Source organism: Geotrypetes seraphini, chromosome 3 (assembly GCF_902459505.1).
Source record: "Geotrypetes seraphini chromosome 3, aGeoSer1.1, whole genome shotgun sequence".
Classification (NCBI taxonomy): Eukaryota; Metazoa; Chordata; class Amphibia; order Gymnophiona; family Dermophiidae; genus Geotrypetes; species Geotrypetes seraphini.
Window position 1 is genome coordinate 393,224,181 of NC_047086.1, and position 288,358 is coordinate 393,512,538.

At 46.5% G+C, this 288,358-nt stretch overlaps 2 protein-coding genes across 5 annotated transcripts; one reads left to right on the forward strand and one right to left on the reverse strand.

Moving 5' to 3' along the window:
* Positions 1-4,224: 4,224 nt before the first annotated feature.
* Positions 4,225-115,498, reverse strand: SLC4A1AP (solute carrier family 4 member 1 adaptor protein). Its single transcript, XM_033936859.1, has 14 exons — positions 114,878-115,498; positions 112,273-112,462; positions 103,440-103,562; positions 101,445-101,505; positions 94,514-94,653; positions 74,770-74,930; positions 72,935-73,004; positions 67,257-67,446; positions 64,735-64,837; positions 54,407-54,593; positions 34,697-34,783; positions 23,038-23,111; positions 14,890-14,959; positions 4,225-4,555 (listed from the first exon to the last, which is right to left on the reverse strand). Exons 1-14 carry the CDS (start codon positions 115,457-115,459, stop codon positions 4,506-4,508), a joined length of 2,088 nt encoding a protein of 695 aa, XP_033792750.1. The 5' UTR covers positions 115,460-115,498; the 3' UTR covers positions 4,225-4,505.
* On the forward strand, positions 114,811-149,415 carry SUPT7L (SPT7 like, STAGA complex subunit gamma). 4 transcript variants are annotated; one of them, XM_033936861.1, is made up of 5 exons: positions 114,811-115,006; positions 118,742-119,385; positions 135,311-135,635; positions 137,857-138,094; positions 148,978-149,415. In XM_033936861.1, the coding sequence occupies exons 2-5, from the start codon at positions 118,973-118,975 to the stop codon at positions 149,232-149,234; spliced, it is 1,233 nt and encodes a 410-aa protein (XP_033792752.1). In that variant the 5' UTR covers positions 114,811-115,006; positions 118,742-118,972; the 3' UTR covers positions 149,235-149,415. The 4 variants fall into 4 exon arrangements, with proteins under 4 accessions (XP_033792752.1, XP_033792755.1, XP_033792754.1 ...); XM_033936864.1 differs by lacking the exon at positions 114,811-115,006 and adding an exon at positions 115,589-115,695; XM_033936863.1 differs by lacking the exon at positions 114,811-115,006 and adding an exon at positions 115,646-115,777.
* The last annotated feature ends 138,943 nt before the right edge of the window (positions 149,416-288,358 follow it).

Sequence of the window (288,358 nt, forward strand, 5' to 3'; positions counted from 1 at the left end):
AGTAGTGATAAAGAATGAGAATGTTGTAATATGCTTGGCTTATCCACCACCAGGAGTGACCGGGATGCATGGTTTCCTTTTTTTATGCTTTTTAATGGGGTTCAATATTGATCTTAATAAGATTTGTATTTTAGGAGATTTTAATAGTCATATAGAACCAAATGAAATTGAGAGAACAGGTTCAGAACATGTGTTCGTGACACTGTCAGCACTGATGTTGCAGCAGATTGTAAAAGAAAGCACGCATCAAGCAGGTCATGTTTTAGATTTAATCTTTATGTCTCAGGAATGTATATGTCAGTTTGATGGCATATTAGAGGTAGAGCAGGTAAATTGGTCTGATCATAGTTTGATATCTTTTGTATTTAGGCCTACTTACAAGATTAAGAAACAAGCAGAGACACGTAAAATAAGCCCTCAATTTGACATTAAAGAATTAGAAAGGGAATGATTGCTACATATAAAATTAAATGAGACGGATACTGTAGATCTCCATGGGCATGATTTATATTTCCCTTTTAACTCTATAACTTTTTCTGGTGCCACCACATTTAAAGCATTAACCAGGCTATCATTCCATTGTGTTACCATATTGTCTACAGCAGGGCTGCCCAATTCTGGTCCTCAAAATCAGGTTTTCAGGATATCCACAATGAATATGCATGAGAGAGATTTGCCTGCACTGCCTTCTTGGTATGCAAATCTCTCATATGCATGTTCATTGTGGATATCCTGAAAACCCGGTCTGCCTGTAGATTTTGAGGACCAGAATTGGGCAGCCCTGCTGTAGACGATATGGTAACACAATGGAATGATAGCCTGGTTAATGCTTTAAATGTGGTGGCACCAGAAAAAGTTATAGAGTTAAAAGGAAAATATAAATCATGCCCATGGAGATCAGAGGCAATTTTTCAGGTCAGAAGAGCAGAACGTTTATGGCATAAGATAAAAGATGTTGAGGATCATGAAAGCTTTAAACTACACCTAGTGGAATATTTAGGTTTATGTGAAAATGAAAGAAATTGTTATTATAAAGAATGAGTTGAAGGTGCTTTAAATGGACCGCAATAATTATTTGCTACAGTTAAATATTTGATCGATGGATGTGATGGTGATGCACGATTCTTAGCTGACAAAATGGAGGGAGACCAACTCCACTCATTGGATAATTTGGTTATGGAGACGGATAATCAGAGGGGAGTATGGAAGGTATTTGATGATATAGATGAGAGAGAGATTTGTAATGCCATTCGTAGCTGTACACCCACACGTGCTATTCAAGATCCATGTTCGTCATCTATCATGAGACAGATGGCAGAGAAGGTGTCCCCTGAAATTACTGGAATAGTTAATCATTGGAAGAGGGAATCTTCCCAAAAGATCTTCTATAAAACCAGCCTAAAACAGAAAGGTCTGGATATGAGTGTTTTGAGACCAATTTTGATATTGCCTTTTGTAGGTAAAATTTTGGAGAAAATTGTTTTGCCTCAGTAAGATGATTTTGTGCAGGAAACTGGGTGCTAGGATCATAATCAATTTGGTTTTCGGAAGGCTCATAGTGTAGAGCTATTATTGACATCATTATTAGAACCCTTACGTTTAGGATTGGATTAACATGTAACTTTTTGTTTAATATCTTTAGATATATCAGCAGCTTTTGACTCAGTAGACCTTCAGAAATTGCTGTTAAGATTGAAAGATCTCGGGGTGGGTGGTACAGTCCTCAAATGGCTTAATTTGTATTTGATAGATTGCTCTTTTCAAGTAAGAAATGGGAATAAGATCTTGAGTAAATTTAAGGCAAGGAGTGGAGTCCCTCAGGGATCAGCACTTTCAGCGTTATTCAATATTTATACGGCCACAATTGGTCAGTTATTCCAATCTTTAGGGGTTGAATACTGCATATATGCGGATAAGATCATCTTCTTCCCAGTGTGTGTATGGGGGGATGGGTCAGAGAAAGTGATGAATAATTATATGAGTGATATTATTGGCTGGATGGAAAGGCAAGGCTTGAGATTTAACATAGGTAACGTTTGTGGGGAAATGTGACCGGGTCAATTGGCCAAAAACATTAAAAGTGGTAGACGAGGTATTGCTGGTGAGGGAGTCAATGAAAGTTCTGAGAGTAAAACTGGACCCATGACTTACAATGAGTTGTCAAGTGGTAAAGACAGTGCAAGTATGCTTTGCACAGATACATTTATTGTATCATTTAAGACCAATGCTGTCACCAATGCAGTTGACTTTTGTGCTGTTGCACAAGCAATGATTTTGTCACAGCTTGGCTACTGCAATGTCCTGTAAGTGGGAATAACTAAAACCAGGTGCAAGGCATTGCAAGTGATTCCGAACGCCGCAGCCAGATTGATAACCGGAACACCAAGTTATGAGCATATTATCCCATATCTCTGACAACCAGTTGTATTAGAATCCAATATAAAGCAATTATGCTATGTCATCAATTTCCCCGCTTCTGTCAAAACTTCACTGGCTTCCGGTGATTTCTAGGATTCACTTTAAATGTACCTGCTTAATTTTCAAGATCCTATATGGCATTCTTCCTCCCCTAATCCCACTATCCTGGAATTCTTCTAGACATAACACTACCAGACCCGCCCACATACTCAAACTATCTTTCCCCTCGTTAAAAGGTGTCCTGTATGCAGGTAAATTAGGGAAATCCCTTTTCTTCAAATTCACTGAGCTTTGGAACAACCTCCCTGCCCCGCTGCGGAACCTAGGCTCATTCCAATTATTCCCAAAGCATCTGAAAACCTGGCTTTTCTCCAAAACGTAAAGCTATCTCTTTAAAATGTAAAGCTAGCTATCCTCTTCATAACCTCTAATTTCTTATTATGTCCTTCCCTCATTTATTTAATTTACCTGTAAACCGTGCCGAGCTCTATCTTTATGGAGATGATGCGGTATACAAATTTAAGGTTTAGTTTAGTTTCTTCACAACCAAGGATCCTGTAGGCCAGGGATCCTCAAATCCAGTTCTTGAGATCCACAACCCAGCCTGGTTTTCTGGCATTTCCACAATGTACGAGATCTATTTACAGGCAATGGAAACAGTGAATGCAAATAGATCTTATCTATATTCATTGAGAAATCTTGAAAACTAGGCTGACTCTCAAGGACTGGAATTGAGGATCCCTGCTCTAGGCTTAGCCCTAGCTCTCTCAAATCCCATCAACGTTTGATCTCTGCAATTTCTACTGGAAGGCTGTTCCATACATCTACCACCCATTCCATTCTGGTCTCAAGTACAAATATTTAGAACCTTAAGTCTCATTTCATATGTTTTCTGGTGTTAATCCTGCAGATTTCATAGTTTTTTTCTAGAGCATATCAAACCTGTAAATATTCTTTGAAGGTATGAGCCCTCTCCCACAAATAGAGGAAGTTGTAGGTGTCTCACCATCATTTATCCACAGTCATTATCACCTTTTATTCCGCTAGTTATATCTCTCTCAATACATCCTAGTATCCCTCTAGCTCTGGCCTTATCAAATAGTTTCACTACCTTTAAAAAGAGATTACCGTATATACTCGAATATAGGATGAGATTTTTAGGCCAAAAAAGGTCCAAAAATGGGGGTCTTGTACTATATTCAGGTCATCACCAAGTGCCCACCTGACCTCTCCCGGACTTGTTGCAGGTCTCTGCAGGCCTGCCATATGACCTGGTAGACCGGGCAGGCAGAGAAGCTACTGGTTAGATTAGTCCAAACTGAAAGGATAGGAAAATGCTAACTTACTGCTGTGGCTGGGCCATACGGCCTTTATATGATTCATTCAGAGTACTGTAGAAATGTGTGCTCATTTATTGCACAGGCCCAACTTTCAGACAGTTTGGTTGCCGATTCAGTAACCAAAGTCAAATTAATTTTTGCAGAGGATGGGATTGATTGTTAAAGAAAAATCAAGCTAAGGCCCGAGTGTGACTTTATTAGAGAGGGGAAAGCAGTACTGAGTGAATAATCAATGCAAGACATCTGGAGGTCGTCAGGGGAAAAGAATGTCTTGCCAATGTGTGTATGACAGATGCCAGTGACATGCCAGTAGCACCATCTCTTGGTCACTCTCATCCTAGCACTATCTGTTTTGGCAAAAACACTAAGGGCCAATAAAAACAGATTCAAAAAATGTCTCTCTGCAATGACTTCATAAAATTGCTTTATGCAACACCCAAAGAAATAAATTAATTTATAGCACTTACTCAGTTAATTTTTTTTTTTTTTAATTTCTAAAACCATATTCCATGTGTACATTTACAGAGCTTGCATTTTACATACAGAAAAACAAAACCAAACAAAACTGATGTTTTTATACAACACTTGTACAGTCAGCCACAGAGTTTGGAGGGGGGAGATGTCAGCAATCTGGGTGAAAAATCCCATTTCCAAACTATTGATTTTCCCAGGGTGTCTAACATGCTGCTACTTATTTTGTGAGCAGGGAAACTGGGATCAAAAAGGGCCCAAAGCTTCAGGTGGAGCTTAGTATCCATACTTTTCATTCAGATGTGTTCTGCCGTCCCCACTTTGTCCTAGGAAAGGGAAAGAGAAATAGAAATAGATTTTCACTCTCTTAAATCATATTTGCACCATTATAAGCTAACCTCAACTCAAAGTGACACTTTTGCACCACAGAATATATTACAACTTTGCAAAATAAAACAAAGCGTAGACAGAATTGGAAGATTAAGTTTATACCTTTGATAATCTTCTTTCTGTTAGTCCCTAGACCAGGAGTCCACTGCCCCTAAATGGAACGAGCTCCGAAATGAGCCTACAATCTAACAGGCTGGCATCCGTCATAAGAATCATCCACTCAGAAAACTAAAGAAGCCAGCCCTGGCTAAGAGCTACCCCCTGAAGCCACCAACTCAAATAGCTGCTAGCTGGCTCCAACCAGGGGGCAGCATCTGAAGGGGGAAACTCAACGGAGATCACCAAGACAGGAGGGACTCCTGTCAAGGGAGCATGGGTGCTCCTGCTCAAGACCCCTGCAGACAAAACCAGGCTGAGAGAGCTGAACAGTTCAAGAGAATTCTGATCTGTTGACAAAGGTTCTGTCCTCTGTCCCTGAGAAGAAACACATGAACCTGTTTGGAGACGAAGAGAAGCCCTAGAAACTCTAAAAGACTGGGAGGACACTAAGCGTCTCTTCCTGAACTCGCCAATGCCTGCACCCTCATACCCAACAAGATGGGACCCAGATCACCTGCTGTCCCAAAAAGGGTGGACTTGGACCACCTGCAGGTGGAAAGCCACCTCAACTACAAGCACTTTGACAAAAGTGCGGGAGCCTGCTTTTTGTCGTGAGGCCCAAGGGGCAGAGCTGCGAACTGGAAATGCTGTTGCAGAACATGGAAACACAGAAACCTGTGATGCTTTGGGCAGATGGGAAATATGGAGGAAAACCTCTGTGAGATCCAAGGACACTAGAAACTACCCTGGAGAAAGCTAGCACCGTGAACTCCATTGTCCGTTCAGAAAAAGGGAATTTGCAAGAAGTGGGTGACTGACTGTAGATCCAGAATATGTCTCCAATCCTCTGAGCCTTTCTGGTACGAGGAAGTATCAAGAATATCCACCTAAGCTCCCATTCGTGGTCTGGAACAAGTTCCAGCATCCCAAAGACTAAGAGATGTTGCAGAATATCACAGACCCTGGACTCTGTTGTGGTCAACTTGCCACAGTCCAGAAATCAAGCCAGAGGTGGGAAAAAGAAGGACTAACAAGTGTCTGATGAAAGTCAAGTCCACTCCTGAAAAACTGTAGAAGACAGCCTGCAAGAAATGAAGCCACACCTGATTCTTGGCGACATTTGCACTTTCTTCGGGGGGGGGGGGGGGGGGGGGAATTGTAAAGTGGAACCACTGCACAGGAATCTGAGGATGCCTGGAATTGGAACCGTGGCAATGTAATGTTTCTAGGAGGAAAAACCTGTGTATTCCTGACGACCCCTACAGGAGTGACAAAGAGGACAATGATCCACTCCCAACGTCCAGCAAAATGGATCATAGGGAGCAACGTAAGGTAGAGAGGTCAGCCAGACCTGTACCAACAAGAATCTGGCCCTTAAAAAAGCAGCCGCTGAAGGTGATCCTCAAGGCAGCATCCTTATTCAAGGAGTTTGCGCTCAAACATTGCACCAGCAGAGAACGTACTAAGAACTCAAATGAGATCATAAAAGGTGGCTGGCACCGCAGCCACACTAACCAGCACCAGCGGAAAACAGGCATGCACCTCCACAGAGGACACATTGCTCAGGCCAGAATAACAGACATGCGTCATAAAGGAAGTGGCCACTGCCACTCAGTTACCTGAGGATGCTAGAAAAAAAGTTTGTAACATAACATCCACCCTGCAATCCTGAGAGTCCTGAAACCTCAATCTCCCATCACTAGAGAGGGATGCGCGCTGGAAACCTGTGCCATGGTGGAATCTACTTCAGGTTGTTCAGACCTGCCCAAAAAAAAAAAAATCAGGATTCAGGTGATAAAGCATAGACATAGCTTTGGCAGATCGGAAAGAGCTTTCTGGGGATCACAATGTTCTGAAATCAGACTAAGGAGCTGTGAACTGAATGGACAAAAGGCACAGAACGGTCCAGGACCGAAGCCAGATAATTGGAAGGTAGAAAATCCAAATGGAGCCCTTTCAGAACATCAGCTGCAAATGTAAAGATGAATCGGTACCTCCAAATCCGGATACTCAGGGCGGCCGAGGTGACTAGTCTCAGGAAAGGCATCAGACGGATCCAAATTAAATACAGTGGTAGGAGACACAAGAATCATAAAAACTGCTTGGCAACTGCAATCAAGGTCAGGCACGGCCAGACCAGATAGCTCCCGAACAGGAAGCGACGCCAAAGCCTGAAAAAGTCCCGATGCACCCGCCGACTGTGTCAAACGAGCAGGGTTGAGGATACGCCGTTCAGAGGAGCTGACCAAAATCTGGTGAAAACGGCCCACTCCGCAACCATGGCAGGGCTCTGTTGAGGTACATGCATTGTACCTCAACAGAAAATTCTTCGACCCAGCACAATTCAGGCTAATTGTCCAATCCCTAGTCTTAGGACTGGATTATTGCAACTCCCTCTATCTACCTTGTCCTGCCAACATGATAAAACAACTTCAGACTATACAAAACACTGCCCTCAGACTGATCTACTCCCTGAGAAAATATGATCATATTACAACTGCCTTCCTAGACTCTCACTGGCTACCTTTGCAAGCACAAATTCAATTCAAATTCTACTGTCTATTATTCAAAGCATTAAATGGCTCCGCCCCCTCCCCCCCTATCTAAACAACCGCCTAAACCAGATCCTCACCTCAAGACAAAGAAGAACTCCGAACCCTTTTGCCTTCCCTCCACTCAAGGGCACTCAGCGCAAAAAGATGTTTGATAACCTTCTGGCGACGCAAGCAGCAAAACTTAACCACTCCATCTCCAACCTGTTGACGGCAACGGGCGACTTCAAAACTTTTCGAAAAGAAATCAAAACCCTACTTTCAAAAAATTTATCCAGATATCTTAACCCAACCCTTCCCCCTCCTCCTAGACAAATTCTCCCCCAAAACCTCCACTTAAATAATCTCTTCCTCCCCAAAACACCAACCAAGTATTTAGATCCCTGAAATGTAACGTAATCTTATTTGTACTCTAACTGTAATCTATTTGTTATATCACACAGTAACGTACAGTCAATTTAATATCCAATTTGCAAGTTCTTCCGGAATTAATCCAGCTACCTCTCCTCCCTTGTAACAAAAAAAAAAAAAACAACAAAACCCCCCCCCCCCCCCCAAAACTGTTGTAACTTCACTGGAAATGTCCAGTTAGCTCTTTTGTAATCCGCCTTGAACTGCAAGGTATAGGCAGAATAGAAGTCCCTAATGTAATGTAATGCATACTGCGCCAGACTACAGAACGGCCTCTGGGCGAAATTTTATTTGGAAGGCACGGACTCAGACCCACGCGGTCGGCGGGAAAGGCAGCCTGCATCTTGAAACTCGGGTGGGTTTCTGTTCAGATGCTCACAGCCTATGCTAGAAGCCTGTGACTGAGTCACCAGCCATCAGACTTTCACGAGAAAGAACCCTGGACACTTAAAGAGGGTGGCACCACAGCAGGCTGACTCCACAGACCCACCACAGTTTCTCTGTGAAGCTGCAGTCCGGCTCTGCAGGACTGCGTCTTTTCTCCAACAGCAGACCACGGGGGAAGGGTCGCAAGGTACTGAAGCTACTGAGAAACTAAGTTTAAGCGTAAAATAAAAAACAGAAGCAGAGCACTAGCAAAAGACTTCTGCTTGGGCTGCTTGCCAAAATTGAAACTAAGGTTGTTTACTGATTCTCCTATTAGGGAGAGTGCAGCATGAGTTCAGAAAAGATGTAGATTTCTGCAACACCCAGACTGCGGGTTGGGATTGAACGTCTAGCATATGGAATCTGGAAGGGACGTAACAGAAGGAGAAATTAGGTTCTTACCTGCTAATTTACTTTCTTTTAGCTTCTCCAGACCAGTAGAGGTTAACTTTACGAATGGGTATATATCTAATCATGACCAGCAGGTGGAGACTGAAAACAAAACTTTGGGACAGTATATACTATCCTCCCTTCTCTATTTCCCTCAGTCTGCCGAATAGCCAAGCAGAACCAAGAACTGGAAAACAGGAAGAAAACAATACTCCGAACAGGAGTAACAAATAACATACCCAAATGCTGTTGGAAAATGCAGAGGAGAAATACCCGAAGGAAAATGTCCCCACAGCTCGCCAGCTAAGCCAGCCGAGCCACAGCCGCTGTTCTTTAATTCTCCCCCGGCCCTAGAAAAATACTAGAACCCGCAGCAAAAAACAAAAACTGCCCGCGAAAACAGCCCCAACAACAACAACAACAACAGACAGGGTGGGGACCTCTACTGGTCTGGAGAAGCTAAAAGAAAGTAAATTAGCAGGTAAGAACCTAATTTCTCCTTCTTTAGCACTCTCCAGACCAGTAGAGGTTAACTTTACGAATGGGACGTACCAAAGCAGTCCCTCTCACGGGCGGGACCCCCGAAGGGCCGATACCAGAACACGCTCACCGAACACCGCGTCCCGACGCGCCTGAACATCTACCCGATAATGTCTAACAAAAGAATACAAGGAGGACCAAACCGCAGCCTTACAAATATCCACCGGAGGCACGAGCGACGACTCAGCCCAAGAAGCCGCCTGACCCCGAGTGGAATGAGCCTTGAGAAACTCCGGAACAGGCTGCTGTTTCAGAAGATAAGCGGAAGCAATCGTCTCCTTGATCCAGCGCGCAATAGTAGCCTTAGAAGCGCCAGCTCCCCGACGAGGACCAGCCAGGAGGACAAAGAGATGATCGGACTTCCGGAATTCCTGGGTCCGCTGCACATCAGAGCGAAGGACCCGACCGACATCCAACTTGCGCAGCTGCCGTTGCTCAGAAGAGCCCTCCCGACCACCCAAGACCGGGAGAACCACCGATTGATTGACATGAAAAGGAGAAACAACCTTCGGCAGAAAGGAAGGAACAGGCCGCAAGACGACCCGCTCCCTAGACAACTCCAAGAAGGGAGCCCTACAAGAGAAAGCCTGCAGCTCAGAAATACTCCTAGCAGAAGTAATGGCCACCAAAAAGACCGCCTTCAAAGTAAGGTCCTTCAAAGAACAGTCGTCCAAGGGCTCGAAAGGCGGGCGCACCAAAACAGAGAGAACCAGATTAAGATCCCAAGAGGGAACCGAGGGCCGTAGGGGAGGCCTAAGCAACTTGGCCGCCCGCAGAAACCGAAACACATCAGGAAGAGCCGATAAACGCTGACCTGACACCAACCCTTGAAAGGTCGACAGGGCCGCAAGATGAACCCGGAGAGAAGACCAAGCCAGGCCTCTATCCAGGCCATCCTGCAAGAACTCTAGAATGTTAGGCAGAGAAGCGCGAAAAGAGGTCACTCCCCGCGCCCGACACCATTCCTCAAAGAGACGCCAAACCCGCACATAAGCCCGAGAGGTAGAAAGCCTCCGGGACCCCAACAGTGTAGCGATCACCTTGTCTGAATATCCCTTCTTGCTAAGGCGACCCCTTTCAAGAGCCACGCCGTAAGACAGAAGAGAGACGGGTCGAACAAGGGAATGGGACCCTGCATCAGAAGGTCGTCCGAGAGAGGCAGAGGAAGAGGAACCGTCACCAGGTGTCTCACCAGATCCGCATACCACGGACGTCGAGGCCAATCCGGAGCCACCAGCACCACCAAACCCGGATGGTGAACAATGCGAAGAAGCACTCTGCCCACCAGCGGCTAAGGAGGGAACACATACAACAGCCCCTCCGTTGGCCACGGCTGGACCAGAGCATCCAGACCCTCGGCCAGCCCTTCCCTGCGACGACTGAAGAAGCGGGGCACTTTGGCGTTGCCACTCGTGGCCATCAGGTCCATCAGGGGCTGCCCCCAATCTTGCACTATCAACCGAAACGCTCCGGCGCCGAGAAACCACTCTCCTGGATCCAGGAAGTGACGACTGAGGAAGTCTGCCTGAACATTTTCTACCCCGGCTATATGAGAAGCCGAGAGGTCCAGAAGATGGGACTCCGCCCAAACCATGAGCCGAGCCGCCTCCTGCGCCACAGGAGTGCTCTTGGTGCCCCCCTGACGATTGACATAAGCCACCGCCGTGGCATTGTCCGACAGGACTCTGACCGACTTGCCCAGCAAAAGGGAGTGGAAAGCTAACAGCGCCAGCCTGACCGCTCTGGTCTCCAACTCGTTGATCGACCAGGAGGCCTCCTCCGCGGACCAGGTGCCCCGAGCTGAGTGGCCCATAAACTGAGCCCCCCAACCGAGGAGACTCGCATCCGAAAGGAGCACCGTCCACTGCGGGAGATCCAGACCCACCCCCTGAACCAGGTGAGGGGTCCGGAGCCACCAGCGCAGACTGCAGCGCGCCAAGCCTCGCAGGGGAACCGGAACATCCAAAACTTGCCTCCGGGGAGACCACCTTCGGAGCAGAGCATACTGAAGAGGACGCATGTGGGCCCGCGCCCACCTCACCACGTCCAGGGACGCCGCCATTGACCCCAGGACTTGGAGGAAATCTCGCGCCCAAGGACCCCGGGACGCCAAAAGCAGGCGAATCTGAGATTGCAATTTGCTCACCCGGGCCTCTGGAAGGAAGACCTTCCCCAAGGAGATGTCGAACATAACCCCAAGGCACTCCAGACGCTGAGCCGGGACCAACCGACTCTTGGAAAGGTTGACCACCCAGCCCAGCGACCGGAGAAACTCCACCACCCGAGCCGTAACCCGGGAGCTCTCCTGCAACGACTTTGCCCGAATCAACCAGTCGTCCAGGTAGGGGAGAACCAGGATGCCCACCGACCGCAAGGCTGCCGCGACGACCACCATTACCGTGGTGAACGTCCGAGGAGCCGTGGCCAGACCAAAGGGAAGCGCACAGAACTGAAAGTGCCGCCCCAAGATCGCAAAGCGAAGGAAGTGCTGATGAGAGGCCCGAATTGGAACCTGCAAGTAGGCCTCCGTCAGATCGAGAGACATCCAGGATGGGCCGAAAGGTCCCCTCCTTTATGGCCACCACAAAGTAAATGGAGTACCTGCTGGTGCCCCACTCCGTAGGGGACACCGGCACCACTGCCTCGAGATCTAGCAAACGCTGAAGGGTCTGACGAAAAGCCTGCGTCTTCCATGGAGTCTGACATGGAGAAGCGAGGAAAAGGTCCGGCAGAGAGCGGGTAAACTCCAGAGCGTAACCGTCCCGCACCACCTCAAGGACCCACTGATCGGACGCGATCTCGGCCCATTTGGGGAAAAATTTGCGCAGCCGGGCCCCCACCGGAACCAAAGGGGGCGCCGGCAAGGAGTCATTGCGCAGGACGGGAAGCGGGGGAACCGGCGGAGGGATTCCCTGCCCCCCGACGGGCCCCCCGAAAGGGCTGCATGCGCTGGAAGAACCGACCCCGGGAAAAACCCTGAGCCGGGAAAGAAGCAGCCCCACGCCCCGGGCGAAACTTGCGAAATTCCCGCAAACGCCCCCGGGCAGCCCCACACCTAGACGCAGGGCGGGCACGGTCCTCAGGCAGACGGGGCACCTTCGAGTCCGTCAGAGTCTGAATCAACTCATCTAATTCCTCTCCAAACAAAAAGACCCCCTAAAGGGAACTTTAGTAAACTTAGCTTTGGACGCAGAATCCGCCGCCCAAGCGCGCAGCCACAAAATACGCCGCGCGGCCATGCCATAGACTTAGCCGAAATCCGCACCAAGTCATAAAGAGCATCTGAGAGGAACGAGGCAGCCATCGCAATCTTCGCTACCTCCTGATCCACTAGAGACCAGTCATCAGACTCCCGATCCAGGACACGCTCAGCCCACCGAAACACGGCGCGAGCGACTAGCTCCCCACAAACAGCCGCCTGGACCCCAAAGGCAGAGACATCAAAATCATACTTAAGAAGAGTCTCTAACGCACGCGCCTCCGAGACCCTAAGAGCAGAACCGTCCATAACAGGCACGGTATGCCGCTTAGGAAGTGCCGAGACCACCGCGTTCCCCATTGGCGAAAATAAGGTAGCCCTACCTCCCTCCGGGACGGGATACCCAAGAGCCAAGGCGCACACCAAACGAAAACTGCGCCCATAGGCCACTGCGCCAACACAAAATCCCGCAAATCCTGACGCACAGGAAAAGAGCGGGAACCAGGACAGACCCCCTGAAGCAGAGGGGCCCCCATACGCGGGGTCTCCGGCGGCGCCACTGCAAAAATGCAGCACCAAGGAGACCTACTACCCAGGTCTAAAAGCTCATCCCTCTGAATAAAAAAAGCGCACCACGGACGCATCTGCTCTGGAAGACGGGAAACCCGCCGCCCCGCTGCCAACAGGCGTCCCCTCTAGAGGATCCTGGAAGCCCGCCAAAGCAGCCAGGTCCTCAACCAGGCCAACACGCTCCTCCGCCCACCAATTCGCAATCCAAGCCCCCCCGCGGGCGCTTGGATGAGGGAGGAGGAAGAGGGGACGCCAAACGAAAAGAGGGAGGCAAAGCCATAGGGGGCGCGGAGGGAAACCCCCCCCGAAACCCCCCAGGCGCACGTGGGACCCCCAAAAGTCCGCACAAAGAAAGAAAATAAATTGGGGGCAAAAAACCCCTGGGGGTCCCCAGGGACTCCCTGCCCCAGCAGGGGTCCATGCTGAAACCTGCCCCTGTGTTCGCCATACAGGGGGAAGGTCACCTGAGGTTGCAGACAAAATGGAGGGGCCAGACAAAGAAAATGGCGAAGTTCCCGCCAAAAATGCTCCCTCCATGGCCTGTAGCGGCTGAGAAGACTGAACAGTCCCAGCCGCTAAGACAGGCAAGTCGGCATCAGCTGTCAAAAAATCAGCTGAGAGGGAATCCTTCGGGGAATCCCTCCGTGGGCGGTTGTGGAAGACCGGGCTTCCCCACTGCTCCAAGCCGACTCGCGAGGCACCATCGGCGGGGAGCTCTGGGCGCCTGCAGCCGCTGCCGACGGAGCTCCACCACCTCACCGACCCAAACCGCCGAGTTCAGGCCGGCCGCGAGTGCCTCGCGGCTGGACTAAAATTGTGGCCTACTCCCCCGGAGAAGGGCACAATTGCTCCAGACGCGACCTAGCTATAAAAAAGTGCTGGTTACATGAAAAAATACAGTAAAATACAGTTTTCTTAAAGGGAAACAACCCTTCAGACCAGCACTACCTCAGGATTTTTTTTTTTTTTTTTTTTTACAGAACAGACTCCACAGGCTCTCGAAGCAATATGCCTTGCTTGACTTAGGGGGCAAGGCTTACTGCTGAGGCTCCTCTAAAAAAATGTGGGGAGGTGGAGGAAGTGGGGGGAGGGACCCCGCTCGTGACCCGCCGGGTTTGACACCCCCGAGGTCGGACGGACCCCCAAACAGGGCCCGACCAAGCTCCGTCCGGCCAAAAACAGGGACAATAAACCCCTAAACAAATTCCAACAGCCCTACCAAGAGAGATGGGTACAGATCACTCAACACCTGCTGGAGACTGAAAGAAGACTGAGGGAAATAGAGAAGGGAGGATAGTATATACTGTCCCAAAGTTTTGTTTTCAGTCTCCACCTGCTGGTCATGATTAGATATATACCCATTCGTAAAGTTAACCTCTACTGGTCTGGAGAGTGCTAAAGAATACCAATTAACCAACTTTGAATCAACGAGGAAACTCAATAAAATGAAAAAAAAAAAATAAAAATCACATAAGCTGGTTGCTGTTTTTCCATTTAAACATATTCACCATTCTAATCTCTCAGCCGAAAAGGGGATCTGGAGCCTATGAAGCAATTCTGCAGCAAAAAAGGGCTATCCATGCAGCGGTAATCCTCTTCCCTCTGTGTTCATATCCCAGTTCCCTGAACACAACAGCACACAGCATTACCAAGCTAACGTTCAGAACAATTTATTAACAGAATTTTTGCTGCATAACCGTGTGACTTGCAGGGCTGTAGAGTCAGTAGATAAATCCTTCGACTCCAACTCCTCAGTTTCTGGGTCCCACAACTCCGATTCCAGTACCCAAAACTGTCTCCGACTCCACAGCCCTGGTGACTTGTTCCCAGACACGATGCTGGAAACAAAAAAGCACTATATGCACCGATGTTAAAATAAACGAGAGCCTTTTTACCCCCTCTTGCAACATGTTATCTGATACATATTAACGCCTCTCACTAACATATTGTCAAGGTAATGCTCATTTTTAGAGTAACAGCATTGCTCAGATTTGTTCTGCAAACTTCCTCCCACCCAGAGGATCCGCAAAGCCTACGCTGCTAAGCATCTAACACCAATGCTATAACTTCTCCCCCACAGTACCTGCAGGTGGCACCCACACACAGTAATCGGGGTCATCTTCTGGGTATTTGTTAGAGACGCACTGTGGAGGCTGAACAGAGAAAGGAGACAGCAGAAGTCAGCGTTTATTAACCTATTAAATGTGTGTTTTTTTTATACTGGTTCATGTTATTCCTGTCACTAGGTTTCAGTTTGCCATTTCCAAGTTTACCTCGCTGATCTGTACTACTAGTATTTATCATTTCTACAGCACTGCCAAATGTATGCCAAATGTATGTACATTAAAACACTCAAGAGACAGTCCTTGCTCAATAGAGCTTACAATCTAATCAGACAAACAGGCCCAAGTATTGGGTTAGGGAGTTTCTCAGGCATGGGTGCTTTACAAGTCAGTGAGAGTTTGTATTGGGTCATTTTACTATTGCCATTTTTATGTCAAGCTGTACCTGCTGTACCAAATAGTATAGTATTATATGAGAGTCCTACATGATTTTCTAGTAATTCATTAATTTGGGGCCAAATTAGTTTCCAAAATGCATTTATACAGGGACAAAAAAAAATTAAGTGATCTAATGTCCCGACTTCTACTCTGCAATGCCAGCATCTATTAGATCTAGTACTATCTATTTTTTGTAAACGCGTAGGGGTCCATAAAGTTCTATGTAACAAAAACAACCAAGTTTGACTCATAGATGCTGACTTTGTAGATCTTAATCTCCAGGACCAAAATCGTGGCCATTGAGATTCAGAAATTGTCTGACCAATCTCAATACTCCAAATATCCCTAAGTCCAGTTTTCTTTTTTTTGTTTAAAAATCCATTTAACAATTTATACCATTTTGCGGCTTGATGACCCAAAAAATCCGCCTGGAAACATAGAACCTGCAGACTATATTGAGTATTAAGAGCTTTCCATTCAGGGAACCCTGCCTGAATAGCTTGCTTCAATTGCAACCATTTAAAATATTGTGTTTTATTTAATCCAAATTTATGTTGCAATTGTGAAAAACTAAGCATTGCTCCTTCTGAAATAATTCAATGTTCGTATACCTGCAATTATCCATTGTTTCCAGACGATTTTGTATCCGCCAATCTTGATCCTGGAGTTTACCCAAATTGATTGATTTCAGCAAACAATAACAAACTATTATTAATATTGACAGGGGTCGCCATGCAACAAATAACTCAACATTGGAAGGACTACACCAAATTAAATTTTACATTTTGGTGGAATTCAGTCTGTCATATATACAAAATGGAAAAAACAATAGCATTACAACAGGGAAATATTCATAATTTTAAGAAAATTTGGGAACCATTGACTCGATATTCCAATGATCAGGTTTCATAGCACATTAGTAATGGATATAATTAGATTGGGGAAGGGTGGGAATGCATATTATAGAGATTTAAGAACTGAAGAAAAGGGAGGGTTATATTTTATGTGATAAGATGAATTACTTGTAATCACAATTTTTCATGTATTAATTGAAGTTTATGTAAAATTAAATTATTGTAAGAATGAAAAATGTATAAATAAAATATTAAAAAAATAAAAAGCTGTACCTGCTGCCCACTGCCTTGGGTGAACCTCTTCATAAAGATGGTTAATAAATATCAGTAAGTGGAAACCGCCTACTACATTTTCTAACTATTAACTTTATAATCTCTCTGGGAATGCCCAAACCAATTCTTTTGTAAACCGCCTAGAAATGAAAGGTATTGGCGAGACGGAAGACACCAGTGTAATGTAAATAAACCAACCAACCTCCCATCTCTGGTGCAGCATCATGAGGATCACTGAGTAACCTCCAAGAGAGTGGGCAGTGCTCCCCGGCTCTTTAGTGTGTGATTTTATCATAGAGCCAGATACCTCCGCAGCAACACAAGACTCTCTTGTTACCTGGTTTCACTGCAGCCTCCAGTACTTTGCATAACAGATGGTTAATGCCTCCTTTCACACATATGATGCTGTGGACCCTTGTCCTTGAAAGTTCATGCTTCGATATATTGGTTAGTCTACAGCAGTGTCTCGCAAACTTTATCGAGCCGCGGCACACTAAACGTAGCGGCTGTGGCTTGAGGCTTCTGGACGTGGGCGGATGTCAATGCGATGACATCACGCACATGCATGATGTCATCACATCGGCATCTGCGCATGTGTGAAGGCCCTCCAGATGGGCTCTGAGATGCCAGTGGGGGTGCTAGAAGGGAAGACGCATGGAGAGAAGGCGAGGTGCTCTTGCCATGAGGCACATCCTATAGGCAGTCAGCCGGCCCCTCTCCTCCTCCCAAGCGTCTCACGGCACACCTGAAATCTCAAGAGGCACACAGTTTGCGATACACGGGTCTATAGGGTAAGGGTCACACATTTGATATACTGCCTTTCTGCAGCACAACCAAAGTGGTCTACATATTATATAATTACTAATCCTTTAGCCCGTTACATTAACGGGTGCTAGAATATGTCTGTTTATCTTTCTTTCTTTCTGTCTCTCCCGCTATCTCTATCTCTCTCTCTCTCTCCTTGGCCCCCTTTCTCTGTTTGTCTTTCTGTCCCTCTCCCTGCCCCTGGGTCTTTCTTCCTTTCTGTCTGTCTCCCTCCCTCCTGCTGTCTGTCTTTCATTCTTTCCCTCCATTTCCCTGTGCAGCAGCATTTCCACCCAACTTCCCTGTGAAGCAGCAACAGCATTTCCCCCCCCCCCACTTCCCTGTGAGCAGCAGCAGCGGTATTTGCCTTCCCCTCCAGGTCCCTGTGCAGCAGTAGCAGAATTTCCCCCACCCCCTTCCCTTCTCTTACCACGATCTGGCCTGCTCCGTTTGGCCCCCTCTCCTGCGTTCAGGCCTGCACAGTTCGGCTCCTCCCCCTTCCCTTCCCGCGGTCTAGCCTGCTGCATGGCCCCCCCTTCCCTTATAGCATTCCCCGCAATCAGACAGGCCCAGCTTCTTCCTTGCGGCTCACTGAGTGAGAGCCGTCTAGCAAGGGAGGGATACCTCTGGACCACCAGGCTGTTAAAAAAAAGGAACCAACGATGGTGGCAGTGCTGGGGAGGGAGAGTTTAAAAAGGTGCAGTGGCAGCGGTGCTGGGGGGGTTTGAAAAGCCGCACGCTCCTGATCTGAGTGAGAGCCGTCAACTTCGGTCATTTAAATTTGCCGCTGTGGCTCCTATCTCGATCCCTGCCTTCGTAAACTTCGGCCATGGAGTATGCCGCCTGCATTGACTCGGCCATGGAGTATGGGGTCTGCGACAGAGGGAACTTTGTAAGCGCGCATGTGCATTCTTGCCAGCCACAGACCTACAGATCAGGGAACACGCTGGTAAGAGTGTGCATGTGTGCTTAGGGTTTTATTATTATAAATATACAGGCACCTGCTCTGTCTCTTGTGGGCTCACAATCTAAGGCCCCTTTTTATGAAGCTGTGTTAGGCTTTATTATCACCGGCTGAGGTGGTATTAGCTTTGATGTTTATAGGAATTCCATGAGCGTTGGAGCTAATACCGTCAAGGCTGATGATAAAAAAGCCTAATGCGGCTTCATAAAAGGGGGAGGGGGTTAAGTTATTTTTGTACCTGGGGAAATAACCCTGGGTCTCAAGAAGCTGCAGTGGGAATTGAGCCTAGTTTCCCTGGTTCTCAATCAACCTCACTAACCATGCTATACCGCCCAAACAGAACAAAGCAGAGCTAAACGGTTTACAGACTAGAACATAAGCAGTGCCTCTGCTGGGTCAGACCAGAGGTCCATCATGCCTAGCAGTCCGCTCACGCAGCGGCCTATCAGGTCCAGACCTGTACGTAACGCTCTATCTATACCCTTCTATCCCCTTTTCCTTCATAAAGTTGTCCAATCCTTTCTTGAACTCCAATACCGTACCCTGTCCTATCACACCTTCTGGAAGCACATCCCAGGTGTCCACCACCCCTTGGGTGAAGAAGATCTTCCTAGCATTGGTTCTGAATCTGTCCCCTCTTAATTTTTCCGAATGCCCTTTCATTCTTGTAGTTTTCGAAAGTTTGAAGAATCTGTCCCTCTCCACTTTCTCTATGCCCTTCATGATCTTATAAGTCTCAATCATATCCCCTCTAAGTCTCCGCTTCTCCAGGGAAAAGAGCCTCAGTTTCTCCAGTCTTTCAGCATATGAAAGGTTTTCCATACCTTTTATCAAACGTGTCGCTCTCTTCTGAACCTTCTCGAGTATCGCCATATCCTTATTTAGGTACAGTGACCAATATTTGACGCAGTACTCCAGATGCGGGCGCAACATCGCCCGATAAAACGGCAGGATAACTTCTTTCGTTCTGGTTGTAATACCCTTCTTGATTATACCTAGCAATCTATTCGCTTTCTTAGCAACCTCTGCACACTGTGCCAATGGCTTCATTGTCTTGTCCACTAATACCCCCAAGTCCCTTTCTTGGGTGCTCTCACTCAATAACAGCCCTCCCATCTTGTAGTTATACCTCGGGTTTCTGTTTCCCACGTGCAAGACCTTACATTTCTCTACAATGAACGTCATCTGCCATCTCGTTGCCCACTCCCCTAGTTTGTTCAGGTCCCTTTGTAAATCTTCGCATTTCTCTTTAGTCCTAGCCCCATTAAATAGTTTGGTGTCGTCTGCGAATTTTATTATTTTGCACTTCGTCCCTGTTTCTAGATCATTTATGAATACATTGAATAGCAGCGGTCCAAGCACCGACTCCTGCTGAACACCACTCGTGACCCTCCTCCAGTCCGAGTAGTGGCCCTTCACTCCTACCCTCTGCTTCCAGCTTAATATGATAGGAAAGCTGAACAGTCACACCAACCAATCAACCGTACAAAAGTAAAAGAGAAAACAGCAAAGTTACACATCAACTCCACTCCATTAGCATGTTCAAGCTTTCCAACATGTTTTACAAAAAACTCATAGATGGTAAAGGGGAGGGAACTCCTCTTGTATGAAGAAAGGCTAAAAAGGTTAGGGCTCTTCAGCTTGGAAAAGAGACGGCTGAGGGGAGATATGATTGAAGTCTACAAAATCCTGAGTGGAGTAGAACAGGTACAAATGGATCGATTTTTCACTGTCAAAAATTACAAAGACTAAGGGACACATTGAAGTTACAGGGAAATACTTTTTAAACCAACAGAAGGAAATTTCTTTTCACTCAGAGAATAGTTAAGCTCTAGAATGCGTTGCCAGAGGTTATGGTAAGAGCGGATAGTGTAGCTGGTTTTAAGAAAGGTTTGGACAAGTTCCTGGAGGAAATGTCCATAGTCTGTTATTAAGAAAGAAATGAGGGAAGCCACTGCTTGCCTTGGATAGGTAGCATGGAATGTTGCTACTCCTTGGGTTTTGGCCAGGTACTAGGGACCTGGATTGTTCACCGTGAGAATGGGCTACTGGGCTTGATGGACCATTGGTCTGACCCAGTAAGACTATTCTTATGTTCATATGAAGCTTTCTGTAAAATACACAGAAAATTCCTGAAAAAATGTATTTAGCAACATGTAAAGTAGCAATATTCAGAAAAAAATGGCATTTTGGGGGGCTCTCTATATGTAAACAGTAGCATTTATTTTGGCTTTGTACAAATGTAAGTTCTACCACATGCACATCTGAGTAGCAGATTGGGGAGCCTCCTGAGGATCGAAGCTCCAAAACTCAAATTTTCTGCTTTTCTAGGTGGTTTAGAACAATGAAGAGGTAAGCACAATGCCCCTCAATTACGTCTCCAAACCCCTGGACCCAGCATGCAGTAATGGTTTCAGCACGGGTATTAAATCGTGTGAAAACCATTATTACATACTGCATATAATAGGTGACATTATGTTGTATCTTTGCTATGGTCCTTTGAATAAAGAAATATAAATATGTTACAGCACCAAAACAGAAAATAAATGCCAGGCCCTGCTCTGTAGCTTATAGGCTTTTATCTTCTCTGCACAGAGATAAATAGGGGAGGGTCATTGGGGTGGGCAGACTAGATGGGCCGTAGCCCTTATCTGCCGTCTTTTTCTACATTTCTATGCTAGTCATTTACACCAGTAAATCCCCTCTGATGTATCATAAGTACATAAGAATAGCCTTCCTGGGTCAGACCAATGGTCCATCAAGCCCAGTTGCCCGTTCTCACGGTGGCCAATCCAGGTCACTAATACCTGGCCAAAACCCAAGGAGTAGCAACATTCCATGCTACTGATCCAGAGTAAGCAGTGGCTTCCCCCGTGTCTTTCTTAATAACAGACTATGGACTTTTCCTCCAGGAACTTGTCCAAACCTTTCTTAAAACCAGCTACGCTATCTGCTCTTACCACATCCTCTGGCAACGGCCCTCAGTCTCGGTTCTATGAAGTCTTGGTTTCCATTTGAATCGTATTTCTTTTACTTTACCTCTATGACTTTGCTGCCACGCTGTCGAAGGCAGTTTCTGGGTGGGTCTGATGCATGTACTCTCTATCCTGCCCCCTACCCACAAAAATTCAAAACTTAGGTGGCTGGGATTCCCAAACCCTATCTGCTGAAGACATTCTCAGTCTGCCATCAAAGCACTGAGGCAATCAGCAGCAGTGCTCCCAGCCACCGACACTGGCACCCTTGAATGCTCGGTTCTCACACATGAACTGAGCGTGTGGAAAATCCGAGCCTGGAGGTTTGGTGGGCTGAGAACGTCTTTAGCTGGTGAGGTTCGGGAATCTTTGCTAGTTAAATTAATGCACTGCCGCTGCTGAGTGGGCCTGAGCTAAAAGCGGACGGGGCCAGGCTGTCCTAGGGCTATGCCGAGGATGGGCTAGAGAAAAGGGAAATACACAAAGAAAGTTTCCCAGATAGCTGCATCCAGTGCACTATGTTAACAATGAAATATAGGTATGGCTGAAGGCAGAAGAAACTACATGCAAAACTGAAGCAGGATAATGTAGCCAACCAACTATGGATGGAAGCAAGAAAATGAATAGAACTGTGGGTTCCAAGCAGCCATTTCGGGAATCAAAGTTTGAGATAATGTTTGCACTTGACAGAAAGTATACATGTGTATTTGAATTCCTCAGGACATTCACTTACAAAAGCAGATCAAGAAAGGTGAGAGGGAGAGGACTTTTGGTCTCCCTTCAAAGCACTTTGGTATGGTTAACAGTCTTTTGCCAGCCTCAACCCTGTGGATGCTATTGGTGATTTCCAAACATTTGCTTTAGTTTATTGACAAATTTCTTGAGACTGCCTGACTGCATAGCACTCTATATTGATGGTGCCTTAGAAATAATAAATAGTGGAAACATGTAATACACAATTAGAAAACCTGCAAACCTTCCAATGCCATGCAGTCAAGGTGCTCAGGACCTCAGGCAACAGCATCCCTCCTGCCATTTCAGTGAAAGGGAGAGGGGATGTGGGGATCTCAGAGGGATGTCAAGGGTATGTGGGTGTCGGGAGGGGGGTATAAGGACATCAGAGGAGTGTTGGGGGTGTGTGTGGATGTTATAGGGATGTTGGGGGGTATGTGGGGTGTCGGAAGGGGTGTGCGTGAATGTCAGAGGGTTTTCGGGGGTGTGCGGGATGTCGAGAGGGGGTGTGGGGATGTCAGAGGGGTGTCAGGGGAGCTTGGAGAAAAGTCAGGGCCTACACAATTGGTAGCGGTAGGACGACTGGGTATGGCAATTGGATAAAACACTAAAAGTGGGCGTGGTTAGGAGGCAGGTCATGGGCGTGTTCTCGAGTTGGGCGCCTCTTTGTGAAATCAGGTGCCGTTAAGACTCCGATATCGGTGCCTAACTTTAGACATAGAAAATCCTGGCGTAAACTGGAGACGCCTAAATGTTAGGATGCTGAGCACTGCCTCTGCCTGAGCATGATTCCATAATGGTTGCCTAAGTTTTATAGAATCGGTGCTGATATTGGCACCTAACTTTAGGCGGACTTTATAGAATCGGGGCTTAAGTGTGTTTCTGCTGGTTCTGAAGTACTTGGTCAGCTTCATTTCAAATGTTTTGCATTCCAGTCTAGTTCTGAAATTTACTTAAAACACCCAGATTGTGATATTGTATCAATTTAGAAATTAATTATCACAGAAATCCAATTATGCCTTTCTTACGTTCTTGGGTACTAGAAGAACTTTGAGATATGAGAATGAAAAAGTAGTTTGAAAAGTTCTTGCACTAAAATAAAACTGAACAAAGACCCAGATTATTTACCTTGGCTGGCCCATAAAACACCTTTTTATTTGCTGCTACCGTCCCTTTACACTTCTTGGGCTCACTTTTGGGGTCTAGAAAAAAAAAATAAGTCTGTTATTAAAAATCATACATCTTCTTTTTCATACTTATAACTGTAGTTCTGTCAGGCTGGGGGATGAAGGAACAATCCATGGGGTCAGGACACAGGCCACTGTTGCTGTGAACTTACAAAAATTGGAGACCTTGGAAATGTGATGCTAACCATAGGGCACTCTCACTGATCTAAAATACAAATGTAGAATACCAAGTAAAACAAAAAACCTCCCAGCCTTTGAATTTGTGCAGTAGTGCTCCTGAGGTTTGGGAAGTTGCTTGGGGGGGGGGGGGGCGGGGGGGGGGGGCAGGGTTTCAGGTCACTAAATCTGCAGCAAAACCTGCTTTTATGGTTGTCTTTGGCCACTGGATTTCTTGCTACTCCATTTATCACTAAAGATTCACTTAGTTTAATTTATTCTCTCCAACACTAGATTTATCTCCTCTGTCTTGCTGTGTAAACCTTATAGCACTGCAGAAATAATTAGTATTAATAGCAGTTTGGCTTGAGTGCATACTCGGAAGACGCCAGTGGTGTTTAATCACACATACAGTATACCCTCAAAACTAACATCTTTTTTTTTTTTTTTTTTAATTCTTTATTCATTTTTAAATCAAACAAGTACACAGAAATATATCATAAATTGATTCCAATATAGCACTATAAAATCTAACACATAAAATCTAATAGACCATAATGATAAAACCCTACCCACCCACCCTTCATCAATTATTCTATATAAAATATATTATACTATTATTATAAACATAGTTATAAAAATTTCCTCCCTAAATCCTGCCTCCCCCCTGAGTGTGCATATAATAAATCTAAAAAAGGAATAAAAATGATGCCTATTCATTACAATAATTTTCCAATGGCCCCCAAATCTTTGCGAAGTTATTATAATTCCCTTTTTGCAACGCTATTGCTCTTTCCATCTTAAAAATATGACGTAACGAATTCCACCAGAATGTGTAATTAAGATTATTGTAATTTTTGGTAAAATTAATAAAAGTTTATTGTTGTATGATATTTGACTCTTTTTCCTCATAATCATTCCAAATAAAACAGTATCATAGGAAAGCGCAACATGGTTTTCCAATAGAGAATTTACTTGAGTCCAAATTGAATTCCAAAATAACTTAATACAGGGACAATAATAAAGTAGATGATCCAATGTCCCTGGTTCCAGATTATAGTGCCATCTATTAGATTTAGAGCTATCTAACTTTTGTAAACGAAAAGGGGTCCAAAACGCTCTATGCAACAAAAAAAACCAAGTTTGCCTCATAGATGCTGACATTGTACATCCATTCTCCAAGACCAAATTCATGGCCACTGAGATGCAGAAATCTGATGCTTAATCTCAATGCTCCAAATGTCTCTAAGACCACATTTTGGTTTTTTATTCAAGTATCCAGATATCAATTTATACCACAATGAGGCTTGATGTCCTAGGAAGTCTGCTTGGAAGCATAGGAACTCCAGGTTATATTGATTATTAAGATACTTCCATACTAACATCTCTTAAAATACACATGATGTCTGCTACATGTAAAGTTGCATCCCCCTTTACTGCTATATACAGGTTCCCTTGACTCTCCATACATTTGGTTGGACACATACACGGACACATCCTAGCAGATGGGTGCACTCTTAGATATGGTTTGTCCCATACGTAACACCTCCATTCCAGCTTGGTGAGTTCAGTATTTGAAGGGAGTGGCTCATTTTGGTCAAAGAAGGTCAAGACTTTTCTACAATCACTACAGTTTACTGTAATGGGGCTTAGTGATCAAGTTTCAAGTTTAATAAATTCTTTGATTTGATCGCAAAATCATATTTCGATGCAATTTACAGCAAATAACAAATCGAATAAAAATAATAAAATCCACATACATCACATAAAACACTACTAGACATTAATACATTAGGGAAGAGGGGAGTATAAAATACAATATTAAAAAAATAAAACAGTAAATAAAATCAGGTATAGGTTTAATATACACAGGATGGGAAACAAGTACCCACATATTTCAAAGAACAGATTCCACCTATTTCAGTGATCCACTCCCTCTTAAATGGCAGGACTAACTAAACTAAACTAAATCTTGGGTTTATATACCGCATCATCTCCACAAGTGGAGCTCGACACGGTTTACATGGTTTGGGATAGAACGGAACTCCAATGGAAATATATAAGTAAGTAAGAAGAGAAGTTAGGGCTAAGAGTACCAGGGAGGGGAAAAGGTTACATTTTGGAGAAGAGCCAGGTCTTCAGATGCTTACGGAATAGTAGAAGGGAGCTCAAGTTACGGAGAGGGGAAGAGAGACTATTCCAGAGCTGAGTGATTCTGAAGGGGAGGGAGGACCCAAGTTTACCAACGAGGGAGATGCCTTTTAAGGAGGGGTAGGACAATTTTAGTTTTTGCGAGGATCTAGTGGAAATTGGATTTGAGGAATTCCAGGATAGAGGAATAAGAGGAGGAAGAATGCCGTGAAGTATCTTGAAGGTTAGGCAGGCACATTTAAAGTGGACCCTGGAGATAACAGGAAGCCAGTGGAGCTTGGACAGGAGTGGTGAGACATGGTCAAATTTACTTTTAGAGAAGATAAGCTTAGCCGCGGTGTTCTGGATTAGTTGGAGTCTATGGAGGCTTTTCTTAGTTAAGCTTAGGTAAATGGAATTGCAGTAATCCAGTCTGGAGAGGATGATGGATTGTACGAGGACGGCAAAGTGTTTTTGGTGGAAGCAGGACCTCACTTTCCTCAGCATGTGAAGGCTGCAAAAGCATTTTTTTATCAGGGAGTTGAGGTGGTCGTTGAAGGATAGTGAGGAGTCAATGGTAATGCCCAGAACTTTGCTAGAGAACTCCAACTGTAGAGAGGAGCCTGTGGACAATGGGATGGAGGTGGGTAGTTGGCCTAGTTTAGGGCCGAGCCAAAGTAGTTTCGTTTTGGACTCATTCAGTTTCATTTGTACAGTGAGGGCCCAGGATTGAAGGTTGGTTATGCATGAGGAGATGTTTGCTGCGAGATTGGTGAGGTTCGCGTCGGTCTCGAGGAGGACCAGGATATCGTCGGCGTAAGTGTAAAGTATTTCTAGGGAGGATAGGTGGAGGAGATTCAGGGAAGACATATAAATGTTGAAGAGGATAGGAGATAGGGGGGAACCTTGTGGGACTCCACATGTTGGTTTCCATGGGGAGAATGAGGTGCCATTCTTGGTAACGGTGTAAGAGCGAGAACGTAAGAAGTTCGAGAACCAGTCAAGGACTGTGGAGCTAATGCCTATCTCGGAGAGTTAGAAGATTAGGATGTCATGATGGACAACGTCAAAGGCTGCAGAGAGGTCGAATTGAAGGAGAACGGCAAATTTTTTATGAGAGTGAAGTTGTTGAGTCTTCGAGATTAGGGAGGCCAGGAGGGATTCAGTACTGAAGTTGGGTCTGAAGCCGTATTGATAGGGTAGGAGAATAGAGAATCTTTCCAGGTAGGATGAGAGTTGGGAGGAGACGATGGACTCTAGCAGTTTGGTCAGGAGAGGAATATTTGATATTGGGCGATAACTGGATGGAATGGAGGGATCTAGGTCAGCTTTTTTCAGTAGGGGGGTCAATGCAATGTGTCCCATTTCTGGGGAGAAGAGGCCTGATAATAGGGCAGAATTTATGAGTTTGGTGAGAGATGAGATGGCCTGTGCGGGTATTTTCTCAAATAGATAGGATGGGAATGGGTCCAAGGTGCAGTTGCAGGATTTCAGTTTCAGGCAGAGCTTAAGGACCTGCGATTCAGATACTTGCTCAAAGGCAGTCCAGGATCTGTTGACTGGGATAGGGATGGAGACATTTAGGGTTGGATTGGGGGTGGCGGACACCAGAGAGTTGTAGGAGACTGCGGGTGGGAAGGAGCTTCTTAAGGAGGTGACCTTTCCATTGAAGAAGTTTGCTAGTACATCGGCTGATGGGGAGGAGGGAAGTGTGGAAGGGTTGGTATTAGGAGTTAAGGAGTGCCAGATGTTGAACAGCATACTATTCTGGTTGTTTGATCTGGAGATCTTGTCACCATAGAAGTTTTTCCTTGCTTTTTTGAGTATATTGTTGTAGAACTTAATGTTGACTCTCCAGGTTTGTTTGTCAGTGGGGGATTTAGATTTTTTCCAGATGCGTTCCAGAGATCGACATTTTTGTTTTAGTACCCTGTGGTATGGGAGGTACCAGGGGGCCTTACGGGAGTATGAGATGGTTTTTGTGGAAAGCGGGGCGAGAGAGTGGTAGGTGGATTCTGAGAGAGTGATCCAGTTGTGCCAGTTGGTTGCTGAATCTGCTGGCTTAGGATTGGATGGGAGATTGTCGAGAAATTTGGACCAGAATTGATCACTTGAAATTTTTTTGCGGAAAGTGATGGACTTAGAGGTATGGGGTGAGGTTCCAAGGTGTGACATGAAAATGGGGAGACAGAAGGCTCCTAAGAAGTGGTCGGACCAGGGAATGTGGTCCCAACGGGTGTCATCGGTTGAAGTTTTGTAAGCCGTGAGATCGAGGAAGCTGATGAGGTCTAGTGTGTGGCCTTTTTCATGGGTTGGAGAGGAGGCAGGGGGGAGAAGCCAAGAGAGGTAAGGAAGTTATTGAATTCGGATACATCTTTGCTGGTGGTGTCGTCAAGGTGGAGATTGATATCTCCGATGATCAGTAGTCTTTGGAACTTGAGGAACGCGTTAGATATGGTCTCGAAGACAAGTTCGAAGGAATTGCTCCAGGGGGTGAGCGGGCGATATAGTAATAAGATACCCAGTGGGCGTAGATGGAGCTCATCATTGACTGAGGCTAACATGTATTCTAGTGAGGGGTGGCTGCCCTTTTTGAGAAGCTGTACATCAAAGAAAGATTTGTAGAGGAGTGCCAGGCCGCCTCCTTTTCGGTTTAATCTAGGAGAAAAGAGGCCTTGGTAGCCCTGGGGGCAAAGCTCGTTTTGTGTAAATAGATCGTCTTTAGCGATCCAGGACTCCGTGATGCAGAAGAATCCATGATCAGAATCTGCGAGAAGGTCTTTCAAAATTTGGGTCTTGTTGCATACGGATCTGGCGTTGCAGTAAAGTGTCAGGACTGGGGTAAGAGAGTCAAGGGCGTGGTTGGGAAGGTTGGCGGGGGGCACCGGCTTTAGAGAGGCGAGGTTGGCTTTGCGGGGTTTTTGTTTATAGGAGTGACTTCTGGTGCGCATCAGGGTGGGAATTTTGAGGCCGGGGCAGATATTAGTGACATTTGGGGAGTCTAGTAGATTGGGGGAGGGAGGTTTCAGGCAGAGGGTGGTCTTAAGAGAAGAGCAGAGAAGGAGAAAAAGGAGCCAGAAGGGAGGCTTCATGGTGAAACTTGGGGAGCCTTTTAAGCTGGGAGGCAGGACTTGTTTGGATCGTGTGTGAACAACTTGCTAAGCAGGGGAGAGGCTTAGCGACAGTTGGGGAGAGTCTGGGTACTAGTTTAATGACTAGGATGTTGATTGAACTGAAGGACAGCACGGAATCAAGTAGAGGCAAAAAAACAGGAGCAGGGTGTGAAAAGGGTGTCAGGGTTTTTTTTTTTTTTTTAAACGTTTATCGGAAATGGAACTAAGCGATTAGAGCAGTGATTCCCAACCCTGTCCTGGAGGAACACCAGGCCAATCGGGTTTTCAGGCTAGCCCTAATGAATATGCATGAGAGAGATTTGCATATGATGGAAGTGATAGGCATGCAAATTTGCTTCATGCATATTCATTAGGGCTAGCCTGAAAACCCAATTGGCCTGGTGTTCCTCTAGGACAGGGTTGGGAACCACTGGATTAGAGGACAACGCAGGAGCAAGGAGAACCATAAAATTTTCCTTGCAGAGTCATATGAAGGGGGGACTTAACCGGAGGGGTTTAGCAAGGGAAGGCTGCACTGTCAGGAAGCCAGGGCAGGGACTTAGATGAGCTAGTGGGGAGCAGGGAGACAGAGAGTGAGTTCAGGCACTTACCTAGGAAAGAGTACAGTTTGGCATCTAACAGTTTCCAGTGATATACAATGAAATACAATGAAGTACAATGAGATACAAATTTGGCTGCTGAACAATATAGTATCTAGCAGAGTAACAAAGGGTGCGCTTAGGCAAGATCCTAGGAAAGAGTATAGTACAGTATAGCGTCTAGCTATTACCGTGAAGGAAATGGGCAGGATCCTGATAATGGATGCGATTTAGGAACTGATAATTTATGTCTAACAAATTTCAGATTGGGAGGGGGCAAGAGGAACTTAGAACAATGAAGGGGGGAGGAGGAACAAGATGGAGGATAGCTTCCTCTTTCCTCTGTTTTGTATAATCACTGGGGGAGGAGAGTCTTTCGGCGGACCTCAGGGCTGAAGAGAGGATCAAACGCTGTAGCGGGTAGGACCAGCCGGATTGATCCTGCACAGGCAGGAAGGCTTTCGACGGTCACACGATGGGTTGAAGAGGCACCTCACAAAGGCGCTCACAAAGGCGCACACGCCTTTGTCGTGCGCCTTCGTTGGCACGCCGAACGGCTGCACGCCGTTCGGAGCCTTCTTTCATGGACCCGAGTCTCCCGCTGTTGTAAGGGAGGGGCGGAGCAGTGCTCCCACGCACCTCACCTCGCTGGAAGCCTGGAAGCTTGCTGAAAAGGGCAGCAAAAAGGCTGCACGCCGTTCGGAGCCTTCTTTTATGGACCCGAGTCTCCCGCTGTTGTAAGGGAGGGCGGAGCAGTGCTCCCACGTACCTCACCTCGCTGGAAGCCTGGAAGCTTGCTGAAAAGGACAGCAAAAAGGCTGCACGCCGTTCGGAGCCTTCTTTTATGGACCCGAATCTCCCGCTGTTGTAAGGGAGGGGCGGAGCAGTGCTCCCACGCACCTCACCTCGCTGGAAGCTTGCTGAAAAGGGCAGCAAAAAGGCTGCACGCCGTTTGGAGCCTTCTTTTATGGACCCGAGTCTCCCGCTGTTGTAAGGGAGGGGCGGAGCAGTGCTCCCACGCACCTCACCTCGCTGGAAGCCTAGAAGCTTGCTGAAAAGGGCAGCAAAAAGGCTGCACGCCGTTCGGAGCCTTCTTTTATGGACCCGAGTCTCCCCGCTGTTCTAAGGGAGGGGCGGAGCAGTGCTCCCACGCACCTCACCTCGCTGGAAGCCTGGAAGCTTGCTGAAAAGGGCAGCAAAAAGGCTGCACGCCGTTCGGAGCCTTCTTTTATGGACCCGAGTCTCCCGCTGTTGTAAGGGAGGGGCGGAGCAGTGCTCCCACGCACCTCACCTCGCTGGAAGCTTGCTGAAAAGGGCAGCAAAAAGGATGCACGCCGTTCGGAGCCTTCTTTTATGGACCCGAGTCTCCCGCTGTTGTAAGGGAGGGGCGGAGCAGTGCTCACACGCACCTCACCTCGCTGGAAGCCTGGAAGCTTGCTGAAAAGGGCAGCAAAAAGGCTGCATGCCGTTCGGAGCCTTCTTTTATGGACCCGAGTCTCCCGCTGTTGTAAGGGAGTGGCGGAGCAGTGCTCCCACGCACCTCACCTTGCTGGAAGCCTGGAAGCTTGCTGAAAAGGGCAGCAAAAAGGCTGCACGCCGTTCGGAGCCTTCTTTTATGGACCCGAGTCTCCCGCTGATGTAAGGGAGGGGCGGAGCAGTGCTCCCACGCACCTCACCTCGCTGGAAGCTTGCTGAAAAGGGCAGCAAAAAGGCTGCACGCCGTTCGGAGCCTTCTTTTATGAACCCGAGTCTCCCGCTGTTGTAAGGGAGGGGCGGAGCAGTGCTCCCACGCACCTCACCTCGCTGGAAGCTTGCTGAAAAGGGCAGCAAAAAGGCTGCACGCCGTTCGGAGTCTTCTTTTATGGACCCGAGTCTCCCGCTGTTGTAAGGGAGGGCGGAGCAGTGCTCCCACGTACCTCACCTCGCTGGAAGCCTGGAAGCTTGCTGAAAAGGGCAGCAAAAAGGCTGCACGCCGTTCAGAGCCTTCTTTTATGGACCCGAATCTCCCGCTGTTGTAAGGGAGGGGCGGAGCAGTGCTCCCACGCACCTCACCTCGCTGGAAGATTGCTGAAAAGGGCAGCAAAAAGGCTGCACGCCGTTTGGAGCCTTCTTTTATGGACCCGAGTCTCCCGCTGTTGTAAGGGAGGGGCGGAGCAGTGCTCCCACGCACCTCACCTCGCTGGAAGCCTGGAAGCTTGCTGAAAAGGGCAGCAAAAAGGCTGCACGCCGTTCGGAGCCTTCTTTTATGGACCCGAGTCTCCCAGCTGTTCTAAGGGAGGGGCGGAGCAGTGCTCCCACGCACCTCACCTCGCTGGAAGCCTGGAAGCTTACTGAAAAGGGCAGCAAAAAGGATGCACGCCGTTCGGAGCCTTCTTTTATGGACCCGAGTCTCCCGCTGTTGTAAGGGAGGGGCGGAGCAGTGCTCACACGCACCTCACCTCGCTGGAAGCCTGGAAGCTTGCTGAAAAGGGCAGCAAAAAGGCTGCATGCCGTTCGGAGCCTTCTTTTATGGACCCGAGTCTCCCGCTGTTGTAAGGGAGGGGCGGAGCAGTGCTCCCACGCACCTCACCTTGCTGGAAGCCTGGAAGCTTGCTGAAAAGGGCAGCAAAAAGGCTGCACGCCGTTCGGAGCCTTCTTTTATGGACCCGAGTCTCCCGCTGATGTAAGGGAGGGGCGGAGCAGTGCTCCCACGCACCTCACCTCGCTGGAAGCTTGCTGAAAAGGGCAGCAAAAAGGCTGCACGCCGTTCGGAGCCTTCTTTTATGAACCCGAGTCTCCCGCTGTTGTAAGGGAGGGGCGGAGCAGTGCTCCCACGCACCTCACCTCGCTGGAAGCTTGCTGAAAAGGGCAGCAAAAAGGCTGCACGCCGTTCGGAGTCTTCTTTTATGGACCCGAGTCTCCCGCTGTTGTAAGGGAGGGGCGGAGCAGTGCTCCCACGCACCTCACCTCGCTGGAAGCCTGGAAGCTTGCTGAAAAGGGCAGCAAAAAGGCTGAACTCCTTTCGGAGCCTTCTTTTATGGACCCGAGTCTCCCGCTGTTGTAAGGGAGGGGCGGAGCAGTGCTCCCACGCACCTCACCTCGCTGGAAGCCTGGAAGCTTGCTGAAAAGGGCAGCAAAAAGGCTGCACGCCGTTCGGAGCCTTCTTTTATGGACCCGAGTCTCCCGCTGTTGTAAGGGAGGGGCGGAGCAGTGCTCCCACGCACCTCAACTCGCTGGAAGCTTGCTGAAAAGGGCAGCAAAAAGGCTGCACGCCGTTCGGAGCCTTCTTTTATGGACCCGAGTCTCCCGCTGTTGTAAAGGAGGGGCGGAGCAGTGCTCCCACGCACCTCACCTCGCTGGAAGCCTGGAAGCTTGCTGAAAAGGGCAGCAAAAAGGCTGCACGCCGTTCGGAGCCTTCTTTTATGGACCCGAGTCTTCCGCTGTTGTAAGGGAGGGGCGGAGCAGTGCTCCCACGCACCTCACCTCCCTGGAAGCCTGCTGAAAAGGGCAGCAAAAAGGCTGCACGCCGTTCGGAGCCTTCTTTTATGGACCCGAGTCTCCCGCTGTTGTAAGGGAGGGGCGGAGCAGTGCTCCCACGCACCTCACCTCGCTGGAAGCTTGCTGAAAAGGGCAGCAAAAAGGCTGCACGCCGTTCGGAGCCTTCTTTTATGGACCCGAGTCTCCCGCTGTTGTAAAGGAGGGGCGGAGCAGTGCTCCCACGCACCTCACCTCGTTGGAAGCCTGGAAGCTTGCTGAAAAGGGCAGCAAAAAGGCTGCACGCCGTTCGGAGCCTTCTTTTATGGACCCGAGTCTCCCGCTGTTGTAAGGGAGGGGCGGAGCAGTGCTCCCACGCACCTCACCTCGCTGGAAGCCTGGAAGCTTGCTGAAAAGGGCAGCAAAATGGCTGCACGCCGTTCTGAGCCTTCTTTTATGGACTCGAGTCTCCCGCTGTTGTAAGGGAGGGGCGGAGCAATGCTCCCACGCATCTCACCTCGCAGGAAGCTTGCTGAAAAGGACGTTCTATAATGCCCCTAAAAGTTGAAACCCTGAGTCTCACCCCCCCCTCAATCTAACTAGAGTATAATACCATTGATACAGTTGTTTAAACCATTGATACAGTTGATCCCCTCCCCCAGCAATCTGACACGCATAAGGTAATGGTCACTTTCTTAGGTACAAATAGAAGCAGCAGATTTCCATTCAGGCTGTGATTAAGAGTTTAGGAATACTAATGGACTCTTTGCCTTTTAGGAATCATATTGCCATGGTTATTATGAAGACAGCATTTTTTAAAATACGGCTGGTTTTGAGACTTCGAGATCTACTCTCTGTGACAAATTTTAGATGGGTTATGCAGTGTTTTGTGCTGCTGCACCTGGACTACTGCAATGCTCTTTTGGGTGGGTTCCCTCAGAAGGCAATTAAGGTCTTGCAGATAGCCCAGAATGCAGAGGCACCTGTGATTAGGGATATTTCCTGTAGGGAACATGTGTCCCCATTACTTATTGATTTGCATCAGCTACCGATTGTGGTTTTATTGTCTAAAGTTTTACATCAGGATCTACCTTTGGCGGTGGCTAATTTAGCAGCACCTTAAGTTCTCTCGCGTTCTTTATGACCTCAATTTAAGCATTTGTTGGAAGTGTCTTCGCTTTGGTGTATCCATAAGATGCCAGTTCGTGCACACGTCTTTTCGGTAGCAGGCCCTCAATTGTGTAATTCTCTTCTTGACACATTCGCTATAAAGAGTCATTTTTAAGATTTAGGAAATTCTTGAAGGCATATTATTTTGAAGAAGAATTTTTTTTTAAAAGGAAAAAGATTTGATGATTTTTGAAGTTTGTTATGAGATGTGTTCTTATTTTTGTATATTGTATTAGATTTATGTTTGATTATATTTTTATGTACTCCACATAGATTTTGGGTTGTGTGGGATATACACTTCTCCCTCGGTATTCACGGGTGATAGGGGCAGAGCCGGACCGCGAATAGGGAAAAATCGCAAATATCTTCTCGTCCGACTCTGACCCACCCCCACCTCCCTCCTGCCCTTCCCTCGACACCCTGGCCTTACCTGGTGGTCTAGTGGGCTTTCGGGGCAGGAGCGATCTTCCTACGCTCCTGCCCCGTGTAGATCGCCAATAGGAAATGACTGCCGTGAGTTCCCGTAGTCTCTCGAGACTACGACGGGAGCTCACGGCAGCCATTTCCTATTGGCGTTCTACACGAGGCAGGAGCGTAGGAAGATCGCTCCTGCCCCAAAAGCTCGCTAGACCACCAGGTAAGGCCAGGATGCTGGGGGGAAGGCTGGAGAGAGGCGGGAAGGTGCTATACCATTGGGGGGGTTTCCCCCTCCCCCCCAAAATTGCAAATATGTGAAATCGCGAGTGTTGAAACCGCGAATGGGGGAGGGGGAAGTAATAAATATTTTAAGTAAAAATAAAACACCAGTGAATCATTAGTCTGATCAAGCTGTATGGACCTAAGGGAATGTTAGATCGTGATGGGCTTTCTGAAAAGCCGCTATACCCCCCCTCCGTATTCCCTGCAGTACTCCTGCTAGCGATGAGCTTTCCGAAGAGCCTCTGCATACCCCTGTGTTCTCTGTGGTATTCCTGCTCACCTCCTACAGATGGCCTTTCAGGAGAGTCTTTGCATGTTATTGCTTTCTTCTTTCCTGTGCCAGCAGGCGGCATATCAAAATCTCTCCCTGCAAAAAAGCAAAGTTCAAGACATTCAGTTAAAAAAAAAAAAAAATGTCTGCAACACTGCCAGACTGAAGGAAAGGAAGGAGGGGGGAAATAGGGGAGGGATCCAGAGACGACTGGCTATGCCCCTAACTATAAGAACTACCTCTAAGAACTACCCCTTTGCTCTATTTGTAAACAGTTAATTTACTGGACCAGGAGCAGACTTCAGCCAACCAGCCAGAAGCCGCACAGAGCCATCCTCCACCTGCTTGAGATAGAAAAATACTGAACTATTACAGCTGCATAGTGCCCTAATAACAGTGGTCTCAAACTCACACCCCGCCAGGTACTATTTTGAGGCCCTCGGTATGTTTATCATAATCACAAAAGTAAAATAAAACCGTTTCTTGATCATATGTCTCTTTAGCTATAAATGACAATATTATTATTAAGACTTAGCCAAAAGGAAAGACTTAAAAACTATAAAGAGTTGTACCTCATGCAAAATTGTTATTTCTTTAATAAGACATTAACTATTTTTTCTGAGGCCTTCTAAGTACCTACAAATCAAAAATATGGCCCTGCAAAGGGTTTGAGTTTGAGACCACTGCCTTATAGTGTAGAGCTTCCAATTATATCCATTTGAAGGCTGATGGACCCAACACTTGCACATTCTGAACTAGTCTGGAGAAGATGCTAAAGAAACATAAAAGATGACCAGCAAAAATGCAGGATATATAGCAAAAGCCATTAAATCATGTTTACACATAGACTCAATAATTTTGTTCAACTGTAACTTCTGGGAATGACCAGGAGTGGGCTGGTGGAGAAAGAAAGCTCTGGGGGGCTGGTCTTCCTGTTATTTGTGCTACTTACTTGAGACCATAGGCATCAGAACAGGGGGGACCACAGGGGCCGTGGCCTCCCAAAAAATTTGCACTGCCCCAGCCCCCTTCTCTCCTTCCCTCCGCTGAGCCTCACGGACTGTGGACCAGGATTGAGGCTGTTTTCCTCGGCTTCTCCCCACACCCCTCTGGATTCCCCCCTTTAAAGCTAATTACGGCAGCCTCAGCGCGAACTTAGCAGGCTGCCGTTAGTCTCCGCAGCACATTCCTTCTGCCATGGTCCCACTCCTGACGTCAGAGAGGCGGGACCGCAGCAGAGGGAACTTGCTGCGGAAACTGACGGCAGCCTGCTAGGTGCTGGACCCAACAAGGGATCAGGCAATACTGGACCTGTTACTCACCAATGGGGAAAGTGTCACAGAAGTCTTGGTGGGAGAAACATTGGCCTCCAGCGACCACAACATGATATGGTTCAATCTTAGGAAAGGCTTCACTAAACCTACCACACTGACCAAGGTCCTCAAATTCAAGGACACAAACTTCCAGAACATGAGAGAATTTGTTCACCAGGTGCTACAAAGCCAAGCAGAAACCAATAGCGTAGAAGAAATGTGGTCGACTCTGAAAGCCACCATACAGGAAGCGACAAACCGCTATGTTAAATTAGTAAGTAAACGGCGTATGAACAATAAGCCACAGTGGTTCACCGCGGAGATCTCAGACCTCATCAAGAAGAAGAAAAAAGCATTCATCTCTTACAAACAATCAGGGAAACAAGACTCTAGAGCAGAATACCTGACCAAGTCTAAAGCCGTCAAAACTGCAGTCAGGGAGGCTAAATTCCACATGGAAGAGTCTCTAGCAAAGAACATCCAGAAGGGAGATAAATCATTCTTCAGGTACATCAGTGACAGAAGAAAAAACTCGGGAGGGATAGTACGTCTTAGGAAACCAGACGGTGAATATGTGGAAAAAGACTCGGAAAAGGCACAACTATTAAATGAATATTTCTGCTCAGTCTTCACCCGAGAAGCGCCGGGGCAAGGCCCTCAGCTACAGACAAGGGTTAGCTCGGCTGACCCATTTAATAATTTCAAGTTTACACCCAGCAGTGTCTACGATGAACTGTCAAGGCTCAAGGTTAACAAGGCTATGGGGCCTGACAACCTACACCCCAGGGTGCTCAGGGAGTTGAGTGATGTATTGGCGGAACCGCTGTCCGTGCTCTTCAACCTCTCCCTTAGTACAGGCAGCGTCCCATTGGACTGGAGGACGGCTAACGTCATTCCACTTCACAAGAAAGGCTCAAAAATTGAGGCAGCAAACTATAGACCGGTGAGTCTCACATCAGTATTGAGCAAACTAATGGAAACCTTAATCAAACACCAATTAGACACAATCCTTGATGAGGAGAACCTGCAGGATCCCCGTCAACATGGATTTACTAAGGGGAGATCCTGCCAATCCAACCTGATCAGCTTCTTTGACTGGGTGACGAGGAAGCTAGATGTTGGGGAGTCCTTGGACATCGTGTACCTGGACTTTAGCAAAGCATTCGACAGTGTACCACACCGCAGGTTGCTAAGTAAAATGAGTTCTATAGGATTGGGCGAGACATTGACAAAATGGGTTGGGAACTGGCTTGGAGGTAGGCTTCAAAGGGTTATGGTAAACGGCACCCCCTCTGAAATGACAGAGGTGATCAGTGGAGTGCCCCAAGGCTCGGTCTTGGGCCCGATCCTGTTCAATATCTTCATAAGTGACTTGACAGAAGGGCTCCGAGGTAAAATAACATTATTCGCCGATGACGCCAAGCTAAGCAATGTAGTGGGCAAAAGCACAACGGACAAAAACTCAATGCCCGACATGATGCACGATCTACTCCTACTGGAGCGCTGGTCTAGGACCTGGCAACTCAGTTTCAATGCCAAAAAATGCAAAGTTATGCACTTGGGTAGCCAAAATCCATGCAGGACTTATACCCTTAATGGTGAGATCCTAACAAGAACAGTAGCAGAGCGAGACTTAGGGGTGATCGTCAGTGAGGACATGAAAGCTGCCAATCAAGTGGAGAAGGCTTCATCTAAGGCAAGACAAATCATGGGCTGCATACGCAGGGGTTTCGTCAGCCGTAAGCCGGAGGTCATTATGCCATTGTATAGATCCATGGTGAGGCCCCACCTGGAGTACTGTGTGCAATTTTGGAGGCCGCATTATCGCAAGGACGTGCTGAGGATGGAGTCGGTCCAGAGAATGGCCACTCGGATGGTCTCGGGACTCAAGGATCTCCCGTACGAGGAACGGCTGGAAAAATTGCAGCTATACTCACTCGAGGAGCGCAGAGAGAGGGGAGACATGATCGAGACGTTCAAATATCTCACAGGCAGAGTCAAGACAGAGGAAGATATCTTCTTTTTCAGGGGTCCCACGGCAACAAGAGGTCATCCGTGGAAAATCAGAGGCGGGAAACTGCGAGGTGACACCAGGAAGTTCTTTTTTACTGAAAGGGTGGTTGATCGCTGGAATAGTCTTCCACTTCAGGTGATTGAGGCCAGCTGCGTGCCTGATTTTAAGGCCAAATGGGATCGACACGTGGGATCTATTCACAAGGTAAAGGTAGGGGAGGGTCATTAGGGTGGGCAGACTGGATGGGCCGTGGCCCTTATCTGCCGTCAATTTCTATGTTTCTATGTTTCACCTCCAATCAAGTTTTTGTATTTCAATCTATCGTGGAAACCGAGCACTACCAGTGGCATAGTAAGGGGGTGGGGTGGTCTGCCCTGGGTGCCATCTTGGTAGGGGTGCTGGCACTCGTCCTTCTCTCCACCCCGTGCTCCCTGCCCCTCCATACTACCATGCACACCTCTTCCCCATACCTCTTTAACGTTCCCGGCACAAGCAGTAACCCCAAACTGTTGCTCACGCCAATATCGGCTCTTCCTCTAACGTCATTTCTTGACCTGCGCCTAGGAAGTGATGTCAGAGGAAGCGCCGATGCTGGCGTGAGCAGCAGCTCGGGGTTGCAGCTTATGCTGGGAACGTTAAAGAGGCACGGGGGAAGGGAAGAGGTGCGTGCAGCAGGAAGGGGCGAGGAAGGAGCAGATGGGATGGAGGGAGCAGAGCCTCTCACCCTCGCTGTGCCATTGAGCACTACCAATAAAATTTGACAACTACCACTCTGTTTCATCTATTTGGTCATTCCCACTGTATTTTTGTGGGAGTGTTTTAAGGGTTTTTTTCCGAACTTTTTTGGTTCTACTATTTTGTCCAGCATTTGGCTGTATTTTACTGGACCACCCTTGTATGTCTTTGGCTACCTGACACATTTTGGGCATGATTCTATAAACGGTGCCTAAATTGGTAGGTGCCTTTGGAAATGGAACCTACCACACGTCAATCTTAGTTAGGCGTCGTTTATAGAATCGCACTTAAAGGGACCTTACTCTACTTAGGTGTTGCTAGGCACCAGTATATTAGGCCAGGGTTTTCCTGGTCTAACTTACCGCCACCTAACACAGATGCCTAACGATACCTAAGTCGTACCACACCTTTTCTCCGACCCTATGCCTACTTTGTGTGTAGGCATCAGTAGGCACCATGCTGAATTGTACGCAGAACTTTAACTAATGTTGGCATTTTTTATAGCTTATTATAAACAAAAAAAACCAACAACTCACAAACAGTGCAATACAGAGCATACAAGTTGTCCGTAGGTGAAAGTGCTAATTATCTGTACACTAACGCTTTAGTACAGTGCACTCAGAACACCTTTATGTACACCCATAATGACCCCTCCCCCCCACCCACTATAAGCCTGAGAGTAACAGTGTTGGTCAGAGGTCAGGGAATATATGTATAAAGAATCAACCCAAATGAACACACCATTGGATATAAGGGTTCCATACTTTCAGAAACACTGGTAGCCTATTGAAGCGCAGTGCTGTAAGTTTCGACATGTTGCCCACAGTCTACTTTAAGCTGTACCTGACACTTAGTGGGGAGTACCGGCTGTTTCCAGGCCGAAGCCAGCACTAATCTGGCCGCTGTTACTACCAGAGCAATTAGTCTATGATATTTAGTCAGTACCCTCTCTGGTGGACAATTCAAAAGACCACAGCCCAAGTCCCCTTTAACCTGGGTTCCACATATTTCAGTCAACCACGCAAATATCATGATTCAATATCTCAAAGCTATGGGGCATTGCCACCTAATATGATAAGTGCCCCGTTCTCCACAGCGCCACCAACAATGTTCACTAAGGAGAAATTAGGTTCTTACCTGCTAATTTACTTTCTTTTAGCTTCTCCAGACCAGTAGAGGTTAATCTTTACAAATGGGTATATATCCAATCATGACCAGCAGGTGGAGACTGAAAACAAAACTGTGAGACAGTATATAATATACTCCCTTCTCTATTTACCTCAGTCTGCCGAATAGCCAAGCAGAACCAAGAATTGGAAAACAGAAAGAAAACAATACTCCGAACAGGAGTAACAACTAACATACCCAAATGCTGTTGGAAAATGCAGAGGAGAAATACCAGAAGGAAAATGTCCCCACAGCTCGCCAGCTGAGCCACAGCCGCTGTTCTTTAATTCTCCCCGGCCCTAGAAAAATACTAGAACCCGAAGCAAAAAACAAAAACTGCCCGCGAAACAGCCCCAACAACACAACAACAACAACAGACAGGGTGGGGACCTCTACTGGTCTGGAGAAGCTAAAAGAAAGTAAATTAGCAGGTAAGAACCTAATTTCTCCTTCTTTAGCACTCTCCAGACCAGTAGAGGTTAATCTTTACAAATGGGACGTACCAAAGCAGTCCCTCTCACGGGCGTGACTCCCGCAGGGACGATACCAGAACACGCTCACCGAACACTGCGTCCCGACGCGCCTGAACATCTACCCAATAATGTCTAACAAAAGAATGCAAGGAGGACCAAACCACAGCCTTACAAATATCCACTGGAGGCACGAGCGACGACTCAGCCCAAGAAGCTGCCTGACCCCGAGTGGAATGAGCCTTGAGAAACTCCGGAACGGGCTTCTGTCTCAGAAGATAAGCGGAAGCAATCGTCTCCTTGATCCAGCGCGCAATAGTAGCCTTAGAAGCGCCAGCCCCCCGACGAGGACCCGCCAGAAGGACAAAGAGATGATCGGATTTCCGGACTTCCTGGGTCCGCTGCACATAAGAGCGAAGGACCCGACCGACATCCAACTTGCGCAGCTGCCGTTGCTCAGAAGAGCCCTCCCGACTACCCAAGACTGGGAGGACCACCGATTGATTGACATGAAAAGGAGAAACTACTTTCGGCAGAAAGGAAGGAACCGGCCGCAAGACAACCCGCTCCCTAGAAAACTCCAAGAAGGGAGCCCTACAAGAGAAAGCCTGTAGCTCAGAAATACGCCTAGTGGAAGTAATGGCCACCAAAAAGACCGCCTTCAGAGTAAGGTCCTTCAAAGAGCAGCCGTCCAACGGCTCGAAAGGCGGGCGCCCCAAAACAGAGAGAACCAGATTGAGATCCCAAGATGGAACAGAGGACCGTATGGGAGGCCGGAGCAACTTGGCCGCCCGCAAAAAAGCAAAACACATCAGGAATGGCCGACAAACGCTGACCTGTCACTAACCCTCGAAAAGCCGACAGGGCCGCAAGTTGAACCCGGAGAGAAGACCAAGCCAGGCCTCTATCCAGGCCATCCTGCAAGTACTCTAGAATGGTAGGCAGGGAAGCGCAAAAAGAGACCACTCCCCGCGCCCGGCACCACCTCTCAAAGAGACGCCAAACCCGCACATAAGCCCGAAAGGTAGAAAGCCTCCGGGACCCCAAGAGCGTATCTGAATATCCCTTCTTACTAAGGCGACCCCTTTCAAGAGCTAAGCCGTAAGACAGAAGGGAGACGGGTCGAACATGGGAATGGACCCTGCGTCAGAAGATCGTCCAAGAGAGGCATAGGAAGAGGATCCACCACCAGATGCCTCACCAGATCCGCGTACCACGGATGTCGAGGCCAATCCGGAGCCACCAGACCCAGATAGTGAACAATGTGCAGAAGTACTCTGCCCACTAATGGCCAAGGAGGGAACACATACAACAGCCCCTCCGTTGGCCATGGTTGGACCAGAGCATCCAGACCCTCGGCCAGACTGTCCCTGCGACGACTGAAGAAGCGGGGCACTTTGGCGTTGCCACTCGTGGCCATCAGGTCCATCAGGGGCTGCCCCCAAGCCTGCACTATCAACTGAAAAGCCACGGAGCCGAGACACCACTCTCCTGGATCCAAGAAGTGATGACTGAGGAAGTCCGCCAGAACATTTTCTACCCCGGCTATGTGAGAGGCCGAGAGGTCCAAAAGATGGGACTCCGCCCTAAGCATGAGCCGAGCAGCCTCCTGCGCCACCTGAGTGCTCTTGGTGCCCCCCTGACGATTTACATAAGCCACCGCCGTGGCATTGTCCGACAGGACTCAGACCGACTTGCCCAACAAAGGGAGCAGAAAGCATACAGCGCCAGACGGACCGCTCTGGTCTCCAACACATTGATTGACCAGGAGGACCCCTCCGTGGACCAGGTGCCCTGAGCTGAGTGACCCAAACACTGAGCCCCCCAACCGAGGAGACTCGCATCCGTAAGGAGCACCGTCCACTGCGGGAGATCCAGACCCACCCCCTGAACCAGGTAAGGGGTCCGGAGCCACCAACGCAGACTGCAGCGCGCCACGCCTCGCAGGGGGACAGGAACATCCAAACCGTGCCTCTGGGGAGACCACCTCCGGAGCAGAGCATACTGAAGAGGACGCATGTGGGCCCGCGCCCACCTCACCACGTCCAGGGACGCCGCCATCGACCCCAAGACTTGGAGGAAATCCTGCGCCCGAGGACACCGGGACGCCAAAAGAAGGCGAATCTGAGATTGCAATTTGCTTACCCGGGCCTCTGGAAGGAAGACCTTCCCCAAGGAGGTGTCGAACAGAACCCCAAGGTACTTCAGATGCTGAGCCGGGACCAACCGACTCTTGGAAAGGTTGATCATCCAGCCCAGCGACCAGAGAAACTCCACCACCCGAGCCGTAACCCGGGAGCTCTCCTGCAACGACTTTGCCCGAATCAACCAGTCGTCCAGGTAGGGGTGCACCAGAATGCCCTCCGACCGCAAGGCCGCCGCGACGACCACCATCACCCTGGTGAACGTCTGGGGAGCCGTGGCCAGACCAAAGGGAAGCGCACAGAACTGATAGTGCCGACCCAAGATCGCAAAGCGAAGGAAGCGCTGATGAGAGGCCCGAATGGGAACATGCAAGTAGGCCTCCGTCAGATCGAGAGAAGTGAGAAACTCCCCCGGCTGAACCGCCAGAATGACCGACCGCAGAGTTTCCATGCGAAAAGAGGGAATCTTGAGAGCCCTGTTGACCCCCTTCAAATCCAGGATGGGCCGAAAAGTCCCCTCCTTCTTGGGCACCACAAAGTAAATTGAGTACCTGCCGGTGCCCTACTCCGGAGGGGGCACTGGAACAACTGCCTTGAGATCTAGCAAGCGCTGAAGGGTCTGACGAAAAGCCTGCGTCTTCCAAGGAGCCTGACATGGAGAGGCTAGGAAAGGTCCAGCAGAGAGTGGGCGAACTCCAGGGCATAACCGTCCCGCACCACCTCCAGGACCCACTGATCGGACGTGATCTCGGCCCACTTGGGAAAAAATTTGCACAGCCGGGCCCCCACCGGAACCAAAGGGGGCGCCAGCAAGGAGTCATTGTGCAGGACGGGAAGCGGGTGAACCTGCGGAGGGATTCCCTGCCCCCCGAAAGGGCTGCATGCGCTGGAGAAACCGACCCCGGGAAAACCCTGAAGCCGGGAAAGAAGCAGCCCCACGCCCAGGGCGATACTTGCGGAACTCCCGCAAACGCCCCTGGGCAGTGCCACCCCGAGACGCCGGGCGGGCACGGTCCTCAGGCAGACGGGGCACCTTTGAGTCCGTCAGAGTCTGAAGCAACTTATCTAATTCCTCCCCAAACAAAAAAGACCCCCGGAAGGGAAATTTAGTAAGCTTAGCTTTGGACGCAGCATCCGCCAACCAAGCGCGAAGCCACAAAATACGCCATGCGGCCACACCAAAGGCCATAGACTTAGCCGAGATCCGCACCAAGTCATAAAGAGCATCCGAGAGGAACGAGGCAGCCATCTCAATCTCCGCCACCTCCTGATCCACCAAAGACCAGTCATCAGACTCCCGATCCAGGACACGCTCAGCCCACCGAAACACGGCGCGAGCCACCAGCCCCCCACAAATAGCCGCCTGGACCCCAAAGGCAGAGACCTGAAAATTTTGCTTAAGAATGTTCTCCAACTTGCGCTCCTCAGAGTCCCGCAAGGCAGAACCGCCCTCAACAGGCACGGTATGCCGCTTAGAAATCGCCGAGACCACCGCGTCTACGACGGGCGACGTTAAAGTAGCCCGATCCCCCTCTGGGATGGGATACAAACGAGCCATGACGCGCGCCAAACAAAACGGCGCCTCCGGCGTTTTCCACTGTTCCAGTACAATATCCCGAATATCCTGATGCATGGGAAAAGAGCGGGAAACAGTATGGATCCCCCGAAGCAGAGGGTCCCCCACAAGCGGAGTCTCCGGCGGCGCATCCTCAAAACGCAACACCGAAGAAACCTGTTGAATCAGGTCCGGTAGCTCATCCCTCTGAAAAAGGCGCACCTCGGACGCCTCTTCGCCGGAGGACGGGAAACCCGACAACCCGCCGCCAGCGGCAGTCCCCTCGAGAGGGTCCTGGAAATCCTCAAAAGGGTCCAGGTCCTCATCCAGACCGACACGCTCCTCAGACCATAAATCCTCGTCCCAAGACACCCGCGGACGCTTGGACGAGGGAGGAGGAGGAGGGGACGCCACAACAGACGAGAGAGGCAAAGCCGCAGGGAGCGCGGAGGAAACCCCACTCCCCGAAATCCCCTGGGCGCATCCGGGACCCCCAGCCGCCTGAAAATAGGCTCTGCACAGAAAAAAAAAAGAAATCAGGGGAAAACCCCCCCCCGGGGGTCCCAAGGGACTCCCTGCCACAGCAGGGGACCCAGCAGAAACCTGCCCCTGTTTTTCCAATACAGGGGGAAGGTCACCTGAGGTGGAAGACAAAATGGAGGGGCCAGACTGTGAAAATGGCGACTTTCCCGCCAAAAATGCTCCCTCCATGGCCTGTAGCGGCTGAGAAGCCTGAACAGTCCCAGCCGCTAAAACAGGCAAGTCGGCATCAGCTGTCAAAAAATCAGCTGAGAGGGAATCCTTTGGGGAATCCCTCCGTGGGCGGTTGGGGAAGACCGGGCTTCCCCACTGCTCCCAGCCGACTCGCGAGGCACCATCGGCGGGGAGCTCTGGGCGCCTGCAGCCGCTGCCGACGGAGCTCCACCACCTCACCGACCCAAACTACCGAGTTCAGTCCGGCCGCGAGTGCCTCGCGGCTGGACCGAATTGTGTCCTACTCCCCCGGAGAAGGGCACAATTGCTCCATACGCGACCTAGCTAGAAACAAAGTGCCAGTTAGATGAAAAAATACTGTAAAAAACAGTAAACTGACAGGGAAGCAACCCTGCAGACCGGCACTACCTCAGGATTTTTTTTTTTTTTTACAGAACAGACTCCACAGGCTCTCGAAGCAATATGCCTTGCTTGATTTAGGGGGCAAGGCTTACTGCTGAGGCTCCTCTAAAAAAATGTGGGGAGGTGGAGGAAGTGGGGGGGAGGGACCCCGCTCGAGACCTGCCGGGTTTGACACCCCCGAGGTCGGACGGACCCCCAAACAGGGCCCGCCCAAGCTCCGTCCGGCCAAAAACAGGGACTATAAACCCCCTAAACAAATTCCAACAGCCCTACCAAGGGAGATGGGTATAGATCACTCAACACCTGCTGGAGACTGAAAGAAGACTGAGGTAAATAGAGAAGGGAGTATATTATATACTGTCTCACAGTTTTGTTTTCAGTCTCCACCTGCTGGTCATGATTGGATATATACCCATTTGTAAAGATTAACCTCTACTGGTCTGGAGAGTGCTAAAGAATGGATGCTTTAATATGGTGTAATCTCACTGGAGTGCAATACCATTGATACAGTTGTCAATCTCGACCAGATTGCTTGCTATGGATACTCTGAGCAGGGTGCGCATAATGTTCGCCGCCATTGGGCATGATCCAGGGATTGGCCCAATAACGTTTCCTATTTTTTGGTATAGAGCTTCGGGGGTTCTCCTCAACACAATAATGCTTTGTAGAGCCTGGAGATCCTACCCCTTTCAACCTGAACATCCCATAACCTATCCCCCAGAGGGTTCTCAATGTACAGATCTGGCCATGACCGTTTATGGAGAAATGCATGGACCTGGCGATACTGAAACTGCTCCATTGACATAAGGTCATACAGCCATGTTAGCTCCGATACTGGGACTAGTCGCCCATCTACTAAAAATTGTCCCAACGTTCTAGGCCCTCCTTCCGCCCATGTCTGGTATCTCACATCTGACCCGCCTGGCTGAAATCCTTCTGCCACCACTAAGGGGGTTTGCGGGAAATAGGAGCAGTGTTTGAACATTGTAGCTCTAAGTTGAACCCATAGCTGTAGAACCTGCGATATGAATGGGTGTGCCCGCCCAACCTCTACCATAAGGTCTTTTAGAGGGAGCTAGGGCAGATGGCTGAGCAGTTTATCTCCCGTATATCAAGATTCCACGTCCACCCATGTCTTGCTCCTGATGTCTCACCAGGCCAATAAAACGTGCAGCTGGGCCACCCAATCGTAAAGTTGAAAATTTGGTACCCCCTTACCTCCCGTTTTAACATTGGGGGCCTGCGCTTCCAAATACAGTGGAACCTTGGTTTACGAGCATAATTCGTTCCAGAAGCATGCTCGTAAACCAAATTGCTCGTATATCAAAGCAAGTTTCCCCATAGGAAGTAAGGGAACCTGCTTTGATTGGTTCCACCTCCCCCCGAGGCTACCGGCGCTGCTCCATTCTCCCCCCACCCTTGAGGAATCTGACGCTGTTCCAAACCCCTCCCCGCAAACCGGCATCCTCCCCCCACTTGCATTGCCCCCTCCCTCCACCGCGATTCTACTTCCCCCCCCCCCCCCGAGCACGTCAATGACACTTCCTTTACCCGACTTGGCACCAGTGCCGGTGCCTGAAGATCCTCCCTCTTCTGGCGGCCTGGGCTGGGCGGTGCGTTGGAGATCCTCCTTCTTCTGGTCTGGGCTGGACTGGCTTTGAGCATTTGTGCATGCTCAAAGCCTTCTGGTCTCGCTCTCAATCTCGGAGAGAGAGAGACCAGAAGGCTTTGAGCATGCGCAAATGCTCAAAGCCAGTTCAGCCCAGCCCAGACCAGAAGAAGGAGGATCTCCGATGCACCGCCCAGCCCAGGCCGCGCCAGAAGAGGGAGGATCTTCGGGCACCGGCACTGGTGCCAAGTCGGGTAAAGGAAGTATCATTGACTGCTCGGGAGGGGGGGGGGAGTAGGATCGCGGTGGAGGGGAAGCAACGCACAGCGAGACAAGCTCGGTTTACGAGGCCCCAAGTTTGCGAATGTTTTGCTCGTCTTGCAAAACACTCGCAAACTAGTGCACTCGTAAACCGAGGTACCACTGTATAATGAAATATCCATTTATGTAATGTGTTGAAAAAAAACCCTGGACAAAGATATAGGCAATGTACTAAACAAATATAGCAATTTGGGCAGGAGCATCATTTTAATTATGTGGACCCTCCCCAGCCAAGAAATTTACTGATGCTCCCATTTATCCAGCAGCCTTGTGAGGGAATGTATACATGGTTACTAGAACCCCTTCATGACCCTCCCTAACAGAGCTACCTTAAGGGCAAGGCCTAGGCAAGACAGAGCAGGCAGGGCATGGTCCAGGAAGTGAAGTAAAATCTCTGAGCCCAGACAGAACTTGGAGGCTCTGGGGAGAGAGTTGCAGACCTCAAGTTGCTTATGCCTCCACAATCCATCGGTAAAAGATGCTAAGGTAGGAAATGCTTTCCTTAACTCATTCTGAAGATCCTGATTTGGTATGTTAAGACTAGAGCCAGGCCTGGTTTTGTCTATGATTCTTTTGGCACCGATACACTGTTTAGGCCTGGACAGAAGCCAGACCTAGTATGACTGTTTTCTTTGATTTACAAAAGACTTCATTGGCACAGTACTAAGCCTGTGAGGCAACAGGCTTCTGTATATTTAAATACAGGGTAAAGGGAATGGGACTTGACATACCACTTTTTCTGTGTGGGTACAATCAAAACAGTGTACATATTTTAGAAATTTATTTATTTTGTACCAGGGGCAATGAAGTGTTATGTGACTTGCCCAGAGTCACAAAGAGCTAATAAAGAGTTTTTCTGTTTACTTTTACATCCTGTCTCGCTTTTTTTGTGAGGCCCTGCAGCTACCCCTGTCTCATGCTACTACAAGCCTAAAGACGATTCAATAAGACTCACAGAGAACTTTACATTCTGGTGGGCAAATTTATGCTTGATATACAAATATGAAAAAATGATTGCAGAATCATTAGGAAATATAAAAATTTTCAAGTTAATATGGGGTCCATTGACATCTTTTGTTGATTTATTGTAGATTTGATTTTTATTGATACAGTGGTGCCTCGCATAACGGACGCCTCGCACAGCGAACGCTGCGCACAACGAACTTTATGTCTTGATTCGTACAACGAACTTCGTTTCACACAACGAAGTCGCCCGAGCTGCATCCTTCCGCGCAGGCACTGCGCTTAACTGCCCTCTCTCCGCCTGGCTCCCTCTTGCCCCCCCGACTCCCCGACACGATCGGGGCAAGAGGGAGCCCAAGCCCTCTTGCCCCCCGACTCCCCGACACGATCGGGGCAAGAGGGAGCTGAAGCCCTCTTGCCCCCCCGACTCCCCGACACGATCGGGGCAAGAGGGAGCCCAAGCCCTCTTGCCCCCCCGACTCCCCGACACGATCGGGCCAGGAGGGAGCCCAAGTCCTCCTGGCCACGGCGACCCCCTAACCCCACCCTGCACTACATTACGGGCAGGAGGGATCCCAGGCCCTCCTGCCCTCGACGCAAACCCCCCCTCCCCCCAACGACCGCCCCCCCAAGAACCTCCGACCGCCCCCCCAGCCGACCCGCGACCCCCCTGGCCGACCCCCACGACACCCCCAACCCCCTTCCCCGTACCTTTCTGTAGTTGGCCGGACAGACAGGAGCCAAACCCGCCTGTCCGGCAGGCAGCCAACAACGGAATGAGGCCGGATTGGCCCATCCGTCCCAAAGCTCCGCCTACTGGTGGGGCCTAAGGCGCCTGGGCCAATCAGAATAGGCCCGGGAGCCTTAGGTCCCTCCTGGGGGCGGGGCCTGAGGCACATGGGCCCAACCCGACCATGTGCCTCAGGCCCTGCCCCCAGGAGGGACCTAAGGCTCCCGGGCCTATTCTGATTGGCCCAGGCGCCTTAGGCCCCACCAGTAGGCGGAGCTTTGGGACGGATGGGCCAATCCGGCCTCATTCCGTCGTTGGCTGCCTGCCGGACAGGCGGGTTTGGCTCCCGTCTGTCCGGCCAACTACAGAAAGGTACGGGGAAGGGGGTTGGGGGTGTCGTGGGGGTCGGCCAGGGGGGTCGCGGGTCGGCTGGGGGGGCGGTCGGAGGTTCTTGGGGGGGGGCGGTCGTTGGGGGGAGGGGGGGTTTGCGTCGAGGGCAGGAGGGCCTGGGATCCCTCCTGCCCGTAATGTAGTGCAGGGTGGGGTTACGGGGTCGCCGTGGCCAGGAGGACTTGGGCTCCCTCCTGGCCCGATATTGTCGGGGAGTTGGGGAATCGGCGGGGCAAGAGGGCTTGGGCTCCCTCTTGCCCCGATCGTGTCGGGGAGTCGGGGGGGGGGCAAGAGGGCTTGGGCTCCCTCTTGCCCCGATCGTGTCGGGGAGTCGGGGGGGCAAGAGGGCTTGGGCTCCCTCTTGCCCCGATCGTGTCGGGGAGTCGGGGGGGCAAGAGGGCTTGGGCTCCCTCTTGCCCCGATCGTGTCGGGGAGTCGGGGGGCAAGAGGGCTTGGGCTCCCTCTTGCCCCGATCGTGTCGGGGGGGCGGGGGGGCAAGAGGGCTTGGGCTCCCTCTTGCCCCGATCGGGTCGGGGAGTCGGGGGGGCAAGAGGGCTTGGGCTCCCTCTTGCCCCGATCGTGTCGGGGAGTCGGGGGGCAAGAGGGCTTGGGCTCCCTCTTGCCCCGATCGTGTCGGGGGTGCCAGGGACCACACGGAGTCACCCACCGTACCACCCGATTCGGGTAAGCGCAGGTATCGGTGGGTGGCTTATTTGCGGGGGGGGTGCCTTATTTTACATTTTTTTCTAAAAAGGGGGGGCTGTCTTATTTGATGGCCCTGCCTTATCATCGGGGAAACACGGTAGAAAAAAAAAAAAAATGAACAGTTAAGTCCCAGTTTTTGCCGCTGAGACTCTGCCCTCTCTCACTGTAAAATTAGACTCTACTTAGTCTGTCTTTAAATTTAAAAAATGTGTGTTGTTTTAAAAAACAATTATGTTTTTAGATGTATCTAAATAAAAATAATAACCAAAAATTTATCTTTTTTTATGTCATCTTAGCATATTTTATGCTGCAGAACGAATTATTTTTTTTTACATGTATTCTTATGGGAAAACGCGTTTCACATAACGAACGTTTCGCATAACAAACTTGCTCCTGGAACCAATTAAGTTCGTTGTGTGAGGCACCACTGTATATTATGTGCACATCCAGGGGGAGGGAGGGTGGGTTTATTTTTAAATGATTCTCTGAATTCTTGTAAAATTAATATATGGGTTTCTTTATTAGTGCTTATTATCTCTTATGGATATGAAATGTATATCATAATGAGCTTTTTGAAGATTTTATTATTAAATTAAAAAATTATAATAGTTTTGGGATAGGGTGGGGGGAGGGATATGGATTGATTTGTTTCTTGAAAGAGTATTAAGTGATGTCTTAAATATAAAATGTATTTAATTTGTATTGCACTTATTGAAAATGTTGAAAATGAATAAAGAATTAAAAAAAAAAAAGACTCACAGAGAAGTCCCATAAATAAAATTTGCAATAATACTGAAAAATCTTCAAAAGGGCAGGTAGCTGGAATAATTTTATTGGGATTATAGGGAAAAAAAATGAGCAGGCGAGGCTTAAATTTTTTCCTCAATAGACCATTCCAGAAACTTGTGGGATGCATCTAAGCAGTCCTCAAGTTGGGTGGTGAACAACTGCCCCTGTCAAAAAATCTGATATGCCAAAGGAAGCATTATGACTGGCCAAAACGTCAAGCCTGTAATGCTTCACAAAAGTATGAATGGAGGCGCAAGCTGACAACCTACAAATTTCTTCCACTGTAACCACTCAGAAATTTGAGAAAATGCAGCCATTCCCCTATAGCGTGCACCTTTAAAATAAAAAGGGGCTGCCTGCCCATCAATATCTATGTTGCAAAAATCATCCCTTTCAGTCAGTGAGCAACAGTAGTCTTAGAGGCAGGTACTCCCTTTTCAAGACCAGCAAAAGAAAACAAACAGCCAACTGAACTCATTAGCAATACTTTATGACTACACTACGGACATCCAACAGATGTAAGAACAGAATTCATTTCCACAGTTCTCTTGCCAAAGAAAGGCTAATGCACCCATTGATTCAAGTGAAAGGAGGTAAGCACCTTCGGACAAAAAAAAAGGGAAGTGTAGGAATGGAATCTCCAGTCTCTGGTTATGCTGAATGACACAGTTTGGGGTCCTTTCACTAAGCAGCTTAAGAGCATTTTACTGTGGGTCAGAGAGGTAAATGCTCATAGGAATTCAATGAGGTAGGAGCATTTACCTCGTTGGCCCATGGTAAATGCTCTTACACTGCTTAGTAAAACCAGTTGTCACTTAGATGCTATGTGGGATGTCAATATAACTGGAGCTGGTTGGCCATCATTTATTACTTCTCCATCTTCAAGAAACAGGGGGGTGGAGGGGTGTGTGTGTGTCTGGCTGTGAAGGAGAAATTAGGTTCTTACCTGCTAATTTTCTTTCTGTTAGCTTGTAGACTGGTATAGTCCTTACAAATGGGTTACATGCCTCACTGCTACCGGCAGGTGGAGACTTAGCACAAACTTGTATATCAGGCTTGAACAGGGGTAGCCGGAATCCAATCGGGTTTTCAGGATTTCTCCAATGAATAGGCATTGAAAGCAGTGCATGCAAACAGATCTCATGCATATTCATTAGAGAAATCCTGAAAACCCGATTGGATTCCGGCCCTCGAGGACCGGAGTTGCCCATGTCTGGACTAGAATCTGCCCAGCAACTCAGTCTGCCGAATAGTCAAGCAGAACCTAGGAAAGACTTCAACTGAAAACAGTATAACACACTCTGAACAGGAGTGGAAAAAACAACAAATACTTATAAACTACTATTTGAACATGTGTAGAATTTAATCCTGGTATAGAAAACATCCCCACAGCTCACCAGCTGAGCCATAGCCGCTGTTCTTACTTCTCCCCGGCCCTAGAAAAATTCTAGAACCCGTACAAAAACCAAAATCTGCACATGAGCAAAACAAAAACCTGCAATCACCGCACAAAGACAGACAGGGTGGGGGACTATACCAATCTACAAGCTAACAAAGAAAATTAGCAGGTAAGAACCTAATTTTTCCTTCTGTATCACTTGGTGGACTGGTAGAGTCCTTATGAATTGGATGTACCAAAGCAGTACCCATTAAGGGTGGGACCCCCGAAGGGCCGACACCAGAACATGTTCACCGAATACCGCATCTTGACGCGCTTAAACATTTGTAAGGACTATACCAGTCTACCAAGCGATACAGAAGTCGTTCTTAACTAGTTTCATTCATACTTCTCTTCTTGTTCATAATTTTCATTCCATATTTGCTCAACCATTATTTAATATATTCATATCTCCCCTTGCTACCTTGAAGGAAGATTGTGAGATTAGTCCAATTATTTATGATAAACTATATTAAAAAAAAAAAAAAAGGTAGAGAAAATTCCACACTATCCTAGTCCTATACTTATCATTTCTATAGTGCTGCTAGACGTTCACAGCACTATCCCAATATATTGTTATCAACATCCAAAGTGATCACCAACCAATAACAAATAATTATTTAAAGAAATCTTGATAACTGAAATTAAATAGTTAAACAATAAAAGCAGGAAAAAAAGACCTCAGTGGATACAGTCACACTGTGAGATACAATATTTACCCATAGTGTTGACAACAAACCCCCTTGCCAATCATCAGTCAAAAACCTCAATAGCAGCTATCATAAAAATTCAAAACAATTTGTATATAATCACATATGTCCATACTGAAAACCTATGAAAAATTGCAAATACACACCACTTATCTTCAATAATGCCCTGTTGGAGCACCTTCGTTTGACCTGCGGCTTCTCCAGGGGAAATGGATGCTGTGTCGTTATGAAAGCATGTTCTTCTTTGAAGCAAAATAAGTACCTGTATATACGTAAACCACTTTGAATGTGTAACCACAAAAAGGCGGTATACAAGTCCCACCCCTCTTTTTGTTTTTCTTTATAGCAGCAAGTTGTACGGCATTAGTGGGTCACAATTCGCAAGTCGTGACAACACTTATTTGAATTTTGGTAACATCTATGTGAGTAGTAGTAACTTTCGTGCATCATCATTCTTGTTTCTCAAGACTCCTGAGGCAGGCCAGTTGGCTGAAACATGTACATGTCGAGTCATTGAGTCGTGTGTATGTACCATTATGACATTGGAGGAATAAAGATCTTCATATCACCAGATGAGTTGGAGGACACTTTTGTAGTGCACATCATTCTGATCTGGACAATTCCATTCTGGCCTCTTCTCCTTTTTCTTTATAGAAGGACATGTTTTCATATCGACACAAGCATTCATTTTCCCCTGAAAAAGTCGCAGGTGAAAGATCGCCGGGAACGTAGTACGTTCTTCCCACCTCCAGTCTAGCATCCTTTGTGATGTCTTGGAGGAGGAGGGTCATCTGAAAGAAAAGCCTGTAATTAGGACCTGTCCTTCAGGTGATGTAGTATATTCTTGTACCAAGAATAAGTCTCCAGGGGCACAAGCCCAGGAAGAAAGGGTTAGGAAGGTTGTAGTATTTGGTAAGTCAGTCATTGGGAATGTAGGTGGCTTGGTGGCTGGTGTATCTGAGCACCAGTTGGTAATTGCCTGCCTTGTAAAACGGGTACAAGTGGATCGACTTTTTTTTTACTGCAACAAGATTTACAAAGATTAGGGGACACTCGATGAAGTTATTGAGTAATACTTTTAAAACCAATAGGAGGAAATATCTTTTCACTCCGAGAATAGTTAAGCTCTGGAATGCATTGCCAAAGTATGTGGTGAGAGCAGTTAATGTAAATGGTTTAAAAAAAAGTTTGGACAAGTTCCTGGAGGAAAAGTCCATAAACTGCTGTTAAGACAGACATGGGGGAAGCCACTGCTTGCCCTGGATCGGTGGCATGGAATGCTACTACTATTTGGATTTTTGCCAGGTACTTGTGACTTGGATTGACCTCCATGAAGATGGGATACTGGGCTAGATGGACCATTGGTCTGATCAAGTAAGGCTATTTTTAAGACTACATGCATCACCTAGGCAAGATTTTAGACAGTGGTGGGGAGGAGCTGGCTGTCCGCATGATACAGATTCTAAGAGCTCTATATTTTAATACCATTTTAAATGAGCACTGAACTTAAGAATATCTGATGGCAAAGTGAAAGAATGGTTTGTATTTACCAGGCACAGGATTTCCTAGAGAGGAGGGAGGAGATAGTCTCTCTTTTACTTCCACTTTTAGCTCAGGATTCTGCACCTGGTTTGCTTTGTGCATCTCTTCCTCCTCCTCCTCTTCTTCTTCCTCAGGACCTTCATCCTTCATGGTAAAAAGGCTTCCAGGAAGGCTAGTATGTTTGGGAGGCATCCTCTGAAAGAAAAAAGTCAAGAAGTGTAAACTCACCTTCCTCAAGAGACTAGGGTCACAACTCAATACTACACTGGCTGCTTCCATGTGACTATCAAGGTCAAACAGAGCCGCATGTTAATCGTTCAAAGTAGTAGCAATTCACTGAAGAGTCTGCCATCATGGTCAGGTTTTTACATATAAAATTATATTTCGGGCCATTGAACACTGGCAGATGCATGCCCAGTCTCCATTCCTGGGAACGCCTACAAAGGTGAAGGGCAATTCTTTAATCGGCTGATTACAATTATATGCCACATGCGTAAGTAAATGTACAGAAAAAGGAGAAATTAGGTCCTTACCTGCTAATTTTCTTTTTTAGTCCCTCCAGACCGGCACAGAAATGGATGGGTTTACGCTCCAATGTCAGAAGGTGGAGACAGAGACACTAACTTCTGGCATCAGTACAAGTGGGCTGTGCAGTCCCTCTTACAATCAGTCTTTACGAATAGCCAAGCAGAAAACAACTAGGCTGAATCATAACAAACTACTCCACACTCAAATGGAGAAAACAAAAGAATAGTCCAAATGGATCAGAAAACACTGTTGGATTCTGATTAGTACAAAAACCTTTCCCTAACATCCCACAGTTCGCTAGCTAAACCAGCCGAACCAAATGCTGCTGCTTTTGTAAACTCCCCCAACAACCAAAACCCGCAGAAAAAAACACACTCTTCGCGAAAAACACAGACTAACACGCTAAGGTGGTGTTCTGTGCTGGTCTGGGGGGACTAAAAGGAAGAAAATTAGCAAGTAAGGACCTAATTTCTCCTTCTTTATCGTCCCTCCAGACTGGCACAGAAACGGATGGGACATACCAAAGCAGTACCCATCATGGGTGGGACCCCGAAGGGCCGCCACTAGAACGCACTCAAACACCGTGTCCCAATGCACCTGAACATCCACATGGTAGTGGCGAACAAAAGAATGGAGAGAAGACCAAACCGCAGCTTTACAGATATTCACCAGAGCCACAAGTGAAGACTCAGCCCAAGAAGCTGCCTGACCACGAGTGGAATGAGACTTGAGAAACTCTGGAACAGGCTTCTTTTGAATAAGGTATGCCGAAGCAATAGCCTCCTTGATTCAGCGTGCAATGATAGCCTTTGAAGCACTGTCCCCTTTACAAGGACCCGCCAAAACAACAGAAAGACTTACGGAAGTCCTTGGTCCGCTGAACATAAGAGTGAAGGACTCTATGAAAGCGAAGGACTCTATGAACATCCAATTTACGCATCTGACTCTGCTCCAAACAGCCCTCCCGACAACCTAAGACCTGGAGGACCATGAATTGCTTGACATGAAAAGGTAAAACCACCTTGGGAAAAAAAGAGGTGACTGGCCACAGCACGACCCATTCCCGAGAGAACTCCAGGAAAGGCACCCTACAAGAGAAGGCCTGTAGTTCAGAAACTCATCTCGAGGAAGTAATGGCCACCAGGAAGACCACCTTTAGAGTAAGGTCCTTTAAACTGCAGGAACTGAGAGGCTCAAACGGAGGACGAATGAGAACAAAGAGAACCAGACTGAGATTCCAGGCAGGAACAGACGGTCAACAGGTAGTCGGAGCAATTTCGTAGCTCTCAGGTATCTAACCACATCTGAAGAAGAGGCCAACTGCCAACCATGCAAGAGACTGCAAAAGGAAGACAATGTGGCAATCTGCACCCTAAGAGAGAATCAGGCAAGGCCGTGCTCCAGGCCACCCATCACTCTTCAAAGAGACACCAAACATGTATATAAGCCCGAGAGGTAGAGAGTGGAGATTACCTTATCTGAATATCCCTTCTACCTTAGGTGAGCCCTTTCAAGAGTCAAGCTATAAGACAAAAAGTATCTGGATTGAACATTTGAATGGGACCCTGAGTCAGAAGATTGGGCAAGAGGGGCAGTGGGAGAGAATCTGCCATGACCAGATGAACCAGATCTGAGTACTACGGGTGCCTGGGCCAATCCGGAGCCACCAGGATCACGTGACATGTGTATCGAGCAATCTGAAAAATAACTCGGCCCACCAGAGGCCATGGAGGAAAAGCATACAGCAGGCCGGTCGTCGGCCAAGCCTGCACCAGAGCATCCAGCCCCTTGGCCTGGCAATTCCTGCGCCAACTGAAGAACTTCAGAGCTTTGGCACTGACAGTCGTAGCCATGAGATCCATGATTGGCTGACCCCCATGACTGAACAATCAACTCAAAAGCCTCCAGCCCTAGACACCACTTGCTGGGATCCAGTGCATGATTGAATAAGGAAGTCCGCCTGGATATTGTCCACACCAACTATGTGAGAGGCTGAGATGTTCAGAAGATGAGCCTCCGCCCATTCCATGAGGAGGGAGGTCTCCAGCGCCACTAATGACTCCAGCGCCACCAATTGACATAGGCCACCACTGTGGCACTGTCTGAAAGAACTCAAATTGACTTGCCCTCCACCAATGCTAGCCAAATGGCTCTTGTATCCAGAACACTGATCGACCAGGACGCCTCCACCAGTGACCAACTGCCCTGAGCCCAGTGACCGAGACACTGATCCCCCCTCCAACCAAGGAGGCTGGCATCTATGAGAAGCACTGTCCACTGGGGCTGATCTAGACTCACTCCCTGAATCAGATTGGAAGACTACAGCCACAAGCGCAGGCTGTGATGAACTAACCCCCTAAGAGGAATGGGAGAGTCCAGATCATGAATCTATGGCGACCACCGCCAAAGAAGTGCATACTGAAGAGGGCGCATGTGATCACGAGCCCACCTGACCACTTCCTGGGAGGCCTCCATCAACCCCAAGACCTGCAGAAAGTCCTGCACCCGAGGGCAGTGGCAAGACAACAGGGAGCAAATCTGCGAATGCAATTTGCCTATCCTGGCTTCCGGAAGAACACTCTCCCTAAACTGGTGTCGAATAGAACGCTGATATACTCCAAGCGCTGAGACGGAGCCACCCGGCTTTTGGACAGGTTTACCACCCAGCCCAGGGACTGCAGAAACGCCACAATCCGAGTGGTAATTTTAGAGCGCTCCTGAAAAGACTTTGCACGAATTAACCAGTCATCCAGATAGAGGTGTACCAGAATGCCCTCCTTGTGCAAGGCCGCCGCCATCACCACCATAATCTTGGTGAAGGTCCGCAGCACTGTAGCCAGACCAAAGGGAAGTGCACAAAACTGATAATGCTCTCCCAAAATCGCAAACGAAGAAATCGCTGATGGGATGCCCAAACGGTAACATGCAGGTAGGCCTCCATCAGGTCGAAAGAAGTCAGAAATTCCCCTGGCTGGATTGCCAGAATTACAGATTTCAAGGTTTCCATATGAAAAGAGGGAACCTGGAGAGCTCTGTTGACACCTTTGAGATCTAAAATGGGCTGTAAAGACCCCTCTTTCTTGGGCACCATGAAGTAAATGGAGTACCTCCTGGTGTGAATCTCCTGAGGAGGCACTGGGACTACCACTTTGAGGTCCAGCAACCTGAGCAGTGTCTGGCAAAAAGCCCTCTTCTTCCAAGTCGCTTGATATGGAGATGAGACGATCTGGCAAAGGTCAGAAAAACTCCAGTGCATAACCGTCCCGAATCACTTTTAGGACCCACTGATCTGTGGTAATCTCGGCCCACCTCCTGTAAAATTCTTGCAACCTGGCTCCTACGGGAATTGGGGAAAGGACCTGCAACAAGTCATTGGGCCAGACGGGTGGTGGAGGAGCCCCCAAAAGTACTGCATGTGTTAAAAGAAACGTCCTCTGGAAGGAAAAGTCATCGCACCCCGGCCAGGGCAGTGCCTCCGAAAATCACACAAATGCCCTCAGGCAGAACCACTCCGCGAAGCTTGGCGAGGTTGGTCCTCCAGTAATCGAGGCACTTTAGAGTCACTCAAAGCCTGAACCAACTTATCTAAATCCTCCCCAAAAAAGAAAAGGAGCCCTGATTGGGAAACTTACTGAGCTTAGTCTTAGATGCCATGTCCGCCGATCAACCCCGAAGCCAGAGAGCATGGCAGGCATCAGAGAGATAAGAAGCGCTCAGCTCAATCTTAACCATTTCCTAATCCACCAAGGACCAGTCAGTTGACTTACAGTCAAGAACTCGCCCAAACCACTGGAAACAAGCCCAGGCCACCAGACCATCACAAATTGCTGCTTGGACAGCCAGGGCATCCACATCAAAACTTTAAGGAGAGCCTCAATTTTATGATCTTGAGGGTCTCTCAATGCCGAATACCTTCAACCAGCATGATATATCTGTGCGTAATAGCCGAGACCACCACATCAACCACAGGAGACTTAAAAGTATCTCTATCACCATCTGGAATGGGGTACATTTGTGCCATAGACCGTGCCATGTGAAAAGGCGTGTCTGGAACTTTCTATCGAGCATGCACTACATCCCGAATATCCTGATGCATAGGGAAAGAGTGGGATGCTGACCAGATCCCTCTCAAGAGAGGGTCCACAGCACGAGAGGGGGTCCTTAGTTTCCTCTTCAAAGTGTAAAACTGAAAAAACCTGAAGAATAAGGTCCTGCAGCTCTTTCCGATAAAATATATGCATAACCAACTCATCCTCGCCAACCGGTGCCTCTAAAAAGTCTCCATCAAAAACATCAGGCCCCCCTAAAAGATCTGGGAGATCCTCCCCAAGATCCAAGTACTCATCCGGAGAAAACATCAGCTGTAAAAGAATCCTCATCCCAAGACACCCGCAGCCGCTTGGACAAAGGCTGAGGGGGTTGGATAGAGGCAGCTGTGGCAGGAGACTGAATGGGTGCGGCTGGGGGAAAACGACCCCAAGACTTCCGGCACAAAAGTAGGACCCCCAGCCACCTGTAAATAAGCCTAGTATATGGCCAATACAAAATCAGGGGAAAAAATCCCCAGGGGCAACACAGCACTCATGGTAGGAGCAGAAGACACATCGAAGACCTTTACCTGCTTTTCCAAGACAGGAGGAAGGTTGTCTGAGCCTGTTGGTAAAATAGATGTACTTCCCACCAATACTGAGGGAAGGGACGTCGATAAACTGTCACCAGAAATCATATGCGGCACTGAAGCCAGAGACGAACCCGCCGCTACAGAAAAATTGCCAACCGCTCCAGATGTAGCAGAAAGGGAATCCCCAGCCTCCCCGGTGGTCTGCAAAACTGAATCTGACAGACCGCTGGCTGAGGAAATCCTGGCGTGGGCAGCAGGGGAAAGCCAGGGCCTCACCACCACTCCCCGCTGACGAGCAATGCACGCGTGAAGGAGAACCTGCCATGCCGACACCTGAAGAGGCGGTTGGAACATTTCGTACACATGCCAGTTGCATCCACCGCTCGGCGCTCACAGAAAACACACTTTTTCTGCTTTTTGGAAGTGCCAAAACCTCATGCACAATGCTGTATAAAAATGGCGGCCTCAGGTCTTTTTTAAAAGCTCCTTTTATTTCTTGTGTCTTCATTTATTTATTATCTTCTCACAGCTAAACCAGCTATATCAAGAAAAGCAGAACCCACAGGCACTCTAAAGTACTGTAGTCTGTGCCGGTATCGGTGGCCAGGTGTTCAGTTGAGGCTCCTCTAAATTCAGAAACCTGGGGAGGTGGGGAAAATGGGGAGAGGAACTCAACCCTTCCGAGTGTGACAACCCCGAGGTCAGTAGGATCCCGAAGAAGGTCCCTCAAGCTCAGTCCAGTCAAAGGGACAAGAAAGATTCACTAACCAGATCCAACGGGCCTTAACAAAACCTTAGCACAGACTGCACAAACAGACCACTCCACCTGCTGGAGACTGAGAAAAGACGGTTTGTAAGAGGGACTGAACAACCCACTTGTACCGATGCCAAAGGTCAGTGTGTCAGTCTCCACCTGCTGGCAGAGGAGTGTAAACCCATCCATTTCTGGAGGGATGATGGGCTTGGCTAATGCTGGAAGTGGTGTTAGGCGCCGTAAAGCGCCTACATAGGCATGATTCCAGCGCCTTTTATTTAGGCACAGGCAGCGCTTTAACCGTGCTGTTTTTTTGCTATTTCTGTGTTTTTCAATTTAACTTAGGCGCCAGTTTTAGAATTCCCCCCAAAGTGGCTAGAAGGAGTATTAATCTGATCCTCTTGGGTTGTTAAGTATATACCAAAGGTTTTATTAAAACCAGTTGATTGCAACAAACTATAAAGCACAGTTACTTACCATAACAGTTGTTATCCAGGGACAGCAGGCAGATATTCCCACACATGGGTGACGTCACCGACGGAGCCCCGCAGCGGACAGCCTCGAAAGCAAACTTGCTTGAAGATCTCGATCTTTCGAGTGCTGTAGCGCGCGTGCGCCTTCCCGCCCGAACTAGGGGGCGCATCTCCTGTGAGGATCCTCAGTTCAGATACCTAGCCAAGAAGCCAACCAGGGGAGGTGGGAGGGTTGTGGGAATATCTGCCTGCTGTCCCTGGATAACAACTGTTACGGTAAGTAACTGTGCTTTATCCCAGGACAAGCAGGCAGCATATTCCTACACATGGGTGACCTCCAAGCTAAGTAAAAAGGGATGGAGGGAAGTTGGCAATTTACGAAAAAAGATTTTGCAAAACAGATTGGCCGAAATGGCTATCCCTCCTGGATAAAGTATCCAGACAGTAATGAGAGGTGAAAGTATGAACCGAGGACCAAGTGGCAGCCTTACAGATTTCCTAAATAGGTGTTGATCGGAGGAAAGCTACAGAAGCTGCCATAGCTCTAACTTTGTGGTCCGTCACTCGACCTTGCAGAGGAAGACCAGCCTGAGCATAGCAGAAAGAAATGCAAGCGGCCATCCAGTTGGAGATGGTGCGCTTTGAGATAGGATGTCCCAACCTGTTCAGATCAAAGGAGATGAAAAGTTGAGGAGATGTTCTGTGAAGTTGAGTGCGTTGGAGGTAGAAAGCCAAGGCACATTTACAGTCCAAGGTATGAAGGACCGCTTCTCCAGGATGAGAATGAGGTTTTGGAAAAAACACAGGTAGGACAATAGACTGATTGATGTGAAATTCTGAAACAACTTTAGGTAAGAATTTAGGATGAGTACGGAGGACCACTTTGTCATGGTGAAAAACTGTGAAGGGTGGATCCGCAACCAAAGCTTGTAACTCACTGACTCTTCGAGCAGATGTGAGGGCGATGAGGAACACAGCTTTCCAAGTAAGATACTGGAGGTGAGCTTTGTCAAGCGGTTCAAAAGGAGGTTTCATCAGTTGAGCCAGAACAATATTGAGCCAAATCAGAACAATCAGTTGAGCCAAACCACTGGAGGTGGTTTAAGCGGTGGATAGAGATTCAGAAGTCCTTTCATGAAGCGAGAAACTATAGGATGTGCAGAAAGAGGTTTTCCATCCAGAGGCTGATGAAAAGCAGCTATAGCACTAAGATGGACTCAAATAGATGTAGTTTGAAGTCCAGAATGTGACAAATGAAGCAAGTAGTCCAGAACTGATGCTAAGGAGGACGATATGGGTTGCAATTGACGTGTAGAACACCAAGCAGAAAATCTAGTCCACTTCTGACCATAACATTGTCTAGTTGATGGCTTTCTGGAAGCAAGTAATATATCTTGAACAGACTGAGAAAATTGAGGAAAGTCTGTTATGCAGAAAGGTACCAAGCTGTTAAGTGTAGAGATTGCAGATTGGGATGAAGCAAGGATCCTTGACTCTGCGTGAGTAGAGAAGGAAATATTGGCAGAAGTAGAGGCTCCCTAGTGCTGAGTTGAAGTAGAAGGGAGAACCAAGGTTGCCTGGGCCATCGAGGAGCTATCAGAATCATGGTGGCATGCTCTGACTTCAGTTTGACTAGAGTCCTGAGAATCAGAGGAAACGGAGGAAAGGCATAAAGGAACTGATTCCTCCGATCCAGTAGAAACGCATCCGCTTCGAGACGTTGAGGAGTGTAAATGCGGGAGCAAAATTGAGGTAGTTTGAAGTTGAGAGGTGATGCAAACAGATCTATCTGCGGAGTTCCCCAACGAGCAAAGATTTGGCGAAGAGTAGGAGAATTGAGCGTCCATTCGTGAGGCTGTAGAAGACGACTCAATTTGTCCGCCAAATAATTGTGCTGACCTTGAATGTAAACAGCTCTGAGGTAGAGGTTGTGAAGAATTGCCCAATGCCACAATTTCAGAGCTTCTTGACAGAGGGAATGAGATCCCGTCCCTCCTTGTTTGTTGACATAATACATGGCTACCTGGTTGTCTGTATGTACAAGAATCACCATGTCGTGAAGGAGATGTTGAAAAGCTTTGAGAGCATAGAATATCGCTCTGAGTTCCAACAGATTGATATGACACCGACGGTCTGCTGGAGTCCATAGACCCTGAGTGCGGAGACCGTCCACATGAGCTCCCCATGCGTACGTTGACGAGTCGGTTGTGAGGACTTTCTGATGAGGAAGAGGGTGGAACAGCAAGCCTCTTGAAAGATTCAAAGAGAGCATCCACCAACGGAGAGACTTCCGCAATGAAGGAGTTATGGAAATCAGTCGAGATGGCAGATCTACGGTTTGCTGCCATTGGGATGCCAGTGTCCACTGAGGAATACGAAGGTGAAGTCTGGCAAAAGGAATCACATGAACTGTAGAAGCCATGTGACCGAGCAGAACCATCATCTTTCGTGCTGGAATGGATGGAAGGTGGAAGACTTGATGGGAAATCTGAAGAAGTGCGGCCTGACGTGGTTGTGAAAGGTAGGCTCTGAGATTGATAGTGTCCAGAGTTGCTCCTATGAACTGGAGAGACTGAGAGGGAGTCAACTGAGATTTGGGAAAGTTTATGTGAAATCCCAAACTTTGAAGAAAAAGAATAGTCTGTTGGGTCGCTGCAATAACCCCTGAAAAAGAGGGAGCTTTGATGAGCCAGTCGTCGAGGTATGGAAATACTTGGAGACCCTGGTTGCGAAGAGCTGCAGCCACCACCACCAGACATTTTGTGAAAACTCTGGGAGAAGAAGCCAGCCCGAAGGGGAGAACTCGATACTGCAGATGAAGGCTTCCTACTTGAAATCTGAGGTACTTGCGAAATGCTGGATGAATAGGGATATGAGTATACGCCTCTTTGAGATCGAGGGAACACATCCAATCCCCTTGATCCATTAGTGAATATAAAGTCGGCAGAGTGAGCATTCGAAATTTCTCTTTGACAAGGTATTTGTTGAGAGCTCCGAGATCCAGGATAGGTCGCAAATCCCCCGTCTTCTTTGGAACTAGGAAATAACGGGAGTAGAATCCCAAGTTCCGTTGAGTGAGAGGAATTTCCTCCACAGCTCGAAGACGAAGAAGAGCCTGAGCTTCTTGAAGAAGGGGAAGGTGCGACTGATTGGAAGGACACTCTCTTGGATGGCGATCTGGAGGCACCTGGAGGAACCGAAGAGAGTATCCCTCTCGTAGGATGGTAAGCACCTAAAGATCTGATGTAATGAGCTCCCACTGGTGATAAAACTGGGAAAGGCGACCCCCTATGGGGAGGGGAGAATTTGGAAACAAAGAAATTGGAATGCTCAGGCTGAGACTGTCAAAAAGACTGAGCTGGTTTGGTGGCAGCGGGAGTCTGAGACTTTTGCTGACGCTGTTGTTGCGGAGGACGAGGAGGAGGAGGTTTTCCGAGGATAACGACGTGGAGTTTGTTTAAAACCTCTAGTTGGTGTAGGTTTAGGTTTTGGGTTGTTTTTTTTTTTTTAATAAGGAAAAAAGAAACGAAATAGAAGAGCACAGCGACTGAACTTATCTGAAAAAAAGAAACAGCCGCGGTGAAGAGAAGGCAAATGCTGCAGAGATGAAGAAAAACGTGTCTTCTTGTCTCCGCGGAATTAAACGAACTGAGGATCCTCACAGGAGATGCGCCCCTAGTTCGGGTGGGAAGGCACACGCGCACGCGCGCTACAGCACTCGAAAGATCGAGATCTTCAAGCAAGTTTGCTTTTGAGGCTGTCCGCTGCGGGGCTCCGTCGGTGACGTCACCCATGTGTGGGAATATGCTGCCTGCTTGTCCTGGGATAACTAGCTATTTCGAACAGTGAAAACATGAAAACAAGGAAGGAGTTAGGACAGGAAAAGCACACAGAACTCCAAAGTTTCTTCCTCCAGATGCCACCCTACCTTCTGCACGAGTAAGAGCTGAACAAACTTACCCCTATTGTTCCTGTCTTCAGTTTGAATTTGCTTCCACCTTTCATGGCACCAAACATAGGTTGAGCCAAATTTCGGGCCTTGCTGCCAAGAAATGCTGCTTGACTTCCAAGTTAAACAAAAAAGAAAAACAATAAAAACCAATACCTGAAAGCTTCAAGAACAAGTTACGAAACAAACTAAGGAAGAGAGAATGACACAGGGACAAATTTGTCCCCGTAGGAACTCAATTTTCCTGTCCTGTCCCCGCATGTTTTGTCACTGTCCCTGTCCCATTCCTGTAAGCTCCGTCTTAACCGCACAAACCTCGAACACTTATGATTTTTAAGTGTTTGAGATTGTGCGGTTGAGGACAGAGCTTGCAGGAATGGGACAGGGACAGGAAAAGAACTCGCAGGAACGGATGGGAAAATTAGGTCCTGCGGGAACGGAGTAAAATTTGTCCCCGTGCCAACTACTAAGGAACTTAAGACAACCATGGGCACCTATGGTTAGGGGCTCAACATAGGTAAGAAAAAAAAAATGGTGGTAGCTTGGGTGCCTTTTTCTTGCTGTGTTAATGTATATCTCTCTCTCTGTCTCTGTCTCCTCTGGACTCATTTAAAATATACTCAACCACTATATTAGGCAAAAACGTCCTCGTGTGAAGAACAAATCCAACCAACGCATAGGAGGACTAAAACAGAGATCAATCCTTGCTGGTTATAATACCGCTCTCAGAGACCTGTACTGTCCTCACACTACAGTGTTCGGAACCGTATTCACAGGTAAATGGTATCTTTCATTGAGTCGGTATTTTCTGTGCAAAAACCACAATCATGCAAGCTCGTATAAAGTGCTGAGTGCAATAAATAAATGACTTTAAAATAGATATCAAAAAACTTTTTGCACTTATCTTATAAAGAGCTGGCTTGTAGTTCTTAGTTGTTCGTTACATGGCTAAACGCCCTTTATTTGCGGTGAAACGGGTCCCGTATGGCGTTTAGCCATGTAACGAACAACTAAGAACTACAAGCCAGCTCTTTATAAGATAAGTGCAAAAAGTTTTTTTATATCTATTTTAAAGTCATTTATTTATTGCACTCAGCACTTTATACGAGCTTGCATGATTGTGGTTTTTGCACAGAAAATACCGACTCAATGAAAGATACCATTTACCTGTGAATACGGTTCCGAACACTGTAGTGTGAGGACAGTACAGGTCTCTGAGAGCGGTATTATAACCAGCAAGGATTGATCTTTTAGTTCTCCTATGCGTTGGTTGGACTCATTTAAAATATGTCATTTCTAACTCGGTTTTGTCTTCATTATCAGAAAACCAAGAAAAAGACAAAGGAATATTGTAATGACGTCTAAAATTAAATTAGCTCTTGTACCATTTGCTCCTCCAGCCAAGCCTGCCTCTGCTCAGAGCTTTTCAAGAGTGACCAGGGAAAAGCATTTTGATCTATCAAATGAATCAATTGTATGAATTATATTGCACTGTATACCACCAGCTCATAGCCTTTTGGGGAAAGGCGGTTTATAAGATTGACTAAAACAATGTATTTATTTATTTAATTTCTAAAATTTCTAGAATGAATCAAATAAAAATGAAAAGGCAAAAATAAGGGAAACAGCCAGCTCCTAAGGTATTACAGGTAGAAAGTATCTGATGATCAGCTATGTGCGTCATTATACAAACCACTTTACTCATTCCTCATGCCTCTGTCAGACCAGACTAATAAGTCCATTTTTTGAAGCTTTCTTATTCAGACAATTTTCTAAGCCTTTTAAATGCATAAAGTACAGTTTTATACATGGAATGGCTGGCTCTTAAATGACCTGTGTGGCTCACCATTGTTTGTACACTTATCCATGGAGAGCAGAGGTGCTCCTGGTCTTTGTGTATAATTTTTCATTTTGTGGACATGTACATTTTGTGGACATATACATCCTGGGGGGGGGATGGAAATGGTATTGATATAGGAATTTATGAATAGTTTCATGAAGATTTTAATATATTTGTATTGGGTGGGAGGGAGAGGATAAAAATAATAGAGCGTTAATGTTATACATTTGTTGGGCTTGATTTGTAATACCCATATTTGTGATTCATTTGTTGCACAATTGTAGCTTGAAAAATCAATAAAGATTTATTTAAAAAGACATTTCACTGTACTGTATAACAGTGCAGAGCATATAGGTAAAAGGAAAAACCTATATATGGTCAAAGCTCAAGGTTAAAAAATAATTTTTTTTTTTAAAAAGGCAGGCATCACAGTGTTTTTATTATTTTTGGAGAGGAGGGGTGTGTGACTAAATTTACTCAGATTTTATCTTTATTCTGTTTTCTTTTTTACGTTAGCTTTCCTGCTTTGTTCTGCTTGTTTATTTTTTTAAGTATTTTGTTTTTCTCCATTTCCTCACAGACTCTATTATGTGGGCTAGCAGCTTCAGCCTACCACAACAGCTGCTCCGACTATGCTAGCCGCACGTTTCTGTTTTTAGATACCTGACAATTTCCACCCCTGGCCAATCTTACTGAGATTTCAGCTCAGGTAGGTCTGTGGGTTTCACCATCTTGATCAGCCCCTTCAGTCTCTGCTGCTCCTTCTTCAGCTCAAAGGACTTCAAATGCAACTTCTTGCGGGACACGCCGTCCAAGGAGGTGCCTGATTTGATTTTGGTCATGAATGCATCTAAAGAATCCTGAGCGGTAGATTGGGACTGATCTGCAGAAGGACAAAGTTCCATAACCATACTGATACTTACTATTCAGCAAACAGAGTTATTGAGACTCTTCAATGGCAAAGTACAGCTTAGTCCATTAGAAGTCAACAAACCTTATTACATTACATTAGTAATTTCTATTCCGCCTTTACCTTGCTGTTCAAGGCTGATTACATAAAGCAATGTTACTTACCGTAACAGTTGTTATCCAGGGACAGCAGGCAGCTATTCTCACTAGTGGGTGATGTCATCCGACAGAGCCCCGATACGGACATCTTGCAAGCATGTCTTGCTTGAAGAAACTCAGAAGTTTCGAGATGCCCGCACCACGCATGCGCCAGTGCCTTCCCGCCCGATGCTCCGGGCATGTCTCCTCAGTTCAGGTAGCTAGCAGAGAAGCCAACCCAGGGGAGGTGGGTGGGACGTGAGAATAGCTGCCTGCTGTCCCTGGATAACAACTGTTACGGTAAGTAACATTGCTTTATCCCAGGACAAGCAGGCAGGTATTCTCACTAGTGGGTGACCTCCAAGCTAACCTCAATGGGATGGAGGGAGAGTTGGCAACTTAGGAGAACAAATTTTGTAACACAGTTTGGCCAAACTGCCCATCCCGTCTGGAGAAAGTATCCAGACAATAATGAGAGGTGAACGTATGAACCGAGGACCAAGTGGCAGCCCTACAAATCTCCTCAATCGGTGTCGATCTGAGGAAGGCTACAGAGGCTGCCATTGCTCTGACCCTATGTGCTGTGACCTTACAGGGAAGGGGTAATCCAGCCTGGGCATAGCAGAAAGAGATACAAGCCGCCATCCAGTTGGAGATGGTGCGCTTCGATACAGGTCGTCCCAACTTGTTTGGATCAAAGGAGACGAAAAGTTGAGGAGCAGTTCTGTGTGGTTTGGTGCGATCCAAGTAGAAAGCCAAAGCACATTTACAGTCCAGAGTGTGAAGAGCTAATTCTCCAGGATGAGAATGAGGCTTTGGAAAGAACACTGGAAGCACAATGGATTGGTTGAGGTGAAATTCAGAGACCACTTTAGGCAGGAATTTCGGGTGAGTGCAGAGGACCACCTTGTCATGATGGAATACTGTGAAAGGTGGGTCCGCCACCAAGGCCTGAAGCTCACTGACCCTGCGAGCAGATGTGAGGGCCACCAGAAAAACCACTTTCCAAGTGAGAAACTTTAGTGGAGCCTTGCTCAGAGGCTCAAAAGGAGGTTTCATAAGCTGAGAAAGGACAACATTTAGATCCCAAACCACTGGAGGCAGTTTGAGAGGAGGATTGACATGAAAAAGTCCTTTCATAAATCTGGAAACCACAGGATGAGAAGAGAGAGGTTTCCCTTGTAGAGGCTGATGGAAAGCCGCAATAGCACTCAGGTGGACTCGTATAGATGTCGACTTGAGATCAGACTGAGACAGATGTAAAAGATAGTCCAAAACAGAGGATAGGGAGGCTCACTGAGGCTCCTTAGAATTGGAAATACACCATGAAGAAAATCTAGTCCATTTTTGGGAGTAGCATTGACGAGTAGCAGGCTTCCTAGAAGCCTCCAAGACATCCCTCACCGCCTGGGAAAACTGGTGCGGAGTTATGTTGAGAGGAACCAAGCTGTCAGGTGGAGAGACTGCAGGTTGGGATGAAGCAGAGACCCCTGATGCTGAGTAAGCAGTGAAGGAAACACTGGAAGTAGGTACGGTTCCCTGCTGCTGAGTTGAAGTAGAAGGGAGAACCAAGGTTGCCTGGGCCACCGAGGGGCTATCAGAATCATGGTGGCATGTTCGAACTTCAGTTTGACTAGAGTCTTTTGAATGAGAGGGAATGGCGGAAACGCATACAGAAAGCGATTCCCCCAATCCAGCAGAAAAACATCTGCCTCGATGCGATGAGGAGCGTAGATCCTGGAGCAAAATTGAGGCAGCTTGAAATTGTGGGGAGCTGCAAAGAGGTCTATCTGAGGCGTTCCCCACTGAGCAAAGATCTGATGAAGGGGCTTGGAGTGGAGTGTCCATTCGTGAGGCTGGAGAAGACAACTCAGTTTGTCCGCCAAGACATTGTCCCTCCCCTGAATGTAGACAGCTTTGAGGAAGGTGTTGTGGCGAACCGCCCAATCCCAGACTCTGAGAGCTTCCTGGCAGAGGGAGGCCGAGCCCGTGCCCCCTTGCTTGTTGACATAATACATGGCGACCTGATTGTCGGTGCGAATGAGGACCACCATGTCGTGAAGCAGATGTTGAAAAGCTTGAAGAGCATTGAAGATGGCTCTGAGCTCTAGAAGATTGATTTGATGGAGTCGGGATAGAGTAAGGAGACTCGAAGCATCGCATGAAGGTCTGGTCGAGGAGCTTGTGCAGGGGAAGTTGCAAGGACTCCGCCGGAGGACGAGGCAAGTGCATGGTATCGAGGTATTCCTTGGAGTATCGAGACCCAGCATCGAGAGTAATGTCCATGTCATCTGCCATCTGCCTGAGGAACGATGAAAAGGACAGTTGGTCCGCCGTCGCCGGTCTGCGAGACGGACTAGAAGAAGAAGAGGCTTCAGGCTCCAGAGAGGCCTGCGAGCAACAGGACGAGTAGAAAACCTCAGGGTCCTCGAACTCCGGGCCCGGAGGAGGAAACCCAGTTGAAGCAGCATACCCCAACCGAGGCAATTTCTTCTGAGGCGAGACGGTCGAGTGCCGAGAGGAATGCTTCAAAGAATGTCTGGATCGATGCCCCTCCCGATGCCTGGAAGGGGATCGAGCCCGCCTGTGAGAAACTGGTTCAGACGCCGCCAGGGAGCAGATTGGACTCGACGCCGTCGATCGCAGAGGCGGAAGAGTCGGCGCCTCCCCCGACGCCGCCCAGGTTTGATAGGGGGTTCGGAAGAACTCGTCCTGCTTCCTGCTATGCCCAGGACTGGGTGGCCCCGAAGGTGGACGCCACACTGAGTCATGGGGCGGAATAATCAGTTCCAAGGGAGGCAGGTCACTAAACGAGGCTTTCCTCGAGGGGATGGGCTCCAAGGGAGGCATATCACTAAGGGAGGCCCTCCTCGAGGGAATCGGTTCCAAAGGAGGTACAGCGCTAACGGAGGACCTCCTCGAGGACCCGGACATCGCTCGCCGCTCCTCCTCGCCGAGCAACGAGGTCGTGCGGTGAGGAGGAGGAGGAGGAGGGGACGGTCCGCCCCACGAAGCCGAAGCTGGAAGGTCACCCTGGATGGTGGCAATCAGCCGAGGCCCCATGGTCTGCATGAGCTCCACGAACTGAGCCTCCAGAAGGGACCGCAACGAAGCCGATATGGAGGGATCCGCACCAAAAGGGGGCCCTTCCGCACGGTCTCCGCGCTCCATCGGTGCTGCGTGCTTCTGCTTGCCAGTCTTCGGCACCTTGAGCACCACCGGTGGAACTGTCGGGGTCGACACCTGCTCCGAGGAGACGGAGGAAGGCACCGGCGCCGAAGCCGGGGCTGAAACCGGTGTGAACGATGCCGGTTTCAGGAGGCCCGAAGCAGCCGGGGAGGCAGAGGGCTTCGCGGAAGGAGTCGAAGCACCCGTCGATGTCGAAGTCGAAGCTGCAGGATCCGATGAAGCTTCCATCTTGAACATGGACTCCCACAGCAGAGAGCGGCGCTTAAACGCTCTCGCCGTCAAAGTGGAGCAAGGCCGGCACGATTTTGGGAAGTGATCCGGTCCCAGACACTGTAAGCAGCGTCGATGAGGGTCCGTGAGCGAAATCGCGCGCTGGCACTTGCTACACTTTTTAAAACCGGTAATCGGCCGGGACATAGGCCGGAAAAGCTCCGCCGCAAGGTCGAAGGCGCGGGGCCCCAGCCACGCGGCCGACCCGGTATCGGAAGGAAAAATTTTTTTTTTTTTTTTTGAAAAAAGAAATCAAAGAAAGAAATAAATGCACAGGAGAGCCAAAAGAACTCAACCCGCGGCAAAATAGAAGGCAAAAAAAAGATTCAATGGGCGCAAATTGAAGATAGACTTCTCAGCTCCACGGGAGAAAAAGAACTGAGGAGACACGCCCGGAGCATCGGGCGAGAAGGCACTGGCGCATGTGCGGTGCGGGCATCTCAAAACTTCTGAGTTTCTTCAAGCAAGACATGCTTGCAAGATGTCCGTATCGGGGCTCTGTCGGATGACATCACCCATTAGTGAGAATACCTGCCTGCTTGTCCTGGGATAAGAATTGTTATGATCTTAAGAAGTACATATTGATAAGATATTAAGAAGTACTTAAGGAATAGTTTGAACATTTTCTAATTTGCTAAGGAGTAGTTATTCTGACAACAGACATGAAAGTAAACTTTAATTTTAAAACATCCCCTCCACAAAACATAAAATGGAATGCTTTTATGCTTCACATATATTTTCTGATATGTTATCATTTGTTCATTTCTGATCTCAAGAAGAAGGTATTGCCTTCAAAAGCTAATCAAAAATATACTGCATTGTTGGTTCAATAAAAAAGGTATCATCATATTTTCTTAAATTAGAAAAAGAACTTCAGGCTGGATATTAAGAAAACAGAAAACAAGCTTATGCAGTTTGAGGGAAACCAGAAATACCTTTAATGGACAAATGAGAGGAGAGTGTGGTGTAGTGGTTAAAGCTACAGCCTCAGCACTCTGAGGTTGTGGATTCAAACCCTGCTCTGCTCCTTGTGACCCTGGGCAAGTCACCTAATCCTCCACTGCCCCAGATACATTACATAGATTGTGAGCCTACCAGGACAGATATGGAAAATGCTTACCTGATATGTAACCTATTCTGAGCTCCTTTGGGAGGACAGGTTAAAAAAAATAAAAAAAATAAAATAAGCTTCCTGGCTGTTTCTATGTGTTAGAAACCCAACGTTTCCGCAGTAAAGGGATAGCAACCAAAAGCAAAGAAAAACTGTAGAAATAATGTTCATGATACAGGATTTTATCCCAACAGTGGAAAGTACCACATCGATTATAACCACATATGTGTTGAAAGTCCGTGTTTCGGCTAAACCGTTTTCCTCAGGGGGTCCTAAAACATAAGGATTCGATGGTAAAAACAAATGTCCTTCAACTTCAGAATCAGATGTCACCATTTCATATCCACATTTGTTTTTACCATCAAATCCTTAGATTTTAGGACCCCTGAAGAAGGCGGTTTAGTCAAAACGTGGACAATCTATGTAGTATTTTATTCCACTGTTGGAATAAAATCCTGTATCATGAGCATTATGCTCCTATGTGTTACATTAGAGACCCTAAATACATTTTGGTGGTAATTTAATAAGACATTTGTTGTTTTATGTGCAGAAGTAAACTTTCATAACACTTCCTGGGTACACACAGCTCCTAACACCTATTCAGTGTCTTTTACCTGGAATGAGATTCCTGGGGGAGGAGGGGTTTGGAGATGTGTTTTTCTGTTTTACTCAACTGTGCCTTTTGACTCTCATGAATATCTGCAGCAGTCCTTTCACACCAGGATAAACTCTTCCCCAGTCTGACATATCATACCTTTGCCTGAAGTCTTCAGCTTTTCAGCTATCTCCAACAGCTCATTTTCCACTGCATTTAATTTAGATACCTACAGAGGCCAAGGCAGTTAGTTAGCAAACAATCTTCTATATCACAAAAGCTCTCAATCAATTCTTACTAAATTGCTTTTGGCTGTTGAAAACCAGCAGTAGTACACAGAACACATTCTAAGATATCATGAACGTGTCTGGGTTCACACTCACGAGTTTGGCATTTTTTTCCTCTGAAACTTTTGTTTGAAGTGATTTTCTCCCACTTGGGTTCTGAACCTGTTTAACTGCATTTAGTGCACTTGTTAATCCCCTTTCTATCTTCTTTGTGCTATTAATTAAAGGGAACTGATACCACATTAATACTGACAGCGGCAGGTGAGGGGAAAGCCTCATGGTATGAGACTAATTTGAGCCTCTTATCCCAGGCCAGAAGCTTTTGGGCACATCAGCCTGAACACACAATAGCTCCTGGTAACCTAACCCCTGACAAAAGGGCCCGGCCACAATTAGGTCCGCCTCCGACTATTTCACCCAAGCTGATGTTGTTGTGTGTCCTACTGCTGCTGCATGTTGAAGTACTTGCTCTATGCTGGTCTTAGGTAGAGGCAACAGAGGAAGAGAGATGCTAGACCCAGAGATGGAGAGGGGAAGTAATGCTAGATCACAGGAGGTGTAAGTGTGGGTGTGACGAGTCAAAACTGCGTGAGAATCGTGTGAAGACAATGCCAGGCAATTGCGTGCAGGACGTCTGTGCGCTGGATTCAAACACTATTTTAAAGCGCTCCAAGGGGGGTGGGAGGTGTGTGTAGGAGAACCCACCTACTTTTCTTAGAACTGCTGGCACTCCCGTTGGGGCTGGGGTGGGGAGGAACCCCCCCATTACAGAGAAAACTAATTTTTCCTTAAAAAAGAGGGAGAAAGGCTGTTTCCTCTATAATGGGTTCCCGCCCCCCTCGGAGCGCTTTAAAAGTGTTTAAATCCAGCGCGCTAACGTCCTGAATACGATTGTCTGCCCGGCATTGTTCGCGCGCGATTGTCTCGCACAGTTTAGTCTATGTACCGAGTGGGGGGAGTTGGTCAATGAATAAAGGGGGAAAAATACTGGAAGAGTGGCAAGAGGAATGCCCCCTCCAAAGCATTGACACCCTCCAAGTGAAGAGTAGCAGGAGGGATGCCCACTCCCTCCTGGCGCTGACCCCCCCCCTAACCCCCACGTACCTTTTCGGTTGGAGCGATGCTACTCCTTCCAGCTGGCAGGGCCGCCTAACCCAAAATGGCAGCCTTTCCCTTCCCCATGCACTTTGGGATGCACCAGGGAGGGGCCTAAGGCCTGATTAGAGAAGGGGGGGTGGTTAGGCATCTGTCCATTAGGGCAGATGAGATTCTGTTTAGGACGCCAGTACACGATTCTCAGCTGCTTCTTAGGTGGCCACAGATACTGCCGTCTTACTACTGCCGTCTTATAATCAGCCCCTGTGTGTGTTCTGAAATTGCTTAATATTACTGCACAGTTACAGAAATGTTTTCAACTCTCCTCTCTCATTAAATTATGTGTCTGAAAGAACCAGCCATCAAAGAAGCGCTAGCATTTTTTCCCGTAATGTTTTTTTTCCCCTGTATGAAGTCCTGCTTGGCTGACAGATATCACAGTTCCTCGCTGCTGGTAAGATACGGCTGAATCTTAGGACCAGCTAAACAGGATTGGGAATGCTTTATCTTCTAATACAGAAAAAAAGCCCTTTCTGCCTGTAGGAAAAGAAAGAGGAAGTAGGAGCTCAGAGATGATTTGGGGCAATGTGCAGGAGGAGCTCCTGCTCTCACCAGTGAGTCATAGGTCTCTGGTTTGTCGTCAATCTTCCCGGCTTTCTTCATTCGGTTGATCCTTTTCTGCTCTACAGAGCCTGTGCGATCGAGGAATGTGTCATCCTCACTGTCATAAAAATCCTCATCTTCCCAGTTCTTTGCTTTCCTCTTCCTGGATACTGAGAGGAGAAAGATGACAAATCTCAGGTATTACAGAATGGGTTGAGCTTGCCTTCTTTTGCCTTATGAACTAGAATAGGTGTTAAATTATTCACATATTTTAGGGTTTGTATTTGGGAGCCATTAACAAAATATTGTAATGATTGAATATTATTTTTCCCCTTATATATGCATGTCTAAGGTGGGGGAGGGGTATTTTGGTCTGATTATTAGGATAAGGAATGGGGACTATTATATGTTTTCTTGAGTTTGAAGACTGTTGTTGAGTAGGGGGGAGGGGGTGATAAATTCTGATATGGATTTTAACAGAATATTAAGTGTTGTATCTGAGTTTAAAATGTTCTATATGCTGTTACACTTATTGTAAGTTTTTAAAAATTAATAAAGAATTTAAAATAAATAAATGATAGCAATTTCTATCTCTGGGAAAGCATGGGCTCTGCAAGCAGTAGAATCTCAATGTAGGGAACACTTTGCTAGAGAACATTTTCAATTCATGTATTTCAGCTCAGCAAAATGAACACAACCCTAGCAATAAGAAGAAAAAAAACCAACAACCCTAAGCCCCTCATTTTGTAAAAGGTATTAACGTGTTTTAATACATATTAAAAAAAATGATGTAAGCCCCGTTATTCGCAACGAGACCTATTATCAATTATGAACTTAATTCACAAAGCAGCTCAGTAAATGAGAGGGTCAAATATTTTGGGATGGGTCTGGCTCCTTCAGTGAACGCTTCTCTGGAAGTAAGCTTTAAAAAGGTATGGAAAATCCCCACAAAATCCTTCTTAAGAACACAAGTACTGCCATATTGGGTCATCTAGCCCAGTATCCTATTTCCAACTGCAGCCACTCCGGGTCACAAGTGCCTGGCAGGATCCCATGCTATCCCCAGGGATAAGCAGTGAATTTCCTTAGGTCTGCATCTAGAGTGGCCAAAACACATTTTTTAAACCCGGCCACATTAACCGCTTTTACCACATCCTCTGGCAATGACTTTCAAAGCCTAACCATGCACCACGTGAAAAAAATATTTTCTCAGATTCGTTTTAAATATCCTACTTTGTAACTTCATAGAGTCTTACTCCCTCTTTTACTAAGGTGCGCTAACCACTAACGCGTCCATAGCCCAACATGGATGCGTTAGCGTTTAGTGCGTGCTAATCGGTGAGCGCACCTTAGTAAAAGAGGGCCTTTGTCTAGACTTTATACTGTACATTCTTTTTTTTTTCCAATTCTTTATTCATTTTTTCGTCTTACATCAAGTGTACAATAATATATCAATTGAATCATACAAATCACTTGAATTTCTTTTCTAGTATCATCTTCAATATATAAATTAAGTCCCTTTCCCACCCACCCTTTCCACAAATATTATAAAGCAAACATATCTCACATATAACCGCTTAGAACCTAACGGATGTAGCGGTATATAAGAAATAAATTACATTACATTACATATAATAAATTGAAAAACACTGATTTAACCAATAATATAGCTATACATCCCCCCTTTCCCACAATTATAATTATACTTTTAGTGTAAAAAGGTGTCTAATCATTACAATATGTTATCAATGGCCCCCCAATCTTTTTAAAATTTTTATAGTTCCCTTTTTGTATGGCAATTATTTTTCCATTTTGTATATGTGACATAACAAGTTCCACCAAAAAGTGTAATTGAGTCTGGTGTAATCTTTCCAATTTCTGGTGATATGTTGATATACTGTACTTTCTGAGAGCATAAACAATCAAAAGGTTGACCCTCAGAACTCCACAAAGTGAAAATTGGGCAAAAACCCCCAAAAAATCTATGGAGAAGGTAATGTTCAAGATGCAGGCTTTATTGAAAGTACAATTTAATAATCCACATAAAATATATCTGGGACCCAACACGGTCCGTGTTTCGACGGTGCTGTCTTACTCAGGGGTCCCTAGAGATCCAGATACAAAAGTTCGTGGATTAGAAACTAAGGGCTCCTTTTACGAAGGCGCGGTAGTGGTTTAACGCGCGCTAAACCGCCGGCCACGCTAGCCACTACCGCCTCCTCTTGAGCAGGCGGTAGTTTTTTGGCTAGCGTGGGTGTTAGCGCCTGATGAAAAGTCGCATGCGCTGAAGCCGCTACTGCAGCTTTGTAAAAGGAGCCCTAAAACCAATCTAAAGCGTGAACTCTGCACTAGATTCATATGCCAAACAGGCTATTTCAAATGGAGAAAAATATAAAACGCTGCGACTTTATAGAGATTTGATACATATGCAGGCATTTGTTGCCTTTTTAAGAAAGGCATTTCAAGTAATTTATTAAAAATAAAGGATATTAAAAAATTAAATTGTATAATAAATAAAAGTAGGGAGGTGGTTGGTAGCCCATGAAGTTAACAGGAGCATGTAAATTATTAATAATAATTTTATTTTTATATACCGCCAAAGTAGAAACATAGAAACATAGAAAAAAAGCGGCAGAAAAGGGCTATAGCCCACCAAGTCTGCCCATTCCAAGTATCCCCCCCCCCTGAGTTTACTCCCTTAAAGATCCCACGTGAGTATCCCATTTTCTCTTAAAATCCGTCCCGCTGCTGGCCTTTATCACCTGGAGTGGGAGTCTGTTCCAATGATCCACCACTCTCTCGGTGAAGAAGTACTTCCTGAAGTCGCCATGAAACTTCCCTCCCCTGACTTTCAGTGGATGCCCTCTGGTGGTCGAGGGTCCCATGAGCCAGAAGATATCATCTTCTGACTCGATGCGTCCCGTGATATACTTATACGTTTCAATCATATCTCCCCGTTCTCTTCTTTCCTCAAGTGAGTACAGCCGCAATTTCTTTAGTCTTTCTTCATACGTGAGATCCTTGAGCCCCAAGACCATCCTGGTGGCCGTTCGCTGTACCGACTCGATCCTCAGCACGTCCTTTCGGTAGTGTGGTCTCCAAAACTGAACGCAGTACTCCAAGTGAGGCCTCACCATGGTTCTGTACAACGGCATCATAACTTCAGGTCTCCTGCTGACGAAACCTCTGCGGATACACCCCATCATTTGTCTTGCCCTGGAGGAAGCCTTCTCCACTTGATTGGCAACCTTCATGTCCTCGCTAATGATCACTCCTAGATCGCGTTCCGCTGTGGTCCTAACCAAGGTCTCACCATTTAGTACATAAGTTCTACGCGGGTTTCTCTTACCCAGGTGCATTATCTTGCATTTTTTAGCATTGAAGCCTAGCTGCCAAGTAGTTGACCATTGTTCCAGCAGCAGTAGTTCGTGTGTCATATTATCAGGTAATAAGCTTCTGCCTACTATGTTGCAAAGTTTGGCGTCGTCGGCGAACAGTGATACCCTTCCTCTAAGTCCTTGCGTCATATCTCTTATGAATAAGTTGAATAGAATCGGGCCCAAGACCGAGCCCTGCGGCACTCCACTGATCACGTCCGATGCTTCGGATGTGGTACCGTTCACCACCACCTTCTGAAGTCTACCGCTTAGCCAATCCCCAACCCATGTAGTTAGAGTGTCTCCTAATCCTATCGATTTCAGCTTGTTCAGTAATCTTCGATGAGGGACGCTATCAAATGCTTTACTGAAGTCCAGTGACTCTCCGGCGTCCAGTTGTCTAGTAACCCAGTCAAAAAAGCTAATCAGATTAGATTGGCAGGATCTACCCTGGGTGAACCCGTGTTGGTGTGGATCACGCAGTTTTTCTTCGTCTAGGATTGTGTCAATATTCTGTTTGATCAGTGTTTCCATGAGTTTACACACTATAGACGTGAGACTCACTGGTCTGTAGTTTGCTGTCTCTGTCTTGCAGCCCTTTTTGTGGAGTGGGATTACGTTGGCGGTTTTCCAGTCCAAGGGGACCCTTCCTGTGCTTAGGGAAAGACTGAAAAGAACAGATAATGGTTCTCCCAGGACTTCCCTTAACTCCCTGAGCATTCTGGGATGTAGGTTATCTGGTCCCATGGCTTTGTTTACTTTGAGTCTTGATAGTTCGTCGTAGACGCTACTGGGCGTAAATTCGAAATCTTGAAACGGGTCTTTCTGGTTATCTCCCGTCTGCAGCTGTGGACCAACTCCCGGCGCTTCGCGTGTGAATACTGAACAGAAGTATTGGTTTAGTAGTTCTGCCTTCTCAGAATCTGATTCCGCAAAGTTACCGTCCGATCCCATCTTTGTTTCTTTTCCTGTCACTAATATAGCTGAAGAAAGATTTATCCCCTTTCTTAATTTTCCGTGCTAACTCTTCCTCCATTCGGAGTTTGGCCTCTCTGACTGCTGTTTTGACAGCTTTAGATCTGTCTAGATCAGTGTTTTTCAACCTTTTTTGGGCAAAGGCACACTTGTTTCATGAAAAAAATCACGAGGCACACCACCATTAGAAAATGTTAAAAAATTTAACTCTGTGCCTATATTGACTATATATAAAATAATTCTCTTGAATAGGAATCAAATAAACACAAAGAAAGTATTTTATAATGCTGCCACCGCCAACAACACCGTTGGTGGCGGTGGCACTCAAGTGGCTAAAGAGCCGCAGTTTGCCGGCCTAGGGACAACACTGGAGGGTGGCCAGCTGTGCACCCCCTTGGGACGTAAACCCGGGGTGGGGCAGACCGCCCCCCCCCCCACCCTGTATCTGTACCTCACTCCCTCCCTATGACCAAAAATTCTCCTTTCTTCTATTCCCCGTGTACACAACCATCTCTTTCCCTCCCTTCCTCTCTCCAAAGTCCATGCCTTCTGTGTCCAAACACTCATTCCCTCCCCCACCTCAGCATCTCTTTCCCTCCCTTCCTCTCTCCCAAGTCCATTTCTTCTGTGTCCAAAAACGCATTCCCTCCCCCACCTCAGCATCTCTTTCCCTCCCTTCCTCTCTCCCAAGTCCATTTCTTCTGTGTCCAAAAACGCATTCCCTCCCCCACCTCAGCATCTCTTTCCCTCCCTTCCTCTCTCCCAAGTCCATTCCTTCTGTGTCCAAACACGCATTCCCTCCCCCACCTCAGCATCTCTTTCCCTCCCTTCCTCTCTCCCAAGTCCATGCCTTCTGTGTCCAAAAACCCATTCCCTCCCCCACCTCAGCATCTCTTTCCCTCCCTTCCTCTCTCCCAAGTTCATGCCTTGTGTCCAAAACGCACTCCCTCCCCCCTTTTGTGTTCCGTGTTTGCCTACCAGCCCATCTTTGCAACTTTCTCAGCAAAACGAAGCTCAAGCCGCGAGGCTTGTCTTCTGCTTCCTGTCTGCCCTGCCGCACACAAATAGCCGAACGGAAGTATTCTCCGACGTCAGCGCTGACGTCGGAGGGCAGGCTTTGCTTAAGCCCTCCCTCCGACGTCAGCGCTGACATCGGGGAACGCTTGCGATCGGCTATATGTTAGCTGCAGGGCAGGCAGAAACAGAAGACGAGCCTCGCGGCTCGAGATGTATTGAACTCAGCGGGTCCCCCGTCCAGCTCTCTCCTGTCCACGTGGGGCGGACCGCCCCTCTCCCTAGACTGGTGGTACTGCCCTGATGGCGGCCCTGACCGTACGGCACACCAGGCAACATCTCGCGGCACACTAGTGTGCCGCGGAACAGCGGTTGAAAAACACTGGTCTAGATAGTCCTCTTTTGCCCCCTCTCTGCCTAAATGTTTGTAGGTGATAAATGCGTCTTTTTTCTGTTTAACTAGGTCTGAAATTTCTTTACTGAACCATTGGAGTCTTTTGTTTCTCCTGCGTTTACTTACTGTCTTTATGTATCGGTCTGTTGCTTCGTGTAGTATGGATTTCAGAGACGACCACATATCCTCCACATTGTCAGATTTTGCTTGCTTATGTAGCTCCTGATGGACAAAATCTCCCATGCGGTTGAAGTCTGTACCTCTAAAGTTGAGAACCCTTGTTGCTGTGTTTGTCTTAGGGAAACCTTTCTTGAGGTTGAGCCATACCATATTATGGTAGTTCGAGACGGTTTACAATAAGAAGAGCTGGACAGTCAGCGAAAAAAATAATAATGAAGTCTTTGAATACATGAATATTTGTGGGGAGGGAGAGAGACAGAGTCGCATGTAAGTACAATACCGGGGGACATGCAAGTAGAATATCGGGGTAAGGCTTTAAGAGTTCTTGGTTACAAATCGGTTACACAGGTTGGTTTTGACTAGTTTTCTGAAGTTAAGGTAGGATGAGGAGTGCTTGATGATGTTACCTAGCCAGCCGTTCTGTTGACTTGCTTGGAAAGCAAGAGTTCTGTCAAGGAATCTTTTGTATCGGCAGGTTTTTATTATTGGGTGGCTAAACATATTACACGATAAAACCCTGAACTGGATATACTACTCCACAATCTGAGGCATACCACCAAAGCTTTAAATGAGTAGCCATACAGTGTTGATTTCTGATGGTAGTGGCTCTTTTGATATATAGTTTAGATCACTTTTCATCCACAAAAATTTTTTTTGTTGATGTCATTTTGTACTTGGCCATATTAAATTTCATCTCCCATTTGGATTCCTAGTCTTCTAAGTCTCATTAAGTCCTCCTGAAATTTCAGTATAGTCTGGAATTCTTATGCTTTCAGGCGGATTTCTTGGGACACCAGGCCGCACAGTGGTATAAATTGATATCTGGATTTATGAAGAAAAAACCAAAGACTGGTTTTAGAGACATTTGGAGCATTGAGATTAAACATCAAATTTCTGCATCTCAACGGCCACAAATTTGGTCTTGGAGAATGAGATGTACAGTGAGACAAACTTGGTTCTTTTTGTTACATAGAGCATTTTGGACCCCAGTTAGATTACAAAAGTTGGATAGCTCTAAGTCTAATAGATGCTGGCATTGTAATCTGGATGCAGGGACTTTAGATCATTTATTATACTTTTGTCCCTGTATCATGGCCTTTTGGAAATCAATTTGGTCTCAAATTAATTGTTTATTAGAAAACCATGTAGCCCTATCATATGATACAATCCTATTTGGGACGTCAATGAGAATAAAAAGTCAAATTTCATCAAATAATAATAAACTTTTATTAATAAAAGGAGTCGCCATTCAACATATCACCAGAAATTGGAAAAATTACACAAGGCTTAATTACACCTTCTGGTGGAATTTGTTGTGCCATATATACAAAATGGAAAGAATAATTGCCATACAAAAAGGGAATTATAATAATTTTAAAAAGATTTGGGGGCCATTGACAACTTATTGGAATGATTAGACGCCTTTTTACATTGAAAGTATAACTATAATTATGGGAGGGGGTGGTGTTATATAGTTATAATATAGGTTGAATCAATATCTATGAATATAGCACATGTATGTTATTTTTTTGATTGCAATATTTGTGAAAAGGGTGGGTGGGGGAGGGAGATAATTTATGTGTTTAAGATGACAATAGAAAGAATTTCAAGTGATGTGTATGATTCAATTGATGTAATATTGTGTACTTGATGGAAGATGAAAAATGAATAAAGAATTTGAAAAAAAAAAAAGTCCTCCTGAAATTTCTCACCATGCTGCCCATTTTATTCTTATGGGCAGCCCGGCATTTAGCCCCTCTTCTACGAAACCGCGCCGAATGGCTCGCACTGCTCCCGATGCTCACTGAGTTCCTGTGAGCGTTGGGAGTAGCATGGGCCATTCAGCGCAGCTCTCTGCGCTAAAAACCGCTAGTGCGGTTTCGTAGAAGAGGGGGTTAGTATGCACTGCTCATCAGTGCAGCTTTGTAAAAGCTCACTTAATCATCTCGCTCGTTGTTTCCATTCCCAGATCATTTATAAATATGTTAAAAAGCACTGGTATAGTGGCACTCCACTATTCATTTGCCTCCATTGAACTGGGAGAATTAACCATTAGTCATTTAGCCCTACTTTACTATTTTTTAGTCAGTTCCCAATCCATAATGGGACATTTCCTCATATTCCATGGCTTTTTAAAATTTCCTCAGGAGTGTCAAAAGCTTTGTGAAAATCTACATACACTATATCAACTACTTCACCTTTACCCACAGGTTCATTCATGCATGCAAAGAAACGTAATAGATTTGTGAGGCCAGATTTCCCTTGGCTAAATCCATGTTGACTGTCCCATTAAATCATGTCTTATCTACACAATACACAATTTTGTTTTTTATAATAAGTTTCTATCATTTTGCCCAGCAATGACATCAAGCTCATCAACCTGCAGTTTCTTGGATCACCCTGGAAACATTTAAAAATCTGTTATACATGACAGTTTATTAGAAAGACAGACAGATAGGGGCGTGGCTTTGGAGCGGACAAAGATGGCTGGGTGATTGAGTAGCTCCGGGAAGTCAAGCTAATTATTAGAGTATAAGCCGGGAAAAATTTTGACAGTCACTTTGAAAGCGCGGCACTGAAATAAGAAATGGCTTCGGGAAAACAAAATAAAAATTCATCAGCGGGGAATGGTTTAGGAAGCGTTAAACGGTTGAAGTTAGATTCGGCATCCCCGCTGTCAGTTCCGTTACCTTCGGATGACATAGAAAACAAAGATCTCTTGAAGGAAATTCAGAAAGTAAAAGAAGTCGTCTTAAAAAGTGCAAAAAATATAAAGGAGGTTAAGGAAGAAGTAGAATGCTTAACAAGGAAACTGCAAGTAGTTGATATGAAGGTGGAACATATAGAAAAGCGAGTAGAAAAATGTGAGGCAGAAATAGTGCAGCATAAGGAAAATGGTAGAGAAATTGAGGCATTAAAAAAAGAGCTGGAAGATTTATCTAATCGTGAGAGAAGGAGCAATTTAAGAGTGCTTGGAATACCTGAGGGAATCGAGAAAAGTGATCAGATTGCTTTTTTAATCAATTTCCTGCCAAAAGTGCTGCCGATTCAAAGCAAATTTCCGTTGGAAATAGAAAGGGCGCACAGGATCCCATCAAGAGTGACAAATAGTCAAAAGGGTCCGTGTCCGTTGATATTTAAGTTGCTCCGTTACCAGCAGGTATCTGAAATACTCAGATTGGCTAAAGACAACAGAAATTTAAAATGTCAGGACTTGAAGATATATATCGTTCCTGATTTTGCTAGAGTAACGGCTCAAAAAAGAAAGCAGCTATTAGATTTGAGGCCACAACTGAGGGCTTTAGGAGCCAGATATGGCTTAGTATACCCGGCAACTATGCGGGTCACTTACAAAAATAAAACTTTAAATTTTGAAGAAGCAGCAAAACTAAAAGAATTTCTGGATCAGTGTGAGTCACCTATGGCTACATAGAAGTGATTTTAGATGAATATTTTTTCTTCAAATTAGTATGTTTGTTTTTATTTTTTTTGTGAGATTAAAGAATTATTTAACTTATAAAGTTAATAAGATTCTGGAGACACTGCTGCAGTTAGATTTGAAATATGCTCAACATTCTAATCTTGACTCGTGGCCATTTGGAATGTAGCAAGAAAGGCTATATAAAGTTATATCAACACAGACCTTTTCTATATAAAGAAGTTTAGCGATTGGTTGAAGTGACTTGCCTGTTTGGAGTTTGGCGCTGTGCACAAGTTTGGAGGTTTATACAAGGAGATTGATTGCTATAATTTGCGCATACTAATTACTGAGATTGAGGAAGCGTGATGAAAGAATTTAAAAGGCTTCAATAAGTGTGGATCTGCAAGCAAGATGGGATTTGGAATATGACTATATAGTAACTCTAACTAATGGCTTTAATGCTGTTGAATTTGCTGCAATGCATGGAATGGGATATTACATTTGAAAAATCCATTAAATCAACAGTGGGTCTAAAGTAGATTTTTTTGCTAAAATTTGGTCTGACCTTGCAATATGAGATGGAAGGTTCGTGGTGGTGTGTAAAGTGAACAGAGAATATATGCATGTATGATATGGCTGATCTCTGCCTGGCACCATATGTCTGAATCTGATTGTCATGACCATTATAAGTCTCTTTAGACAAAACTTAAAGGATGAATGAAAAGGTCTGGTACTGAAATATGATATATATGGACTAAGAAGATTTTGAAAGATGAAGCGATGCTCACCATAATAGAAGATATGCTATTCATGGAAAATTTATCGTGGATTAATATGGAAAGCTGCACTCTGGATCAGTTTTATTCTGATGTTACATGTGTGTCAAGATAGATCTGTTAGGAAGGTTTAAAAAGAAAAAAAATAAAAAAAAAATGGCTCTTTATATAGTCATTATGATTTGGATGGATTTGTTTTTGAAAAGTTTTCTTGTCTGTTAAAAGTAAATAAGTTAAGAGAAATGATAGCATTTTACATTTAGTTAATTATTCGAATGTGTCAAGTAAAATGGGGATTAAATGCTTAGTGTTGTAAAGGTTAAAAGAACGTTCTTGTGAACTAATTTATCCTAGGAAATAGGTATGATGTGGAAAGGTATCATTATAAAGGTTTATATGATTACTTAGTTTTATTGTTCTCTTTCATGAAAGGAATGAGAAGGGAAAAGATAATTAATGATAAGAGGGAGAAAAAAAAAAAAAAGAGGTAATTCTTTATAAAGGAGTTTAAGTTAATATGTGATTTTCATTTTAATATTATGATGTTCTGGCTAATGGTTAGAATACTTATAGATATAGCTTGTGGGGAGTTTATCTGTTACTTGGTCTAGAATGTGCGTTTCAAAGTTTACATTTATTCTAAGCAAGGGGTGGGAGGGGGTAGGGATTGGGGTATTGGGAGGGGTATAGGGGAGGGGATGGGGTTTAGTTTTTCTTTTGATATGGGGAAAAGATTATATAATATTGTTTTAGTGGATATTTTGGATTATTGTATTGATTTATTATAATGACTTAAGATTCTCTCATTAAAAGTTAATGGTCTCAATCATCCGATAAAAAGGAAAAAAACATTATTATATTTAAAACAGCAGAATGCGGATGTTTATTTCATACAGGAGACTCACCTTACTGGAGATGAATCAAAGAAATTAATTGGTAATTGGGTGAAAGATTGCTTTTTTGCACCTGCGGTAGGGAAGAAAGCTGGTGTAGCTATTTTGATTAACAAAAAGTGCTTTGCAGGATTTAATATGGTGGCTGCAGATCAATTAGGAAGGTGGGTGCATGTAAACAGGAGTATGGGCAATAATGCTGTGGCGCTTTTTAATGTGTACGCCCCTAATTCGAATCAAATTGAATTTTTTAAAACTCTACAATCAATAGTTTTACCACTGGCTGTTAATAATTTGATAGTGGAGGAGATTTTAATGCTGTTATGGACCCCTTATTAGATAAAAAACCTAGCAAAATTTTAAAATCATTAGGGTTGGATAATTTTGTAAATTCTTGTAATTTAAAGGATATTTGGCGAATTCTTCATTTTAATGATCGAGAATTTTCATTTTGTTCGCATGTTCATAAATCTTTCTCTAGAATTGATTATATTTTTATTTCTGATGAGTTAATGTAAGATGTTACTCAAGCTTCTATAGATCCAATAATTTTATCAGACCATGGTGGTGTATGGATTAGCTTAAATTTTACTGACCAAGATAATGTTAGGCCTGTCTGGAGATTTAATAATGCATTGCTTGCATATCCAAAATTTTGTGAAGAATTTCAATTAAAAATTGATGAATATTTTCAACTTAATAATACAGAGGAAGTATCTATAGAAATCTTGTGGGATGCTTTTAAGGCAACCATGAGAGGACAAATTATATCATTCTCAGCATATTCTAAAAAACAATTGAAAAAGCAATTTTCTGAGTTTTGGAGTCAAAATTGATTAGAAAATGGGAGAACTCTACGTTGCAAGCTTTATTAATAGTTAAATATAAATATAATGAGATTTCTTCTAAATTGGCTAGGAAAAATATTATTTGTCAGCAAGCTTTGTATTATGGAAATTCAAATAAGGCGGGAAGATTATTGGCTAATTATCTTAAAGTGAAAAAAAGAAAGATGAAAATGAATGCAATTAAAGATGAAAAAGGAGATATTCATTTTCAAATTGGACCTATTTTAAAACAGTTTTTAAATTATTATAAAAACCTGTATTCTTCTGAACCTTATTTAGATAAAGAAAAGGATGGTGTAGAGTTTTTAAAATTTATTGAAGGTCCGAAGGTTCCTGATCATATAAAAGGAAGTTTGGAAGAACCAATATCACTAAAAGAATTACAAACAGCACTGAAATCTCTTAGAGTAGGGACTGCTCCAGGTGGTGATGGTTTTACGGTAAAGTTTTATAAAGCATTTCAAATTACCCTATTACCCTATTTATTAAATTTGTATCAGAATCAACTTAATAAAGGTTGTATATCAGGCACTATGGCAGAATCGTTGACCATTGTTTTGCCAAAGCCAAATAAAGATCCCATGTTGGTTTCAAATTACAGGCCTATTTCTTTGATAAATGTTGATGGTAAATTATTAGCCAAACTTTTGGCCATGCGTTTGGCAAAGGCTCTTCCTTATATAATAGGTATGCACCAAACAGGGTTTGTTGCTCAGAGACACTCTTCGAATAATACTAGATTGGCCTTGCAGATGTTATATTTAACAAAAGACATAGGAGATCCGGCTTTCTCTGTGTCCCTAGACGCAGAGAAAGCTTTTGATCGTGTGGAATGGACTTTTATGTATCAGGCCATGGAATGGTTTGGTATTGGTTCGGGATTTATACAAATGATTCAAACTTTGTATAGCTCTCCTGTTGCTAGAATATATATCAACAATAATTTCTCTGAATGTTTTAAGTTGCAAAGGGGAGTTAGACAGAGTTGTCCTCTGTCTCCTTTGCTTTTTGATATTGTGCTTGAACCCTTATTATTAGCTATTCAGCAGGTAAAGGAGATACAGGGTATACCAAGTTCTGGTTAAGAGTATAAAACATCTGCATATGCGGATGATATACTGCTTCATTTGAGGAATCCTGAAACAACCATTCCAAGTTTACTTGATTTGATTGAAAAATTTGGAAAATTCTCAGACTATAAAATAAATTGGTCCAAATCAGAAGTTCTTCCAAATGTACACTGCACAAGAGGACTATTTGAATCATTCCCTTTATATGGAAAGAAGAAGGAATAAAATATTTAGGTATATGGATAAAAAATACACTTGATGAAACAATGAAGATGAATCCCCTTTGTCCATTACTCATGAACGGTTGTTAATTACACTTTTATTTACTGCTCTCTCCACTATTCTCCACAATTGGAAAGATTCCACTAAATTACATGTCAATCAATGGTGGAACTCAATTTGTCTCCTTGTGAAATATGAATGTCATTTTGCTGAACGCAATAATTCCATGTCCTCTTATGCAAAAATTTGGTCCCCCTTGCTTGAATAGATCATCTTAGATAAGGGTGCACACCTTTGCTAAAATTTCTAAAGTATAGAAAATTACTACAGTAGACTCTCAGTTAACTGGCACCCATCAGGATTGATAGATGTTGGATAAAGCACAGTTACTTACCGTAACAGGTGTTATCCAGGGACAGCAGGCAGATATTCTTGACTGATGGGTGACGGCACCGACGGAGCCCCGGTACGGACAATTTTAAAGTGATTGCACTCTAAGAACTTGGAAAGTTCTGGCATGCCGCACCGCGCACGCGCGAGTGCCTTCCCGCCCGACAGAGGCGCGCGGTCCCCAGTTATGATAAGCCAGCTAAGAAGCCAACCCGGGGAGGTGGGAGGGACGCAAGAATATCTGCCTGCTGTCCCTGGATAACACCTGTTACGGTAAGTAACTGTGCTTTATCCCAGGACAAGCAGGCAGCATATTCTTGACTGATGGGTGACCTCCAAGCTAACAAAAAGAGGGATGGAGGGAAGGTTGGCCATTAGGAAAACAAATTTTGCAACACAGATTGGCCGAAGTGTCCATCCCGTCTGGAGAATGCATCCAGACAATAATGAGATGTAAAAGTATGAACTGAGGACCAAGTAGCAGCCTTGCAGATTTCCTCAATAGGAGTGGAACGGAGGAAAGCTACAGATGCTGCCATTGCTCGGACTCTATGGGCCGTGACAGAACCTTCCAGTGTCAGTCCGGTCTGAGCATAACAGAATGAAATGCACGCTGCCAGCCAATTAGACAACGTACGTTTAGGAACAGGACGTCCCAATTTATTCGGATCAAAGGACAGAAAGAGTTGGGGAACTGTTCTGTGGGGTTTCGTACGCTCTAGATAGTAAGCTAGAGCCCTTTTACAATCCAAAGTATGCAGAGCTTGTTCCCCAGAATGAGAATGAGGTTTTGGAAAGAAAACAGGCAGAACAATGGATTGGTTGAGATGGAATTCAGAGACAACCTTAGGGAGAAACTTTGGATGTGTACGCAGAACCACCTTGTCATGGTGAAAGACCGTAAAAGGTGGATCTGCAACCAGTGCATGAAGCTCACTGACCCTCCTGGCAGAGGTAAGAGCAATAAGGAAAAGTACCTTCCAAGTGAGAAACTTGAAAGGAGTGGAAGCCAAAGGTTCAAATGGAGGCTTCATTAAGGCGGAAAGAACCACATTGAGATCCCAGATAACAGGAGGGGCTTTAAGAGGTGGTTTCACATTGAAAAGACCCCGCATGAACCTGGACACCAGGGGATGAGCTGATAGAAGTTTTCCATGGATCGGCTCATGAAAAGCAGCAATGGCACTGAGGTGGACTCTGATGGAAGAAGACTTAAGGCCAGAGTCAGACAAAGAAAGCAAATAATCCAACAACGTCTCCACTGCCAGGGAAGTTGGATCAAGATGATGAAGAAGACACCAGGAAGAAAATCTTGTCCACTTCTGATGGTAACATTGCAGAGTGGCTGGTTTCCTGGAAGCATCTAGAATGGAACGAACAGGCTGAGACAAAAGAGTATCATGAGAGGTCAGCCCGAGAGATACCAAGCTGTCAGGTGCAGAGACTGGAGGTTGGGATGTAGAAGGGTCTCCTGATGCTGTGTAAGCAGAGAAGGATACAGTGGAAGAGGAAAAGGTTCCCTGGAACTGAGTTGAAGTAGAAGGGAGAACCAATGTTGCCTGGGCCACCTCGGAGCAATCAGAATCATGGTGGCTCATTCCCTCTTGAGCTTGAATAAGGTTCTCAACATGAGAGGCAGAGGAGGGAAAGCGTACAGGAACAGATTTGACCAGTCGAGGAGGAATGCATCCGCTGCTAGACGGTGAGGAGAGTATATTCTGGAGCAGAATAGAGGCAGCTGGTGATTGTGAGGAGCTGCAAAGAGGTCTATCTGAGGAGTGCCCCACTGAGCAAAGATAGACTGTAGAGTTACAGATCGAGTGTCCACTCGTGAGGCTGGAGAATTCTGCTGAGCTTGTCCGCTAAGGAATTCTGTTCTCCTTGAATATAGATAGCTTTCAGGAAGAGATGGTGATCGATGGCCCAAGTCCAGATCTTCTGGGCTTCCTGGCACAAGAGGCGAGAGCCTGTCCCCCCTTGCTTGTTGATGTAGTACATGGCCACTTGATTGTCTGTGCACAGCAGAAGGACCTGAGGAAAGAGAAGATGTTGGAAGGCCTTGAGGGCATAAAACATCGCTCTGAGTTCCAGGAAATTGATGTGATGCTTCTTTTCCTGGGCTGTCCAAAGACCTTGAGTCTGGAACTCGTTCAAATGAGCTCCCCATGCATAAGGAGAGGCGTCGGTGGTGATGACTAGTTGATGAGGAGGTTGATGGAACAGAAGACCTCTGGATAGATTTGAGGATACCAACCACCATTGTAGAGATTGACGAAGAGATGATGTCACAGATATGTGTCGTGAGCAAGGATCCGTCGCTTGGGACCACTGAGTAGCAAGGGTCCATTGAGGAGTGCGCAGGTGAAGACATACGAGGGGTGTGACATGGACTGTGGATGCCATGTGACCCAAGAGTATCATCATTTGTTTGGCAGAGATGGAATGTTGAGGAAGCACCTGCTGACATAGAGACTGAAGGGTCTGAAGACGGTTGGATGGTAGGAATGCTCTCATGAGGAGTGTGTCTAGTATCGCTCCAATGAATTGAAGTCTTTGAGTGGGAATGAGATGAGACTTGGGTAGATTGATCTCGAATCCCAATATTTGTAGAAATAGGATGGTTTGGTTGGTGGCCAAGAGAACTGCTTGAGCAGATGTGGCCTTGATTAACCAGTCATCCAGGTAAGGAAATACCTGAAGGTGGTGAGAGCGTAGAAAAGCGGCTACCACAATAAGACATTTGGTGAACACCCTTGGAGAGGAAACAAGACCGAAGGGCAGCACCTTGTATTGGTAATGACAATGATTGATCATGAAGCGGAGATACCGTCTTGAGGTTATGTTGATCGGTATGTGAGTGTATGCCTCTTTGAGATCGAGGGAGCATAGCCAGTCGTCTTGATTGAGAAGAGGATAAAGAATGGCTAAGGAAAGCATCTTGAATTTTTCCTTTACCAGATGTTTGTTGAGATCGCGAAGATCCAAAATTGGTCTGAGATCTCCTGTTTTTTTGGGTACTAGAAAATAACGGGAGTAGAATCCCTGCCCCTTTTGATCTAGAGGAACTTCTTCTATAGCGTTTAGAAGGAGGAGGGATTGGACTTCCTGGATCAGGAGGGTAGATTGAGGACTGTTCAAAGCAGACTCTTTTGGCAGGCTTTGGGGCGGAAGAGTCTGAAAGTTGAGAGAGTAGCCGTGGCGGATGATGTTGAGGACCCATTGGTCCGAAGTGATGACTTCCCACCGGCTGAGGAACAGAGAGAGACGACCTCCTATAGGTTGAGGCAGGAGAGCAGATATAGGGGTACTGGCTATACTTTGGAGAATTAAGTCAAAAGGGCTGAGCCTTCTGCTGTGGAAGTGGCTTCATAGGCTGCTGTTGCTGCTGCTGTCTGGGAGGTTGACGTTGTTGCTGCCGCTGACGCCTGGGTTGCTGAGCTGTTGCTGGCAATGGGCGAGCTGTGAAGCGGCGTTGATAGGCTGACTGTTGTCTAAAAGGCCTTGTTGGGGGAGGCTTTTTCTTATTTTTAAGCAGGGTATCCCAGCGTGTCTCATGAGCCGAGAGCTTTTGAGTGGTCGAGTCCATGGATTCCCCAAAGAGCTCATCCCCTAGGCACGGGGCGTTGGCTAACCGATCTTGATGATTAACATCAAGCTCGGACACCCGAAGCCAGGCCAGGCGACGCATTGCCACAGACATTGCTGTTGCTCTGGATGTAAGTTCGAAGGTGTCGTAAATGGACCTAACCATGAACTTACGCAGTTGAAACAGAGACGACAAGCAATGGTGAAAGGATTGTTGTTTACGTTGAGGAAGGTACTTCTCAAATGAAGCCATGGTGGTAAGGAGATGTTTAAGGTAGAAAGAAAAATGAAAAGCATAATTACCAGCTCTATTTGCCAACATTGCATTTTGGTAGAGCCTCTTACCAAATTTATCCATGGCTTTACCCTCTCTGCCAGGAGGTACAGAAGCATATACACTGGCTCCTGCAGATTTTTTAAGGGTAGATTCGACAAGTAAAGATTCGTGTGGAAGTTGAGGTTTGTCGAACCCAGGAATGGGAATTACTTTATATAGAGAGTCTAACTTACGTGGGGCCCCTGGAACCGTTAAGGGAGTCTCTAAATTCTTGTAGAAAGTCTCCCTCAAGATGTCGTGAAGAGGGAGCTTCAAAAATTCCTTTGGAGGTTGGTCAAAGTCAAGGGCATCCAAAAAAGCTTTAGACTTTTTGGACTCAGCCTCCAAAGGAATGGACAAAGAATCACACATATCTTTCAGGAAACTGGAGAAAGATGAAGTGTCATGCTTAGAGGACGGGTCATGTATAGCAGACTCCTCCTCATCTGAGGAACATTCTCCTTCAGAGAGAAAGGGTTCCTCTGAATCTCCCCACAGATCAGGATCCCTGACATGGGGAGAACGGTCCCGAGACTCTGGTGTAGATGGTTCTACATGTCGGGTTTTGCGCACCGATTTACCCGATCTCATCGATACCGAACCAGGCGATGTAATCGGTGGTACCGGTGCCGAAGTCTGCACCGACTAATGTTGAGCTCTTGGCTCCGGTGCAAGGACTGGCATCGATACCGATGAGGTGGAGTGAATCGGTACCGAGGGAGTGGATACTGACAGCACAGGTTGTTCCACTATCGGTACCGGCTCAGTGCGGACCGGCACCGGAAGGTTCGGTGCCAGGATAGCTGGAAGGAGCTGTTGTAATTGCTCCTTGAGCTGTGCCTGGAGAATGGCCGTAATACGGTCATCAAGGGATGGCACCGGTACCGCTTTTTTCTTCTGCGGTACCTGCGGTGCTGCTCGACGCCCCGGAGATGAGGAGCCCGATGTCGAGGGACTCACCTCGATAGGGGCGGAGCGCTTCCGCTGGCGCCTCACAGTCGGCAGGATTGGACTCACTGCACTCGAGACCGGAGGACGCTCCAGCGGGGAAGGCTTCTTAGCCGGCTTACCTGCATGCTGGGACGCCGGTGCGGTGTTGCGCGGCGTCGATGAAGAGGGTGCCGACTGAACTGGTGCCGAAGTCGGAGTCGATGGAACGGGATCGGACATCTCGGCACCGAACAATAATCGCTGTTGTATTTGGCGATTTTTTAACGTTCGTTTTTTAAGTGTGGCACAGCGGGTGCAGGTGGAGGCCTGATGCTCAGGACCCAAACACTGTAAGCACCAGTTGTGTGGGTCCGTGAGAGATATAGGCCGAGCTCACCGCTGGCACTTTTTAAACCCTGGCTGAGGGGGCATGAAAGTAAAAACGGCTTCAGCCAAATCGAAGGCCGAGGCTTCGATGGTGGCAGAAGGCCCCGCAGGGGAAAAGCCAAATTGACTAAAAAGAAAAATATTTTTTTTTTTTTTTTTACAAAAAGTAAAGAAAAAGGAAAAAGGCAAAAGCCAAAAAGGTTTACGCGAGCGGGAAGGCAAGTCAAAAAAATTTTCAACAGCCGTTGAAAAAACGCGTCTTCTTAGCTCCGCGGAAACTAAGAAACTGGGGACCGCGCGCCTCTGTCGGGCGGGAAGGCACTCGCGCGTGCGCGGTGCGGCATGCCAGAACTTTCCAAGTTCTTAGAGTGCAATCACTCTAAAATTGTCCGTACCGGGGCTCCGTCGGTGCCGTCACCCATCAGTCAAGAATATGCTGCCTGCTTGTCCTGGGATAAATGTAGTTTCTGATTGCTTGAAAGTTACTATTAAAAATAGGCCTAACTAATATTATACCCCATACTATGCCATACCATAAACTGTTCCAGGCAAACTATCAGACATGTGGTAGGCAAATATGGGTGTACTCAGGTGTGGCGTGCCAAGTTTACATAGAAATTGATTTTATTTCATTTTTATTTAAAGTATTACAGTATTTCTTAGATTTTTTTTTGCTGAATGCTTGAGTTCTGGTTGCTTGAGTTCCGGTTAACAGAGAGTCCACTGTACATAATGCCACAGGGCCTAAGTTTGTTACATGTATTAGCACGACCAGTAAAATTATAATAAAGATCTGATGCTGGAAACGAAGGTGGACATGGAAAGTGGATAAAGTTTAAATTCATTTTTTACTACTAGCCCTAATCATTCCATAGACTTTGCTTTGCCCCCTCACCCCCACTTCTTTAGATATGCATTTTATGCTCCTAGTTTCTTTCTGAGTGCTGATTTCCTGTCTGCGGGATGGTTACTAACCTGCCTCCTGCCGCAGCAAGCCCCTGGCGTCCAGTACACGACAGGCTTCCATAGCACACTGAACCTGTGCTTCTTTCTTCTTCCCCGAGTGGACTGCTTCTGCCAGTAGTTTTTCTCCTGTTGCTTCATCCACGGGTAACCTGCACCATGTGGAGTGTTACTATCAGGCATCAAAATTGGATGTGAAAATCACAATCAGTGTTGCGGATGGTAATTCAATAACTGGATATCTACAATAGGTGCTATTTCTATATGTAGAAAAAGTAGGTGTCTTTTTTTCCTTATAGAATGCTAGTGAAAGTGGCAGGAAACATGTTTACATTTAGTGTGATCACTTACAACAGCTCTATACCTTGAGTAACTTACCACACCTAGATATTAGCCATAATGCACAAATATTTTATAATTTATGTACCTACCAATGTGCTCCACCCATGCTAATATGTACTGGCAAAGCGAGTGCCATCAAATCACCGTGCATACGCTGCAGCTAGTCGGAATTTTACATTATGAGCCAGATTTGGTATACTGCGGCCAAAGTTGCACATGCAAATCTATGCACACAACATGTTTAACAAGCCAATCTGTTCTGATAATTGCCAATTAACATACAATTATAGGCACTAATTAGAATTTATGTGCACAACTTTCTAAGTTTCAAGTTTATTCATGTTTTTTGATTAAACGCTTATCCAAAGGTACAAAGCGTTGTACAAAGAGTAAAAAATAAAAGGACATTAAACATTTTAAGAAATTAAATGTCCATGATTCATTAAAGGACATACTTGGATAACTGCTTTGTAATGCCACAAGAAACAATAGGAAAGTAGGGGAGAACTACAATTTTTAAAGAAAAAGTACATAAAAGGAAAGTACATAAGGGGGGTAGGAAGAAAAGGATTGCTGGCAAAGATATAAGTCAAATTTGGAAACTGCTAAAATTATTAATTTTAGAAACTGCTAAAATTGATAAGTAATATATTTTAATTAAAGGCATTGCATTTTCAGTTAAAGGCATCTTTAAAAAGAAAGCTCTTTAAACTGCTTTTAAATTTCTGCAAATCTCGTTCCATTCTTAGATATAGGGGAAGAGAATTCCAAGTCATTGGAGCACTTACAGAAAAAATAAGAGCACGGCGAATTCCGATTATTTTCAGGGAAGGGACGTTGAGGGTAAACTGTGAAGTAGATCTAAGAACTCTCGAGGGGTCATATGGAATCAAAAGTCTATCTATAAATGCTGGGGCGTTGGTTTGTATAGTCTTGAAAACTAAAAGAGCAATTTTATATATTATCCTATGTGTAACAGGCAACCAGTGAGCTTTTCTAAATGTATTCTAGAAAGCAGCACACATAAAGTCTAGTGTGCGGATCTCAAAAGGGGCTGGGGCTAAGGGAGGAGCAGAGGCGGGTCGTGGGCATTCTTAAAAAGTTATGCATATTGTTATAGAATACACCTGATCTGCGCACAACTTAGGCGTAGGCATTTAGGCTTGGTTTTCATTGACACAAATGCTTGCACCTAAATGTCAGTCAAGCAGAATCATGTCTAGCGCCTCTCCATAAACCATACTGAACTCTGGAGGCGATTTATAAAATTGCGCTAAGCATCTACCTTTTTGATGCTGGTTTTGTAGGCGACATATAGAATTTACCCCCAAGTCATTTACTCACATGTGGCCACTTATGTATGTAAATGCGATGTTATCATCATTTCCACATGTTCTCACCACCTAGAATTAGACAGCTCTTTATGGAATTACCCCTATAATACTTTGTGAGTTTACTCTGCTTCAACGCTTGCTCAGCAGTTCCTTTCAGAGATTATGGCAACAAATTACAAATCAGATAAAATCCTGGGCTGGGTGTTACCTAGCCGAGTCTATTCAATCTATGTTTTTTTTTTTTGTCTAATACGTTCCTGCTATGTGGCAATCCAGAGAAAGCTGAAAAACTACTGTTTATCTGTGACTATTTCTACAGCTTTAGGAAAAATACCACCTCCTACTCCAAATACCATGATCAAATTATCCATAGAGACTATCCACTCACATCTCTGAAGTAATTCAAAAATATATGTTTTATACTTGCACTGCTCTGAGTGAGAAATATCTTCCTCTGAAAATGCTAAACTCTACTTCTCCTTAATCTCTCTGGATACTGCTTGTTTAATTTATTCTTACTGAGCTCACTGATATGGGAAGATTTGTCTTACCCGCTAATAGTTTTTCAAGTCCTACCAGAACAGTTCAGAATGAAAGGGTCATGGCCACAAACCAGCAGAAAGAGACAGAGATTAATCATTTGTGAGCTCTGCCTTATAAAGGGAAAAGTACAGCGCCAGTTCAACCGTACACTTCTCCCTCCGTATACGCTATGATAGGGGATTAACAGACCCGCAAATACAGAAAAACCAAAAATAACTTTTTCATATTTTATTAGCTGTTTTCTATTAAAAACCATCATGAATATGATGAAACAGTGAATAACATAGTGTGAGACCTGGCCTGTTCCTGAAGGAGAGGCAAAATACAGTGAAGAAAGTGATTTTCTCTGTAAACGCTTGGAATCGGTGATTTCTCTATGCAAGCTGATGTAATTTGGGGGAAGGAGCCAGCAAGCTAAAAACCGTGAATAATCAAAACCGCAATTGCTGAAACCGTGAATATGGAGGGAGAAGTGTATATCTGTAACCAAGTAATGTGAGTCAAACACCCCCTAATTTCTCCTCATGTAAAACATCACAAATGTAGCACATCATTATGCCATTGTATAGATCCATGGTGAGGCCCCACCTGGAATACTGTGTGCAATTCTGGAGGCTGCATTATCGCAAGGATGTGCTGAGACTGGAGTCGGTGCAAAGAATGGCCACCCGGATGGTCTCGGGACTCAAGGATCTACCATACGAAAAACGGCTTGACAAATTACAGCTATACTCGCTCGAGGAGCGCAGAGAGAGGGGGGACATGATCGAGACGTTCAAGTATCTTACGGGCCGCATCGAGGCGGAGGAAGATATCTTCTTTTTCAAGGGTCCCACGACAACAAGAGGGCATCCGTTGAAAATCAGGGGCGGGAAACTACAAGGTGACACCAGGAAATTCTTTTTCACTGAAAGAGTGGTTGATCGCTGGAATAGTCTTCCACTACAGGTGATTGAGGCCAGCAGCGTGCCTGATTTTAAGGCCAAATGGGATCGGCACATGGGATCTATTCACAGGGCAAAGGTAGGGGAGGGACATTAAGGTTGGCAGACTAGATGGGCCGTGGGCCCTTATCTGCCGTCTATTTCTATGTTTCTATGTTTCTATCAGAACCATATCTAAAAACTTTTTTTTTTTTTTAAATCATCACAAACTCCTTAAAGACATAGGACTCCTTTTACTAAACTACAGTAGAGCTTCCTACCCTGGCTGGCGAGGTAATGCTCCAATGCTTATTCAATAGCCATACGGATCCATTCGAAATGGTGGCAACACCTAAATTAAGAATTTAGGGCTCAACTCTGTCAGGATGTTATTTACGTATTCGTTTCAACCCCACCTTTCCAAACAAATATTGCTCAAAAGCAAAGTACAAAATTATAAATAAAATGTTAATAAGGTCCTTTTACTAAAGTTTATTGCACACCAGTGGCGTGTCAAGGGGGGGGCAGTCCGCCCTGGGCGCAAGCCATGAGGGGGGTGCTCCCAGCCTTGGAGTCACTGGCATCTGGTTCCCCCCGCCGGTGTCCGGCTTCCCCAATGGCCTCCCTGCACCATTTACCGTATAGAAGCAGCCTGCAGCAAGATTGCGATGCCATCGATCTTTGCGCTGCTTCGTTGCCGTTTCCTCCACCACGGTCTCGCCCCTCTGATGTCAGAAGAGGGGCGGGACCATGGCGGAGGAAACAGCACTGAAGCAGCACAAAGATCGCTGGCATCACGATCTTGCTGCAGGCTACTTCTATATGGTAAATGGTGCAGGGAGGCCAGAGGGGTGAGCAGTCCTTTGGGGTGGGGGTGGGGTGAGCAGGCCTTCAGGGTGGGGCAGGCAGGCATGCCTTTGGAGGGGATAGGCCTTCAGGGGTGGGATGCAGACATTTAAGGGGGGGACAGGCCTTCAGGGGAGGGGGGCCCTGGTGTAGAAGTACACAGAGGGAAGGGGGGTTCAAAGAGACGTGCATATGCCAGACTTTGGGGGGGAAGAAATAATGGGTCTGAAAATAGAGGAGAGGGAGAGAGATGATGGACCATGGGATTTAGGGAGGGAAGGAACAGAAAGGGAGAGAAGTTGGACACAAGGGATGGTGTGGAAGGGGGGATAGAGATACTGGATAGGAGGGTAGTTGGGAAAAGAAAGGGAGAGATGGTGGACCCTGGGGTGGTGGGGAAGGAGGGAGAGATGCTAGATGAAAGGGTAGTTAAGAAAAGGTAGATCTTTGGAGGGAGATGAAAAAAGGAAAGATGCCAGACCTCCTGGGGAGGGAAGGGAAATGGAAGGGGAGGACAGAGATGGCAGATGGATGGTTAGCATGCAGAAAGAAGGAGACCCTGGCAAGCAAGTTATCAGAAGACAACCAGAGCCTTGGACCAACAAGATTTGAAAAATAACCAGACTACAAAAGGTAGAAAAACTAATTTTATTTTCTGTTTTGTGATTACAATATGTCAGATTTGAAACGTGTATCCTTCCAGAGCTGGTGTTAGACCGCAAACGTGACCTAGAATTTAACAGAGAGAGGAAAAGTCCTTTTTGTTTCTTTATTTTATTTACACCACAGCGCCAGTGTGGTTAGGAGACGCCAAAGGGGGGTGAAAAAGGTATAAAATAAACCCACCAGGATGTTTGATAAAAACACCCAATTGGGCAGGAAAATCGAATCAAAAAACCAATTCAATAGGCTGAATCGAACTGAATTTTTTTTCCCTGAATCTAGCACTAGTTTGCGCTACTATCTTAGACTTTAGGACCTGGGATTGGGGAGAGATGGCATCCTCAGTACTTTATAATGCAAGTGAAACGAGGATTTGGTCAGACTTTTGAAGGGTCTTCAGAAGAAAAATATTGAATAGACTGGGGACATGAGACAGCAGGAAATGGGAACTTTTCTTCCTTCTAGTAAACCACTTGATTTGTAACACACTTGCATCCCATGTACTGACAAAATATATCTTTACTGTAACCCACTTGTATCCCATGTACTGACAAAATGAATCTTTAATGTAAACCACTTGCATCCCATGTACTGACTAAACGTATCTTTATTGTAAACCGTTTCTATCCCATGTACTATCAAATGTATCTTTATTGTAAACCGCTTCGAACTTCACGGTATAGCGGTATATAAGAAATAAATTATTATTATTCTATTTTTGTGAATGGCTAGGCTGAGGATGTCAGAGAGTTCAGTTAAAATATGTGCTTTATAAGAAAATATAATAATGTATTTTATAAAGTTTATAAGCATTGCTGGCCTACCCGATGAGGTGTTCCTAGTGGTGGTGGTGGCGGCAGCGTGTCAATGTGTTGAGAGGAAGAGGTGGTCTGGGAAATTTTGCTGAGTAAACTCCGGGCCCATTTCCACCCCCCAGTTAGTCCACTCCACTCAACTGGTTCACACACTGAGTGGGTCTTTGGGTGTTATGTCTGGGTAGTTGTTTTGGGATCTCTTCCAGTGGTTTTTCAGTATCTCCTTGTGGTCCAAGGAAGGAAACTTTGTTAACCTTAGCATTGACCTTCAGAATATGTTTGTAACAGCGCTGCTTGTGTGGCATTAGGCTATGTAGTGATCGAAAGAAAAAAACAGACCTTTGCACATTTTTGCACTATATGGTGGGTGTATGAGGAGATTCACATTTCCTGCACAGCTAAGTCCATGTGAAGTTACCTTGATGCTGTATTTGACATCTAGCAAAGTCTCTGTTTGGAAGGAAAGATCTCAGCTTAAAAATGAAGAGGCCAGAAGTTATGGTAAAAGCAGATAGCATAGCTGGTTTTAAGAAAGGTTTGGACAAATTCCTGGAAGAAAAGTCCATAGTCTGTTATTAAGACATGGGGGAAACATCTGCTTGCCCTGGATCGGTAGCATGGAATGTTGCTACTCTGGGTTTTGACCAGGTATTAGTGACCTGGATTGGCTACCATGAGAATGGGCTACTGAGCTTGATAGACCATTGGTCTGACCCAGTTAGGCTATTCTTATGTTATGTTCTCATCTGTAGGGGCCTTATTTTAACGTATTTTTTTTCTGGGAACTAAACAGTGTTTTTTATAATGGGAACAAAAATGGAAGAGAATTAATGTGTGCGGAATGGGGGGGGGGTAACTAATTTCTTCAGCTAAATAAGTCAATCCACCTCAACCAGACATAGGAGAACTCACGAACCATTCACACACCCTCCAACCAAAAACATCAAAAGAAAAAAACTGTTCGACAACCTCCTAACACTCGACCTCCAACTCTGCAACCTATTGACCTCGACCACAGACTACAAAACCTTCATAAAAGAAATAAAAACCCTTCTATTCAAAAAACACATAAAACTGAACTAACACAATCAGAACTGTCCCAAGCATCACCTGCAACTACTCCATATGTACTTCTAATGTTATGACAATTCAGACATAATTTGTTATGTTTGGAATAATGGTTACATATATGAGGTTCAATAAAAGAAAATTTTCACTGCCTGTTTCTATTCTGACCATTTATTCCGTTTCATGGTTATTACAAAAAAATATTTTTTTTACATGGGGGGTGTCAAAAAATGATGGGCCCCGGGTGCCACATACCCTAGGTACGCCACTGTTGCACACTAACAGACATTAGCGTGCTAGTGCTGCACTGCCCATTTTATACCTTTGGGCCACATGGTACTTGGCGCATGCTAATGTCTCTTAGCAGCCCTTTCACTAAGAAATTTGGACTAGATTACCCTGTACTTACCTCACTCTACAGAGCCAACTGTTGTGTCCACGGTCCTCATATTCATACTCTAATTCTTCACCTGAGTAAAACAAGAAGAAGAAGAAAAGAGGAATTTTGCTTTGTGATCAATTATTTTCTCAAGGAAAACCTCAGCCCTTAATAAAGGTAGAAAGTTCACTCACTGCCCTTAAAGCAGCACCGTCTCTTACGTGCTAAAACAGATTTAGCAAGGAATAGCAGGCACCTCAACTCTGTTTGGTCTGAAATGATACATTTTTTTGCCCTATTTTCCGAGTTTACAACATACAACTAGGTGTTTAACCATGAAACTGGGCAAAATCTATTATTCCTGGACTGAGCTATGACAAAGTAACATAAAAGGCAGCTACACTATCAAGGCCCGATTCTATATATAGCGCCCAAAAAATTGGCACCAACTAGAACAGCACTTTTGTAGATCTGCACTACATGCCAATGCGCCAAATAACTTTTAGTCGCACCCATTTAGGCCAGCTACAACCAGGCCTAAATGCCAGCACCTAGCTATGCGCAGATTGGGCATATAATAATGCGTGTAAGTTCTAGGAATGCCCATGATCCACTCACACCCCTCCCCCGACCACACCCTTTTCAAATTTGTAAACTAAAACAGGCGTATACTTTTTCAGAACTCTGCTTTCCAAGCTGTGTGTGCAACTTTTAATTAGTGCCAATTATGAGGTAATTAGCACCAATTATCAGTGCCAATTAAGTTAGTCAAGTTGTGCGTGCAAATCAGCTTGAGGCACTATATGTAGAATTGGGAGTAAATGCATAACTATACAAGGGAATTTGACTGTTAGAATGATCAAGGAAGTCCAAAACATGGCAATTTATTGATGACTTAAATAATATGACTTAGTAGTATAGTAATTTCCAGAAGATTACAGGGTTAACTTGTTTATTTAAAAACCTACACAACTCCCCTGAAATTTCAAAGAATAAAAGGAATGTGATAAATAAAAATATAAGTATCTTCTAATAACTGACCAAAAAATATAGCCAGACTTCAAATTAGACCCCACTATTTGTCAGTAGCAGTCACCCCAATCTGCTTCAGTGTAGCTCAATGACACTTCCTCCCATCACCATATGTAAGATAATAAAATAGCCTTCACTTTTATTCCAAAACTTAACAACAGGACTCAAGCCACATGTGCTGGGAAAGATCATTCCACAGTTTTAGGGAAATAACTGAAAAAAAGCTATCATCCTGAACCATAACTGCCTTGCCCACTGGACAAATGATACTTGTAACAGAAATTTATGACTAAGAGGGGAGAGTTTGGTGCAGTGGCTAAAGCTACAGCCTCAGCACCCTGAGGTTGTGGGTTCAAACTCATGCTGCTCCTTGTGACCCTGGGCAAGTCACTTAATCCCCCCACTGCCCCAGGTAATTTAGATAGATTGTGAGCCCACTTGGGACAGATATGGAAAAATACTTGAGTATATGAATAAATTCATGTAAATTGTTCTGAGCTCCCTTGGGAGAATGGTATAGAAAACTGAATAAATTAAAAGGCCAAGTCCAAGTAGGTTGAAATGGCATGTTCCCATTCTTTTCAAAGCTTAAAATGTTTGGGTGATTATCTTAAATGTAGCTTTTTCCACACTGTCAAGCAACATAGCATATAAGGACCAGCACTTACACATCTATCTTCCCACATAACCATTCTTGTTGCAATGTCTTGAAATGATCTGTAATTTACTTAACATACACTTTGGCAAGCTTATATAAATGGCATTGTAGTAGTCCAAAGGATTAATCACCAATACTTGTATCATAACAGAATACGATATGTACATGTGGTTTGCACTGGAAATGGATGCAATTATTATTTAATAAAAATATGGAAACAACTATAAACAAACATGCTAAGTATGAGCAAAATCTCTTCATGCTACCAAGCATTTCTGAAAATATATTAAATGTTCTATGTGATAATCACAAAGGTTCATAAAGGGTGCCAGCACCTTCCCTGTCGAAAAACCCCTGCAGTGCCTTTTTAGGATCCTTTACGTAAAAGGCCTCACGCTCTTCCTGAAATGCAATAGCGATAGGATTCTCTTCAATCTCATCTTCTATGGCATCCTCTCCTGTGAAAAAGAAAAGCTAAATGTGAGGGCAAAACCAGAGATTAAGAATTACATTTCAGGAACTATAAAACTTTACAAAACCTCTTGCAACTTTTCAAATACTAAGCATTAAGTTCTAGTTTCCAGAGGAAACTGAGGGGTGGGGCACATAGAGGGGTTGATATTAGAAAAAAAGCACTCACATGATTTAAAATGCTGACATATAAGTGCATTTTTTACATTTAAAATCCAGGCCACGTGCACATCTTTGACCATTTAAATCGCTAAAGAATTAGAGATTTCCATTTGAAAAGGGGCAGAATTAAGGGTATTTTGCAGCTTGCCAAGAAATTAAGAACATAAGCCATACTAGGTCAGACCAAGGGTCCACAAAAGTCCAGTATTCTGTTTACAACAGTGGCCAACCTAGTTCATAAAACTTGGGCAAGACCACGTTGCTTGCCCCAGAACAGAGCGTCTCAAACTGTGTGCCGCAGGAGGTATGTTGGGTAGGCAAGTCTGCTGTTGCTAGCACCTCTCCTTCTCTCTTCCTGCTCTCCGCACCTCCCCACTGGCATAGTCATTTCAGGGTTAACAAGATCAGGGCCTTATCTGGAGGGCCTTCACGAATGCGTGGTCGTCAACATGATGATGTCACACACATGCACGCAACATCATCATGTCGATGTCCATGCATCTGCAGGGACCCTCCAGCTGCGGCCCTCAGCTTAGTGTGCCGTGGTTTGGAAAAATTTTCAAGTCACTGCCCCAGAGGATAAGTAAGGAGAAATTAGGTTCTTACCTGCTAATTTACTTTCTTTTAGCTTCTCCAGACCAGTAGAGGTTAACTTTACGATTGGGTATATATCTAATCATGACCAGCAGGTGGAGACTGAAAACAAAACTTTGGGACAGTATATCCTAGCCCCTCCTCTCTATTTCCCTCAGTCTGCCGAATAGCCAAGCAGAACCAAGAACTGGAAACAACAGAGAGAAAAAACAATACTCCGAAAGGAGTAACAAATAACATACCCAAAAAATGCTGTTGGAAAATGCAGAGGAGAAATTCCCGAAGGAAGAAGGTCCCCACAGCTCGCCAGCTAAGCCAGCCGAGCCACAGCCGCTGTTCTTCAATTCTCCCCGGCCCTAGAAAAATACTAGAACCCGCAGCAAAAACCAAAAAACTGCCCGCGCAACAGCCCCAACAACAACAACAACAGACAGGGTGGGGACCTCTACTGGTCTGGAGAAGCTAAAAGAAAGTAAATTAGCAGGTAAGAACCTAATTTCTCCTTCTTTAGCACTCTCCAGACCAGTAGAGGTTAACTTTACGATTGGGACGTACCAAAGCAGTCCCTCTCACGGGCGGGACCCCCGAAGGGCCGATACCAGAACACGCTCACCGAACACCGCGTCCCGACGCGCCTGAACATCAACCCGATAATGCCGAACAAATGAATGCAAGGAGGACCAAACCGCAGCCTTACAAATATCCACCGGAGGCACGAGCGACGACTCAGCCCAAGAAGCCGCCTGACCCCTAGTGGAATGAGCCTTGAGAAACTCCGGAACCGGCTTCTGACTCAGAAGATAAGCGGAAGCGATCGTCTCCTTGATCCAGCGCGCAATAGTAGCCTTAGAAGCGCCAGCCCCCCGACGAGGACCCGCCAGAAGCACAAAGAGATGATCGGAGCTCCGAAAATCCCGGGTCCGCTGCACATAAGCATGGAGGACCCGACCGACATCCAACTTGCGCAGCTGTCGTTGCTCAGAAGAACCCTCCCGACTACCCAAGACCGGGAGGACCACCGATTGATTGACATGAAAAGGAGAAACTACCTTCGGCAGAAAGGAAGGAACAGGCCGCAAAACAACCCGCTCCTTTGAAAACTCCAGGAAGGGAGCCCTACAAGAGAAAGCCTGTAGCTCCGACACCCGTCTAGCGGAAGTAATGGCCACCAAAAAGACCGACTTCAGCGTAAGGTCCTTCAACGAACAGCCATCCAACGGCTCGAAAGGAGGGCGCACTAGAACAGAGAGAACCAGATTGAGATCCCAAGAGGGAATCGAGGGCCTTATGGGAGGCCTGAGCAACTTGGCCGCCCTAAGAAAGCGAATCACATCAGGAATGGCTGACAAACGCTGACCTGTCACCAGCCCCCGAAAAGCCGACAGGGCCGCCAGATGAACCCGAAGAGAAGACCAGGCCAGGCCCCTATCCAGGCCATCCTGCAAAAACTCTAGAATGTTAGGCAGAGAAGCGCGAAAGGAGACCACTCCCCGCGCTCGGCACCATTCCTCAAAAAGACGCCAAACCCGTACATAAGCCCGAGAGGTAGAAAGCCTCCGGGACCCCAAAAGTGTAGAGATCACCTTGTCGGAATATCCCTTCTTACTCAGGCGGCCCCTTTCAAGAGCCAAGCCGTAAGACAAAAGGGAGACGGGTCGAACATGGGAATGGGACCCTGCATCAGAAGGTCGTCCGAGAGAGGCAGAGGAAGAGGATCCGCCACCAGATGCCTCACCAGATCCGCATACCACGGACGACGAGGCCAATCCGGAGCCACCAAGACCACCAGCCCCGGATGGCGAACAATGCGAAGCAGTACTCTGCCTACTAATGGCCAAGGAGGGAACACATACAACAGCCCCTCCGTTGGCCACGGTTGGACCAGAGCATCCAGACCCTCGGCCAGACCGTCCCTGCGACGACTGAAGAAGCGGGGTACTTTGGCGTTGCCACTTGTAGCCATCAGATCCATCAGGGGCTGCCCCCAAGCACGCACTAGCAACTGAAACGCCTCGGCGCCGAGACACCACTCTCCCGGATCCAAGAAGTGACGACTGAGGAAGTCCGCCTGAACGTTTTCTACCCCGGCAATGTGAGAGGCCGAGAGGTCCAGAAGATGCGACTCCGCCCAAACCATGAGCCGAGCCGCCTCCTGCGCCACCAGAGTGCTCTTGGTGCCCCCCTGACGATTGACATAAGCCACCGCCGTGGCATTGTCCGACAGGACTCTGACCGACTTGCCCAACAAAAGGGAGTGGAAAGCCAACAGCGCCAGCCGGACCGCCCTGGTCTCCAACACGTTGATCGACCAGGAGGCCTCCTCCGTGGACCAGGTTCCCTGAGCAGAGTGACCCAGACACTGGGCCCCCCAACCCAGGAGACTCGCATCCGTAAGGAGCACCGTCCACTGCGGAAGATCCAGACCCACCCCCTGAACTAGGTGAGGGGTCCGGAGCCACCAACGCAGACTGCAGCGCGCCAAGCCTCGCAGGGGAACCGGAACATCCATCCCGTGCCTCTGGGGAGACCACCTCCGGAGCAGAGCATACTGAAGAGGACGCATGTGGGCCCGCGCCCACCTCACCACGTCCAGGGACGCCGCCATCGACCCCAGGACCTGGAGGAAATCTCGCGCCCGAGGACACCGGGACGCCAAAAGCAGGCGAATCTGAGACTGCAATTTGCTCACCCGGGCCTCTGGGAGGAAGACCTTCCCCAAGGAGGTGTCGAACAGCACCCCGAGGTACTCCAGACGCTGAGCCGGAACCAACCGACTCTTGGAAAGGTTGACCACCCAGCCCAGCGACCGGAGAAACTCCACCACCCGAGCCGTAACCCGGTAGCTTTCCTGCAACGACTTGGCCCGAATTAACCAGTCGTCCAGGTAGGGGTGTACCAGAATGCCCTCCGACCGCAAGGCTGCCGCGACGACCACCATCACCTTGGTGAACGTCCGGGGAGCCGTGGCCAGCCCAAAGGGAAGCGCACAGAACTGATAGTGCCGACCCAAGATCGCAAAGCGCAGGAAACGCTGATGAGAGGTCCGAATAGGAACATGCAAGTAGGCCTCCGTCAGATCGAGAGAAGTGAGAAACTCCCCCGGCTGAACCGCCAGAATGACCGACCGCAGCGTTTCCATACGGAAAGAGGGAACCTTGAGAGCCCTGTTGACCCCTTTCAAATCGAGGATGGGCCGAAAAGTCCCCTCCTTCTTGGGCACCACAAAGTAAATGGAGTACCTGCCCGTGCCCCACTCCGGGGGGGGCACCGGAACTACTGCCCTGAGATCTAGCAAGCGCTGAAGGGTCTGGCGAAAAGCCTGCTTCTTCCCCGGAGTCTGACACGGAGAAGCGAGGAAAAAATCCGGCAGAGAGCGGGCGAACTCCAGGGCATAACCGTCCCGCACCACCTCCAGGACCCACTGATCGGACGTGATCTCGGCCCATTTGGGAAAAAAGTCGCGCAGCCGGGCCCCCACCGGAACCAAGGGGGGCGCCGGCAAGGCGTCATTGTGCAGGACGGGAAGCGGGGGAACCGGCGGAGGGGTTCCCTGCCCCCCGACGGGCCCCCCGAAAGGGCTGCATGCGCTGGAAGAACCGACCCCGGGAAAACCCCGGAGACTGGAAAGAAGCAGCCCCACGCCCAGGGCGATACTTGCGAAATTCCCGCAAACGCCCCCGGGCCGCACCCCCCCGAGACGCCGGGCGGGCACGGTCCTCCGGCAAACGGGGAACTTTCGAGTCCGACAGAGTCTGAATTAACTTATCCAAGTCCTCTCCAAATAAAAACAACCCCCGAAAGGGAAATTTAGTAAGCTTAGCTTTGGACGCAGCATCCGCCGCCCAAGCGCGCAGCCACAACACACGCCTTGCGGCCACGCCAAAAGCCATGGACTTAGCCGAGATCCGCACCAAGTCATACAGAGCATCCGAGAGGAATGAGGCAGCCATCTCAATCTTTGCTACCTCCTGATCCACCAGAGACCAGTCGTCAGACTCTCGATCCAAGACCCGCTCCGCCCACCGAAACACGGCGCGAGCGACCAGTCCCCCACAAATAGCCGCCTGGACCCCAAAGGCAGAGACTTGAAAATTTTGCTTAAGGATGGTCTCCAATTTGCGCTCCTCAGAGTCCCGCAAGGCAGAACCGCCCTCAACAGGCACGGTATGCCGCTTGGAAATAGCCGAGACCACCGCATCCACGACTGGCGAAGCTAACGTAGCCCGATCCCCTTCAGGAATGGGATACAGGCGAGCCATGCTGCGCGCCAGCCGAAACGGCGTCTCCGGCGTTTTCCACTGCTCAAGAATAATATCCCGAATATCCTGATGCATAGGAAAAGAGCGGGAAACGGAACGGATCCCTCGTAACAGAGGGTCCCCCACACGCGGAGTCTCCGGCGGCGCGTCCTCAAAACGCAAAGCCGAAGAAACCTGTTGAATAAGGTCAGGCAGCTCATCTCTCTGAAAAAGGCACACCACGGACGCCTCGTCACTGGAGAACGGGAAACCCGACAACCCGCCGCCAGCTTCCGTCCCCTCCAGAGGGTCCTGGAATTCCTCAGAAGGGTCCAGGTCCTCCTCCATACCGACACGTTCCTCCGACCACAAATCCTCGTCCCACGACACCCGCGGACGCTTGGACAAGAGAGGCGGCGGAGGGGACGTCACGTCAGACGAGAGAGGCAAAGCCGCAGGGAGCGCGGAGGAAACCCCACCCCCCGAGACCCCCTGGGCGCAACCGGGACCCCCAGCCGCCTGAAAATAGGCTTTGCATAATGAAAAGAAAAAATCAGGGGAAAAACCCCCCGAGGGTCCCAAGGGACTCCCTGCCACAGCAGGGGACCCAGCAGAAACCTGCCCCTGCTTAGACAAAACAGGGGGAAGGTCACCTGAGGTGGAAGACAAAATGGAGGGGCCAGACAGAGAAGATGGCGTCTTTCCCGCCAAAACAGCTCCCTCCACAGCCTGAAGCGGCTGAGAGACCTGAATAGTCTCAGCCGCTAAAACAGGCAAGCCGGCATCAGCTGTCAAAATATCAGCTGAGAGGGAATCCTCTAAAACCCGACCGTCGGCGGCTCGGGGAATCCCTCCGTGGGCGGACGGAGAAGACCGGGCTTCTCCACCGTTCCCTGCCGACTCGCGAGGCACCATCGGCGGGGAGCTCTGGGCGCCTGCAGCCGCTGCCGACGGAGCTCCTCCACCGCACCGGCCTGAACACCGCTTGCACAGGCCGGCCGCGAGTGCCTCGCGTCTGGAGCACAATGAGCACTTTTTCCCTTTAGAAGTGCTCATTGCTCCATACGCGACCTAGCTGTAAAAAAGTGCCGGTTAGTTGAAAAAATACAGTAAAATACAGTTTTCTTAAAGGGATACAACCCTCCAGACCAGCACTACCTCAGGAATTTTTTTTTTTTTTTTTTTACAGAACAGACTCCACAGGCTCTCGAAGCAATATGCCTTGCTTGATTTAGGGGGCAAGGCTTACTGCTGAGGCTCCTCTAAAAAAATATGGGGAGGTGGAGGAAGTGGGGGGAGGGACCCCGCTCGTGACCCGCCGGGTTTGACACCCCCGAGGTCGGACGAACCCCCAAACAGAGTCCGTCCAAGCTCCGTCCGGCTAAAAACAGGGACAATAAACCTCTAAACAAATTCCAACAGCCCTACCAAGGGAGATGGGTACAGATCACTCAACACCTGCTGGAGACTGAAAGAAGACTGAGGGAAATAGAGAGGAGGGGCTAGGATATACTGTCCCAAAGTTTTGTTTTCAGTCTCCACCTGCTGGTCATGATTAGATATATACCCAATCGTAAAGTTAACCTCTACTGGTCTGGAGAGTGCTAAAGAAAAGGTGGATTACCGTACATAAGAATTGTCATGAAATTAGGAAAGACATAAGGAGTAGTTTGAACATTTTTGATTTGCTAAGGAGTAGATGGTATTGTAGGTGAAGCTTGGGACGGATCTGGTTGTGTTATATAGGTTTTATGTATTTTTTGAAGAGTAGGGTTTTCAGAATAAAAAAAGGTTTGGACAAGTTGCTGGAAAAAAAGTCCATAAAGCATTATTAAGATAGACTTGAAAAAAGCCAATGTATTTCGTAATATCATGATGATTCTTATGTAATCCAGAGGTCCACTAAGCCTACTATCCTGTTTCCAACAGTGGCCAATCCAGGTCACAATAACCTGGCAAGATCTCAAAAGAGTAAAACAGATTTTATGCTACCTATCTTAGAAATAAGTAGTGGACATTCTCTAATCTATCTCAAAATATTGTCCAAGAAATGCTTCTGAGACAAAGACATCCGTGAAGGTATTGGCTAATGTGAAAGAAACAAATATAAAATTCAACTGTTAAATCTGTGGTAGATATTCTACAACAGGTTAGAAGCTATCAATTTTCATTAAGGGCTCCTTTTACTAAGGTGCGTTAGGGCCTTAACGCGAGGAATAGTGCGCGCTAAATTGTTGTGCGCTATACCTTAACACCAGCATTGAGCTGGCATTATTCTAGAAGCATACCGTGTGGTGTAGCGTGTGGCAATTTCGTGCGTGCGCTAAAAATGCTAGCACACCTTAGTAAAAGGAGCCCTAAGATTTTGATTTACTAAGAGATTTTTTTTTCTCCTCTCTCTATGGAAAGATGACCAAATCACTGATGAGAAAACGGATCAAAAGCATAATTAAAAGCCTTTTAGAGAAAACAAAAGAAAGTAGCAACTAAACAGTAGACAAATCAATTTCCTGGACCTCAGATATTCAAATATGCCGCCTCCGGAAGCGACTATCAGATTTAAGGAAAATTGCCCTGGAAACAACAAAATTATTTTGTTTAAAGAGATATTACTTTTATCTAGTGAAAACAATTTTTATTGAACAAGCAGAAGAAAAAACAACAAAACCACCAGAGGGTCAAGATCTGTTCAAGAAATATACAACAACATCCCCCAAGTCCCCCCCCCCACCCTAGAATTCACTGTCCCCGCTACGATAAAAATCCAGGTTATACAGAGGTTTAGATTGCCATACTAAACCAATTCTATGGACAGAAGTACAGGAACACAAAACACAACAAAAAACTGAAGAAAGATCAACTGGCATGAGAAGAAACCAGCAAAGAGCCAAAGCTCTACCCTAACTAACGGGAGAGGCCCAAACAAATCACACAGAAGCACTGCAGTGCTCTTATGAGCCCTGAGAGATAGAAAGCAAGGCCACCCCCCCAATACTGCTCCCTCTCGAAGCAGAACACAACAATCAAAGAGGCAAACAAACTAAAAAACAAACAAGCACAGAACTCAAATTTTAAAAAAAAGATATTACTTTTATCTAAATAACTAACAATTAGCTATGATATATGATGATGAGAAATATGGGCAGCCTTTATCTGCTTTCATGTTTCTATGCAACATTATTCCTCTACAATTGCTGTAAATCAAACTCCAGAATATCATGCAGTAATAATGAGATCCAGGTTTTCCAGTTAAGCCTAGACTGTGGCAACTGTCATCCTCCAGAACAAATTTAGGATTGGTGTTAACAGAACATGACTGGATCACACCAGTCACAGCAGAGCACTGAATACAACCAACAGTAGTAATGTGCTGTCTCTATCATTCTACATGAAACCCAAAATACAGTTTTAACAGTGGCTATCTGGTATGTTTCATGGTTTGCTGACTAATCTCAGAGGCACTAACTAACAACCCAGACTCCCGATGAAGGCACACTTGCCGAAACACAGTCCGTGTCGAGTTTGTTGTATGATATTCTGTATATGCTACATTGGTTGCCATTAAAGTGTGATTCATTTGAAGACCTGGTTCATTCTACTCCTTCTTTGGATTTCCTGAGACTTGTGCAGAGTGGAAGTTCTCTGTTGTTTGGTTTAACATAAAAAGAAAACTGGTAGAATCCCAGTTTATCGGATCTCTTACCCATTCCCCAAGTGCAGCCTGTATCACCACTAGGAACAATTTCTTTTCTTTTCACTTCATTTTCTTCTTCTTCTTCTTCATCTGAATCTTCTCCCAGCATCTTTCTTTGCAAGCATTCTTGCTGCCTGCGACGTTCCTTAATCTGAGTCACAGTTAGCTCCGATTCCTCTTCCTGATCATCCTCTGGGCCCTAAGATGACATGTCAAAGTGAATGGATTAAAACCTTTTAAGGGAGCTCTAACAACAACAAAAGACAGCTGGTAAGAGTCACAATGAATTCTATCGACAACATGGGGTAACTCAAAGATCATTCTCCTCCTCAATTTCAGGGGCAGCCACAGAACTATCCCAACAATCTAACACTTCAAAGACTTGTAGTTCTTCCCTTCACATTCATGTCTTATTTGTCACTTACTAATTTTATATTTGTTTAATTTTAATATTTTATTGTAAGCCACTTAGACATTTTTGATAGATGGAATATCATATGTTAATAAAACTTGGAAATTTACATTCTAGCCGTAGTAAGGAAAATGAAACAATTGCCACAGATTTCAGATCAACGACCTTGTAGAACAGTGTATCACAAACTGTGTGCCAAGGTTTCAGGTGTGCAGCGAGATGCTGGTGGAGGAGTTAGAGATTTGGTTGTTTATACATACATATGGGTTAAAGCTAGATGACATAAAGTGAGGCAGTTGAGAGGAGTTGCAAACTTTGTTATTAATGTAGACTTATGTTTCAGATAGTATTACTGCTTTACAATGCATTTGAACACACATATATAAATATGGAAAGGGTTCAGAGTTAAAGTCCTGGGCAAGTAGGTAGGAAGGGGGGATTTGTTCAGAGATGTTTGGGGCTTGCATAAAACTAAAACTGTACACTGGTACGATAATCTTTGTTGTTTGTTTTGAATTTTATAATAAAACAAAAAAGAACTACAAATGGAAATAAAGAAGTAAATAAGAAAACAGGTAAATAAATGGGGGCAGGGCTAGGGGGCCCAGTGTACTTGTGTAACTAGGGACTCTTGAAGAATTAATCCTGCCCTGGGTAAGAGAGGCTGGGACTCAATCTTGAATTTGTACTCTGATATCCCTCTTGTCTTGAGGCTCTGGACTGTAAATGTTGGTTCTTAAGGGCAGCTCGATAAAGTATTTGGGTGGAGAGAGCTTAAAAGCCTAAAAGTTCCAGTATTATTGTATTGTTTCAGTAGTAATCCTGAAAGCTTTTATCACTAGCCATTGCTTAGATGCACGAAAGTATATCATCTCTGCCCATCTACTTTGTTGACATTCTTTTACCTAATTGTAATGGGTTAATAAAGTTCTCCTTTTCTACCTGGATAACCTGTATTGTGAATCTGCGAATGTATTTCTGGAGTCCCTTTGAGTCCAGTTTTTCTTCCTTTCTCCTCCGCCCCCATTGAAAACATGTATCCCTCTCTCTCATTCCCTCCCTTGCTGCAAAGGTGGGAGGACTCAAAATGTTAGGAAGAGGATAGAGAGAGGGAGAAACCTAAAACAAATGATGGACGGGGGTGTTTAGAGGGACAGAGACTGCAGAGGTGGAAAGATTCTGGACGAGGGAGGGAGGAAGGAGAGAGGCAGAGAAAGACCATGAAGAAAGGAGAACAAATGCTGGACGGGGGGGGGGGGGAGGGTTTGTAAGCAGAAGAAAGACTGAGAGAGAGAGGCTTGGACCAAAGTGGAAAGACAGGAGGCAGATAATGGACTATGGGAGGTGCAGACAGAAGAGACAGAGGAGGAGAGTTTCTGAGGAAGAACAGAGAGATGCAGGATCATATCAGAGGAAGGCAAGAGAGGGAGGCATGTTGCCAATAGGGGTGGAGGAGAGAGGAAGAAAAGTTGGACTCATGGAGAGACAGAGATGTTGGTTGGGGAAGGGACTGAGGTCCGGAGAAGAGGAAGCATGCAAGAGGCAGAAAGAAAGAAATGCTGGATGCACAGTCAGAAGGAAGTCCAACCAAAAATTAATTAAATCACCAGACAACAAAGGTAGGAAAAATGATTTTATTTTCAATTTAGTGATCGAAATGTGTCCATTTTGAGAATTTATAATCTGCTGTCTATTTTGAAACTAAATTTGTCTATTTCTATAGTTGTTACTGATTGCATATCTGCCTTGACCTCTTTGAACACAACCCCCCCCCCAATGTAAATGATGATTAACATTTTCTCAGCGTACAGTGTGCTTTGTGGGTTTTTTTTTTCTTTTTAATTTTGTGGTTACCCTTCTGAATTAATAAGATTATATTGTGTGTACATGAAAAATGAATGAAGAAATTGCATTACAATTAGTACTATTACAATGGGGGGTCGGGGGCGGAGCTTGGGCTGGGGCATTTGGTTGGTATTTGTTAAGACTTAAGAGCTCCTTTTACTAAGCTGCTATAGCGTTATTAGCGCGCGCTGCGCGGCTAGAACTAACGCCAGCTCAATGCTGGCCTTAAGGTCTAGCGCGCGCATTAAAGCCCTAAGGCGGCTTAGTAAAACGAGCCCTTTGTTTACGAGAACTGCCCCTGAAACGGCCGTGGCATCCCAGAAGCATCACCCTCACGACCCCGGAAAGGTTCCTCACCTGCAGAATGAAAAGCCGGGTGCTGCCGCCGAACGTCATGACGTGTCCAACCCGCACCCGGCAGAAGGTCTGGGCGGGGATCCTGGCCTTGTTCAGGCGCGTGCCGTGGGTGCTGTCCAGGTCGTACAGGTAAAAGCCGCGTTGCTCGTGGGGGGCGGGGCCGGGGCAGCGGCGGTACTGCAGGACAGCGTGGTAGCGCGACACGGACGGGTGCTCCAGGGACACGTCGCAGGCCGGCAGCCGCCCGAACAGCAGCCGCCCGGTACCCGCCAGGGGCCGACGGTGCAGGACGCAGCCGCCCTTCACCGTCTCCAGGCTGTAGTCGGCGTCGGCCGCTCCGGCCCAAGGGGGTTCTTGGTAGGGTTCGGCGGAAACCTGGCAGGGCGAAGCGGCTCCCTTTGGGTCGTCCGGCGGAGGAGCTCCGCCTTTCGCCGGCAGCACCGGCTTTTTAAACGTCGAAGGCTCCGTCGGACTTTCGGGCCCGGCCTCCCCGCCGCTTCCCAGCTCCTCTCCCGCTTCTTTCCCGTCTCCCTCACTGCCGGGGCTCCGTTCGCCCGTCTCCTCACGGCCAGAGCCCTCCATGTTTCTCTCTCGCCGGTACGCCTGGCAGCAGCGCGCTCCGACTTGCGCACGCGCTCTCGCCGGCCTCACATTCAGTTCCGCCCTGCGCGCGCGCGCGCGCTTTCCTCTCCTTCCCTCTGTTTCCAGAGGGAAGCTCAGAGCGCGGTTGCACACCTTCTTCGGCTGACGTTCTCGACGGGCGCATGCGCAGTGCCAAAAATCACCGGGCGAAGGCGGGGATTTTTTTTCTGTTTCCGGTAAGAGGTTTGAATTGGGGAGGAATTTTCCTGGGTCTCTTTGCCTCCTCCTCACGCCCGACCGTAGGAGTTAAATGAGGAGGTAGGAGGCCGACCGCAGGGCTTTCTTTGTGGATGTGATGATTCTTCCTTCCCCCCCTCCCTCCTTGGAGGAGCTTCACGAGTGTGCCGTTCGCGGTTGGTGTCAGGATGCGGTGCGGGAGGTCAGTCCGGTGACACAGTTTTAGGCGTTAGACAGCACTCTTTTTGCTCTCGCCTTTCCTCTCTCTGTGGAACTGGGGGAAAAAAAAAATCTACCTTAGAAATACACTCCTCCCTCAATATTCGCGGGGGGGGGGGGGGTAGGGGGTTAGGGCAGAGACAGCCCGCGAATATTGAAAATTCACAAATAACTTTTGGGCCGGCTCTGACCACCCCCGCCTCCCTCCTTAAGTTGGTTAATACCCAAAGCTGCAGCCAAGTGCACCTGACCTTACCTGGCGGTCTTTCGGGGCAGGAGCGATCTTCCTACGCTCCTGCCCCGTGCAGATCACTCATCCAGAAAATGGCTGCTACGAGTTCCCATAGTCTCTCAAGACCACCAGGTAAGGTCTGGGAAGGTGGGGGTGATTCTGGTTTTAGGAAATCGTGAATAATCGAAATCGCGAGTCCTAAAACTGCGAGTCGGGAGGGGGAAGTGTATAATTACAGTGGTACCTTGGTTTACAAGCATAATTCGTTCCAGAAGCATGCTTGTAATACAAAGCATTCGTAAATCAAAGCAGATTTCCCCATAGAAAATCATGGAAACTCGGACGATTCATTCCACAACCCAAAAGGCTTGCTATAAGGTGCTACTGTAAAGGACCTGGGAGGAAGTGGCGAGGGGTGGCCCATGGGTGGATACCTGACTGCATGATGCCCGGGTGCCACAGCTCCTTCAGCAGCAGTTTGTAGGTGGATGTACTTCAGGGCGATGCCTCTGCCATCCGCCAGCCTCCCTTTCCATACTGCTTTGGAGAACCCTGAGCCAGTCCAGGCGTTTAAAGAGCGGGCTGCTGTACAGTGTTGAGACGAGCGCCATCCCAATAAACCACGTGCGCGCGTGCGTTACATATAAACACGCACGTCGATGAGTGCGTCATCAACATGCGTGCTTACACGTGACACTCGCCTTTCATTTATCGGGTCGGCGCTCGTCTTGTGAGTTAGTTTGCTGGTACTTGCAAACCAAGGTTTGACTATATTAATATTAAGAACTGCCGTACTGGGGCAGACCGAAGGTTCATCAAGCCCAGTATTCTGTTTCCAACAGTGGCCAACCCAGGTCCCAAGTACCTAGTTAGATCCCAAGTAGTAAAACAGATTTTATGCTGCTTATCCTAGGAATAAGCAGTTGATTTTCCCAAGCCATCTCAATAATGGCCTATGGACTTCTCTTTTAGGAAATTATCCAGCCCTTTTTTTAAACCCTGCTAATCTAACTGATTTCACCACATTCTCTGGCAACAAATTCCAACATTACTAGTATTAAGCTAAAGTTCTGGAATCTAGTAAGGTCACTATCTACAGCTCCAATGCTGGTTATGAATTACTTCACTGTCATTAGTGTGTTATAGTGTTACTGATAGAGAACTCTTCAGGAAAGGAAAAACATTGTAAGTCACTTGTATCTTGAGTAGTGACCAGTTTATAGTTCCAATAAATAATGGGTAATTATATGGTCAAGGGGTGAAGGAGTCTATCGTGAAAGATATAAAACCATATGTATGAAGTCATTAGTAAACTAACCTATGCACTTACAGTAATGAATCGTTTTGTGTATTCTTTAATCCTTTGTGTTCAAGACACCAAATTCCCTATATACTCTTCCAACTCGGATACGAAATTGTCATGATTGCCAGCTGTCTTGTGTTTAGCTGACTTGGTTGGATTTGCTGAAAAAGGCCAATCATTGGCAGAACCTTAACATTGAGAGTGTAAATTTTGGAAATCCTTCAGCGTCCCTAAAGACAACAGACAATCCTGAGTCCAGGTCCTCCCAGGCTGAAATGAGCCCTCACTTATCCCCCCTCCTTTTACAAAACTGCATTAGGCTTTTTTATTGCTTGTCATGGCTGTATTAGCTCTGATGCTCATGCATAACTGATACTATACTATAAGTTGTGTGCACAGCTTTGCATGCTAAGCATACAGCTGTGCATGCAAGTTCATAAAATTAGGGCTTAGCTTGAGGTTTTCCAGAGACTGGAGATTTGAAACTGAGCCATAGAAGTCATTTGCACATTTAGTAATCTCTGTTAATAATGCATGGTGACTTTCACCATTTTGGTTTGGTGAATGTCATAAATCCGCCCACTGCTCTATTTTAATCATGCAAAATTTCTATCTTAATTGATGCTATGGAATTCTTAACATAGAGTTCTATGGCCCTATTGTATTTTTGTTCTTTTCATATTCCGCTTTGTAGCATGGTAATTTGGAATCAGCTTTTTTCATATCCTCTCTTCCTGTACACACTGCTTTCCCTTGGTGTACTGTTAGCTTGCCATATTGCAATTCACACTGTTTGTGTGCCTCATTGAAGCTGGAGGATTTTTTTTTCTTAAATGTAGGTTTTGTAACAATACATTATTTCAGGTAATAATGGAAAGAAGTACATATTTCTCTTATAAAGTGAGAGAAGTCAAACAATTGTAAAGCTTAAAAAAATACTCCACACTATGTAAGGTGATTGGCTACATTCCAAGATGCTGGAGGATTTTATGGATATCCGTCCTTTCCTGGGCTGATAGTGACAGGTTCTAGATACTTTTTGTAAGATCCTGTTTGCATGGAAACACAGCAGTGAACATTTGTTCATAGAAATAAAGGACAACAAACAAGTTGTTGCAGGTCCAATTTGTTGCACTAAGTAACTTGTGACTAGCTTATGAGGATTAAAAATAGCTTTGGAAAGCTCATCACCCTGACAGTACCAAGTGTCTGAAAAGCAAATCGTTTTGCTTACACTTCAGTTAGATCTGGTCACCAGACATTTATAGCTGTTTGTTCCTTTTCTCTCTAGAAATGACGACATCCGTGCTATCAGTGAGGAGCCACAAAGAGCCTAAACTTCAGAATCGCATCAGTCTGAAAGGGATCTGCTTTTGATCAATCTGATTCTGATCGTGTTCTTGGATACCTGTTGGAGAGACCCGGCTCTAAGTGTCTTTGGAGAAACTGGTCACTTATTTAATCTTGTTCACTGTGTCGTGGATATTGTGATTTCACTTTGTTCCTAACTGGTTTCTTAACAATGATGAAATACTGGGGAGAGATCCCTGTGTCCTCCAGCCAGACCAGCAGGAGCTCTTTTGAGCTGCTGCAGCGTGAGTTTCGGACGGTGGAGGTCCAGGACCCTCCGCTGCACCAGCCCTCCGCACACAAGCCGCGACCCACCACCATGCTGGACATCCCCTCGGAGCCTTGCAGCTTAACCATCCACACCATCCAGCTCATACAGCACATCCGGCGCCTGCGAAGCCTCATTGCTGCCACCCAGGCACAGGGCCAGCAACAAGCCGAGGGAATAAAAACTGAGGAGAGTGAGCCATTGCCGACCCGCCCCATCTCCCCTCCTCTTCCAGATGATTTGCTACCCCTTGACAACAAGGTGGCCTGGCTATCCTTTCATCTGAGACATAGCGACCCTGATAGCGATTTCTACAGGTAGGCATGGAAAGGAAGGTGAAGAGAAAGAGTCAGTGATAGGCTAGAAATGTATCTAGAAAACTTGTGAGGCAGTCAAGAAATTTCAGATGCCAGAGAAATGTTTTCCATTACCTTTTTAAAAAATTGTTGCTTCTTTTTTGCTTTATTGTGTTTGCCTTTTTATCCATCTTCTTGTTTTGATTTTTTTTTAAATTGTTTTCTCCTTTCCCTTTATTGTGCTTTTATTTATTTATTTTGATTTTTATCCCGTTGTCCCCAAAGAGCTCAGAATGGGTTGCAGGTTAAACATATATAGTATATAGTTAACAGGTTACAATTTATACTAGATTTGCCATAATTTCAGTACAAGTTTCTGATACAAGTTTTTTCCTAGCTAGATACATATTAGGGATCTTATACTAATATACAGTTTACTGGTTACAATTTACCCTGGTTATTCTTACAGTGCAAGTTTTCAAGTACAAGTTTTATTCTAATTGACACACAGACAGTTTACAGGATGGATTTGCCGTAGTTATAATACAAGATTTTACCTTATAAGCTTTCCTTATTTGACATACTGGGTTTTGGTACCAATGTACATTTCTTTGTAATCCATTGGTCAAGGGCAGGAGGTTCCGTGAAGAGAGAAGTTTTTATTGCTTTCCTAAAGTTGAGGAGTCCGTCAAGGGATCTGATCTGCGGGGGGGGGGGGGGGGTGCCTCTGCTTCTAGGATTTTTCCAAGATTGGTTATTGATACCACTTTTGGTTGCAGTGTACTGCAGACTGAGCACAGCAATGGGGTATCTGTCAGAATTCAAAGTATGCTTTTACCATGGTACAAAAAGCACTATCCTCTTTTGTTTCATTAGTGAAGTAAATAAAGCATATATGGCATACAGCACTCCAGTCTGTACCCATTATAAAGGGATATATTGCCTTACATAATTTCGAACTCAACAACCTAATTTTCAACATAACACATGCACTTAAATTGAGGTTGAATACTGTGCATAGTTTTATGTGGCTGAAAATTCATATTATGAAACCAAAGTAAAAATCATTGCATGCAGACAAGTCCCTACTGAGTTTTTGAAATATATTGCAGTGGATTTGAATTTGTTGTTTAGATTAAATCACTTGCCTTTCCAAATCTGATCTCAAGTTGAGGTGCTTAGAGGTACAGTAGGCATTTTCCTGCCCCAATAGACTTACAGGGCTCCTTTTACTAAGCTGTGCTAGTGGTTTTAGCGCATGCTAGACGCTAATGCCACCATTGAGCTGGCGTTAGTTTTTGGCGCGTAGCGCGGGGTTAGCGCTAAAAACGCTAGCGCACCTTAGTAAAAGGAGCCCACAGTCTAAGTTTGTACCATCTGAGAAGACTGAAGCTCTAGGCCTTCAAAGTGAAGAAAGTTCCTCGGGTCTCGGTTTATATGGCATTAAAACAGAAACGCATCTTCAAAAAAAAAGGGTTTTCAACTTGGATTTGAATACTACCAGAGATGGAGCCTGATGTACCGAGTCGGGCAGTTTGTTCCAGGCATACGGCACAGCAAAGTAGAAGGGATGGAGTCAGGAGTTGGCAGTAGAGGAGAAGGCTTAGCAGAAGACCGGTGAGAAGCAAGTTGCAGTGCAGGCGAGAGATGATGAGTGTGGATGAGGTTCTTTGCAGTGTGGTCTGAAACGAAAGGCCGGGTTTTAGTGACGACGTAGAGGAAGAAATAGCAATTTTTTTTGCGGTCTGTTAGATATGCAAAGAAGAGGAAAGAGATCAGTCAGAGATAACCCAGAGGTTGTGAGATGATGAGACAGGGAGGATGAGAGCGTTATCCACAGATAAGGAAAACGGAGGCAGAGGTGAGGCGGGTTTAAGAGGAAAGGAGGAGTTCAGTCTTGGTCATGTTTAATTTTAGATGGTGGAGAGACATCCAGTTAGCAATGTCAGACAGGCAAGCTGAGACTAGGGCCTGGATTCTATAGAAATTTCAGGGTAGAGAGGTAGATTTGTGAGTCATCAGCATAGAGGTGATACTGGAAGCTGTGGGAGGAGATTAGAGCACCAAAGGAAGAAGTATAGATGGAGAAAAGAAGAAGTCCCAGGACAGAGCCCAGACACCTACAGATGGCAGAACGGCTGAGGAGGGTCCTCCAGAGCTTACACTAAAAGTGCAATGGGAAAGATAAGAAAACCAAGAGACCTGAAATCCAAGCGAGGACAGTGTATTGATCAGCAGGCAGTGATCTACAGTGTCAAAGGCTGCAGATAAATCAAGGAGGATGAGGATAGAGTGGAGGCCTTTGGATTTGGCTAGTAAGGGCAGTTTTCATAGAGTGAAGCGGACGAAAGCTCGATTGAAGAGAGTCGAGGATAGCTCAAGACAAAAGAAAGTCAAGACAATAGCAGTGAACAGCACGGTCAAGTGCTATCCTGTTTAACAAAATAAACAAACAAAAAACCCATGGTTCCTTTGGCTTCTAGAAGGTGTCTGAGCAAATCTTCAACTGTGTTCCCCCTTACCAATAAACGTGTAGACCATGGGACTTCCCCCACCAAAGATTTTGATAAGCTCAACAATCATGAACATTTCAAACACTGACTCTCTCAGAACAGCCCTATAGAAATGCTTATTTTGGAGACATGCTTTTTAAATATTAAACTTACAAAAGTAAAGGGCCTGAGTGGAGGAAGTGGCCTAGTGGTTAGAGTGGCTACCTCAGCACCCTGCAGAGGGAGATGTAAGCCAATTGATAGTTTGGATGAAACCAAATATTTGTGGTTTTTCATTTATCTTTCAAAAGACATTTGTCTGACCCGAGGGCCACATTCCAGCAGCGCTTTCATCATTGAAGTGCTTTTTCTGGTACATCCCTTCCGGATTCTATATGCAAGGTGTCCAATCCAGTACTTATAGAAAACCAACACTTTTTTCACCATGTGCTTCTCCTACTGCTGAGAGAGACAGAGCCACCTAGAGTTTCAATTTCTGCAGGCAATCCATGCAGAAGTCTTTCTGATCTGTCTGCTTCTTTTTCTTATTTTTTGCGATTTAAATTTAGTTTTTGGTGGCTTCGGTGCCAAGTGACCCCTTGCGGTGGTCTTCTGTCATAAGAAAGGAAGCAGCATTTTTTTCCACAGACCTTGGGACTCCTGACCTGGACTTGGGCATTATTTGAGGACTTGGGGTGTTTTATTTTTTTGAAATATTATGTTTTGCATGTTTTTAGATTTGTTATGGCTGAATTTTTGATTCTTATATAGGTTGCGGCTGAGCGTTATGACAACTTAGGGTCTAGACCAAGAAAATCTAGAGAAGGTTGTGTATTAAGAGAGATTCCTTTATTGGATTTTAGTACTGTCAGAATTGAGAAATGTATGGAATTTATTTAAGTGAATGGATGTTCTATCAGAAATAAGACAGTAATATTATCTGACTTAATTAGAGAAAGTAAAGTTGATGTGGCTTTTATAACCAAATCTGGGTTAATTGAGGGATATACTGTGATTCTGAATAACGTTTGTCCTGTTGGTTATAAAGTTTTTTTCTCAGGTAAGAAAAGGAAAAAAAAGGAGATGGCATGGTAATAGTGAGTAAAGAGGATTTACTTTTTAAAAAACAAACTATACCTATTTGTCCAGGAATGGAGGTATTATTTTTAGTTTCAGCCAATTGTTTTATTTTATTGTGCTCTAGGGTTCTTAGATGCCGACATTTCAATTGTTATAAAGCTATTGGCTAGTTTGAACTTACCTCCAAGTACAACAGTGATATTAACGGCCTCTTTTACAAAGCCGTGCGGCAACATCCCCAAAGCCCTTTAAATCTCTATGGGCTTCGGGGCCGTTAGCGCAGCACAGCTGCAGCTTTGTAAAAGAGGCCGTACGTGATTTTAATTTGCATGGTAAGGAGATTGAATCTAATTCATGTGTGTCTGATATTTTTGTCCTTAATGAATACTTTAGGTTGGAATCAAGTTATTCTAGAACATACACATAAAGGCGGTCATATGTTAGATTTGGTGTTTATTGGAAACAGATTATGAGGGAGTACAATATATTTAGGGTTAGATCTATACAGCCTATTTACATGGTCAGGCAATTTTTTGATTACCTTTACAGGGAGTTTTAAAGTAGCAAAGACAGGAGACAATAACTTTCGATAAACATTGTCCTTTTGAAATTGAGGATTTTAATACATCTCTTAATGGTAAATTTGAGGGGTATGAAAATGCCAGTTGATGAGGCAGTAATATTTTGGGATAGCACAGTTAAAGAAGTATTAGATGAATTTGCCCCACTTAAACAGGTAAGAACATAAGAATTGCCACTACTGGGTCACGCGGCGGCCCTCTGGTCAAAGACCAACACCCTAACCAAGACTAGTCCTACCAGCGCCCATTCTTGTTCAACAGGAACTTGTCTAACTTTGTCTTGAATCCCTGGAGGGTGTTTTTCCCCTATAACAGCCTCTGGAAGAGCGTTCCAACTTTCTACCACTCTCTGGGTGAAGAAGAACTTCCTTATGTTTGTACGGAATCTATCCCCTTTCATCTTTAGAGAGTGCCCTTTCGTTCTCTACCTTGGAGAGGGTGAACAACATGTCTTTATCTACTAAGTCTATTCCCTTCATTATCTTGAATGTTTCGATCATGTCCCCTCTCAATCTCCTCTGTTCGAGGGAGAAGAGGCCCAGTTTCTCTAATCTTTTGCTGTACGGCAGCTCCTCCAACCCTTTAACCATCTTAGTCACTCTTCGAGTAGTACCGTGTCCTTCTTCATGTACAGCGACCAGGTGGTGGTGAAGTGATCATGAGAGAATTGAGAAGATGTGCGTATGCTTGGAGAAAATATCCCTCAAGGGTTACACAAGAGCAATACAATCAAAGTTTTCAATTGTTTAATTCTGAGATTGTGCTTGCAAAGAGAGAGTTTTATAATCGGACGACTGAAGATGCCTCTGCTCTATATCCTGAATTATTTATGCTAGTGAAGAGGCTAGTAAATTTGGAACATAATATATGAAAGTATCTCATGTCAAGAATTGGCAGTGGGTGTCAGGAATCTGGAGTAATCCCACTTCTCCAGGAGGAGAATTGTTTGTTAAGTTCTGTTTGAACCAAATGAAAGATCTGATGTTACACACTCTTAAATCAAGTTCCAAGCTAGAACCTTGTCATTTATCATTGATTAGATCAGGAAAGGCAGTTTTATACCCACCTTATTTGGAAATTGTGTGTAAGCCATTAAGAGAAGGATATCTACCAGTTGATAGACCTCTTATTAAAAATCACTCTTTAGACCAGTGCCTTTCAAGCATTTTTAGCTCTGGCACACTAAATGGAACAAATTTTTTTTTCGGCATATTATAATTAAAATTGTAAAACCAACAAAAAATCAAATTTGAGAGTTACTCGTTTTTAAAGTTCTTTAAGCTATGTATGGGCAATTGTAACAACAGTGAAACTAAGGGCTCCTTTTACAAAGGCACGTTAGTGGTTTAACACACGTAATACCGAGTGCTAAACCGCTGGCCGCGCCAGCCACTACCGCCTCCTCTTGAGCAGGCGGTAGTTTTTAGGCCAGTGCGTGATGAAAAGTTGCGCGCGTTAACCCCGCTAGCGCGGCTTAATAAAAGGAGCCCTAAAGTAGATAGAATAGAATTGCTATTGAGGGGTTGAGGGGTGGTAGATTCAGGGGCAATGTTAGGAAATTCTACTTTACGGAGAGGGTAGTGGATGCCTGGAATGCGCTCCCGAGAGAGGTGGTGGAGAGTTCAAAGAAGCATGAGATGAACACAGAGGATCTAGAATCCTAAAATAATATTAAATATTGAACTAAGGCCAGTACTGGGCAGACTTGCACGGTCTGTCTGTTTATCCCAGGACAAGCAGGCAGGTATTCTCACTAGTGGGTGATGTCATCCGATACGGACGTCTCACAAGCATGTCTTGCTTGAAGAAACTTAGAAGTTTCGAGATGCCCGCACTGCGCATGCGCCAGTGCCTTCCCGCCCGATGCTCCGGGCGTGTCTCCTCAGTTCTTTTTCTTCCGCGGAGCTGAGAAGTTTACTTCAATTCTGCGCCCATTGAATTCGATTTTTTGCCTTCTGCATCGCCGCGGGTTGAGTTTCTTTTACTCTTGCCGTGTGTTGTTTCTTTCTTTGATTTCTTTTTTCCCAAAAAAAAAAAAAAATTTTTTTCTTCCAACTCCGGGTCGGCCGCGTGGCTTGGGCCCCGCACCTTCGACCTTGCGGCGGAGCTTTTCCGGCCTATGTCCCGGCCGATCACCGGTTTTAAAAAGTGTAGCAAGTGCCAGCGCGCGATTTCGCTCACGGACCCGCATCGACGCTGCCTCCAGTGTCTGGGTCCGGACCACTTTCCGAAATCGTGCCGGCCTTGCTCCATTCTGACAGCGCGTGCGTTTAAGCGTCGCTGTCTTCTGTGGGAGTCCATGTTCAAGATGGAAGCTGTGTTGGATCTTACAGCTTCGACATCGACTGGTGCTTCGACTCCATCTACGAAGCCCTCGGCCTCCCGGCTGTTTCGAGTCTTCTGAAGCTGGCATCGTTCACGCCGGTTTCGACCTCGGCTCCGGTGCCTTCCTCCGTCTCCTCGGACCAGGCTCCGACCCCTACTGTTCCACCGGTGGTGCTCAAAGTGCCGAAGGCTGGCAAGCAGAAGCACTCGGCACCGAAGGAGCGCGGAGACCGTGCGGAAGGGCCCCCTTTTGGTGCGGATTCCTCCATATCGGCTTCGTTGCAGTTTCTTCTGGAGGCTCAGTTTGTGGAACTCATGAACACCATGGGACCCTGGCTGATTGCCTCGATTCAGGGTGACCTCCCAGTTCCGATTCCAAGGGGCGGGCCGCCCCCTCCTCCTCCGCTGCGCCGCTCGACCTTGTTGCTCGGCGAGGAGGAGCGGCGGTCAGCGTCCCGCGCCTCGAGGTCGGCCTCGGGTAGTGCCATGCCCCCCTTGGAGCCTAGTGCCTCGAGGAAAGCCTCCTTTAGTGACATGCCTCCCTTAGAGCCTATTCCCTCGAGGAAAGCTTCCCTTGGTGACTTACCTCCTTTGGAGCCTGTTACTCCTCCCCATGAGTCGGTGTGGCGTCCACCTTCGAGGCCTCCCAGTCCTGGGCATAGCCGGAAGCAGGACGAGTTCTTCCGAACCCCCTATCAAGCCTGGGCGGCGTCTGGGGAAGCGACAAATCTTCCGCCTCTCCGATCTACGGCCTCCAGTCCTATCTGCTCTGTGGAGGCTTCGGGGGATCAGTATTCTACCAGACGGGCTCGATCCCCATCCAGGCATCGTGAGGGGCATCGATCCAGGCACTCTTCGAGGCATTCCTCTCGACACTCGACCGTCTCTCCTCAGAAGAAATTGCCTCGTATGGGGTACTCTGCTTCGGCTGGGTCTCCTCCTCCGGGATCGGAGTTCGAGGACCCCAAAGTTTTTTACTCACCCTGTTGTTCTCAGGCCTCAGTGGAGCCCGAGGCCTCGACTTCTTCCAGCCCTTCTCGAAGACCGGCGCTGGCGGACCAACTGTCTTTTTCCTCGTTCCTGAGGCAGATGGCGGATGACCTGGACATTACCCTCGATTCTGGCTCTCGATACTCCAAGGAGTACCTCGATACCATGCATTTGCCTCGTCCTCCAGCCGAGTCCTTATGCCTGCCGCTGCACAAGCTCCTCGACCAGACCTTCGTGCGCGGCAGCCTCGAAAAAAGCCAACAGGATGCTGGGCATCATAAAGAAGGGCATAACAACCAGAACACAGGAAGTCATCATGCCACTGTATCGAGCGATGGTGCGCCCACATCTGGAATACTGCGTTCAGTATTGGTCGCCGCACCTCAAGAAGGACATGGCGGTACTTGAAAGAGTCCAAAGGAGAGCAACGAGAATGGTAAGAGGGCTGGAACACTGCCCATACGCCGAGAGGCTGGATAGGCTGGGGCTCTTCTCTCTGGAGAAAAGGAGGCTCAGGGGAGATATGATAGAAACCTTCAAGATCATGAGGGGCATAGAGAGGGTGGATAGGGACAGATTCTTCAGACTGAAGGGGACAGCTAATACGAGGGGGCATTCTGAGAAACTGAAGGGAGATAGGTTCAAAACAAACGCAAGGAAGTTTTTTTTCACCCAGAGGGTCGTGGACACTTGGAATGCATTACCGGAGGAAGTGATCAGGCAGAGTACGGTCCAGTGATTCAAACAGGGATTGGACGGATTCCTGAGGGATAAAGGGATCATGGGATACTGAAGGAGGAGCTGGGATGTAACACAAGTATAGAAAGTTAACCAGGTAATGAGTAAAAACCAACCAGGTCGTGCATGTGAAAGACCGGAGGGCTAGGGCTTCGATAGGAAGGCAGGACTTAAATGGGAAGCCAAGGTGGCAATGGAGCCCCTTCTGATGATTCTGACAGGTCGTGACCTGTTTGGGCCGCCGCGGGAGCGGACTGCTGGGCAGGATGGACCTGTGGTCTGACCCGGCGGAGGCACTGCTTATGTTCTTATGTTCTTATGTTCTAGGTGTTTTGAGTCTCCGTACTCTATCCCTGCGGTCCCTGGGAAATTGGATGCTCGGTTCCGCACGGTGCATCATAAGGGCTTCGAGGTACCTCAGCTTTCACATCAGTCCCTCCTGGTCGAATCCTCGCTCAAGCGGTCCCATCCGGCCCAGGTGTATGCTTCGGTGCCTCCAGGCCGCGAGGGCAGAACAATGGATAAGTTTGGACGACGCATCTATCAGAATTCTATGATGGCGTCCCGAGTTCTGAATTATAATTTCCATTTTGCCACCTATTTGGAATTTTTTCTTCCTGTGCTTCGGAGGTTTACACCCTACGTCGAATCCCAGGCTTGTTTTGAGTTTGAGGAAGTGGTTGCTTCGCTGTCCCAGCTTCGACTTCAGTTGATGAAATCTTCCTATGATGCCTTCGAGCTCTCGGCCCGGGCGGCGGCCTGCTCTGTGGCGATGCGCCGGTTGGCCTGGTTGAGGACCATTGACATGGACCCGAATCTTCAGGACCGCCTGGCGAACGTCCCGTGTGTTGGGGCAGATCTTTTTGACGAATCCATCGAGACCGTCACGAAGAAACTGTCTAATCATGAAAAGTCCTTTCAGTCCATTCTTCGGCCGAAGCCGAAGCCTCAGCAGTCTCGACCATCTCGACCGCCTTTAATATATCAACGGCGTTATCAACCGAGGCAAACTCCACCTGCGAGGCAACCTGCGAAGTAGCAGCCCCCTCAGAAAGCTCAGCAAAAGCCTCAGCCGTCCACTATCCCCAAGGCTCCTCAGCCTTTTTGACTGTCCCTTCGAGAGCATAACCAGTCTCGTTCTGCCTCCCCCTGTTTTTCCCATCAGGGGGCGGCTCCATCATTTTTGTCATCGATGGGAGGCGATAACCGACCTCTGGGTCCTTACTATCATCAGGGAAGGGTACTCTCTTCAATTCCTTCGGGTTCCTCCGGACCACCCTCCAAGAGAGTATCCTTCCAACTTGACTCAGACCGCCCTTCTTCTTCAGGAAGCTCAGGCCTTGCTCCGGCTTCGTGCCGTCGAGCCGGTCCCTGTGGACCAAAACAACCGGGGGTTTTACTCCTGGTACTTCCTTGTTCTGAAGAAGACGGGTGACCTACGACCCATTCTGGACCTAAGGGTCCTCAACAAGTTCTTGGTCAAAGAACGGTTTCGCATGCTGACCCTAGCTTCTCTATCCCCTCCTCGAGCGGAACGACTGGTTGTGCTCTCTGGATCTCAAGGAGACCTACACTCACATTCCTATTCATCCGGCCTCTCGCAAGTATCTCAGATTTCGGGTGGGACATCTACATCTGCAGTATCGAGTGCTTCCTTTCGGCCTGTCCTCGTCTCCAAGAGTCTTCACGAAGTGTCTGGTGGTGGTGGCCGCGGCACTCCGGAGCAGTGGTCTTCAGGTTTTTCCCTACCTCGACGACTGGCTCATCAAGGCCCCCTCGGGCCCGGAGGTCATATCGGCGACCCTGGCCACTATCTCCTTCCTACAGAGTTTGGGCTTCGAGATCAACTTTCCCAAGTCTCATCTACAGCCTACCCAGTCGCTCCCCTTCATCGGGGCGGTCCTGGATACCATCCGTCTCAGAGCATTCCTTCCTCCTCAGTGCATGGAGGCTCTTCTTCATCTCTGCCAGTCTGTGTCTTCTCGCCAGTCCATCTCAGCGAGACACATGATGGTCCTCCTGGGCCATATGGCCTCTACAGTTCATGTGACACCGTTTGCCAGACTCCATCTCAGGATCCCGCAGTGGACCCTGGCATCTCAATGGACTCAAGTGTCTGATCCGTTGTCTCGACACATCCTCGTCACTCCTGCTCTTCGGCAGTCTCTACTTTGGTGGATGACCTCTTTGAATCTATCCAGAGGTTTGCTGTTTCACACTCCTCCCCACCAAAAGGTTCTCACGACCGATTCCTCGACCTATGCCTGGGGGGCACATCTGGATGGTCTTTGCACTCAGGGATTCTGGACCAGTGCGGACCGACTCCATCAAATCAATCTACTGGAGCTCAGAGCCATCTTCAGTGCTCTTCAAGCGTTTCAACATCTGCTTCACGACACGGTGGTCCTCATTCGCACAGACAATCAGGTCGCCATGTATTATGTCAACAAGCAGGGGGGCACGGGCTCGGCCTCCCTCTGCCAGGAAGCTCTCAAAGTCTGGGATTGGGCGGTTCGCCACAATGCCTTCCTCAAGGCTGTCTACATTCAGGGGAAGGACAATGTCTTGGCAGACAACTTGAGTCGTCTACTCCAGCCTCACGAATGGACTCTCCATTCCAACCCCCTTCATCAGATCTTTGCACAGTGGGGGACGTCTCAGATAGACCTCTTTGCGGCTCCCCACAACTTCAAACTGCCTCAGTTTTGCTCCAGGATTTACACTCCTTATCGCCTCGAGGCAGATGCCTTCCTGCTGGATTGGGGGAATCGCTTTCTGTATGCGTTTCCTCCATTTCCTCTCGTTCAAAAGACTCTGGTCAAGCTGAAGTCCGACCATGCCACCATGATTCTGATAGTTCCTCGGTGGCCCAGGCAACCTTGGTTCTCCCTTCTACTTCAACTCAGCAGCAGGGAGCCGGTCCTTCTTCCAGTGTTCCTTCACTGCTTACTCAACATCAAGGATCACTGCTTCATCCCAACCTGCACTCTCTCCACCTGACAGCTTGGTTCCTCTCAACATAACACCTCACCAGTTTTCCCAGGGGGTGAGGAATGTCTTGGAGGCTTCCAGGAAGCCTGCTACTCGTCAATTACTCCCAAAAATGGACTAGATTTTCTTCATGGTGTGTTTCCAACTCTACGGAGCCTCGGCGAGCCTCTCTATCCTCTGTGTTGGACTATCTTCTACATCTGTCTCAGTCTGGTCTCAAGTCAACCTCTATACGAGTCCACCTGAGTGCGATTGTGGCTTTCCATCAGCCTCTAAAGGGGAAACCTCTCTCTGCTCATCCTGTGGTTTCCAGATTTATGAAAGGACTTTTTCATGTCAATCCTCCTCTCAAACCGCCTCCAGTGGTTTGGGATCTCAATGTTGTCCTTTCTCGACTTATGAAACCTCCTTTTGAGCCTCTCAACAAGGCTCCACTAAAGTTTCTCACTTGGAAAGTGGTTTTCCTAGTGGCCCTCACTTCTGCTCGCAGGGTCAGTGAGCTTCAGGCCTTGGTGGCGGACCCACCTTTCACAGTCTTCCATCATGACAAGGTGGTCCTCCGCACTCATCCTAAATTCCTGCCTAAAGTGGTTTCTGAATTTCATCTCAACCAATCCATTGTACTTCCAGTGTTTTTCCCAAAGCCTCATTCTCATCCTGGAGAATCAGCTCTTCACACTCTGGACTGTAAACGTGCTTTGGCTTTCTACCTGGATCGCACCAAACCACATAGAACTACTCCTCAACTATTCGTCTCCTTTGATCCAAACAAGTTGGGACGCCCTGTCTCGAAGCGCGGTGGCGGCAGGGGGGATAGAAAAATGCTACATGGGATGGGAGGAAGGGAGGGATAGAAGCTGCAAGGGATGTGAGGGAGGGATAGAAAGATACTGCACAAGGGAATGGGTGGGTGGGGATGAAAGATGCTACACATGTGAGGGAGAGAAACTAAATAGGAAGAATTGGGATGGAGGAGAGGAAGGGAGAGATGATCATTATACATGAAAAAATTTAAGACCTCCCGAAAATAAGACCTATTGCCTTTTTTGGGCCCAAAATTAATATAAGACTTTTATTTTTAGGGAAACACGGTATGAAGTCAGATTGTTTGGATTGTGATACTGGAGTACCACAAGTGTCTGCTTTATCTGCGATCCTATTTAATATGTTTATGAAACCTTTGTGCAAATTACTGAATGGATTGGGACTTAGTATCGCTTCTATGTAGATAGATTGATTTAATTCCTTTTCTATCCTGTTTTCCCTAGGGAGTTCAGAACAGGTTAGAGGTTAAACCAGGGGTGGGCAACGAGGGCTGCAATCCAGTCGGGTTGTCAGGATTTCCCCAATGAATATGCATGAGATCTATTTGCATGCACTGCCTCCATTGTATGCAAATGGATCTCATGCATATTTCTTGGGGAAATCCTAAAAATCCGACTGGATTGCGGCCCTCGTTGTAAGCATAAAATATAGTTAACAGGTTACAGAACAATTTTACGATACAAGGTTGTGTCCTAATTCTATACATACTAGGGGTCTAATACCAATAAACAGATGATGTCCAATTTTTTTCTAAGGTGGAAACTTCAATCAGTAAGCGTTTTTGATTTGTTGCGCTTATATCTTAGAACAATTATTTGTTGAATACGAGCAAATCATTTGCAATTAAATGTTAAAAAGACATTATGGGGTCCTTTTATTAAGGCACGCTAGCCGTTTTAGTGCACGCTAAACGCCAATGCGTCCATAGACTATAATGGATGTGTTAGCGTTTAACGCACGCTAATATTTAGCACACGCTAAAACGGCTAGCACGCCTTAGTAAAAGGACCCCTATGTTTCTTGCTGCACATCCTACTGCTGATGTTCCCACTTCGTTTTCTTTTGATGGAGATAAGATAGAATTATCCAAAATGATACAATAGTTAGGAATTGTGCTTGATTCTGCATTATATCAGGCTCAGAAAATGGTGGGTAATGTTTTTTTTATGAAGCTAAAATTGTTGAGACGGTTAAAAACAACTATCTTCAGGATCAAAATTTCAGGTTAGGGGCGCAAAGTATTCCTATTTTTGATTATTGCAAAACAGTTTGTTGAGTGGATTATCAACGGAATTTACAGATTGCTCAAAATGCAATTGCACTTATTTTATATGGATTGTCTAGATTAGAGGTCTGCATGGGAACGGGGATTGCGAGAATCCTGCAGGTCCCGCGGGAATCCCCCCCTAACCAACGGGACTCCCACGGGGACCCCCCCTCTGGCCCACAGGACTCCCACAGGGATGGAAGGCTTTGGAAGCAGGGTTCGTCCATATAATATAATGGACACGTCAGCCTTAGTAAAAGAGGGGGTTTATAAGTTAATTACCTGAACAGAAAACAAAACAAGGGTTTCACCAAAGAGATTCCACAAGGGAAACAGCAAAAGAAACTGTGGAATTGATGATCCTGACAGAAGTAATTGCTGCTTTTTATGGGGACGGGAGGGGATGGAGGTAATTCCTTGCAGGGATGTGTGGGGACGGAGAGGATCCTGAAGGGGATGGGTGGAGACGGAGAGGATCCTGGCGGGGATGGGTGGGATTTCTGTCCCCGCGTAACTCTCTAGTCTAGATTTGAACATATTTTGCCTGTTCTCATGAAATTGCATTGGTTATTGATTTAGGTTTGTATTCAATATAAAATTTTACTTTTAAGGGTTCTTTTACTAAGGCGTGCCATTTTAGCGGGCTCTAAATGCTTACACGTCCATTATATTCTATGGATGCGTTAGTGTTTAGCACGTGCTAAAAACGGCTAGTGCGCCTTAGTAAAAGGACCCTTTAGTTTTCAAGGTTGTCGCTGGTCAGATTTCTGTTGTGATATCTTTGTCACTGCATTTACATCAGCCAGTTCATTGCTTAGATTTGAGTCCAGGAATTTATTGGATGTGTTTTTGGATGAATATAAGTTGTCCATTTTTTTTACATTATTAGTCCTTGATTATAAAATAATCTGCCATTGAATATATGTGCAATTAAAAGATGGGATGATTTTAAAAAGAACCTGAAGACATTTTTATTTCAGAAAGCTTTCGGGATATAAGACCTGGCCCAGGTATCTGTATTTGAATAGGTGGCATTAAGAACATTATGAATATTTGGGTCCCCTGTCATTGACTTTGTATGTTAGTAATTTTATGTGTGTTTTATTTGTACTTTGTCTAGACTGGTAAATAGTGCAGAATAATTTTACATAAGAATAGCCTTACTGGGTCAGACCAATGGCCCATCAAGCCCAGTAGCCCCTTTCTCACGGTGGCCAATCCAGGTCCCTAGTACCTGGCCAAAACCCCAGGAGTAGCAACTTTCCATGTTACAGATCCAGGGCAAGCAGTGGCTTCCCGCATGTCTTTCTCAATAGCAGACTATGGACATTTCTTCCAGGAACTTATCCCAACCTTTCTTAAAACCAGCTACGCTATCTGCTCACACCACAACCTCTGGCAACGCATTCCAGAGCTTAACTATTCTCTAAGTGAAAAAAAATTCCCTCCTGTTGGTTTTAAAAGTATTTCCCTGTAACTTCATGGAGTGTCCCCTAGTCTTTGTCATTTTTGACGGAGTGAAAAATCGATCCACTTGTACCCGTTCTATTCCACTCAGGATTTTTAAAAAATAAATAGCTGCAGGTTAACGTAACATAGTTAATTCCATTGATCAAAGAGTTTATTAAGTAAACCCTTCTCTTTACAGCCCTGATGGCGAAGGATAAGACTCAGCTTTTGCTTTTAGGGAATCGCCTAATGACCGGCAAAAGTACAGGTTTGAAGTAGGTGGAGGACAAGGGAGTAGTTGTACCATTTGTCATAGGAGTCCTCCACCCACAGTCTCACCAATAGAGGGTGTTGTTTTACTGTCACATTTTCAATTGTGAGGGACAGGCAAGTTCTGCAGGACTTCAGGGAACATACCTGTTCTTAGCGACTGAAAATATTCCACCCCCTAGTGGTAGCAATGCAGCTGGAGGACACCTGCTCAGCTTAGAGGGAACAGTGGTTATGGCACACATGAATCCGGCCCGCCTAGCCGTTTAATGTGGCCCGCAGTACCTGTGCGGCATCCAAGCACTTGACAGTGCAGCCCCAGTCTCAGCAGCTCTCCAAGTGCCTTACCATGCTGCCTCAGTATCCCATTTGTAGGCAGAAGGACCCAGTCCCAGTGTAAAAGCTAGGGCGCTCCACACAAGTGCCTGACCGTGTTTGTTATTTTCAGAACAGGATTAATGCACGAGGATAGCGCGCGATATGGTGTCTTGGGGTGAGGAAGGATCTATACCTCTACCAAGACTAAGGGTTCCTTTTACAAAGCTGCGCCAGCGGTTTTAGCGCACGCACCTGATTAGCGCGCGCTAGCCGAAAAACTACCGCCTGCTCAAGAGGAGGCGGTAGCGGCTAGTGCGCGCTTTTCCGCGCGTTAAGGCCCTAATGCGCCTTCGTAAAAGGAGCCCTAAGTATCTTAATAAAAAATTTGGCCCGCGATTTTAGCCTGTGTTTTAGATTTCGGCCCCCTTACGTGATTGAGTTTGACACCCCTGGGTTATGGGAATCAGAAAGAAAGGAAAATGCTGGATGAGTTGATGAGGCATATGGGGAGAAGAAGAGGGGTCTTGTAGGGAGGATAAACGGCTAAGATTTGTTCCTCTCTGTTTGTTTTTCACTGCACTTAAGGCTTGATACCCTCTTTCTGTTGTCTGTGCCATCAGAGGGAAGGGAGAGCCCGTGACTGAGCTGAGCTGGACGTCTTGTCGGCAGCTGCTGTATCAGTCAGTCGCCACTGTCTTGGCCCACACAGGATTTGATTCTGCCAATGAAAGTGTCCTGGAGACCTTGACAGACATCGCGCACGAGTACTGCTTGAAGTTCACGAAATTGCTGAGATTTGCAGTGGACCGAGAGGCTAGGCTTGGGCAGACCCCCTTCTCCGACGTCATGGAGCAGGTGTTCCACGAGATGGGCATCGGCAGTGTGCTTTCCCTGCAGCAATTCTGGCAACATCGCATTAAGGATTACCACAGCTACATGCTTCAGGTGAGAATATATGTGCTACAGTCTGAAAATTCATGTCCAGGTCGTAACTTTAATTTTGTCATAAAATCCTTAAACTGCCCCAGCCACAAAGAAAACCCAACACTGACCTAGGCTAATATTATGGGAGAAACCAAGGAAAGAGAGTACAGGTTTTGAGAAGGCCCCAGGCCTCATAGCACCGTTGTCTTGAAGAACGTATGCTCAACAGACCCTGTGAAAACACATGCCTGTCTTTTGAAGTGCAATTCTTTTTAGGTATCTTTCAAAGGTAAATAGCCTTCTCTTTAAAAAAAAAAAAAGAGTATCCCTAGCACTTTGCTCCCTTTCCCATCTCTCCCTGGCTGCTGAATTTTTCTCAACCCTCCTCTGACCAGTGTAGTCTAAACCCTCTCCCTCCCTGACTACACTTATCCGATCTGCTTAGGACAGGGCAAGCAGATGTCTTGGTGGTCCCCTCAGGGGGGTTAACCAATTTCTGTTTATTGTGGGGACTGTCAGCCTAGCATTGCTAGCAGTCAGCATTTTCGGTTGGCCTAACCAACGTCAGCAAAGGTCTATGGGAAATTATATCAATCTGACTCTGGAATGTTGATGCAGATAGACCCTAAATGCTTCTGTACAGAATTTACATACATTAAGCATCCAGCCAGACTGGATTGTTTATCAAGAAGATAGGCTACTTCAATGGGAAAAAGAAGCCAGAGGTTAATCCCATCTACAATGCCTGCAAATATCACACCTTCCTTATCAATTAAACTAACCATTGTTTCAAATAGTTTGCAAATTATAAACAGAAAGATACTGGGAAATACAATAGTTTCTATATTTAGAATAAGATTCCAAGCTATAAAAGCCTCTCTGCAACATCCATCTCTATCTCTCTCTCACCTGTGAGGCTATTGAACTCGGGACCTTGCAGAGTGTAAGGCCGCTGCAATATAACCCCATTTTGGGGGGGGGTCTAACCTTACAGGGACCATGTGAGGGATGCTTGCTGCAGGTTTCTGGGTCTCGCTGCGCCTTTGTCAGGTAGAAACCGACGTTTCAGCCACCGTGCTGTGGCTTTCTTCGGGGTATGCACTGAAGTCTTCAGTGTGGGTTCACGGACCTGATTGGGAACAGGGCAGTCCACCAATTTGAATTTTTGCGGGAAAGTCAGTTGGTCAGAGATTTGAGGTTTGTTGTGAAAGTCCATAGACTCTGTTCAGGGTTCTGACCCTTCTATTTGGCTTTGCCATGGTCATCTTGTGACAGACGGTTAACCTGAACTTGCACAGCAGCCCACTCTAATAGGGACTTGTTGCTGTCTTCAGTCCGGCGTATGTTGATGAGTCCTGTGGCTTATAGCCACTGCTCTCAAACAGGTCTCACAGTTCAAGGGGCACAACTGCTTCCTGGAATGCACAGATACCTAAGGCCCCTCCCAAAGGATGCACTGGGACCTTAAGTATTTGGAACAACCAGGACCTTAGGCCCCTCCCCTGTGCATCCCAGGATGCACTGGGAAGGGAAAAGCTCACCATTTTGGAAGAGGCGGACCTGCTGGCAGGAGGGACTGGGCATTCCTCTTGCTGCTGTTCTACAAAAGGTACCTGGGGGGTGTTGGTTGATCAACTGACCAATTTGCATGTATAAGAATTTCAGCAAATGACTTCAATGGTGCGGTCAATTACCACATCATTTAAGCTAATTGAAGTAATTTAGATTAGGTGTGGATTTTAGTTAGGGTATCATTTATAGAATCTGACCCATAGTTAATTCCCTCAGTATAAAGGAAAATAAACCACAAATATGCAAATCCTTGCCATCTGATTGGCTAATTCTGCTCCTCTCCATACTATTCCAAATCCATATTGTATCTGTTCTCCTTTCTAATTTCTTGTAAACCGTGCCGAGCTAAGCGCTATATAAACCTAAGGTTTAGTTTAGTTTGTACCATACTATTCGTTTTTGCTAGTCTTAGATACAGGACCAGCTCAAGGAGTGTGGTGCCCTGAGCCAATTTTTGTGTGAGCAAAGGAACACGCTTTCACTGCTGTGAGGGGTGAGCTGTTGAGGTAGGCTTTTGATTGTTTTGAACTTTGGTGCCCTGAGGCAGTGCCTCACCCAGCTCATGCCTTAAGCCGGCTCTGCTTAGTTAAATTTCAGTTGTGTAATCTTCTTGAGCATGCCTCTCTGCTTGCACCAACATCTTAAATGTTTAAAAATAATTCCTCGACAGGTCAGCAAGCAGCTGTCTGAAGAATATGAGAGCATCATCCACCCAGAAAAGGCAACAGAGGACTTGAAACCTGTGAAGATCAAGGAGGAGCCTGTCAGCGACATTACCTTTCCCATCACCGAAGAGCTGGAAGGAGACTTGGCTCCTGGGGACCAGACCCTGCCTGTGGGAGTCCTGGGGGCTCAGAGTGAGAGGTTTGCTGCCAACCTGGAGGTGGAGGCATCACCGCAGGCTTCAGGTATGGCACCCATGCATTGCACACAAAGACTGATATTGCATTCCTCAGAGGCTGCCACTCTGTCTGAAAGTTTCAAGTTTATTAAAATTTTGATAAAACGCAAATCAAGTTTTCTAAACGTTTTACAATTTGTATAAAAAAAGGGGAAAACAATGAACAAATAATTACCGGCTAAACAATACATCACACGCGTGAAACAATATGAACTACAATTTAAAAGTAAAGAGAAGAAGAAGGGTAAACCACAATAGGGAAACAAGGGAGTGCAGATTATTAAATGACCATGGCTGATTCCAAGTCTTTCAACAGTTATATGCATCACGGAAGAGATAGCACTTTAAATTTCCCTTGAACTTATCTAGATTTTTTTTTCCGACCTGATATGAAGTGGTAGGAAATTCCATGCTGTGGGGGCCGTAATTTCAAAGGAGGTGGCCCGACGCGTGCTGATGATTTTCAGGGATGGTGAGAGAAGAGAGAGATCATATTTGCGAGGCACCATGTATATATGTGAAGCAGACATCAAAGAGGCTTGCTTTAAGAAAAAACACAGGGCCTGATATGCAAAGGATTTATGCTCTTAACTTTCAGAGTCATGCTCCTATGTTATCTTCTTTGAAGATTTGCTAGGGCTGACTGCATAAATTTGTACTTAAAATTTCTCTAAATTACTAAATTTTGAAGCATAAAATGAGGTGGAGTTGTAAAAAATGTACCAATTCTGATTCCATCTTCAAAATGATAAATGTACTTTATATTCTTAATGTATATATATATATATATATATATATATATATATATATATAGATAGATAGATAGATAGATAGATAGATAGATAGATAGATAGATAGATAGATAGATAGATAGATAGATAGATAGATAGAGAGAGAGAGAGAGAGAGAGATGCTCCAGCTGCCCTTTCCTGCCTCCCCTGCCTTTTGACAGGCAAAAAACCGCATTCACAGTTTTTTTAAATTGAATTTCAGGGAAGTACTGTACTGACTTCACAACTCTTCTGGCAACATGGGTGGAGTTAGACTACACCTTCAAAAATGTCCCTCTATATATTGTCTTTTTCATGTCATTTCACTGTCATGCTCTACATTGTTACAGAATGGGACGATTCACCTCAGTTGTTCATTGCGAGACGTTTCAACACAGCCGCGATGAAATGGCCGCAACGAATCGTCTTCTCTGCATTGAACTGCAATGCCCCGGTGCCTCGCCTCATCTCCGCCCCCTCCCTCCTGCCGATGCCTCTTCTCCTTTCTGCCCCCCCCTCTTTGGCCTTCCTCTACCACATACCTCTTCTAAGGTTTGCCGGTGCATCTTCCACCCTCCTGCTTGGCTGGTCTTGGCTCTCTTTTGATGTCACTTCCGTATCGCGGGACCCTGTCGTGACATCAGAGGGGATATGAGGCCGGTGCGTGCAGGTGGTTGAAGATGCTGCTCGCACCAGTTACTGTGTTACTGACAGGTCTGCCTGTTTGTTTGGGTTTTTTTCGGGGGGGGGGATTTTTTCAATGGCACAGATATTTTGCATGTGTTAATACAATGGCAAAATATGTGTCCCATAAAAAAAATGAAAAAAATGGCAGGAGGGATGCCCAATCCCTACTGCCACGCAGAACACCCCTGCGCCAGGCACCCTGGAGCCACTGCCTTTCCCCTCCCCCAAACCCCTCTCCCCCAAAATGGCAGGAGGGATGCCCACTCCCTCCTGCCACCAGAGCATGTATTATGTTCTACATTTCTTTTTGTTTTGTTTTTTGGGTTCTGCAAGCTTTATGCATGCTTAGTTTTTCTTGCAAATTGTTTAGTAAAGCTTTCTATTTGAATTAAAAAAAAAAAAAAGAAGTACAAGAGAGTTTTAACCCCTTCAGAGCAGAGGGGCATGCTCTGGGTTTAGGAGAACAGTAATCTTATATCCGTTGCAGAGGAGCAAGAGCAGGTTTCTATAGTGTAGGCCTCATATACCAAGACCGAACTCATTCAAATAAAAGGCCCTTTTGTTTCAGATTCAAACTGTAATAGCTCAGAAGTCTCTTGTCTTAAACTGTACTTATCCAAATAGTTTTGCTGCTAAGTTGAACAAAAGTCCTATTTTTGGTGTTCTGGTTTTGTTTATTATCCCAGGACAAGCAGGCAGCATATTCTCTACATGTGGGTGACGTCATCTACGGAGCCCCCTAGCAGACGTTCTCGCAAACAGACATGCTTGAAGATCTTCAAGCTTGCAAGTGCTTCAAGCATGAGCGAGTGCCCCTCCCACCCTCAGTTCTATGTTTTGCGCGGAACCAGAAGCACTGCTCCCTTGCTTCGCGCGATCTCATTGTCCCTCTTGCACCGCCGCTTATTTGTTTTATTTCAGGTGAGTCGCTGTGCTCGCATGTTTATTTTGCTTTCCTTGTCTTTTTGACCGGTTTTGCTTTGGCCGCCTGGCCTTGCGGGGCCGCGGTCGTCCTTTTTCTTATGTCCCGGCCTCGTTCCGGGTTTAAGAACCGGGTGATCTCCATCACCGACCCCCATCGTTGATGTGTGGAGTGCCTGGGCGTGGAGCACCGCGCCGAATCGTGCCCATGTTGCGCGACTTTACAACCGCGGGCTCTTTGTCGGAGGGTGGCCAAGATTCTCCAACTATTTGGCCCGATGGATCCAGCGGGATAGGCCTCGAGCTCGGCCTCGGCATCGTCGTTGTGTGCCTCGGCCTTGAAGGCTTCGGCCTCAGCTCCTCCTGCTACACCGGCCTCGGGTAAGTCTCCTCTTCCCTCCTCAGGTATGCTGGCAAAGATGCCTTCCTCGGAGTCTCACGTGGGTGCCGCCTCATCGGCCTCGTCGAGATCTCATACAAAGCGTGCCTCCTCACGTAGAGAATACTCTTCCTTGAGGTCGCTTCCGAAGGAGCGCACTGCTGCACCTCCGACCCAACCTCCCTTGTTCTCGGTGCCTATGTTCGAGGACATGCTTAAGGCTATCATTACTATGCAGATTTCCTCAGTGGTGAGGCAACTCCTCCCAACCTCGACGCCGCTGACCTCGGTCTCGGCCCAGTCCCGGTCTGACCAGCCTGAGCGTCCTTCTCTCGGGTCTAGGAGATGTGCCTGCAAGACTCGCAGTCGCCTCGAGTGATTCTTCGTCCCCTGATTTGGGGCCTGTGACTTTTCGAGGGTCTCGGAAGGGGACCTGTCTTTCTTCATCACCTTGTCGAGGCTCGCCCCTTCCAAAAATCTGCGGTCTTCTCCGCCCCTTCGGGGCCGGTCTCCGACCCCAAAGACCACGGCTACTGTTATAGACTTGGAATTGGAAGCTGGTTCGCTTTCCCCGACGAAGCTGGTGGGCGCCTCCCAGGGGTCCTCTTCGAGGCCTATAGGGGAGTTTTCGTTTACTCCGTCTTTGCCGAGGCTGCGCAAGCTAGTGCCTCGGACTCCATGGTCCTTTCCGATACACCTTTCCCGGGGTTGTTCCTCGACACCTCTGAGGCGGTTTAGTCGAGTCTCCTCGATCTCCCATTCGCAGCTCCGGCATACTACTCGAGGGAAATTTCTCCCTCTTTCTCTGCTACCCCCAGATCGTGATCGGGGTCCCCGCCAGAGGATGTGGCCTCTTCTTCTCATACCTCCTCCTTTGCTCGTTTCATTTCTGACATGGGTAAGGCCCTGAATCTGGACCTCCAATCTGAGTCCCGTTATACCCAGAAATACCTGGCGGAGATGGGTGTTTCTCATTCGCCTCATGAGGCGCTGCGTTTGCCTCTACATCAGGTTCTTCGACAGACATTTCTCCGGAACCTGGAGACACCTTATGCGGTTACGGCCATTCCCTCCAAATTGGAATCCCGTTACTGGACAATCCTGGTCAAGGGGTTTGAAAGATCTCGGCTTTCTCACCAATATTTGGTGGTTGAGTCCTCCTTGAAAAAGACCAACCCCTCGAAGGTGTACGCTGCTGTTCCTTCGGGATGGGAGGGCCGTACAATGGACAAGTTTGGTCGCTGCCTTTATCAAAATTCAATGATGGCGAACTGTGTCCTCAACTATAATTTTATCTTCACGTCCTATCTCAGATTCTGTGTGAAAGCCCTCCACTCCTTTCAAGCGGACATGTCAGCTTCTCGGCGTCAGGAGTTTTGTCTTCTTGAGGAGACTCTCCCAGCTCTGCCTCTATATGTTTCAGGCGGCCTACGATGCTTTCGAGTTGTCCTCGAGGGTCACGGCCTTTGCTATAGCCATGCGTCGCCTCGCCTGGCTCAGGATCGTCGATATGGATCCGAACCTCCAGGATCATCTTGCCAAGCTCCCTTGCGTGAGTCATGAACTCTTTTGACGATTCCATTGAAGTGGCCACCAAGCGCCTCTCAGAACACGAACTGTCCTTCGCCTCTCTGATGAGACTTAAGCCGAAGACTCCCCCTTTCCCGGCATTACAAAATTCCTCTTCGGAGGTATCCGCAGAAATCTACTCCTGCGTTCTCTCGGCCGCCTGCGAAATGGCCTCAGCCTCCACAGTAATGTCAAGCCGGCGAAGCCTGGGCCGTCTTTTTGACAATTCCTGTCTGAGCCTGCCAGCTCCCTTCCCTGGAGCCTTCAACCTTCCCATCGGGGGTCATCTCCATCATTTCTATCCTCAGTGGGAAAGTCTTACGACAGACAGTTGGGTCCTTTCCATTGTCTGGGAAGGGTACTCCCTTCACTTCAGTCGCGTACCCCCGGACCTTCCACCAAGAGAGTTTACTTCTGCCTGGTCTCAGCTGCCTCTCCTTCTGCAGGAAGCTCGGGCCCTCCTTCGCCTCCGGGCGGTCGAGGAGGTTCCTCCGGACCAGTGGAATACGGGGTTTTATTCCCGGTACTTTCTAGTACCCAAGAAAATGGGAGATCTGCGTCCGATCCTGGACCTCCGAGCCCTGAACAAGTTTCTGGTCAAGGAACGATTCAGAATGCTCACCCTTCCTACGTTGTATCCCCTGATGGACGAAGGGGACTGACTGTGCTCGTTGGACCTCAAGGAGGCGTGCACACACATTCCGATACATCTGGCCTCTCGCCAGTATCTGAGATTCAGGGTGGGGGATCTCCACCTCCAGTATCGCGTTCTTCCCTTCGACCTCGCGGCCTCTCTGAGGGTTTCCACGAAATGTCGGGTCGTGGTGGCAGCGGCCCTGCGTCTCTGAGGGCTGCAGGTGTTTCCCTACCTCGACAATTGGTTGATCAAAGCGTCCTCTCGCCAGGAGGTTCTGCGAGTGACGAATCAAACCATTTTCCTCCTTCAGTGTCTCAGTTTCAAGGTGAACTTTCCCAAATCTCATCTCTGTCCGTCCCAGTCTCTCGAGTTCATCGACACGGTTCGCCTCCGCTCTTTCTTGCCTCGGCCTCGTCAGTTGACCATTGTCCGCTTGTGTCAGTGGGTGGCCCTCCTGGCCTCGGTCCCGGCTCAGCTCATGATGGTCCTACTCGGCCACATGGCCTCCACTGTTCACGTGACTCCTTTTGCCAGTCTTCACCTCTGCATTCCTCAGTGGACGCTGGCCTCTCAATGGAACCAGGATTGGGATCCTGTCTCTTGTCTCGTTGTCGTGACTCCTTTGTTGAAGCAGTCTCTCCACTGGTGGATGCTCTCTTCAATCTTTCCAGAGGTTTTCTGTTTCATGCTCCTCCCCCACAGAAGGTCCTCACGACAGACTCGTCGGCCTTCGCTCATCTGGGCGGTCTTCGCGTCAGGGTCTTTGGTCCAGTGCCGACTGCCTTTGTCATATCAATCTGCTGGAGCTTCGGGCGGTTTTCCTCCCTCTGAACGCTTTCTGTCACCTGCTTCGCAACCGTGTGGTGCTGGTTCGCATGGACAACCAGGTTGCCATCTATTATATCAACAAACAAGGGGGCACGGGGTCTTGGTCTCTGTGCCAGGAGGCGATGCGGCTCTGGGATTGGGCCATCCGCCGCAACATTTTCCTTCAGGCAGTCTACATTCAGGGCCAGCAGAATTGCCTGGCGGACAGGTTGAATCATCTGCTGCAGCCTCACGAATGGTCTCTCCATTCTTCGACCCTGCGTCAGGTGTTTGCTCGTTGGGGGACTCCGGATGTCGATCTGTTCGCGTCCCCTCTCAATCACAAGTTGCCCCGCTTCTGCTCCAGGGTCTACGCACTCCACAGGATCGAGGCGAATGCCCCCCTTCTGGATTGGATGAACCTGTTTTTGTATGCGTTCCCTTCATTCCCTCTGATTCTGAAGACTCGTCATGCTCAAATCCACGCACGCCACCATGATTCTGATAGTTCCTCGGTGGCCCCGACAGCCCTGGTTCTTCCTTCTGCTGCAGCTCAGTTCCAGGGAGCCTCTTCTGCTGCCTGTTTTTCCTTCTCTGCTTACATATGGGTCGGGGATCTCTGCTTCATCCCAACCTGCAGTCTCTGCACTTAACAGCTTGGTTCCTCGAGACTTGATGCCTTCGTTCCAATTCTCCCAGTCTGTGCTGGATGGCCTGGAGGCCTCTTGGAAGGAGTCCACTCGCCAGTGTTACCATCAGAAGTGGACCCGTTTTGCTTCTTGGTGTGCTCAGCTGCGCCTAGACCCGCAATCTGTCTCCTTGTCGTCTGTCCTGGATTATCTATTGCACTTGTCTGGCGCTGGACTCAAGTCCTCTTCGATTTGAGTCCACCTTAGTGCCATTGATGCTTTTCATCAGCCTGTTGATGGGAAACCTCTCTCTGTTCATCCTGTGGTTTCCTGCTTCAAGAAGGGCCTTTTTCACGTTCATCCGCCCCTTAAACCTCCTGTGGTTTGGGATCTCAACGTGGTCCTTGCTCAACTGATGAAGCCTCCTTTTGAGCCGCTGGCACGGGCTCACTTGAAGTTTCTCACTTGGTAGGTTGTGTTTCTTATTGCCCTCACTTCTACCCGTCGGGTCAGTGAAGGCCTTGGTGGCAGACCCGCCTTTCACTGTCTTCCATCATGATAAGGTGGTTCTCCGTACCCATCCTAAATTCTTGCCTAAGGTTGCTTCGGATTTTCACATCAACCAATCCATTGTTCTTCCTGTGTTTTTTCCAAAGCCACATTCTCATCCTGGAGAGGTGGCTCTGCATTCCCTTGACTGTAAGCGTGCGCTGGCGTTCTACTTGAAGCGCACTGCTCCTCATCGTACTGCTCCCCAGCTGTTCATCTCTTTCGATCCTAATCGCTTGGGGTGTTCTGTTTCCAAGTGGACCATTTCTAACTGGTTGGCCACTTGTATCTCTTTCTGTTATGCTCAGGCTGGTCTCTCCCTGCAGGGTCGAGTCACGGGCCACAGGATCAGAACGATGGCGGTGTCTGTTGCTTTACTCCGCTCGACTCCAATTGAGGAAATCTGCAAGGCTGCCACTTGGTCCTCGGTTCATACTTTCACCTCTCACTACTGTCTGTATGCTTTCTCCAGGTGTGACGGCCATTTTGGCCAGTCAGTTTTGCAACATCTGTTCTCCTAACTTGCCAACTCTCTCACCATCCCTTGTGGTTAGCTTGGAAGTCTCCCATATGTAGAGAATATGCTGCCTGCTTATCCTGGGATAAAGCACGGTTACTTACCATAACAGGTGTTATCCAGGGACAGCAGGCAGATATTCTCGCAACCCACCCACCTCCCCGGGTTGGCTTCTTTGCTAGCTATCTGAACTGAGGCCACGCTGAGGGGCACTCGCGCATGCACGGTACACTTGCAAGCTTGAAGATCTTCAAGCAAGCTGCTTGTGAGAACGTCCGCTAGGGGTCTCCGTAGATGATGTCACCCACATGTAGAGAATATCTGCCTGCTGTCCCTGGATAACACCTGTTACAGTAAGTAACTGTGCTTTTCTGGTAGCCGATATTAAAGTGAGCAAGAATGTGCCCAACTAATAGAGGTTACCCTACTGCTTCCTGCCACAGCCTGGCCTGGATTATTGTGACGATTACATTCCCTTCGGGGAAAAGGGAGACCTAGAAACTTCAGATTCGACTCTAGTTGCACAGATACCAGGTTGTAGAGGGAATCCTGGTCAAGGACTGTCACTACAGTGGCTAGGTAGGGGAGGCAAGGCAGAAAATTCATCGACAGAAAACAATTCCAACTCTTGGTACAATCCCTAATCCTAGGTCTAATAGACTACTGCAACATACTATATCTCCCCTGCACAGCAACCATGATAAAACAACTACAAACAATACAAAACACAGCCCTAAGACTGATCTACTCACTGAAGAAATTCGACCACATCACAGAGGCAAACCACGACTCACATTGGCTCCCAATACAAGCGAGAATACACTTCAGATTTTACTGCCTACTATTTAAAGCAATAAACGGAGACAGCCCAACCTATTGGAACAATCGACTAGTTCAATCCACCTCAACCAGACATAGGAGAACCCACGCACCATTCACACACCCTCCAACCAAAAACGTCAAAAGAAAAAAACTGTACGACAACCTCCTAGCCACTTGAGCTGCATCACTCGACCCCCAACTCTACAATCTATTGACCTCGACCACAGACTACAAAACCTTCAAAAAAGAAATAAAAACACATAAAACCGAACTAACTCAATCAGAAATGTCCCAAGCATCACCTGCAAGTACTCCATATGTACTTCTAATACTATAACAATTCAGATGTAATCCTTAACAACTCAAAGAAATGTACAAACTACTCCCTAAATACTTCTAATCTCCGGACAAACCATTTGTAATCCACCTTGAACCGCAAGGTAATGGTGGAATAGAAATCCCTAATGTAATGTAATTAAAATGAGGGAACTTCCCCAAAGTAGTTACTAATGAAGACTCATGATTTCATGGCCCCAGCAAGGTCTGCTTCTTTTTTTAATATATATATATATATATATTTACATTTATTAGCAATTGCAAAATGGACCAAACAATCAGGAGCGGTACAAATAACATTATTGAACAACGATGAGCCAACTAGAGCAGGGGTGTCCAACCTTTTGGCTTCCCTGGCCACATTGGCTGAATAAAATGTTTCTGGGGCCGCACAAATGCGCAAACACTGCAGCAAGACAGAGGAGGGAGCCGGCAAGATGGTAAACACCCAGGGACAGCAGAGGAAAACACTGCATCGCCCTCGACCGGGGCCACACAAAATCCTTCACAGGGCCACATGCGGCCCTTGAGCCGCAGGTTGGAAACCCCTGAACTAGAGGGAAAAACAACCAGAGGATCTAGTGATAGTCCAAACACCCCCCAGCCATAGTCATGTCGCAATTGACGCCATACAACCACCATCCTAGTCACAGCAAACACACACTCGCCATGTATCTAGCCACTCATACTCATCCACACAGCCACTAGCAGAGGTGGCCCGCTATGAAATACAGGGATCTCCTAAGCAAGGTCTGCTTCTGATTGGAAGAAAACTGCTAGATCAAAACAGAATCTCCAAATTCAGCATCTAGTGGTGTTCACTATATTGGATGTGGTAAGAGCAGATAGCATAGCTGGTTTTAAGAAAGGTTTGGACAGGTTCCTGGAGGAAAAGTCAATAGTCTGTTATTGAGAGAGACAAGGGGGAAGTCACTGCTTGCCCTGTATTGATAGCATGGAATATTGCTACACCTGGGGTTTTGGCCAGGTACTAGTGACCTGGATTGGCCACCATGAGAACAGGCTACTGGGCTTGATGGGCCATTGGTCTGACCCAGTATGGCTATTACACTTCTCCCTCCGTATGTGCGGTTTCAGCAATCGCGGTTTCGATTATTTGCAATTTTTAGCTTGCTGGCTCCTCCCCCCAAATTGTCAGCTTGCAAAGAGAAATCGCTGATTCAAAGCGTTTACATAAGAACATAATAACATAAGAATTTCCGCTGCTGGGTCAGACTAGTGGTCCATCCTGCCCGGCAGTCCACTCACGTGGTGGCCCCCAGGTTAAAGACCAGTGCTCTACATGAGTCCAGCCACACCTGCATATGTCCCAGTTTAGCAAGAACTTGTCCAGCTTAGTCTTGAAACCCTGGAGAGTGTTTTCCCCTACAACAGACTCCAGAAAAGCGTTCCAGCTCTCCACCACTCTCTGGGTAAAGAAGAACTTCCTTACGTTTGTATGGAATCTATCCCCTTACAGAGAAAATCGCTTATTCCCAGCACTTTCTTCACATTGTTGTGCCTCTCCTACAGGAACAGGCCAGGTCTCCCATCATGTTATTTGTGGTTTCACCATATTCATGATGGTTTTTAATAGAAAATAGCGAATAACATATGAAAAAGTTATTTGTGGTTTTTCTATATTTGCGGTTCTGTTAATCCCTATCACAGCGAATACAGAGGGAGTGTATTGTGTTCTTACAAGAGCTAAGTATAGGACAATCAAGCCATTGTGACATCACTGATGAGGTTGGCTCTGAGGCACTGTGGAATGAGGAATTATGACATCACAATCTCAGCTCTGGAATGTTGCTCTCATTGGGGTTCCGCAATCTTTGCTATTGTTTGAGATGATGGAATGTTGCTACTTTTTGGGTTTAGGCCAGGTTCTAGAGACCTCGATTTGCCACCATGAGAATGGGCTACTGGGCTTGGTGGACCATTGGTCTGACCCAGTAAGGCTATTCTTCTGTTCTGTACAGTGTTCCTAGATAAGATATAACACTTCTCAGAGCTCTCCTGTTCCTGGTTGAAAATAACATTTTATAATTTCTTCATGCCATTGGATCTCTGCCACCTTACTGTCCGGCACAAGCTAGTACTAACATTGAATTTGCATTATAAGCCCTGGTTGTTAGACATTGGATGCTGGTGCAGCAGTATCACGCCCTCCTCCTCCCTTGCTGATTGCCTTTGGGCTGTATAAGTGGTTGTATTGCTCTCCACCCTTTCCCACACTTTATTGCTTCCTTGTCTTTTGTTTCCAGGTGCAGAGGCGAATGCTTCGCCGCTCTGGAACCTGGCACAGGTAAAAATGGAGCCACAGGAGAATGAGGAAGGGCCCGGGCCCGGTGTTCTGGGCAATGACGTCTTTGAAGAGCCCATGTCTGCCATGAGCGACACAGCCATGCGGCAGACACCCAATAGCTCGGAAGATAGCTACGGGTCCCATTCACCAGACAGCTTGATGGGCTCGTCCCCAGTCTTTAATCAGCGCCCCCCCAAAAAGATGAGAAGGACATAGGCACATTTCCGAAGGTGGGCCTGAATGAGATTTTTTTTCAGTTCAGTTCATTTTGTGACTTTTTTTCATTGAAGGAGAAGAGTATTTTTCTAAGCCATGGAATTATTTTAATATTAAAATACAAGTGTAAGCCAAGTTTGTGTGATATTGTACAGAATAAAGAATGTTTTTTCTTTTTTGATATTGTATTGACTGGATTGATTTTTTTTTTTTTTTTTAGCTTATGTCATTTAGGACTTTCGGTACTTCAGGCCTCCAGAACTAGGACTGAGGTCCAACTCTCTGAACTTTCATTTGGAACTGCCATGCCTCCCTTTCTTTTAGATTCTCCTTCCAATTCACTTAGCCCAGTCATTGACTGATGTTCCTTGGGCAGGGACCATTCACTGGGACTCTTTCTAAAACTCTTGTCAGATGACCTTACTGTAGCTGGTAGTGTTTGATGATACATAGATCTCCCTCAAGAGGTTCTGCACAGTGGTGGCTGATAAATTAGGTCCTGTACTGTAGCGACTTCTTGTGACTCTTGTCTTTGCCATAAATCGGTGACCACAGGGGCCACAGTATTTCTGCTCTGGCTCCTTCAGTTGAACTAAAGCCAGAAGCTTATAGACTGCTATTCAGTTCCCTACTGACTTCAGCTGGATTTGAACCAACAACTATAGCTGAACGGCTCTGTAATACGAGTATGATGGTTTGTTGGAGCCATGAAGTCTCAGTCTCTTGCGACTCTGGAAATAGGATTTAGTTGTGTTTTAACTGTTGAACGTGCTTGTTTTGGCTTTTTAACTGTGGACTACCTAGGCAGCTCATTACCCCAGTGGAAGGTAGAGAAAGACATGGAGACAAATTTTTCCCCGTCCTCGTGGGAACTCATTTTCCCGTCCCAGTGAGTTCTTTTCCTGTCCCTGCCTCGTTCCTGCAAGCGCCATCCTCGTCTGCCCAAGCCTCAAACCCTTTAAAATCATAAGTGTTCAAGGCTTGTGCGGTTAAGGCAGAGCTTACAAGAATGGGGCAGGGACAGCGACATAACTTGCTGGGACAGGGAAATTGTGGGGACAGAGACAAATTTGTCGCCGTGTCATTCTCTAGTGAAAGGCTCAGCTGGCAGCCAACCTTAGCTGGGCATTAAAAAGCCCCAGTCCCTAAATATGTAGCCTCAGTTAGTGAGCTGAAGGCTTGAGAGTAAATGTGTGCTTTAGGGGGGAAACATGCATTCCTGATAAGCTGAACCAAAAAGAATCTCATTTGGAAAAATGCTCCCCCAAAATATAATAGGTCCAAAATCTATCTTCCTTCCCCCATGCAGCATTGTTTCCCTTTCTCTGCCACGTCTAACATATCTCCCTCCCTCCACCCCCATATGTCCATTTCTCCCTCTCACCACTCTCATCCCTCCTGCAACAATTTTCCTTCCTTCCTTCCTTCACCCCCACCTCCACTCATAACTAACATGCATTGCTCTCTCATGCTTCAACAGATTAGTGGGAGCGATTCATACAAGATGCCTGCTGCTAATCCAGAACCTCTCCTCCGTCACATTCTGTCAGGGCAGAAACAGGAAGTACTGACAGAGGACAGAGACACAGCAGAGGAGAGGCTTCCAGGTTAGCAGCAGGCAGTGTGTATGAATTGCTGCCACTAACCCGTTGAATCAAAAGAGAGAATAGTCTGGAGATGCAGGAACTGTGGGAGCTCAGCCTGCTCCCCAACATGGGAGGCAAAATTAATTGTAGAGGAAAGAGGGCAGGAGACCTTCGCGGCACAGCCTATCCCCTACCAGCAGTTCACTTATAGGGTTACCAGACGTCCGGACATGTCCTCCTTTTGAGGACATGTCCGGATGGCTTTTCAAAACCTGGCACTTTGTCCGGGTTTTGAAAAGCCTCGCTCAAAATCACCATCGGGCAGGAGGATAATGCGATGATGTTGCGTGCACGGATAAACACATGCGCGGATGCCCTCCTGCCAACCAGAGCAGGGAGCGGGGATGGGACAGCATTGGGAGCAGGACTGGGGTGTGGTACAGCGGGGATTGGTGGAACTGGGCGGGCCTGGGGGACGGGTCTAAGGGGGGGTCCAGATTTCCGAACGGAAAATCTGGTAACCCTATTCATGTACTCCTTGTGGTATGTATAACGTGTTCAGAAACTCTGCCCTATAGTGCTGCTAGGCATCAGGCCTGGGGAGCACCAGCAGATATGCACGAAGGCAGTGCAGTGGCTGAAAAATTGAAGAAGTAAAAGAACCCCCCTCCTCCCAAAAAACAAACAAACAACCAACACTTGCCCTCTGATCCACTGCAGTGCTCAAGGTCCAGCTGCATTCCCACCTCTTCTTTGGCATGGGAAGTCTGCCAAAGAGTAGGGTTACCAGATGTCTGGATTTCCCCAGACATGCCCTCCTTTTGAGGACACGTCTGGGGGTCCGGACGGCTTTTCCAATCCTGGCACTTTGTCCAGGTTTTGAAAAGCTTTCCTTCGTGCAGGAAGGCATACGCGCATGTGCGGATATGACATGATGGCGGCACGCATGCGCGGATGTGCTGCATGATGAGAAAGGTAGCGGGGGCGGAGCTTGGGCAGGATTGGAGGCGGGGCTGGGGCGTGAAGAGCTGGAACTGGGACGGGTCTAGGGGTCTGGATTTTCCAGACGGAAAATCTGGTAACCCTAGGTAGGAATATTGCTTGGGTTGCCAGATTTCTTCTGTGAATAAAGAGGGCACGTGGTTCTGCCCGCCCTGTTCCGCCTCCAGTTCTGTTCCATTCCGCCCCTTCCCTGCAGCCACACGAACCTCCCCAAGCTCGGGACCACGTGTGCGCATGCACAGATATTGGCGTGATGACATCACGTGCATGCATATGACATCATTGCATCAACATCGCATGTGCAGATGCCCGTTAGACGCGGCCCTGAGGTCGGGGACTTCCAGAACCTGGACAAATTGCCAGGTTTTGGAAATCCCTCCAGGTACCAGGACAGTCCTCTAAAAAGAGGACATACCTGGGTTTTCCCAGACATCTGGTAACCCTAAACTCAAAGGTCTTGCGCTTATTCTCTTTACTTTCATACTGCAAGCTGGGCTTCAGCAATCCTTCAGGCCCCTGGGGGGGGTGGAGGATTGGGGGGGAGACTGAGAAAGAGATGGATTGAGCTGGATGGGCTGGTCTGGAACAAAGATGGGCCTCTATCTTGATACAATCTGTCCTGGGTAGGGGTTAGCACACGGCTCCAGAAAAAGGAGGACGGATTAAGACATCTGGGTTTTACTTCCATTGCTTTCAACAGAAGTAAAACCTGGATGTCTCAATCCGTCCTGGGGGAGCAGAAGTAAGAAAACAGCAAGGCAAATGGTCCACTCGATCCAATGTGGGCGAGCAGAAGGCAATTACAGGACAAGGAGAGGGTCTGCGGACAGCTCTACTTCATCAGTCATGAGAGAGAAAACAATTGAAAAACTCCGTAAAGGTCAGAGCTGAAAATAACCAGCCTCCCCACAGCACACGGAGCAGCATAAATTGAGATGTGAGACAATTTGAATCTATGGTAAAATATGAATATTATCAGATAACTGATTTGCAGAGGTTAATATGAATAAATGTTTGGATAGTTTCATCTTCAATAAATGCGTTTCTAAGCAGCTTTTCTCCAGCCAGGGTTCTACGATGCTTTGCTATGCAACCCTTAAGAAGAGCGCAGGCAACCACTTCAGGGGTGGATACCTCGCTAGCGGGGACACATTTATCTTGCCATCCAGTAAATGGGCAAATGTGGTTTGTTGACGCCAATAATCAGTTAAGAAATTTGAAGAAGCCACGGGCGGGTGATCTTTGAATTGTACTCGAGTCACTGGCGTCAAAGTAACTGAATGCTCAAATAAGTGCACCAGCTTAGTAACAGTTGAAAAAGTTCAAGATTCAATTGGGCCCCTCTTTCTGCTTTCTCTCTCCCAGAAGTGATAGACGGAGGCTGAAGTGTTTTGTTAATAGAAACTTCCTTTTTGGGGGGCCTTATTAGATTAACCAAAGTGGGCACAGGGAGAAAAAGTAAAGACTGGCATCGTACCCTCCGCTGCCTCTTGAAACGGTGAATGAGGTTTCTGACTGAGCAGAGATAGGACTAAGGGTGTTGTTTCTCCCACCCTGTGACAGTATCTGTTCCCTATACTGTATTCAGGAACGTCCCAAAAGTTTTCCAGCAATGGAATAGGCTGAAAATTAATTTTAAGATTCTCTTTTATCCAGGGGCTGGATTGTCAACTTTGTGCCTCACCTCAGCTTCCAGGCCCATATCCCCCCACCTCCACAAGACTGTGAAATGTTGATAATCTCAACCATCTTGATGGCTTCAACCATGCCAATGCTGGAATGATCTATAAAAAGATTTGTAACTGGACAAAAGGATCCTTAGGTGTATAGCACTAGTGTGCCTCAGATTTCAGGTGTGCTGCAAGATGCTGGAAAAGTGAAAAAAGGCGGTTGAATGTGGGTGTGTTGAAATAAAGATGGATGGAGTGTTGGGGGGGGGGGCTGGAAAAAGGTAGATTGTGTGTGAATGGGGTAGAAGTCCGCAGGAAGGTGCATTGTGGTGGTGGTGGGCATTTGACGTCTGGGGAGATGCCAGTCCTTATAATGGGGGAATTCTGCACATAAAAATTACAAATGAACCCCCTCCCCATTTTTTTACAAAATCATAGCGCGGTTTTTAGTACTGGCTGTGGTGATAACAGATCCGACGCTCACTATGAGTGTCTGAGCTAATACTGCCACGGCCAGTGCTAAAAACTGCGCTATGGTGTGCAGAATTTTAAATTTTTTTGCACCTAATTCCCCCATGAGTAATATATATATGGGGTAATTTCATAACAGGCCTAAAAAAATTAAAAATAACACCAGTTTTATGGAAGTAACAGAGGTGCCCATATTTTGAGAGCCCAATCTCCAACACAGCAAAAAAATGCACACTAGTTCTAAGGCAGCTATGATGCATGTACTCTTGCTGTGTATATGGAACATGCATAATCCGAACCCTGCTGTCTTTTGCAGAGTGCTTAAAAGCCGGTGTCATATTTCACTGTGCCTACTTTTTTATGATTGCATACCCCTGAGCAACTGTAGAACCTTTTCCTGTATGTAAAGCGTGCCTTTCGCATGGAAAATGCTTCAGAAAATTAGCCCCATTGAGGACCATCTCCGAAAGCTAAGGTGAATGTGCAGCCATGGGTCAGCGTAGACTCAATTCTCGCATATAAAATGGACAGGATGATTGATTACTAGTCTTAAAGCCCGTTACATTAACGGGTGCTAGAATATATGTCTGTCTTTCTTTCTCCCTTCCACTGTCTCTCTCTCCCTGGCCCCCTTTCTCTGTCTTTCTGTCCCTCTCCCTCTCCCTGTGTCTTTCTTCCTTTCTTACTGTCTCCCTCCCTCCTGCTGTCTGTCTGTCATTTTTTCCCTGCATTTCCCCGTGCAGCATCAACAGCATTTCCCTCCCCCCCCCACTTCCCTGTGCAGCAGCGGTATTTCCCTTCCCCTCCAGGTCCCTGTGTAACAGTAGCAGTAGCAGCATTTTCCCCCACCCCCCTTCCCTACTCTTACCACGATGTGGCCTGCTCTTTTGGTACTTCCCCCTTCCCTTCCCGCGGTCTAGCCTGCTCCAAGGGCCCCCCTTCCCTTATTGCGTTCCTCGCAGGCAGGCCCAGCTTCTCCCTGCACGTTACCTTTTTTTAAATTGTGTTGCCCTCCCTCGCGTGGCTGCCTGTCTGCCTGGTCCTGTTGAGCGGCTCGCGGCTGTAGTCTTTTTTTGTCGGCACTTCCCTGCCTGCCCCACAGTCTGGCTTGCTCCAGGAGAATTTTTTTTTTTAAGTTTTAAAGTTGTCGCGGCGGCTCCTCTCAATCCCTGCCAGCGTCGGAAGCCTTCTCCGACGCTGGTGCGGCTTGTGAGAGGAGCTGACACCGCGATCTTTTGGAGAGCAGGGAGTCCAGCGCTGGCGGCCAGTCCTGCCAGCGAGTGTAAGTAGATGCTGTACGGCTGGGGACTTGCGCATGCGCACTCCTGCGGCCACGGACCTACATCTCACGGATCAGAGATCACGGAAGCATGCAGGTATGAGTGCGCAGGCGCGGCTAGGGTTTTATTATATAGGATGGAATAAATGGGTCTATATTGAGAACCATCTCAGAAAACGCTAACTCTGTATTGTAACACCTTTACAGAAGCTCATAAAAACCCCAGTCATTAGTAGCAGTATAGAAGCGTTCAATAAACAATTCACAGCCGAGTCCCGTCTGGGTGGGTTTGTTCTCCTCAGATCTTTGCTGTTCTCTCTTCCTCAAAAGTTTCCTTTCTGCGTGTATTCCGTGTTTCTTGTGCTGTACAGATAGAAGCATTAAACAGCCGAGCAGGCGATTCCCCAGATCGCTTCCAGGGACAATAATGGCATTTATCATGAGCAAAATAGCTGCGGTGAAGATCTGGTTGAGTGGCTCGCGAGTGCGCATCGGGTTTGTTGATGAACTAAACAAGATGTTGTGATGTAGTTATGTGCAGAGAGCAGGGCCTCGGCTGCCGCCTAATGAAGTCTCTGAGAGGGGAGCCGACCAGACCGAGGCTCTGAGATGGTAATGAGAGGGGAGGTTAATGCTGGGCCATTCCCCAGACTGGTGACGAGAGACGCGTGCAAATGCATCTGCGGTCTCGAGGCCAGTAATTGGGATTTTGAGCTTCACAGGAGGGAGGCCCTTAATGGAACATGAGAGCGCTCCTTCTGCCAAGTCATTAATGAGGGAGAGTTTGGGGCTTTTCAGTATTTGTAATGGGGCTCTTCTGATATTGAAAGGCAATGGACTGCTGCCAGTAAGTGATTATAATTCAGCTTTTCAAACTGGAGCTGGATCTGAAATTGAGCGACTTTGAACCTCTAGGACATGAAAATGGGGACGATCGTTGGCACGCCCCCCACTGACCGCACGGTTTGCTGGAGAGCGATCCTTGAGCATGCGCAGACCATCTTCCTTGACTGTAGATGGTCTGCGCATGCGCTGGCCCTTCGTGCCTGGCAGAGCTTATTTACTTTTGTTACTTAGCTGACTTTTTTTTTTTTTTAACTTCGCGATCCCGTGGTTTTAACCCGCTTTAAACCCGCGGGTTAAAACCACAGGCTCGCACTGCAGGGAAGGGCACGCGAGTTGGGGCTGAGCAGGGCGGCGAGACAGAGCTGGAAACTCGGGGGCAGAGAGCAGATCGGGGTAGAGAGCAGGAGATTGGGGCAGAGAGTAGGGCAGTCGGAAAGGACCTGAGTGACTGGTCCTCAGCAGTCACTTATTTTTGGATCGGTCAGCCCAGTCGGTGTCCCTCATTTTGTTTAGTGAATCGCTGCCTGCCTACATTTGAATGCCGTTCCCCCTCATTTGCATGTGCGAATCGGAGGATGATTGGGACAGAGGTTAGTGAATTGGGTCGGAGGGAAAAGGGGTCGCAAACCAATCGGTACACGATCGGTTTGCTTAGTGAATCTAGCCCTTTGTCTGCTGTAACAAAAACAACAGAGGCAGGTGACACCTTATAGAACTGACTTATTGAGGCACGGCCTTTTGGGGAGCACAGTGAGTCCGCTGTGTCAGATGCATCTAACAGAGGGGGGCTCTGGTCCTAGAAAGCTCTTGCTTCAATAAATTGGTTACTGTATAAGATGTCACCTGCCTCTGCCAGGCTGACAAATATGAGACATGACATCCCAAGCACACAGGGGTCCTTTTATTAAGGTGTGCTAACCGATTTAGTGCCCGCTAAATGCCAAGGCATCCATTATATCCTATGGGCATCTTCGCATTTAGTGCGCCTTAATAAAAGGATCCCACAGTGCCTGAACCATTCGTAGCATCCCATCCCAGGTCATTAATAAGTATTCCAAATGTGGTATCTGCTGGGGATTCAGAGGTGGTGGTTGGGGGGGGGGGGGAGGGATATGAGGGCATTGGGCACACTTTAGTTACCGCATCGGTGAGACGTCAATTGAGCGCAGGACAAAAGCATTCTGACAAAGATGCGCAGACAATCGCGCGGACATGGGCACACCGCCGGGCCCGTCGCTTTAAATCCCATACGTTAGCACTGTGGGAGGAACCCTCCACTACATGTACGAGTCCTCACGCTCATGTTGGGGGTGGGGGGGGGACGACCCACCCACCCACCCACTACACTTAAAAACTTCCGAACTCTGAAAACTGAATGGAAAACAGAAGTTTTAAGTGTACTTGGGGGGGTTCACCCTCTGAATCCCCCCATAATGGGCGCACGAGGACTACATGTACTGGGGGGCCTTCTCCCCATATCCCCATCACAGCTATAACGTTACCGGTTTAAAGTGGTGGGACCGGTGATGCGCATACGTCCTGAGCGCAACTGTCGACCCGTCTTTGTCGATGCGCCAATGTCCGGCGCGCTTTAGTTACGGAACTGAGGGCATCGGCTTAAGGAAACTAATGGTCCCATCGCATAGGGAAATAGTACACGAGTACGTAAGAGATGCAATTTTCTCGGTTAACGGTCCCAAGGTGGGGAATTCATTACCACGATCGATCTGATTAATACCTACTATCGATAAGTTTAAAGCCCACCTGAAAACAATTCTTTTTAGCGATGCATACTGAACAATAAATATACATCTGGGAAAACAGAAAAATATTCCTAGTGTACTTTTCCAGTCCTCTTTCCTTTGCGCTTTTGTAGTTCTACCCTTTGACCAGTTTCATGTATTTTAAAGTTGGTTTTAGCTCAGGGATCTCAAAGTCCCTCCTTGAGGGCCGCAATCCAGTCGGGTTTTCAGGATTTCCCCAATGAATATGCATATTCATTGGGGAAATGCTGAAAACCCGACTGGATTGCGGCCCTCAAGGAGGGACTTTGAGATCCCTGTTTTAGCTGTAACTGCTTCTAGAGCAGTGGTTCCCAACCCTGTCCTGGAGGACCACAAGGCCAGTCGGGTTTTCAGGATAGCCCTAATGAATATGCATGATAGAGATCTGCATATAATGGAGGTGCTAGGCATGCAAATCTGCTCCATGCACATTCATTAGGGCTAGCCTGAAAACCCGACTGGCCTGGGAGATCCTCCAGGACAGGGTTGGGAACCAATGGTCTAGAATGTCTCACCTAGGAGTACCAGATTTTACTTTAGTAAAATACGGGCCCCCAGGCCCCCCCCCCCCAGTTCCGCCCATCTCCACCCCCATTACGCCCCACACCTGCCCCCTGCTGCCTGCTCTCATCAGGCAGGAGGAAATCGGATTTCCTCCTGCCCGACGTGATTTAGAGGGAAGCTTTTCAAAACCCAGACAAAGTACCGAGAAAAGGTTTGGCACTTTTTTTCACCGCTTGCTTCAGCGTGGTCTGGCAAACGGCAGCGTGCAGAAAGAAAATTTCAGCACTTCAGCGTGGTAAGTTTTATTTGTGGTTTCACGGTATTCGCGAGGGGTTTGACCACAATACTGCGAATATGATTGAAAAAGTTATTTTCATTTTTGGGGGGTATTCGCGGGTCGGCTTTGCCCGTAACCCCCGGGAATACAGAGCAAGAAGTGTGCTTGATTAAATTACGAGGGGGCGCTGAAAAGTTCTCAGCCCAATCAAGAAGGGAATGACACGAAAACATGAAACATCCAAGTTATTCCACATGTTCATCCCCTAAGTTCAACACACTTGGCAGTTGGCACATCATGTCTGAAGTTTCTGTAACCCTTCCAAAAAGTACTCTGTGTCTGGTCACCGAAATACTGCTCCGCTGCTTCAATCACTCGAAAATTGTTACCCTTTCAAACTCTTTTTAAGGTTTGCAAACAGAAAATAGATGGCACAAGATCTGGTGAGCAGGGTGAACTGTTCTTGGCCTGGTATCCTTGAAATGCAGGTAACAACAGCTCGTCTGGAAGTACTTGTCTCCGTGTTTAGCATTTCACACTGCTTAAAATAGGAATGATGTTTTTTTAAGGCAGTCTGTTCTAATCTCTGCCCTATTCCTCAATCCTTTGGGGGAAAAAGGTTTCATTTAGCCCTGAAAGCAATGTGCAATACTGAATGCCCTCAGAAGGTGGTGCTACCTGCCTGGTTTACAACTCATCACTGTATCTGAAGTCCTTTTTTTTTTTTTTTTTTACAAGAAAGTGCCATTTCCAATGGGGATTTTCTACTGAACATTTGAGGCACGTACATTTGTTTCTATGGAAATGCCAAAAAGAGAGAAAAATGTGTTACTGCTCCCCTTTGTACAGCAAGTAAGCTTGGGAGCAGTGGATCTGCGATGGAGTCATTTCTAGCCCACCCCGCCCCACACCTTCACCCCCCCCCCCACCAGAGCTGAAAGTGCAGCACATGAATCGCTTGGAGCACGATTCTCAAAACTTTAACGCGGTCGCTAAGCAGTTTTCCGGCAGTTTAGCCTGCACGCATTTTAGCGGCGGATTATCTCTGAGATTAGCGAGGTTTCTAGCAGTCTCCATCGATGGCATGCAAATGGGCTTTTTAACATTGAAATGAGCCCTCCGGTGTATTCTTAAAAATCGCCGAGGCATTTTCGAAGAGCGGCATCGGCTTTTGGTGACAAAAAGCAGCGATTGGTCCGGGGGTGCCATTAGTGCTAGCACTTGTGTTTTGACTGTAGCTAATGAAAAACAAAAAGGTGTATCTATATATATTTTTAGTAGAGGGTAGTAAAATTACGCTTCTTTTGAGTCTTTGGGAGAGACAGGCATGTTTGACGCGTTTCTTCTTGAGCACGTGTATAATACCTTTGTCTTGTGTGTTTCTGGCTGTGGGTCTTGATTAAATTTTACATTTTAAAAACGAATTACAAGATTTACCTGAATTATAATAGTTTTTTTGGAGAGAAAGACATGTTTTATCCGTGATTGAAAAAAATTCGACGTTGCTTCTCCCCTCCTCTCCCTTCCATTCGTCCAGTAATGCAGCAGGAGAGTGCTGTTGTTTTTATGGCGTTTTTCTGCGCATGTGCGCTTGTAGGAAATCTTTGCTGCTGTCTGCCAATTTTATTTGCATATGTGATTTTTAAAGAATTTCATTGGTCTTTAGATTCGGTATCAAAACGGCTGTGGTAGCAGACCATCACTTTTTAATGCGGGTTTTTGAAAATCCTGCCCTTAGTGCAAGGCTTCAGTGTGTTAATAAGGTTAGGGTTACCAGATTTGTTGAAGCAAAAAAGAGGACACTTGGCCCCACCTCCAGCCCTACCTTGTTCCACCCCAGCCCCTCGCCCCCCTTAGGCACCTTAGGCACCCCAGCCCCTCCCCCCTTAGGCACCTGGGCTAATCAGGTCCTAGGATCCTGTGGGTTAGGCAGGGGAGGCAGGCCTGCTGGCCGGACGATGCGAGGTCCCGTCCGGCCAATTCGCAGGTAAGCCCGAGGGGGGGGGGTTCCGGGGTGGGGGGTTTCATTGGGGGTGGGTCCGGCAGGAGGGATTGGGCACCCTCTTGCCGTGATCGTCGGGGGGGTTGGGGAGGGGAGACTGGCGGCTGTAGCCGCGGCTGCTATACTAATCGCGGCAAGGGATCGTATAGCGGCCGCATCTACACAAACCCGATTCTGTAACCGGCATCTGCAACATGGACGTCGGTTACAGAATCGGGTTTACTTTGGGCGGGTGTAGGCCCGATTCTGTATAGGACGCCTGGGACGGGTGTCCTATACAGAATCCGGGCCTTAGTGCTATAATTTAAATGTGGGAATGCTCCTGTGCCTCTTTTTCAAGCCCGGCTCTGTGGATTACTTTGGATCTGTTACTCTATATGTTATTGCCTCTGTTTAATAAGCTTAATCTAGCCATGATCTTTTTTATCCACATTTTGGTATTTCCTTGAAGATTGTTTTTATATTTATTGTATTATATGTTTATTCAACTATATGTCTGTTATTACTATGTGTTCATTCTAAATACTGTGGGGCTCATAATCGAAACAGAAAACGTCCAAAAACCGGCCTAAGACGTCCAAGTGCTGATACTAAAACCGGGTTTTGGACATATTTCTAAACGACCTAGGCCTTCATAGTGCCGCTGAATGACCAAAGCTAAACGGGGCGTTTCAGGAGGAGTGTCGAGGGCGGGAGTTGGGTGGGACGTGAGCCGGCTTAGACTTAGTTGTACAGCATGTATAACCGAAAGTTATACAGCCGACGATCGACGGAACTTGGACGTTGTGACTTAGACCATGTAAAACATGGTCTAAGTTACAAAATCCCACCTAAAGTCACCAGATAAGCACTGCAAACACATAAAACAGACTCCCACACACTACCCCAGTGATCACCGACCCCCCCAACCCCCATAAAAATCAGAATCACACCTTTAAAATTCAGCCTCCAAACCATCATCACCTGGCAGCCTGGCATAGGGAAGCCTAGTCGTTCATCACAGAGGCGGCTTAAGCCGTCTTGAGGGTGGGTTAGGGACCCATGGAGAGGAGGACCCATGCCCATAAGCCCCTGTAATCACTGCATTGATACTTAAACATATGCACTCTGCTATACACCCCCAAAACCCTTTTGTATTGGCATATAAGTGGCTCCTGCAGCCATAAGGGCTATTGGGGTGGTAGATAAGTGGGTCTAAGGGATTCTGAAGGTGGTTTGGGGGGCTCACCATGACCTATAAGGGAGCTGTAGTGCAGAGAAGACAGTCCACCCTTTTTGTGAAGTTCACAGCAGTGCCCTGTAAGGCACCCCACTATTGAGGTGCCATGTCTGGGTGTGCAGGCCATCACTTTGCAGACCCCTCCCAAACCCAACAGGGCTTGTTCTAGGCGTTTTGGACTTGGACTAAAATGTGGTATAAAGATGGACGATTTAGTGACTTGGATGATCAGATCTGCAGGATGTATAATTAGACGATTTTTGAAAGAAAAAAAAAATTGGGATGTAGTTTTTGTAAATGTGTGCTAGGCTGTTTTTTACTTTGCGACTTGGATGAAAATGGACTTAGACGTCCCTTTCGATTATACCCCTCCACGTATATAAATTTTGTAAACCGTTTAGTTTTAAACGGTATATAAATTTTTAAAATAAATATAAAAATAAATAAAATTGTTTCTGCTCTGTCGTGTAGCCAGTGCAGATGTGTCTGCCTGTGTCAGTTTTAAGAGAAGGGTTGTTATGCTATATCATAACCTGATTTCACCACTTTAGGAATCAGTAGCAGTATGCATTATGATGCAGAAGCAAGGATTTGCCTCTTGAAATGAATATTTTTTGTAACTGCATCACAGCTGAGGAGGCAGCAGTGTGTCCAGAGGGTGGCACTCTCTGCATGAGGCTGCAGAAACTGGCTCAGTTAAGATTTCAGCTAGTTTGGTCCTAGGGCAGAATACATTTTCTGAACGTATAGAAGACTCCCTTATCCCAGTAAGTTATTGTTAACGTAAAGGAAAAAAAAAGTTTTATTTCTTTCTTAAAATGTTTAAACAGTTGTTTAAGGGAGAGATGATGGCCTCAGGGTGGGTTGGGGGTGTGGGATGAAGGAAAAAAAGAAGGGCAGGTAAAGCGGGGCATGGGAGGGACAAGATATAGATAAAAGATGGGCAGATAGGGAGCACAGGGACAGGAAAAGAGAGGGGAAATGCTGGACACAGGGAAGGGAATACAGACACAGAGGATGGGGTATATGAACACAGGGGCAATGCTGGAAAAGGGGTGGGAGAGAGACATAGAGAGGGAGAGTGTGGCACAGTGGTTAAAACAACAGCTTCACCACCATGAGGTTGTGTGTTCAAACCCACACTGCTCCTTGTGACTCTGGGCAAGTCATTTAATCCCCTCCTTGCCCCAGGTTGATAGATTGTGAGCCCACCAGGACAGACAGAGAAAAATGCTTGAATAAATTCATGTAAACCAATCTAAGCTCCTCTGGAAGAACAGTATAGAAAATTGAATAAATAAACAGAGAAGGGAGATGCTGGACCCAAGGAACAGGATATCCCTTTCCCTGTGTCCAGCATTTTCCCTCTCTCTTCCTGTCCCAATGCTCCCTACCTGCACAAGATGTCTTATGCATATCTTTCCCTCCCATGCCCAGCTTTTCCCTTCTTTCTTTCCTTCATCCCAGACCACCCTAAGACCAGCATCTCTCCCTTAAGCAACTGTTTAAACTGTTGCTTGGGGGGGGGGATGCTGAAGGACTGATTTTTTTGAGTGATTGAGACCTGATCTCCTTAGACATCCCCCCTCCTCACTGGAAGGACTTTGTCTCAGGGTTCTACAGCATCTGATGGTGGCTCGTTGGTTAGCACATGGAGGAGGACCATGTGAGAGAAGGTTATATGAGGATCTCAGTGTGTTCCTTCATATCTAGTTTAATGCGACACCCGGTGCTCTCCAGTTTACATCTGCTAGGTCCCCCATTAACTACACCAATATGTATGCAAACGCATCTCATGCATATTCATGCTTTCTCAAAAACCTAGCTGGCTGGGGGAGGTCATCGGGGGAGGTGCGGCGAACCCTGTTCTATCATGTCTATGTCTACCTCTTTCTTGCAACATTGTTCTTTTATTAATGAGAACGTTGTGAATGAATTTCCAGTGTGGAACAAAAAAAGAGGCATAATAGGAGTGTTTAAAATTCAATTAATACTACATCATAGTCATTGAACAGCAGAGATATCAGCCATTATCCTTCTGTAAAAGATACTCAGTGACTAATTGTCTCCAACCGATTACTCACAGTCCCAAATTCTCTTCCAGATTTGCTTTGTGTGTGTGACAGATTGCAAATGTGATCCCGCAGCTACTGGGAAATTTCCTCTCACATCAAAGGGGGGGGTCCTGTGTGCTTTTAGTCACATCGCTAGAGAATCTGACTGAACTGGTACAGTCTAAGGGAGAAGAAGAGGTCATGTGTGTGGTGCAGTGGCTAGAGCTACAGCCTCAGCACCCTGAGGTGGTGGGTTAAAATCCTACTTCTCCTTGTGACCCTGAGCAAATCCTTTAATTTCCCATTGCCCCAGGTACATTAGATGGAACAACAGGGAAAAATGCTTGGGTACCTTAATGTAAACCATTTAGGCCATTAGTGGTATATAAATGCATAAAATAAAAAAAATTTGCAAACAATATAAGTAATTCTTCATGATGATACCTAAATTTAGATGCCTGTAGTGTACATGGGGGCCAATATTCAGCTGGCATTGGCCAACATTTTGCTGATTGCTACAAAAGAATAGCCTTACTGGGTCAGACCAATGGTCCGTCAAGCCTAGTAGTCCGTTCTCAAGATGGCAAATTGAGGTCACTAGAACCTGGCCTAAACCCAAAGAGTAGCAACGTTCCAACATCTCAAAGAATAGCAAGATTCCGGAGCCCCAATGAGAGCAACATTCCAGAGCTGAGATTGTGATGTCATAATGCCTCAGAGCCAACCTCATCAGTGATGTTACAATGGCTTAATTGTCCTATACTTGGCTCACATAAGAATAGCCATACTGGGTCAGACCAAAGGTCTATCAAGCCCAGTAGCCCGTTCTCATGGTGATCAATCCAGGTCAAAACCCAAGGAATAACAACATTCCATGCTACCGATCCAGGGCAAGCAGTGTCTTTCTCCGTGTCTTTCTCAATAACAGACTATGGACTTTTCCTTCAGGAAATTGTCCAAACCTTTCTTAAAACCAGCTATACTGCTGCTGGTGTTTTCCCCAAAAATTCAATGCCGAGTCAAATCTGGGCTCCGGCACTGAATTTCCGGGTCTACAGAGGCAGTGAAAACATAGCCGGGTAAGTCTGATATGCAGCCCTTAACTGACTATGGTGAATCGCATAAAGACAGGATTGAATGCTCTCCCGAGGGAGATGGTGGAGAGGAAAACGATGTCGAAATTCAAAAAGGCTTGGGATAAACACAAAGGATTTCAAATCAGCAAATGAAGGTATAATTGAAGAACCAAGGCTGGTACTGGGCAGACTTACACGGTCTGTGTTCTGTATATGGCAATTCATGGGCTGGTGAGGGAACTCCAGTAATTTGGAACATGAGGACGGTGCTGGGCAGACATTTTACGGCCTGTATCCCGCAAATGACGAGAAGGTTTGGAGGGGCTGGAGTGAGCTTCGACGGCAACCTGGGGACAGTGCAACATTCCAGAGTTCATATTGAGATATCATTATGCCTCATTCCACCAATGCCTCAGAGCCAAACTCATTAGTGATGTCACAATGGCTTGATTGTCCTATACTTAGCTTACATAAGAACATAGTTAGAGAATGACATGGAGACAGTTGTCCCTGTCTCTGTGATTAACTGCGGGAAACCATCCCCGTGTCATTCTTTAAGGAGAGAGGGAAGAATCAGAGTATGAAGTATCAGAGTATCACAGCCACTCCCCCTCAAGCCTTGCATTGAAGAATGCTGGTGTAGAAGGATTGAGGTTGAGATAGACACTAAAGAATGGCACGTGGATGGTTTCCCGTGGTCCTGGGACAGACCGAAGGTCCAACAAGCCCAGCATCCTGTTACCAGCAGTGGCCAACCCAGGTCACAAGGGAGAAACATTCCGGAGCTGAGATTGTGATGTCATAATGCCTCATTCCACCAATGCCCAAGAGCCAAACTCATCAGTGATGTCACAATGGCTTGATTATCCTATATTTGGCTTGCAAAAGAACATAAGAGCTACCATACTGGGACAGACCGAAGGTCAATAAAGCCCAGTATTCTGTTTCCAACCAAGGTCCCAAGTACCTAATAGATCCCAAGTAGTAAAACATAAGATTTGCCGTAGAGAATGACACAGGGACAGTTGTCCCCATGGTTAACTGAGAGAAGCCATCCTCATGTCATTCTTTAAGGAGAGAGGGAAGAATCAGAGTATGAATGGGCCCAGCCACTGACCCTCAAGCCTTGCATTGAAGAATGCTGGTATAGAAGGACACTAAAGAATGGCATGAGATTATTTCCTGCGGCTATTTGCGGGGACAGGAATGGTGATGAATTTTATCACTGTGTCATTCTCTACTGCTGAGTTAGGCACTGTTAAGAGAATTTGGCCCTAAGGGCCTATTTTTCATGCTAACTGTTTTGTAATCAGCTTTTAATGGCACATCAAGTCAGGTGCCAGTAGATGTTGTTCAGAAGCCTACATCGACGGAGTCGTTCAGGAGTTGTCCCAAATTATAGAGCAGACCCACGACAAGTCCATTCTCGAGACGCCCAAATCATCAGCTTTGAAGCCAACATTTGGGATACAGGAAATGGCTGGCGGCAATGACACCTGGCAGTTGGTGACCTCTTCCACAGGTAAACATAGAAGATCCCCCCCCCCCCTTTTTCAATCTCTTCATCCTCTTCTTTTTCTTCCCTACAGGCCAACCCTACATCAACCCCTCATCTCGTCCTAAAGAACAGATTCCAGATTCTTCAGGAAGAAGCTGCCGACAAAGTACAGGAGCAGGCCCAGCACGAAGAACTCGAAGAACAGGAGCAGGCCCAACACGCAACCCCATCTGCTGACCGACTTCCCCCCCCCACAACGGAAGAAGCGCAGAGTTATAGTCATTGGGGACTCCATGCTGAGGGGCACCGAGGGACCAATCTGCAGACCGGATGCACACTCAAGGGAGGTTTGCTGTCTGCCTGGAGCCAAAATACGGGACGTCACCACCAGCCTGGGTAAACTACTTACACCTCATGACCATTTTCCTATGCTTCTTATCCATATAGGTACGAATGACACTGCCAGGAACACCCCGGAGACCATCACCAGAGACTTCGGAGCCTTGGGAGAGAGACTGAAGCAGACGAGTGCGCAGGTAGTCTTCTCATCAATCCTCCCAGTTAGAGGCAAGGGAAGAGCCAGAGATGAATGCATCCTGAGAACGAACGAATGGCTACAAGGATGGTGTCGAGATATGAACTTCGGATTCCTAGATCATAGAGAGACACTGCAGGGACTACAGGGACCAGACGGACTCCATTTGACCAGCAGAGGTAAGAACATCTTTGGACACCGACTAGCCCGCCTGCTTCGCAGGGCTTTAAACTAGGTAAGTTGGGGGAGGGGACCTACTCATATACTGGTGTGGAAAGGAACTATCCTGATGGGACGAGTCAACACTCTGTTTCCGAGGTAAGGACCCAATTTGCAAACAGTTCTCTAGGAGCCACACAGACTCAGTCAGGAATAGCCTTACAGGGACTCAGCAAACACAAAGTGTGGAGGGCCATGTATGTTAATGCACACAGTTTAGGCAATAAAATTCTAGAACTGGAAACTGAAATAAGAGATGCCAACCTGGACGTGGTGGCAATATCCGAGACTTGGTTCACGGACGCACATGGGTGGGATATGGCTATACCGGGGTACAATCTACTTCGTCAGGACAGAGAGGGCAGGTTAGGTGGAGGGGTAGCACTATACATTAAAGAGGACATCAAAACCACCAGGATCACTGATGTCAAGTATACCGGGGAGTCCCTCTGGGTAAACCTGGCAAGAAATGGCAAAAAAAGCCTGTATCTTGGAGTGGTATACAAACCTCCCAGACAACCGGAAGACACGGACGCAGATTTAATTGAAGACACTCTACGGGGCGACACTGTGCTGCTAGGGGACTTCAACATGCCTGATGCAGACTGGAACACATTTTCGGCAACAACCAGCAGCAGCAGGAGACTTTTGACCTCCATAAAAGGAGTACATCTCAGACAGATGGTAACGGAGCCCACTAGGGCTCAGGCGATCCTAGATCTGGTACTCACCAACGGGGAAAGCGTCTCAGAGGTCTCGGTAGGTGATACGCTGGCCTCCAGCGACCATAACATGGTATGGTTCAACCTTGGGAAAGGATCCCCTAAATCAATTACAAAAACAAAGGTGCTCAAATTCCGGGGCACCGACTTCGCACGCATGGGAGATTTCGTTCATCAGACGTTGCAGGACCAAGCAGAAACCGGCAATGTGGAAACTATGTGGTCGTACCTGAAATCATCCATACACGAAGCAACTAATCGCTACATAAAATCAGTAGATAAACGGCAAAGAAACAACAAACCCCAATGGTTCACTGAAGAGATTTCACACCTCATTAAGGAAAAGAAAAAAGCATTTCTTTCCTACAAACGTACGCAGAGAGAAGAAACTAAAGTAGAATATAAGACCAGATCTGCAGCGGTCAAAACAGCAGTTAGGGAGGCCAAACTTCGAGTGGAAGAAACTCTGGCACAAAACATTAAAAAAGGGGACAAATCCTTCTTTAGGTATATCAGTGATAGGAAAAGGAACACAGATGGTATAGTACGCCTTAGACAACCGGATGGAAACTACGCGGTGGCGGATTCAGAAAAAGCAGAACTACTAAATGAATATTTCTGCTCAGTCTTCACCTGTGAAGCACCGGGACACGGACCACAGTTGATGATAAAACAAGACATGGATGACCCATTTCAGAATTTTGAGTTCACACCTGGTGACGTCTACAACGAACTGGCAAGGCTAAAGGTAAACAAGGCCATGGGACCGGACAATTTACACCCAAGAGTGCTTAGAGAATTGAGAGATGTTCTGGCGGAACCGTTGGCAGTGCTCTTCAATCTCTCACTAAGTATGGGGAAAGTTCCGTTGGACTGGAAAACAGCCAACGTCGTTCCTCTACATAAAAAGGTTTGCAAGGCTGAGGCTGCGAACTATAGACCGGTAAGCCTCACCTCAATAGTGTGTAAACTCATGGAAACACTAATTAAGTATAAATTAGATACGATCCTGAACGAGGGAAATCTCCGGGATCCCAGTCAACATGGATTCACCAAGGGCAGATCATGCCAGTCCAATCTTATCAGCTTCTTTGACTGGGTAACAAGAAGACTGGACTCAGGAGAGTCCTTGGACGTCGTGTACCTGGACTTCAGCAAAGCGTTTGACAGCGTCCCACACCGCAGGATGAAATCGATGGGATTAAGAGAGACTCTAACTGCATGGGTTAAAGATTGGCTTAGTGGCAGACGTCAGAGGGTGGTGGTTAACGGTACCCTCTCTAAAATGTCGGAGGTGACTAGCGGAGTGCCACAGGGTTCAGTCTTGGGCCCACTTCTCTTCAACATATTCATTGGGGATCTGACTCAAGGGCTTCAAGGCAAGGTAACCTTATTCGCTGATGACGCCAAACTATGCAATATAGTAAACGGCTATAATCTACAGGATGCTATGGAGCAAGACCTGCGTACTTTAGAAAGTTGGTCCTCGATCTGGCAGCTGGGCTTTAACGCCAAGAAATGTAAGGTCATGCATCTCTGTAACGGAAATCCTTACAGAATTTACACCCTGAATGGAGAAACTTTAACCAAGACTACGGCAGAACGAGACTTAGGAGTAATCATCAGTGCTGACATGAAAGCAGCCACTCAAGTGGAGAAGGCTTCATCTAAAGCACGGCAGAAGATGATAGGTTGTATCAAGAGAAGCTTCGTCAACAGGAAGCCTGAAGTCATGATGCCATTGTACAGAACCATGGTGAGACCTCATCTGGAATACTGTGTGCAATTTTGGAGGCCACATTACCGTAAAGATGTGCTCAGAATTGAATCGGTTCAGCGGATGGCCACCAGGATGGTCTCGGGGCTAAAGGATCTCCCGTACGAAGAAAGACTGAGCAAATTGCAGCTCTATACTCTCGAAGAGCGTAGGGAGAGGGGGAGACATGATTGAGACATTTAAGTACATCACAGGACGGGTCGAGGTGGAAGATGATATCTTTCTTCTGAAGGGACCCTCGACCACAAGAGGTCATCCGCTCAAACTCAGGGGAGGGAAGTTTCGTGGTGACGCCAGGAAATACTTCTTCATGGAGAGAGTGATTGAGCATTGGAACAAGCTTCCAGTGCAGGTGATCGAGGCACACAGCATCTCAGACTTCAAGAATAAATGGGATACCTATGTGGGATCCCTACGAGGGTCATGCCAAGCGATAGGGTCTCTAGGGTACAGACTTGAAAGAGCGGGTCAGTAGAGTGGCAGTATAATTACAATTATACTTAAGGGGTTCATTAGACTTAATAGGGAGGGTCAATAGTGTGGGCAGACTTGATGGGCTATAGCCCTTATCTGCCGTCATCTTTCTATGTTTCTATGCTGCCTAACTTCAGGCGGTCCTTACAGAATTTCCTCCTTATTGCAGAACATAAACATTCAGCTTGTAGAACCCTATCAGTTGTGTGCACTGCACGAGCTGCTTAGGTAGCCATTGACCCGTTGGTAAGTGGGTGTGCCTAACTTTTGGTGTGCCAATGTGGCTTTGCACTAGCATTCTTTTACCAAGATGGTAAAGGGGATGGAACTCCTCTCGTATGAGGAAAGACTAAAACGGTTACAGCTTGGAAAAGAGACGGCTGAGGGGAGATATGATTGAAATCTACAAAATCGTGAGTGGAGTAGAACGGGTACAAGTGGATCGATTTTTCACTCCGTCAAAAATTACAAAGACTAGGGGACACTCCATGAAGTTACAGGGAAATATTTTTTAAAACCAATAGGAGGACATTTTTTTTTTCACTCAGAGAATTGTTAAGCTCTTGAACGCGTTGCTAGAGGATGTGGTAAGAGCGAATAGCGTAGCTGGTTTTAAGGAAGGTTTGGACAAGTTCCTGGAGGAAAAGTCCATAGTCTCTTATTGAGAAAGACATGGGGAAGCTACTGCTTGCCCTGGATCGGTAGCATGGAATGTTGCTACTCCTTGGGGTTCCGGAATCTTTTGTTACTCTTTAGGATTCCGGAATCTTGCTATTCTGTAGGATTCTGAATGAAATGTTGCTACTCTTTGGGTTTGGAATGAGGCATTACGACATCACAATGTCAGCTCTGGAATGTTGCTCTCATTGGGTTTTTTTGCCAGGTAGTAGGGACCTGGATTGGCCACCGTGAGAATGGCCTATTGGGCTGGATGTACCATTGGTCTGACCCAGTAAGGCTATTCTTATGTTCTTAGGTTTACCCTTATGCCATTATAGAATTAATAGCAAAAATAAGGCATAAGCACAGTGGCGGAACGAGGGTGAGAGGCGCCTGGGGTGGTGGTGCCCCTCCCCTGCCATCTGTGCCTCTCACTCCCATCTGTTCCTATCCCGCCCTTTCCTGCCCCGCCCCTTCCCTTCCCCTGCACCTCTTTAACGTTCTCGGGGTGAGCAGTAACCCCAACCTGCTGCTCGCGCCAGCGTTGGCTCTTCCTCTGACATCATTTTCCAGGCATGGGTCCAGGAAGTGATGTCTGAGGAAGAGTCGACGCTGGTGCGAGCAGCAGGCTTGGGTTACTGCTTGCGCTGGGAACATCAAAGAGGTATGACAGAAGAGAAGGGGCACGTGTGTGCAGTAATAGGGGGTGGGGGTGGAAAGGAGGATGGATGCCGGTGCCTCCAGCCAGATGGCACCTGGGGTGGACTGCCCCCCCCATCTTACTATGCTACTGCATACAGCAATGATAGAGTTGAGCTAAAGTTCCAGCGTTTTGAAAATGACCCACGTAAATTCATGCCCTGCCCAGACTCTGCCCAAGTAAATGCCAACCTGCAGTTAAGTGTCAAGATATAGAATAGCATTTAGGAAGAATATTGGTTTTATACCTTTGCATTGGCCCAGGTTAGAGTTACCTGATTTTCCGTCTGGAAAATCCAGGCCCCCTAGGCCCGCCCAGGCCCACCCATCCCCGCCATGTCCCAGTCACGCCCCCTCATGCCCTCAAGTCCGCCCCAGCCCCGCCTCTAATCCCGCCCCCTCCCCCTCCACTGCCTGTTCTCGTTGGGCAGGGCATCCGCGCATGTGCGAGGAAATCCGGCCATGTGGTAACCCTACCCCAGGTACATTAGACAGATTGTGAGTTCACCGGGACACACGGGAAGATTTACTTGAGAACCTGAATGTAAACCACTACTACAAATATATAAATAAATAGTGCAGGGCCAGTGTTAGACATGCTGGAACCCAGGTCAGAAATTAAGGAGGGTCCCCCAGTTCCTCTCCTCTCTGCCCCTCCCATTTCTCTTTAAATGTAATATCCTGGATTATGCCAGCTAAAGTACTCAAAATATCCGCTGGATTCCATATATATTTTTCTTTCTTTAGCTAGTAGGTTCTTGTCTTGGCCTTGCTCACAGACAGCCTTCCTTATTGTCGTTTCATTTTACGTCTTGATTTTTTTTTTTTGCGGTCTATCCTTAGATGGTACCCCCTGAGACATCTTCAGTGGCCCACAGCACTGTCATGCTTCATCTGTGTCCCCAGGGCGGGATTAGCCAATAGGCCAAGTAGGCGTGTGCCTAGGGCCCGAAATAGTCAGGGGGGCCCGATCAAGGATTGTTTTTTTCCAAACGGAGATGGGCCCCTCCAGCATCGATCGGCAACGCGCCCCTCCCCCTCCCAATCGACGGAAAGTAAGACAAGCAAGCAACGCGGGCAAGAAAGGCAACGGGAACTGTAATTGTGCCAGCGGTGCAGCTTCCCTCTGACGCAGCTTCCTGTTTCTGCCTGGGCGCAGGGTAGGGTGGGGCGGGGCAGGGGGGCCCAGAGTACTTGTGTGCCTAGGGGCCCTGGACGAATTAATCCTGCCCTGTGTGTCCCTGAGATTCTTCTTTGGGTTCTCACGGGGTTTGCTGCAGCAAGGCTGCCCGCTTTATCCCCAAGAAACTTTAAATGACAGTGGCTAGTGTGGTCGAGCCATTGAGAGGTATAAACACCTCTTAGAAATGAAAAAAAGATCACTTTACTAGTTCAATTTTAGCTGGAAAAGAGAATATTAATAGTTCAGTTTTAATTAGGAACTGAATTATATACAGAGTTTTGATATATTATATTTTAATCATTTATAGTCTGTGCGGATTACAAATTATTCAGGTACTCAAGCATGTTTCCCTAACTGTCCTGGTGGGTTCCCACTCTATCTACTGTACCTGCGGCAATGGGAATTAAGTGACTTGCCTAAGGTCAAGTGACTTGCCTAAGGAGGCTTGCGCCAGAAGACGTAGGAGGAGAGACTGGAAGCCCTGAATATGTCTACCCTAGAGGAAAGGAGAGACAGGGGAGATATGATTCAGACGTTCAAATACTTAAAGGGTATTAACGTAGAACAAAATCTTTTCCAGAGAAAGGAAAATGGTAAAACCAGAGGACATAATTTGAGGTTGAGGGGTGGTAGATTCAGGGGCAATGTTAGGAAATTCTACTTTACGGAGAGGGTGGTGGATGCCTGGAATGCGCTCCCGAGAGAGGTGGTGGAGAGGAAAACGGTGACTGAGTTCAAAGAAGCGTGGGATGAACACAGAAGATTTAGAATCAGAAAATAATATTAAAGATTGAACTAGGCCAGTTACTGGGCAGACTTGTACGGTCTGTGTCTGTGTATGGCCGTTTGGAGGAGGATGGGCTGGGGAGGGCTTCAATGGCTGGGAGGGTGTAGATGGGCTGGAGTAAGTCTTAACAGAGATTTTGGCAGTTGGAACCCAAGCACAGCACCGGGTAAAGCTTTGGATTCTTGCCCAGAAATAGCTAAGAAGAAAAAAAAAAAAAAAAAAAATTTAAATTGAATCAGGTTGGGCAGACTGGATGGACCATTCGGGTCTTTATCTGCCGTCATCTACTATGTTACTATGTTACTATGTCACAAGGAACAGTGCAGGATTCAAACCCGCAACCTCAGGGTGCTGAGGCTGTAGCTCTAACCACTGCCTTTTAGTGAGGTAAAAGTCAAAAGAAAGTCAGAGATCAGAGAGCAGAAAGGGAGAATGAGCAGGGCTGGATTTTATCCATAGGCGAAACCTGAGAGTGGTGAGCAAGGAAGTTGTTTTTTTTTCTCCAGAAATCCCAGAGCACTATTCCTAAAGCGAGCAGAACCAGGTCTTCTCGTAGCCTAGGTATATGAGATCTTCATAATTTGGCAACTTAGACAACAAACCTGGACAAGGCGGTTCATAGACAACCCTGCGAAAGACAAAGGCGCACGCCGACAACTGAGCGCAAGACGGAGGCGCGCGCCGAAGAAAATTACAGTTTTTAGGGGCTCCGACGGGGGGTTTTGTTGGGGAGCCCCCCCAGTTTACTTAATAGAGATCGCGCCGGCGTTGTGGGGGGTTTGGGGGGTTGTAAGCCTCCACATTTTACTGTAAACTTAACTTTTTCCCTAAAAACAAGGAAAAAGTGAAGTTTTCAGCACACCTCCCACAACGCCCCCACAACGCGGCGTGATCTCTATTAAGTAAAGTGGGGGGGTTCCCCCCCGCCCCCCCCATCAGAGCCATAAAAACAGTAATTTTCTGCGGCGCGCACCTCCGCGCTATGCTCAATTGTCTGCGCGCGCCTTTGTCCCAGCGCACTTTTGACCTGACACCGGACAAGACAGGCCCTGCATTAGGTCAATGTTCTTCAACCTTTTTACACCTATGGCCCGACGGAAAGAAAATAATTGTTTTGTGGACCAGCAAACTACTAAGACTGAAATAAAAACCCCTGGCTCTGCCCCATCCCCGCAGCTCGGTCCCCATCCCATCCCTGGGAACTCGGTCCCCGTCTCCATCCCCATGTACAGGGAGTGGGGAAAGAGAGAGAGAGACACAGCAAAAATTTCCTGCCGGTCCATGAAGAATTAGTGTCCCCTGCAAGCGCGTGTCCGTCTTCCTTCCGGCTTGCCTGCTCCTTATCTTCAGCGCCAGCTGCGCTCGTTTGCCGGGACAGCGTGCAGCGGCTCTTGCATGCTGCTGACCACGTGCAGCGTGCAAGAACCGCTGCACGCTGTCCCCGGCAAACAACTGCAGCTGGCGTTGAAGATAAGGAGCAGCCAATTCGGAAGGAAGTCGGACACGCGCTTGCAGGGGACACTAATTCTTCATGGACCGGCAGGAAATTTTTGCGGACTGACACTGGTCCGTGGGCCAGCGGTTGAAGAACACTGCATTAGGTTATCTGCCGACAGGGCTGGCTTAACCTATGGACTAGGTTAGTGTTTCCAGAGGTCTGGATTTACCGGGATATATCCTCTTTTTAGCAGACTCTTCAGGCATCCAGATGGGCTTTCAAAACCTGGCCTCATCTTATCAGGGTCACGGAGACTTAGAGGAGACATGATAGAAACCTTCAAGATCCTGAAGGGCATAGAAAAAGTAGACAGGGACAGATTTTTCAAATTATGGGGAACCACAAGTACGAGGGGGCACTCGGAGAAATTGAAAGGGGGAAGGTTTAGAACAAACGCTAGGAAGTTCTTTTTCACCCAGAGGGTGGTGGATACATGGAATGCGCTCCCGGAGGCTGTGATAGGCAGGAGCATGTTACAGGGCTTCAAAGAAGGTTTGGATAGGTTCCTAGAGGACAAAGGGATTGAGGGGTACAGATAGGAGTAGAGGTAGGTTATAGGGATAGTCAGGGACCACTCCTCAGGCAATGGGCCTGATGGGCCGCCGCGGGAGCGGACCGCTGGGTGAGATGGACCTCTGGTCTGCCTCAGCGGAGGCAACTTCTTATGTTCTTATGCATCTGGGAGGTATCTGCACATGCACGGATGCGATGTGATGACGGCCGTGTATGGAAGGCAACTGTGCATATGCAAATGCAATGTGATGATGTCACACGCATACGTGTGACGTCATCACATCACATCTGTACATGAGCAGATGCCTTCCAGATGCGGCCCTGATAAGATGAAGCACACATGGCCGTGTATGGAGGGCAGCTGTGCATAGGCAAATGCGACGTGATGATGTCACACGCACAGGTGTGATGTCATCTCATCGCATCCGTGCATGTGCATATGCCTTCCAGATGCAGCCATGATAAGATGAGGCATACAGGGCCGTGTATGGAAGGCAGCTGTGCATACGCAAATGCGACATGATGATGTCGCATGCATATGTGTACAAAAAAGAGAAAACCTCCCAAACCCCAAGAACTGAAACCAGACAAGGGGGAGAGACAAGAGCGGAAACTGGCAGAGTGACAGAAACACAATTGCCACTAATTTGTGTGTAATAAATACGGGAGAGCCCTCAGTCACACAGCCACCCGCTGGAACTCCGCTGGAACTCCCAGTGGTACAGGCTGTCACTTGGCTTACACCCAGAAGGGTGTTAACTGTGAAACATCCCCGGGCTTTACTCCGTGTATAATTTTAGAATAAAGTGCACCCAACAGTGCTCGGTGTGAAAAAAGATAATAATTAATCAAAAACACACACACACACTCTACCATTACCAGCAATTGTCTCTGCCCCTTGCCTCCCAAGTATTTTCGGGTTTTTGTGATTTTCTGCATGCCTATGTGTGACATCATTACGTCATATCCATGCATGTGCAGATGCCTTCCAGAAGCGGCCCTGATAAGATGAGGTTTGTGTGGGGCCGGTGTTGGGGGGCGGAATGGGGCATGGCTATGGACAGAAAAGGGGGGGGGCTATGGGTGGAATGGGGCGAGGCCACATATCCTCTTTTTGAGGACATAATCTGGTAATCCTTGACCAGGTGAGGCTCTGGCCCAGGGCGCTGGCACTAAAGGGTGCCAAATACCTGGAACCATGATCTCACCAGCCCATATGTTAAGCTTGAACACGCCTCCTTTCTCCAGTGCTGCTGCTCGTCCCATTCATAGGTCAGCTGCCGCAAGGGGGGAGGGCCAGCATCGACATCAGCTTCGGAGGAGAAAGGAAGTGACACTACCACTGTTTATTATTTCTATAGCGTTACCAGACGCACGCAGCGCTGTACATTAAACTTGCAAGAGATGGTCCCTGCTCGAAAGAGCTTAAATCTAATTATGATAGACACAGTGGACAAAATGGTGAATTAATATAAGCTGATCATATAGGGAAAACACAAGGAGATGAAGGGGAACAGAGGGAATGACAGGCAAAGGTGGTGCTTTACAAATCGGTAGGGTTAGGACTTGAACGCAGCTTCGCAAACGTGGGTTTCAGCCTGGATTTGAATACCGCCAGAGACGGATCCCGATGTACTGAGCCAGGCAGGTTGTTCCAGGCATACGACGCAGGAAGGCTGAAGGGATAGGGTTGCCATAAAGATCCAGAAAAAAAGGAGGACGGATTGAGACATCCGGGTTTTACTTCCATTGCTTTCACTAGAAGTAAAACCCGGATGTCTCAATTCATACTCTGTTTTTTTGGAGCCATATAGTAACGCTAGGGTGTGTTATATCATATGCTATGAGTTTATCTTGTTGACAGACTGGATGGACCAAGCAGGCCCTTTAGCTGTCATCATCTACTATGTTATGTAACTACCACCATCTGCCTGCCTGGATTAGCCTGTGTCTGCTGACCTGGAGTCATCTGCTAAAGGCAGTTTTCTCCAGGACTAGGGTTATTGTATGGCTCTAGAAAAAGGAAGACGATTGAGACATCTAGGTTTTACTTCCATTGAAAGCAATGGAATTAAACCTGGATGCCTTAATCCGTCCTCCTTTTTCTGGAGCCATATGTTAACCCTAAGAAGGGACGGAGTCGGGAGTTGGCAGTAGGGAGCTGGGAGTTGACCCTGCCGCTTGACGCTTATCCCGGCCCTCCTTCCTCATGGCAGTTAGCCCATGAAGCCACATCCTGTCGGCAGTAGCGTCAGAGGAGGGAGGATGGAATTGGCACAGGGGGACGGGGCATGTGTGGGGTGCCAAAACGGAAGTGGGTCCCGGGCATTATGTCTTAATCTGGCCCTGGTCTGCCAAAAAGCTCTGTTTCTCCTAGGGCAGGGGTCTCAAAGTCCCTCCTTGAGGGTCGCAATCCAGTCGGGTTTTCAGGATTTCCCCAATGAATATGCATGAGATCTATGTGCTTGCACTGCTTTCAATGCATAGTCATTGGGGAAATCCTGAAAACCCGACTGGATTGTGGCCTTCGAGGAGGGACTTTGAGATCTCTGCCCTAGGGTTACCGTATGGCTCCAGAAAAAGGAGGACGGACAGAGACATCCGGGTTTTACGTCCACTTGCTTTCAATGGTGGTAAAACCCAGATGCCTCAATCCGTCCTCCTTTTTCTGGAGCCTTACGGTAACCCCCACTCTTTCCCCGTTTACACATACTACCGCCAAAATGAAGAAGAAATAACTTTCTGCGTGGAAGTACTTTTCTCCATCGGAGGAGATCCTGGGGCGACAGCATATCTTTGAAACGGCCCGTTTGGAAAACCTTTTTAAGGGGGAACTAAGTTAACGATGGAGAGAACACTATTCTCGTTGTCACATTCAATAGAAACAAACAGCATTGGAGCGAGTGTGGGTTGGTTGCGCTTAATGTTCTTTAGTGAAATTTGCGTTTTCTAAAGCAGGTTTGAGGTTGTAAAAAGAGAAGAAAAGTGACACCACATTATTCTTCCTCCTTCCGTGCGGGAATGTTAATATTCCGGCACTTCAAAGAGCTATGATCCTCAGAGTAATGAAAACAGGTCTCTGAAAACAGTGTGTGTGTGGGGGGAGAATTATGCTGGGTGGACACAGCAGAGGACAATGCATCCTGTTTGCATTCCATTCCCCTCAGCTATCTTGAAAATTAAAAAAAAACAAAAACCAACAACAACCTGTGAAATCACCTTCCGAAATTCTAATTACATTTCATGACACACATCAGCTAAGGAACAGTATCGACTGCAAATTAGATGTCTCTTATCATTTCAATTACAAAACCAGGAAGGGTTCTTGTAGGAATGTAGGCAAACGACGTTCCTTCTCCCACTTCGTACCCAGCCGCTGGAATCGAGTGGCCTCACAGATCAGATCCCTTGAAGGAATCCTCAGCTTTAGGAAAGCAATAAAAACGCACCTCTTCACCTAACCCCCCCCCCCCCCGACCTTTGGATTACAAAGAAATGTATATTGGCACTAGATCCCTGTATGTATCACATTAGGATAAAAACTTGTATTGAAAAATCTTCCACTGTAACTATGGCAAATTAAGCCTGTAAATTGTACATTATGTATCTTGGTATTAGATCCCTAGCGTCTGTCTAGTTAGGATTAGAGAATGACACAGGGACAAATTTTTCTCCGTCCCCACGTCAACTCATTTTCCCAGCCTGTCCCCATAAGTTCTTTTCCTGCCCCTGCCCCATTCCTGCAAGCTTTGTCCTCATCTGCACAAGCCTCAAACCCTTTAAAATCGTAAGAAGCAACAATCTAGAGCTTAGATTGTGATGTCATAATGCCTCATTCCACCAATGCCTAAGCTCCGTCCTCATCTGCACAAGCCTCAAATCCTTTAAAATCGTAAGTAGCAACATTCTAGAGCTTAGATTGTGATGTCATAATGCCTCATTCCACCAATGCCTAAGCTCCGTCCTCATCTGCACAAGCCTCAAATCCTTTAAAATCATAAGTAGCAGCATTCTAGACCTTAGATTGTGATGTCATAATGCCTCATTTCACCAATGCCTAAGCTCTGTCCTCATCTGCACAAGCCTCAGACACTAAAATCATAAGTAGCAACATTCTAGAGCTCAGATTGTGATGTCATAATACCTCATTCCACCAATGCCTAAGCTCCGTCCTCATCTGCACAAGCCTCAAATCCTTTAAAATCGTAAGTAGCAGCATTCTAGACCTTAGATTGTGATGTCATAATGCCTCATTTCACCAATGCCTAAGCTCTGTCCTCATCTGCACAAGCCTCAGACACTAAAATCATAAGTAGCAACATTCTAGAGCTCAGATTGTGATGTCATAATACCTCATTCCACCAATGCCTAAGTTCTGTCCTTATCAGCACAAGCCTCAAATCCTTTAAAATCATAAGTAGCAACATTCTAGAGCTCAGATTGTGATGTCATAATGCCTCATTCCACCAATGCCTAAGCTCTGTCCGCATCTGAACAAGCCTCAAATCCTTTAAAATCATAAGAAGCAACAATCTAGAGCTTAGATTGTGATGTCATAATGCCTCATTCCACCAACGCCTAAGCTCCGTCCTCATCTGCACAAGCCTCAAGCGTTTTAAAATCCTAAGTAGCAACATTCTAGAGCTCAGATTGTGATGTCATAATGCCTCATTCCACCAATGCCTAAGCTCCGTCCTCATCTGCACAAGCCTCAAGCACAGCGAGAAAACTCGCAGGGACAGGATGGGGGAAATTGAGTTCCTGTGGAGATGGGGACAAATTTGTATGGGGGATGGGAAGGGGGGGAGTGTTGCACAGCAGGCGAGATCGGGGAAGGAGCGGGGGTGCGGAGATGAGGGTGGGGGAGGGGCTCCACCATCCCGGGCACCTCTCACCCTCACTACGCCACTGTAAATGCCATCCATTTTATCCAAATTCCTTAACTGTGAACTGATTTTAAACTACTTCTCCAATCTGTTGTGTTAGCTGGCTTGGCGTTACAAGTTGTCAAAAATTCCATTATTTGAACCTTGTTTGGGATTGGGAAGTATTAAAGTTCCTGCAAACCGTGCCGAGCTCTATCTTTATAGAGAGGATGCTGTACATAAACTTAAGGTTTAGTTTAGTTTAGTTTGAGGCATAAGTTGCTATTGTTGGTTTAAGTGTACATCATTTATCACCCAAATATCTTCAGGACTGCGTGACGCCCTATGTGTCCTCAACCATTGCGCTCTGCTACACGTTGTAATTTGGTTATTCCAACTCATAAGAAATTATGCTAACAGACCATGAGATCTAGGACTTTTCTATGTGCGGGTACTGCTGAGTGGAACAGGCTGCCAGAATACATCAAGCCACAAAAGATTTGTATAAATTTTTTAAAAATTGTTAAAGTGGCATCTGTTTTGTTTTAAATTCTTTATTCATTTTATAACTTACATCAAGTCCTAATCAAGTATTAATTTTTAACATTGTAACATAGATAGTTCACTTGAGATTTTACAATTGATCTTTATCAAATTAATTTTATCGCCCTCCCTCCCTTCATTTTATATTTCATAAAATTATTTTCTTCAATAATAAAATCCCCCTCCCCCCCGCCCTCTTTTTCATTTGTATTAAACAGGGAAGAAAAATGTATACTTATTCTTTACAATAGTCTGATAATGGCATCTGTTTTGTAAGATGAAGTGCGGTGCCTTTTATATGAATTGGCAACTGTGATGTTTTTTTGATACGTTTGTTTTGTTTTAATTATGCTTTTTTAAAAAAAATTTGTTTTGCTATTTATATACCACTTATAATCTAAGTGGTTTACATTCAAGTACTTTTCTCTATCTGTCCTGGTGGGCTCACATTCTATCTAATGTACTTGGGACAGTGGGGGATTAAGTGACTTGCCCAAGGTCACAAGGAGCAGTGTGGGATTTGAACCCAGAACCTCAGGGTGCTAAGGCTGTACCTCTAACCACTGCGCCACACTCTCCCCTCTCTGTATGTTTGGTTGTAATCCACCTTGTTTAAAGGTGGAATATAAATAACTAGTCTTATAGCCCGTTACATTAACGGGTGCTAGAATATATGTGTATGTGTCTGTCTTTATTTTTTTTCTCTCTCCTTAGCCGCTTTCTGTATTTCTGTCTGTCATTTTTTTTTTCCTTGGCTGTCCACTACCACCCCTTGCCTGCTCCCCCCTGTCCATTCTCCCTTCCTTTTACCTCCCCTGTGTCCTCCACTACCCCATCACTGCTCACCTTATCCAGCAGCAGCCCTTCTCCCTTTGTTTTACCTCCCCCTGTCCATCATCTGTCCAGCAGTAGGCCTGTCTTCATTTTTCTGCCCCCCTCCCTGTTCATCAGCACCTCTTCCCCTGTCCATCAACCCCTTTTCTGCCCCTCCATTTCCGTGTGTTGCAGCATTTCCCTCCCACCCCACTTCCCTGTGCAGTATTTTCCTCCCCCCCATACCTTCCTCCTGAACTCCATGCCCTACTTATTTTAAAATGCTTTCTGGGTTTGGCTGCCGCGGCCAGCAGCCGCCGCGGCCGACATCTGAGTCGGGCCGCCGCAGTCGACATCCGCCACGGGGGGGGGGGGGGAGGAAGAGAGAGAGCGAGCTTCGGGTGGCCAGTAGCCGCCGCAGCCGACATCCGCCTCGGCCGACATCCGCCTCGGGCTGCCGACAGCCGCCGCGGCCGACATCCACCTCGGGGGGAGGGAGAGAGCGAGCTTCGCGCGCATGCGCACTCCTATCTGCGGTGCCCTACAGCTCACAGAAAACGGACGCATGCGATGGGAGTGCGCATGCGCGGCCTAGCGTTTTATTATATTAGATATTAGAACTATCTGTGATACTGTCCACCAAATGGGCATTTTGGTGGTGGTTGTTACAGGTGTCCTGAATATGTCGTTTCCCCACCAGTTTTGCAAAAGGGGGGTGGGTGTACCCTAGGTGCCATTCCATGCCTTATAGAGTAATGGTAACCATCTTTCCTCAGCCTCTGGACCTTTGTGCACAGTCGCCTTGGCACATCTCATCTCCCAATGGATAGAAGCCCTAAATCTGAATCTCCAGATTTTCAATGAAATGAAAAGTGTCAAGAAAAGTGTGTCATCACTTGTAAGTTTCCTGGCTCCACATCATTCTCATCTTGGTAGGGCTGAGAACTTTTCAGCGGCCCCTCATATTGTGATGTCATAATGCCTCATTCCACCAATGCCTAAGAATCAACCTCATAAAAATAAGTTTGGAAATAAGCTTTATATGAACATAGAAGTGACAAAGCTTGCATAGAGAGCACCTGCCAATCAGAACTGTTCCATACATTGGCAGATAGGGAGAAGTTGATTCCAATTTTGTGATTCAGAAATTCTGAATTGTAATCTCCAGACTAATGATCGGTGATTCTTTCTTTCATTTTTTTGCAATCTTGTCTACTATGAGTTGCAAATTGTGATTTGTGGATCAGAGGTTCATAAGTCCAGCTCTGTGACTCATGAATCATTTTTTTAAATGTGCCTGTGTGACTAATTTATTGGATAGCAGCCAGTTTCAAATGATTTAATGTGGATATCTGGAGAATACACGGCAATGAATCGAAATAATTCTCATTCTGACTCTTTGTCAGTCGCATTACATACATTCATGAAATTCAAATGGATGTCTGTAAGCTAGAAACCTCACAACCAAGCAAGTGGAGGAAATACATTTTGCAGTCTATGGCTACTTTTGCAAATCCTCTGAAAAATGAACATAAAAAAATATTTTTTCACCGTTAATTCCATCACCTTTGCTCTCCTGAGTAGCTAGAGCGTGGGAGGGGAAATTTCTTTCTAAACTAGCCCCCTCCCCCCTTTTACAAAACCATTAAAGCGGTTTTTAGCGCTAGCTGGCGTGCTGGATGTCCTGCGCTGCTCCCGACACTCATAGAGTTCCTAGGAGCGTCGGGAGCAGCGCAGAGCATTCAGTGTGCCAGCCTGCACTAAAAACCGTTTCCGCAGTTTTGCAAAAGGGGGGTGGGTGTACCCTAGGTGCCATTCCATGCCTTATAGAGTAATGGTAACCATCTTTCCTCAGCCTCTGGACCTTTGTGCACAGTCGCCTTGGCACATCTCATCTCCCAATGGATAGAAGCCCTAAATCTGAATCTCCAGATTTTCAATGAAATGAAAAGTGTCAAGAAAAGTGTGTCATCACTTGTAAGTTTCCTGGCTCCACATCATTCTCATCTTGGTAGGGCTGAGAACTTTTCAGCGGCCCCTCATATTGTGATGTCATAATGCCTCATTCCACCAATGCCTAAGAATCAACCTCATCGGTGATGTCACAATGGCTTAGTTTTCCTATACTTGTGCCCATTGACTAGATGCATTTGCCTCACTGAAACAAAGTGTCAATAGTAAATGTGGAATAACTTGTAAGTTTTATGGCTCCACATCATTTTCTTCTTGGTTGGGCTGAGAACTTTTCATCGGGCCTTCGTAGGTGGGATCACTTATGCCAGCCATAGAGCTGGTAGAAATGCTTGCACCAAAATGCCTGAGTTAAGTGACCAAAATGATAAAGGGGATGGAACTATTTTCATATAAGGAAAGGCTAAGGATGTTTGGGTTCTTCATCTTGGACAAGACAAACCTGAGAGGAGATATGAAAGGGGTCTACAAAATCCTGAGTGGAATGGGTAAACTGATTGTTTACTTCTTCAAAAAGTACAAAGACCATGGGACACATCACAAATGTACATGATAGGACAAAATATTTTTTTTCACTCGATGCATTTGTCAAGCTCTGGAATTCTTCAGAGGTTGTGGCAAAAGAAGTTAGTATAGCAGTGTTTAAAAAAGGTTTGGATAAATTCTTGGACGTGTGGAGGAGCATAATCGAAAGGGACGTCTAAGTCCATTTTCGTCCATATCACAAGTCGTCCAAAGTTAAAAAGAGCCTAAGACACATTTTCGAAAGATACGTCCAATTTTTTTTACTTTTGAAAATCGTCTAATTATATGTCCTGCCGATCTGATCGTCCAAACCGCTAAATCGTCCATCTTTATACCACATTTCCGTCCAAGTCCAAAATGCCTAGAACAAGCCCTGTTGGACATGGGAGGAGTCTGCAAAGTGATGGACTGCACACCCAGACATACCACCTAAATAGTGGGGTACCTTACAGGGCATTGCTGTAAACTTCACAAAAATTGTGCCATGGCTTCTCCTCACAGCTCCCTTATAGGTGACGGTGAGCCCCCCAAACCACCTCCAGAATCCCCTAGACCTACTTATCTACCACCCCAATAGCTCTTATGGCTGCAGGAGCCACTTATATGCCAGTAAAAAAGGGCTTTGGGGGTGCATAGGGGAGTGCACATGTTTAAGTATCAATGCAGTGATTACAGGGGCTTATGGGCATGAGTCCTCCTCTCCATGAGTCCCTAACCCACCCTCAAGACGGCTTAAGCCGCCTCTGTGCTGGACAACTAGGCTTTCCTATGCCAGGCAGCCAGGTGATGATGGTCTGGAGGCTGAATTTTAAAGTTATGAATAAAATTTTTATGGGGGGGGGGTCGGTGATCACTGGGGTAGTGTGTTGGGGGTCTGTGTTATGTGTTTGGAGTGCTTATCTGGTGAGTTTAGGTGGGTGTTTGTGACTTAGACCATGTTTTACATGGTCTAAATCACAACGTCCAAGTTCCATCTAGGCTCTGTTGTAAAACTTTGGGTTACACATGCTGTACGACTAAGTCTAAACCGGCCCATGTCCCGCCCAACTCCCGCCCTCGACACGCCTCCCGAAACGCCCCGTTTAGCTTTGGATGTTGAGCGGCACTATGAAGGCCTAGGTCGTTTTTAAATACGTCCAAAACCCGGTTTTATTATCGGCGCTTGGACATTTTTGAAAATGTTCGTCCAAGTGCGGACTTAGGCCGGTTTTTGGACGTTTTTCTCTTTCGATTATGAGCCCCAAAGTCGATAAATCCTTAGATCTGTGTTTATCCCTGGGGCTAAGTAGCATGGAACTGTACTCGTTTTTTGGCATTATGTCTGATACTTGTGACCTAGATTGGCCACTGTTAGGGCTTAGATGGCAACTTATATTCTTATGTTCTTAACAAACGGTATTCTATAAGTTATACATGTAATATGTGACTCCTAAGCAGTGTTGTAGTGAGGGAACACAGGAAGGAGGGCAGCTGGCATCCTCCCTGGCAATGAGGAGGGTAACTTTTCAACAAAACTCCTTCTTTCCACACCCCCTTCCCTCTTCAAGTCTTCACTGGCAGCGAGCAAGGTCTGTTCCCTGCTGCTTTTGCTGGCTTCCTCAGGAAGTGACATCAAAGGGAGGGGCTCAGGGGTGGCATGACTTAGCAGCAGAACAGTAAAGATTGAAGAGATACAGGGGAAGGGGGGATTGCATTTAAGAGATTCCTTCATCACTGGGGGCAGGAAAGATGCCAGTGTCCCTGCCAAGATGATGCCTGGGATGCTCCACCCCCATACTATGTCACTACTTCTGTTCCACCCACATTCTACCCAGGCCCCTTTCTTGTGTATGCCCACATTGAAAATACAGTAAAACTTTGGATTGCAAGTAACTTGGTTTGCAAGTGTTTTGCAAGACGAGCAAAACATTTTATTACATTTTAACTTGATATACAGGAAATGTCTTGCAATACAAGTACAGACAGTATACACACATCACAACTGAGCCGATGGTTCTTCTCTCTCTGACGCTGCAAGAGTGTAGTGACTGTTTTAAACGAGCAAAGTCTTGCAATATGAGTACATACAGTATACACACGTCACATCATCACAACTGAGCCGATGGTTCTTCTCTCTCTGACGCTGCAAGAGTGTAGTGACTGTTCTAAACGAACGAGGTCTTGCAATACGAGTACATACAGTATACACGTGTCACATCATCACAACTGAGCTGAGGGTTCTCTCTCTGACGCTGCGGGAGTGTAGTGACTGTTTGAAACAAGCAAGGTCATGCAATACGAGTACGTATAGTATTTTGTATTAACGTTTTTGGGTTGTGGAACAAATTGTTTGAGTTTCCATGATTTCCTATTGGGAAATTTGCTTTGATATATGAGTGCTTCTGGAACGAATTATGCTCGCAAACTAAGGTTTTACTGTATTGTGTAAGATAAGCGTGTATTTATAGAATAGTTCCTATGTGAAAATTTGGCATATATACACTGGTTTGCTAAATATTTTACTCAAGTATCTGTCACATTAGTGTAAACTCTTTACAGAATTACTCTGACAGCGAACAATCTGAGCTGCAAGCTATTAATTAAGGATATACATTTGTATGAAATAAATGGGGAAATGTGTGCTGACTGAATTTCACTATACAGCTACAGCTTTCTGTACAATCTTTATCATGGATTTTTTCAGGTTTTTATGCTGAAAGCACGGACTCCTCTGAGTTATATTGGCAACTGCAAGAGGCTCGAATTCAGCCATCCCTTACTTCTGTAATCTTAGTGTAACCAGCCAGACTCTGTATTTGTTGAGCAACTTTCTTTAATAAAATGATATAAAGGATAACCACTCACAATTGATGACTTCAAGGCAGTTCAACTCAGCCACAGAATCTTCTCACTCTAAACTGGAAGTGTGTCCACACCTTGTGGAAATAACACTATTCTTCAGATTTAGATAGAGAATCCAAGCTGTGTTAGGTTGTTAGAAAGAAAGGCTGAAAAACCTGGTGGGCGAATAATGCTAACTCAGGTTCTCATATAGCCATGCGGTCTGCAAAAATGGCAACTGTTTTCTCTCACACTGGAGAAGAAGGGCGGAGTTTCTGCTCTGTGGATTCAGCCTAGCTTTCTAGGAGAAGCAAAGCCCTCTGAGAATTTAAGTCCATAGAGCACACCTTACTTACTTATACAGTATATCTTAACATAAACACTTAAACTTATAGAAACATGATGGCAGATAAAAGGCAAATGGCCCGTCTAGACTGCCCATCTACAGTAACCATTATCTCTTCCTCTCTCTAAGAGATCCAACATACCTATCCTATGCCTTCTTGAATTCAGACACAGTCTCTATCTCCACTACTTCCTTCGGGAGACTGTTCCACACATCTACCACCCTTTTTGTAAAAAAGTATTTCCTTAGATTACCCCGGAGCCTGTCACCTCTTAACTTCATCCTATGCCCTCTCATTCCAGATCTTCCTTTCAAATGTAAGAGACTCATTTACATTACGTAGGTATTTGAACGTCTCATCATATTTCCCCTCTCCCTATTGGCTAAGGCTCTTAACATTTGCATCTCCTCTTTCTATAGGCTAAGGCTCTTTACACCTGCACTGTGAGGTCATAGAGCTGCCCATCCGCAGTAACCATTATCTCTTCCTCTCTCTAAGAGATACCACACCTTCTTGAATTCAGACATAGTCTCTGTCTCCACCACCTATTTCGGGAGACTGTCCAACGCATCTACCATCCTTTCTGTAAAAAAGTATTTCCTTAGATTAATCTTGAGCCTATCACCTCTTAACTTCAACCTATGCCCTCTCATTCCAGAGCTTCCTTTCAAATGAAAGAGACTTGACTCATGTGCATTTACGCCATGTAGGTATTTAAACATCTCTGTCATATCTCCCCTCTACTGCCTTTCATCAAAAAGTATACATATTGAGATATTTAAGTCTGTCCCCATACACCTTATGATGAAGACCACGCACCATTTTAATAGCCTTCCTTTGGGAGATTTTGGAAAGCAGTTTTATTAGGGTATAAATGTGAATATACTGTATTTTTCACTCCATAAGATGCATTTTCCCCCCCCCCCCCAAAAGTGGGTGGAAATAAGGATGTGTCTTATGGAGCGAATATACACCCCCACCTACCCCCGGCAGTACCTTTAAATTATGGTGGTCACTGGATAGCTGCCTCCTAGTTATGTGGGGGCCAGTGGCGCACAAGTGCGCTAATGCCTGGGCCCGTGAGACTTCATCAGGTGAAGTGGGAGATTGGCATTTAGGACTCTCTCAGCTGACACAGCGGAGACTGCCGCAGACATCTAGGAGGCACAGCCCGGCAGGCCAGGGACGGTGGCAGAGAGAGGAGAAAGCTTATCAGCGCCAGTGATCCCAGCAATCCAGACTCTAGCCGAAGGGAGGCAGCATGCAACTGTTGCTGTCGGCCTCCGAGCTTAACGGCCGCCAGCGTGGAAGAGAGCAGGGGAGAGGCCAGGGCTTCGTTGATGTCGAAGGGGGACTGATTGCTGAAACAGCTGGAGTTGGCATCCCCCAGCAGGAAAACCGAAGCATTTTCAGCCTGGGTGGCACCATGGAGAAATCCGATTTGGTTTGCAGTCGACGGCATTTCCTCGGCCTTGCACTGACCAGATCTACCGGTAATTTCAAGCTGGACTTAAATAGGCCTTATTTGACTGTTAATTTTTATTTATTTTGGTTTCGTTCTCATCCATTATGGGTTAAGTTTGATCTAATGACATTTCTTTGAGTTTTGTAAATCTTTATTTTGATCTTGTTTTTTTCCCTTTTCACAGCATACAACCGTTGGTTCTAACTGTTCACCAGTTTCTCCCGCACTAGGCATTCTACTTATCCGTCAGCAACAGAGTTTATTGCATTAATACTGTTTTTTTCCTCACCTTCATTCTTTCCATTTAATTTAATTTATTTATCTATTTATTTTATTTAGGTTCTACTACTATTATCGTATATATTTCCTACCGCTGGCCCCGACATAATCAGAAGGCAGCTGTCCAGCCACCACCACAATTTAAACGTACCGCTGGGGGAGGGGGGGCTGGGACAGAATTTAAAGGTGCCAGGTATATATTAGTACACAATTTTTTTTTTCTTGTTTTCCTCCTCTAAATCTAGGGTGCATCTTATGGAGTGAAAAATACGGTATATTTTCCTTGACCACCTAGACACCTTTTACAAAATTATTCTCTTAACTTGCCTTTGGGAATTAATAATCTTTTCTCAGGTCTTAACAGAGAGAAAAAAAAAATGATATTGTCAGATAATACAAGTGAATTCCCAGTTTAGAGTTTCCCTCACCAAGGAAATTTCAGTTTTTCAACTAGTTGGGTGGTGGAGGAGAGAAGTCCACTTCAATCTAAGGACCACAAAGTGAATTAATTTGTACAAACTATCTGTGCAATCCCACAAACAATTTTTTTTATATTGGGAATGAGAGATCAAATGTATAGCTTCTGTGAGGTGGAAACACTGTGGAAATCACTCTTCAAGTTGAGTATTTCGAGCTCCTTTGCTCTTGTGCTTTTCTTCTCATACCAGCACCAATCCCCTTTCCAGCCAGGTTCCCTAACAAATAATAATAATAAAGCTTTATTTATATCCCGTCATACCTTTTCAGTTCTAGACGGTATACAGTAGCGGAAAAGTACAAAGTGGATAACGGACCTTTTCGGTTCTAGACAGTGTACAGAAGTTGATAGTTACAAAGAGGGGACAGTTGTCAATAGAAGTTTGGGGGTAGGGGGAAGAGGGAAGAGAGAAGGAGGAGGAAGTAAAGGGGAAAGGGGGAGTGAAGTGGGAAGAGAGGGGCAGAGGGCTTTTAGAAAGGGTCAGGGGTTTGGAGTAAATCATGATAGCTTTGCATGTGTGCAGTAGCGCAGTCAGGGGGTGGCAGTCCGCTCTGGGCACTGTCTTGCTGGGGACGCTGGCAACTGTTCACCCCTGCACGCTACGCTCACACACTTTCCTCCCCCCATACCTGTTTAAATCTTTGCCAATGTGAGCAACTTTTCCGGCCTGCTGCTCGCGCTGGCCTGGCTCTTTTCTGATATCACTTCCTGGTCACAAGGCCAGGAAGTGATGTCAGAGGGAGACCCAATGCCAGCGCAACCAGCAGACTGGAGAAGATTGAAAGAGGTACAGGGGAAGGGAGGACATGAGTGTGGCATGGGGGGTGCTGAAGGAGCAGGGGTCAGAGAGGGGGGGACGCCTCCTACCATCACTATACCACTGTAATGTGTGTGTGTGTGCGTGTCAAGTGTGTCTCTGTGCGTGTGCATGTCCGTGTGTTTCTGAGTTGGGGGTGAAGTGGGGAAGGGGACTAAGCTGCGTGTGTAGCTCCTTGGCCTCTCTCTGCCGCCTATCTCAAGGACATTTTCTGCATCGGAGGCTGGTGCCGAGGGATCTGGGAAGAAAAATTGCTTGAGGCTTCCATTACAAATGTAATGGTCCCCACAGAGCAGACAGCCAAAATGGAAAATGTAGTGGTGGAATAGCAGAAGAGAGAGGGTAATCTGCATGCATGCTCCTGGCATCTATCCCCGAAAGACCCTCTGTCATTATTTATCTCTTCCCCCCCCCCCACAACACAATTTTCTGCTTCATATTTATTTTTCATTTGTGGAGAACGAGCATAGGTGAATGGGATTTTATTTGTAATGTATTTCTTCAGTGTAGCCCTAGCAATGAAAGACAAATTTCCAAGATACGTGTTAGCCAGCCTCTCCCTGCAAAAGAGTTCCTGGCAGTGTTTCAGAAGTCCTCTGCTCCTACCTACCTCCCAGAACTCTATAGTGCTCCTTCCCAGGTACAAGGGGAGGGAAAGACTTTGTCATATAGCCTAGTATCTCTCTGGCATAGATAGTTTTTGTAAGCATTAGGTAGAGTCAGTAGCGTAGCAAGAGTAGGAGACGCCTGGGGTGGTGGCACCCTCCCGCCCCCTCCTCTGCGCACCCCACCCTTCATGCCACACTCATGCCCTCCCTCCCCCGTACCTCTTTATGCAAGCAGCTTCTCCCGCGACCCGGAAGTGATACAGGAGGGGAGCCAGACCTGTGCATGCTGCAGGCTGGAGAAATTGCTTGTGCTGGTGAAGATTTAAAGAGGTACCAGGGTGTGTGTGTGTGTGCTGGGGAAGGGAGCGCGTGAATGTGGCATGAAGGGGGAGGGAGGAGAGGAGCCAGTACCCCCACTAAGACGGCGCCCGGGGAGGTCGGCCCCCCTAACTCTGCCACTGGGTAGAGTGATGAGAGAGTTAGAAGATCGGGGCTGAGCTTGCTTCCCACCTCCACAGTATGCATACCAATTAGTCATCTCAGAATATAAACAGTCTTTGAGGTGCTTTTACTGAGCTGTGCTAAACAGTAGCACGCAATTAACCGCAGGACACATTGAGTGGCATAATCGAAAGGGATGTCTAAGTCCGTTTTCGTCCAAGTCGCAAGTCGTCCAAAGTAAAAAAAAACAGCTTAAGACACATTTTCGAAAGATACGTCCAACTTTTTTTTTCTAAGTATACGTCCTGCCGAACTGATCGTCCAAGCCACTAAATCGTCCATCTTTATACCACATTTTCGTCCAACTTTACGTCCAAGTCCAAAACGCCTAGAACAAGCCCTGTTGGACGTGGGAGGAGTCTGCAAAGTGATGGACTGCATACCCAGACATGCCACCTAAATAGTGGGGAACCTTACAGGGCACTGCTGTGAACTTCACAAAAAGGGTGCCATGTCTTCTCCTCCCTACAGCTCCCTTATAGGAGACAGTGAGCCCCCCCAAACCACCTCCAGAATCCCCTAGACCCACTTATCTACCACCCCAATAACCCTTATGGCTGCAGGAGCCACTTATATGCCAGTACAAAAGGGTTTTGGGGGTGTATAGGAGAGTGCACATGTTTAAGTATCAATGCAGTGATTACAGGAGTTTTTGGGCATGGGTCCTCCTCTCCATGAGTCCCTAACCCATCCTCAAGATGACTTACGCCGCTTCTGTGCTGGACGACTAGGCTTTCCTATGCCAGGCAGCCTGGTGATGATGGTCTGGAGGCTGAATTTTAAAGTTATGATTAAAATTTTTATGGGGGGGGGGTTGGTGATCACTGGGGTAGTGTATGGGGGTCTGTTTTATGTGTTTGCAGTGCTTATCTGGTGACTTTAGGTGGGTTTTTGTCCAAGTTCTGTCTAGGGTCTGTTGTAAAACTTTCGGTTATACATGCTGTACAACTAAGTCTAAGCCGGCCCACGTCCCGCCCAACTCCCGCCCTCGACACGCCTCCCGAAACGCCCCGTTTAGCTTTGGTCATTCAGCGGCACTATGTAGGCCTAGGTCATTTAGAAATACGTGCAAAACTCGTTTTTATTATCGGCACTTGGACGTTTTTGAGAAATGTTCGTCCAAGTGCCGACTTAGGCCGGTTTTTGGATGTTTTTCTCTTTCGATTATGAGCCGCATTCAGTTTGAGATTTGTGTGTGCAAACTGAGTTAAAACGTATTTTTATATTTTCTGCAGAGGGGGCACATATGCTTGAATGAGACTGGATCCAACATGGAGCAGCGTTGTTTGCTTTCACAGCTGTACTATTGGAGAAACTTGGGAGTACTGGTCGACAAGTAAATGAAGCCGTCCACACAATGTGTGGTGGCGAAAAGGGCGAACAGAATGTTAGGAATGATTAAGACGGGGATCACGAACAGATCGGAGAAGGTCATCATGCCGCTGTACCGGGCCATGGTATGTCCCCACCTGGAATACTGCATCACAGCACTGGTCGCCGTACATGAAGAAGGACACGGTACTACTCGAAAGGGTCCAGAGAAGAGCGACTAATATGGTTAAGGGGCTGGAGGAGTTACCGTACAGTGAGAGATTAGAGAAGCTGGGCCTCTTCTCCCTTGAAAAGAGGAGACTGAGAGGAGACATGATCAAAACATTCAAGATAATGAAGGGAATAGACTTAGTAGATAAAGACAGGTTGTTCACCCTCTCCAAGGTAGGAAGAACGAGAGGGCACTCTCTAAAGTTGAAAGGGGACAGATTCCGTACAAACATAAGGAAGTTCTTTTTCACCCAGAGAGTGGTGGAAAACTGGAACGCTCTTCCGGAGCTTGTTATAAGGGAAAACACCCTCCAGGGATTCAAGACAAAGACAAGTTTCTGCTGAACCGAGCATATACAGGTAAGGCTAGACTCAGTTAGGGCATTGGTCTTTGAACTAAGGGCCGCCAGGTGAGCAGACTGCTGGGCACGATGGACCAGCAGCGGCAATTCTTATGTGCTTATCTATATATATAAAATCGGATGTATGTATGTATGTGCCGCGATCACGCAAAAACGGCTTGACCGATTTGGACGAAACTTGGTATGCAGATCCCTCACTACCTGGGGTGATATGTTCTGGGGGTCTCGCGGCCCACAACTCTATGTTGCTTGCTCAAGGGTGGGTCCACCCAAGAATTTATATGTTCTTGCTCCAGGAAGTGAAACTAAAAATGTTGTTTATAATCACGTTTTGCGTTAGTTGTATTGTATTCATTTTGTCAAATATTTCACATTATAATTTGAATATTGTACTTTTTATAAAGCTGTAAAAAAATAATTTCATTCACCATTATAAAGTATCTTTATTTGAATCCATTTACAGTGTTATTGCTATAATTAAATACCCGTGCAACGCCGGGTCATCAGCTAGTGTTCTTATATAACGGGTTTAGAGTCTGCATTTCTTTTCTGACACTTTTACATCAAATCGGACTCCTGAGGAAGGCGAGACCCACCGAAACACGGACCGTGTTGGGTCCAGCCTCATTGAAATTTCTATTTTTTAATCATGGAAATCAACTAATAAGTCATCATTCAGAACATCTTTCTCCACCGTCGGTCCTTTTGTTTCTGTCCGTTTGGACTTCACTCCACCGTGGAGCATTTGAGTCATCCTGTTGTGTTGTTTTTACACAAATGAAATACAAAGGAATCGTAGTTCACATCAATGGGAAAAAGAAATGGAACTAACACCCAGGGCAGGATTAACCAATAGGCCAAGTAGGCATGTGCCTAGGGCCGAAATGGTCAGGGGGGCCCGATGAAGGAGGGCACTTAATATTGTTTTTTTCCAAACAGCAATGGGCCCCTACAGCATCGATCGGCAATGCCCCCCCCCCCAATCGGCAACGCAGGCCCACCCTGATCGCAACGCAGCTCCCCCCATCAACGGAAAGTAAGACAAGCAAGCAGGTAAGAAAGGCAACGGGAACTGTAATTGTGCAAGCGGTGGTGCTTGCCCAAAGCTTCCCTCTGACTCAGCTTCCTGTTTCTGCCTAGGCGCATGGTGGGGTGGGGCGGGTTCAGGGGGCCCAGTGTACTTGTCTGCCTAGGGGCCCTCAACGAATTAATCCTACCCTGCTAACACCCAAGAAATTCAACACTTTAAACCTCACCTTGAAGCGTCAGGGCAAAATCAGGCTCGTCGTCCAAGAAAACACAACCTTAAAATGGCTCTTTCACCGAGTGACCAATTGTGGAAAAAAACAAACTTCCTCATCTACACAGTAAAACAAAACTTACAAACTTAGGGGTCCTTTTATTAAGGCGCGCTAACCGGTTTAGCGCGTGTTATATGCTAAGGCGCCCATAGACTATAATGGATGCCTTAGCGTTTAGTGCGCGGTGCTAAATCAGTTAGCACGCCCTAATAAAAGGACCCCTTAGGCCAGGGGTGGGCAACTCCAGTCCTCAAGGACCAGAATCCAGTCGGGTTTGCAGGATTTCCCCAAGGACTATGCATTGAAAGCAGTGCATGCAAATAGATCTCAGGCCTAGTCCTTGGGGAAATCCTGAAAACCCGACTGGATTCCGGCTCTCGAGGACCGGAGTTGCCCACCCCTACCTTAGAGGCCCTTTTATTAGGGCGTGCTAACCGATTTAGCAAAGCACGCTACAGAAATGGCCTCTGTTGGGTTGGACTATAACATGCTCTAACGTCTGACGCTCATCAAAATTCCTCTCTAATTGGTTAAAAAAATAAGTGCCATTCAATGCGGGAATTCAAAATTGCAGTACTTTCTCCCCAGACCTTAAATGAAAGATCCATTATTGCTTACACTTTAACAGTATTGGGTTTCTTTCATTGTCATAATTTCCTTCAGGCAGATGGTCAAACATTTCAAAGTGGACAAGTTGAGAATAGAGAGTTGCGCGGGGACAGAAATCCCACCCATCCCCACCCGTCCCCGCCAGGATTCTCTCCGTCCCCACCCATCCCTGCCAGGATCCTCTCCATCCCCACCCGTCCCCGTCAGGATCCTCTCCATCCCCACCCGTCCCCGCCAGGATCCTCTCCGTCCCCACCCATCCCTGCCAGGATCCTCTCCGTCCCCACCCATCCCCGCCAGGATCCTCTCCATCCCCACCCGTCCCCGCCAGGATCCTCTCCATCCCCACCCGTCCCCGCCAGGATCCTCTCCGTCCCCACCAGGATCCTCTCCGTCCCCACCCATCCCTGCCAGGATCCTCTCCATCCCCATCCGTCCCCGTCAGGATCCTCTCCATCCCCACCTGTCCCCGCCAGGATCCTTTCCATCCCTACCCATCCCCGTCAGGATCCTCTCCATCCCCACCCGTCCCCGTCAGGATCCTTTCCATCCCTACCCATCCCCGTCAGGTTCCTCTCCGTCCCCACCCGTCCCTGCCAGGATCCTCTCCGTCCCCATCAGGATGCTCTCCGTCCCCACCCATCCCCGTCAGGATCCTCTCCGTCCCCACCCATCCCTGCCAGGATCCTCTCCATCCCCATCCGTCCCCGTCAGGATCCTCTCCATCCCCACCTGTCCCCGCCAGGATCCTTTCCATCCCTACCCATCCCCGTCAGGATCCTCTCCATCCCCACCCGTCCCCGTCAGGATCCTTTCCATCCCTACCCATCCCCGTCAGGATCCTCTCCATCCCCACCCGTCCCCGTCAGGATCCTTTCCATCCCTACCCATCCCCGTCAGGATCCTCTCCGTCCCCACCCGTCCCTGCCAGGATCCTCTCCGTCCCCATCAGGATGCTCTCCGTCCCCACCCATCCCCGTCAGGATCCTCTCCGTCCCCACCCATCCCCGCAAGGAATTACCTCCATCCCTGCCCGTCCCCATAAAAAGCAGCAATTACTTCTGACAGGATCATCAATTCCACAGTTTCTTTTGTGTTTGCGCTGCTGTTTTCCTTGTGGAATTTCTTTGGTGGAACCCTTTTTTTGTTTTTTGTTCAGGTAATTAACTTATAAACCCCCTCTTTTACTAAGACTGACATGTCCATTATATTATATGGACGAACCCTGCTTCCAAAGCCTTCCATCCCCGTAGGAGCCCCGTTGGCTAGAAGTGGGTCCCCGTGGGAGTCCCGTGGGCCAGAGGGGGGTCGCCATGGGAGTCCCGTGGGTTAGGGGGGATTCCCGTGGGACCCCCGCGGGACCCGCGGGATTCCTGCGATCCCTATTCCCATGTAGACCTCTAGTTGAGAACCCCTGACCTGGCCTACACCCATCACCTGTGCTTTCTTCCAGCCCCTGCACTAGGTTCAAGCCCTTGTCTCCCAGCCCCGGAATCAGCCCTTTCCCCTAGCCTTGACACGGGACTCCTTCTCGCGAAAAAGGTTTTGCCTCCCGTCCCTAGGACCCTAATTGTGAGCCTTCTTATTCTGATCAATTCCGACATATTATAAAATAGCATTTATTCTCCACGTAACCCAAGAAGCTCTTTAGGATTCATGCGGTTTAAGTCCAAATAATTACATTTATTGATCCCTGCTGTGTGAAGAAAATCTCCAATTTAACGGCACGCTGTTTTGTGATCAAGCTCGACACGGGCCATGTCACAGTGTTTTTGTTTCTGGTGTTGCTGGTAGGAGATTAGAAGCCACCGGGGGTCAACCCTGGCGGCTTGGCGGTATCGCCACTTTGTGCTGAGGTGAAGACCTAAGCCGACTCCTCGGCAAGGGTGACTGTGTTCCCATGCCTGGCACTCTGGATTGCGGTGTAGGGCAGGCATTGCATTACACGCTACATTTAAGATTTCTTAGATTGCTTTTGTACTGGAAACATAGAAACGTCCTTTATTTCTTAAGGGATTGTATTGATTATACTGTGTATCGAGACACAATGATGCCTGAGCTGGCCTAACCAGCTTTATTAAAGTCTAGCAGCATGAATTAGTCTGATTACAAGCCAGATGTAAAATTCGGAGTTCCCAGCCCTGGAGTCAGCTGTCGGAAAAGTTGTCAGTGGTAGCACTGGTCTTCAACAGCTGACACAAACAAGAAGTTCAGTGATATAAAATCATTTAGCTTCCCAAGCCAGTCCTCCGGGCATGCCTAGCCAGTCGGGTTTTACAGGACATCCATAATGAATATGCCTGAGATGGATTTGCATGCGCTGCCTCCTCCTTGGTATGCATATTCATTGTGGATCTTAACGCCTGACTGGCTGGGTATGCCCTGAGGACTGGGTTGAGAAGCATAGATTTGAAAGCCATTCCTGAGCCAACACTCGGTTTAAACAGATTGCATGGGGGATCCTTTCTGAGGAAGGCTGGAAAATGATCAAGAACCCCCCCCCCCCCCAAAGAGGATGAAAATGGGTCCCTCAAAAGTTGTACTGAATATTGAACAGGCCTCAGCTCAGTGTGCTGAGAAAGAAAGCAGAACGTTAGGAATTATCAGGAAAGGAATGGAAAACAAAGATGACTATGTTATAATGCCCTTGCGTTGCTTTATGGTACGGCCGCACCTCGAATACTGAGTATAATTCTGGTTGCCATATCGCAAAAAAGATATAGAGGAATTAGAAAAGGTACAGAGAAGGACAACAAAAAAGATAAAAGGGATGGGACGACTTCCCTAGGAGGAAAGGCTAAAGCGGCTCGGACTCTTCAGCTTGGAGAAGAGGCGGCTCAGGGATGAAACGATACAGGTCTATAAAATACTGAGTGGAGTGGAAAGGGTAGATGTAAATCGCTTGTTCACTCTTTCCAAAAATACTAGGACTAGGAGACATGCGATGAAGCTACTAAGTAGCAGATTTAAAACGGACCGGAGAAATTAAATTTAAAGGGAAGTCACTGGGATTTTTTGTTTCGGACCTAAGTAAACATATGGCTAAGTCAAGAAAACAGCTTTAGGAGTTGAGGCCCAGGCTGAAACAACTCGGAGCTAAGTTCAGGATTTTTTTTTTTTTTTTTACCCTGCAAGGATGAGGGCTACGACTTTCTGTTGTGCAGGAGTTAAGATATGGAACTCCTTGGTGAGCCAGATACGAAATTGCTGTGAAAAGGGTAGGTTTAGAAAATTGGAGCCCGTTGACTGCATTTATTGAGTCACAAGAACTGTCATGTACCTTTCCTTTTATCTGACTTCCTTACACATCCAGGGTGGGTGGGGGGAGGGGAATATATTATTGTTTGTTATACTTATTTTATCTATATTATTGAAATTAAATATGTACATCTACTTTTATTAGTTATGGGGAAGTAGGGGGGAGAAAATGATTGTTTTTTAAAAAATTATTTAAGTATTTATAGTGTTTTGTGACCTGTTTATGTTTAAATTTATTGTTTTGCACTGTTAATATTTGAAAATTAATAAAGTAAAAAAAAAAAAAAAAATTATTAAAGACGCAGTTATTTTTGCTAAAGTTGATGAACTATCCATGATCTTTATTATCCACACCATGGTATTTCTTTGAATATTGTATGTATGTTAATTTTATTATATGCCTATTTTATCATGAATTTGTTTTTAATATATGTTCATTTTAAATACTTGGTATGTGAATTATGTAAACCGTTTAGTTTTAAAGGGTATGTACATATGTATTTTTTTTACTTTTTGTATCTTTGTATTTTTCTAAACTCATAATAAAAAATTTGAATAAAAAAATAAAAAAGAAATAAATAAGAACGAATAACGTTACTAAAGATTTTCACAAATGCTGCGGAGTTAGCTGACCTTTCGGAGACCAACTTTCCTGTCACTTTAGACAACATTTGAGTTATGGTGTAATTCATACTTCCCGGGTATTAACAGTGATATCATTTTGATGATTATATTATTGAATTGAATTTGAATATAGCACTTTCAACGGTCATCCTATTATGCATTTCATGTTACATTCATATTTTAGAGCGCTTGGCATCAGCAATTGCCGGATTTTACCTTCTTAGCGGCATTCCTCACTCTTCTTCACATCATGGGTATTGCATAATTCTGTTCTCCAGCTCTAATGGTACCCTGGCCGTCTTCTACTACAAATAATAACATAACATAACATAATAGCAGATTTCTAGACCGCACAGGCATGAGTTCAGTGTGGTTAACAAAAGATAATGCTATGAAAAAATACAGGAATAATATAATATACAGAAATCTAATTGATCAGAAATTTAAGAAAAAAATAAAAGTTTTCTAAAATGTTCATAAGACGTGGATCTAATTAATGGACGGAAATCTTTGTCATAGCAAGCGGCTTGGTAGGAAAGACAATGCCCAGGATATTTCTTACTTTTACAGCCCTTGGCTGAAGGGAACGTAAATAGGGCATGAGATTTTCTACTATTCTCGTGCGCCACAATAACGAATCTGTCGGCAAGATATAACGGGGCAACACCAAAAGCAACTTTATAATATAAGCATCCTACTTTACCTGATGGTCTACAACAGCTTGAGATTATGTCTCCAACAATCTGGTTTTGCCAGAAGTTACATCGGAAGGGAACTCGGCAGGAAGAAGGTTCTGTGAACTTTAGCGCTGTGTGCAACATTGCCTCTTCGTCTACGAACGCTTCTAAGAAGCTGGTAGGCCCGTCCCGGGAGGTGCAAAGGGGCTGATGGGGGAGTCGCAGGTTTTTTTGGGGGGGTTTTGTCAGTAGCTGTGATCGTGAGCGAGGGAGGGTGCAAGGGAGGGGGGCTGTTGGACCTGTGATAGGGAGGGGGCGGCTGACCGGGAGGGGTGGGAAGGGAGGCGACTCGCGGCAGGTCCTTTACTGTGGGGAAAAGGCCATTCACTGCTCCATGGGGTGGTGAAAAGCCTTGTCCCCGTAACAGCAGCAACCAGTCAATGTTTTCCTCCATTCCTGTGGGTTATCCACGGCTAGCTGTGGGAAACAGTCACCATGTCATTCTCTACAACTAAGTTCTGGCAGTTAGGTGCAAACATTACACCCATTTCCTTGGCACACCCCAATCCACCCATTCCCCTCCCAGGTCCATATCTTATGTTGCACTCCATAGAAGTTAAGCACTAAATTTATAGACTAGGGGTGTAAATCGGTTGCACTTGTAACCTAAACATTTTTGCCAATTAGGCTTGTAAAGGCCAATGATAGGTACTTAAAGTCAATTAAGTTCCAGTATAGCGCTAATTAACATATTAAAGGGGGGGAGGAATTCATCAAAGGGCGCTAAGGCCCAGATTCTATAAAAAGGGCCAAGCATGGCAGCTGTCCCCCAAAGTGGTGCCGACTGTTTGTCAATCAAGTGACTGTGCTGTTTATAGAATCGCAGCCACGTTACAGACAGGCGCTGGAAATGTAGGCCAAGGTTTTCAAGGCGTACGTTTCTGACGCTCGTGAGGAGAATCGTGACTATGGAGGCACCTTCCGACGCCTAAGGGTACCTGCGTCGTTAACCATGCCTGTTTTACCACGAGGCGCTGGTAGGTGCCTCCGTAGTCGTGGATCTGGTGCCGTCTTTTAAAAAATTTTTAGAAAGTAGATTTTAATTGCATTTCGGCGACACCATTTGTAGAATTTGGGCCTAAATGTGTTGGTGAGTGCAATCAAGTCAGGGCGCTCAATTACATAAGTGTGCGCTAACCGTTAAAAGACACTCATAATGTAGTGGGCGTCTTTAGCAGTTAGCACGCTCTTTCGCGGTTGTTCGTGCTAAAGCAATTGCATGCGCTAATGCACTTAGGGGCTGATTCTAGAAATGCCATCCCGATTGTAGGCGGTGGTAGATGTCCTACCAATGTCTCACCAGCCAATCGGGAAACACGTAAAAAAAAATTTAAAAAATCCATACTGTAATATAGGCGTCTGACTCACGCCTTTGGAAGCATCTAGGCACGCCTATTGATTGCCAAGGCCAACGTGGGTGTGGTTGCCAACAGAAGTGGCCTCGGGCATCCGTAAGCGTCCCTATGCATCTCCGTAGCCGCGAGACAGATGCCGTACACGTAGGCCTGTAACATGCTGGCCTACATTTAAACCTGGTTCATAGACAAAAGTGCGCGCTGACAAAGGCGCGCCGAGACAACTGAGCGCAAGGCGGAAGCCCGTGCCGAAGAAAAACAGTGTTTTAAGGGGCTCCGAAGGGGGGTGTTCGTGGAGAACCCCCCCACTTTACTGAATACAGATCGCGCCGGCGTTGTGGGAGGTTTGGGGGGTTCTAACCCCCCTCATTATAAGGGAAACTTCAGTTTTTCCCTGTTTTTTAGGGAAAAAGTGAAGTTTTCAGTATAATGTGTGTGTGTGTGTGGGGGGGGGTTACAACCCCCCAAACCCCCCACAACGCCGCCGCGATCTGTATTCAGTAAAGTGGGGGGGGTTCCCCCCACACCCTCCGTCGGAGCCCCTTAAAACACTGTTTTTCTTCGGTGCGGGCTTCCGTCTTGCGCTCAGTTGTCTGGGCGCGCTTTTGACCTGTCACCTTTAAACCCACTACCTTTGTACCTGAAGAAGGTTGGAGCAAATAGGAGATATATAAAAAGCAATATATAACAATAAAATATGTAGCAATATAAACTACTTAATTTATAATAGTGTTGTGTATTCCTCAGTGTGATTGTAAAGCTATGAAGGCGACCGCACAAAGCTGAAGCCTAGGCTTAAATCAATCGGCAGGCTATATTCCAAGCCACACCCACACCAACAGGAATAGTTAAGCTCTGGAACGCGTCGCCAGAGGATGTGGTAAGAGCGGATAGCGTAGCTGGTTTTAAGAAAGGTTTGGATAAGTTCCTGGAGGAAAAGTCCATAGTCTGTTATTGAGGAAGACATGGGGGAAGCCACTGCTTGCCCTGGATCGGTAGCATGGAATATTGCTACTCCTTGGGTTTTGGCCAGGTACTAGTAGTGGTGCCTCACACAACGAACTTAATTGGTTCCAGGAGCAAGTTTGTTATGCGAAACGTTCGTTATGTGAAACGCGTTTTCCCATAAGAATACATGTAAAAAAAAATAATTCGTTCTGCAGCATAAAATATGCTAAGATGACATAAAAAAAGATAAATTTTTGGTTATTATTTTTATTTAGATACATCTAAAAACATAATTGTTTTTTAAAACAACACACATTTTTTAAATTTAAAGACAGACTAAGTAGAGTCTAATTTTACAGTGAGAGAGGGCAGAGTCTCAGCGGCAAAAACTGGGACTTAACTGTTCATTTTTTTTTTTTCTACCGTGTTTCCCCGATGATAAGGCAGGGCCATCAAATAAGACAGCCCCCCTTTTTAGAAAAAAATGTAAAATAAGGCACCCCCCCGCAAATAAGCCACCCACCGATACCTGCGCTTACCCGAATCGGGTGGTACGGTGGGTGACTCCGTGTGGTCCCTGGCACCCCCGACACGATCGGGGCAAGAGGGAGCTCAAGCCCTCTTGCCCCCCCGACTCCCCGACACGATCGGGGCAAGAGGGAGCCCAAGCCCTCTTGCCCCCCGACTCCCCGACACGATCGGGGCAAGAGGGAGCCCAAGCCCTCTTGCCCCCCCGACTCCCCGACACGATCGGGGCAAGAGGGAGCCCAAGCCCTCTTGCCCCCCCGACTCCCCGACACGATCGGGGCAAGAGGGAGCCCAAGCCCTCTTGCCCCGCCGATTCCCCAACTCCCCGACACGATCGGGCCAGGAGGGAGCCCAAGTCCTCCTGGCCACGGCGACCCCCTAACCCCACCCTGCACTACATTACGGGCAGGAGGGATCCCAGGCCCTCCTGCCCTCGACGCAAACCCCCCCTCCCCCCAACGACCGCCCCCCCCAAGAACCTCCGACCGCCCCCCAGCCGACCCGCGACCCCCCTGGCCGACCCCCACGACACCCCCAACCCCCTTCCCCGTACCTTTCTGTAGTTGGCCGGACAGACGGGAGCCAAACCCGCCTGTCCGGCAGGCAGCCAACGACGGAATGAGGCCGGATTGGCCCATCCGTCCCAAAGCTCCGCCTACTGGTGGGGCCTAAGGCGCCTGGGCCAATCAGAATAGGCCCGGGAGCCTTAGGTCCCTCCTGGGGGCAGGGCCTGAGGCACATGGTCGGGTTGGGCCCATGTGCCTCAGGCCCCGCCCCCAGGAGGGACCTAAGGCTCCCGGGCCTATTCTGATTGGCCCAGGCGCCTTAGGCCCCACCAGTAGGCGGAGCTTTGGGACGGATGGGCCAATCCGGCCTCATTCCGTCGTTGGCTGCCTGCCGGACAGGCGGGTTTGGCTCCCGTCTGTCCGGCCAACTACAGAAAGGTACGGGGAAGGGGGTTGGGGGTGTCGTGGGGGTCGGCCAGGGGGGTCGCGGGTCGGCTGGGGGGCGGTCGGAGGTTCTTGGGGGGGGCGGTCGTTGGGGGGAGGGGGGGTTTGCGTCGAGGGCAGGAGGGCCTGGGATCCCTCCTGCCCGTAATGTAGTGCAGGGTGGGGTTAGGGGGTCGCCGTGGCCAGGAGGACTTGGGCTCCCTCCTGGCCCGATCGTGTCGGGGAGTCGGGGGGGCAAGAGGGCTTGGGCTCCCTCTTGCCCCGATCGTGTCGGGGAGTCGGGGGGGCAAGAGGGCTTGGGCTCCCTCTTGCCCCGATCGTGTCGGGGGGGCAAGAGGGCTTGAGCTCCCTCTTGCCCCGATCGTGTCGGGGAGTCGGGGGGGCAAGAGGGCTTGGGCTCCCTCTTGCCCCGATCGTGTCGGGGAGTCGGGGGGGCAAGAGGGCTTGAGCTCCCTCTTGCCCCGATCGTGTCGGGGAGTCGGGGGGGCAAGAGGGCTTGGGCTCCCTCTTGCCCCGATCGTGTCGGGGAGTCGGGGGGGGCAAGAGGGCTTGAGCTCCCTCTTGCCCCGATCGTGTCGGGGAGTCGGGGGGGCAAGAGGGCTTGGGCTCCCTCTTGCCCCGATCGTGTCGGGGAGTCGGGGGTGGGCAAGAGGGAGCCAGGCGGAGAGAGGGCAGTTAAGCGCAGTGCCTGCGCGGAAGGATGCAGCTCGGGCGACTTCGTTGTGTGAAACGAAGTTCGTTGTACGAATCAAGACATAAAGTTCGTTGTGCGCAGCGTTCGCTGTGCGAGGCGTCCGTTATGCGAGGCACCACTGTACCTGGATTAGCCACCGTGAGAACAGGCTACTGGGCTTGATAAACCTTAGGTCTGACCCAGTGTTTTTATGTAAGTGAATTTTAACTTAAATTTATATACATTCAATACGCTCCAACCTAATATCTCAAAAACGGAATCAAAAATCAGTATAAAAAATAGTACTTAGCTCAAAATATGCCCCCTTTAGTTCATCTTTAGAGGTTTTTTTTCCAATGTTTGATCTTTTCATGAGAAGACGCTCAGGTAAGTCCCAACTGGAGAAGATTTCTCCAGGCTCTACTAAGCCTAGTTTCGGGGCTATATCCCTTCCTCAGGAGCCTTCCACCTGTCGCTAAAACCGACCTTAGGCTAAGACACTGAAACCGTGAATGAGCCGAGAACGCTAGTACTTAACTGCAGCGGAAATGATATTATCCAGCGACACCTGTATTGAACACACATGGTTCACAATCACTCAGATTTCTACAATATAAGCTCCCCAAAATTCTCATTCAATCCATGAGGCATAACAGAGTCCGGTTCCATAATCCAAAATTGCTCATGTAGCTAGATGCGAGCTTTCTTGTCCCCGATGCATGTATCTGGTATGCTTTTTATCACCAATCAACGGAGATCTTGGAAAGTGTGTCCTTTCTCAATACAATGAGGTACCATGGGAGCTGTAGTCACTTGTGTATGGATCCTTCTAAGGCAGGGGTCTCAAAGTCCCTCCTTGAGGGCCGCAATCCAGTTGGGTTTTCCCCAATGAATATGCATTGAAAGCAGTGCATGCACATAGATCTCATGCATATTCATTGGGGAAATCCTGAAAACCCAACTGGATTGCGGCCCTCAAGGAGGGACTTTGAGATCCCTGTTCTAAGGTGTTCCACCAGTCGGAGTGAAGGCTTGCGTGGTGGGGGGAGGAGTGGGAAGAAGAAGGGGGCGGCCCCCCATCAAGATGGTGCCCAGAGTGCACTGCCCCCACCCCACTCATGACGCCAATGGATGCTACATAAACCCTCATTTGCATATAACATTCCTTTTCTACATGCCTAGGCTTGCAGATTCTAGCATTCTCTGAATTACCTGACTATGTCTATTAATATGCATAGCTCACTTTTGCTTTAATGTGCACGAGAGGGGCCTTTTTGGTGCCTGTTAGAGTTCATTTCATAGGCCCTCTAAGCTCTTCAACAGCTGCTCTGTGGTTTAGTTGGCAGCTGCAAACTACAACTTGGCAGTCTTTATGCACAGTAGAAACGACAGGGGGAGAGGGTCAATTAACAATGCAAAAAAAAAATAGGTAAAAATCAATGCACTTGTAAATGACATTTTCTAATGAACTCAGAAATACAAAAAAGAAGACGGACAATTGATTCGGCTGAGATTGGAACTGAATGCTGATTCACGCAGCTTCGTCAGGGCGGAGAATCTTCTCGGGTGTTCCGGGCTAGCTGTGATCTGGGGGCAAATATTACAGATGTGTATGCATGGGGAGGGGGGGGAAGTTTGGGGTTTCTTTTACTCAATCTAGTGTTTCCAGATGCCTGGATTTACCCGGACACGTCCTCTTTTTAGAGGACTGTCCAGGCATCTAGACGGCTTTTCAAAACCCGGCACTTTGTCCAGCTTTTGAAAAGTTTCGAGTTTGGGGGCCGCGTCGGGAGGTCATCTGCACATACGCGGATGCAACGCAGTGATGTCATCGCATCACACCGGCACATGCTCCATACGTGTCTGCGAGCTCGAGGAGAAGAGGTTCGGGGGTGGAACGAGGCATGGCTTGGGTGGGCCTGGGTAGAACTGGGTGAGCTTGGGGGTGGAGCCACTTGTCCGGTAACCATAACTCAATCTGTGCAACCCAAATCGCATGCTAAAAATTATTTTAAGATTTTTAGCACGGGGGCACGTCTGGGGGGAGGCGGAGAGTGGAAGTTTCTGCGCTAATCAGCTTACACATCTACATTTCCATACATTAATTGATTAATGCGGGATTTGCATGTGAGCCCTTACCGCAACAAAACAGGTGTCAGTAAGGCCCTGCTAGGCAACCGTTGAGTGGAATTGTCAATCATCCGCTAGGTGCAGTTTATGAAATCACGCCTAGCGGCAACTAAGCCCTCTTAGGCACCGGTAGGCACTGAATCCTTTAGCACACTGCTATTTAGGACAGGGTTTTCATGGCCTATAAGAATGCGCCTAAGTCAAACAGCACCTAAAATCTGCTCTGAATCCACTCCTAACCTCATCTTTCTGGTAGATACCTTAGTGTATACACTCACATCAAAATGGTAGGCACTTACCGAGTTAGGCGCCTACCAGCAAATTAATTTTTTATAATTGTTTTTTTTTTAACGGCGCTTAGAATAAATGGCCCCAAGTAAGCCAATTAGTAAGCCTTAGTTAGCCACCTAGGACCAGATTCTCAAAACTTACCGTGCCTTTAACGACGGTCGCTACACCGGTTCCAGCTGGTTTAGCATGCCAGTATTTTACCGCCCGATTATCAGAACGGCACCCACCCACCTAAACAACCGTCTAAACAGGAACCACTCAACCAGACAGAGGAGAACCCAATCCCCTTTCTCCTACCCCCCTTTTAAAGGAACTAAACGCAAAAAGATGTATGACAACTTACTAGCAACACATGCAGCTAAATTGGACCCCACCATCACCAACCTACTGACAGCTTAAACTGACCTCAAGGCTTTCCGCAAAGAAATCAAGACCCTACTATTCAAGAAATACACCCAAATGTCCTAACCCCTTCCTTTTCCCCTCTCGCCCCCCTCTTAGTATCCTTACTTCAAAATTGTTTTAGACCTTACGCCTTTAATTGTATTCCTCCTCCTGGAAAAGTCCAGCTATCTTTTTGATGTACTAGGTCCAACGTCTTTAATTGTATTTCTCTTCCTGGAAATGTCCAATTATCTTTTTGATGTAATCTGCTTAGAACTGCAAGGTACAGGCGGGATATAAGCCTGTAATGTAATGTAATTTTCCGAGCTTCCTAGCAGTCTCTGACTCTGCCAATGAAGTCATTACTATTAAAATGACAGTCAAATGGGCTCATTAATATTTAAACAAGCATTCCCTTCCCCTCCATCCAGTAGAGCTGGCACGCCTATGATTGACACAATGACATAGCATCGCTGGTAGTTCTCTGCCCCTCCTATCCACCCGTGCCTCTTTCTGTGGACCATTCTACGCATGCGCCAATTGCTACCATGAGTGACTGATCTCATGTACATTTGGCGACCCTCCGTGGACCTCTGCAAACCTCATTTGCATGCGTGGTTCTTCGAGAAGGACTCCCCTGTATTTGAATCGTTAGATTTATGGCTGCTACCGCAATCCGTTGGATGTTACCGGTGATATTAGAGAATCCGGTCCCTAGATCTGCTGAGCACCCCTAACTGCGAAAAATAGACAATCAGCCATTTTCCAGCTGCAGTAAAAATTATCCTCAGTCCACAGGAAAGATGAGTGTAAAGGAATGGACTCCTCTGGCAAACTAGAATTCAGACTCTTACTCCCAAACTACTGTACTCTTAATAGATGTTCAACTGACTCTCTGCCTGTGCATGCTTCAGGCTTCATGCGTAGGGATTCCCGATGTCCGGATTTCCCCAGACATGTCCTCCTTTTGAGGACATGTCTTGGGGTCCAGACGGCTTTTCAAACCCTGGCACTTTGCCCGGATTTTGAAAAGCTTCTATCAAATTGCCATCAGCCAGGAGGGCATCCATGCATGCGCGGATGCCCTCCTGCCTGATAAGAGCAGACAGTGGGGGCAGGGCTAGGTCGGGCCTGGGGCATGACAGGGCAGGGATGGGTGGAACTGAGCAGGCCTGGGGGGCGGGTCTAGGGGGGGACCGGATTTTCGCCCTCCTGTCTGACAAGAGCAGACAGTGGGGGCGGAGTTAGGGCGGGCCTGGGGCATGACAAGGCAGGGATGGGTGGAACTGGGCAGGCCTGGGGGCGGGTCTAGGAGGGTCCGGATTTTCCAAACGGAAAATCTGGTAACCCTATTCATTCATTTCCATATGCATGCTTCAGACCCAATTGTCTGCTAATCCAGAGCAATTGAACTAGACTTCTCTCACTGTACCCATATTGCCTTAGTCTTCTGTGCTTTGATATGTATGTTACCATGTAACCCATTCTGAGCTTCTTGTGGAGGACAGGATATAAATCGAATTAAAAAAAACCCCCAAATAACAATTTAGTGCATGCAAAATTGATTTAAGGTGTATTAACCTATCTGTGCCCTTCTCTTCAACCCTAACTCCTGACTCTGTCCCTTCTAGCTTGCTGCGCCTTAGGCTTGGAACAAGCTGCCCAAATCCCTACGACGGGCTCCGTCTCTGGCAGTGCTCAAGGCCCGGTTAAAAGCCCACCTCTCAGAGAGTACTTTCAACTCCTGACTCCTTTCACCTTGGGTTCTGCATTTCCAACCCTATATGTCGTGTCTGTCTGTCCAAGTTAGATAGTAAGCTCTTCCGAGCAGGGACCGTCTATAAATGTCAGCCCACCTCTTTGAACATGCTTTCAACTCCTGACTCCTTTCACATTGGGTTCTGTATTTCCAACCCTATATGTCGTGTCTGTCTGTCCAAGTTAGATAGTAAGCTCTTCCGAGCAGGGACTATCTATAAATGTCAAAATGTACAGCGCTGAGTACGCCTTTCAGCCCTATATAAGTGATTAGTAGTCGTAGTAGTTCTTTCATTCCAGGTTTCTAGCACCCTTTCCATGAAAAAATATTTCCTGATATTTTTCACTCTTCATATCGTGTTCTCTAGTTTTAAAATTTTTTTCTCATTTGGAAAAGACTTCTTTGTTCAGTAATTCCTTTCAAATATTTAAAGTTCTGTATCATATACCTTCTGCACCTCCTCTCCTCTAAGATTTAGCATGGGTATTGGATGCCTGCGCACTCATAAAGCTGCAGTTACCAATTAAGTTGCTAGCTTTCACTCAAGGTGTGAAAAATAACAAAAAAAACATGGAAAATGACACTAACGCAAGGTTTTACCAAAATATTGAATTTTATTGTTTCTATTTTCTATCATGGACATCAAAAAGCTAGTTGCATTAGTGGGAGGTCGTTATAGTTGCCAAAATGCTGGCCTTCTGATAACAAGCTCAGCTCAATATTTCGCAGCTCTCCATTATATACCTTTGGCCCAATGTGACATCATTGGCCATAGACCAATAAAATAACAGAGGTGGTGTTTAAAGTTAGACAAAGAAAATTCCTCTACGTTTAAAAGTTTCAGAAATTACATTTGTTTGTTTATATTCATTTCTGAATATACATTAACATTTTATAATGTATCCAATATTCAAGAGAATCTACAATTGTTAACAGGGTGCTGAAATATTCTCAGCCTGCCTGTCAGCCTTAAAGGAAAAGGAGAAAGCAATCAAAGAGAAGGCAATAAAGGAGAAGGAGGGGCTGTCCCCTCTCCTTGATACCTAACAGCTTCATGTTGCAGCCTCTGACTAATTATTTCCAAATGTTTTGTTCAGGATTTTTTTCTTTAGTGTTCTTTTTTATAAACCATTTAATTTTAAATATAGATTCTTTCATCCATCCATTCAGCACTTGCTTGGGGCCCCACATCCATTCAGACCATGTATTTTCATTCATATTTAATACATGTTATATCTTATAGGATATGTAATCTGATATACTTTTTCTAACCAGCCTAAGGCACATCTGGTATCAATTAGAACCACGAAGCTAGGAGCGGGAAACCTGAACAAAGACTTGACAGAGACAGAAAGTCACTGACACAAAATGGAGTCCAAGACACAGAAGATATAGAAAGACAGAGAACAAAATGGATTCCATGTATATCCTGATTTCCTCCATGATCTAGCGTAATAGCAAGTACATTAAAAAAATATTATTATGCTTTCCCTTAATATTAATCTGTAGTGTGTTTTTCTGGCCTTGGCTAATATTCAGATTTTTATTCACCAGTTTTTCATACGCTTCTATTGGGCATGGCCTTAACTATCACATATGCTTGTATCTGACTAGAGTTACCCAGAAACATACGAAAAACAGGCCCTTTTGTAGAAAAATTCCACAAAAATATTGCACTATCATGTCCTGATGTCCATTCCATTACTGTCCCATAGACATCACCCCCTACTGGCCACGAGCCACTACTGCTCAAGATATATTTATTTAGGGCCTCAGGTCTCTTCTCATTTGTGTTTTTATAGAGATCTTTTATCATTTGGCTCACTGAAGGTCCCTCAAGCCCAGTATCCTGTTTCTAACAGTGGCCAACCCAGGTCCCAAGTACTTGGCAGAAACCCAAAGAGTAGCAACATTCCAGAGCTGAGATTGTGATGCCATAATGCCTCATTCCACCAGTGTCTAAGAGCCAACCTCTTCAGTGATGTCACAATGGCTTGGTTATTTCTTTACAGGCAGTCCCCATGTTAAGAATGAGTTATGTTTTTAAAGGTGTTCCTAAGTCAGATTTGTATGCAACTTAAAACTTGTAGATTTTAAGATTCTTGCTGCTTATCTCTGCTCCCAGCTTACAAAAGGGACAACTGTCCCTACCAGTGTTCCCTCTAAGGTACAGCAAGCACAACCACACACTCTTCTTAATGTGGCCATGCATCATTCCTGAATCTGCTGTAGGAGAAGTGGAGGAGTATATACCACTGGAAATACTGCTCAGTGAAATCAAATGAAGCCACAACTGCGTTCTTAAGTATGAGTCATACTTAAGTTGGGCATCTGTAACTCAGGGTCTGCCTGTATTGACCTGATAAAGCTTACTTTGGGCCTGAGAATAGGTGGGAAATGTGAAAACAACTACAATTTTTGGCTGCAGGAGGAGAGTGAGAGTACACACCGTGTTTCAAAGAAATCTTGAAACTCCTTTAGGCCGCCATTTGCAGAAGCTGATAAGCGGGATAATGTGCTTGCTCATTTACCATTGTCTGATTGGCATAACAGTACAAGGGAGCCACGGAAAAGTTCTCAGCCCAACCAACAAAGTTGGAGCAGTCTCCACTGAGGGCTATACACTTAGTCCAGTGATTCTCCACTTTTTTGTTGTTCCATCAGAAAAATACAGAACAAAAGAGTGTAAAATCGCTGGCCCTTGATGGAGACTGTTCCAACTTTGATAGCTGGGCTGAAACCTTTCAGCATCCTTTTGTAAAATAAATTATGACCCTGTAAGCCTGGCTGCTAGCTCAGGAGATACCTGATCTGAGACTAAAATAAAAATCCAGCTGAGGCCAAGGAAGGCTGAGCAACTTTATAGACAGCAGTAGGCCGGCACGTTGATAATATAATTGTACTTAGCTGAGATATTGAATGGTATCTGCTCTAATAGCTCTAACTAGTTGGAAATTCCCAAATGACCACTTTCTCCAATTTACTATATAAAAGACAAATCTTACCGGGCTCCTCTAAATTGAGAAGATTAATAAGTGAGAGCTGCTGTAGGATCTGTAGGGACTGTTTTCATACTGAGTCTGTGTGGAGTTTGAAGGAATCCCCTGGATTCTGTACAGGTTGCTCAAGTTTGGATGCAGATCCTAGATCCAGTCAAAAACTAATTAGTCAATTAGGCACGATCAGCTCGCCCTTTGATGTCACTTCCTAGACGCGGGACTCAGACTTGATGCCAGAGAGCGCCGATGCCGACGCGGGCAGCAATATTGCTTGCGCCGGAGAAGTAAAAAAAAAGGTTCGGGGGAAGGCAAGTAGCATATGCGCATGGCAGGGGGGTTGTGCAGCGAGAAGGAGGGTGTGTAGGAAGGTAATTTAAGAGTAGTATAAGAGTAATGTATTTCAGGTTTGTGGAGATTTTCCTTGTTAAGAGTAGCAGGAGTTACACATGCATCTGCCCTGGACCCTAAATTTCATAGGATGCCACTCCAAAGTGGGTGTGGTCATGGGAGGAGCAAGGGCAGATCAGGGCATCCCCAGAATTTAGGCTCCACATTTATAGAATATTTGTGCACCTAATTGCCATTAGCTGAGCGCAGTGGCATAGTAGGGGAGGGCAGGGGGGTGGACCGCTTTGGGCGCTGGTATCTTTCCGCACCCCATGTCACTCTCGCGCCCCTCCCATGTACCTCTTTAAATCTTTGCCAGCGCGATCAACTTTTCTGGCCTGCTGCACGCACCGGCCTGGATTCCCTCTGAAATCACTTCCTGGTCTTGGGGCCAGGAAGTGACATCAGAGGGAAAGCCAATGCTGGCGCGTACATCAGGCCAGAGAAGATGCTTGCACTAGCAAAGAATTAAAGAGGTTCTTGGGGGAAGACTGGGTGTGAGTATGGTGTGAGGGCGGGGAAGGAGCAGGGGATGGAAAGGAGGGCATGTTGGGGCACTACCTTCCTGGGCGCCTCCTACCCTTGCTACGCCTTTAGCTAGGGGTTAAAATTTACACCATCCTTTAGCAAAATGCACACTAAGCTGGAATTCTGGCTTATTGTGGATCATCCTGGTGACTAAATTTGGGCACCTTTCATTGATTCTTTCATTGTCTTTGGGTAGAGGGGGGGGGGACTGAGTGCTTTCTCTCTGGTCTCAGAATGCTATAACTAGGTCTTGAAACAGTCAGGCTTTTTTACTATGGTGAGTTTGACCTTGTCTTGGCATCTGAGTCTCAATGAGTTCAGACTGGCTTAGTAGAAAAGGTTCAAAGAAGAGCAACCAAGATGGTAAAGGGGATGGAACTCCTCTCGTATGAGGAAAGACTAAAGAGGTTAGGGCTCTTCAGCTTGGAAAAGAGACGGCTGAGGGGAGATAGGATTGAAGTCTACAAAATCCTGAGTGGAGGAGAACGGCTACAAGTGGATCGATTTTTCACTCTGTCAAAAATTGCATAGACGAGGGGACACTTGGTGAAGTTACAGAGGAATACTTTTAAAATCAATAGGAGGAAATATTTTTTTCACTCAGAGAATAGTTAAGCTCTGGAACACGTTGCCAGAGGTTGTGGTAAGAGTGGATAGCGTAGCTGGTATTAAGAAGGGCGTGGATAATTTCCTGGAGGAAAAATCCATGGTCTGTTATTGAGAAAGACATGGGAGAAGCCACTGCTTGGCCGGAATCGGTAGCATGGAATGTTGCTACTCTTTGGGTTTTGGCCAGATACTAGTGACCTGGATTGGCCACCGTGAGAACGGGCTACTGGGCTTGATAGTCGTTTGGTCTGCTCTACTAAGGCTATTCATATGTTCTTATGAAAGCTGAGTTATGTGGAAGAGGTTGGGCTTGAAGCATTATGTTAGGAGGTGGGGGAGTCTAGATTTGTGTCAGGGACGGGAGCTGAAGTCTTTGTGTGTGTGAGGGGTTCAGGGTGGGGAGGACTTAACATACTGCAGGTTTGCACTTACTCTTTGTTTAGACCAGGGGTGCTGAACACATCGATCCCGATCTACCAGTCGATCGCAAAAGCAACGCGTGTCGATCGTTGAGCCCTGCCTTTCAAAATAAACTCTACCACACATAGGAGACCTTGCAATATAAAAATGAGTGAACCACAAGCCACAGAATACACTACAGGACAGGTAGTAAGGGGAATGGCCAAAAATGTACAAAATTGTATTGTGCTGTTATGCAAGGTAAACAATATATATTTTAAATATAAAGTACCCTTTGTATATATATATATATATATATATATAGCCCGTTACATTAACAGGTGCTAGAATATATGTCTGTCTTTCTTTCTGTCTGTCTCTCTCCCTGCCCCTGTGTATTTCTTCCTTTCTTTCTGTCTCCCTCCTGCTGTCTGTCTTTCTTTATCTGTCTCTCTCCCTGCCCCCTATGCAGCAGCAGCAGCAGCAGCAGCAGCATTCCCTCCCCCTCTATTTCCCTGTGCAGTTCGGGAGTTGTTTTTTTTTTTCAAGTTGGTGCCTGGTTAGGTTTTAGGTTGTGTTGCCTCCCACTCTTTTTTTTTTTGGTTACAGCAATCTGAAACAAAGAAAAGGCAAACTTGTTATAGAAAATTAAAGCAATAAACTGTGTACAGTGAGTGCTGCAAGAAAACGTTCAAGCCTTTTCCTTTCGTTAGAGCTGAGTATGTAAAACCGCACAAATCATCTTGAAGAAGTGCAGTGCAACAGCTATAAAACAGCAAAAACCACATCCCGACAGATCAGATCTCAGGGAACACGCGGCGAGAGTGCGCATGCGCCCGTTAGCGTTTTATTATTATAGATATATATATAAATAAATATATGTTTAGCATTTTTATTGACTTGGTCAATTTAAAAGTAGCTCGCAAGCCAAAAAAGTGTGGGCACAGGGCACCCCTGTTTTAGACTGTAGGTCTAACCTGGTAGCTGGTGTTTGTGTATGCCTCAGAGCAGTTACAAAACCTGACATAAACCTTTTTTCCCCATCTAATCTAATAAAACGGTAAGCCGCGCATGCGCACTTCCTAAGCGTGGGTCCGTTTTCTGTGAGCTGTAGCTAGGAAGTGCGCATGCGCGGCTCACCCCCTGCCCTCTCCGTCGTCTCCCGGCTCCAGCGGTGTCACAGTTTTCAAAGAGGCGCGGGATTGTTTCAACGCGGAAACAACAGCCGTTAAAGCTCCTGGCACTGACTCCCGACGGTGGAGGAGAGGCAAGGTAGAAGAAGATTTCCGCGGTCCCCCCTTCCCTTACCGCGACCCCGACTGGCGATTTAAGCAGCGTGTCACACGCTGCTTCGGCCCCTTCTACTACCCTGATTTGCTCCGGACGTGCCAGAGTAAATCAGGGCAGTAGAAGGACCCGAAGCAGCGTGTGAAGACTGGTGGACACGCTGCTTGAATCGCCATGTGTACTCGGACCCGCAGGAAGGGAAGGGAAGGGGGGGCCGCCGGCAAAGGACTCGGGCCCGCGTTTGTAGTCGCGACTGTGGGAAGGGAAAGGGGGTAGAGGAAACAAACGTTACTTCGACCACCAAGCCTTCCGTCTACTCGTCCAATCTCTGGTATTAAGCATATTAGACTACTGCAACATTATTTACCTGGGATCCTATAAAAATACCATCAAACGTCTTAGAACAGTCCAAAATGCGGCCGTCCGCCTCATCTATGATCTCAAAAAATACGACCATGTTAGCCCCTACTACACCAAACTCCATTGGCTCCCAGTAGAGGCAAGGATCATCTTTAAGTTCGCCTGCCTCTGTTTCAAAACTCTAACAGGATCTTCCCCAATCTACTTGTCTGAGCACCTTGAAATAGCAGGCCCCTCTCGCACACGAAACGCCCACCTATTCACCTTTCCCTCCCTAAAAGGCTGCCTCTACAAGAGATTCACTGATAGAACCCTAGCATTCCAAGCGGGCAAATGGAACAATTGCCTTACCGCCCTCATCTCCAACTCTCCACCCTACCACCTGTTCAGGAAGTCACTAAAAACCTACCTCTTCGACAAATTCCGCTAACGCTGCCTTCCCCCCTTCCCTGCACCCTCCTGACCTCGACATGCCTCCATTCCCTCTGACTACGCCCCCCTCCCAAGCCACTATGGCCTCTCTTTCTCAAGCTCTGTTTTATCTAATTGCCCTGCCTTTCCATAGCCTCATATTTAACATCACTGTAAATGTACCACCGCTTTAACATGGAACATCGCTGTATACGTACAGTCTCTTCTTTAGTATATGCCTTTTTATTACTGCTATTTATGTAACATCTTTGTAAATGTAATAACACTGTAATATGTATCATCGCTGTAAATGTACAGTCTCTTCTATTGTTAACCGCATTGAACTTCCATGGTATTGCGGGATACAAGAATAAAGTTATTATTATTATTATTATTATTAATAATGCTGCTGCACAGGGAACTGGTGTGGGGGGAGGGAAATGGAGGGGGAGGGAATGCTGCTTTGGACAGACAGACAGAGGGAGGAAGGGAGACAAAGAAAAGAAGAAAGACACAGGGGCAGGTGCACAGGGAACTGGTGTGGGGGGAGGGAAATGGAGGGGGAGGGAATGCTGCTTTGGACAGACAGACAGAGGGAGGAAGGGAGACAGAAAGAAAAGAAGAAAGACACAGGGGCAGGGAGATACACAGAAAGACAAACAGACAAAGGGGACCAGGGACAGAGACAGACAGAAAGAAAGACAGCGGGAGTTGCGTCAGGAGGGGTGCGGGATGCCGCAGAGGGAACTTTTCCAATGGGTGCAACTGGGCGGCTGTCGGGAACCTCTGATCAGGGGCAGAGCAAGGTAACTGTATCATAGGGATAAGAAGGAGGAGGGGGGAGAAAAAGGAAGGGACGCCTACTGCTGGACAGGGGGAGAAGGAAAGAGGTGCTGATGGACAGGGGGTGGGTGAAGAAAAAGGACCAGAGACCTAATGTTGGACAGGGGGAGAAGGAAGGTGCTGCTGGACAGGGGGGAGCTAAAACAAAGGGAGAAGGGCTGCTGCTGCATAAGGAGAGCTGTGAAGGGGTGGTGGTGGACACAGGGGAGGTAAAAGGAAGGGAGAATGGACAGGGGGAGCAGGCAAGGGGTGGTGATGGACAGCCAAGGAAAAAGAAAGACAGAAAGAAAGAAAGCGGCTAAGGAGAGAGAGAGAGAAAAAGAAATAAAGAGAGACACACACACATATATTCTAGCACCCGTTAATGTAACGGGCTATAAGAATAGTATTATATATATTCCCATTATAAGTTAGAGAATACACGTGTAGGTTTGTGGCCTGCCCAAGCCGAGCATCAGAGAGGTCAGCCGCCAGCAGCATGTAGGAACTACTGCTGGCGCATGGGCTGGGGGGGGGGAACGGAGGGAAAGAGAGATGTTTCAAGTTTCAAGTTTATTATTAGCATTTGATGAATCGCCTATTTGAATTACTAAGCGATGAACAGAATTTAAAAATAGCGTAAATTACATAAAAACAAACCAAATAACAAGATTCTATAATTTAATACAAACATGAGAAGGGAGGGAAGGAGGAAAAGTTACAATTTATCTTAGAAGAAATAGACAAACAAGGAAAATACAAAAGGAAATGGGGGGGGGGGTTTGAAACTAGAGCACATTTTAAATTTATGGTAAATTTAAATGTTAAAAGCATCTTTAAAAAGATAAGATTTTAGCGATTTTTTAAAAAAATGTAAGATCCTTTTCATTTTTAATATATTGTGGCAGAGAGTTCCACCATTGAGGGCCCATTACGGAGAACATGTTTGATCTTCTCGTGCCCCAACCTGCTGCTCGTGCCAGCTTCGGCTCTAGGCACGGGTCTAGGAAGTGACATCAGAGGAAGAGCCGTCGCTGGTGCGAGCAGTAGGTTGGGGTTGCTGCTCGCATACCAGGAACGTTAAGGTGGTATGGGGGAAGAGAAGGGGCACGCATGGTAATGTGGGGAGCAGGGAAGGATCGGGGGAGCATAGAGGAAGACGGGTGCCGGCGCCTCCACCAAGATGGCGCCCGGGGTGGACCTGCCACTGCCCTGGGAGCCCACCCAGACTGGCAGAATATACCCACTATAACCTCCCCAACCCTGAAATGTCCTGTCTAAATTAGATTGTAAGCTCTTCTGAGCAGGGACTGTCTATTGTTTGTTAAAATGTACAACACTGTGTATACCTTTCAGCGCTATAGAAATAATAAATAGTAGTAGAATAACAGCTTCTGCTACGGTCAAAATGAGGTCATACTAACATGGGCACAGGGGCAGTGTTCTATAGGGTTTTCTTTACTATTGGTCAAATGGTCAGTCACCTGATAACCTTTGGGGCTATGTAATAAACCTTCTTTGTTTCTTGGTTTTAAGAAAGGTTTGGACAAGTTCCTGGAGGAAAAGTCCATAGTCTGTTATTGAGAAAGACATGGGGGAAGGCACTGCTTGCCCTGGATTGGTAGCATGGAATGTTGCTACTCTTTGGGTTTTGGCCAGGTACAAGTGCCCTGGATTGGCCACCGTGAGAACGGGCTACTGGGCTTGATGGACCATTGGTCTGACCCAGTAAGGCTGTTCTTATGTTCTTTCAAGTATCTTTTGATGTCCTGTTTCCTTATCAGGCCCATGACGCCAGTGATTGGAACAACGTTATCCTCTATCCTGGGAAAGAAGGGAGGGAACTTCAGGATCAAATTTTTTCAGGTTTGCCACACTGGATTACATCTGGCACTCTTCCTGGGATGCACCAGGTGAGTCCCTGGCCCAAGGTGCTGGGGATAAGGGGCCCCCCAAATCCCAGTCCGTTCTACTTTAAAACTTCTAGAGGGTTGGGTGCCAGACTGGGATTTTGGCACTCATTATCAGTTCCATGAGCCAGTGCCTCTTCTGGTCCAGCAGCAGGGGGAGACTTGAGAAAGAAGGTGAGATACTGGATCAGAAGTTGGGGGGGGGGGGGGAGAAGGAGAGCAATCAGATTGCAGGGGTGAAGGGGCACCAGTGCAAAAGTTGGCTTACGGCACCACTATCCCTTGAGCCGGCCTTGGTTTCAATAACATTTGAAGAGACAGTATATTTTGAAGCAGTGTCTGAATTCAGCAGCACAGTCTTTTCCTGCCAGTTTCACTGGAGACAATGGCTCTTTCCATCCATCTTTTTTTTTTTTTTTTGGTCTCGTCTTACAAGCGTCTTTTGCATCACAGAAATCGCAGGAGCCAGTGGCTCTGTGCCCTGGCAAAACATTCAATGGGTTGGGGCGGGAAGGGGGCAGCCCGAATGAGAGCGCTGCCAGTTCTTACATTGAAGAAAAAGGCCGCCTTCTTTGCCAGCTCACTCCCGAAACTTGCCCGGCGCCCCCTAGAGACTGAGAATATTGGATGTAGCTCCGACTGCTTGATGCTGTCATGTTTCTTTGTTATAAAACGTCCGAGCCCTGCCGAACGGCTGACTGGGAAGACCCTCTGGGCCGAAAATTGCAAAGCAGGATAGCGGTAACAGCACCTCTGGCAGCTTCTGTTAATGATGAAGAATTACCTATTATTCTAGCATCAGTGAACTTTGACAATTCCATTACATCTTACTAACAGCCTTGCTAATGCCTCGTGTCTTGCCTTAGGGAGAGAGCCTCGCAAACGCACTGGGAGGCTTCATCTGCTAAAAGCATTGTCTGCCTGCTTTTCAATATTTCATGGCAACGAGCTGAGGTGGAATCCAATTGGGTCCACTAGCTGTCCGACCTCTAGAGGGAAGGGAGCGAAAAGGTATGGGGGGTGGGGGGATGGGGGATGGTCTGGTTTAAATCCAGAGATGCGTCGCACACCTTACTCTCAACCTCTGGAGCCATTAAGGAGTGGATTTCGGTTGTCCTTTGTCACATTTGCTGAAAGACTTTGCTAGGTGGCTTTGCATGCAGATGTCATTCTCAAAAGAGAAGGGGGGGGAGGGGGGGTAGGAAGGAGAGAAAAAAAAATACAGAAAGAGAACTAGTCTTCTGGGTGTCAAAGCAAGCTCACAAACATCTGTGAAAATTTCCATCAGCTTCTCCAGCATTATTTTCATTTTCTTGTGAACTAACGTCACTATTAAAGGACTGTCCTTATCTGTCCCAGTGGCACTGTGCATGACTGTTGTAGCGCATTTCGCAAGAACTGCTGGTTATCTTGCACTGGTAGAGTTGGTAACCCAGCAATATTTGTACGTGAGGCTATCGTAAATTAGCATACTGTATATCTGCATATCTTTCCAAAATGCAAATAAAAAGATGTAGCTTTGCAGAGTGGATCCTAATGGCATAAGTTTGTGAATTAATTGGGAACTGGAGAAGAGAGAGATGATGGAGGGAGACAGGATGGAAAGGGAGAGAGGGTGTGTGGGTAAGGAGGTAGAGTCTGAAGTGAGAAACATGAGAAGAAGAACTGAAACTTGCTCCTGGGTTTAGGGACAGGTTTTAGATTCTTCAATTTTTCTGTGGCAGACTGGAGATATTAAAGATGAATTATTTGATCTATCCCTTAGGATAGCTGTTTCTTATTTGAGTTCTGATGGCTAATATTTCTTAAGAAACTACCCTGTATGTGCTGTGTTTCACCCGTTTTCAAAGTATGTTGAATCTTAAGCAGTTCACAAACACATACTCATTTTCCTTCACTTGTAGTAAGTACAGTGTTCTGGAACATTCTTTTCAAATTTCCTTTCACTCTTGGTGAGCCTATGTCTCCTTTTGGCCAACTGAGCTCATTTCAACGGATCCCGGCATACAGTACATAGATAGATGACGGTGTAAGCCATATTTAAGATGATATGGGGTTCACCTGTGCAGAGGTTCCCTACAGGGCTCTTGTTCTGCTAGGAATCAGTGCACTTGGGATAATTATAAGTGTAATGGAAATATATATAATATATTCCCCAGATCCAAGTTCCACTCTTCACAGCCCAATCCTAACAAGAAAGGACCCAGACTATGTATTATAATAATAGAAGCTTTTATTTACAGTATAATCTAGCATAAATACATGAGCTAATCAGAATTACAAGAAAGTTATGCAGCATGGAAGAAAGAAAAGCTCTTATTGCTTGTCTACAGCAGTGGTTCCCAACCCTGTCCTGGAGGAACACCAGGCCAATTGGGTTTTCAGGCTAGCCCTAATGAATATGCATGAAGTAAATTTGCATGCCTATCACTTCCATCATATGCAAATCTCTCTCATGCATATTCATTAGGGCTAGCCTGAAAACCCGATTGGCCTGGTGGTCCTCCAGGACAGGGTTGGGAATCACTGGTCTACAGTACCATTGTAGAGTAAACACACAGCGATCCTCACTAAGCCTCAAAAGATAGGCTCTTGTTACTATCCTCCAAGTAATAACAGAGATAGTTTACCACTCGGCGGCAAGGTCTCCTGGAGAGGTGTGTGGACAGTGAGAGGCACGCGATTCCACAATGACATCCTTCAAGTCCGATTCACAGCTAGAGAATGACATGGTGACAAAGTTTGTCCCCTTTCCCACCCCGTCCCCACAGGCTCTGTCCCCCCTCCCCACTCCATCCCCGCAGGCTCCGCCTCTGTCCCTGCTCCGTCCCCACAGGCTCTGTCTTCATCCCTGCGGACTCTGTCCTCATTTGCACAAGTCTCAAATACTTATGATTTTATAGTTAAATCTTTTGATTAAAGTATAAAAAGGGACAATATTCTGTACAACTGTTTATAAATCACAAATCGAGCCTTCCATTTTGATCTGGTTTTGGTACAACCTTTCTAAAGATTCTGGACTCCTTTTACAAAGCCGCGTTAGCGGTTAAAGCGCATGCTAGGCTGCTGGCCGCACAAGACGCTAACGCCAGCATTGAGCTGGCGTTAGTTCTAGCCGCGTAGCGTGGGTTTAGCGTAACATAAGGGGAGGGTCTATAGTGGGCAGACTTGATGGGCCTTGGCCCTTTTCTGCCGTCATCTTTCTTTCTATGTTTCATAGTAACATACATAATAACATAGTAGATGACGGCAGATAAAGGCCCGAATGGTCCATCCAGTCTGCCCAACCTGATTCAATTTAAATTTTTTAATTTTTTCTTCTTAGCTATTTCTGGGCAAGAATCCAAAGCTTTACCCTGTACTGTGCTTGGGTTCCAACTGCCGAAATCTCTGCGCTAAAAAGCTGCGTGTGCTAAAACCGCTAACGTGGCTTCATAAAAGGAGCCCTCAGTTGACTATGTTTTACATGTGAGAAGGTAATTGGATTGTCTTTCAGACACGGGTGTAAACTAAACTAAAGCTTAGGCTTATATAGCATGAAGAGCATGAGCATGAGCATGAGTACAGCAAGCATGTCAGGTGCAACTCTGAGTAAGAGTGAACGAGAAAAAGACCTGGGGGTACTGATAGATAGGACCCTGAAGCCGTCAGCTCAATGTGCGGCGGCGGCAAAGAAAGTAAATAAAATGATGGGCATGATAAAGAAGGGAATCACGAGTAGATCGGAGTGTGTCATAATGCCGCTTTATAGAGCTATGGTCAGACCACATTTGGAATACTGTGTCCAACACCGGTCTCCCTATCTAAAGAAGGATATAAAACTGCTCGAGAGGTTGCAGAGGCGAACAACGAAGCTAGTAAAAGATATGGAGAACTTGAACTACGAAGAACAGCTTAGAAAACTGGGACTGTTCTCCCTTGAGAAGAGGAGACTGCGAGGGGATCTGATTGAGACTTTTAAAATAATAAAAGGAATCGACAAGATCAAGCAGGACAAAAAGTTATTTGCGATGTCAAATGTGACTAGGACAAGAGGTCATGGACTGAAGCTGAGGGGGGGGACAAGCCCAGGACAAATGCCAGGAAGTTCCGCTTCACACAGCGAGTGGTGGACACCTGGAACGCTCTCCGTTCTAGGGTTTAAGGTCAAGTTAGATGCACATCTCCTCGGAAGGCGCATAGAGGGTTACAAGTGACTACAGGGTTACACCTGGCTGGGCCTCCGCGTGAGCGGGTCACCGGACTTGATGGACCCAGGGTCTGATCCGGTGATGGCAGTTCTTAGGTTCTTATCTTCTCTATAACAGTAGAGCTCGGCACGGTTTACAAGAAATTAGAAAGGAGACCAGATACAATATGAATTTGGAATAGAATGGAGAGGAGTGGAATTTGCAACTTTGAAAATAGCAAAGTTTTCAGATGTTTTCGAAATGGTTGGAAAGAGCCCAGATCGCGCAGCTGAATAGGAAAATTATTCCACAGCTCAGTAATTTTGGAAAAGTACCTAGTTTGCCAATTTAGGTAACGCCTTTCAACGTGGGAAAGGCCAATTTAAATTTTTTGAGTAGATCTGGTGTAGAAGAGAACCTAAACTGGGTAGTCAATGAACAGGAAAATAAGTTTATAGGAAATGTTCCTTGACGCCAGTAACGATGGATAAATCTATTGCAATAACAATAAGATGCTTGAGCAGCTGGGCACATGATGGAAGGATGTTGCAGATGGTAGGAGTCTGATCAGCAGACAAGACACAAATTATGTAATTTAACAGCAGCTCATTTAAATCCAAAAGCAACTTCTGAATTTTTTTTTTTTTTTTTTTTTTAATCACTGAATTTAGTTGCCAATTGTCTAAGATGCGTTAAGTTTTTTAGAGAATGACATGAGGACATTTGTCCTTGTCCCAGTTCCAGTGAGCTCTGACCCCATCTCCGTGGGCTCTATCCCCATCCCCTCCCCGCTGTTAACCATGGGTTCCTGTTCCCGTGTCATTTCCTAATCGCAGCAGCCAGTGAGCCTGCTGTTTTCATGTGCAGCTAGGCTTTTACAGGGAAGAAGGCCTGGCTCCTCCCACTATTGCTCAATACATTGATCTGGAAGCTTCAGGAAGGTCTCAGAATGTCCCAGAAGGGTGTGATCATCTTTTGCAGACCTCATGACGGTGAAACAGCAGTTTCGACACTGGGCCAGGAATGTGACAGTTTTGTATGTCCCAGTTCCAGTGAGCTCTGACCCCATCTCCGTGGGCTCTATCCCCATCCCCTCCCCGCTGTTAACCATGGGTTCCTGTTCCCGTGTCATTTCCTAATCGCAGCAGCCAGTGAGCCTGCTGTTTTCATGTGCAGCTAGGCTTTTACAGGGAAGAAGGCCTGGCTCCTCCCACTATTGCTCAATACATTGATCTGGAAGCTTCAGGAAGGTCTCAGAATGTCCCAGAAGGGTGTGATCATCTTTTGCAGACCTCATGACGGTGAAACAGCAGTTTCGACACTGGGCCAGGAATGTGACAGTTTTGTATGTCCTCGTGCACATCAGCTCGATTCAATTCAGCCCAGCCGGTCACATGTTGGTATGGGGGTGAAGGCAGTGAAAAGCAGAAACAGATGCACGCTGATCCACGGCTATGTTGATATGATGAGCCACAGGAAAATGACACCAAGTCTGTTATATATTGTACATACTATCAAAAAAAGTGAATTCAATAATATACTTAATTAAATAAAACTAAAATAAAATATAATTTGAATTAGAAACCAGCAGGTTTGTAGAATAAAGATGTAATAATCCTACATCATTGCACTCACCTGCCTACCAACCTCTTTATCACCTATTGAATCCGAACTATGATAGTCAACTTCTGAAAGCAAAGCAATTATTCAAAAATGTAGAAAGTACTTAGCTGAATTTAGATGATGTCAGCATTCAAACGAGGAATGTAAAGTCCAGAATCAACGACTATATCTTCTCTAGATGGGAAATGAAAATATCTATTCTTAAATGTTGATGCAGGTGCTGACAATCTTGCAATGAAAAAAAACCGTACTCCAAGTTTATACTGCTGGTTTCGATCCAACATCAAAATGAAAGTGAGTCCCCAAAAAGAAAACTGCTGAAACTCAACAATAATGAACCATGTGACAAAAACTCCTCAATGTGAGACGAACAATTATCCAAAATTATTACATCTTTATTCTACAAACCTGCTGGTTTTGAATAAGATATTACACTGAGCACTCTAATTCAAATTTTATTTTATTTTAGCTTTATTTAATTATCATATTATTGAATTCACTTTTTTTGATAGTATATATTATTGGTGAATTTATTATTTAAACCTATTTCTCCTATATATTTATTTATTTTGAGTTACATATACACGTCTGAGATCTCGCCACCATGGGAGAGGTTGTTGTGCGGGGCTGCATCGGCGAGAGCGAGGGCTGGCAGAGAGGTGCAGGGTCTGGACAAGAGAGCGGAGGAATGGAGTCGGCAGGAGCTGTGAGGAAGCGGAGCTTGATCAGCACAACGGCTGGTGATCTGGCGATTGAAGGATGTCTCTCTTTGCATCGGGGGAGGTGACCTGTAGCTGATGTGCAGAGGATGGTGGTGGCGGTTGCCCGGCCGATGCGCCAGGGATGATGGTGATGGTGGCCCGACTGATGCGGACTTGAGAACCTCCTGCCTCTTCCACCATTATGTCCTGTCGTTCCCTTGCATATGACTGAGCCTTTATTTAACTAGACCTAAGAATGTAATATTTATACGAAATTTATGATTAAAATATTGGTGGGAAGGGTGGGTGGGGAGGGAATAAATTTATGTTTTTAAGATAATAATTGAAAAAATTCAAGTGATGTGTATAAATTTAAATGTTATAATATTGTGCACTTGATGTAAGATGAAAAATGAATAAAGATTTTGAAAAAAAACCAACCAATTGTTACATTATAAACCACTTAGGTCATGACAATGCGGGAGCGATACATCAAATTTCTAATAAACATAAACATAACTCCCATTTTTCATTAAATTATCTGCATTTTCTTCACTTTAACCCCCAAATATTTTAGCAGTCAAAGAAGTCATTAGTCCCTCCTTTTACAAAACTGCAAAAGCGGTTTTTAGCACAGGCTGGTGCGCTGAATGTTCCGTGCTGCTCCCGACGCTCCTAGAACTCTCAGAGTGTCAGGAGCAGCGCAGCGCATTCAGTGCGCCAGCCAGCACTAAAAAACATTTTCACGGTTTTGTAACAGGTGGTGGTGGTGGTTTGAAACCAAAAGCCATTAGAAATTTGCATGTGTGGGTTATCCATAGACAATTTTACCTTTTATCAAATAAAACTGACTGTATGGTTGGTTTAATCAGCTACAGTGGTAAAATAATGCTCAGAATTTAGGAAGTTGGTTGGTTGGGCTGAGAACTTTTCAGCACCTCCTCATACTGATCCTGAAAGAGGGGATTCAGAAGATGACCTACACCAGTGGTCACAAACTCGCGGCCCGCCAGATACTATTTTGTGGCCCGCGGTCTGTACTAGTGCTGCCCGCTCTTTGCAGCGTCCTCCGGCTTCCCCCTGGCCTCCTGCTCTTACCTTCAGATAATTACCACAGCCTGCAGAGAGGATTGCCTGCTGTAGCAATCCTTGCAGGCTGCTGTCGTCCTTGCAGGCTGCTGTCGTCCTCAGCAGCACGTTCCCTCTGCCGTGATCCTGCCCCTGACATCAGAAGAGGGGCGGGACCGCAGCAGAGGGAACATGCTGTGGAGGTCGATGGCAGCCTGCAAGGAATTCTACAGCACCGACAATCCTCTCTGCAGGCTGCGGTAATTAGCTGAAACTAAGACCAGGAGGCTAGGGGGGAAGCTGGAGGACGCTGCAAAGAAGGGGGAACATGCAGGCCTTTGGGGTGGGGGGGGGAGGCTTATAAACTATAAAGAGTTTTACCTCGTGAAAAATTGTCATTTCTTTAATAAGACATTAACCTTTTTTTCCTGCGGCCCTCCAAGTACCTACAAATCCAAAATGTGGCCCTGCAAAGGGTTTGAGCTTGAGACCACTGACGTACACCATTAATTTCCAACAGTAGACAACCAGATTTCTCAGGCAGATGAACATAGATCATGATACAGACACCACAAGTGAATTGAAGTACAGTACTGTAATTCAGTCTATTTAGGCATTAAGCAGGGCAGTCTAAAATGACTTCAGCTGATACAAAATACGGCAGCTAAGCTTATATTCGGGAAGCAAAAGTACGATCATGTTTCTCCAGTCCGCTTCAGGATTCCATTTAAATGGTCATGCATGATCTTTAATCTTCTCTATGGACTATTTGATCCTTTAGTTCCCTTATATTGGAACTCCTTCAGATCTTGCCATTTGAGGAATACACAGAGATATAAACTATCTTTCCCTTCTTTTAAGGGTATTAAATCTATAGGAGAGCTTAGTCAACCTTTTGCCTTCAAGCTGGTAGAGATGTCGAATGGACTTCCTGACTCCATTAGACTGATAGGCCAGCTATAACAATTTCGTAAAGCTCTGAAAACTCTGCTGTTTACACAACATTTAAATGTTTTTTTTTTCTTTTATGCTCTCTTTCTTATGTACTCTAGTCTTAATTACATGTGAACCGAGTCGAGCTCCGTTGGGAGATGACCCGGTATATAAATTGAAGACTAGATTAGATTAGTCTAGATTATGGTTTAAGAGGGCTGTACTGAGAACCAACTCAGAAAATGCAAACTCTGTATTGTAACACCTTTGCAGAAGCTCATCTATTGTAACACCTTTACAAAGCTCATATAAACTGCTCTGAATTGACTTATTGTGCTTATTGGTAGGGAGGGAGGGGTGCGGTGATGTGTTCAAGCCTGGGCTGGTGGGAGTCCTGTGCTCTTATACCTGAGGTTTGTATTGGCTTTCAGTGAAAAAACAGTGTGACAAGGCAGTGGCTGCTGCCAGAAGGATGCTGGGCTGTATAAAGAGAGGCGTAGTCAGTAGAAGGAAGAAGGTGTTGATGGCCCTGTACAGGTCATTGGTAAGGCCCCACTTGGAGTATTGTGTTCAATTTTGGAGACCGTATCTGGCGAAGGACGTAAGAAGACTTGAGGCGGTCCAGAGGAGGGTGACGAAAATGATAGGAGGCTTGCGCCAGAAGACGTATGAGGAGAGACTGGAAGCCCTGAATATGTATACCCTAGAGAAAAGGAGAGACAGGGGAGATATGATTCAGACGTTCAAATACTTGAAGGGTATTAACGTAGAACATAATCTTTTCCAGAGAAAGGAAAATGGTAAAACCAGAGGACATAATTTGAGGTTGAGGGGTGGTAGATTCAGGGGCAATGTTAGGAAATTCTACTTTACGGAGAGGGTAGTGGATGCCTGGAATGCGCTCCCGAGAGAGGTGGTGGAGAGTAAAACTGTGACTGAGTTCAAAGAAGCGTAGGATGAACACAGAGGATCTAGAATCAGAAAATAATATTAAATATTGAACTAAGGCCAGTTACTGGGCAGACTTGCACGGTCTGTGTCTGTATATGGCTGTTTGGTGGAGGATGGGCTGGAGAGGGCTTCAATGGCTGAGAGGGTGTAGATGGGCTGGAGTAAGTCTTAACAGAGATTTCGTCAGTTGGAACCCAAGCACAGTACTGGGTAAAGCTTTTGATTCTTGCCCAGAAATAGCTAAGAAGAAGAAAATTAAAAAATTTAAACTGAATCAGGTTGGGCAGACTGGATGGACCATTCGGGTCTTTATCTGCCGTCATTTACTATGTTACTATGTTACTATGACTCCCCCAGTCAATAGCAGCAGTATAGAAGCTTTCAATAAACTATATATATTTTTTCTTTTCTTTTTTTAGTTGTATATATTTTATTTTTTTCTTATTTAGATATGTTTTTCTTGTTAACTTGCCCTAATCATTTATAGCTTGCCAAATGGTCTTTAACATGAAAGAGTCAGGACGCGCTAACTCAAAAGCAGGTAACACTCCTGCTGTCACTACCGATGGAAGCAAACTTGTTCCCAACTCCTCTGTTCTCCGTGAGGAAAGAAGGGAGGGAGATTTGGGGGTTGCACGTCCTCTTTCGGCAGGGCTATGCTACTGCTTGAGCCGCCAGGCAGAGCTGGGCCCTCTAGCCTTCCCAGGTCTTCGGGCGACGCTGTGATGTCATCCCCCCCATTGGCAGCACTGGCGATGGCACTTTCAGTCGTCATCACTTTGCAGAAAGGCTCAGAATCTGCCCGACAGCAACTGCGGCAGGCAAATTTGGTAACTTCCAGAATCAAAGAATGGTTTGGCCCAGAAAATACAAAGCCAAAACAAGAAAACACAACCCCACAGAAAAGAAAAAGCGGGGAAGGGGCTGTACACGTCAGCCAGAGACATTATGTTTTTATGCGTTAAAATGTCAATATCAATTTATTGAAACAATAAAAACAAAATATTGAAACAGAATTTAAAAGCTGTAAACCAGGGGTGTCCAACCTGCGGCCCAAGGGCCGCATGCAGCCCTGTGAAGTATTTTGTGCGGCCCTGGTCGAGGGCGATGCAGTGTTTTCTTCTGCTGCCCCCGGGTGTTTACCGTCTTGCCAGCTCCCTCCTCTGTCTTGCTGCAGCGTTTGTGCGACCCCAGAAAATTTTTTTTCGGCCAATGCGGCCCAGGGAAGCCAAAAGGTTGGACACCCCTGCGGTAAACAGTCTTTATTTCTTATTGGGTTGAAAGACCTAAAAGTGCTGAGACCAATCTGTTTGACGGATACTGTGTTAAAGACATGTGTTGTACATCACAGGTATATGCTTATGTTTATTTAAGATTTGATCTACCGCTCCTTGAGAAAAACGACCCTATCTGGCCCGAAGGCTCACAATCTGGCTAAAGTACCTGATAAACTAAAAATAAGTAATAACAACATATAATACATTTCCAAGATCAAAAATAAAAGAAATAGAAAATAGAAATAATGAAAGAAGATAATGTGAGCTAAGTATAAGACAATCAAGCCATTGTAACATCACTGATGAGGTTGGCTCTGAGGCATTACGACATCACAATCTCAGCTCTGGAATGTTGCTCTCATTGGGTTTCCGGAATCTTGATATTCTTTGAGATACTGGAATGTTGCTACTCTGGGTTTTGGCCAGGTACTAGTGACCTGGATTGGCCACCGTGAGAACGGGCTACTGAGCTTGATGGACCATTGGTCTGACCCAGTATGGCTATTCTTATGTTCTTATGACCATTAGACAAACACATATATCAGGGAGGAATCTGGCCAATGTCGGTAAGCGGGACCATTTCCGTCTACCTTTTACGGGAGCGCTGTATTTACAAGTTTTTCGTGCTGAAAAATGTTTTCTCGCTGGAGAGACTGCCACCTGCTGGGCATTAACTGTGCCCCTGAGGAAGGCCTTTGTGCCGAAACACGGACCGTGTCGGGTCTATAACATACGCCTTTAACGCAGTGTCCATCAAATGGATTGGTCGTGGCACTTTGAAGACTTTCGATCCAATAAGGAATGCAGATTGTTTACAGCTGTTTCAATATTTTTTTTATTGTTTCAATAAATTTGTATTGGCGTTTTAACACACAAGAACGTATTATCTCAGGTTGATGTGTCTACCAGAGCCTTTAATTCAGTAGCATAATTAAATGAAATAACTATTTCTGTAGTTTATAGGGACAGGTAGGGACAGAGGGGATTCCTCGCCGGGACGGGTGGGGACGGAGGGGATTCCTCACGGGGATGGGTGGGGACGGGGGGATTCCTCACGGGGACGGGTGGGGACAGGTGGGATTCCTCATGGGGACGGGTGGGACTTTGGCGGGGACGGGTGGGGACGGGTGGGATTTCTGTCCCCGTGCAACTCTCTAGTGTAGAGCCCCTTCCCCGTTTCTTCTTTTTCTGCCCCAGAAGATACCACCAGACCTCCTATCTCGGGTGCCTTTCAGTGAAATGAATTCATCCTGAATCAAGACGGTGTAAATATAAAGTCTTTTGTTGCACCTTGCCCTTCAATTACCTATACTTAGTGGGTGTGCTTTATCAACCCCAACTTCATTTATTACTTTTAATGGATAAATCTCCCCAAAGTGTGTAAATACTGATCATTTTATCTGCCTTTTCTCCCAGTGAGCAATTAGCATGTTGTCACTCACTGTTCTGCTGACTTTCCCCCCTTGGCTCAGTGATGTGACAGTTTTCAAATACTGGAGTTACAATCCACCCGCAAGGCGGCTTACTGCCAGAACAGAATGTCAGAATGCTTGCTTTCTCTCCTAGATAATTTACCTCAGCCGGAGAGAATAGTCTGGTTTCCAAAATCATTTTAACCAAAGATTGCTTCTTTTCCTTCAGTTTCTGAAAGCCCCCTTCCTTTGGATGGGGGAGGAAGGGGGTTTCACGTGGAATGGTAATAACAGCTAGAATAATTTATCGAAAACTAATCTAACATAAAACTCGTGGGGGGCCTCGAATTGACATGCTTCCCGGTGGGTTGGGTAGAGGAGACTCACGCTTATAGGAACAGGAGCCAACTCTGTGGGTGCTGTGGCCATAGGCGGCGGAGCGCTGTTTGGTTTGGGGCAGGGTTACCAGATTTTCCAAATGGAAAATCCGGACCTAGGGCCCTGCCCCCAGGCCTACCCCGTTTCGGCCGGCCACACCACATTCCGCCCCCCCCCCCCTCCCCAGCCCGCGCCCTGCCCCCTCGGCCTGCATGAGCAATGTTGGACGTCATTCGTCACACTATTCAAAAAATCTATACAGCCTTTTTACCCCCCCCCCTTGCATCCTCCCTCGCATCCTCCCTCCTCCTTGCAAATTTCCAGCTGACCTCCTACCCCTCTACTAATATCTCCTCAATGACTCTATCAATTAACCAACCCCAAACTGCTTCTTCCCTACAAGTATACCTCAATTATCCACCCTTCCTTCTATCTCTCACCAATGCCTCTACTATGTAACTGACCCTAAATTGTAACTTCCTGGAAATGTCCACCTATCTTCTACTGTAATCCACTTAGAACTGCAAGGTACAGGCGGAAGAGAAGTCACTAAAAGGAGGACATGTCCGGGTTTTCCCAGACATCTGGTAACCTTATTCCTGGGCAACTGACCCAACCTCTTGTAATATAATCTGACCTTGAAATGAATAGAATAGAAAACATGATTAACATAGCATAATATAACATAACATCTAAAAATAGTATTCTATTGCTGAGGCTTTCTGTCACTGCGTTGCATCCGCGCATGCTCGAATGCCATCTTGACGTTGCTCGTTGCCAGAAGCTTTTCAAAACCTGGACAAAGTTCCGGGTTTTGAAAAGCTGTCCGGATCCCTGGACATGTCCGGGGAAATCCGGACTTCTGGTAACCCTAGTCTGGGAGGGCCCAGGAGCTCCACCCTAGCCCCAGCGGAATCCTGTGGCACGGCCCGTCACCAACTCCTGACTCTACCGTCTACCTCCTCCCGGCATTGTACTTTTAAATCTTAGGGGCAGCCGCCGTGTAGCATCAACGAGCAGGCCTTCCCCCAGAAGTAGAATGAAGGGTTCCGGGGCAGGCCTGTTCGTTGACGCTACACGGTGGGTGCCCTGAAGATTTAAAGTACAACACCAGGAAACGGGTGGGAGAGCAGGCACCAATCGGTGACCGCCAATTTTTGGGGAGGCTGTAGCTCTAACCACTGTGCCACCCTCACCTCCAATACAATAGAAGAAGTGAATCAAGTATAGAACAATGAAGCCATTGTGACATCACTGATGAGGTTGGCTCTTAGGCATTGGTGGAATGGGGCATTATGACATCACAATCTGAGCTCTAGAATGCTGCTACTTATGGTTTTAAAGGGTTTGAGGCTTGTGCAGAAGAGGACGGAGCTTAGGCACTGGTGAAATGAGGCATTATGACATCACAATATGAACTCTGGAATGTTGCTGCTGTTTGGGTTTCTACCAGGCATTATGACATCACAATATAAGCTCTGGAATGTTGCTGCCAGGCATTATGACATCAGGGAAAGGGATTGGGACTTGTTTACTGCTTTTTGTAGCTTTACAACCACATTCAACGTGGTTTACTTGCTAGTACTTCAAACAGTTTCCCTATCTGTCCTGATGAGCTCACAATCTATCTAATGTACCTGGGGCAGTGGAGGATTAAGTGGTCACAGGGAGAAGCATGGGGTTTGAACCCAAAACCTCAGGGTGCTGAGGCTGTAGCTCTAACCACTGTGCCACACTCACCTCCAATACAATAGCAGAAGTGAGCCAAGAATAGAACAATGAAGCCATTGTGACATCATTGATGAGGATGGCTCTTATTGGTGGAATGAGGCATTATGACATCAGGTAAAGGAATTGGGACTTCTATACTGCTTTTTCTAGCTTTACAACCACATTCAAATTGGTTTACTTGCAGGTACTTCAACCAGTTTCCCTATCTGTCCTGGTCACAATCTATCTAATGCACCTGGGGCAGGGGAGGATTAAGTGACTTGCCCAGGGTCGCAAGGAGCAGTTCGGGTTTGAACCCACAACCTCAGTGTGCTGAGGCTGTAGCTCTAACCACTACACTACACAGTTGCCTTGTGCTAAAGTAACGTCTCCTCCTCCATAGAGCAAGGGGGGGGGGTGCAAATGGGCCTGGGGGATAATGGTACTTCTGTGAAATGGCATGCACAAAAAAGTACTACTATTACGTCTACTGTTTTGAGAACCAACTCAGAAAACGGTTTAATAATGTCTGTATTGAAACCATCCCAGGAAATGCAAACTCTGTATTGTAGCACCTTTATAGAAGCTCAGGTATTGTAGCACCATTACAAACTTGCATTACATTACATTAGTGATTTCTATTCCGCCATTACCGTGCGGTTCAAGGCAGATTACATAAGGAGTTATTTGGACATTTAGGAATACATAAGGAGTTATCTGGACATTTCCCGTGGTATTATGGAGTGGAGCAGGTTGCTATTGGGGATTGAGATGATTCTTTCTGTGTTAGTTTGTCTTTAAGGATTTCTTGAATAGCAGGGTTTTTATTTATTTTCTGAAGGGTTTGTAGTCTGGGGTCGTGATCAGTAAATTGGAGAATTGGTAGTCTAGTTTTGCTGCTTGAGTGGCCGGGAGGCCATCGTACATTTTTTTTCGTTTGACGTTTCTGATTGGAGGGTGCTTGAATAGAGTGTGGGCTCTCCTATGTCTGGTTGTGGTTGTTTGGATTAGTCGGTTGTTCAAGTAGGCTGGGCAGTCTCCGTTTATGGTCTTAAGTGGAATTTGAATAGTATTTTTGCTTGTATTGGGAGCCAGTGTGAATTGAGGTAAGCCCCTGTGATGTGGTCGTGTTTCCTCAGTGAGTAGATAAGTCTCAGAGCTGTGTTTTGTACTGTTTGTAGTTGTTTTATCATGGTTGCGGGGCTTGGGAGATAGAGGATGTTGCAGTAGTCTAGAAGACCTAGGACTAGGGACTGGACCAAGAGCTGAAATCGTTTTCTCTCGAAGAATTTTCGAACTTGCCTTAGGTTTCTCATGACTGCGAATGATTTCTGTATTGTTTTGTTGATTTGTGGCTGCATGGTACAGCCTCTGTCTATCAGCATTCCCAGAAGTTTTAGAGTGGGTTGAATGGGGTATGTGATTGAGTTTATTACTAGGTTTGTTATGGTTGGGGTTTTGCTATTTTCGAGGAGGATGAAGTTTATTTTGTCTGGGTTCAGTTTCTGTTTGTGCTCTTTCATCCATGTTGCCACTATTTCTAGAGTTCTATGTAGCGTGTCTGTCATGAAGGGCGCTGGTTGATCATAAGGAAGGAGAATGGTGATGTCGTCTGCATAGCTATAGGAGGTTAGGCCTAATTTGTCTTGGCAGGTGCCGAGGGATGCAATGTAGAGGTTGAAGAGTGTGGGAGATAAAGCTAATCCTTGGGGTACGCTGCAGGGGTTGGACCATGGTTCTGATTTTTCTTTGTTTGACTTTACTCTGTAAGTCCTGGATTGTAGGAATCCTTGAAACCATGTGTGTACCTTACCTGTGATTCTTATTGAATCTAATACAGTGGTGCCTCACACAACGAACTTAATTGGTTCCAGGAGCAAGTTTGTTATGCGAAAAGTTCGTTATGTGAAACGCGTTTTCCCATAACAATACATGTTAAAAAAAATAATTCGTTCTGTAGCATAAAATATGCTAAGATGACATAAAAAAAGATAAATTTTTGGTTATTATTTTTATTTAGATACATCTAAAAACATACATCTCCCTGTCCTTTTACTTCCACTATCTTCCTATCCCATCTCTATTCCCTTTTGTCCCTCTCCCCATGATCAATCATCTCACCACCTCTCTCTGCCCTCACCCTCAGGGTTCAAGATTGCTTCCACTCTTTTTCCTGTTGTTCTCTCTGCCTGTCACCCTATGATTTAGCATCCCTTCTGCCCTTGTCCAATATTTCCCCTTCTCTCCCTCCCTCTCATCCCCTGCTCCAACATGTGCTTTCAGCGGCCTTCTCCCCCCTTAAGCGTCTTTTCTTCTCCACTCCACCTTTCCTCCCTCCCTGCCTCCACCTTTGTGGCGCTTTTGCACCCGACCGACAACAGAACAGGCCCGGTCGGACAAATCTCCCTGTCCTGTAGCCGCGAATCTAAATTACCTTCTTACAGCAGCTGGATTATTGAAGCTGCTGTAAGAGGTAATTTAGATTCGCGGCTACAGGGCAGGGAGGTTTGTCGGCCGGGCCTGTTGTCGGTCGATCGGGGGACCTGACCAGCTGTGCACATTCTTCGGGGCGGACCGCCCCCTCCCCCCTCTTTCGTTCGCCATTGCCTTCTTCCTACCTGCCCTGCCGCAGCCGCACACAGCCGACCGGAAGTCTTCCTGATGTCAGCGCTGACGTCGGAGGAAGGGAGGGCTTTGCTTAAGCCCTCCCTCCGACGTCAGCGCTGACATCGGGAAGATTTCCGTTCGGCTGTGTGCGGCTGCGACAGGGCAGGTAAGGAGAAGGAGACTACCCTCGCGGCTCGACCAACCCCGCTGCGATCCAACCCCGCAGGAACCCCGGAAGGATGCAGCTCGGGCGACTTCGTTGTGTGAAACGAAGTCCGTTGTACGAATCAAGACATAAAGTTCGTTGTGCGCAGCGTTCGCTGTGCGAGGCGGCCGTTATGCGAGGCACCACTGTATTTGTAGTAGAATGTCATGGTCTACCAGGTCAAAAGCTGTGGTGAGATCTAGGTGTATAATCAGCATTTTTCTGCCTGTGCTGCTCTGAATTGACTCCCCCCAGTCATTAGCAGCGATATAGAAGCTTTCAAGACACAATTTATCATTTCTATAGTGCTGTAAGGCGTACTCAGCACTGTACATTCAGGTGACAGGTCATAAGCGCGCAAGACAATCGCGCGCAGACAACTCAGTGCAATGACAATCGCGTGCAACTATATCTCCGCGCAAGACAATTGAGCGCAGCGATAACTGAGCGCGAGACAATTTAGCGCAAGACAACTGAGCGCAATGACAATTTAGCGTGCCCCTAGATGCTGCTTGGCGAGCGAAGGACATGCGCACATAGAGCACGTTAACACGTGATCATGTCAACGCGTGTTCAGTATGATTCCCTTGACTCTTTGCGTTTTCAATATAAGTCACGTGAATGCATTTTCGTTACTATGGTGAATGCATTTTCGTTACTATGGTTACGTTTCCCCCATGATATATGTCCTCCGAACAGCGTTTCAATATAAGTCACGTGAATGCATTTTCGTTACTATGGTTACATTTCCTCATTATATATGCCCTCCGAAAAGCCCGCCTTCCTTTCGCTGCCTGACCGTGTCCGTTATAGGTAAAAATCTGGTTTTGCTAGTACTTGATCTATAATGAATATTTGTCTTGCGCGGATTTTTCTCGCCTCTGGTGAGAGCGAACGTACTTCTACATTTCTTCATTTACAGATATGTTTATATTTCCGGTTCGCACGTGCATGCGGGCCGTATTTGTTAATGTCGCTCCCTTTGCAAGCGATACCAGCATGTAATAGACGGTCCCTGCTCAGAAGAGCTTACAATCTAATTAAAAGTACCTTTCTGTATTTCTTCTAGTGTTCAGCACGTGCCCTGCGAAACACAGCCTTTACAATACTAGAATTTTATGTATTGGGATTTATTAACTGTCTTTTTCCACGAAGAAATTCACCTAAAGTAGTTTACAAAACATTGAATAGTGATCAGGTACTCATAGGCGTTTTTCCCTGCCCGTCCTGGCAGGCTCACAATCTTAACTGTGGTACCTGGGGTACTAGAGGGTTAAGTGACTTGCTGAGAGTCACAAGGAGCAGGCTGGGGATGGAACTCGCAAGCTCAGGGTGCTGAGGCAGCAGCTCTAACCACTAAGACGGTGTCAGGTCAAAAGCGCGCCGGGACAAAGGCGTGCCCAGACAATTGAGCGCAGTGCGGAGGCGCGCGCCGCTCAAAATTAATGTTTTTAGGGCTCCGACGGGGGGGGGGGCGTGGGGGGGGAACCCCCCCACTTTACTTAATAGACATCGCGCCGCGTTGTGGGGGCATTGTGGGGGGCGTGGGGGGTTGTAACCCCCCACATTTTACTGAAAACTTCACTTTTTCCCTGTTTTTAGGGAAAAAGTTAAGTTTACAGTAAAATGTGGAGGGTTACAACCCCCCAAGCCCCCCATAACGCTGGCGCGATGTCTATTAAGTAAAGTGGGGAAGTTCCCCAACAAAACCCCCCGTCGGAGCCCCTAAAAACAGTAATTTTGAGCGGCGCGCGCCTCCGCGCTGCGCTCAATTGTCTGGGCGCACCTTTGTCTTTCGCGCCGTTGTCTATGAACCCACTAAGACAGCTTGAATAGTTGGAGCACAAGGACAGAGCCAGGCAGACTTCTACACTCTGTGTCCTGAAATAGAAGGACAAATCAAGATCAAATGTGCATATGTAGTATCATATCATACCTCATGCTATGGGATTTATCTTGATAGGCAGATTGGATGGAGGGCAGGAGCGCCCTAGGGGTTAAAGCCACAGCCTCTGCACCCTGCGATTGTGGGTTCAAACCCCGTGCTGCTCCTTGTGACCCTGGGCAAGTCACTCAATCCTCCATTGCCCCCAGGTACATTAGATGGATTGTGAACCCATCAAGACAGGTAGGGAAAATGCATGAAGTACCTGCAAGTGAACCACTTTGAATGTGGTTGAAAAGCGACAAAAAGGCAGTACACAAGTCCCAACCCCTTTCCCCGATGTCATAATGCCTCATTCCACCAATAAAAGCCCACCTCATCAGTGATGTCACAGTGGCTTCATTGTTCTATACTTGGCTCACTTCTGCTATTGTATTGGAGGAGAGCGCGGTGCAGTGGTTACAGCTACACTCTCAGCACGCTAAGGTTGTGGGTTCAAATCCCGCACTGCTCCTTGTGACCCTGGGCAAGTCACTCAATCCTCCACTGCCCCCAGGTACATTAGATAGATTGTGAACCCATCAAGACAGGTAGGGAAAATGCATGAAGTACCTGCAAGTAAACCACTTTGAATGTGGTTGTAAAGCGACAAAAAGGCAGTACACAAGTCCCAACCAGTGTTCCCGCTAAGGTGCGCTGGCCTGCGCGCGCGCACAAAATATTACATCGCAGCGCAAAGTTTCTCTTCACAGCGCACACACGCGTCGCAAAGGTAAGGGGAGGTAAGGTAAGGGGACGCATTGGGGGGATTGCACTTCCCCACAATTGCCATGCTTCGGTTCCTCTTCTTCCTTCCTTCCTCCCCCCCCCCCCGCGGGACCCTGCGGCACCATCAACTCTTACTCCCTCTAATGTCGGCCCTGCAGCTCCAGACTTCCTCGCACCTTCTCCCCTCCCCCTTTGGATCGCTATTATTTTAAATGTTATAGCCGCGGAGCTGTATCCATCAGTGGAGATGTCTAACCTCGGCCTGCCCCGGAACTCTTACTGCAACAGTGACTTCCTGTTCCTGCCTAGACGGGCGGCTGCTGCAGTAAGAGTTCCGGGGCAGGCCGAGGTTAGACATCTCCACTGATGGATACAGCTCCGCGGCTATAACATTTAAAATAATAGCGATCCAAAGGGGGAGGGGAGAAGGTGCGAGGAAGTCTGGAGCTGCAGGGCCGACATTAGAGGGAGTAAGAGTTGATGGTGCCGCAGGGTCCCGCGGGGGGGGGGGGAGGAAGGAAGGAAGAAGAGGAACCGAAGCATGGCAATTGTGGGGAAGTGCAGAGCTGCAGGGAAGAGTGTTGCGGTACCCAGCTGGAGGGAGAAGGAAGATGAGGGAGGGAATTAAAGGAGATGCCAGGGCTTGGAGCATAGGAGGAAGGTATGCCAGTCTAAGGGAAAAGGAAGGGGGAGATGTGAGAGCATGGAGGGGGAACGAAAGATGGAAGAAAAGGAAAGGAGAGAGATGCCAGAGAATCAGGGAAGGGGAGATACCAGACTATGAGGAGAGGTGTGGGAGAGGGAAGGCGAGGAGAGAGATGCCAGACCAATGGGGTGAAAGGAGAGATGGAAGGGGGAGGCATACAGTTTCTGGAAGGGGCATAGAAGGAGAGAAGATGCCATATAGGGGAAGAGAGACGGCAGACAGTGAATGGAAGGAAGAGAGTTACAAGAAGATGAGGAAAGGAGAAACCACAGAAGACAAAGGTAGAAAAAAATTTCTATTTATTTATTGCTTTAGGAGACATGTGTCACTGTTTCTGTGAAGCATTGTATGCAGAGTCCAGCTTCTTGCTGGTTCAATTTAACCTTTGTCTATGTATTTTTATTTTATCCCCCCTTTTACAAAACTGTGAAGCGTTTTTAGCACCAGCCTTGGTGGTAGCAGCTCTGATGCTCAGAATTTTATGAGCATCAGAGCTGTTACCTCCGTAGCTAAAATCCACACTACAGTTTTGTAAAAGAGGGAGGGGTTAGTTTGTGATTACATATTCCTTACTAGGCGAAGGTGTTTTCTGTGTTCTGTGTGTTCGAAAGACATGGTTTTCTGTTAGGATTGACGGTGTAGGATTGATCTGTGCTGGTCTGGCTTGTTTAGTTTTACAATGGGTGTATTGATGTACTGCTCACTGCAATATGTAAGATGCTGCCTTTTCCTAGGTACTCATGTGTGACGTGTGGTTTGTTACTAAAAATCATGTTTTTCTTACAGATGGGGGGGGGTGCCAAAAAATGATGGGCCCCGGATGTTACATATGCTAGGTACGCCACTGTATGTAAAGATACCAGAAAGCTGGCGTAGCAAAAACTTCTAAGTTTTGAGTATTTAACCCTCCCACAATCTCACGGGCACTCGTTTCAAGTTTATTGAGATTTTGATTTAAACGCAATATCAAATATTTTCAATGCGTATAACAAAAATAAATTTGGGGAAATAAATAAAACCATTTGAACCAGTGTTCCCGCTAAGCTGCGCTGGCGTGCGCTGGCGCACAAAATATTACATCGCAGCGCACACGTTTCTCGTCACAGCGCACGATCGGAAGAGGCGTACGGCAGATGGCAGGGCGGCGAGAGGAGAATCGGGCGAGTTGGCTCATAACTTGCTGGCGCCCAATATTTTTGGCTCACGGTGAAAAAAGTTTGCTCACAACACCCGCCCGCTTAGAGGGAACACTGGTCCCAACCCCTTTCCCATATGTCATAATGCCTCATTCCACCAATAAAAGCCCACCTCATCAGTGATGTCACAGTGGCTTCATTGTTCTATACTTGGCTCACTTCTGCTATTGTATTGGAGGAGAGTGCGGTGCAGTGGTTACAGCTACACTCTCAGCACGCTAAGGTTGTGGGTTCAAATCCCGCACTGCTCCTTGTGACCCTGGGCAAGTCACTCAATCCTCCACTGCCCCCAGGTACATTAGATAGATTGTGAACCCATCAAGACAGGTAGGGAAAATGCATGAAGTACCTGCAAGTAAACCACTTTGAATGTGGTTGTAAAGCGACAAAAAGGCAGTACACAAGTCCCAACCCCTTTCCCCGATGTCATAATGCCTCATTCCACCAATAAAAGCCCACCTCATCAGTGATGTCACAGTGGCTTCATTGTTCTATACTTGGCTCACTTCTGCTATTGTATTGGAGGAGAGCGCGGTGCAGTGGTTACAGCTACACTCTCAGCACGCTAAGGTTGTGGGTTCAAATCCCGCACTGCTCCTTGTGACCCTGGGCAAGTCACTCAATCCTCCACTGCCCCCAGGTACATTAGATAGATTGTGAACCCATCAAGACAGGTAGGGAAAATGCATGAAGTACCTGCAAGTAAACCACTTTGAATGTGGTTGTAAAGCGACAAAAAGGCAGTACACAAGTCCCAACCCCTTTCCCCGATGTCATAATGCCTCATTCCACCAATAAAAGCCCACCTCATCAGTGATGTCACAGTGGCTTCATTGTTCTATACTTGGCTCACTTCTGCTATTGTATTGGAGGAGAGCGCGGTGCAGTGGTTACAGCTACACTCTCAGCACGCTAAGGTTGTGGGTTCAAATCCCGCACTGCTCCTTGTGACCCTGGGCAAGTCACTCAATCCTCCACTGCCCCCAGGTACATTAGATAGATTGTGAACCCATCAAGACAGGTAGGGAAAATGCATGAAGTACCTGCAAGTAAACCACTTTGAATGTGGTTGTAAAGCGACAAAAAGGCAGTACACAAGTCCCAACCCCTTTCCCCGATGTCATAATGCCTCATTCCACCAATAAAAGCCCACCTCATCAGTGATGTCACAGTGGCTTCATTGTTCTATACTTGGCTCACTTCTGCTATTGTATTGGAGGAGAGCGCGGTGCAGTGGTTACAGCTACACTCTCAGCACGCTAAGGTTGTGGGTTCAAATCCCGCACTGCTCCTTGTGACCCTGGGCAAGTCACTCAATCCTCCACTGCCCCCAGGTACATTAGATAGATTGTGAACCCATGAAGACAGGTAGGGAAAATGCTTGAAGTACCTGATTGTAAACCCCTTAGATAGGTGGTATATAAATGCCTAAAAACAATAAAGGTCTTTATCTACTGTTACTATAAATGGACAGGGGGAAAATGAAAAAGCAGTACACCATGGGGTCCCTCTACTTGTTGGGGGTGGCACTTTGATGTGAATGTTTATGAAAGAAGCGTGTATAGACGGCCACAAAAGTCTGAGCCATGGTGATTTGTATTGCTGTCCAGCCCAACGTCCCTGAAACTCTCACTAAATCCATTGCAAATTCAAAGGAGAGCTGTGTTGGAACAGGACGCATTTAAAAAAAAATTAAATTTCCTCTCCATGACCTTGATTATGCATGCGGTTTTAAAACTGAGCATGGACGCAATATGAAATTAGAATAATGGAATGTATTAAGAACATAAGAACATAAGCAGTGCCTCCGCCGGGTCAGACCATAGGTCCATCCTGCCCGGCAGTCCGCTCCCGCGGCGGCCCAAACAGGTCACGACCTGTCTGAATCACCAGAAGGGGCTCCCTTGCCACCTTGGTTTCTCATTGAAGTCCTATCTTCCCATCGTAGTCCTAACCCTCCGGTCTTGCACATGCACGACCTTTTGGGTTTCTATACTTATTACCTGGTTAGCTTTCTATACCTGTGTTACATCCCAGCACCTCTCTCAGTATCCCACGATCCCTTTATCCCTCAGGAATCCGTCCAATCCCTGTTTGAATCCCTGTACCGTACTCTGCCTGATCACTTCCTCCGGTAGCGCATTCCAAGTGTCCACGACCCTTTGGGTGAAAAAAAACTTCCTTGCATTTGTTTTGAACCTATCTCCCTTCAGTTTCTCCGAATGCCCCCTCGTACTTGTTGTCCCCTTCATTCTGAAGAATCTGTCCCTATCCACCCTCTCTATGCCCCTCATGATCTTGAAGGTCTCTATCATATCTCCCCTGAGCCTCCTTTTTTCCAGAGAGAAGAGCCCCAGCCTATCCAACCTCTCGGCGTATGGGCAGTGTTCCAGCCCTTTTACAAGTTTCATTGCTCTCCTTTGGACTCTCTCAAGTACCGCCATGTCCTTCTTGAGGTGTGGCGACCAATACTGAACGCAGTATTCCAGATGTGGACGCACCATCGCTCGATACAATGGCATGATGACTTCCCGCGTCCTGGTTGTTATGCCCCTCTTTATGATGCCCAGCATCCTGTTGGCTTTTTTCGAGGCTGCTGCGCACTGTGCAGATGGCTTCAGTGATGCATCCACCAGCACACCCAAGTCTCTCTCAAGTCTGCTGTCTCCCAACAATGCCCCCCCCAATTTGTAGTTGAACAATGGGTTCTTTTTCCCTATATGCATGACCTTGCATTTTTCCACGTTAAAGCGCATTTGCCATTTGTTTGCCCAGTCTTCCAGCTTGTCCAGGTCCCTTTGCAGGTCCTCACACTCCTCCCTGGACCTAACTCTACCGCACAGTTTGGTATCGTCTGCAAATTTTATAACCTCGCACTATGCCTCCTTTTCCAGGTCATTGATAAATATGTTGAAGAGTAACGGCCCCAGCACCGATCCCTGTGGCACACCGCTCGTGACTCCCCGCCAGTCAGAATATTGGCCCTTCACTCTGACCCTCTGCAGTCTACCCGACAACCAGTGCTTGATCCATCTGTGCACATCCCCTCCCACCCCGTGGTTCCACAGCTTCCTAAGCAGCCTTTCATGTGGCACCTTGTCGAAAGCCTTTTGAAAATCGAGGTAAATGATGTCTATGGGTTCCCCATTGTCCATTGTCAAAGAAGTACAGAAGGTTCATTAGGCACGACCTTCCCTTACAGAATCCGTGCTGGCTTGTTCTCAGTAGGCCATTCCTCTCGATGTGCTCGCAAATGCCGTCCTTGATCATAGCTTCCACCATCTTCCCTATAATTGAAGTCAGGCTCACCGGCCTGTAGTTCCCGGGGTCACCCCTCGATCCCTTCTTGAAGATAGGTGTGACATTCGCCAATTTCCAGTCCTCTGGTACCTCACCAGTTTTCAAGGATAAGTTGCAAACATGCTGGATTGTGCCCGCTATTTCTTGTCTTAGTTCCTTCAGAACCCTTGGGTGGATCCTGTCCGGGCCCGGTGATTTACCTCATTTTAACCTGTCTATCTGTTTGAGGACATCCTCCTTACTTACCTCTATGTGCTCCAATTTTTCGGCCTGTTCCCCACTCATGAGCTCCTCTGAGTCCGGTATATTAGATGTGTCTTCGCTCGTGAAAACCAACGAGAAGAACGTGTTCAACCTCTCAGCTACCTCTTTATCCTCCTTAATCACTCCCTTCCTATCCCCATCGTCCAACGGCCCCACCTCCTCTCTCGCTGGTCGCTTCCCCTTTACGTAACTGAAGAATGCCTTGAAGTTTTTCGCCTCCCTGGCTAGCCCCTCTTCGTATTCCCCTTTCGCTTTTCTAACCTCTTGGTGTCATTCCTTTTGGCATTTCCTGTGCGCCTGGTGATTTTCCTCCGTTGGGTCCTTTTTCCATCTCCGGAAGGATATTTTTTTGTCATTTATTGCCCTCTTTACTTCAGTTGACATCCAAACCGGGTCCTTTGATCGCTTGTTCTTGCAGCCTTTCCTGAAACTGGGGACGTACATTCTTTGTGCTTCCTGCAGGGTGTCCCTGAATAGGGTCCAGGCGCTTCCCACAGTCTCCATCCTAAAGATGTTTCTGAGCTTCCTCCCCACCATTTCCCTCATAGCAACATAGTTCCCTTTCTTGAAGTTGAGCGCAGTTGTTGCGGTCCTCCTTACTATGGGTGTCCCCCTTTCTAATGTGAATCTGATCGCGTTGTGATCACTGTTGCCTAGTGGTCCTCCCACTTCTACCCCTCTTGCAGGCCCCCCTAATCCGTTTAGGATGAGGTCAAGAGTAGCACCCCCTCGCGTCGGTTCTTTGACTAGTTGCTCCATGAAGCAGTCCCTCACAGCTTCTACAAAACCTGTTTCCCTAGTGCAGTTGGAGTGACCCGTACTCCAGTCTATTCCCGGGTAGTTGAAGTCCCCCATCACTGTTACACTTCCAGTCCTGCATTCCTGTCTCAATTCCGCTTCCAAGTCGTGTCCGACTCCTTCTGGCGTACCAGGTGGGCGATAGTACAGCCCCAGTTTTATGCCTGCACCCTTGTTTCCCGGCAATTTGACCCATAGCGATTCCAGCCCCTCTGCCTTCGTTGCTATATCCATCCCGACCGAGTGGATAGAGTCCTTTATATATAGTGCTATGCCTCCCCCCTTCTTGTGGGTCCTGTCCCTCCTGTAGAGCTTGTACCCCGGCAGCGCCACATCCCATTGATTTTCCTCTGTCCACCAGGTTTCTGCAATTCCAATTATATCTAGGTCCTCCCCCTTGGCCACGACTTCTAGTTCACCCATCTTGGCCATGAGGCTTCTTGCATTTGTGTATAAGCACCGCAGGTCCCGTAGGTCCCGTCGTTTTTCCTCCACCTCTGCATTTACCTGGGCCGCCTGCCCTTGGATTTCGGGCAGTTCTCCCATTCCCTGTGCTTCTGCTTTGCCCTCAGCCTTTACCCTCTTAGCTTTCAGCTTCCCCACATTCCCGCCACCCCATTTCCCCGCTTTTCCTCTGGGTTTTCTAGCCCTACCGGCCCCCTCCTGGGCTATCATCCCTCGAGCCTCTGTTTGATCCCCCTCGCCTTGTGGTACCTCTATATTGCCCTCAGCTTTCGCCCTCGTGCCACCCAGTCCCCCTGTGTCTCCATGCCCCTTAGTCTTCTCCCAGCAAGCTCCCTTTACCTGATGTTTCCCTCGCTGTCTGATCATAAGATCCTCCGGTCCCTCTACTTCCTCCTTGCAGTCAGCCCGTTCAGCATCTGTTCTGGATACTGTTGTCCAAAGCGTCAACATCATATCAGCTGTCGGCTTTCCCCCTCTCCTCAGTTTAAAGCCCTCTCGATCTCCTTCCTCACATTGGCTGCCAGTAGTCTAGTTCCCGCTGTGCTCAGGTGCAGGCCGTCCCGCTGGTAGAGCTTGCTCTTTCCCCAGAAGGATGTCCAGTTCCTCACAAAGTAGAAGCCCTCCTCCTGGCACCATCTCCTCAACCATGCATTCACAGCCTGGAGGTCTGCCTGCCTCTTTGTATCTGCTCTCGGTACAGGCAGGATCTCCGAGAATGCTATCCTCCGTGTGCTCCAGTTCAGCTTTCGTCCCAGGACCCTGAACTGGTCAGTCAGTGTGGCCATGCTGAAGTTCCTCCGGCTCACATCATTCGTTCCGACGTGGATTATTACAAGTTTCAAGTTTAATTTGCATTTGATGAATCGCTTATAACAATATCTAAGCGATGTACAATTAAAAAACCATCAGAATGTGGCAATACATATAATTTGTACAAATTAGACAATTGACAAACAAATTGGACAAACAAGAGTAAAATGGGAAGGTGGGGGAAAGTTACAATTTCGTTGTTTGTTAAAATTACCGCAGTCTCCTCTGTCTCTGCTCCGTCCAGGATCCTCTCGATCCTATCAGTGATGTCTCGTGTCTTGGCCCCTGGGAGACAAGTCACTAGCCGGTCCTCCCTTCCTCCAGCTACTTGACTGTCTACCTCTCTCAAGATCGAGTCTCCCACCACAATAGCAGACTTCCCTTTCCTCAGTAACCTCCTCTGCCTCAGGTCCGTGTCCTTGGTGTAGTGCGGTGTCTCTCCCTCGGGGTCCCGGTGAGTCGCGGTCTCCTCCTCTTGCGTGGTTCCTCCGCTAGGTCCTTCCTCGGTGTCGCCTTGTGGATCCTGGGTCTCATCTGCCGATATCCGTCTGTGCAGCTGCTGGTCCCGTTCCTCCACCTTCCTATAGGCCTCCTCGATGAATCTCTCGAGGTCTCTCACCTGGTCCACAATGGGGCCTGCTCCATCTGTGTTCTGGGTTGACCAGCTCGTCTCCTCTGTGGTGCGCAGTCCCTCCAGTCCCTCCAGTTCCTGGACCCTGACCCTCAATCTGCCCACCTCCATCCTCAGGCTTTCCAGTTCCTGACACCGACTGCATATGTACTCCCGCCTTCCCAAGGGGAGGTAGTCGTACATATTGCACTCTGTGCAGTATACCGGAAAGTACCTCTGGGATCCTGGGTCCTCCATCGCTCTCGTAAAGTGCTGGTGTGCTCCTGCTGATTGGAGCCTGTTATTTTGTTAGCTTCAGAATCCAACTGTCGTCACTGCAGGCGCTTCACAAAGGCGCGCCGAATGGCTGAGCGCCGTTGGCGCTGTGCTCTTTTAGATGTTCCCTTTCGGTCAGGATTAAGCCAAAGTCCTTTACAATCAACAGCAAATTCCAGTTCATGAATATGTAAAGAGATGCAAATTTTCTGCCATAGGGGTGGCTAATGAATTATCCATAGACTGGACAGGGCAATCTTTGGTGCTTTGTTTAATATCCTGTTAAAAAAAAAACCCAAACTCTTCCTTTTCTTCTACGTTCTCTTCCATAGATTGCCTTTATGGAGGTCCCAAAGTGACCGCATTAGGAGTTTGCTTTAGATGTGCAATGCAGTCTGAACCCATAATCCGACAGCTATACAGGAAGAGAAAAAGTATTCAACAAGGGAGGGAAAGCATGCATAGCCTGACACATTGAACTTTTTTCAACCCTTCTACAAATATGAGGGAGTATGTGGTGCAGTGGTTAGATCTGCAACCCCAGCACCCTGGGGTTGTGGGTTCAAATCCTGCACTGCTCCTTGTGACCATGGGCAAGTCACTTAATCCCCCTAGTGCCCCAGGTACATTAGCTAGTGCCCCAGGTACATTAGGTAGAGTGTGAGCTCACCAGGACAGATAGGGAAAAATGCTTGAGTACCTGAATAATTTGTAATCAACATAAAATTGTAGGATTGTATATAATAATACCCTTAGTGTGCATGTACACTTCAATCTTTGTGCTCCATGCATCTGTAGCTCCGTGGCCGGCAGATAAATTGTAAAGGGTGCGGCGCATGACAATTTACTTCGAGTGGCGGTTTAACCTAATTCAGCAGCCGGTTGCCCTTCCCAACACAACGCATGATAAAAAAAAAAGGTAGGATGGGGCACGATAATTGACAGGGAGAAAGATTGAAAGAAAAAAAAAAAAAAACCAGACGGGACATTGACAGACTGACACACTGAAAGACAGGTAGGTGGGAGTGAAAGATACACACAGGACAGGGGGCCAGGGAGAGAGAGTGAAAGAAAAAAAAAAACAACAGACAGCGGACAAGGAGAGAGAGACACACAGAAAAAAAGACAGACAGACAGTGGCCAAGGAGACAGACAGCAAAAAAAAAAAACAGACAGCGGCCAAGGAGAGAGAGAGACAGAAAGGCACACACACACACATCTATTCTAGCACCCGTTAATGTAACAGGCTTAAAGACTAACTAAGTAGGGGAAGATATTTATATCTGTGTTGCCTTTGTATATTTGAGTATGTGTCTGCATTTGTGTTACCTCTTTCTCTCTAATCTGGAGGGAGAGAAGGTAGTTGATTCAGTTGGTTTGGAAAGAATAATAAAATAAAAACCAAGAACAAGGGCTTGCTGGCTTCGATGTAATATCAACCAATCCTCCCCTGCAAAATATTCAAGCCAGGCTGGAAGACTCGAGCAGCGGGGCCAAAAGAATTGCCAGAATGGAATCTCTCTCTCAACATAACTGAGCTAGAGACTCCGTCCTGTGAATTCAAATAACGGACATGAGAAAAAGCCATGTAATAAGCAAATAAGTTTATTAATGCTTACCATGCCTGGGGAGAGCCGATACATACCATCAAAATTTTAGTGCTCTCCAAAGAAGAAATTAAGGTCATACAGATTTATACCATTTATAATAAAGGGTATGGAAGACCTCTCATATACTGACAGACTGAAGAAGCTGGGGCTTTTCTCCCTGGAAAAGCGGAGACTTAGAGGAGATATGATAGAAACCTTCAAGATCATGAAGGGCATAGAAAGAGTAGACAGGGACAGATTTTTCAAATTACAGGGAACCACAAGTACAAGGGGGCACTCAGAGAAATTGAAAGGGGAAAGGTTTAGAACAAATGCCAGGAAGTTCTTTTTCACCTAGAGGGTGGTGGATACATGGAACGCGCTACCGGAGGATGTGATAAGCAGGAGCACGCTACAGGGCTTCAAAGAGGGTCTGAACAGGTACCTGGAGGACAAAGGGATTGAGGGGTACAGATAGGAGTAGAGGTAGGTAATAGTTAGAGGATTAGAGGCAGTTACAAAATTAGTCAGGGACACTGTTCAGGCAATAAGGCCTGATGGGCCGCCGCGGGAGTGGACCGCTGGGCAGGATGGACCTCTGGTCTGCCTCAGCGGAGGCAACTTCTTATGTTCTTATGTGACATCATTTGTAGAAATTATCATGCTTTAGAATACAATAGCACAGTTGATCACATGACTTCCTTCACAGGAACCCCTTAAGTGGGGAGTGTGGGGCACAGTGGTTAAAGCTACAGCCTCAGCACCCTGGGGTTGTGGGTTCAAACCCAAGCTGCTCCTTGTCACCCTGTGCAAGTCACTTAATCCCCCCATTGCCCCAGGTACATTAGATAGATTGTGAGCCCACTGGGACAGACAGGTTGAAATGCTTGAGTACCTGAATAAATTCATGTAAACCATTCTGAGCTCCCTTGGGAGAACAGTATAGAAAATTGAATAAATACAATTCTTAATTTAATGTTAAGTCCATTCTAATGTTATGTTTTTAAACCCAGCAGGTGGCAGTGTTTCACTTTTTCTCCATATGACTTCTAAATAACTTTTGAACCCTTTAACCTTTTCAGACACCAATCATGTCAGTACAAGGCCTGCATCCTGCAGACACATCTTAACTTCTGTATGAACTCCCAATTAGCTTTGTGTGTTCTAATCTATAAGGAACAGATTTTCCTGGTTCCTCTGAGAACCTTATCTTTAATTCCATACAATACATCCTCTTTTATATGAACAATAGTTCTAAATTCACCCTTGTCACAGCAACCTTTTCTAACTTCCTTAGCATAGCTAGAGTGCTGTTACTGCAATTTAAACATCAATCTTTAATTACAAAGTCTCAGGCTTTTTCGCTAGATCTCTCATCTGAGTTCTGAAATTTTAATATATAATCACTTAGGGCTCCTTTTACTAAAGTGCACTAGTGTTTTTAAAACACTTGGCCGTGGTCACACGTGCAGAACACAGATAACCCATATGCAAATACAGGACCACAAACAAAAAGTCATAATATACACAAATGAAACCCTAAGATGCCAGCTGTTGTTTGAGAAAGACAAGAGATCAGTTATATATTTAGGGGCTAAACCGAATAGTGCCTTAAAGCAAAAGCATCCAAACGTAAACTTCACGCGTGCCTCCATTGGTAGCCAATGTAGAAGTTGGTAGGAAGGTGTTATATGATCGAATTTCTTCAACCCCAAAATTAGCTTGACTGCCGCATTTTGCACCAATTGTAATCGCCGCATATTCTTCTGGGAAATTGTCAGGTAGGTGATATTGCAATAATCTTAGTTGACTCAGTATATAGGATTGTACTAGGATTCTAAATGATAAAACATCAAAATATGCTCTAATGGACCGAAGCTTCCAGAGAGTAAAAAAAACCCTTTCTAACTAAGGAGTCCACCTGGTCTTTCATGGTTAGGCTCTGGTCCAATGTTACACCCAATACCTTCATAGTGGGTTGGATGGGATAACTACGTTTATTGATGTACAGTGATGTTTTAGTGTCAAGTGGGTGTTGTGAAGCTACAAAAAATTTTGCTTATAGCACTCTAGTGCACAGAAACTGGAATTTTATATGTTGCAAAGTTAAAACTGGGATCTCTGGATTTCCATTCAGGAAAGTCTTTACAAATAAGGCCTATCATACAGACGTTTAAATATGTGAAAGATATTAATATAGGACCAAATCTTTTCCAGAGAAAGGAAATTGGTATAACTAGAGGCCATAATTTGAGGTTGAGGGGCGGAAGACTTATGAGTAACGTTAGGAAATTATTTTTTCATGGAGAGGGTGATGGATGCCTGGAATTCCCTCCTGAGGGAGGTGGTGGAGAGGAAAATGGAGAAGGAATTCAAAAAAGCATGGGATGAACACAGAGGATCTCTAACTAGAATATGAATGGGCGAGCTTTCATGGTTTGAATCCTGCAAGGGAGATGGCTTCAACGGCAAGTCCAGTGGTTGGAACCTAGGGACAGTATTGGGTGGACTTCTAAGGTTTGTGGCCCAGAAGAAACAAAGGGGAAAAAAGACAATTCAATCATGAAATTGTAATGCATATAGTTACATGGCAGACTGGATGGACCCTTTAGATCAGTGGTCTCAAAATTGCGGCCCGCCAGGTACTATTTTGAGGCCCTCGGTATGTTTATCATAATCACAAAAGTAAAATAAAACAGTTTCTTGATCATATCTCTTTAGCTATAAATGACAATATTATTATTAAGACTTAGCCAAAAGGAAAGATTTATAAACTATAAAGAGTTTTACCTCATGCAAAATTGTCATTTCTTTAATCAGACATTAACTACTTTTTCTGAGGCCCTCCAAGTACCTACAAATCCAAAATGTGGCCCTGCAAAGGGTTTGACTTTGAGACCACTGGCTTAACTGTAACCATGACATCCTTTTTGTCTTTGGGAAGCAGAGCTGAGATTGTGATGTCATAATGCCTCATTCCACCAATAAGAGCCAGCCTCATCAGTGATGTCACAATGGCTTGATTGTCCTGTTCTATCCTCTGACCTCCAACCCAGCCAGCAGATTAACTGTTCCCCTTAACTCAGTGATCTCAAACTCGCGGCCCGCCAGGTACTATTTTGAGGCCCTCGGTATGTTTATCATAATCACAAAAGTAAAATAAAACCATTTCTTGATCATGTCTCTTTAGCTATAAATGACAATATTATTATTAAGACTTAGCCAAAAGGAAAGATTTATAAACTATAAAGAGTTTTACCTCATGCAAAATTGTCATTTCTTTAATCAGACATTAACTACTTTTTCTGAGGCCCTCCAAGTACCTACAAATCCAAAATGTGGCCCTGCAAAGGGTTTGACTTTGAGACCACTGGCTTAACTGTAACCATGACATCCTTTTTGTCTTTGGGAAGCAGAGCTGAGATTGTGATGTCATAATGCCTCATTCCACCAATAAGAGCCAGCCTCATCAGTGATGTCACAATGGCTTGATTGTCCTGTTCTATCCTCTGACCTCCAACCCAGCCAGCAGATTAACTGTTCCCCTTAACTCAGTGATCTCAAACTCGCGGCCCGCCAGGTACTATTTTGAGGCCCTCGGTATGTTTATCATAATCACAAAAGTAAAATAAAACCATTTCTTGATCATGTCTCTTTAGCTATAAATGACAATATTATTATTAAGACTTAGCCAAAAGGAAAGATTTATAAACTATAAAGAGTTTTACCTCATGCAAAATTGTCATTTCTTTAATAAGACATTAACTATTTTTTTCTGCGGCCCTCCAAGTACCAACAAATCCAAAATGTGGCCCTGCAAAGGGTTTGACTTTGAGACCACTGGCTTAACTGTAACCATGACATCCTTTTTGTCTTTGGGAAGCAGAGCTGAGATTGTGATGTCATAATGCCTCATTCCACCAATAAGAGCCAGCCTCATCAGTGATGTCACAATGGCTTGATTGTCCTGTTCTATCCTCTGACCTCCAACCCAGCCAGCAGATTAACTGTTCCCCTTAACTCAGTGATCTCAAACTCGCGGCCCGCCAGGTACTATTTTGAGGCCCTCGGTATGTTTATCATAATCACAAAAGTAAAATAAAACCATTTCTTGATCATGTCTCTTTAGCTATAAATGACAATATTATTATTAAGACTTAGCCAAAAGGAAAGATTTATAAACTATAAAGAGTTTTACCTCATGCAAAATTGTCATTTCTTTAATAAGACATTAACTATTTTTTTCTGCGGCCCTCCAAGTACCAACAAATCCAAAATGTGGCCCTGCAAAGGGTTGGAGTTTGAGACCATTGCTTTAGGTCTTTATCTGCCATCATTTACTGTGTTATTATCATTTTCCCCTCTGCCATCTGATATTACAGCCACCTGTACTGTGGGCTGCTTGGATTCCACCCTTCCCATCCTCCCATTTCTCATTTCTTGATCTCTGCATAAGTCCTACTTGATGAAATCTGGGAGCTGCAGCATACAGGATCTTTCATAGCAAAAGGAGGCGTGGAGCTTCTTTTCAGAAGCAGGCTGAGATTGAACTACTCGAACATCGGATTGAACTTAATTGAAAACTTCCCTTTGCAAGAAGAGAACAGGTAGGAAATTGAGACCAGTCTGCAGAAAAGAATGTTTTCCAATATAGGCTGAGATTTAGGGCTCTTTTGTCAAATGTGAGTAAATCAAATGCTGCAGGAACTGGCTGATCTGAGCACTTATCACAGTCATTTGTATACTTATTTTTTTATAGCTTCGTATGCAGTTTTGTTAGCTTGCTTCCGCGTATTTGGTTTGTCAACTCAATCAGAAGCACTCTGTAATAGGGCTAAAAAAAAATCACAAAGTTTTGTGGTTTGTGATAGCGTAGGGCAAGTGCTCAAGGCTCTTGGAGGCCTATAAAAAACACTGAGGTTGCTTCAAAACCAAACAAAAACTCTTTATTCCGGATAATAATACAAAACACTCATAGAGTCTAGCTATGGAATACTTGGCAGTCTCTCAGCTATCACTGACAGGGTCTTGGAGGCTTCCCTCAGCACCTCCCAAGGTCTCCCTGACTTTCCCTAACTCAGATGTTTTATCTTTCCTGATCTTGGCCACACCCTTTTGACTAGACTTCCCCATCCTAGCCCTGTTAAGATGGTCTGGGAAGGACTGTCATAAGGAGAACTAGGGTTTGCTTAGATACTTTCTCAAATATCTTCCCCCTCAACTCAATGTTCATCAATTAAGCCTCTGCCACAGCCACCCAACTCTTCGGGACTGTACAGTGGGCATCTCACCAGATCCTAATACAGAAACCATCCTTCCTTTGTTTATTAACAGTGAGGAAACACAAACAACCAGGAGTCAACAATACAAGAACACAAAAGCATATACCACAAGTTATACAAGAGCAGATGACATATTCAAAGCAAGCCAGAATACGAGAACCCACGATACATGCCATCATCAACAGCCTTCTTGGCCTTCTCTCCTTCAGCAGTATTTGCAATGTCCTTCGGATGGGTCACCATCTCTTGTGCACTACCAAGACACTTGAGCCCCCTAAAATTTCATTTCTATTCCAGGCATCATAGATCCAACATCTAGTAGTTCAGCCTTGGCTTTGAAACTCACTTGACCATCTCAACCTTGAATTGGTCTTGAACCTCTTCTAAACAACCTTGAAAGAATCTCTTCTTTTCCCATAACCACTATTTCATAGCACATAAACAGCCCAGATCTTCTTCCAAATACAGACTGGATTATTTGTTCTTCGTTCCCTCTGTACCTGTCCTTGCTTAACACCAACACCATCCACGGAGCTGGGAATCATGTCATCACCGATTTCCCAAATGGTCAAAGTTGACTTGCAGACTCTGTTGAGCTCATAGAAACATAGAAACATAAAAAATGACGGCAGAAAAGGGCTATAGCCCATCAAGTCTGCCCACTCTATTAACCCTCCCTAACTACCCTCCTAGATCACACTCAGGTGGCGATACCCTTACACTGCCCTCGTAGTGATCCATTCCTTGATTTTAACTTGGATGATGTTGGACTTGCTTTCCTTCTACAAGCAAGTCAATCTTCATGCTTGCAGTCCAGTCTTTGTGAGACCTAGCACTAACCAGCTCTCCCAACTGGCTCTGGATGCATGGACTTGGAGGTAACATTTCCTTGTCCAGGTATAATCACCCCTACACCAGAGTTCTACTCTGCCCTACTGACTCCACCTAATCTAGCTTTGACCCCTGGTTGTATTTGTGCTTGGTCTGTCTATGCGCCAGCTGTTCCCACAGTATTTTTATGTCCCTATCCAGCACTGCCACTTTCCCCCTATGCTCAACACTTCTGGTGTTGTACTATAAGTCTATAAGCTGCTGTGGTAGTGCTATATTTGCTGAAATCAACTGTCTACGTTCCTGTTGGACTGCTTTATCTCTTCTGTAACTAGATGACTTCAACCAAGGCTCCTGCAGACCTGCTTTTGATATCCGAGAGTTGTTCCTACAGCTCTTCCGCCATCTGGCGCTCTCTGACTAATGCATCTTTTATGAGGCTCATCCAGTGGGGGCTGATGCTTGTCCAGCATAGCTTTTCCCTCAAATTGCAGTAGTTCTGCAGCCTCTCCTTGGCTTGCAAAATCCTTATTGTTTATTTTTTCCAAACAGCTGCTGACCCTCTCTTACAAGGCCTAAAAGTACACTTTCCATCTTGGATTCAATGCTGCCGAGCTGGAGCTCATCTGCAGCCCAGCGTTGTATCTGCAGAACTGACAATATAAAAAAAGAATCCTGATGCTTGGGTTTAATTTCACTTCTTATGATCCCTTTCTAAGGCAAGTGTATTCCCTTTAGCTCAAATTACACTTCTTCCTGTTAGGAGGCCCTGAATTCTTTGCCAAGGTAATGGGTCTGCTGTCTTTAGTGGGGAGATACAGAAGCCACTGCAAACATCATATGTGATAGCATGGAGCAATGCCTAATCTGTGTAGTCTCTTGGAGGCCCATAAAGAAACTTAACAACATACAAATAGCTATACTGGATCAAACTGATAGTCCATCTAGCACAGTATCCTACTTCCAACAGTCTTTCTCAATGAGTATGGACTTTTCCTCTGAGAAATTGTCCAAATCTTCAGGTATTACAGATGAGTTTAGCGACAAGTTACAGATGACTAACAGCAGGTCAGCAATTTCATTTTTGAGTTCTTTTAATTCCCTGGGATGTATACCATCCGGTCCTGGCGATTTATCACTTTTTAACTTGTCAATTTGGTTTAGTACATCTTCCAGATTCAACGAGATTTCTTTCAGTTCCTCCGCATCATCACCCTTGAAAACCATTTCCGGTTCAGGTAGATCTCTTACATCTTCTTCCGTAAAGACCGATGCAAAGAATTCATTCAGTCTTTCCGCTATGGCCTTATCCTCCCTGAGTGTCCCTTTCGCTCCTTGATCATCCAACGGTCCCACAGATTCCCTCACAGGTTTTCTGCTTCTGATGTACCTAAAAAAACTGCTATGAGTTTTTGCCTCTTTTGCAAGTTTCTCTTCATATTCTTTCTTAGCCTGGAATAAGGGAAGACCTGTTGTGGTAAATGAGATGAAACTTGGAATACGTAGGCAGTTGAAGATTTTGGGGGTCTGGCTAGATTCAACATTGAGTATGAACGATCAGGTGATGGCTCCTTAGTATTTAACGCATGCTATATCGGTTAGCGCCTTAGTTAAAGGACCCCATAGTAAATGACAGCAGATAAAAACCTGAGAAATGCGGCAATAGTGTCCGACATAGATAAATTATTCTGTTAAGGAATTGAATGTTTATCAGCCACTGCTGCCTATACAAGTTTTTTGGCTGATGTCTTTTTTTGATTTTCTTTTTTGAGAACTTTTTTTCTCTTGATAGTACCTTATTCCTGATTATAGGAATCCCCTATTTCTTATATATTTTTTGTTAGTTTGTTGCCACCAGTTTCTTGGGAGCATTTTTGTAGTAGATTTTCCTACTTAATAGTAGGGGTTTTTTTTCCCTAAAGTGCTCTTGTTTTCTGGTATCACTAGCCAATAATATGATTCTGTGTTCCTGGATAGCATAGTGCTTTGAGACAGTTATGGCTGCCTTCTATGCTTATTGAGTATTTTGAGTAATGTAATTAATTAAGGAGGTCTCCTATACTACTACGATTAATTATTTCCATAGCTCTAGCAGATGTATACGGTGCTGTACAGATTCAAAAAGAAGACAGTCCCTGCTCGAAAGAGCTTACAATCTAAACAGGCAGGACAGACAAACAGGATGTCAGGGATACAGTTAAGGAGAAGGGTTAATCTGCTGGCTGGGTTGGAGGGCAGAGGGAAGTACAGGACAATCAAGCCATTGTGACATCACTGGTGAGGTTGGCTCTTATTGGTGGAATGAAGCATTATGACATCACAATCTCAGCTCTGCTTCCCTATACTGCTACTATGAATTATTTCTATAGCGTTACCAGACGTACGCAGCGCTGTACAGAGTCACAAAGAAGACAGTCCCTGCTCCAAAGAGCTTACAATCTATACAGGCAAGACAGACAAACAGGATGTCATACAGTTAAGGGGAATGGTTAATCTACTGGCTGGGGCAGTGGGCAGTGAGGAGTAGGGTTATGGATTGAAAGCTATATCAAAAAGGTGGGTTTTCAGTCTGCTTTTAAACAAGGGAAGGGGCTTGGCGGACAAACTCAGGCAATTTATTCCAGGCATAGGAGGTGGCTAGATGAAAGGAACGAAGTCTGGAATTGGAAGTGGAGGAGAAGGGTACAGTTAAGAACAGCTTATCTGTGGAACAGAGTTCTCTGGGAGGTGCATAAGGAGAGAAGAGAGCAGGAAGGGAATTGAAAACATATTTTTTCACACTATTTTTAAATAATTGGCAGATAAAGACCTGATACTCAGCTTCTGGAAGTCAATATGGGGACAGATTAACCTCATACTGGAATCAACGATCCCTTTGACGTATGAGGCAATTATATGTGGACCATTGCTGCATATCAAGCCTCCCATGGATCGCTACAAAGGTGGGCTCTTCCTAATAATGGCAGGGATTGCTATGCAAATGATAACCCGCAATTGGAAAAATTGTAATCGCCTCAACTTTCAGTTTTGGTGGGCTAGTGTAAGTTTAAGTTACAAATATGAAAAGATGAATGTTGACATGTTGGGGCATAGCAATTTTTAAAATTTGGTTTGTGGCCCGTTGACATCCTTCGTTACTTCAACATAACTGTCTTTATTTAATTTTCTGTTTATTTTTATACACATCCAGGACAGGGTGGGTGGGTGGGGGGATATTATTGTTTGTTTTTGGGTGTATTTCTTGATTAAAATTGATAGAAGGGAGGGGAGGGATATTTTTCTTCTGTATTGTTATTGATGGAATTAAGTGCTTACGTTGATTATTAATGTTTGTATAATTCATGGCACTTTATGTTGGTTTTGAAAATTATTTTTTTTTTTAAATTCTTTATTCATTTTCAAAATTACATTAAATGTATATATATATTCAATCACATTAACAATAAATATATCATTTAACATTCTATCATTTGTACAGTACATAAATTTTTTATCCCTCCCCTTCCCACCCCTCCCTACCATATATTCCATAATCATATAAAAAACATATTAATAAAATTTCCCCCACCCTACCCAAATTAATTGATACATTAAAGGGAAACATTTTCAACCAATCCTTACAAAATTTTGCTAATGGTTTCCAAACATCCTGAAATTTCTTGAAATACCCTCTTTGTACTGCAATAAATCTTTCCATTTTATAGATATGGCACAAAGAGTTCCACCAAAAACTGTAATTTCGTCTCCTCCAATCTTTCCAATTATATGTAATTTGCTGAATGGCAACCCCAGTCATTATAAGTAACAATTTATTGTTGTTCGCAGAAATCTGACTTTTTGCTCTCATTTCCATACCAAAAATCACAGTATCATAGGATAATGCCACTGGGTTATCTAATAAATTATTAATTTGGTCCCAAATTGATTTCCAAAAATTCATAATATATGGGCAATGAAACAATAAATGATCTAAAGTTCCTGCTTCTAGATGGCAGTGCCAACATCTATTAGACAAAGAACTATCCAATTTTTGCAATCTAACAGGGGTCCACAACGCTCTATGCAACAGAAAAAAACAAGTTTGTCTCATAGATTGGTTTTGAAAATTAATAAAGATTTAAAAAAAAAATAAAAAGACTTGCATGGTCCATCCAGTCTGCCCAACAGTCACATTCATTATCAAGGCAATGTTGAACCAGCTTGGCAATCTCTCAGCTTTCAAGGACAGGGTCAATTCACTTTATTCATTTTGCTTTCTTAGTCCCCTCTGTCTTCCCCTCCCGCTGAGGTAGGCAGGACCTGAACTCAGACGATATGAATGGGGTATAAGACGCACACACTTGCTCCTGACCCACCTTGCCGCATGTGGACACAGACCGTATAAGTCCGTCCAGCATCAGCTTAGCTTCCCCACGGCCGCGGCTTAGATCTAGGCACTGTGCCCCTGCGCATCATAAATGAAGTTATAGCTGCTGATCTTTTCAGTCCCGTGTCCATACTATCCTCTTTCTATTTAAAGATCCTTTGTATCTATCCCAGGCATTTTTGAACCCCGTCTTTGCATTTACCCCCTAATTTGCCTCCTTTCAGGGGTCCTGCTAACCCAAGAACACGCAAGCTTGCACTTCTCCATGAAAAGCGCTAGCATTCTGTAAATTTACATGCGCAAACAGTGCATGAATGCAGGTGCCTGGTTAAAGAATTGCTCTGCTAGTGGCAAAGTTCAGGTTCTAGATCAGGGGTCTCAAAGTCCCTCCTTGAGGGCCGCAATCCAGTCGGGTTTTCAGGATTTCCCCAATGAATATGCATGAGATCTATTTGCATGCACTGCTTTCAATGCATATTCATTGGGGAAATCCTGAAAACCCGACTGGATTGCGTCCCTCAAGGAGGGACTTTGAGATCCCTGATTTGAGCAATTGCTTACTTACTGAGCTGCAGGATACACTAATGCAAGAGTGTCAAAGTCCCTCCTGGAGGGCCATGATCCAGTCGGGTTTTCAGGATTTCCGCAATGAATATGCATGAGATCTATGTGCATGCACTGCTTTCAATGCATATTCATTGGGGAAATCCTGAAAACCTGACTGGATTGCGGCCCTCAAGGAGGGACTTTGAGATCCCTGTTCTAGATGGAGCTCTGGTGCATGGCTTCTGGCTGAGGATTGTTACTGCAATTGCTGGACTAATTGAGTTGTGAGGGCATTAGGAAGCAGTGGAAAAATCCACATGTGGCTGTTTAGGATGTATCCATCGGGCTGTTTGCTCATTCATAGCTGGACAAACACAAACAGAAGCTGGGCAGAAACTGGGAGCCAGATTTCGTGGAGCCAAAAAAACGGACCTATGGCCCCGCCCCCAGTTCTGCCCTGTTCTGCCCCAGCCCCATACAAACCTCTTTTCTTTCCTTGAGCTCGGGACCACATCTGGAGGGCCTCCGAGCATGTGTAGATGTGACACAATGACATCGCGCTCATGCGTACATACGCGTGACATCACATGCTCGGAGGCATTCCAGACGTGACTCCGAGCTCGGCGCCCTTTGAAAACCCGGACAAATAGCTGTTTAAAAAAAAAAAAAAAAAAATCTGTCCGGTCACCTGCACAATCCTCCAAAAAGAGGACATGTCCGGATATTCCTGGACATTTTGTAATCCTAGCCATGAGGATGCCTGGGACCCTGAGCCTTGCTTTCTGAAAAGGAAATCCAAAGGTGCCAACAGCCCCCAACAAACTCCCCCACTTGACATAAACTTACTAAAGTAGAGGCTATTCAGGCCTAATGACTAAGGGGGTAGTAATGGGAGTAGTGTGGGCTTGTTAATTCATACAGGGCCTTCAGTGCATGCTGCTTTCCCAGGCCTTGCCCCCTATGTGGGAGGCTGGTTTTGGGAGAAGAATGTATACTGAGGGCCCCCAGGCATCTCTACAGACTTATGTTGCTAGGGGTACCAAACGTCTGGATTTCCCCAGACATGTCCCCCTTTTGAGGACATCCAGGGGTCCGGACGGCTTTTCAAAATTTGGCAATTTGTCCAGGGTTTGAAAAGCTAAGTAAAGCTTCCCGACAAAATTGCACCAGGAAGAAGCATCTGTGCATGCGTGGAAGCAATACGGTGACGTCATGCGCATGATATCAAGGCATCATGTCTGTGCATGTGTGGATGCCATCTGGGGGCGGGGCTAGGGGGTGGTACTGGGCAGTCCTGGGAGCGTGGCCATGGGTTCACTACTGGACTAACTCCTGCCTGGAGCTTCTGCCACTGGACATAAACTCAATGGCAGCAGGGCAGGGGAGGAAGATGAAAGGGATTTGTTGGTGGCTTTCATAGAAACATAGAACATGACGGCAGAAAAGGGCCACGGCCCATCTAGTCTGCCCACCCTAATGGCCCACCCCCTAACTACCTCCATGAAGAGATCCCACATGCCAATCCCATCTTTTCTTAAAATCTGGCACGCTGCTGGCCTCAATTACCTGTTGTGGAAGATTATTCCAGCGGTCAACCACCCTTTCGGTGAAGAAATATTTTCTGGTGTCACCATGAAAGTTCCCACCCCTGATTTTCAACGGATGCCCTCTTTTTGCCGTGGGTCCTTTAAGGAAAAAGAGACAGCCTGTGACATATTTGAACATCTTGATCATGTCTCCCCTCTCTCTGCGTTCCTCGAGTGAGTACAGCTGCAACTTACCCAGTCGTTCCTCATACGGGAGATCCTTGAGTCCTGAGTAGAGAGTTGCGCGGGGACAGAAATCCCACCCGTCCCCACCCGTCCCCGCCAAAGTCCCACCCGTCCCCACCCGTCCCCACCCGTCCCCACCCGTCCCCGCCAAAGTCCCACCCGTCCCCACCCGTCCCCGTGAGGAATCCCTCCGTCCCCGCGAGGATTCCCCTCCGTCCCCACCCGTCCCCGCAAGGAATCCCCTCCGTCCCCGCCCGTCCATATAAACTTCAGAAATTGTTATTTCATTTAATTATGCTACTGAATTAAAGGCTCTGGTAGAAACCCATTTACAAATAAGCAAAAAGACTTTATTAATTTGAAAATATTAATTGGGAAGAATACATACTTTGCAAATGGGTTTCTACCAGAGCCTCTAATGTTTATAAATTTTTATCAACACAACTAATATACTACTTTATCCTGAAGCAAAATAAAAAAATAAAATATAATTCTTTTCCTACCTTTGTTGCCTAGTTTCTGCTTTCCTCATGTTCTCATTCAATTCCTTCCATCCACTGTCTCTCTTCCTTCTGCATCTTCCATTTGCTCTGTTACTGTGCCTCTCCCTTTCTTCCCCCTTCCAAATTGGTCTGGCACCCATCTTCTTCTCTCCGCTCCCCCATAGTCTGGCATCTGTCTTCTTCCCTGCCAGTGTCTTCTCCCTACTCTCTCTTCCCCATTTCCTTTCAGCGTCCTTCTCCCCGCCATCTTCCCCATGTCCTGTCAGCGTCCTTCTCCCCCCTCTGTCTTCCACATGTGCTTTCAGTGTCCTTCTCCCCCCTCTGCTTCCCCATGTCCTTTCAGCGTCCTTCTCCCTCTCTGTCTTCCCCATGGCCTTTCAGCATCCTTCTCCACCCCACCCCCCCCCGTCTTCCCCATGTCCTTTCAGCGTCCTTCTCCACCCCTTTGTCTTCCCCATGTGCTTTCAGCATCCTTCTCCACCCCTTTGTCTTCCCCATGTGCTTTCAGCATCCTTCTCCCCCCTCTGTCTTCCACAAGTGCTTTCAGAGTCCTTCCCCCCCGCCCTTCCCATGGCCTTTCAGCGTCCTTCTCCACCCCTTTGTCTTCCCCATGTCCTTTCAGCGTCCTTCTCCACCCCTTTGTCTTCCCCATGTGCTTTCAGCATCCTTCTCCCCCCTCTGTCTTCCACAAGTGCTTTCAGAGTCCTTCCCCCCCCCGTCCTTCCCATGGCCTTTCAGCGTCCTTCTCCACCCCTTTGTATTCCCCATGTGCTTTCAGCGTCCTTCTCCCTCCTCTGTCTTCAAGTGCTTTCAGAGTCCTTCCCCCCCTCCTCCCGTCTTCTCCATGGCCTTTCAGCGTCCTTCTCCCCACTCCTTCTCTACCGTCCCGGTTGCAGCACAGCCGGCCAGGTCCCCTTACTTTTGTGGCACTTCCCCGACCGACTGACAACAGCCCCGGTCCGACAAACCTCCCTGCCCTTAACTGCGAATCTAAATTACCTTATTACAGCTGCTGTAAGAAGATAATTTAGATTCGCGGCTACAGGGCAGGGAGGATTGTCGGACCGGGGCTGTTGTCGGTCGGTCGGGGAAGTGCCACAAAAGTAAGGGGACCTGGCCGGCTGTGCTGCAACCGGGGCGGGGTGTGGCGGGGCGGACCGCCCCCTCCCTTGGTAGCCACTCGAACCGCAAGGCTACTTTCCTCCTTACCTGCACTGCCTGCAGCACAGAGCCAAACGGAAGTCTTCCCGACGTCAGCGCTGACGTCGGGAAGACTTCCGTTCGGCTCTGTGCTGCAAGCAGAGAAGGTAGGGAGAAGAGCCGCGCGACTGAGTACATCCAGCTTTGTTTAAGCCCTCCCTCCCCTCCGACGTCAGCGCTGACGTCGGGAAGACTTCCGTTCGGCTCTGTGCTGCAAGCAGAGAAGGTAGGGAGAAGAGCCGCGCGACTGAGTACATCCAGCCCCGCAGGAACCCCGCGACCCTCGGAGGCGTCCCCACGGGATCCCCGCGACCCTAGGGGGCGTCCCCACGGGATCCCCGTGACCCAAAGGGGGAACCCGCGGGATGCCCGCGGGTCCCGCGGGATTCCCGTCGTCCCCGTTCCCGTGCAGCTCTCTAGTCCTGAGACCATCCTGGTGGCCATTCGCTGAACTGACTCAACTCTCCACACATCTTTTTGATAATGCGGCCTCCAGGGAAATAAGCCAAACTAACGGGGTAAATGTATAGCGATATATCTATCTGAAAGGTTCAAGGAGGAGCCTATTTTAACCCTACGTTATGACGACAAGACTATACAGCTGATATTTAACAAGACATAGTCAGCTATCTGTTGTTGAATATTCCGTTCTCTGGAATGGCCGGTGACTGGCAATATTGCGCAACATAGCCAGTCACTGCCAATATTCAGCAACTGGCTGGCTAAGGCTGGTGGTTATCTTTGGAAGGTCTATCTTTGGCTGCTAAGCCTTAGCCAGCCAGCCACTGAATATCGGCTTGGCTGTCTAAGTTTGTAGTGGAAAACCTTGACTCGGATATTCAAGTGGCCGGATACGGCTCCAGCATTGAAGATAGCCAGGCTGCCTCCCACAGCCTCAATATCAGGTCCTATAGTTTCTATGGGACATTCATACATAAATAGTAAGTCTATCTTTGGCAGCAATAGCTTAGTTGGCCAGACAATGAATATTGGCTTAACTGGCGACCTCCCCCCCAAACAGAAATTTTGTGCCGGTTGCCAGAAAAAGTGCGACATAGAATTTCTGAGTTTGTTGTCAACTGTGGGAGACAGCCTGGCCGTCTCCTGCAGTCTGAATATCAGGCTCTGCCAACCTTATTCAAAGCATGGACCATCTTGAGTTGCTCATGATTTGATTGGTCTTGCTTCTTTCCCTCTTTCTGATTGGTGGAAAGATACTGAATAGTTGGTGGTCTTCATCATAAGGTGTATGGGACCAGACTTAAAGATCTCAATATGTACACTTTGTAGGAAGGACGGGAAGAGGGGAGATATGACAGAGACATTTAATGCACGCGAGGCAAATCTCTTTCATTTGAAAGGAAGCTCTGGAATGAGAGGTGATAGGCTCAGGAGCAATCTAAGGAAATACTTTTGTATAGAAAGAGTGGTAGATGCATGGAAATAGTCTCCCAGTAGAGATGGTGGAGACAAAGACTGTCTCAATTCAAGAAAGTGTGGGACAGGCACATGGGATGTCTTACGGATAGGAGAAGATAGTGGATGCTGCGGATGGATAGGCTGGATGGACCATTTGGCCTTTATCTGTATTCGTGTTTCTATGTATTTATAGTCATGTGAAAAAATTAGGACACCTCATGAAATATTCAGTTCTTAAGAAATGTTCACATATCGATGTCAAATCTTTTTTTATTTATCTCTGGAAAAGAAAGAGATGTTATTGCAGGTAAACAAGAAAAATTCTCCTTGAGTTCCTCATGAAACAAAAGATATCCACAAAATTGTGTATTCTAACTGAGAATAAACTTTTGTATCCTGCCTAATGCTTATAGCTAATCCAAAATCATATTCTCCTGTTAATTATCTACCTCTCTTTCTTCTTCTTAAATCCATCCAAGAAAGCCATATTTCTTTCCTCTGGTGAGCACATTTCAGGATTCAAGATCTGGGTATGACTAAATCCTACACCGTGCAAGGGTTGTCCTGAAATAATGAGCAGACATCACATGGTCTGCCTCTTATCACAATCACAGGTTTCAGGTCTGGTAGAATATCCCCATTTTACCATGTCACCCCTAGACCTGATGATTTGAACACAGAAGTGAACCAATCCCTTCTCTGCTGATGCAGGAATCTGTTCAGCTATATGGTGCCCATAGAGGGCTAGATTCCTCCTTCGCACTTGTAGGCAGGGATTACTCAAAGGTTGCAGCCACTTTAGGTGATCCTTCAGCTTTGTTGCTCCCCCCAAGTATACTAGCTTCTTTTCTTCCCCTCTCTAACCCCTTATAAATAACTAGCATCTCCTTTCTACCCTCTCTACCCTCCATTGGCCAGCTTCTCATCTCTCCTTCTCTATACCACATCCCATGTTCAGCATCTCCCTCCTTTCATTCTTGCTTCCAGGCCTGCTATTGCTGTCCCCTACCTCCTCCTGAGACACCCTGAAGATTAAAGAAACGTTAGCCTTGGAAGGGGGCAAGATAAAATAACACTTCAATGTCTATGATTATTTATTTTATTTAAAATATTTATTATCTGCTTAAAACCTAGGCAGCTTACAATAAAACATATGTCTGGTTCATAATCAGTTGAACAAATGAACATTAAACAAGTACCCCATCATTTATGGTACATAAACTGAGAGGAGGGGAGGGGGGGAAGCAGCAAGAAGGAACATGGGGGAAGGCTTTCTCGTGTGCCCAAATTGCACTGCCTCCTTTCAAATTCTTTAGACTTCCTAGGGGGTAATTCTCAAAAGATTGCCTAAAGTGTGTACAGTAAGCATAAATTCTATCTGGAAAATTGGCAATTATGTGCCTAACCTATGCTAGATCAATGGGTGGTATAAATGTTCATCCAAGGAAATCTTTTTCAAAATGGCCGTCCTTATGCATGTTCAAAAATGTCCCAAGTTTTGTTTGGTTATTTTTTGAGTTGTTCCAGAGATGCCCATTCTCTTTTCAGAGCTCATGCGAGTGACCTTTCCAAAGTATAGCTGTGCTACATCATACAATAGAGGGTACATAGATAGCTACTCCCTGAGGGGCATAAAGCATAGGAACTAGCCCTATGGGTACTGTGGGGTGCTTGAGCACCCACATTGGCTCCTATGGTAAAAAAAAAAATAAGCAAAGAGAAGTACAGTAGAATCAACCTGTCTTATCACTAGCAAAAATCTCCTATGTGTTATAAACGTAGTAGACACAACCTAATCAAACTAAACCTTAAGTTTGTATACTGCATCATCTCCATAAAGATAGAGCTCGACACGGTTTACAGGTAATTCAATAAATGAGGGAAGGACATAATAAGAAATCAGAGGTTAAGAAGAGGATAGCTAGCTTTACATTTTAAAGAGATAGCTTTATGTTTTGGAGAAAAGCCAGGTTTTCAGATGCTTTCTGAATAATTGGAATGAGCCTAGGTTCCGCAGCAGGGCAGGGAGGTTATTCCAAAGCTCATTGAATTGGAAGAAAAGGAATTTCCCTAATTTACCTGCATACATGACACCTTTTAACGAGGGGAAAGATAGTTTGAGTATGTGGACAGATCTGGTAGTGTCAGGTCTCAAAGAATTCCAGGATAGTGGGATTAGGGGAGGAAGAATGCCATGTAGGATCTTGAAAATTAGGCAGGTACATTTAAAGTGAATCCTAGAAATCACCGGAAGCCAGTGAAGTTTTGTGGGGAAACATGGTCAAATTTGCTCTCAACAACATAAAAATCAGAGAGAGAGAGAATGCATTTCTCAAGCAGCATGGTTGATTTTTTTTTTTCAGGGTTTTGTTTGGTACTTTCTGGATGAATGCTATAAAATCAATTTATAATTTGTTTTTTGAAAACTACCTTGTGCCCTTTAATAATAATAAAAAAAATATATATAACTTTCTCTTTCCAGCTTTCCAGGTCATCCGTCTTTGTCAACTGAAAGGTCAACAAAACCAATTTTCTTAAAGTTGAAAGGGCAAAATGCTTAGTGACTGAAGTTATGATGTTGTGTGTAATAGTTCAGCAAAGACTCACAATGTCTTAAATATTTCTAGCATTTTCTCTCTGGACCACCAGTACTTCCAGTCACGCTGTTCTCATGAGCTTTGTTTTAATGGAAGATGTCTCTGTAATGAAAATGCAGCAGTCTAGGTGGGTAAGAGAAGATACCTCTGATACCTCTTTCCATGAAGGTTTATGAGGGTGTCATAAGAACATAAAAATTGCCGCTGCTGGGTCAGACCAATGGTCCATCGTGCCCAGCAGTCTGCTCACGTGGCGGCCCTCTGGTCAAAGATCAGCGCCCTGAGACTAGCCCTACCTGCATACGCTCTGGTTCAGCAGGAACTTGTCTAACCTTGTCTTGAATCCCTGGAGGTGTTTTCCCCTATGACAAGAGCGTTCCAGTTTTCTACCACTCTCTGGGTGAAGAAGAACTTCCTTACGTTCATATGGAATCTATCCCCTTTCAATTATAGAGAGAGCGCTCTCGTGCTCCCTACCTTAGAGAGGGTGAACTATCTACTAAGTCTATCCCCTTCAGTACCTTGAAAGTTTTGATCATGTCCCCTCTCAATCTCCTCTGTTCGAGGGAGAAGAGGCCCAGTTTCGCTGTACGGCAACTCCTCCAGCCCCTTAACCATCTTAGTCGCTCTTCTCTAGACCCTTTCGAGTAAACATAGAAACATAGAAGATGATGGCAGAAAAGGGCTGCCCACTCTGCTTACCCAACCCCCTGTCTATGCCCTAATGACCCAATTTCCTTATCTTGACCCTCTTAGGGATCCCACATGGATATCCCATTTATTCTTAAAGTCTGGCACGCTGTCTGCCTCGATCACCTGCACTGGAAGCTTGTTCCAATGATCAACCACTCTCTCTGTGAAGAAATACTTTCTGGTGTCGCCATGAAATTTTCCGCCCCTGAGTTTGAGCGTCCTTCGAGCAAGGAATGACATGGAGCTATGAAACGTAGATGTTATTCCACATCTTTACCCCTAAGTTCAACACACTTGGCACATCATTTCTAAAGTTTCTGTAACCCTTCCAAAAACTACTCTGATATTTGGTCACTGAAATACTGATCCACTGCTGCAATCACCTCCGAAACACTCGCAAATTGTCATCCTTTCAAAGTCTTTTTAAGGTTTGGAAACAGAAAATAGTTAGATGGAGCAAGATCTGATGAGTAGGGTGGATGGTCTATGCACTGAAACCCCAACTGTGTCAAAACATCCATTGTTTTGCCAGCCTTGTGAGCAGGTGTCATGTCTTGCAAAAAGAGAACCCCTTTCCACAGTTTCTCTTTTTTCTTTCAATGCCTCCTTTAATCGGCACAGCAAGCTACAGTAGTATTCTGCATTAACTGTTTGGCCCTTTGGAAGATAGTCAGTCATTACAATACCTTCCTGATCCCAAAACACTGTGGCCATGACCTTTCCTGTAGACTTTTGGATCTTGAATTGCCTTGGCCTTGGACAACCGGTGTGCTGCCATTGTCTCAAGATCACAGTGGTGTAATCATGTTTCATCAACAGTAATTAGCCATTCCAAAAAATTGGTACCAGCTCACTGAAAATGCTTCAAATTCAACTTGGAAGTGCCCAATCGACGTCATTTCTCGGCAGCTTTCAAACATTTGGGCACCCACTTGGCTGACAGCTTTTGTATACCTATCTGCTTGTGGATTATACACCCAACACATTCCCTGGATATCTGCAGTGTCTCAGCAATTGTCGATCTGTCAAAATCAGGTCATGAACATGGTCAACAATTTCAGGAGCTGACACTGTTTGGGGCTTCCCAGACCTTGCTGCATCTTCGGTCTCAATCTCCACACTGAAAGCTTGTACACCACTTCTTCACTGTGGAGTATGACGGCCATTTGTCACTCAATGTTTGTATCATACATTCATGGATTTCCTGTGGAGTTTTCTTCTGCAGGAATAGGAAGTTCATGACAGCTTGGAGTTCCACACTTGAAAATTTCACCCGTTTCATTGACATGGTTCAGTCAATGATCTGAAACAATGGCAAAACATAACATTATGATTCTGCAAATTGGCAAAATAATGCTCAGAATTTAGAAAGTTGGCTGGACTGACAACTTTTCCACATCCCCTCATGTTGAAGTAAAAAATTTCTAGGGTTTCGTTTGCAACGATCCTATGTAGATGCATGTCATTACAAAAATGAGCAGAAAAAAATATGCTACACTGTGTTTTATTGTTTGCTCATAATAGTGTGTACTATTTCAAGAGAGTGTGAACTATTTGCAAAGAGAGCACCCATGGCGCAAATACAAACTACCGTATCATACAAGCACAAATCACTACATATGTGCGTTCACCCTCAAATTCTATAAAAAAGTGCTAAAAATTGTATGCACAATTTGGGTTGCATGCCCAAACTGCTCTTGCAAATTAATTGAATAACAACCTAATTAGCGCCAATTACTAGCTTCTTAACAAGCAATTGTGGGTGATAATTAACATCAATTACAGCTATGTTCCTACATTTTTTTGCACGGAAAGGGGTGGGTCATGAGCAATTCATGGGAGGATCGGGGGCGTTACTTTCAGTCACGTGCGTACTTATAGAGTATGACCACCCACGCCTATATTTAGGCACTTGCTCTGCATTTTCCTCGGCGCAAGAGGCCAAGCCTACATTTAGCCGCCGTTCCCGTGCATAAGCGCTATTTTATAAACCGTGTCTAACTTTAAGCATGGCTTATGGCATAGCACTTTTTTTGGTGCTGATTTGTGGAGTCAATGCAACATAAGAATTTCCTCAGATTACTCCGGAGCCTATCGCCTCTTAACTTCATCCTACGCCCTCATTGTAGAGTTTTCTTTCAAATGAAAGAGATTCAACTCATGCGCATTTATATTACGTAGGTATTTAAACGTCTCTATCATATCTCCCCTCTCCCGCCTTTCCTCCAAAGTATAAGGATTGAGATCTTTAAGTCTGTCCCCATACGCCTTATGGGAGGAGCGTGTGGCGCAGTGGTTGGATCTACAGCCTCAGCACCCTGGGGTTGTGGGTTCAAACCCCGCGCTGCTCCTTGTGACCCTGGGCAAGTCACTCAGTCCTCTATAGCCCCAAGGTACGTTAGATAGATTGTGAGCCCACCGGGACAGAGAGGGAAAATGCTTGAGTACCTGATTGTAAAAACCGCTTAGATAACCTTGATAAGCGGTATATCAAATCCTAATAAACTTGAAACTTGATGAAGAAGACCACACACCATTTTAGTAGCCTTCCTCTGAACCAACTCCATCCTTTTTATATCTTTTTGAAGGTGCGGCCTCCAGAATTGTACACAATATTCTAAATGAGGTCTCACCAAAGTCTTATACAGGGGCATCAATACCTCCTTTTTCCTACTGGCCATACCTCTCTCTATGCAACCTAGCATCCTTCTAGCTTTCGCCGTCACCTTTTCAACCTGTTATAGAACAGGCACTTTGCACCGAGGCATGAAGTTATTGAATTTCCCCTACGTTTGTACCTGAGGCAATTTTATTTTTTTAATCATTTATTTATCAAGTATAAACTTGTACAGAAAGCATAATTTAAGCCAAGAACTAATCATCAATACAAATCAAACATTTAACAATGTGCTTAAATTCCAACTCAAGTCCTCCTTTTGGGATCCAAGGTAATATAAGCGAGGTTTAATAAACTTTAATAGAAAATATGTAAAGAACTCAGGGATAGCCCATAAATTTTCATCTTTATCTAGGGCTTAGCTCTTATCTTTTTCTTTCTCCAGTCGTGATAAACAACAGGAAAGTCGTCAGCTGGAAAGGTTCAAAGGCCAACACTCCAGGATTTAAAAGTAAGAATTCTTTACGATGTCTCTGGGTATCTCGAACAAGATCTGGACACATTTGTATCTTCATGCCTAGGAATTGCTTCTGCTTATTTTTAAAGAAAAGTCTCAATATCTAGTTTTGTCTGGGGCCAAAGCCACTGTTAATAATAAAGTTGAAGGTACCGCCCTTTCCCTATCGGATAATTCCAGTAGGGTGGACACATTCTCCTGAGCAATTTCTTGCTGTTGTTTTTTTTTCTGCTGGATATTGGGAAGACAATAAACCTGTGTGAATGGAGGTATCACCTCCTCCGATAATTCCAAAATTCTCAACATGTATCTTTTCAACATCTCCCTAGGAGTTATCATAGTGACCTTAGGAAAATTCACCAATCTTAGATTATTACTGCGAGAGAAATTTTCCAAAGACTCAAGCTTCCTCCTAAGATTAGTATTGTCTTTGATAAATGTCTCATGGAGCTGTTTGGTCTTTGATATCTCCTGATTAATATTGATAATTTCCTTTTTTGATTGAGGATTTATTAAATTAGGTATACTAGCTACCAAGTCCCAGATAGAGTCTAATGTTACCTCCCGGGGTTTCTGCACTTGAGGTAAATGAACCACAGGTTCCAATTCCTCTCCAGCTGATGGTTCTCCTCGTTGGTCACTCTCCCGGATTCGCCCGTCCCCTGCTGTTATCGACTCCTCAGTCTCCATGCCTAGACTCTCCTGTAAATGTAGGGAGGCTGGCTCCAAGCTCCCATCAGCGTTTTCACCGGCCTCCAGAGCACAGCGCGTTCTCTCTTCCGAGGGCTCCCCCGCTCGTGGGGAGCTGGTAACCTGAGGATGTTGGGGCGGTGCCCTCATGTCGGGACACAGCGTGGTTTCCAGCCCCTGAGAGATCACCTCCGTCCTGCCCATCTGGGGCATCTCTAGCGGAAGAATCACCGACGGCTGAAGGGCACCCTGCATGCGCCGGATAAGCTCCTCTGTGTTGCTCAAACTGGCTGCTCCAGAGCTCCGTGAGGCCCCAGCTGAGCTCTTTCCTCTCCGTTTGGGCATCTCCGTTCTTAGAGGTAAAGTTTGCCGATAAAAGTCTGGTGTATAGCGAGCTCACCGGCGCGTGACACTCAGATAAACTAATTAGCGGCCATTTAAGGTACAGTCACATACTGAAGGCTACAAGAGGCTTCAGTGGGATTCGAGCCCTGTCTTCACTGGTTCTCACCTGTTGCTCTAACCAGTTGGCTCCTCCTCCTCTGTCTCTTGATGTTTGCATGTCTCCTGTAATGGGTATCCATTCTGCTTCTCCTATCCATTGCTGCAGCCACTGCAGCCATAGAAGCCTTTTCAAAATTATTGGGGGCGCTAATCCCAATGGAAATTATGTCTTCCTGGATGGAATGGGATGATTTATCACGGCCGTTTCATCATTGCCACGATGAATCGTCCTCTCCTTGACAGCTGCAATGAACTGGTGCCTCTCCTCCTCCCCATTTCCCTTCCTGCCGGTGCCTTTCCCTCCTCCCCATTCCCCTTCACGCCAGTGCCTCTCCTCCTTTCAGCTCCCACCAGTGCCTCTCCTCCTCTCTGCTCCCCCTCCCCGGTGCCTCTTCTCCTCCTCATTCCCCTTCCTGCCGGTGCCTCTCCTCCTCTACACTCCCCCCCAATGCCTCTTCTCCTCCCCATTGCCCTTCCCACCGGTGCATCTCCTCCTCTCCACTCCCTCTCCTCTGTGCCTCTCCTTCTCCCCACTCTTCTTCCCGCTGGTGCTTCTCCTCCTCTCTGCTCCCCTTCCCCGGTGCCTCTCCTCCTCCCCATTCCCCTTCCCACCAGTGCCTCTCCTCCTCTCTGCTTCCCCTCCCTGGTGCCTCTCCTCCTCTCCGCTCCCCCCCTTGATGCTTCTCCTCCTCTCCATTCCCCTTCCCCTGTGTCTCTCCTCCTTCCCATTCTCCTTCCCGTCGGTGCCTCTCCTCCTCTCCACTCCCCTCCTTGGTGCCTACCCTCCTCCGCATTCTCCATCCCACCAGTGCCTCTCCTCTTCCTCATTCCCCTTCCTGTCGGTGCCTCTCCTCCTCTCCGCTCCCGCCCCCAATGCTTCTCCTCCTCCCTATTCCCCTTCCCACCGGTGTGTCTCCTCCTCTCCACTCCCTCTCCCCTGTGCCTCTCCTCCCCATTCTCCTTCCCGTCGGTGCCTCTCCTCCTCTCCACTCCCCCTCCTTGGTGCCTACCCTCCTCTGCATTCTCCTTCCCACCAGTGCCTCTCCTCCTCCTCATTCCCCTTCCTGTTGGTGCCTCTCCTCCTCTCTGCTCCCCCCTCCCCGATGCTTCTCCTCCTCCCCATTCCCCTTCCCACCAGTGTGTCTCCTCTTCTCCACTCCCCCTCCCCTGTGCCTCTCCTCCTCCCCATTCTCCTTCCCGTCAGTGCCTCTCCTCCTCTCCACTCCCCCTCCTTGGTGCCTACCCTCCTCCACATTCTCCTTCCCACCAGTGCCTCTCCTCCTCCTCATTCCCCATTCCCCTTCCTGTCGGTGCCTCTCCTCCTCTCCGCTCCCCCCCTGATGCTTCTCCTCCTCCCCATTCTCCTTCCCGTCGGTGCCTATCCACTCCCCTTCCTTGGTGCCTACCCTCCTCCCCATTCCCCTTCCCGCCGGTACCTCTCCTTCTCGCCGGTACCTCTCCTCCTCCCCATCCCCCTTCCCGCCGGTGCCTCTCCTCCTCTCTGCTCCCCCACAAACCTCTTGAAAGTTCACGGCACAGGCAGTATCTTCCAACCCCAGCCTTAGCTCCTTTCTCATGTCACTTCCTAGTTCCGGGACCAGGATGTGACGTCAGAGGGGAGCCAAGGCTGGTGCGAGGATAGGGTGGAACATGCTGCTTGCACCAGCAAACTTTTCAAGAAGTATGTGTGTATGGGTGCTCTTTCCTTGAGGAGGTGGGGAGATGCTGGGGGTGCTCTTATTATTGGGGTGTCTGTTGGGCATTTCTACTTTGGGGGGTAGGAGGCATAGCTCCTCCCCCCACAAGAGGTCAAGTGCTGTCATGGCTGATTCATTGTGGCCAATCCAGCGATGAAAAAGCCGCGATGAAACGGCCATGCTGAATCAAACGCAATGAATTGTCCTAGACCCTCTCTGGATACGATCAAGGAGTTTATTCAGTTTTATTGGTGGGGGGGGGGGGGGGCTCAAGCACCCAGAGCACCCACAGAGCTGGCTCTTATGACTGTAGCTCTCCCTTCTTAAAATGTTGACAATGAAGCTCACCATGGTTTAAATGAGAGATATGTATATTTATATGAGATTTAAGTAATAAAGCTTTCATAAAAAGTAATAAAAATATTTGGCAAACACGGCAGAATGCCAAACCGCCCTGAAAGTACTTCACCAGTGCTGCTGGGGATTACTGTGTTTTTGTCTGTCACAGAGAATGCAATTTTCCCCTCTCCGCCTTCCTCCAAGTATTTGATAATGGCATGTCACTCACAGAGCAGGGACTGAAGACAATATCTGAGCATTTCTCCTGCCATCTCAGAAACTCAGTTCCTGCTAAGCAAGGCCTGCAGCTGACAGCCTCACCTGCTCCTCTGAAAGTGCCACTCCAGTGCTCCAAATTTAATTTGCAGTAAAGCACAGCCCAACAGTACACAAACAAAAAATGAAGTTTCACTTCCATTTATACAATTGAACAGGCAAGGCCACTCATTCATTCTTGACTATTGTTGAGAACAGTGTAGTGTGTGTGGGGGGGGGAAGGGGGGTCTACCTCTCCAGGCGCCATCTTGGTGAGGGCAGTGGCACCTCTCTGCCTCCCCCATGCCTGTGTACCTCTTTTAATCTTTGCCAGCTCAAGCAACTACTCTGGCCTGCTGCTTGTGCCAGCCTGGCTCCTTCTGAAATCACTTCCGGGTTGCGGGGCCAGGAAGTGATGTCAGAGGAAAAGCCACAGCCAGCGTGAGCAGCAGACTGGAGAACCTGCTCACCCTGGCAAAAATGTAAAGAGATTCAGGGGGGACGGAGGGCGCGAGTGTGGTTTGGGTGGCGCAGAGGGAGCAGGGGGGGATGCCATAGAATGCATCCTGTGAAAATATGATTTACAGCCAAACCAAAACCCATTAAAAGATCTGTCTGAGATAAAGCATCTTACCCCAAAACATTTTTATGAGAGAGCAAACTCCAGACCGGTTTTCATTCCATAGTTAGAGTTGCTACTTAACTCCATGACAAAAGGAATGGGCTAATCCAGTTCTGGCTTTACATACAGTGGGCATATGGATCTTTAATTCTGTTTCCCTCCACAGACCCGTCTTCCTAGTGTTCTCTTCTGAGTGGGATCAGGGCTTGACCCAAGTCTTTTCTTTTGCGCCTGGGCATGAGGGTCCTAATCACAAAGCCCTGGAAAACTCCTGAAGGATCCCTATGGGTGGCTAAAACCATGGCTAAACTGTATCCCATGGATCAGGAATTACAGCAAATGTTTGCTATGCCTAAGGTGGACTTCCTCGTAGCCCAAGTAGCCAAATGCACTTCCCTACCCAGTGACGCAGGACCGCAGAGTGGATATGGTCCTCTGGAGGCAGTTTGAGTCTTTGGCCATAGGGGTTAAAGCTGCAGCCATGGCCTCCTTCGTTGCACTCTCATTCTAGACTAAAAAGCCAGAGCCTGATAGACTCTGAGCACCTGCCCTAGTTTGTGCTGGCGGGAATAGACTTTATGACATTACTAGTATTTAAGCCCGTTACATTAATGGGTGCTAGAATAGATGTATCTGTCTGTCTTTCTTTCTGTCTCTCTCTCTCCTTGGCCGCTGTCTTTCTTTCTTTCTGTCTCTCTCCTTGGCCGCTATCTGTCCGTCTTTCTTTCTGTCTCTCTTTCTCCTTGGCCGCTGTCTGTCTATCTTTCTTTCTTTCTTTCTGTCTCTCTCCTTGGCCGCTATCTGTCTGTCTGTCTTTCTTTAGTTCTGTCTCTCTCCTTGGCCGCTATTTGTCTGTCTGTCTTTTTTTTCTGTCTCTCTCTCTCCTTGGCCGCTATCTGTCTGCTGTCTCTCTCCTTGGCCACTGTCTGTCTGTTTCTCATGCCCCTTCTCCCACCTACCTGTCTTTCTGTGTGTGTCTTTATTTCTGTCTGTCTGTCTGTCTGTCTCCGTGCCACCTGCCTGTCTTTTTATCATGGCCCTTCTCCCACGTACCTTTTTTTTTGTTTAGAGTGCAAAGGGCAACCGGCGCATAGAAACCACCGCTGGCTCAGCTGTAGGAAGTGTAGGAAAGCGCTGAAAACACACCGCTACTACCATGTCTCTGCCTACTCTGCCATGGAGCTACGGATCACGGAGGCAGAAATCACATAGGTAGGAGTGCGCTTGTGCGGTTAGGATTTAATTATTAATGATTATAGTCATGGAGAAAGTCTCAGCCTTTACACTTTCTGCCCGTCGTATGCTTTGGATCAGGCAATGGGCAGGTGATTTAACCTCTAAAGCAATGCTGAGCACCTAGAAACCAGAGCTGGGGGGTCCTTTTGCAGCTCTCGGTAATATTCCACAGGAGCCTCTACCCAGAGAGCCTTTCAAGGTTTCAGACAGAGATTTTCCAGGATCTGGAAGAACCAAAGTTCAGGTTCTCGCTTCGCAGTGCCAGCCAAAATGCCAAAATAACTCCAGCTCTCACAACACTCTTATGAAGATTGGAGGTCAGCTCTCTTACTTTCTGGAGGTTTAGGCATGTATAACGTCCAACTGTTGGATCCTGGACATTATCAGAGAGGGTTGCAAGATAGAGTTTGCGCACCCATCAGCAATCTGAGATATGCAGATGATAATACCCTGCTGGCAGAGAGTGGGAAGGACCTCAAGAAGTTGATCCTGAAGCTGAAAGAAGAAATCAAGAAGATAGGACTTTACCTAAACATCAAGAAAACCAAAATCATGACTACTGTCAACAAGAAAGTTCACATAAAGATCAACAATGAAGAAATAGAAGTGGTTGACAGCTTCATTTTCCTTGGGTCCCTCACTGATCACAATGGTGGTTCAATAGAAGAGATCAAGGGCTGATTAGCACTGGGGTGTGCAGCCATGGTGAGCATGGACCAAATATGGAACTGCAAGGATGTCTCAGTCACCATCAACAAAGACTGATCAATGCCATTGTGTTCCCAATTGCGACGTATGACTGCGAGACATGGATATTCACAAATTCCATGGAAAGCTAGGATCACCAACAAAGATGTTCTTGATCATACAAACTCAGAGTTGACCCTGGAAGGCAAGATTACCAGACAGAAACTGACCTAATTTGAACATGTGATGAGGGCAAATTCACTAGAAAAGGAGGTGCTACTCAGAATGGTCAGTAGTAAAAGGAAGCAAGGGAGACCAAAGGCCCTTGGCTGTAGAAACCATCAAGAATGACACAGGAATAAATATTAAGCAATTGAAAGAAGCCATGGAAAACAGGGAAGCAAGGCGAGGACTGGCCTGAGCATAGGCGCTGGAACCGGGGGAGGGGGTGCCGCCGCTGCTGCTTGCCGCTGTAGCTGCAGGAAGGGAGAGGAAGGGCCAGGCGCATGCAGCAAATGCATGCCACCAGCCCACAAGCCTTCCCCCGATGTCAATTCTGCCATTGCTGCTCCCTGCCTGTTGCCGTAGCTGAAGGAAGAGAAGGGAAGAGCCCAGAATGTTCACCAAAGTTGTGGTGGTAGTGGCTGCTCATTTCCGCAGAATGGGTTGACAACTGGCTCATCAAAGCACTGTCCTGAGCGGAAGGAGGAACAGCAGTAGCTTCAGTTGTGGAAATACTGCAGAGTCTGCGATGGATTGTGAACTTTCAAAAGAGTCACCTGGTTCTGATACAGTTCCTGGAATATTCAACACAACGGAAGACCTGAGTCTTTCTTCCAGAAGCATGCAAACAGAAGCTTCATGGTCAAATTACAGACCTGTTGACTAAGTCCTTGGGTCAATGGCGGCTTTGGGCAAAGGCATACATGCGCCCCATCCAGGACACATTGCTGTCTCACTGGTCACCTCAGAAAGACTCCCTGCAAGTTCCGCTCTCCTGGACAGTGACAGCCAAGCACAGCATGAGCTGGTGGCTCCGTCCACAGTCTTTAGTGAAGGGGATCTAACTTCAGATCAATTCATGGGTCACCTTAATGAATAGCAAACCCACAGTGGAGGAGATGAAGACACAAACTCAAATGACTTTCAAATAGATCCAATTTATTCTGTGACTGAACACAAATTGTGTTTTGGCCACTAGGCCTGCATCAGGAGTCTAGTTAGATGGTTGATGGATCAACAAGATAGTATCAAAGTAAACAATCTGCAAAAAGATGCATGATTTTCTGGCACTCCTACAAAGATTTTACATTTTAGTTTATCACAACTGGTCATTTTTTTGCAGATTCTGTTTATTTTGATACTATCTTGTTGATCCATCAACCATCCAACTAGACTCCTGATGCAGGCCTATTGGCTGAAACATGATTTGTGTTGAATCACAGAATAAATTGGATCTGTTTGAATGTGATTTGAGTTTACGTTTTCATCTCCTCTGCTGTGGGTCTTTTGATCTGTGGTGGAATTTGTCTTCTGCTTTGTTTCTTTATGTTAATGGATTCCAGCTTATTCAGCTGGGGGAAGAGGGGGGGGGCTCATTACAATGGTCATCTAGTACAAGACCAATGGACTCCATCCCAATGGAAGTAGGGTAGTCTATCAATAGACTGGAACTCCAGTTCAGAAGGCACTGCTCCGACTGAAGCAGTCAGAGTCTTCTCTGACAATGCCACTGCAGTGGCTTATGTCAACAGGCAGGGAGGCACCAAGAATGCTCCGCTGTGACAGGTGGTGAAGGCATTGTTCTGTTGGGCAAAAATACACCTGTGAGAAGATGGAGTCATCCAACATTTGACCTCATGGCAACTGCAAAAAAACAAGGAGGCAGATCGGTTCTTCAGTCGCAGATATGAGCCTAGAAGTACAGGTCTAGATGTCCTTGTTCAATCATGGCCAGAGACCAGGCTACTATCTGGATCTATTTGAAAGTCATTTGAGTTTGTGTCTCAAGTTCACAGATTTACTCTTTGTATCTACCCACGACTCCTACTTCATACCCGTTACAGATTTTTACCTTTAATTCCATCTTACGACCTATTCATAGTCATAGATTTACCTTCTCCACAATCTCTCCAGTTTACATGCCCTGAATTTATATTCATTCATAAGCCTCCCCTCTGCACTCTAGTTTACATACCCCGTGTTTGTATCCGCCCTTAGCCACCCTTCTTACCCTTATTCTCCTCTCCCTTCCCTTCCCAGGCCTGCTACTTTCACCTAGCTGCCCCTCTCCAAGCCTCTCCCCTAGCCCTCCTCTTCCCCCAACACCCCTCAATCTCCCCCTTGCGAACCCAGCTTTGGCCTCCCCTTCACACCAGCCTCTCAGTTTGCCCCCCCTCTGAATCTTCCTCCCCCCTCCCGACCAGACCAACATGACCAGCATCACTCATAATCTCCCCGCCTTTCTCCTCCTCTATCTGCTTAGCACAAGAGGCTGGATTACAAATGTTCTAGCATTTGAACCTATTTCAACCTACACCACTTGGACTAGAATCCCCGGTCCAGACAAATTCCTCCGCCCTCATCGACTTATACACGATTGCACAGAAGCAGGTCCTTTCCCAATTCCTGTGATCAACACCACCCGCCACCCTCCCAGACCAACTCCTAAAAGAAAACGATCTCTAAAATATCTGCAATATACGATACCCTCCTGCCCCCCACAACAATCCATTCTTCCTTGTGCCTACTTGAACATCCGCTCAGCTAGAAATAAGGCCCAGCTCATCAAAGACTGGCTGGATGAAACTCGCTTAGACATTGTCCTCCTAACCGAAACATGGCTCATTTCCGACCAGGACCCCATCATAGGCGACATTCTCCCCCCACACTACAAAATTATCACTCTCTCAAGAAACTCAAAAAGAGGAGGTGGCCTCGCTATCATTCTCCATAATCACCTTCACTTCCATGTCCTAGACTCTATGTTGAATCGATTTTTATTTTCAAATAACAAGAAACAATCACACATGCCCTAACCTCTCCAGCAGGAGAAACAGTCAAAAACAAAACAGTAGATCCAACAATCCCACCCCTCCCACCCCCCATCCCCAAACCCCCTATTCAAAAGCAGAGATAGTGAACTGCAGTAGGCTTGGACTCTGATAGCCCACCGCTAAAAACAATGATTAACTCCAACAAGGAGAAAAGGAAAAAGAAAGAGAGAAAGAAAAGAAAGAAGAAGAAAGAGAAGTATACCTGGCGCCCCGCAAGATGGAGATCAAGCCTGGTTCTCCAAAAAATCACAAGGAATTTAAAATGTCACTTCTAGCCCGTGGTGATAAGGAAAATAGATAAGAATCCCAGGTCCGAAGAAACTGGCGCTTTCTTCGCAAGCTAAGAGACGCATCCTTTCGCTCCAGCAGCAGCAGAGCATGCAAACGATTTCGCCAGTCCCAAAAGGAAGGTAAAGTTTCCCCAATCCAAACAGATAGAATTACCTTCTTCCCCAAGACACCCACCCTCCTCATAAACTGCCGCTGCCCCGAATCTGATAAACGGAAGGCCTCATACTTATCTAGCAGGAGTCCAGCTGGAGAAAAAGCCAATGTAGTGCCTAACACACGCTCCACATAAGATATAACTTGACGCCAAAAATGTTTGATTTTCACACAAGTCCAAAAGGCGTGAAGAAACGAATGGGGCAGCTGGAGACATTTGGGGCATAAAGGAGAATCCGTGTAACCCGAATAATACAATTGGCTCTTCGTGAAATATCCCCGGTGAAGTACCCTGAACTGACACTCCCGCAGATCCGCATTAACAGAGATTCCCGGGATTCGTGCAATCAAGGAAGGAAGATCCAAAGCGTCTCGCGCTATCCCCAGATCTTGACACCAACGATCATGTAGGACAGCCCGATCGGGCGAACCCAATAAATGATGGAAGTCTTTATAAAGGCCCGAAACTGTAAACCCATCTTCCAAGTAGGGATCCAACAGTGCCGCAAATTTGTCTTCAATAGGAAAGGCCAAAGCGGTCCGGGGGAGGGAACGGACGTAATGCTGAAGTTGCCGAAACGCCAGAAAGTCGCCCGCTGTAAAAACCCCCGCCCGGACCACAGCATCCCAGGATATTAAAGAGCCATCCTCCTGAAGAACATGGGTAAGTAACGTGAAATCCCAGGATGCCAGCTTACGAAAACTCGCATTCTCCATGCCGGGGCTGAATTGTAAATTCCCCTGAATAGGTAAGTATCTAGTAATCGAGGGAGTACCCTTCCATGAGTCCAACACATAAGACCAAACAATGCGGAGTGAGTGCAACAACAAGCTCCCCCGGAGGGCCGCCGGTAGGGCAGAACGGGGCGCATGCACCAGAGACAAAATATGCCAGGGCGCAAAAAATTCCTTCTCATAGGCTTTTAGAATAAAATCCTGACGATCTGATGTCCTAGACTCTAAATCAACCAAGGACCTGGAAATCCTCACCTGCAAAATTTCCAAAACAGACTGTATAGATAACCTAATCATCACGCTATTCTATATACCCCCTAATAAATGGAATCAAGCAAAAGACGAATTCTACGAGCACCTTCTTGCGAACTCGTCAGCAGGCACCTACAATCTCTTAGCAGGAGACATCAACCTACACCTAGAACAGAAAGAGAACTCAAATGTCGCAGACCTTCTCTCCTTCCTCACGTCACTAGGCTTCTCCAATCCCCCCCAAACCACAACCCATAACAAAGGTCACCACCTCGACCTCATCACCTTTCTCTCCAATACCAACACCACTCCCAACATAAGTCTCTTAGACCAAACCTGGTCAAATACCCCCTGGTCTGACCATCTCCTGTGCAATTTTGAACTAGCCTGGCACAAAAAACAACCTAACAAAAAGCCTAACCCCATCCATACAAAGCAATTCATCTGGACAAGAGAACATCTTAATCCAGCAGACTTCTGGTCACACTACACTCCCATCTCCAACTCCGACGTAGACCCCAACTTCCACCTAAATTGGGAAAAATTTAGCGACCAGGTTCTTAACACCACTGTCCCTCTTAAACTTCGCTCGAAAACTCTTCGCCCCTCAAACAGCTGGTTTGACGCGGACCTCCTGACCATAAAACGAGAAGTCCGGAAACTTGAAAGAATCTGGCGTAAATCAGGGACTGATTTAGACAGACTTACCTGGCGACTGAAAGTCAAAGAATACAAAAAACAGATCATCGATAAGCGCAGTAAACACTACTCCCAACTAATAAACTCCCTTTCTCTTAACAGCAAAGCACTTTTCAGACTAGTTAACTCCCTATTCGACATAGACTCTCACAAACGCCCCACCTCAGACCTCCCTCCGTCCGCAATCACTCTAGCCGACCACTTCGCGAACAAAATCCACACTCTAAAACTGTCTCTTGCAGCTCACAGCCCCGAACCCCCACTCAACCTATACGCAGTAGATATAGAAGGTTCAATAGCCGACATGTCCTGGACCTCCTTTGAAAATCCTGACTGGAATCTATTCCTCGAACTTTACTCTAAATACGCCAATTCCAACTGCCTATTAGACACTTGTCCTCCCACCATCATGAAATGCGCCCCCCCATCATTCAAAGCAGAACTCTTCAATTGGGTATCCCTATGCCTGTCCACTGGACACTTCCCGTCCGAACTTGGCCACATCCTCATTTCCCCTATCCCTAAACAACCCAAGGAGCCAATCTCTTCCATCACCAATTACAGACCCATCGCCAACATACCACTCTTCCAAAAACTCATGGAAGGTCTTGTCAACAACAACCTTACGAATTACCTCGACAAGTTCAATATTCTTCATGACTCCCAGTCCGGTTTCCGCCCAAACCACAGCACCGAAACCGTCCTAGCTGCTCTGACAAATTACCTCCTCCATCTGTTCTCGCTGGGTAAAAGCGCCCTGATACTTCAATTCGATCTGAGCAGCGCCTTCGACCTGGTCGACCACGACATTATGCTCAACTGCCTTGACTCCATCGGCATCTCCGGACAGGTAATAGATTGGTTCACAGGCTTCCTAACCAACCGTACCTACCAAGTCCACAGTAATGGAGCCTTCTCCCACCACTGGCGTAACCCTTGTGGAGTCCCACAAGGCTCTCCCCTATCCCCCTCCCTATTCAATATTTACTTGACCCCTCTGGCACGAAGCCTAGCAAACTCAAACCTAAAATCGTTCATATATGCAGATGACATCACCATCGTTGTTCCCATTACCTCACTCACTCTAGAAACGGAAAAACTCATCGCATCTATCCTCACCAAGTTAGAACTGTGGACCTCAAAACTCAAATTAAAGTTGAACTCTGAAAAAACCAAAATCTTCCTAGCGAGTCCCAACCATAAATTAACAAACACTTCCCTCAGACTGAATGGGCTAGATTACCCTATCCTACCCACCATAAAAATCCTTGGAGTCATCCTGGACCGCACCCTAACCTTCGATGACCATACCAGTGCCCAGGTGAAAAAATGTTTCTATACCCTCTGGAAACTGCGCACCATCAAACGTTACTTCGACCACCAAGCCTTTCGTCTACTCGTTCAATCCCTGGTATTAAGCATATTAGACTACTGCAACATTATTTACCTGGGATCCTATAAAAATACCATCAAACGTCTTAGAACAGTCCAAAATGCGGCCGTCCGCCTCATCTATGATCTCAAAAAATACGACCATGTTAGCCCCTACTACACCAAACTCCATTGGCTTCCAGTAGAGGCAAGGATCATCTTTAAGTTCGTCTGCCTCTGTTTCAAAACTCTAACAGGATCTTCCCCAATCTACTTGTCTGAGCACCTTGAAATAGCAGGCCCCTCTCGCACACGAAACGCCCACCTATTCATCTTTCCCTCCCTAAAAGGCTGCCTCTACAAGAGATTCATTGATAGAACCCTAGCATTCCAAGCGGGCAAATGGAACAATTGCCTTACTGCCCTCATTTCCAACTCCCCGCCCTACCACCTGTTCAGGAAGTCACTAAAAACCTACCTCTTCGACAAATTCCGCTAACGCTGCCTTCCCCCCCTTCCCTGCACCCTCCTGACCTCGATATGCCTCCATGCCCTCTGACTACGCCCCCCTCCCAAGCCACTATGGCCTCTCTTACTCTATCTCTGTGTTATCTAATTGCCCTGCCTTATCATTTCCTCACATCTAACATCACTGTAAATGTATCACCGCTACAACATGTAACATCGCTGTATATGCATAGCCTCCTCTTCAGTATATGACTTTTTATTACTGCTATTTTATGTAACATCTCTGTAAATGTAACAACACTATAATATGTATCATCGCTGTAAATGTACAGTCTCTTCTATTGTTAACCGCATTGAACTTCCATGGTATTGCGGTATACAAGAATAAAGTTATTATTATTATTATTATTATTTTCCACTTGGCCCATGATAAGCCAGGAAATCCACTGCATCATTCATCACATGGGAACAGTAGTTCTTCTAGCACCAGATTGGCTCAGTCATCTGTGGTTTGCGGATTTCACACGTCTACAAAAGAGCGAAGTCTCACACTCCAAATGCATACAGACTTACTCTCACAGGGGCCGATTGCCCTAAAAGATCCAGGACGCTTTGGTCTTATAGCATGGTTCTTGAGTGTGTAGCGCTAGTCCAGAAAGGATACTCAGACGTAGTCATTGCTACTCTACTTAGAGTAAAAAATCTGATGGTTTTAACGTATGATAAGGCGGGGGAAACATTTCAGCACTGGTGCAGTACAGAACAGTAGAGCTGGGCAATGCCCCCATCTTGTGTGTGCTGGCGTTCTTTCAGAAGGGCCTGGACAAGGGAATGGCAGTAGTGTCCCTTAAAGTTCAAATCCAAGCAGCTATAGAAGAGTCTCAAACCTTCCTTTTGTCTCAAAAATACTTGAAAAGATAGTACTCACACAGCTAAGAGACTTCATAGAAACAAATGCCACCCTCTCCAACTTCCAATCTAGATTTAGGAAACACCACAGAACAGAAACAGTGCTACTAGATACAGAAGATGTCTGCTGGAAAATTCCAGATGAGGGGAAAGACACATTGGTACTATTAGACTTAAGTGCCGCCTTTGATACTATTGATCACTCGCTTCTTCTATCCAGACTACATTTTATTGGAATCAACGATATTGTACTAGCTTGGTTCTCCTCTTTCCTTAATGAAAGATCGCAGAGAGTACTATTAGGACACTCCCTATCTGAGCCAAAACCACTCCGCTACGGAGTGCCCCAAGGTACATTGTTATCCCCACTCCTTTTCAACCTTTATGTCAGACCAGTACTCGAAATCGCAGGAACATACCAAATCAAAATCCACTCATTCGCGGAAGATATACAGCTCTACCTTCCCTTGGCCAAAACAGAGACGCACAAATAAAAAAAACTCCATAGTTGCCTAACTGAAATAAAGAACTGGATGACCACAAATAAACTACAACTTAGTGCCTCAAAGACTGAACTCCTCTGGATACACAAAGACACCTACACATACTCCCGCCCATCCTTATCCTGGGATAATGACACCCTTAAAGACAAAGATAACATCCGCAGCCTAGGAGTGATCCTGGACTCAAATCTATCACTCTCAGATCACGTATCCAACTTAGTGTCTTCATCCTTCTACTATCTCCGTCAACTGAAGTGCATCCGTGCTTACTTTTCAGAAACCGATTTTGCCCAACTACTGCATGCCTTTGTATTATCCCACTTAGACTATTGCAACACACTACTAGTAGGCTTACCCGCAACAACCCTATCCCGCATCGAAGGTGTGCAAAATGCATCCATTCATCTCCTGAAAAACCTAGGCTTCTGAGACCAGGTCACCCCAGCACTAACATCCATGCATTGGTTACCTATCCAAAAACGCTGCACCTTTAAAGCCTTGGTCCTAGCCTTCATGACCTTCTACAAGTTGACACCAAACTACATGACATCAAAATTACAAATTTATGTCCCAAACAGATCACTGAGATCTCAAACAGAGAGACGGCTCACATTACCACCTGGCCATTCGCTAAAAACCGAAACAGCCACCAAATGTTCTTATTCACAGTTTATACCCAGATTTTGGCACATCATCCCCACATCCATAAGATCGCTAGACAGTCTATGGAACTTCAGGAAGGCCGTGAAAACCTTCCTCTTCACAAATCCAGCTCCTTAATGACCGACGCTACTCGTGGGAACTCAACTGACGGTCACCAATCATGTCCTCACTTCCAACACTACAGCTTTAGTACAGTGAATGCTGTCCTAAAACTATGCTATATGCCATGTAATATCTTCTACGAATGCTACAAATTCTTCTAAGCTATGTCTGCCAAATATGTCTTTCCACTAATTTTGTCCTACCTATACTATGAATGTACCTTTGTAACCCGTTCTGGGCTCCTTTGGGAGGACGGGCTAAATAAATGAATAAAAATAAATAAATAGCAGAATTCTCCTGTTTCTGGGGCTGAAAGAAAGGACTATGCCCACCTGGACATAGCCAGGTTCCTGATTGATGCACTAGGCCAGGGGTAAGCAATTCCAGTCCTCGAGAGCCGGAGCCAGGTCAGGTTTTCAGGATATCCACAATAAATATGCATGAGATAGATTTGCATCTCAAGGAGGCAGTGCATGCAAATCCATCTCATACATATTCATTGCGGATAGGAATGGCATGCTGATTTCCCTGCCCAGCAATTGTCTGATGCACTTGCTTTCTGACTTGAGATCCATGGAGGGGCATAATAAAAAAAACAACCCATCTAAGTCCCCTTTTGGCATAAGGCCCTAAATGCTGAAATAGCAGCAGGGAAAATGTCCATTCTCAAAAAAAAACGTCCATAATGAGGGTTTTTTTTTGAGAATGGCCTACCTCTACATTCAGCAGTTTAATCGCGATCAGCTCAGTGGCCCCTATTCGGAACTTATACCTGTTTTGACTTGGTCTAAGTCAAAACGTATAAGTTCCGACTGGGCAACCTGCTCAAGTTTTTGGTTATAGTTGCTGTACGACTAAGTCTAGGTCGGCCCACCTCCTGCCCTTTCCCCTCCTCTAAAAACGCCTCTTTTCACTCTAGGTGTTTAGAGGCAGGGGAAAGGCTTAAGCTGGTTTTAGATACATCTAAAACCAGCTTTATCGGTCTTGGGCGTTCTGGGTTTTTGATCGTTCAAGTACCGATTTAGGTCACTTTTTGGACCTTTTTAAAATTATTATTATGAACCCCATAATGTTTAAACTGTTATGTTCTTGTTTAACTTCTATTTTTCTTGCATTCATGGTTCCTCTCAGAGGCTTGTTAATGTTTTCCTTGCATTAATATTCATTCAGTGATTGTTTTACATTTATCTAAGCAGATCAGACACTTGGTTGTGGGAATTTCCCCATACCTTTCCTTCTCCCGTCTCCTTCTATAGGGCTTTCGCCAGCTTTGGTATGAACTGAAGGGGGCAGAAGAGACCTGGGAGAATGAAGCTGTGGTTGAGATCTTTTCCAGTATGCTCGCGATCTTTTCCAGTAGGCTCGGCATACCATTCCTATATACTAGAAAGGATATCATGGTATGAACCTAATCTCTTTTTAGCGCTGCACTAGTGTGCACCAATTTTTTATGTGCGATATATAGAATTTGGCCCTAACTGGATAACATTTCCACTCCCATTCCTCTCTGCCACCCCCCACATAATTAGCACGCGCAAACTGGCAAATCACCACAAAACACTAATATATTTTGCAGTAAGCCTTTTTTTTTACATCCCAAATGCGCATTAGGGCTTAATGCCCTTTAGTTACAGGGCCCCATAGTCTATTAAGGGAGTCACACAGATGAATGGGAAGCCAGTGCAGACGAAGACAAGAAGGAGTGATATGGTCATTTTATGAAGCTTAGCAGCAGAATTTTGTAGAGTTTGAAGGGGTTTAAGCTGGTGATCGTTGCTACTTGCGTAGACAGAATTACAGTAGTATATTGTATCTATCTGAAAACTGAATTGCTGTTAATACATAGTTGTGGAGTTGACTACGACGCCTGTTTATTCTCTAGATTAATTGAATCCTTCCTCTTTAAGGAAGCAATTCATTTTTAAAATCTTAGGCGAAGCAAGCAATTACTATTATATTACTTTTTCTGCACATAATTAATATGTCTGTCTGTTCAGTGCGGTTTTTTTTTGTTTCGTATTTCAACATTAGAATCTGTCTTGCATTACTGAAAAACTAATAAATAGATCGACTATATTAGAAAGGCACACAGGCAGCTCTTCTAGTGTACATCAGCTTAGTTTAGTATCAAGTGGTAAAGACCCACCACAAAGCCGAGCTTGCCAATAAAAGCCTAGAGTTATCACATCTATGGGCTCAATAGTCATAAGAACATAAGCATCGCCTCTGCCGAGACAGACCACAGGTCCATCATGCCCAGCAGTCCGCTCCCGCGGCGGCCCCCCCAGGTCAATGACCTGTAAGTGATCTAATGCTCC

Coding starts and splice junctions, on each gene's coding strand:
- SLC4A1AP (XM_033936859.1), bottom strand. CDS start 115,459: ATGGAGGGCTCTGGCCGTGAGGAGACGGGCGAACGGAGCCCCGGCAGT. Junction 64,838..67,256: donor CTACCTGAGCTGAAATCTCA/GTAAGATTGGCC, acceptor TTAACTTGGAAG/TCAAGCAGCATTTCTTGGCA. Junction 14,960..23,037: donor TGTTTTATGGGCCAGCCAAG/GTAAATAATCTG, acceptor TTCTCTGTTCAG/CCTCCACAGTGCGTCTCTAA.
- SUPT7L (XM_033936861.1), top strand. CDS start 118,973: ATGATGAAATACTGGGGAGAGATCCCTGTGTCCTCCAGCCAGACCAGC. Junction 135,636..137,856: donor ACCACAGCTACATGCTTCAG/GTGAGAATATAT, acceptor ATTCCTCGACAG/GTCAGCAAGCAGCTGTCTGA. Junction 138,095..148,977: donor GGCATCACCGCAGGCTTCAG/GTATGGCACCCA, acceptor TTTTGTTTCCAG/GTGCAGAGGCGAATGCTTCG.